The sequence below is a fragment of the Pan troglodytes genome, chromosome 8, assembly GCF_028858775.2.
Source record: "Pan troglodytes isolate AG18354 chromosome 8, NHGRI_mPanTro3-v2.0_pri, whole genome shotgun sequence".
Lineage (NCBI taxonomy): Eukaryota > Metazoa > Chordata > Mammalia > Primates > Hominidae > Pan > Pan troglodytes.
The window spans coordinates 39606592-39869742 of NC_072406.2; the positions used below are offsets into that span (position 1 = coordinate 39606592).

General features: G+C 40.5%; 2 protein-coding genes and 3 non-coding genes across 32 annotated transcripts; 3 read left to right on the plus strand and 2 right to left on the minus strand.

Moving 5' to 3' along the window:
* The first annotated feature begins 41196 nt into the window (after nucleotides 1-41196).
* PDSS1 (decaprenyl diphosphate synthase subunit 1) lies at nucleotides 41197-91370 on the plus strand. Of its 9 annotated transcripts, none has more exons than XR_010146835.1 (13): nucleotides 41197-42457; nucleotides 46777-46809; nucleotides 49297-49361; nucleotides 49906-50014; nucleotides 54257-54387; nucleotides 64838-64979; nucleotides 68419-68530; nucleotides 68627-68740; nucleotides 79836-79916; nucleotides 80062-80175; nucleotides 85225-85472; nucleotides 87060-87140; nucleotides 90906-91370. XR_010146835.1 is itself a non-coding variant. In XM_016962814.4 (13 exons), the coding sequence occupies exons 1-13, from the start codon at nucleotides 42329-42331 to the stop codon at nucleotides 91044-91046; spliced, it is 1278 nt and encodes a 425-aa protein (XP_016818303.2). In that variant the 5' UTR covers nucleotides 41197-42328; the 3' UTR covers nucleotides 91047-91370. The 9 variants fall into 9 exon arrangements, 5 of the variants coding, with proteins under 5 accessions (XP_016818303.2, XP_016818304.2, XP_063637597.1 ...); XR_010146833.1 differs by having other exon boundaries at nucleotides 68627-68736; nucleotides 85171-85254; XR_010146832.1 differs by having other exon boundaries at nucleotides 68627-68736.
* Nucleotides 91371-91463: 93 nt separating this feature from the next.
* Nucleotides 91464-202940, minus strand: ABI1 (abl interactor 1). Of its 20 annotated transcripts, none has more exons than XM_009458105.5 (12): nucleotides 202590-202923; nucleotides 165051-165218; nucleotides 121625-121801; nucleotides 115659-115673; nucleotides 114829-114929; nucleotides 113436-113576; nucleotides 109812-109912; nucleotides 108483-108563; nucleotides 103679-103852; nucleotides 100234-100320; nucleotides 96165-96350; nucleotides 91464-93314 (listed from the first exon to the last, which is right to left on the minus strand). In XM_009458105.5, the coding sequence occupies exons 1-12, from the start codon at nucleotides 202704-202706 to the stop codon at nucleotides 93139-93141; spliced, it is 1524 nt and encodes a 507-aa protein (XP_009456380.2). In that variant the 5' UTR covers nucleotides 202707-202923; the 3' UTR covers nucleotides 91464-93138. The 20 variants fall into 20 exon arrangements, with proteins under 20 accessions (XP_009456380.2, XP_001159512.2, XP_009456381.2 ...); XM_001159512.6 differs by having other exon boundaries at nucleotides 103679-103855; XM_009458106.5 differs by lacking the exon at nucleotides 115659-115673 and having other exon boundaries at nucleotides 103679-103855.
* On the plus strand, nucleotides 133594-133734 carry LOC112204672 (small nucleolar RNA SNORA57). Its single transcript, XR_002938341.1, has one exon. It is a non-coding gene; the product is annotated as a small nucleolar RNA SNORA57 (small nucleolar RNA).
* Nucleotides 135123-135229, minus strand: LOC112204732 (U6 spliceosomal RNA). The gene has a single exon (XR_002938382.1). It is a non-coding gene; the product is annotated as a U6 spliceosomal RNA (small nuclear RNA).
* Nucleotides 202941-210031: 7091 nt separating the features above from the next.
* On the plus strand, nucleotides 210032-210131 carry LOC112204694 (small nucleolar RNA U13). Its single transcript, XR_002938361.3, has one exon. It is a non-coding gene; the product is annotated as a small nucleolar RNA U13 (small nucleolar RNA).
* The last annotated feature ends 53020 nt before the right edge of the window (nucleotides 210132-263151 follow it).

The following is a 263151-nucleotide window of genomic DNA, read 5'->3' on the forward strand; positions in this document are numbered from 1 at the left end:
CTTCTCCCTTTCACTGTTGCTGTTGAGAAGTCAGCTGTCAAATTATTATTTCTATTAGGTCATCTCTTTGTTTCCCCTCTGCATGATTTTAAGATCTTTTCTTCGTCTTTGGTGCACACAGTAAGTATAACTGTGGGTTTCTTTTTGCTTAAGTTGCCTGATATTTTACTGAGGTTTCTGAATCTGGAATATCTGTCTTTCACTATTCCAGAAAAATGTAATTTATATTGTTTTCAAACATTGCCTCTCCTTATTCGCTTCTTCTAAAACTCTAATGAAATATATGTTAGATCTTCTAGCACTAGCCTCTGTATCTCTTAATTGTGTATATTTTCCATTTCTTTACCAATTCCGGTTATATTAATCAGACATTAACTCCTATTCACTAATTCTTTTCTTCAGCACAGTCTAATCTATGTTAAAGCCATCCATTTTTGGTTTCTGTTTTTTTTAAATAGACTTCATGATTTAGAGCAATATTAGATTCACAGCAAAATTGAGCAAAAAGTATTGGGAGTTCCCATTTTTCCCCTGTCCGCACACATGCACAGCCTCCTCCACTACCAAAATGCTACCAAAATCGTACTGAAACAATTGAGGAACCTACATTGACACATCATTAGTACCCAAAGTCCACAGTTTACTGCAGGTTTACTCTTGATGTTGCACAATCTATGGGTTTTCAGAAATGTACAATGACATGTATCCACCATTATAGAATCATATAGATTAGTTTCACTGTCCTAAAAATCCTGTGTTCTGCCTATTAATCTCTCCCTCCCCTTTAAACCCTGGCAACCACTGGTCTTTTTTACTGTCTCCATAATTATACCATTTCCAAAATATATAGTTAGAATCACCATATGTAGTCATTTCTAATTGATTTCTTTTCCTTAATAATATGCATTTATGGTTCCTCCATGTCTCATTTTCTGTTCCTATAGCAGAATACTTGGGTAGTTTATTTTAAAAAGAGATGTTTTGGATCATGCTTCTGGAGCCTGGGAAGTCCAAAGAGCATGGTGCCAGTGTCTGGGGAAGGCCCACTGACTGCATCATATCATGGCAGATAAGCGGAAGGAGAAGTGGCTGCATGCAAAAGGGGGACAAACCAGGAGAGGCAATCTTGCTTATAACAACCCAATCTCGTGGGAACTAATGCATTCCCATGAGAACTAACCCCGTAGCACCTGAAAGAAATTAATCCATCTTAATGACTCTTAAAGCACCTCCCACCACGCCACCTTGGGGACCAAGCCTAAACATGAGTTTTGGAAGGGCCAATCCATAGTCAAACCACAGCACTCCATTATCTTTTCATGGCTTGATAATTCATTTCTTCTTTATTTAACTTTTTTTTTTTTTGAGATGGGGTCTCACTCTTATCATCCAGGTTGGAATGCAGTGGAGTGATCTTGGCTTCATTTCTTCTTATCACTGAATAATATTCCATTGTCTGGATGGACCATAGTTCATTTATTCATTCCCCTATTGCAGGACATCTTAGTTGCCACCAAATTTTAGCAATTATGGATAAAGCTGCTGGAAACTTGTGTGCAGACACTTCTGTGAATATCAGTTTTCAACTCACTTAGGTAAATAGGAGTGCAATTGCAGGATCATATGGAAAAAGTGTGTTTAGCTGTGTAAGAAACTGACAACCTGTCTTCTAAAAAGTGGCTATTTCATTTTGCTTTCCCTCCAAGAATAAATGAGAATTCTTATTGCTCCCCATCCTTGTCATTGTTTGGTATTGTCAGTGTTTTGTATTTAAGCATTTGAATAGGTAGGTAGTGGTATCAGTTTTAATTTGCTATTTCCTAATGACATATGATGTTGAGCAATTTTTACATATGCTTATTAGCCATCTGTACATCTTCTTTGGTGAGGTGTGTGTTCAGATCTTTTGTCAATTTTTTAACTGGGTTATTCCTTTTCTTATTGTTGCTTTAAGAGTTCTTCGTATATTTTGATAACAGTACTTTATCAGATATGTCTTTCACAGATGTTTTTCCCCAGTCTGTGGCTTGTCTTCTAATTCTCTTGACTGTGCATTACACAGAAGTTTTTAATTTGAATGAGGTCCAGCTTATCAATTACTTTTTTCATGGATCATGCCATTGGCGGTGTTGTATTTAAAAAGTCATTGCCATGCCCAAGGTTATCTAGCTTTTCTCCTATATTCTAGAAATTTTATAATTTTGTGTGTTACATTTAGGTCTATGATCCATTTTCAGCTAAATTTGGGGGAAGATGTAAGATCTGTGTCTAGATTTTTGATTTTGCTTACGGATATTAAGTTGTTCCAGTGCCATTTGTTGAAAAGACTATCTTTTCCTCATTGTATTGCCTTTGCCCCTTTGTCAAATATTTGTATAGGTCTATTTTGGGATTTTCTATTCTGTTCCATTGGTCTATTCATCTATTCTTTTGCCACTACCACACTGTCTTCATTGCTGTAGCTTTCTTGCAAATCTTGAAATTGGGTAGTGTTACCCCCGATTTTCTTCTTTTCTAATACTGTGTTGTCTGTTCTTGTTTTTTTTGTTTTTGTTTTTGTTTTTTTTTTTGGTTTTTGTTTTTGTTTTAGCCTCTCCATAGAAACTTTGGAATCAATTTGTCAATATCCAAGTGATATATTTCTGGGATTTTGATGGGGATTGCATTGAATCTAGAGAGCAAGTTGGGAAGAACTGACATTTTGTTAATGCTAGGCCTCCCTATCCATGGACATGGAATATCTCTCTATTTATTTAGTCCTTCTTTGATTTCTTTAATCAAAATTTTGTAGTTTTCCTCATAGATCTTTTATATATTTTGTTAGATTTATACCTAATTATTTCATTGGTGGTGGGAATGTTTACATAAATGGCATTGTATTTTTAATTTCAAATTCCAATTGCTCATTGTTTGTGTGCAGGAGAGCAACTGCAATGGATTTTTCTATACTCATCCTGTATACTGCATCCTTGCTATAACTGCTTACTAGTTCCAGGAGTTTTTTGGTCAGTTATCCTGGTGGCCTCCTGAAGAGTCCTCCTCTAGACCCAGGGTTAAGGGTGTGCATTATTTTCCTCCACATACATAAGACTATCAAAGGTAAGGTAGGGGAAAGTGCAAGGCAACAGCTCCCTGCAGTGTTCTCCACTCCACATCCTTTCATATTGCTAAAGCAGGTGAGGAGAATTAATACTTGTGGAGCAGGTTCTCAGATATTTGCTATGAAAACCTACATATGGTGATTTAGACTTTCACAGCTATTATATCTTGAGAGTCTGATGAAACTTTAATTTTAACCTATTGTTCAATCAGTATAGTTTCTATTAGAAAAATTCATAGGAGAAAAAACAACTATTTCAATAAACATCAAAAAGGCTCTTGATAAAATTCAACACCACTCCTTGTTAAAAAAAATTTAAAACTTCATAAGAAACTAGCAATTGAGGAAGATGTTTCTATATTGATAAAAGTTATTAGAAACCTACAGCAAAAGGCATATTTAATAACAAAGCATGAATAGAAATGTCATTTATTTTTATGGTACCCAGGATTTGTTTTAATCAGTATGATAAGACACATGAACACAGAAATGAGTGTCATGAGGGAAGTACTTTATTTTGCTACTCAGGGTTCCCTAGGAGCTGTAGGCACCTCACACCACAAGAGGCAAAACAGGGAAACATCAAGGTCAGTCAGGAGGTAGAGGGGACGGGGGAAAGCACGAGCAAGACTCTTTACTGTACTTTCCACAGGAAGGAACAAGCAAGGCAGGGCAACCAGTCTTAGGATTGGCTAGTTTGAATAATTTTGTGGTATCTTGGGGAGGAGAGGCTGTCCCTAGTTGTCTGCTACCTGGCCCTGAGGCAATTAGGGCAGGCGGATAGTGGCCTGGGACATGAGAGTGATAAAGAAGGATAAAGATAGATAAAGAAGAATAGAGGGTGATAAAGAAAGGATAAAGAATGGGATATGAGCTCTGTATTGGTTGGTTTATATATGAAGACATACATGCAGGCAAGTTGCTTACGTCCTGGAATTAGCTTATCCTGAGAGGGGCAGTCCCTCCATGGACAACAAAGCCCTGGATGTCAAAGCATCGAATTCAGAAAATAAGAGACATGACTAATACACCATTAAAGTCAATATTATCATTAATATCATTTGACATTATCCTGAAGTCTCTAGCCAATACATACAACAACAAAAAATATAGGATGAACAACTATTTGAATGAAAAAGACAGACTTTTAAATTCTCAGATGGTGTATCTACTTAATACTTTAATAAAGTCAACCTTTAATTATAGAAACCAAAAACTGTCCTATATACTATATACCAGTGATGCTCAATTATAAAATGTAGTATAAAAAGTGATTCTAGACTACATGTCTAGAATTGATAGACAATTTCAAAGTCTATACAAGGAACGATGTAAATGTTTATTGCAGATAAAAAAGAAAACATCAGGAAGGTAAGAGGTACAGGCCATCGCCCCTCTACCTAGTTCCAATAAGCATGATTGAATTAAATGACATGAGTTCCCCAACATGGTTCTAATTTCAGTTATCATGGTATTTTACCTGTAATTATATAAAGTATAAACTTCTTGTTAGTTCTTCAGTCCACAAATCACAGCCTAAATAACAGATGAATCATGATCAGTGACCCATCACTTCTTTCAAAGTATGTTGTTGCCAATCACTGCATATTTGTTACTGAGTTCATACAGAGAGCAAAGCATGTCATTGTCTTGCCTCCTTGTCTCCCAGCGAGAAGCCCAGGTGACATTTTACAAAAAGGAATAATCAAAAGTGGAAATTAATCAACAGGGCTAAAACTGCAGCAGAAAAAAAAGTGATAACAGTGAAATTCAAATAGAACATAAATGTAGTTATAGAAGAAATAGTGGCAATTCACCAAGGCAGATGTTTGCTCTGTATTTCAAGTATTTTTGCCAAATAAATCCTTTCTGAAACTGACTGAAGCTCTATATTTACAGAAATACAGGGGGCAGAGAAATGTGTTGTGCTAGGCTGTTTTTCTGTTCCTATAAAAAAATATGGGAGGCTGGGTAACTCATAAAGAAAAGAGGTTTAATTGGCTGAGTTCTGCAGGCTTTACAGGGAACGTGGTGCTGGCATCTGCTCAGCTTTTGAGGAGGCCTCAGGAGGCTTCCAGACATGGCAGAAGGCATAGCAGGAGCAGGCTTCTCACATGGAGAGGGTGGGAGCAAGAGAGCAAGTGAGGGGAGGTGCCACACACTTTCAAACAACAGATCTCCTAAGAACCCACTCTATCAGGAGGACAGCATCAAGTTATGATGAATCTGTCCCCATGACCCAAACACCTCCCACCAGGCCCCACCTCCAACATTGGGGATTACATCTCAACATGAGTACGTTAGTCCAATTTCACATTGCTGTAAAGAAACTACCTGAGACTGGGTAATTTAGAAAGGAAGGTTTAATTGACTCACAGTTATGCATGGCTGGAGAGGCCTCAGGAAACTTAGAATCATAACAGAGGGTGAAGGAGAAGCAAGGCACATCTTACATGGCAGGTGGAGAGACAGAGAGCAAAGGGGAAATGCCAGACCCTTATCAAACAACCAGATCTTGTGAGAACTCTCTATCACAAGAACAGCATGGGGGAGTGGCCCCCATGATCCAATCACCTCCCACCAAGTCCCTCCATCCACACATGGGGGTCGAAATTCAAGATGAGATTTGGGTGGGGACATAGAGCCAAACCATATCAATGAGATTTGGAGCGTACATTCAAATTATATCACAGGTTTAATAAATACCAAGAAATGCAATCCGAAAAATGCAGAGTGTCAAAATACTACAGGATAAATAATCTGGTTTCTTCAATCAAAACAAAATAAACCAAAAGAGTGCAAGTGAGAAAAGATGTAGGTGACACACGTAGGTGATATACTCAAAGATATCAAAGGAAACAAGACATATTTTCATCTAATTTTAATGTATAGTCCTTATTTGGATCCCAATTAAAATAACTATAAAATAAAGAAGATGATAATAATTTACAAGACAATAGGGAAACCTTGAAAACTGACTGGATATTTAATTTTATACATTAGGAAGTTATTGCTAATTTGTCCTAAGGTCATATGGTGTCAGGGTCTGTTTGTGTTTTAAGTCATTAACATTTAGAGAGGCATACAGAAATATTTGTAGAGGAAACAATGTCTCCATTTTCCAAAACATAATTGAGGACATGTAAATTATATCTCAATTAAGGCAATAACAAGGAATATGAGGGAAGTGTGTGGAGGTGTAAATGAAGTGAAATTGGCCATGTATTGATTACTAATGAGCTGATTAAATGGTAAACCAAGTTCATTAAACTATTAAAATTTTATCTACCTTAGTAAATGTTTGAAAATTCTATAATATGGAAAAAAACTCTAGTAGCATAAAAAAACTAAATACTTACTGATGTATTCCAAACTTCTGAGTTTACAGCAAATACTAGATAAATATGTAATAATCCATTTTGATAACAACTGTCATAAGATAATCAATGAAAATAACTCATATGGTTTATCAAAAACACCTTATTGTTCCATTAAAGTTACTGATTAGAACAAAAATGATCATGATGTTTCAAAGAATAAGTTCCAATTTAACTGGCTAAAAATATTTGCATATATAATCATTATTTTCAAATGTGGGATTGCCATCAAAATGTGGATGATCAGAATTTATTAAATAGATTATATTATGTTGTGCTCAATGATAGAAGAACTCCTGAATTTATTTTCCCCAAATTAAGATAAGCAACTAAGTCTGAGATCTTTAGCCCAGGAAGGAGTAGGTAAGGTGTAGCCTGCTTTCTCGGCTGCCGAATGCTTCTGGAAAGGATGCTGAAGAACTTGCTGGAGAAGATGCACCTAGTAAACAATGCGAGCAGGTAAATGTAGATTAGAATTACTCAGGACCCTGATGAATTTCTCCATTTCTAAATGGCAAGGTCAATTTAAAATGTTTAAAAATGTTTATACTTTGGGAGGCCGAGGCAGGCAGATCACTGGAGGTCAGGAGTTGGAGACCAGCCTGGCCAACATGGTGAAACCCTGTCTCAACAAAAATTACACAAATTTGCCAGACGTTGTGGCACACATCTGTACTCCCAGCTACTCGGGAAGCTGAAGCAGGAGAAACGCTTGAACCTGGGAGGCAGTGGTTTCAGTGAGCCGGGATTGTGCCACTGCACTCCAGCCTGGGTGACGGAGCTAGACTCCTTCTCAAAGAAAACAACAACAACATCAACAACAAAAAAAGTTTATACATTTTATGCTTTATGGAAAACCTCAACTCTAGTTGTTACTTGGAGTTTCTATTATTCCACAGAAAGTTCCTTAAGAGTACTTTCTAACTTTTTGTACTAAACTAAGTGAATGAAAATGTATATTTTAATCTTAATATCCCTGTACAGCATTTAGGCAATTGTAATTTTCTAAAATATTTACAGAAATAAAAGGATGTCAATGATTTAGTCTTTCCAAATGAAGGCCATGAATTCCAGCTCATGCTGCTTCTTACTGGGAATTTGGCCCCATGGTAATAAACTGAGGCACTGAAGAACACACCTCTTTCCACAATCAATCTGATATCAAAATGTATATTTTCAGTGCTTTTGCTATTTCTTGGGTATTACGAGGGAAATGCTTAGCTATCATAGAAAAGGTGGGTGATTATCTATACTAAGAAATTAAAGGTGGGAGTTCAAGTAGAACATATTATTGTGTCACTAGTATTTTAAATATGAAGATTGCATCATCATAAATACAGGGCTTTGGAGCCAATCTTAGCACTTCTCCCTGGGTACTTTCTATACACTTCTTTTTTTTTAAAGTTGGCTGTATACCTATTGGTCTCACGTACCTACTAGTTTAAGAGCCCCTCTAATTAATCAGCAACTTGCATTGAATGGATTCTCAAGAAATGTTTGAGGAAAGAAGATAAATACCAGTTCCATGTGTAAAGGATTGCATGTAGAAAGGTTTGACAAAATGTTGTTCTTCTCCTGCGTGAGAAGTTGACATTTAGTTACCTTTCTGGTTCTGTTTCCCTGGTATCCTGATAAGGTGGTAGGTCAACTCTATCACCATACAGCATTGCCTACAAAGGACAAGTAACTTCTGGACTGGAACAACTGCAAATACCTGATAGGATGCGTTGGGCCTTCCTAAGCATGGTGACTCCTACCATGAGGCAGGTCTCTTGTGAGGATCTGGAAATTATGCCTATGGAGTTCTTACAAGAGACACTGCTTTCTGCAGAGCCTGAAGCTTCTAAGACAGGGCTGCCCTGCACGGTCACAGTGGGACTCTCAGATCCTTGCACCTGAGTGAAGCTGCCGTGCCTTACTGCTGGTGTGGACTGCTCCAAGTTCCCCTGCACACAGAGAACCTGGTGCTGCCCTGTTGGGAAGCTTTGTTCCTGTGCACTGTCTCTCTCAGCTGGCTGGGGCCAGGTGTGTGGCCTGTGATAGTCATTTGAATCTGAATGTTTACTTGACCCTAAGAAAACACCTCCTCCCACCCTGCCCCAGGGGCGCTGCCTCATTACTCATATATAATTTTGAGGAAGGGATGGAAAGAAGGGGGGGAATAAAAGATATGGAAGAAAGGAGACACAGGCCAACAAAACAGCTTACTGAACACTGTGTAGTTTCCCCTGTGGAGACAAATTTATCTAATGATAAATGTTGAGGGATCTCCCTTCTCTTTGTTTCTCCTTCATATCATAAAAAGATTCTATTTAAAAATATTATATTTTCTGAAATGAAAACCTAGAATTGTCAGGCTAATTAAACTACTGAGATAAAAAGCTAATACAAGCTCCAAATTAGAAAGAGCAAAATGGTTTCTCTCTCATGCCAACTCTGATCAGTGGCTGATGATGTCAGGGCATGCTGTGATGAGAATGGTTCTGAGGCTATGACCGGTTTGAGACAGAAAGAGGGTCATGACTATCAATAACATACCCTCCGGGCATGGGACAGGAGAGTGGCAGCATGAGAGCCAGAGCCATTCCTGTTGTAAAAAATACATAACATGCAATGCATTTTTAAACAGCTAATGATGAAATATTTGAGGCAGAAAACATATACAGAATAACATTATGGACACCTGTGTATCCTCCATTCAACTTCAGCAATAAAATACTTTCAATACGGTTGAAGCCATATTGTATGATATTGATAGGATTCTGCTTATTTTTATACTATATTCAAGTAGTAACACATTGTGTGAATTCCTTTGCCATTTGCTTGTTTTGCTTAACATTATAAGTGAGATTTGGCTGGGCACAGTAGCTTCGCCTGTAATCCCAGCACTTTGGGAGGCCAAGGCAGGAGGATCCCTTGAGCCTGAGAGTTCTAGACCAACCTGGGCAACATAGTGAGACCCTGTCTCTGCAATAAATAAAAACATTAGCCAGGTATGATGGTGCTCGCCTGTAGTCTCTGAGAGGCTGATGGGGGAGGATCGCTTGAGCCTGGGAGGTGGAGGCTGCAGTGAGCTATGATTATGCCACTGCCCTCCACTCTGGGTGACAGAGTGAGACCCCATGTCTAAAAATTTTTATTTTAATTGTGAGAGTCATTGATGCTAATACATGCAGCTCTAGTTTATTCGTCTTCATTGCTGTCAGGATTAAAGTGGACCCAGGTTGGTAGTACCATGGATCCATGCCTGAAAGGAGCAAATGCTACTGCCCTCTGGAGACATATACCCTCAAATTCCATTTCACTAGATTTCAAACAGAGACTAAAATCCACAATTCCAAAACACAAACAATAAACAGCAGAATCAGACCCTTGAAGGGTTAAATAATGTATATATGTGTGTTTTAAAATAAATATTTAAAAATGTTTATAAAGCATAAATAGAAAATATGAGAAAATAATTCAACTGATAAACCAAAGAGAGACCAAGCAGGGAGAAATCTAGGAAGCTGGTGTTGGCAATGGTATAATTTAGCATGTGTGCAAACAAGTGTCTTCAAAATATAATAGATTTTTAATTAATAAAAATGAACTGAGAGAAGTCAACCATCTTAGCTCTGAGAAATCATTCCTTTCTGCTTTCTGCACTGCAGATTCTGCCATCCAGTTCCTCAGCACATACCTAGGGTTAACAGCTTAAACAAGAGGTGGGAGAGAGCACACCTGGAAACAGCAAATTAATAAATTACAAACAACAACTATAAATGAAGTCAACACAGGCCATATGAAATCACCACTGTATTTGAAAACCTTTAAGAAGTTTGCTGGAAGGGTCAAAAGAGAACACGTTATCACTATCAGTCCATTTTAATTATTTATAAACAATGTACAGCATTTATTAACTTTTGGCGCAGAAAAAACCTTTTGTGAGCATTTTCATGAATGTTATGTTTTATTTTTCTTTTCTTTCATCACTAATTTGTTTTTTCTTTCATCGTTTTCAGTTCAGTAAGCATTTTATAAAGCCAATGTAGTTAATTCATCTGAATTGGGCCCTGCAGCCTAAGTGGAGAGGAGGAAACAAAACAAAACAGTTGCTGCTTTTAAGGCACAGAATTAAGGTCTGACGCAGTAGAACTGCTTAATGCTGATGCTGCCTGAGAGCAAACAGGAAAGGTCTCGTGCAATTAAAAACCTTTATAAATTTGTATTTTTGACAATAACCATATATTTTTTCCTATTAAAAATCTTATAAAAACGACATATTTTAAAAAATTCCAGGAACTACATCTTCATTTGAGATGAGCCTTTTGCAAGACGATTTATCAACTGGTCAGGGAGGGGAGATGCTGTCCTCAATGGTACAACAGAAATTCTGAGAGGACTGCGGACCCCAGTTACGTGACTCTCATCTGAAGTTCCCATTACTTGAATGGACTGCATATTCCATCTCACCTTGGTATTGAAGGTCTGCCGCCATGATACATAATCTAAAAATGAAGTGCCCTGTGATGCAGTAATTCTACTTCTCCTGGAACATAGTCTAAGGAAACAAATGTAAACATTAAAAAGCATTATTTAAATTAAGGTAAAACTAGAAACAACTGGATACTTAATAAGTAAAACGTATACTTTCAAATAAATATTATACATCCATTAAAAATGTTACATTATAAAGAATGAAGAGGCTGGGGGCACGGTGGCTCAGGCCTGTAATCCCAGCACTTTGGAAGGCCGAGGCGGGCGGATCTCCTGAGGTCGGGAGTTCGAGACCAGCCTGGACAGCATGGTGAAACCCTGTCGCTAACAAAAATACAAAAATTAGCCGGGGGTGGTGGCAGGACCCTGTAAACCCAGCTACTCGGGAAGCTGAGGCAGGAGAATCACTTGAACCCGAGAGGCGGAGGTTGCGGTGAGCTGAGATTGCGCCATTGCACTCCAGCCTGGGCAACAGAGCGAGACTCTGTCTCAAAAAAAAAAAAAAAAAAAAAAAAAGAATGAAGTAGCAACAAAAAATGCTTTTTTTTTTTTCTTTTTTGACATGGCGTCTCACTCTGTGACTCAGGCTGGAGTGCAGTGGCACAATCTTGGCTGACTACAACCTCCTCCTCCCAGGTTCAAGCGATTCTGGTCCCTTAGCCTCCTGAGTAGCTAGGATTACAGATGTGCACCACCACGCCGGGCTAATTTTTGTATTTTTCACAGAGATGGGGTTTCACCATGTTGGCCAGGCTGGTCTCAAACTCCTGACCTCAAGTGAGCCACAGCACCTGGCTTATTTTTAGTGAAAAAATAATCTGGCCAGGCCTGGTGGCTCATGCCTGTAATCTCAGCACTTTGGGAAACCAAGGCAGGAGGACTGCTTGAGCCCAGGAGTTCAAGACCAGACTGGGCAACATAGTGCGACCCCATCTCTGCAAAAAAAATTTTTTTAAGTAGCTGGGCATGGTGATGCCTGTCTATAGTCCCAGCTACTTGGGAGGCTAAGGTCGAAGGATTGCTTGAGACCAGGAGGTCAAGGCTGCAGTGAGCCATGATCATGCCACTGCATTCCAGCCCGGGAAACGGAGAGTCTCTGAAAAAGAAAAAAGAAAGAAAGAGAGAGAGAGAGAGAAAGGAAGGAAGGAAGGAAGGAAGGAAGGAAGAAGAAAAGAAAAGAAGAAGAATCTAAAAGTATACCATAGTATAATTATTATCCTACTACATTTTCCCCTAATCAATAGACACAGAAAATAGAGGTTTAAGTCTACTCAAAAGTGAATCAAAAAGTGAATAGTCATTGTGTTTGGGTGATGGGAATAAGAGGGATCTTTTAAAATTCTTTCTATGTTTGCATATTTCAAGTTAAAAAAATTCATACAGGCCAGGGGCAGTGGCTCATGCCTGTAATCCCAGCACTTTGGGAGGCCGAGGCAGGCGGATAACCTGAGGTCGAGAGTTCAAGAACAGCCTGGCCAACATGGAGAAACCCTGTCTCTACTAAAAATACAAAAATTAGCTGGGCATGGTGGCACGCGTCTGTAATCCCAGCTCTTCAGGAGGAGACAGGAGAATTGCTTGAGCCCAGGAGGCAGAGGTTGCAGTGAGCCAAGATCGCGCCACTGCACTCCAGCCTGGGCAACAGTGCATGACTCTGTCTCAAAAAAAAAAAAAAAAAATTCATATAAAACACCTTTAAAATAAAAATGTATACACACACAAAAATATAGAGTCTTCATACAAATGGGTGATAGACATGCAAAGGAAACTGTGGATGGACTCAACTTAGGCAGAGAAGGAGAACAGAGTCATCCAGTTAAAAATTGTGGCAAATTTGACAAACACTATATAAAAACTTGGCAATAAAATACTGTTGAAATACATTAGGAATTGCAGGTGTAAGTCTAAGTACTTTGAATCAAATTGTAAAAATATAAACTACTTGGAAATCAGCACATTCTAGGTCTGTATATAAGATTCTTTGAGGCATCATCTAATTCTGTACATTTTTATCCAGTTCGAAATTTTCTGTTTGTATGTCTTTTGGCAATAAAATTTTAAGCAGTGTTTAAGGAAGATTATGTCCAAACAAAAGTTCAACCAAAGTTCCACATAATATGTTAATCACTGATGCACTAGGTCATAGGCTTTATTAATTAAAAAAAAAATTTTTTTTGAGACAGAGTCTCACTCCCTCAGTCAGATTGAATTGCAATGGCATGACCTCGGCTCAGTGCAACCTCCACCGCCTGGGTTCAAGTGATTCTCGTGCCTCAGCCTCCCTAGTAGCTGGGATTACAGGTGTGTGCCACCATGACCAGCTAATTTTTTTTGTATTTTTAGTAGAGATGGAATTTCGGCATGTTGGCCAGGCTGGTCTCAAACTCCTGGCCTCATGTGACCCACCTGCCTCGGCCTCCCAAAGTGCTGAAATTACAGGCATGAGCCACCTTGCCCAGTTGATCATAGGCTTTTTTTTTTTTTTTTTTTTTTGAGACTGAGTCTCTCTCTCTTGCCCAGGCTGGAGTGCAGTGGCGTAATCTTGGCTCACTGCAACCTCCGCCTTCCGGGTTCAAGTGATTCTTCTGCCTCAGCCTCCTAAGTAGCTGGGACTACAGTTGTGAGCTACCATGCTCAGCTAATTTTTGTATTTTCAGTAGATGCGGGGTTTTGCCATGTTGGTAAGGCTGGTCTCCAACTCCTGACCTCAGGGGTCCTCCCGCCTTGACCTCCCAAAGTGCTGGGATTACAGGCATGAGCCACTGCACCTGGCCTGATCACAGGCTTTTTAATGGTGGGAATCAAATTCATCTTTGTGGCTTTAGCTTTAACAATTTGACTATGCAAAGATACACATAATAGGGACTTGGTATGTGTTTGCTAAATAACTCAATTTAGTGCTGGGAAAAGAATTACAGCCAACCTAATTTTATTGCAGATACAGATATTTCAGGGCTTAAAAAAATCTCCTTTGCAATATGAACCCAATCACACAATGCTAGAGCTACCTAGGGTAACATACTTAAATACATGGAAATATTTCATTTTGGGACATCAGCTGTTTTCTCATAGGAGCCTGATGATCTTATTCTTTCCAAAGAAACTATAGAAATGTAGGCCGGGCACAGTGGCTCACGCCTGTAATCCCAGCACTTTGGGAGGCCAAGGCGGGCAGATCACGAGATCGGGGGTTCCAGACCAGCCTGGCCAACATGGAGAAACCCCGTCTCTACTAAAAATACAAAAAATAGCTGGGTGTGGTGATGGGTGCCTGTAATCCCAGCTACTTGGGAGGCTGAGGCAGGAGAATCATTTGAACCCACCGGGTGGAGGTTGCAGTGAGCCAAGATCCCACCATTGCACTCTAACCTGGGAAACACGGCGAGGTTCCATCTCAAAAAAAAAAAAAAAAAAAGAAAAAGAAAAAGAAAAGGAAACGATAGAAATGACTACTTCCCTATCAATCTTTATAGTTACAGAGCTAAACACCATACAAAACATCATCTTCTTGAAATATAAAATCAACAATGCCTGTCCCGAGTATCATAGTAAATCAAAGGCATTACTTCTTCTTCTTTTTTTTTTTTTTTGAGATGAAGTTTCACTCTTGTGGCCCAGGCTGGGTGCAATGACGTGATCTCGGCTCACTGAAACCTCCACCTCCCGGGTTCAAGCAATTCTCCTGCCTCAGCCTCCCAAGTAGCCGGGATTACAGACGCCTGCCACCAAGCCCAGCTAATTTTTTTATTTTTAGTAGAGACGGGGTTTCACCATGTTGACCAGGCTGGTCTCAAACTCCTGACCTCAGCTGATCCGCCTGCCTCAGCCTCCCAAACTGCTGGGATTACAGGCATGAGCCACCGTGCCCGGCCATGATGCATTTCTTAAACGTAGTTTTAACTATTCTGGCATGGGCACTGTGTAGCATGAAAAAGAAATGACCAATGCCTACTGGTGGTTTATGATCTTCCTTAGAGTTATTTGGACGTGTAAGAATAATAAATATTGAGCATTTAAAAAATATTTCTAAGACCTGTAAAACTCTCATCTTTGATGTTCCCATTGCTTGCAACTAGAGCATTTCTAAAAATTTTTAATAGCAAATCTTCCCCAATCTACTCCTGAGTTTTTAAAACATGTTTTGGAACTATGTAAAGCATATATATATAGTTTTATGTAAATAAATATAAATATGCTATATATATGTATGTTGTATGTATATAAATATATATATATATATATTTTAATCTTCTGGTTTCTAAAAAACATATCCGTCCCAGTGTTTGCAATATGACAAGGATATTTAATGCACTCCATAAAAATACAATAGCTGGTATTTATGGAGTACTTACTATGTGCCAACCACTATCTTTTTTTATTTTTTTATTTTTTTGAGATGGAGTCTCGCTCTGTTGCCCAGGCTGGAGTGCAGTGGCACAGTCTCAGCTCACTGCAACCTCCACCTCCCGGGTTCAAGCGATTCTCCTGCCTCAACCTCCTGAGTAGCTGGGATTACAGGCGCGCACCACCACGCCCAGCTAATTTTTGTATTTTTAGTAGAGACAGGGTTTCACCACTTTGGTCAGGCTTGTCTCAAACTCCTGACCTGGTGATCCACTCCCCTCGGCCTCCCAAAGTGCTGGGATTACAGGCGCGAGCCAACCAACCACTATCTTATTGAGTCTGTGCAACAACCCATTACACATATGCACTGTATAGTATTAATGAGGGCACAAAAGTTAGGACAGGTTAAGTGGATAAAAACGTTTTAAAATTGGACTTCTGTGATTGCACAATTTCTTAAGTTTAGTAAAAAAAAAATTCTATACTTGAATGAACTTTATGGTATGTAAATTATATGTCAATAAAGCTGTTAAAAATCACACACCAGAGAGAAAGAAAGAAGTGGAGCATCAAGTGACAGGCTTACTGTCATCTAGGAAATGTTCGGTCAACCAGAACTCAAGCATAGCTGGTCTAACTCTGGACCCACGCACAGCTGTTGCTCCAGAGAAAGGAGCTACATGGAAATAAAAAGATTCCATGAGGGAAACGAGGATCAGACTTTACTCAGCTGTCTCCTGCTTAGATGTTTATTTCTTCCTGTCTGTATAATTCTTTAACTCCACATCCTGGCTATACATTGTTACATAAACATGTGCAATCAATATTATATATATTTCCATTTACAGATCAATTAAATATATAAGAATATATGGAAGTGTACGTTTAAAAAGTAAATGAACTATCATTATAAACTTTTATTATACCATTGTTCTTCATGGAAATTGATTTCTTCCCTTCTTTGAGAGCACATAGTTTAGCATTTACTATTTCTCTAAAATCACAGAAGCAAAGCTGCAGCCATGAACCCACTTCATTTCTTTCATTTTGCCATTTCATCCAATCTATCCTAACCAAGTAAATCCAAATACTAAGGACTGCCACCACATGGCATTTAAAAATATTTTAGACTTCTTTCTCTCAACTGCTGGGACTGCACACATTCTGAGCTGGCCTGGAAGTTCTGTATGATTGCCCAAACGGGCATAAATGGCTGGCAAGGAAATGAACGCCAAAGAGCTCACCCACTTCACTGTAAGAACTAAACTTGCTTTTATGTCTACAATAATGTCCCGAGTTCAAGAAGCAATTTCATTCCCTAACCTAATGTGGAATGTTAGTGTCATCCTTCTTTCATGGACAGAAACCAGCCACCCCGATACACACACATGCTCTCTATACAAGTCCTAAGGCAGAAGCACTCAAAGGCTCAGATCCTTCTGCCTTAACTTCTTTGATCTTGCTAGAACCCGAACTGCAAAAAGAATTACCTTCCTTTTTTGTTGTTTTTGTTTGTTTGTTTCTTTGTTTGGAGACAGGGTCTCACTCTGTCGCCCACACTGGAGTGCACTGGCACAATCATGGCTCACTGCAGCCTCGACTTCCCAGGCCCAAATGATCTTCCCACCTCAGCCTCCCTAGTAGCTGGAACTACAGGCACGTGACACAACTCCCAACTAATTTTTAAATTTTTTATAGAGAGAGGCATCCCCCTATGTTGCCCAGGCTAGTCTTGAACCCCTGTGCTCAAGCAATCCTCCCGCCTCAGGCTCCAAATTGCTGGGATTATAGGCATGAGCCACCACGCCCAGCCCTGTTTTTTCCCTTCTCCAAGCCAAGTGTGAAGTCAACACAGTAAACTGAAAATTAAGGCTAGGTATAGTGGCTCACACTCGCAATCCCAACATTTTGGAGATGGAAGTAGAAGAATGGCTTGAGCTTAGGAATTCGAGGCCAGCCTGGGCAACATAGTGAGACCTCATCTCTACTAAAAGTACAAAAAAATTAGCCAGGCAAAGTGGCACATGCCTGTAGTCCCAGCTACTCAAGAGGCTGAGATGAGAGGATCACTTGGGCCTGGAAGGTCGAGGCTGTAGTGAGCAGTGATTGCACCACTGCACTCCAACCTGGAAGACAGTGAAACTCTGTCTCAAAAAACAAAAAAAAAAAAAAACAAAAAAAAGGAAAAGAAAATCAATACATAGAAGTGATTGATTTTTACAGCTTTAATTTACTGTATGAGTATTACGGCCCAGTGATTGATTTCTACAGCTCTAATTTACTGTATGAGCATTATGGCCCAGGCTATAACAAGATGCTTTGTACATACATTGCTCACATTATAAGATCCTTGCAAGGCCAGGCGCAGTGGCTCATGCCTGTAATCCCAGCAATTTGGGAGGCCGAGGCGGGCAGATCACCTGAGGTCAGCAGTTTGAGACCAGCCTAGCCAACATGGTGAAACCCCATCTCTAATAATAATACAAAAATTAGACAGGCTTGGTGGCAGGCGCCTGTAATTCCAGCTACTCAGGAAGCTGAGGCAGGAGAATCGATTGAGCCCGGGAGGCAGAGTTTGCAGTGAGCCAACATCCCGCCATTGCACTCCAGGCTGGGTGACAAGAGCGAAACTCTGTCTCAAGAAAATATATAAATAAATAAGATTCTTGCAAAACATCCCCATTTTACTACAGCGAAGCACTTGAAGATTCAGAGAGTTAAATATCTTTCAGATCATACAGCTAAAAACTGGCAGAGGTGAGATTTTCTGCCAGATTCCAAAACCCATGTTCTTTCCACCATATGCCACACCACCTTCCTTCTCGCTCCACCATCTTTTAAGTTAATAGTATTTTAACATTACTATGCAAATTTACTGAAAGCAGAGTGATCATACTCCAAGCTTAAAGCCATTGGCTAAAATTAGAAAGTTTAACTCAACTAAAATACACCCACCTAGAAAATCCTAGTTAAGGCCGGGCGCAGTGGCGGGTGCCTGTAGTCACTGCTACTCCAGAGGCTGAAGCAGGAGAATGCCGTGAACACGGGAAGCGGAGCTTGCAGTGAGCCAAGATCACGCCACTGCACTCCAGCCTGGGCGACAGAGCAAGACTCCGTCTCAAGAAAGAAAGAGAGAGAGAGAGAGAGAGAAAGAAGGGAAGGAGGGAGGGAGGAAGGGAAGGAAGGAAGGAAGGAAGGAAGGAAGGAAGGAAGGAAGGAAGGAAGGAGGGAGGGAGGGAGGGAGGGAGGGAGGGAAGGAAGGAAAGAAGGAAGGAAGGAAGGAAAATCCTAGTTAAAAACAAAGCAACTCAGCCTCAAAACCATAAGTCATCGCTTTTGGTTTTCAAAAACCATTGCTTTTATGTGATAATCCTTAAAGTTGAGAACATCAAAAGGATTACTTACTTGCCATTCCTTTTCTTCCTTCAGAATCTGAGTCATTCATGTTACTAACACTGAATACAACAAAAGACAAAATTAACTACTTGTCTCCTCAAACTATATCTTTTCTTCAAATAGGAGGGAATTCTTTCACAAGACAAATAATGAGAAAAACACATTAAAAAATCACATTGGTTTGAAAGGAAGACAGAAAATACTGTTTGACTAAACAATGTATAAAATACCACTTTGTTTAGTTATTTTAGGCAATACCAAACCTTCTTTTTTATTAACCAATTAAAAAACATCTTGGCCCAGTGTGGTGGCTCTCGCCTGTAATCCCAGCACGTTGGGAGGCCAAGGTGGCTGGATCTCTTGAGCCCAGGATTTGAGACCAGCCTGGGTAATGTGGCAAAACCCTGTTTCTACAAAACAAAATTCAAAACTAAGCCAAGTGTGGTGACAGGCACCAGTAGTCCTAGCTACTCAGGAGGCTGAAGTGGGAGGATCCCTTGAGCCTAGGAGGTGGAGGTTGCAGTGAGCTGCTACGCTCCAGTCTGGGCAACAGAGCCAGACCTTGCCTCAAAAGAAAAAAAAAAATCTTGGCTGGGCACATGGCTCATGCCTGTAATCTCAGTACTTTGGAGGCAAAGCGGGGAGGATCACTGGATCCCAGGAGTTTGAGGCCAGGCTGGGCAGCATAGCAAGACCTCATCTCTACAAAAAATTTAAAAAAAAATTAGGCAGGCACGGTGGTGCACACCTGTTTTCTTTCCCTCTGCAGCACTTATCTCCTAATACTCGAAGTAACTTATTTGTTTTGTTAACTTGTCTCTCCTACCAGAAGTAAGCATCATGCGGAAACAATTATTTTTCCTGTTTTTTTTTTTCATCACTGTGCCCTTAGCACTTAGAACAGTGTCTGGCACACACTGAGCACCTAAGTACTCAATAAATATTTGTTGAATGAATTAACTCTGCAGGGAAAAGCAGTTACAAAAGTGATGGAGACAAGGGTGGGAGAAAAATGGCTTAATGAATATCATTTTATATCACTTTGATTTTGAACTATGTGACTGTAGTACCAATATATTTTTAAATTAAGAAAATCACAGATGGAATGTAAAGTTTTTATCTGTACTGAAACAATATTTTTGCTACCAGGGTTAATCAAATAACTCTATGCCTTGACTTCCATCCGGAATCTTGTTGTACTGTTGTACTGAAAACAGGCTCTATTTTAGATTGGAGGAGTTGGGGGAGAGGAAAGGTAGGAAGAGAAATATATTTTGTCTTCTAGCAAATACATTAGAGACACAGAAATGATTAAAATGCGGTCCCTGGCCTCCAGGAGCTCAATGTCTAGTAGTGGAATCAATCAATATTTAACATTTGATATAATACTAATGTACTCAGAATATCATTCACACTTATTCATATACATACCTATGATATTTCAATTTGAGCAATTATAAACATTGCAAATTTTTCTATTTATTATTTATTGCTGCATAATAAAGGCAACCATGTTCCTTTTTCTCTTCAGTCCAAATTCAGAATAAGAGACCATGCAGTAGATAGACAGAGATTAAAATATCAGCTTACTACTGATAAAAGCTAGCCTGGAGAGTATGGCTCAGGCGGTAAAGAGGCATGATGATATGTTACATACAAGTGAATATCAATCATCTGTTGGAGTTAAATAAAAACTGTACTAACAGTTATGCCAAGATTCAGACAATATATCAGAATATATCACCTATCTACCCTGTTTGGGCAAAAAACTTAAGAAAGTAATCAAGACAGAGACTTGAAGATGGAACCATGAGAAAAGGATGGTAGTAAGCAGAGAAATGACTCCAAGTGGGAGATGGGGGAGTGTCAAATACAAAGACACTTAGAACAGATACACTTCAAGGGAAAACCAAATAATCTAAAATTCAAAATTTTAAACTATCTTAGCAAAATCTAGCAGCTACGTAACTAGATACAAAACAAAAACATTCTAAAGCTCTCATCTTATTGGGATGAAGGGGAAAGCAATGGACAGATAGACTCTTAGGAAAAATATCTAAAAACTGGTTTTCCCATAAAAGTGACAAAAAAAGAAGATAACTGAATGGAATTGTAGAAGTGTTTTTCAGTCAAGTTTCCAAATCAACACGGGGTGGGATGTCAGGGAGAAGAATGAATTTCAAATCAGAAAAAGATAAGAAAGTCTGGGGGAGGCCAACAGTAAAATAAAGATGAAGCACAATGTCAGATAGAAGGAATAAATCACATATGTCAATTGTTATAATAAATGTGATCAGCCTACATACTTCTGTTAAGACAGAAACTATCACATTGAATCAAAATCTGACTATACATTGTTTTTACAGGAAGAACACTTTAAAACAAATAAAGATAGGTAGATAAAGGTAAAAGATAACGTGAGATTCAAGGTAAACTCAACCAAAAGAAAGCATGAATGGCAATATTAATGTCAGGTGAGTTGAAATCAACAGTTTTAAGTATATATCAAAATAAATGGAATCATTGTTAAGATAAAAGCTATTTTTTGAAGAAAATATAAGTAGAAAATCTGTATGTACCAATAATACATAGCAAAATATGTAAATTTCAAACAATTAGAAAAAAACTTGGATACAAATATAATTAAAGTAGGAGCTTTTAATACACATCTCTTAAGAATCTAAATTATCTGTGTAATCCCAGCATTTTGTGAGGCTGAGACAGGTGGATCACCTGAGGTCAGGAGTTCGAGACCCACCTGGCAAACATGGTGAAACCTTGTCTCTACCAAAAGTACAAAAGAATTAGTCAGGGATGGTGGTGGGCGCCTGTAATCCCAACTACTCGGGAGGCTGAGGCAGGAGAATCGCTTCAACCTGGGAGGCGGAGGTTGCAGTGAGTCAAGATTGCGCCATTGCACTCCAGCCTGGGCGACAGAGTGAGATTCTGTCCCCCCCCACAAAAAAAAAAAAAAGAATCTAACTTATCTAACAGAGAAAAATTGAGAGGCTCATAAAGGACTTGAATAATGTAATCAGTACACTCAATTTGATATATTAAAACTTCTCACTACACAATACATGTTTTTACATATAATCACCAAACACATCCAAAAATGTTTTATGTTGGGCCACAAAGACACTTTAACACATTTTGAATAGTAGAGTTTTATCAAACATACTCTTTACATAAAAATACAGACAAAATAATCCCAACTACTTAGAAATTAAGAAATACAGTGATTAAAAAAAGAAATACAGTGATAAATAACTCTTGGATTAAACAGGAAATAAACAGATTTCACAGCCTCTAAAAAGCAGTAAGCAAGAAAAAAACTATACCCCAGTAGCCATGGACAAAAAAGCCCAAACTGAACTAGAAAAAATATACAGCACTAAACAATAAGAGAGTATTTTAGGTGTTAGTTTCTTAGTTTTCAAGAAAAATAATCATTATACAAATAAGTTTTCACACAGATTTTATCAGTAGATTAAGGATTTACTCACAGCTGCTTTTTGCCTAGGGTCCAGCAATGGGTTTAGAGCTTGTAACAACTTGTTAAAATTAAACATCCTAATATTGGCCTGATTTCCTATTTTATATCTTCTTTCATTCTCAGATGTGTTTTGTACCAAATCTCTATTTAAAATAAAACATTATAACTTTATGTTGGAAAATATTATTTTTATTTATTTATTTATTTATTTTGAGACAAAGTTTTGCTTTGTCACCCAGGCTGGAATGCAGTGGCATGATCCCAGCTCACTGTAACCTCCACCTCCCAGGCTCTAGTGATCCTCCTGCTTCAGCCTCCCAAGTAGCTGGGAGACCACAGGCATGTATCACCATGCCCAGCTAATGTTTTAAATTAACTGTAGAGAAAGGGTCTCCCTATGTTGCCCAGGCTGGTCTTGAACTCCTGACCTCAAGGGATCCTCCTGCCTCAGCCTCCAAAAGTGCTGCAATTATAGGCGTGAGCCACTGTCCCCAGCCACAGTGGGGATAATTATAATAAATAGCTTCTTTCTTTGTTTTTAAGCTTATAGTTGACCATATGAATCTGTAGGTGTTATATAAAAATCTTTCTGACATTAAGTTGAAGGTAATAGAATACACTAAAAGCTTTTAAAACATGAACATTTGTCTAACGGAGAAATCTTTTTCTATCCTCTAAGAATTTCCAGTCTATCACATACGGCTTCAATCTCCAACTCAAGTAGCATGTCCTCCGCAACACCTCTGATCTCTCCAGTGCCAATACTGGATTTCTGTTACCTCCATTTCATATATTAGTGGAGTGAGAGGTTAAGTAACTTTTCCAAAGGCACAGAGCTATTAAGGGTCAGATGCTGAACTCAAAATCTCACCTGTCTGACAACGTGTTTCCTGGTATACCTCATGCCATCTTCTCTAGTATGTATTGGATTTTAATTTGAATTTTTTTTTAAAAGACAGGGTCTCGCTCGGTCACCCAGGCTGGAGTGCAATGGCACCACTGTAACTCACCGCAGCCTCGGACTCCTAATCTAAAGAGGTCCTCCTGCCTTGGCCTCCCAAAGTGCTGGGATTACAGGTGCTCGCCAGCATGCCCAGTCCTTATAATATGTATTCTCTGAGGACAGAAACCATGAAGAGTTCATCTTTGTATCACTTAATGGCACCCAGAAGATCTGGTAGGCACATAAAAATGACCATTTTATAAATGAACCCAATTCTTTCTACTACCCCGTCACTTTTTTATCTATAAGAGTTTACCAGAGATAACTTGTGATGATATTTTTAGTGAAATAAGGTGTGTATGTATGCATACATATGCAAATTGTACATACCGGGATTACAGGCTTCCATAAAGCCAAACGGACCGTAGTCAATTGTAATGGATAACAAACTGAAGTTATCAGTATTACAAACACGTAAAACAACAAAAAAAAATTCCAAAACATGCTTATAAAATATTTTTTTACCTTCATTAAATTATCCAGAATGGAAAAGATTATGGAAATGCCATGTGTTTTAGAGATGAAACAAAATGACGTTATCAATGGAAAGTTTAACAGGTTAACATCAAATAGCTTAAAATGTTCCAACTATATTTTAAAATTACATTTAGCCTTTTGTTTCATAATCCCTTCCCCCAGGTTTCAAATACTATAGTAATAAAAGGCCAAGAAATAGAACTTCCTCTTTTATTTCTCCTCAATTCCTAGCAGTTGTTTAAAAATATATATTACTTAAAATGGACTTGAGACTAGTGGAGGAATAAGATTAATTTTAGGAGGTTGTGAAAAGTGGAAAAAATAAAAATACGAGTCATTTTTAGGACAGTAGGAGAATGGGTAGCCATCTTTTTATTGCTGGAGACATTTGTACATCATAGAAAAAAGTCCAGAAAAATTAATAATAAAATGGTTAACAGTGATTACCTTGGAGAATGAAACTCTACTCACTTCTGTATATTGTAAATTATTTACCATAAGCATGTAGTAATTTATTAAAAATTTAAAAATTGCTTTAAAGAGATACATACTCATATGCATAATGTTACAGGTAACATCATCCTGATCTGTTCAAAACCATTTTAAACATGAAAAACATCTTTCTCTGTCATTAAAAACCAACTTGTAGGCAGTAGCCCCCCCTTATCTGCAGACGATGTGTACCAACACCCCCAGGGGAATGCCTGAAACCACAGATAGTACCAAACTCTCTATATACTATGATTTTTCCTATACATACATACCTATGATAAAGTTTAATTTATAAATTAGGTACAGTAACAGATTAACAACAATAACTAATAATAAAATAGAACAATTATAAAAACATGCCAGCATCACTACTCTTGCACTTTGGGACCATTACTAAGTGAAATAAAGGTGACTCGAACACAAGCACTGAGTCCTGCAATGGTCCATAGAACTACTCAGCTACAAGTGACTCATGGGATGAAGTGACTCATGGCCAGGGAGTGTCTCCAGCATGGATAAACTGGACAGAGAGAGAATTCACATCCCAGACGAGACGGAGCAAGACTTCATCATGCTACTCAGAATAGTGAGCACTTTAAACTTATGAATTGCTTATTTCTGGAATTTTGCATTTAATATTTTTAGACCATGGTTGACCACGGGGAAGTGAAATTGTGGAAAGAGAATGCAGATAAGGGGGAAACTTCTGTATTACAAATGCTAAGAAGCTCATCAATAGGAATTTTTTAAATTCACAAAAAAGGAAGCCTTCCACTTCAACAAATTCTACTTTCTCGTCAGAAAAATGAAATATCAGTAGATAACTTACCACAAGCAAAAACTAACAGACTTCCACAAGACAATAAGTTGTGCTGTCTCAGATACCACGATAGAAAAAAAATCCTAAAATGAAATTTAGAGATTTCTCAGGTTTTTAGCAATGTATGCTCTTTTAGGATCCTCCGATAAGTCACAAGAAGCATATAGGAAAACTTCAAAGGTGGGTCAAAAGATGACTAAAAGAGTGGAAATTAGTAGTTATAAGAAAAATAGAGAAAAGTAAAATTATTCATCCAGAAATAATACATAAGAGGCTTAGACACAGTATCATGATCAAGCTTCTCCATGGCAAATAACCAATGTAAAATCAACAGAATTCAGTACAAGGGAGTTAAGTTTCAGCAATGTGAGTTATTAAACTTCGAATGTGTCACCAAGAAAAATAATGGAATTCCCTTCTCAGTGACTGTTAAAATAATGGAAAAGCTTTAAGAAGATCAAAAAATTTCCATAAGAATAGAAAAACACATTTTACTATTACGTATTTTATTTACTTTAGAACTGCTGCAATAGAAATATTGACATATCTAATGTGTGACGAAAGAATGTATGTGACCAAGTTATAAATGCTGCTCAAAAAATAACGTGTACTGTCAGGATGTAGGAACACCTGCTCTTTTTTTCTAGGCATCTTTTAAACAAAATAACTGTCATGTCTATGCCTTGTTTAAGAAGTGGTGCATCTTAACTTCCTGTAACAAAATGTTCAAACGGCTCTGCACTTCCTTTGCTAGCTTTAGTGTTTTAAATTCTAAGCTTCAATCTCTAGTGTTGGCAGGCCAACGAGAAAAAACAGAGAATTGTCTTTTCTCTTTAAATGCTTACCACGTGGGATTGTAAATTAGGTCAACCATGTGGAAAGCAAGTTGGAGATTTCTCCAAGAACTTAAAACATAACTACTGTTCAACCCGGCAATCCCATTACTGGGTATATATCCAAAAGAAAACAAATCATTCTATCAAAAATACACCTGCCCTCATATGTTCATCACAGCACTATTCACAATAGCAAAGACATGGAATCAAGTTAGTGCCTATCAACTGCGGATTGGATAAAGAAAATGTGGTACATATAAATCATGGAATACTATACAGCCATAAAAAAGAATGAAACCATGTCCTTTGCAGCAACATAGATGTAGCTGTAGGCCATTATCCTAAACGAATTAATATAGGAACAGAAAACCAAATACTACATATTCTCACTTATAAGAGTGAGCTAAACATTAGGTACTCCTGGACATAAAGATAGCACTAATAGACACTAGTGACCTCTGGGGAGGAGAAAGGTTGAAAAACGATTTGGTACTTTACTCACTACCTTGGTGAGGGGATCAGTCGTACCCCAAACCTCAGGGTTATGCAATATACCCACGTAATAAACCTGCATATTTCCCCTGAATCTAAAATAAAAGTTGCGATTATAAAAAAATAAACAAACAAATAAATAAATACTTACCACGTATCTATTAGGTTCTTTGACATCCATCGAGGGATAATGTTCCTGTATGATGAAGTCTAATAATCCCCTGGAGATAAAAAGGACGTAGCATCAGTGTCCCTCAGAACACAGTATCCAATATCCAAGTACCTAACCCCCTCAACATCTATGAATTCATTAGATCAGGCTCAAGATGTTAAAACTTGAAGAATAATGTTTTACTACCAAAACAGCCAAAAAGTAATATTTCTTCAATCCCAATCAAAAATCAAAATATGTTTCTAAGATCATATGAGGTTCTACATTATTATGTTTCAAATTTGATTAGTTCAATAAACATCCATTGAGTACCTGCTATACCTACTATATGCTAAGCCCTGGGCAAGTGCTAGGAAAAAGAATGGTAAGACCCAGAACCCAGACCTCAAAGAGTACATGCTCTACTAGGGAAGAAGAACATATGAAAAAATCATGATGTTACATTATAATAAATGCAATACCAGAATTATATAAAATGAACAGTGATAACAGAGCAGAGAATGATTATTTGTGGTAGGTCATTTAAGGCTTCACACATGAGGTGACAAAAAATTGGCAAATGTCTGAGGTTAAAATATTTAAAGTTATACCAGGATACAGCAAACATGTAATAAATAAAATATATAAACTGCACATGTATCATATTTTCTATTCCCATTTTAACCAACTATTCTAGTTACCTGCCTAACCACTAGTATGGACTGCACTGAATAAGAGGAAATCTGGAAGCAAATTTCAGCTGTAGATATGATTTGGATTTTACTAAAACCCAGTTAAAATAGTAAGTGTAGATTAGCATTTGTCTAATATCTATCTATGTCTCATACGTATATACACACACCATACACTGTATATGAGAGTATGTCATATTAGCCAGTGGAGGCATGTCAAGGATGAAGTGCTTAATGATATGCATTAAATGCTAGAGAGATCCGTGAACTATAACTGAAACATGACCACTAGATGGAGCAATTTCAGTGACATGGTGTGAATCCAGGCAGAACTGACCCAGAAAGCAAATGGTAGTTAGAAATAATGCCTCGTGAAAGTAGACAACTCTCCACCGGCCAGGATGACCAGAAGTTCAGTAAATGTTGCCGAGGTAGGAGACAGAGCAGCTGTGACAAGTGCGATGACTTCTTTGCTCTTATACATTTCCTTCATGTTTTTGCATATTCTTCCTGGTCCAAATCCCTATTTACTATGCTGAAAACTATAATATAGGATCCATATTCTAAATGATCCTAGTTTGTGTAAGGCATTTTTTCTTAAGTATTTCCAATAACTTTTAAAAACTGTATTAACTCAACAAATGGAAACAGAACTCTTCCTAAAGAAGACTTTTTGTTTGAAGGAACATCTTGCTAAGTCGGCTTGAGGAAGACGGGATTTTGTAAGCACAGATGCCAGCAGGTACCAAGATCTTGGAAAATGATGGAAGCCACACTGCATGACCCAAGGGGAAGAATTTATTGCTTTTGCTCTTTTGAAAAAAAATCCTTCCTCCATCTTCCCCACAGAAATCTTCAGCAAGATGCTCTCTGTTCTTAAAGACGTTGTGTACATTTGGTTTGCTGTTTGTGTTCATCCTTTCGATGGGGCTGAGTTTCACATCTGGGTCGCCCAGTGTGAAATAGGTACTATCACACATATCAAAGCTGGAGTCCAGGTAGAGAGGAGACACAAGACAGAGGATACACCCGGGGCATCCCAGGAATTGGGAAGAGAGCTTTGGATTTCCAGAAGCTGCAGAATTGAGCAATTTGAGTCACTTCCCCCACCTCCCTAGTGTGTGAGTGGTATGGAGACCCTCATTGGTAACTGGGGTGCATCCTACATTATAAGTTTTTTGAGAAACGGGACTATTGGGTTGTATACTTCTTTTATTAATCTCCTAAAAAACCTATATGGTGCTTAGCACAATAGGAAATTTTACAAATATTTATTTGAAATATTGCATTTTATTTATAAGAAAACAGAAAATACTTAACTTCACAGCACATAAATAAGCATTTTTTCCAACTGTCTTGTGCCATTTTTTAAAATGTAATTTCTGATTCAGACTTAAAAAAGAAGAAAATCTTGCCATTTGCAACAACATGGATGAAGCTCAAGGACATTATGTTAAAGTGAAATAAGCCAGACACAGAAAGACAAATACTGCATAATCTCATTTATACGGGAAACCTAAAAAAGTCCAACTCATAGAAATAGAGAGTGGAATGGTGGTGATCAGGGTCAATGAGTTAGGGGATATGGGGAGATGTTGTTCAAAGGACACGAAGTTGCAGTTATAAGATGAATAAGTCCTGAAGACCAAATGGATAGACTATAGTGGATAATAACACCTTGTACCTTTGAAATTTGCTAAGAGAGCAGATCTTAAGTATTCTCACCATAAAAAAGTAACTATATGAGGTAATGCATATGTTAATTAGCTTCACTGTGGTAATCATTTCAAAACGTATACATATGTCAAAACATCACGTTGTACATCTTAAATGTACACAATTTTTGTCAATTATACCTGCGTAAAGCTGGGGAAATATAGTCACTTTCATAGCTTAAAAAATGCAATTTCAGTTGAAATGATGGATCTTGACTTTGCACCCAAGACTGTGTGGTAGATAGAGCTCCCTCTCCCCTCTCCCCTCTCCCCTCTCCCCTCCCCCCTCTCCCCTCTCCCCTCTCCCCTCTTTCCACGGTCTCCCTCTGATGCCGAGCCGAAGCTGGACGGTACTGCTGCCATCTCAGCTCACTGCAACCTCCCTGCCCGATTCTCCTGCCTCAGCCTGCCGAGTGCCTGCGGCGCGCGCCGCCACGCCTGACTGGTTTTCGTATTTTTTTGGTGGAGACGGGGTTTCGATGTGTCGGCTGGGCTGGTCTCCAGCTCCTAACCGCGAGTGATCCGCCAGCCTCGGCCTCCCGAGGTGCTGGGATTGCAGACGGAGTCTCGTTAACTCAGTGCTCAATGGCGCCCAGGCTGGAGTGCAGTGGCGTGATCTCGGCTCACTACAACCACCTCCCAGCCGCCTGCCTTGGCCTCCCTAAGTGCCGAGATTGCAGCCTCTGCCTGGCAGCCACCCCGTCTGGGAAGTGAGGAGCGTCTCCGCCTGACCGCCCATCGTCTGGGATGTGAGGAGCCCCTCTGCCTGGCTGCCCAGTCTGGAAAGTGAGGAGCGTCTCCGCCCGGCCGCCATCCCATCTAGGAAGTGAGGAGCGCCTCTTCCCGGCCGCCATCACATCTGGGAAGTGAGGAGCGTCTCCGCCTGACCGCCCATCGTCTGGGATGTGAGGAGCCCCTCTGCCTGGCTGCCCAGTCTGGAAAGTGAGGAGCGTCTCTGCCCGGCCGCCATCCCATCTAGGAAGTGAGGAGTGCCTCTTCCCGGCCGCCATCACATCTGGGAAGTGAGGAGCGTCTCTGCCCGGCCGCCCTGTCTGAGAAGTGAGGAGACCCTCTGCCTGGCAACCGCCCCGTCTGAGAAGTGAGGAGCCCCTCCGCCCGGCAGCCACCCCGTCTGAGAAGTGAGGAGCGTCCTCCCTCCTCGTCCGGGAGGGAGGTGGGGGGGTCAGCCCCCCGCCCGGCCAGCCGCCCCGTCCGGGAGGTGAGGGGCGCCTCTACCCGGCCACCCCTACCGGGAAGTGAGGAGCCCCTCTGCCCGGCCAGCCGCCTCGTCCGGGAGGGAGGTGGGGGGGTCAGCCCCCCGCCCGGCCAGCCGCCCCATCCGGGAGGGAGGTGGGGGGGTCAGCCCCCCGCCCGGCCAGCCGCCCCGTCCGGGAGGGAGGTGGGGGGATCAGCCCCCCGCCTGGCCAGCCACCCCGTCCGGGAGGGAGGTGGGGGGATCAGCCCCCCGCCCGGCCAGCCGCCCTGTCCAGGAGGTGGGGGGCGCCTCTGCCCGGCCGCCCCTACTGGGAAGTGAGGCGCCCCTCTGCCCGGCCAGCCGCTCTGTCTGGGAGGGAGGTGGGGGGGGTCAGCCCGCCACCCGGCCAGCCGCCCCGTCCAGGAGGTGAGGGGCGCTTCTGCCTGGCCGCCCCTACTGGGAAGTGAGGAGCTCCTCTGCCCGGCCACCACCCCATCTGGGAGGTGTACTCAACAGCTCATTGAGAACGGGCCATGAAGACAATGGCGGTTTTGTGGAATAGAAAGGGGGGAAAGGTGGGGAAAAGATTGAGAAATCGGGTGGTTGCCGTGTCTGTGTAGAAAGAGGTAGACATGGGAGACTTTTCATTTTGTTCTGTACTAAGAAAAATTCTTCTGCCTTGGGATCCTGTTGATCTGTGACCTTACCCCCAACCCTGTGCTCTCTGAAACATGTGCTGTATCCACTCAGGGTTGAATGGATTAAGGGCGGTGCAAGATGTGCTTTGTTAAACAGATGCTTGAAGGCAGCATGTTCGTTAAGAGTCATCACCACTCCCTAATCTCAAGTACCCAGGGACACAAACACTGTGGAAGGCCGCAGGGTCCTCTGCCTAGGAAAACCAGAGAACTTTGTTCACTTGTTTATCTGCTGACCTTCCTTCCACTATTGTCCTGTGACCCTGCCAAATCCCCCTCTGCGAGAAACACCCAAGAATGATCAATAAAAAAGAAAAAAAAAAAATGCAATTTCCTTAAATTCTTGGTAATCAATCATAGACTTACAAAATAAAACAAGCAAACAAACAAAAATGTAATTTTCTAACCTCAGTATCTCTAGTTCACCATAATGAGCCAAAATTTCTAATGATCAAGTTCTGAACCATGATCCTGCAGCATGCAGCACTACTGCACCTTAAAGAGAAACATTTGGCTGGGCGTGGTGGCTCACGCCTGTAATCCCAGCACTTTGGGAGGCCGAGACAGGCAGATCACGACGTCAGGAGATCGAGACCATCCTGGCTAACATGGTGAAACCCCGTCTCTACTAAAAATACAAAAAAAAAAAAAAAAAAATTAGCCGGGCGTGGTGGGGGGTGCCTGTGGACCCAGCTACTCAGGAGACTGAGGAGGGAGAATGGCGTGAACCTTGGAGGCGGAGCTTGCAGTGAGCCAAGATCACGCCACTGCACTCCAGCCTGGGCAACAGAGCTACACTCCATCTCAAATAAATAAATAAATAAATAAATAAAACAAAACAAAAAAAGAAACATTTATTGGCCAGGCGCAGTGGCTCATGCCTGTAATCGCAGCACTTTGGGAGGCCAAGGCAGATATATAACAAGTTCAGGAGTTTGAGACCAGCTTGGCCAAAATGGTGAAATCCCATCTCTACCAAAAATACAAAAAAAAAAAAAAAAATTAGCTGGGTGTGGTGGTGAGCGCCTGTAATCCCAGCTACTCAGGAGGCTGTGGCAGGAGAATCACTTGAACTCAGGAAGGCTGAGGTTGCAGTGAGCCGAGATCACGCCACTGCACTCCAACTTAGGCAACAAGAGTGAGACTCCATCTCAAAAAAAAAAAATTTTATTTTAGCATAAAACTCTATTAGGCTATAGGAATACGGCAAAATATCTTTCCTTAAAAATTATTTTAATAAAAAATAATATATTCTCTGAATTTATCAGAAAAATAACCAATTTCATCCATAAAGGATCAAGAGTATTTCTTTATTCTTTAAAGAATGAATCAGAATGTCCAGAACCACACTTTTACAGCCAGCAAGCCTCTAATCTAGCTAAAGGCTGAGAGAGAGCTGCTGGCCTCCAAACTCTTGATTTCCCACTTGTGTCATCAATAGTGACCTTTTCCCTGTACTTGATCCTGAATAAGCGAATGAATTATTTTGCATAGGTCTTTAACATAAATACAATCAGTAAATAGAACTCATGTTTCTTTCTCATAAGGAATGCTGTACTTACAGGTGTTTAGATGTCAAGATGAATTCCACACCAGGGTGATAGCCCCTGCCCTGTGGCTGCTGTCCTTCAATAGACTCCCACACTCACTACCTCTGGGCCTTTGTTGATGCTATTCTCCCCTCTGCCACACAACCCACTCCCTGTCCTCCGCCTACTGAAATCTTAGCTAACCTTCTACTCAAGATCGATTTCCTCTTCCTCCATAAAGATAACCTGACCCATCTCTCTTTAACTGACCTCTGATTTTTTATAGTTTACTTGTTCCATGTGTTTAAGTATTTTTTCTTTAAAGACTGTGATTTTCTTAGGACCAGGGACTATGACATACTTATTATTCCCAGGCTAGGCATGGTGGTTCACACCTGTAATCCCAACACTGTGGGAGACCAAGGCGGGAAGACTGCTTGAGCCCAGAGTTCAAGGCCAGCCTGGGCAATATAGCAAGACCTCATCTCTACATTAATTAATTAATTACTTAAAGAAATACTTATTACTCCTGGACCCCTTAAAGTGTGGTCCAATGGCAGGCACAGAAAAGGGCCAATAAGTAGTTTTGGGGTTGGCTGGACCATGCATATAGACAGGACTCATCCACAGTACTAATCTGGATATTTATTTTCATGTGTCTTTTTTTGAGCAATAAAATGTAGTCACTTTGAAAAAGCATATAAGCTTAATCTATTATTCTAAATGTTTACTTCATGAACAGCCACAGAATCACATTCCTCAATATTAACACTGAAAGACACAGGGGGTTCTAGTCTAACCTCATTTTATTTTATTTTATTTTTTATTTTTTGAGACAGAGTCTTACTCTCCCGACCAGGTTGGAGGGCAGTGGCATGATCATAGCTCACTGCAGCCTTGATCTCCAGGCTCAAGGGATCCTCCCACCTTAGCCTCCCAAGTAGCTGGGACTACAGGTATGCACTACCACGTCTAGCTAATTATTTTTCTAATTTTTTTTTTTTTTTTTTTTTTTTTTTTGTAGAGACAGGGTCTCCCTATGTTGCCTAGCCTGGTCTCAAACTCCTGGGCTCAAGAAATCCTCCCACTTTGGCCTCCCAAAGTGCTAGGTTAAAGGCATGAGCCACCGTGCCCAGCCTAACCTCATTTTAGATGGGAAAAATGAGGGGCAGATTGTTTAAGTGACTTGCCCAAGTCACAAAGTGAGTTCCTGCAGGGCCAGCTCTAGGTTTCACATATTCTTTTTTCCTACCTAGCATTATTCTCACTGTACCACAGCGGCTCCTGGGCAAATGTTAGGATAAAAGCACAATGGAAATATCTCTGCATATGTGAAGATCTAGAGATGAAAATTCTACTATTGTCCTAATAGAAGTAATACTGGAGACAATTTAAGCCATTAAGATTGTGGCTTGGAATTCAGATAAACTGAATATACATGTCACAGCCACAAAAGTTAGTAGTGTTATTTATACCAGTCATACCAATAGTCTGTGACTGGAAAGTCATATCCAATCAGCAAAAGCAAAAAGACCTACACAGTTATAGGCCCACATGTAATAGTATCATTTCATCCAGATGAAATTAGAGAGAAAGAGATGCTGTAAAAATAAATAACCCATAATTTCTTTAAGCATGAATATTTGGGGGAAATTTTTTAAATGGAAATCTTATAAAAACACACTGCTATGGTCTGAGAGTATTCATCCCCCTAAAACTCCTATGTTGAAACCCAGTCACCAAAGTGATGGTATTAGAAAATAGGGTCTTTAGGAGGTAACTAGGTCATGAGGGCTCCATCCTCATGAATGGGGTTCGTGTCCTTATAAAAGAGGCCTCAGAGAGCTGCCTTCGCTTCCGCCATGTGAGGATGAAGTGAGAAGGCGCCATCTATGAAGCAGAGAACCCTCAAAAGATACCACATCTGTGGGTGCTTTGATCTTGGACTTCCTGAACTCCAGAACTGGGAGCAATAAACTTCTGTTGTTTATAAATTACCCAGTCCAAGGCATTTTGTTATAGCAGCCCGAACGGAGTAGGACACATATTATGCATAAAGTGTAACAAGTATGAAATGTATGCTTGGTAAATCACTGAACATTGGCAAGGGTCTGACCCATGACAGCCATAAAAAGGAATGACAGCCATAAAAAGGAACAAGATCATGTCCTTTGCAGGGACATGGATGGAGTTGGAAGCCATTACCTTCAGCAAACTAACACAGGAACAGAAAACCAAACACTGCATCTTCTCAGTTATAAGTTGCAGCTGACTGAGAACACATGGATATGCCATGGGGAACAACACACACTGGGCACCTGTAGGGGGATTGGGGGGAAGGAGAGCATCAGCAAGAATAGCTAATGGATGCTGAGCTCAATAACTGGGTGATGGGGGCTGGGCTCAGTGGCTCATGCCCATTATCCTAGCACTTTGGGAGGCCAAGGCAGGCAGATCACTTGAGGTCAGGAGTTCAAAATCAGCCTGCCCAACATGGTGAAACCCCGTCTCTACTGAAAATACAAAAAAAAAAAAATTAGCCTGGCGTTGTGGCGTGTGCCTGTAATCCCAGCTACTTGAGAGTTCAAGATAAGCCTGGGCAACATGGCGAAACCCTGTCTCTACAAAAGTTAGCCAGGCATGGTGACAAGTGCCTGTGGTACCAGCCAATTGGGTGGCTAAAGCAGGAGGATCGCTTGAACCCAGGAGGCAGAGGTTGCAGCAAGCCGAGATCGTGCCACTGCACTCCAGCATGGGTGACAGAGCAAAGCTCCATCTCAAAATAAATACATTAAATAAATAAATAAATAAATAACTGGGTGATGGGATGATCTGTGCAGTAAACCACCATGGCACACGTTTACCTATGTAACAAAACTGCACATCCTGCACATGTACCTCTGAACTTAAAAGATGAAAAGAAAAATAAATTGATGTTCAAGTTTGTCAAAGGTGACCCTTAAAGTCCTCCTAATGGCTTGACTACTTTGTCTTTTAGTCTACAGGACTTTGAAGAAGGAAGGAAATAACTAACCCAGCAAACCAGAACCTGATGCTATAATAATTGTAATAGTTAACACGTTAAGCACTTTACATATATTTCCTAATTTAATCCTACACCAACCCTACGATACTTTACTATTTGTCTTAAAATTTGTTCCTGAGCAAACCATCATTACCAAAAAGCCCCCAAACCACCAGAGAGTGTTAATCTTATCTAGCTTACAGGAAAGTCACAGTCACAACAATTGGTCCTATGTTCCCGTTTCTGTTTTTAATTAGTCAGATACCATACCCTGAATTTGTTGCTTAATTTCTTAACATCTTGCTTGATTTCCAGAATGTTCCTTAATTCCTTCCTGATTTCTGCAGCACAAATAACATCCCCAAGGAATCTTGATTTACTCCCATTCTAGTAGTTGTACATTGTTCTATGGCTATCTTGATATAATTATAATCTATTTGTCCTTCTTTTTATCTGTTTTATATTAATTTATTTTTTGAGACAGGGTCTCACTCTGTCACCCTGGCTGCAGTGTGGTGGCACAACTTCGGCTCACTGCAACCTCTGCCTCCCAGTCTCAAGCGATCCTCCCTCTTTAGCCACCCAATTGGCTGGGACCACAGGCACGTGTCACCATGCCTGGCTAATTTTTGTAGAGAAGGGTTTCACCATGTTGCCCAGGCTGATCTTGAACTCCTAGGCTCAAGCAATCTGCCTGCCTTGGCCTCCCAAAGTGCTGGGATTATAGGTGTGAGCCACTGCACCCGGCTTGTCCTTTTATATTGACACATTGTACTACTTAATTTTGCCAAAAATGCCAAAAGTGCACTGAATGAGTTCTCTAGCAATAATCCACAGAAATTTTATATTTATGCTGCCCCAGTATTCTCAATTCCATTCAAAGAATTAGACTCTAGCTTTAGCACAGCAAGAAATCACATCAGCTAATCTATAAACATCTTCTGATGGCATATTCCTTTAGACACATCTTGTTGAACTCCCAATGCACTAATTTAAAACTTAATGCAAAATAATTTCTTTAGTAGGACAGCATTTCCATCAAATATTTCTATTTGCATAAGGGAAGTTATGATGTTGCTACTCTGACCTGGTTGCCCCCATATCGGTGAGCCAGTGGAATGGATCCAAACACTGTCTTTTCGCCACTTACAAGGTGGATAAAATCATCTGTTTCTGAAACAGATAAATCAAGGTCCAAAATATTTTCTAGAACTTCCTGAGGCAGGAAAAACAAATTTACAAACCGACGTCATCTTTCACTTTTTTGGGGTTTTTTTGTTTTGTTTTTTTTGAGACACAAGCTCACTCAGTTACCCAGGCTGGAGTGCAGAGGCACAATCATGGCTCACTGCAGCTTTAACCTCCTGGGTTCAAGTGATCCTCCCGCTTTGGCCTCCTAAAGTGCTACGATTACAGGATGGAGCTAGGGCACCCGGCCTAATAATTTTTAAGAATGAGACTTAATGGAAGAAAATTCAAAGAATAAACCTCTTCTGAAAATATATTATTAATTTTTTTTCATAAGAGATGTACCATACTGTCTATGTTTATGCTATTTGGGAAAAATTAGTTCTACTAGATGGTTCTAAAATTTTTATGGCTTTCTTATGATGCATGGTAAAACAATATTTTTCCTAGGACAAATTCATTTAAGAAACTACAAAAAAAGTCCTATTTTTAGCCCAAATTCATTTATGTCATGGGAGAAAAATTTAGAATTTATTAGACACCATTAGATAAAGGATATGTAAGATAACAATTTAACTCATTTTCCTCTTTTTCACAAAAGCATATTTTTCTTGTAAGACAACTTTAAGTTGAAACTGAGTAAGTATCAGTGTGATTTATAAGAATGACATCTCCAAGTATTTGAATTTTAAACACAGTCATTTATAATTAGACTAATAATATTAACTCTAAAAAATTATTTTAAACAAATATTTTAGTGAGTTAAGTATTTGTGTTGTGAAAAACTAATGCCTAACCTTTGAAACTGCTACAAGACGTACTCTTGATTTGAAAGGAGTTCAGAAAAAGATACATAAAATACAGTTTTCCGCTTTATGAACATAATTTTCTTTAACAGGATCAACAGGCAACATAGCTGATAAAATAAAACATCCTTCTTAATGTTCTCATTTGTTGCATATACAGCACTAATATCCCTTAGAAAATCTATGGTTCTTCAAGAAACTCAAGTCACTATTTTCATCATGCTTTGTTATTTAAAGGCTACTTTGTAATTTCAACACAATCTAGCCAACATTCATTTAGGTCAGTATATCATGGAACTGTTCAAGAGCCTAGGAAATGGAAAAGGTTTAAAACAGGAAGACACATACCCTTTCTTCAAAGATCTTCACTCTTGGAAGGCATATCAGAGATATATATATATATATATTCTTTTTGAGATGGAGTTTCTCTCTTGTTGCTCACGCTGGAGTGCAATGGTGTTATCACGGCTCATTGCAAACTCCGCCTCCCAGTTTCAAGTGATTCTCCTGCCTCAGCCTCCCACGTAGCTGGGATTACAGGCATGTGCCACCATGCCCGGCTAATTTTGCATTTTTAGTAAGGATGGGGTTTCATCATGTTGGTCAGGCTGGTCTCAAACTCCTGACCTCAGGTGATCTGCTCACCTCGGCCTCCCAAAGTGCTGGGATTACAGGCATGAGCCACCGCGCCCAGCCAACAAATATATATTTTTAAATGGAGGTGAGCTGCATTACAGAATTACAAGTATAGTACTAGTTAATTCAATGGAACCAAAATCCATTAGGCACACAATCACATGCATTCTGCCCTTTGGAAACACAATTAGCTAAAGGAAACAGGTAGAGAAGAGACATAAATACCTTAAGACCAGGCAATACATGGCTTACTAGATGCACAAAACTGCTGTAGATCCCACATATGATAGCTGCCCACCCACAAAGCTAAAAGTTTAGAAATTGCCTCTGCAGAAACAAACTATGTCTCATAAAGTCCATATACTGAAACACATTTACCATATTTTAAAAGCTGTAGAGGAAAAGAAAGCTTTGAACACACTTTAGATTCTCAGAACATATTTACTCTTATTTTATAAACAACACCTAAAATCGTCATCTGTTTTTCCAATCCAAAGCAATTAAAACAAAAAAAAAATAGAAGAGAGTAGGTGTATTAATAAAACTATAAGACTAAGGGACAAAAAAACTTGTTTCTGGATACAGATTTATTGTCAAAATGTGTCACCAAATTATTTAATAAACATAATAGGAATCCAATTAATAGCCTAGCAGGATTTTTTTGAAGAAATAGACAATCTTAGTGTGCAAATCTGAAAAAATAAACGATAAATTTTTTAAGAGAAACAAGTTTGCTTATATTAAAAATTAAAAGAATACAATAACAAAAAATATTGCTATTCTAAAAATAGATGTAAAGATCAATGGAACTCAATAAAAAGTGCAGAAACAACCAAAAGCTATAAAAGAATTTCCTATACAGTGAAAATAACATTTCAAATCACTGGAGAGAGGTAGCATTAGGATAATTTGCTCCACTGTCTGGAGTAACACCAATTTATTCCATCCAGGCTTAAGTGAACTAAGTATCAGTTACAACAGCAAGTTTCTATCTTATTCAAATCAGTAATAAAAGCAGGCTAATATGGGCCATATGGGCCACTTTTAGCCGTTTATATGTTCCCTTAAGTCCATGATGTATTATAAGGTAGCATCCTGGGGGAATAAATGTGTACTCAATCAAAAAGTGGCAGATTTTAGCATTCACACCAGAAAATCGGACAATATGATTATAAGTGGAAGAACCAACAGTATATTTTCTGCTTTTGTGGGAGAGCCTCTGAGTGGAATAAACTAGATTATATAATTAACACAATCTCCTTTATGATGCTCTAACATTGGTGGGGCAGGGGCAGCATATCACATTCCATTAGTAGTTATCATTTTGTACCGCTTGATGCACGTCCCGGCAAGACAGCTGCTGGTCAATAGATGTGATCACCAGCCATGGAACAAAAAAGGCTATTTCAGGCATATTAAACCCTCACCCATGTGATGCTTTAACAAGCTAATGAGTCATAGACTAAAAACCCCAGAGAAAATTCCGAAAGCATACTAACCCCTTCTCTTAAGATCTCAGGAAAATCAGTACTGGCAACTTTAAATTCTTTAGAATTCCGTTTTGCATAAGACTATGAAATCCACAAAAACTAACAACAAACAAAAGGTTAGGGAAACTAATCTTTCACTGCAAATGTTTGAACCTTTTCTCTCAATAAATGTGCTTACCAGAGTAAGATAATTTGGATAATTCATTGATCATTTATTTAGTAAAATCAGGATGAGATGTTTTACACAGTACTGTAAATCAAGACACAGTAATACGTAGGATTATTTATTTATTTATTTGGAGACAGCGTCCCACTCTTTCATCCACACTGGAATGCAGTGGCATGATCACAACTCACTGCAGCCTCGAACTCTCGAACTTCTGGGCTCAAGCAAATTTCCCCGCCTCAGGCTCCTGAGTAGCTAGGGCTACAGTCACACACCACCACGCCTGGCTAATTTTATTTTTTGTAGAGACAGGGTCTTGCTTATGTCGCCTAGGCTGTTCTTGACATCCCGACCTCAAGCAATCCTGCCACCTTGGCCTCCCAAAGTGCTGTGATAACAGGCATGACCCACTGTGTCTGGCCTGGTACTATATTTACAATCTCTTTGGCTATAAAACCTGTTCCTATTGTAGATATTATGTTTTAAACAGTATCATCAATATGGCAAGAAAATGTCTTGGAGGGTACCGAACACTCCAACATCAAAACGACAACCTTGATCGCTTTCAGTTACACATAGGCCATTTTGATCCATCTGTACTGGCTCTTTTCATTTGTCTAAGGGCAGCAAAATAGACTAAAGTTGTTTTCAGACTGCACAAGAGACGTCTGTTCTTTAGCACTTACCTGCATAACTCAGATAGTGTTTTTAACTTCCTCAACTCATGCTTGGCCTAGTTGGGTCAAAAGAACTACTTGTGAATTCCGTATGTCCAGTTGGTAGGTTACTGTTTTTTCTCAAGAGTTTAGCTATACAGTAATGTTGGAAGTCTTGAGGAACTTCAACTGCTGTCTCTACTTAGCCTTGCAATACTACGGCATCTTTTTTTCTTTTCTTTTTTTTAAAGAAGGAGTCTCACTTTGTCACCTAGGCCGAAGTGCAGTGGCACCATCTCGGCTCACTGCAACCTCTGCCTCCCAGGTTCAAGTGATTCTCTTGCCTCAGCCTCCCAAGTAGCTGGGATTACAGAACATACACACCATGCCCAACTAATTTTTGAATATGTAGTAGAGACGGGTTTCACCATGTTGGCCAGGCTGGTCTCAAACTCCTGACCTCAGGTGATCCGCCTGCCTCGGCCTCCCAAAATGCTGGGATGACAGGGGTGAGCTACCGTGCCCGGCCTACAGCATCTTTTTAAGAGCAATGTTTTCTGTTTTAATGTGGCCAAGCAATCTCTAAATGAAAATGGTTTGACAAAATTGTGTAGTGCCATACTTGCCAGCTATGTGAGCTTGAGTGTGATACTTACTTGACAATACAGTATTTCTTCTATATGTTTCCTTATCTTTTTTAAGGAGCAAATGATAATGTCTTAGTCATAGGATTGTCAAGTACAACCCGAGTGCTTATTGCTACACTCTACTTGGCAAATTCTACCTTTTGAATGTTTCTTAATATATAAACCTAATCTAAACCAAGATAAGCTACAGGTGCATATCAACAATCTTTACTCGTAAAGCGCTTTGCATATTTTTACATACTATTCTTCAAGATGGAAAAAACACCATTAAACTGGCTTATTTTCATAGATGTCTTTATATAGTCTATGATGTCTTCATTCCACAAAAAATCCACACGATTAAACATGAAATTAATGTACCCAGCTATGAGGCTACCGCATTCTTTAACCCAAGAACAAGAAAATACATGAATCAGAGAACTGCAATTACCTACTTGCTGGTCTATTTCCTCATTAGAGTGAATTTTTTGAGGACTAAATTGCATTTCTGTATCTCTAATGCTTACCCCCTATCTCACTGGCTCTGTGTGTTTGAGTGCATGCGCTGAATGTTTATATCACTTAATTTCTGTTCGGAACACGCTGTCTCAGCACCAGTAGATCTGGCCTTAGAGCTAAGGAAAGAAGGCCTTTCTAACCCAAAAGCGGTACTAATCCTGTACAGACTCCAATATCTCCCGGGCTGGGTACACGCAGGTTCACACCCAGGTGTGAGCAAGATTGCCAAACTATACCTATAAGGCGTTTGGAGGAGAGAGTCCAAAAGTCACGAGACCCGGCTAATTTAGCTACTATTTCACAACAACCCTGATCGTGGTCGGACTTGTTTCTAGGAAGATGCGATGGGCTGGAACTTCCTTCAAGAACAGATTGCAAAAGGCAGCCGACCAGGGCGTGGCAGGTCACTGCCAAGGGAAGCAGCAGCGGAAACCGTCGCCTCCGGCTTAGGCTGAGGAGCGGGAACCCCATTCTCTGAGTTATGTTTCTGCCTAAACACGCAGAACAAAAGAGTTCGTGGCTGCAAGGGTGGTGCGCGGTAGTATTTCTTGCTAATAAAAGGTCCCCACAGGGACATTTTTGCTATGACTGCAGGCGTGGCCAGTCTCCCTGCACAGCTTCCGGGAAGAGGTGGGGATAGGAGGCTCGTCCCGGGGAAGGTCACGCTCGGGGTCCCCAGACCAGGTCTCCGCACGCCCCTGCCCCGTCGCCTCCCGGGAGCGGCTGCAGTCCCCGTTGGCTGCAGACGGGCAGACACCCGAAGTGTCCGCGCCGGCAGCCGGACCGCACGCGAGGAAGAGCGAACCGCGCTCCCGGGCGTGGCCGAAGCGCTTCCTGTGCCAGGTTTCCGGCTCCGGGTCCCGGGAGGAGGATCGCGGGCCAGAGGCGGAGCCGCCGCCCTGCCGCGACTTTCAGACTCCGACCATGGCCTCGCGCTGGTGGCGGTGGCGACGCGGCTGCTCCTGGAGGCCGGCGGCGCGGAGCTCCGGGCCCAGCTCCCCAGGCCGTGCGGGACCGTCGGGGCCGAGCGCCGCTGCCGACGTCCGCGCGCAGGTGAGGTTGGGAGGCTCGCGCCCGGCGGGGCTCAGAGGTCACGGCTCCAATGACAGCAGTGAGCGGAATGAATGGGAGCGGGGAGCACGTGCGTCGCGACGCGGGGGCGCACGGGGTAGCTCCGGGGTAGCTCCGGGGTGGGACTCCGGAGCTGAGGGGTGCCCGCGGTGGGACGGAGCTGCGCGTTGGACTGAAGTAGGGGCGCCCTACACGGGGTTGCAGAAAGCGGTGTCCTGGGGACCCCGGGAGCGTTTTGGGGGGTGGAGAAAGAGGTGGGATCCGTGTCCTGGGGGAAGCGCAGGAGCGATCAGATTGACCGCTGCTGTATGGACAAGGTTAAGCCTGGAGAGCGACTGCAGCTATTTACTTTGGAGTTAGAGGAAGACAGATCTTGCCTGAAATTTTAGAGCCAAAGTGCTCAGAGCTCTCTCCGAGAAACGGAGGATCGAATCGGCCTCGGAATAGTCCGAAAAGGTCTTGTGGAGAATGCAGGGCTGGTGCTAGGGTGGACCGGACCTTAGTTGTCCAGCAGTGGCTTCGGGAGGAGAGCACACCTGGATGGGGCTGGAATGACGCTGGAAGGAGAAAGGCCCGAGGCCGTCAGGAGGAGAGAAACCCTGGAGTCATCTAAAGTCAGAATCTCAGTGATAGCCCATTCTTTCAGGGTCTCCTCTGCTGCCTTTGGGTTCCGATCTCCTTTTTCTCCCTTTCTGGTCAGTTTAGCCCCTGTAAATGGACACTGTGAGCCCTTCTGCACTTTGTAATGATTCTCAGTGTGCCATGGGGTAGGCCCATGCTATCAGCATAACCGTGCAAAATCTATGGACTCACTGTTACTTAAGTTTATTTGAATTTAGTACTCTTTTAATTCAGATTTGGTATACTTTATGTGTCCGTGTTCTCATCAAACATCATTTCCCAGTATGAAATATATAACACTTATAAATATCTACTTTGTACCAAAGTAGATGCGTATCACAAATTATCCAAAACAAGGCTTGGGCCAGGTGCAGTGGCTCACACCTGTAATCCCAGCACTTTGGGAGGCTGAGGTGGGAGAATCGGTTGAGGCCAGGAGTTTGGGACCAGCCTAGGCAACATAGCGAGACTCTGTCTCTATAAAAAATAGAAAAAATTCACCAGGTGGGGTGGTGCATGCCTGTAGTTCTACCTACTCAGGAGCCTGAGGGAGGAGGATCGTTCGATCCCAGGAGTTCAAGATTACAGTGAGCTGTTTATTGTGATAGTGCCAGTGCACTCCAGCCTGGGCAACAGTGTGAGACCCTATCTCTAAAAAATCTAAAGCAAAAAAGATGTTTGGAGACCGAGTGGCAGCTGGGCAACTAGACAACGCTAGAGAGTAAAGAGAACAGAATATGGGGGGTGAGGGGCACGTGGGAGAAGAGGCTTAGAGGAGGAAGGTAGGCTTTGCTGTGATCCATTTCAGGACTGTTCTCTCCAGACTTCAGATATTTCTAGTTCCACAGATGAAGCCAGTATTTGAAGAGATGGGTGCATCCACCCTCTTATGCCACTACATGCTTCTTCTTCTTCTTCTTTTTTTTTTTTTTTTTTTGACACAGAGTCTCACTCTGTCGCCCAGGCTGGAGTGCAGTGGCGGAATCTCGGCTCACTGCAACCTCCACCTCCCAGGTTCAAGCGATTCTCCTGCTGCAGACTCCCAAGTAGCTGGGATTACAGGCGTACACCACGACCCCCAGCTAATTTTTGTATTTTTAGTAGAGACGGCGTTTCACCATGTTGCCCAGGCTGGTCTGGAACTCCTGACCTCAAGTGATCCGCCCCCTCCTCAGCCTTCCAAAGTGCGGGGATTACAGGTGTGAGCCACCACGCCTGGCCTGACGCTTCTTTTTAAAAAAGTTTCTTGCCCACCAAGCAACCTTAGCCAGGGAAAGTGTGCTTTTCTGGAGAGAATATGCTTTATGGCCTCCTCGTCTGCATGATGACAAGGAGGAATTGTGTGGACTCATGATGCCAAGATCATGTATTTCTGATGTGTGTGTCAGTGATGCCTTTCACTATACGTTAATATGTTAGCATTCTGGTGTCTGCCTCAGGCATGTGTATTTTGGTTACTTCAAGTCTCTTAGGGCCTGATAGTCCTTGGGGACACAGAACTACAATAACTAAGCCACAGGGACAAAGAGCGGCAATAATTAAGCCACGTCTTGCTCTCCACCAGAGCTCTACTACCTCCTAATGGTTGTACATTCTTCTGACTTCACTAGTAGTGTGAACAAATATTGTAATACGATAAAAACCAGTGTGCATGTGAACGTGCCAAATCACTTCTCAGTATATCTTTGATTTTTTTTTTTTTAATTTATTTTTTTAGAGACGGGGACTTTCTGTGTTGGCCAGGTTGGTCTTGAACTCTTGGACTCAAGCCATCCCCCCTCCCCCCCACCCCGCTTGAGGATTGGCACACGGCCATGTATTTGATTCTTACCCAGCACTTTCTCTTTAGCTGAGCGTGGTGGCTCACGCCTGTAATCCCAACAGTTTGGGAGGCCGAGGCAGGAGAATCCCTTTAGCTCAGGAGTTCGAGACCAGCCTGGGCCACTTAGTGAGACCTCCTGATATGGTTTGGCTCTGTGTGCCCACCCACATCTATCTCGAATTGTAATCCCCAGTTACATTTGGGGACCAGGGAGGGTCAAGGGAGGGACCAGGTGGAGGTAATTGGATCATGGGGGTGGATTTCCCCATGCTGTTCTCATGATAGGGAGTTCTCACAAGATCTGCTGGTTTTATAAGTGTTTGGTAGTCCCTCCTGTGTTCATTCTGTCTCCTGCCACCTTGTGAAGAAGGTGCTTGTTTCTCCTTCTCCTTCTTCCACCATGATTCTAAGTTTCTGAGGCCTCCCCAGCCATTCAGAACTGTGAGTCAATTAAACCTCTTTCCTATAATTATAAATTGCCCAGTCATGGGTAATTTCTTTATAGCAGTGTGAGAATGGACCAATACAGATAATTGGTACCAAAGTAGTTGGCATTGATATAAGATACCTGAGAATGTGGAAATTACTTTGGAACTGGGTAACAAGCAGAGGTTGGAATAGTTTGGAGGGCTCAGAAGAAGAAAGGAAGATGTAGGAAAGTTTGGAAATTCCTAGAGTCTTGTTGAATGGCTTTGACCAAAATGCTGAAAGTGATATGGATGATGAAGTCCAGGCTGAGGTGGCCTCAGATGGAGATGAGGAGCTTCCTGGGAACTGGGCAAAGGTCACTCTTGCTATGCTTTAGCAAAGAGACTGGTGGCATTTTGCCCCACCCTAGAGATCTGTGGAACTTTGAGCCTGAGAGAGATGATCTGAAATTGGAACTTAAATTTAAAGGGGAAGCAGAGCATAAACGTTTGGAAAATTTGCAGCCTGAAGATGTGATAGAAAAGAATTTTCTGGGGAGGAATTCAAGCTGGCTGCAGACATTTGCATAAGTAACAAGGAGCCGAATGTTAATAGCCAAGAGAATGGGGAAAATGTCTCCAGAGCATGTCAGAGACCTTCTCTGCAGCCCCTCCCATCACAGGCCAGGAGGCCTAGTAGGGAAAAATGGATTCATGGGCTGGGCCCAGGGCCCTGCTGCTCTGTGCAAGAGCAGCCTTGGGACTTGGTGCCCTGCTTCCCAGCCATAGCTAAAAGGGGCCAAGGTACAGCTTGGGCCATTGCTTCAGAGGGTATAAGCCCCAAGCCTTGGTGGCTTCCATGTGCTGCTGAGCCTGCAAGGTGCACAGAAGACAACAATTTGGGAACTTCTGCCTAGATTTCAGAGGATGTATGGAAATGCCTCAATGCCCAGGCAGAAGTCTGCTGAAGTGGGGAGAACCCTCATGGAGAACCTCTGTTAGGACAGTGCAGAAAGGAAATGTGGGGTTGCAGCCCCCACACGGAGTCCCTGCTGGGGCACTGCCTAATGGAGCTGTGAAAGGAGGACCACCGTGCTCTAGACCCCAGAATGGTAGGTAGATCCACCAACAGCTTCCACCGTGCACCTGGAAAAGCTGCAGGCACTCAATGCCAGCCCATGAGAATAGCAGTGGGGGTTGAACCCTGCAAAGCCACAGAGGCAGAGCCACCCAAGTTCTTGGGAGCCCACCCTTTGCATCAGTGTGACCTAGATGTGAGACATGGAGTCAAAGATCATTTTGGAGCTTTAAGTAATGACTGCCCTGCTGGGTTTGGACTTGCATGAGGCCTGTAAGCCCCTTCGTTTTGGCCATTTGGAATGGGAACATTTAACCAATGCCTGTACCCCCATTGTATCTTGGATGTAACTAACTTGTTTTTGATTTTACAGGTTCATAGGCGGAAGGGACTTGACTTGTCTCAGGTAAGACTTTGGACTTGGACTTTTGAGTTAATGCTAGAATGAGTTAAGACTTTTGGGGACTGTTCGGAAGGAATGATTGGTTTTGAAAAATGAGGATATGAGATTTGGGAGGAGCAAGGGGCAGAACGATATGGTTGGTTCTGTGTCTCTACCCAAATCTCATCTCAAATTTTAATCCCCATGTGTCAAAGGAGGGCCTATGTGGAGGTAATTGGATCCTGGGGGCAGATTCCCCCATGCTGTTCTTGTTATAGCTAATTCTTATCAGATCTGATGGTTTTATAAGTGATTGGTAGTTCCTTCTGTGTTCATTCTCCTTCCTGCTGCCTAGTGAAGAAGGTGCCTTGCTTTCCCTTTTCCTTCTGCCATGATTGTAAGTTTCTTGAGGCCTCCCTAGCCGTTTGGAACTGTGAGTCAGTTACACCTCTTTCTTTTATAAATTACCCAGTCTTGGGTATTTCTTTATAGCAATGTGAAAACGTACTAATACACCTCGTTTCTAAAAATCAGCTACGCATTGTGGCATGTTCCTGTGGTCCCAGCTACTCAGTAGGCTGAGGTGGGAAGATAGCTTGAGCCCAGGAGATTGAGGCTGCAGTGAGCTATGATTGCACCACTGCACTCCAGCCTGGAAAAATAAAATAAAAGTAAATTCATGAGAGGCAAGGTTGACTTTCAGAGAGTGTGTGAGGGAAAGGTAAGAAACAAAATCGGAATTAGAAAATGACTATTGCCCCTCTCTTTTCATTCTTCACTGCTTTTCTGAGCACCTCTCACCTCCCTTTGAAAAACTGCTCTAAAGTACTTTTAAAGCAGAAAATAGTAGCTTGATTGAATAGATACTGTATTAAATGTATATTGTGTACCAGGCTCTGAGCCAAGAGCTTTACATCTGCTCTCTAAATTAATCTCCACCTCTCTCCATGAGTAGGTATTATCAGAAAGACATCACAAGGTAACACAAATGTTGAGATTTGAACCGAGATCTGTCTTCCAAAGTCCATGCTACTAATAATTGTTAGGCCACTTGGTGGTAAAAAGCGTCCCCTGTATTAATTAGCTATGCAATTTTAATCCTTCAACCCAGATTAGGGGTCTCTAACTGAATAACTAAAAAGTTATTCAGTTAGAATAGTTCAGTTAGTTATTATAACTAATCATAGTTATTTGGTCAAGCGCAGTGACTCACGTCTGTAATTCCAGCACTTGGGGAGGCTGTGGCAGGAGGATCACTTTTGCTCAGGATTTCTAATAATAGTAACTATTACTAGAGACCTGATAATAATTATTAAGTCTCTTACTGAAGAAGTTTTACTCTTCCATTAAGATGCCCTTATTTATAAGTATTATAATAAAATACTGAACTCATATGAATTAATTACCCATGTAGACTGAAAGACATAGGTTGTCATATAATGGTTGTCATATAAAGCATGAAGGAGGATTGTCACTTTGTTTTCTTGTTGCACTGTAATTGCCTGGGATATCATGAAAGTTCTTACTGGTTTAATGAATATGTAATGCTGTGGGGGAAAGAATGAAACTCAGGCCAACTACTTTGACTGGTGTCTGGCAAAGTCAACTTTCATTGTCATTTTAATATGGCACCGGGCGCGGTGGCTCACGCCTGTAATCCCAGCACTTTGGGAGGCCAAGGTGGGCGGATCATGAGGTCAGGAGATCGAGACCATCCTGGCTAACACGGTGAAACCCCATCTCTACTAAAAATACAAAAAATTAGCCAGGCGAGGTGGTGGGCACCTGTAGTCCCAGCTACTCAGGAGGCTGAGACAGGAGAATGGCGTGAACCCCGGGGGGCGGAGCCTGCAGTGAGCCGAGATAGCGCCACTGCACTCCAGCCTGGACGACAGAACGAGACTCCGTCTCACAAAAAAAAAAAAAAAAAAAAAAAATATGGCTAGAGCAATACATGTTCATTAGAGAAGAATCAGAAAATATCTACCAAAAGAAGGAATAAAACAAAACACCCCCACAGTCCGATTCATTCCAGAATAACTACTTTTAACACCCTGGTTTATGTGCTTTCAAACTCTGTTCTCCCATTTCCAAAGTATGTTGAGGAACACGAACTTAAAATAGACAGTGTTTGTATAAATATAAATTCCTTCCTTGCTATTGAAATCTTTTTTCCTCTGACCAATCTTAGTTAAATGGAAGGAAATTGTTTTAAAACTAATTTTCAGGTCTGGAAAGATAGATATGAATATGGAAATGGCTTTCTTTGGGGGAAGGGATGGACTGAAGATGGTTTTTATTTTCTCCTTTTTTCTTATTTATGTTTTCTGCAATGACAAGTATTTTGTAATAACAAAAGGAAACTTTAAAATTATTCTTCCTCTAAAGTTTGCAATCTACCTGTAAATGGGTGATTAGAAGATAAAGATTATAATTATGGGGGTTTTATCATCCAATGTTACAGTTTTTCAGGAATATTCTTACAAGTTTCTTGACATTTTTATTTTATAGATACCCTATATTAATCTTGTGAAGCATTTAACATCTGCCTGTCCAAATGTATGTCGTATATCACGGTAAGTTTACAGTCCATACTGCAACTACTAAAATTATCCATTTTTAAATTTATTGTTGTTTAAAAATTTTTTTTTGTAGCGATGGGGAGCTCACTGTGTTGCCCAGGCTGGTCTTGAACTGCTGGCCTCAAGCGATCCTCCCACCCTCAGGTTCCCAAAGTGCTGGGATTGCAGACATAAGCACCCGGCCTAAAATTATTAATTATATTGCCTGTAAATTTCTATTCTAAATTGTAGATCTCTGCCTATTCAAAAAACAGGAATATAATAAAGTTTGAGCTCAACCCAGAACACAATGAACATAGTTTAGTTTTTCTTTGATTTTGTGGGTTCTCAAGGCCCTATTTATAAAAGTGATCTATTGATCTGTCATTTAGCAAGAATAGAATTCTGTATGTTTTTCCAAATTATAATGACCTTTTCAGATTCATGATTAATTTCTAGCAAATATTTGGGCTGAATTTTCTGTATCTGAGTCTACTAAATATATATGTATATAAAACTTACTTGAAAATGAAGTCATGTGCATTTTTGCATGTCCCAGGTTTCATCACACAACCCCAGACAGTAAAACACACAGTGGTGAAAAATACACCGATCCTTTCAAACTCGGTTGGAGAGACTTGAAAGGTCTGTATGAGGACATTAGAAAGGTGAGTTTTTTATTCTGCTGTGATGTAATGTTTTAGCTTACCAAAACTTACTAAAATTTTATTTTATTTTTTATTCTTATAATTATTATTATTTTTTGAGCTGGAGTCTCACTCTGTTGCCCAGGCTTGAGTGCAACGGTGCAATCTAAGCTCACTGCAACCCTTGCCTCTCGGGTTCATGCAATTCTCCTGCCTCAGCCTCCTGAGTAGCTGAGATTATAGGCGTGCGCCATCATGCCTGGGTAATTTTTGTATTTTTAGTGAAGACGGGGTTTTGCTACGTTGGCCAGGCTGGTCTTGAACTCCTGACCTCAGGTGACCTACGCGCCTTGGCCTCCCAAAGTGCTGGGATTACAAAAAAGTGCAGGTTTTCAGATCTGTACAATGCAGTTTGCAATCTTGATTCACGTATGGTCAAGTTTCAAATGTTTCTTGAGCAAGAATACATATGACCCAGTGCCTGGCAATATGAAGAATGCAATATGTATTTATGTCCAGAAAGAGGTTATGGCAGGGTTGGGAACCTGAAGAAAAAAAATGGTCCAGGTAGCTCATGCTTGTCCAATGAGTTATCCCACCTTTCCTCTTAAAACCCACCACCTCCCAGTGACTCCAGCTGTCTCTTCCTTATCTAATTCTGAATGTCATTGCCAGTCTGCCCCAAATATGGCTTTCTTCATTCAACTCTTTTTCCTGAAAACTTTCAGTAGTTCCCAACCTCACGTGGTTGGGCACCGTGGCTCGTGCCTGTAATCCCACCAATTTAGGAGGCCAAAGCAAGAGGACTGCTTAAGCCCAGGAGTTTGAGGCTGCAGTGAGCCATGATCCCGCCATTGCACTCCAGCCTGAGTGAGAGATCAAGACATTTTTTCTGTCTTTAGAAAAAAATTGGCTGGGCACGGTGGATCACACCTATAATCCTAGCACTTTGGGAGGACACCACTTCCTGTTTCACAGACAGTAGGGGCTGTGGAGGAAGAACTCCTTCAGCTCCTGCTCTGTCGCAATTGGCCAGCTTGCCTGCGCCTTCTCTGGCGATTGCCTGCTCTCCTCCCACCCGTGGAAGTCATGTCCCTTCCCTCTCTAGGGGCAGTCCCTTAGCCAACCTCCCTAGTTTCTTAGGAACTCCCCCAGACATGGCCTCTCCCTCTGTCTGCAAACTTTCATTGGCATGGTCTTCCATATCCATTGGGTGTTCAGTTTCTTCACCTGCATTTTTAAAAGGCCCATCCACTGACCCAGTGCTTCACTCCTTCCCTTCCCTCACAGTATCCCCTGCCCTCTGCCTTCCTCCAGTGCCTTCATGTTCCCTCCACTATTGCACTGGGGCCCCCTTTCCAGCCTCTCCTCTGAAGCTGGTTTTGCTTGGGTCACTGATAGCTTCCCTGTGCTAAATCCAATGGATGTGTTACCAGCAGCAAATTTGTACAGGTCTGCAGCAACCTCAATTCTTGCCTCCTCAGAAGAAAGAATTAGACTGAGGGGCCTAAGGCAGAAGGAGAGACGGAGGCAAGTTTTAGAGCAGGAGAGAAAGTTTATTATTAAGTGTAGAGTAGGAAGGGAAGGAAGTAAAGTACACTTGTAAGAGGGCCAAGCTGGTGACCTGAGAGAAAGTGTGTGGTTTGACCTTGGAATTTGGGTTTTACATGTTGGCATACTTCCAGGGACTTGCATCCCGTCTCCCCGGATTCTTCCCTTGGGGTGGGCTGCCTGCATGCGCAGTGGCCCGCCAGTGTTGGGGAGGGGAGCATGCTCAGTGTGTTTACCGGAGTTTTGCGCATGCTCACGTGAGGCATTCTTCCCATACCAGTCCCAGTGTTCCTAGAAGGACATACACCAATTAAGCTCTGCCATTTTGCCTCTTAGTGTGCATGGTTGAGCCGACTCACCCAACTCCTGAGATCTTATTGGGAAGCTGATCACCAGTTTCAGGTTTTTGTATCTATTGAGAGACTGCCGTCCCTTGGCACCAGCTGTGACCAATTAGTATTTTAGCGACACAGTTAACAACTGCCTGACCATCACGTGATGGTCGCCTTCCTGTTGTGGGTGGGGGAGCCCTCTCCTGCCCTGCTTATGCCTGACTAGCTATCTACTGTAACGGACACTTCCTGGTTTTCTGACCATTGGGCACTATTGACTGTAACCCCTCCTTGAAACATGGTTCCCTTCACTCTGCACTTTGTTCCCCCTCCTTATCCTGAGGCTTTTCTTCGGTTCATCACCTCCAGCTCACTTCCTTTAATTTTGCCATTCCCTGGGGTTCCGTGGGCCCCCTCCTCTCTCTCTTCCTTATATACCTGTGTCCATACTTACGTCTCTCAAATAATATCACTACTCCAGGTTGAATCACATCTCCCACACCGAGGTAGCTAACTACTCACCGGGAACGCCATGGGGCGGCCATGATGGTCTCAGGCTTAACTCAGCTGAGACTCTACTTTTCCCCCACGAGTTGTTTGTTCTGCTGTTTTCCTGTTCCTTGGGGAACCTGGGAAGAACCCAGGACTTGTCCCTCTCCTTCCCCTCTATGTCCTTCTAGTCTGCCTCTTGTCAGTCCCCACTGTCCCAGGCCAGGCAATTCCATGCCCCTGGTCCTTTCATTCGTGCTCTTCTCCTCCCTGTCTCAGCTTCCGAGGTGACAGCTTACCTGGGTTATAGCACCACACCCATCACACTGTGTTGTGTCAACGGCAATGATCGTTTTACTTCTCCCCATCTAGACCCTGAGCTCCTAGTTGGCAAGGCTTGTCTTACTTACCTTTGTGACCTCTGTGTCTGTTACAGTGCCTGGCACTAAGTCGGTAATTTACTGAATTAACGATGGGCCCACTTTGTTGTGTTCACTTGTGCCGGGCGGAGGTTCATTGACTCCCACTGCGTCCAGGGGATAAACTCTGACTTAGTCCTGGAGTGGCAGATACAAGCGACACACACCAGTCAGCTGGAAGGCTCTTGTCCTCTTTGTGAATCAGAACCCTGTTTAGGCTTCTAGTCCCACATCAAAGCCCATCTCCTCCATGAAATACTCGGTTTTTCTAGCCTGAACTGATCTCTTCCTTCCCTGAACTTTCAATGTATTTAATGTACAGCATTGTTCACGCTACCACTGTATTCATCATTGATTGTTTCATATTTGCAAAATGTTTCTCTCCCCAGTTCAGTTGTAGGCTCCTTGTAATCCGGCAGCCCATGCCTTATATGGGCTCTATGCGCTTACATGGACCTCTATGAACCCTCAAAATGTCTTTTGCCAAATAAAGGCCAAGCCAGATGGACTGAGCCCTGTTTCTTCTCCTTGGCTGTGGCCTTACTATCTTCCTGCCCCTCATAAACAGCTTTGCCCCTGGGAGTTTGAGGCTGCAGTGAGTTATGATCGTGCCACTGCCCTGAGGCCTGGGTGACAGAGCAAGACCTTGTCTCTAAAAAAATTAAAATAAAAAATTTAAAAAAACAACTTTGCCACCCTACCCATGACACCCCACCCGCCTGACCTGCTTCACAGGCTCCCGACGGCCACTGGCTTCCACCTTCCCCATCTTTCTCTTCCCGCCCCCATCTTTCAAGCTGCGAACCAGCCCCTGTTCCTTTCGCTGTCCGGCTGTCAACGAGCCCAGAGTCCCTTAGCCACCTAGTGCTTTCTTCCCCCTCCTGCTGTCTCTTGGAGTCATCTGGTGTCTGATTCTGTCAGCGGGGCAGGTGGCAGTACCTGTTCTAGCATTCAGGCCACTTGGGGCTGATCCACGCATTGTTTATGTTCTAGCCTGCAGGACAGCCAGGTGGATGGCCCTGCAGCGTGGGAGCCTTGCCCACGGAGTGTTGAATTTCTCAATTGAAATGAATACACTTAAATTAAACCAAAGTTTTGTAGAAGAAATCCTGGCCAGGCGCGGTGGCTCACGCCTGTAATCCCAACACTTTGGGAGGCTGAGGCAGGTGGATCACCTGATGTCAGGAGTTTAAGACCAGCCTGGCCAACATGGTGAAATCCCGTCTCTACTAAAAATACAAAAAATTAGCCAGGCATTGTGGCGGGTGCTTGTAATCCCAGCTACTTGGGGGGCTGAGGCAGGAGAATCGCATGAACCCGGGAGGCAGAGGTTGCAATGAGCTGAGATCGTGCCATTGCACTCCAGTCTGGGCAACAAGAGCGAAACTCCATCTCAAAAAAAAAAAAGAAATCCTGTTGGCTTTCTGTGCAGTTTTTTGATGCCGTTGTGACACAGAGAAACTTTATTTCAGGAACTGCTTATATCAACATCAGAACTTAAGGAAATGTCTGAGTACTACTTTGATGGGAAAGGGAAAGCCTTTCGACCAATTATTGTGGCGCTAATGGCCCGAGCATGCAATATTCATCATAACAACTCCCGGTGAGCTCTTTTTTTCATTCCTTTCTTGTTTTTATATTTGGGAAGTCTTTCTTCCCAAGGTTACTTACTGTTTCATTTCCCATTTAAGAATTAGCATATACCGGCTGGGCATGGTGGCTCATGCCTATAATCCCAGCATTCTGGGAGCCTGAGGCGGGTGGATCGTGAGATCAGGAGTTTGAGACCAGCCTGGCCAACATGGTGAGACCCGTCTCTACTAAAAATACAAAAAAAATTAGCCGGGCGTGGTGGCAGGTGCCTGTAATCCCAGCTACTTGGGAGACTGAGGCAGGAGAATTGTTTGAATCTGGGAGGCGGAGGTTGCAGTGAGCTGAGATCACGCCATTGCACTCCAGCCTGGGCGACAGAGCGAGACTCTTGTCTTAAAAAAAAAAAAAAGTAGCATGTACCTAAAAATTCACTTTGTGATGTTTAGATTCTGACTTTAAGTCACTAAAGTCACTCAGGAATCTAGTCTGGCATCTTTTTTTTTTTTGAGATGGAGTCTTGCTCTGTTGCCCAGGCTGGAGTGCAGTGGTGTGATCTCAGCTCACTGGAAGCTCTGCCTCCTGGGTTCACACCATTCTCCTGCCTCAGCCTCCCAAGTAGCTGGGACTACAGGCGCCTGCCACTGTGCCCTGCTAATTTTTTGTATTTTTAGTAGAGACGGGGTTTCATCGTGTTAGCCAGGATGTGGTCTCAAGGTATGAGCCACCATGCCCGGCTAATTTTTTTTTTTTTTGTATTTTTAGTAGAGATGGGGTTTCACCATGTTGGCCAGGCTGGTCTCAAACTCCTGAACTCATGTGATCCACCCACCTTGGCCTCCCAAAGTGCTGGGATTACAGGCGTGAGCCACTGTGCCCAGCTCATAAAGCTCTTTTTTGATCTGGGTTCTTTAATAAAATGAGCTTGGGTTTTACTGAGCTCTGTTGCAAGTTAGGTTCTCCAGGAGGCAGACTCTGAGATGAAGTTTAAAGGACAGGATGTTTATTCGGGATTATCCCTTGGGATTACTGACACCTAAGGGACGGGGAGAGGATACAGGACTGGGTAGCAGGAGAAGCTGAGCTGCAATCAACAGCCTGAAACACCCTCTAGGGTGTGCAGGTAGAATGGCCCTTCATCTATCAGTCCCTGGATGTGGGTTGCCTCCCGAAGGGGCACAGCCTAAGGTGAGAGGACTCTTTGTAGCCAAGGCAATCCTTGAAGAGGCTAAGGAATGAAGGCCAACAGGTACCAACCATACCTGGTACAGCAGCTGGGGCAGAGTCGTGCACTGACGGGGGATCTGGGGGCATGTCTCAGAATCCACCACAACTCTGTTTTCTGGACGTGTCAAGTCTGAGTTATCTGTTGCATGGACTCAGTCTCAAAAAAAAAGTTTTTAAAATAAATTAATGAAATGTCTTCACAATTACAGAATATAATCTATTGATGGAAATTCCAGTAGACCATAATGTACTAATACATCTCCCTAGTGTTGAACATTTGTATTATATTTCCCCTTCTCAGTAGATGTTTAAGGAATGCCTAAGATTTGTCAGCACTGAATTTAATGACGCTGTAAGAATGAGTGTCAGATATTGCTTCTTAGTGGCTCCTCTCCTCTGCCCACAGCTTTCTCTGCCCTGCTGCTGGCCCTGCCTTGTCCAGCACATCATGCCATGCCCAGGTCTGGCTGCCACTTTAGCTGGGCTTTTCAAAGAGCTCACAGTATATTTGTAGCAAGCAGTGAAATCTCTGGCATTGACCTTTAACCATCGTCAGGACCACTTTCACTTTACCGGAAGGCAGAGCAGCAAAAACGCTCCCTCTGAGCCAAACTTGAAATAACATCTCCTGCAGTCCAGAGCAGAGTTCCGCAGCCTCGGGACTGTTGAAATTTTGGGCCACATTGTTCTTTGTTGGGGGTCACTGGGGGCTGCCATGTGCATTACAGGATGTTTAGCAGCATCGCTGGCTCTAGCCACTAGATGCCCCCGAGTTGGTAACAATCAAAAATGCCTCCAGATACTGCCAAGTGTCCCATGGTCCCACGCAGCGCAGAATCGCCCCTGGTTGAGAATCACTGGTCTAGAGAATGTGTTTATATTTTTAATTTCTCTCTTAATATGTAATACAGTTCATTGCTCTCAGAAATAAACATGGGAAGGAAATTTTTTTTTTTACTGCTTTAAGTACTATCACCCACTGTCCCCATAATTGGAAGTTTTTCTTTTTCTTTTTCTTTTTTTTTTTTTTTGAGATGGAGTCTCGCTCTGTCGCCCAGGCTGGAGTGCAATGGCACAATCCCAGCTCACTGCAACTTCCACCTCCTGGGTTCAAGCAATTCTCCTGCCTCAGCCTCCCAAGTAGCTGGGATTACAGATGCACGCTACCACGCCCAGCTAATTTTGTGTTTTTAGTAGAGATAGGGTTTCGCCATGTTGGCCAGGCTGGTCTCAAACACCTGGCCTCAGGTGATTCACTGGCCTTGGCCTCCCAAAGTGCTGGGATTACAGGTGTGAGCCACCGCGCCCAGCCAATTTGAAGTTTTTTCAGTCTGCCTTATGGAAACTGTATAAATTGTTAGTTGCAGAAAACATGGGAGAATATAACAAAAGCCATTGCTAGTTTAAATAGTAAGTTCACTACTGCCCTCTCCAGGGAATGTCAGAGCTGCAGCCTTATTCTCCCTATAAGTGATTGGAGCAGGGCTTAGGAAAGTCACAGTGCAGAGACAGCATCTGGCATGGGGACAAGTCACGGTTGTGGAGTGGGTTTGGGTGGTACAGTACCCTAGCAATTCTGCTCTCTAAGCCCCAACTTCCTGACAATACTTGCTTTCTGCGGACTCTTCTGGATCGGGCACTTAAAGGACTAAATATGTAGGTATTATTTCCATGCCACTTAAGAAGAAGGGATGAGGCTTCTGGAGAGCTGGGCCATTTGTGATTTTGCTTTTGCTGTGAAAGGCTAGGACAGTAGGGGGAAACGGCAGCTAAAGATTCAGGAGCAGCACCATCCATGTTCAGTGCCAAGAGAGCCCCTCCAGCCTCAGTGGCCCCAGATCAGTGAACTTGACAGTGAACCTGACAGGCTTGCTTGTTGGTGATGTCATAATGGAGGGATACTGTTTTAAACCTTTGACAATCAAAGTTTAATGGCTCTTAGGAGGCTTATCAGATACTGTGTTTTTTTTTTTTTTTTTTTTTTGCTTCTGAGGTATGTATTAAATTGGGGATTTTTGCCGGGTGCAGTGGCTCAGGCCTGTAATCCCAGCACTTTGGGAGGCTGAGGCAGGCGGGTCACGAGGTCAGGAGATCAAGACCATCCTGGCTAACACGATGAAACCCTGTCTCTACTAAAAATACAAAAAATTAGCTGGGCGTGGTGGCACGCACCTGTCGTCCCAGCTATTCCGGAGGCTGAGACAAGAGAATCGCTTGAACCTGGGAGGCAGAGGTTGCAGTGAGCCGAGATCACGCCATTGCATTCCATCCTGGCAACAGAGCGAGACTCCGTCTCAAAAAAACCAAACAAAACAAAAAAAATGGGGGATTTTTAAAACAAAACTTTGGAGGGGATTTTAATAAACGATAGAAGGTATATCTTAAGAAACAGAGCACGAGGGAGAAACTACTACTTACTGATTTTTATATTTTCCTTTATTAAGCTTTTCAGTTGTCCATTAAATGTTCCCTGCTGGATTACGGGGAGTTCTTAACTTGAGGTTCACGGGAGTTGTGGGGTGTCTGTAAACAACCTGACATTGTATGCAAAATTTTGTGCGTATTTGGATTTTTCTGGGGAAGGATTTCTATGGCTTACAGTTTATTCTCAAAGGGAAGTAGGGCCCTGAAAAGCTCAGGACCCCGTGTTTGTTTTCTCTCTGAATCTTGCTAACCATGGTGTCTGGGTAGAGAAAGTAGGAATCCACACAACAGAAGACTCAGACTTGACATGTCCAGAACACAGAGTTGTGGTGGATCCTGAGACTTGCCCCCAGATCCCCCGTCAGTGCACGACTCTGCCCCAGCTGCTGTACCAGGTATGGTTGGTACCTGTTGGCCTTCATTTCTTAGCCTCTTCAAGGATTGCCTTGGCTACAAAGAGTCCTCTCACCTTAGGCTGTGCCCCTTCGGGAGGCAACCCACATCCAGGGACTGATAGATGAAGGGCCATTCTACCTGCACACCCTAGAGGGTGTTTCAGGCTGTTGATTGCAGCTCAGCTTCTCCTGCTACCCAGTCCTGTATCCTCTCCCCCTCCCTCGGGTGTCATTTATCCCAAGGGATAATCCCGAATAAACATCTTGTCCTTTAAACTTCATCTCAGAGTCTGCCTCCTGCAGAACCTAACTTGCAACAGAGCTCAGTAAAACCCAAGCTCATTTTATTAAAGAACCCAGATCAAAAAAGAGCTTTATGGGCTGGGCACAGTGGCTCACGCCTGTAATCCCAGCACTTTGGGAGGCCAAGGTGGGTGGATCACATGAGTTCAGGAGTTTGAGACCAGCCTGGCCAACATGGTGAAACCCCATCTCTACAAAAAATACAAAATTAGCCAGTCGTGGTGACACACACCTATAAATCCCAGCTACTCAGGAGGCTGGGGCAGGAGAATCGCTTGAACCCAGGAGGTGGAGGCTGCAGTGAGCAGAGATTGTGCCACTGCACTCCAGCCTAGGGGAGACTCTGTCTCAAAAAAAAAAAAAAAAAAAAAGAAAGAAAAGGAAAACAGCTTTATGATAGATTTCTATAAAATTGCTTCACTCACTGAATGCAGCACAGTTATAGTGTCTGCATGTTTCTCAGACAAGCCAAACCTACCTAGCCTGCTCAGCTGCCTCATTGAAGACACTGTTACCACTGGCACCTGGATCTTGGCACCATCCATTCCTGTGTGAAACTCTTTTAGTTCTAAGAAGTGAATATCATTGCCAGCAATCAGGATAACAGACTACCCAAATTGTGCTGTACAGAGATCTGTTGATATCAATTTTGCAAATAGCCAATGGCATTGGATTACATTAGTCCAGTTTTCAAAGCTGAACTAGATGTTTAGGGGGTCAAATTATTAGACACAGTTTTCACAGTAGATAACAGGTTGAGAGTCCAGGTGTGATAACAATCCTGTATTCAGAGGAGGTAACTTTTATAGCACTATAAAAAACTAAGGAAATTACCAAAGCCTATCCCTGAAAAGACTGTAACAAAACAGCCATTTAGCACTGACTGGCTCCAGTGATTCCAAAGGTCAGGCCACTAACAACTGTAGAGCCATTTCTGGTTTCTGTGTGTTCTGTGTCACTGAGCCAGCCACTGCTGCTGCTGTTTATGGGATAGGCAAGAAGGTTGCTACCAAAGGAAATGGTTTTGTCTTTCACCTAGGAGATGGTTCTGTGGATATGTCCATAGTCACTGTTAAAACGGATCTTTGAAGTACATTCTACAGTAAGGGACACCCACTAAGCTGGAGATTTTGATGAGCAGATGGTCATCATTTCATGCATGAGTGCAAGGTCAAGCATAAGAACCTCAGTGAGAGCAAGAGGGCTGCAGGGCTTGTGACCGTGGTGTGTGCACCTTCTTCAGCACCCTCCATGCCAGGATGAGGCTGATTCTGTCTGCAAAGGAATCAACTCCTATACTTTTTTTTTTTTTTTGTCTTGCTCTATCACCCAGGCTGGAGTGCAGTGGCACAATCTCAGCTCATTGCAACCTCTGCCTCCCAGGTTCAAGCGATTCTTCTGCCTCAGCCTCCCAAGTAGCTGGGATTACAGGCACACACCATCACGCCCAGCTAATGTTTGCATTTTTAGTAGAGATGGGGTTTCATCATGTTGGCCAGGCTAGTCTTAAACTCCTGACCTCAAGTGATCCGCCTGTCTCCCCCTCCCAAAGTGCTGAGATTAAAGGCATGAGCCACCGCACCTGGGCACTCCTACACTTTCCTTACCCATCCCCAATTTGAAAGAACTGAATGCTGGTTAGTCCATAGTACCCTGGACCCTATAGAGAAAGCTCTGCACAGAGCAACCTGGATAAGTTGTAGATCCAGGTATCATCATAGGGGTCTCTCTCCACATATCCCAAGATTCAGAAGCTCTTGTAATTTCTTCTTCAGTGGCAAGCAAATAAGCAATAGTGTGAACCCTGCATCATTTATGATGCAACTTTGCAGACATCCATTATATCCGCAGCTAAATCTGAAAATATTCAGGGGTTGCTGCTTTTAGATACCAATTATTTTCTCTTGACATTAAAATGCTAACAAATCTATGACTGTTAGGATCAAGTTAAAAAAATTCCCACTGAAGAGAGACAGACTTTATTCTGAGCCTTATGTGTTTCTTTAGGTTTAGAAGGTGAATGAGCAGTGGCTGGGGAGGATGGCCTAGAAGTTGGAGCTCACAGGCTTCCTCCCTGCACTCTGCCATTCCTTAGATTGGAGGCGCCCTTGATACAGATCCCTCCCTACACACTGGGGGTTTACTTGCAATTTAAGACTTCACATTTTATATTAGTATGAACAGGGAAAATATATTTTGTAAAACCACATGTAAACCTCGTAAAGGATTCACTGGTAGGGTCATTATATTATTCTATCTATTTTTAGGTATGTTTGAAACTCTTCATTATTAAAAAAAATTTTTTGGCCGGGTGCGGTGGCTCACGTAATCTCAGCACTCTGGGAGGCCAAGGCAGGTGGATCATGTGAGGTCATGAGTTTGAGACCAGCCTTGCCAACATGGCAAAACCCCATCTCTACTAAAAATACAAAAATTATCTGGGCATGGTGGCACATGCCTGTAGTCTCAGCTACCTGGGAGGCTCAGGCAGAAGAATCACTAAAACAAGGAGGCGAAGGTTGCAGTGAGTCAAGATTGCGCCCCTGCACTCTAGCCTGGGTGAAAGAGCAAGACTCCATCTCAAAAAAAAAAAAGATAATTTTTTAAATCTAATGAAGGAGGAAAGAAAAGTCCTGACAGGCATGCTGAATCATAGCATACTCTTGCAGGTGTGAAGTACAGAGGACGTAGCCAACTCTCAAGACCAAGGGCTTCGTTTTCCATGCTACCTTGCCTGTCACCTCTCCCAGATCCTGGGAAAATGTGATCCACTATTTCACAGTAGGAAATAGAAATGGTGCCCAGTTTTTTGAAGGCTTGATTCAGTTTGGCATTTTGGAGATGTCATCTTAAGGACAGTGTGACGTCTTTCTGTAATCTGTGCATTTTGGTCATCTGTCCCACCCTCACGTTATGGATAAGCAGTGGCAGCATTTCCCAGATGTAAGCTGACACACACTAAAGCTGAACTGGATAAAAAATACATCAGGTAAAACTATGGAACATCTGAAATGCTATGTATATTCTACGTAGAAGCTGTGTTACAGTACCAAATAACATTTCAGTTTCATCCTAATTTCATCAGTCAACAATTTAGCCATGCAAAATGACATTTTTTATTCTATTTATTTATTTATTCGGAGACAGAGTCTCGCTCTACCCCCCAGGCTGGAGTGCAGTGGTGCAAGTCTCAGCTCACTGCAACCTCCACCTCCCAGGTTCAAGCGATTCTCCTGCCTCAGCCTCCCGAGTAGCTGGGATTACAGGCACCCACTACCATGCCTGGCTAATTTTTGTATTTTTAGTGGAGACGTGGTTTCGTCATGTTGGCCAGGCTGGTCTCGAACTCCTGACCTCAGGTGATCCTCCCGCCTCGGCGTCCCAAAGCGCTGGGATTACAGGCATGAGCCACCGCGCCAGGCGCAAAATGACATTTTTAGATGGATATATAGTCTATGAAATTTCAAAATATTTTAAGAAATCTTTGTTGTAATAATAGCTTCAGATTACCAAAACAACTCTAGTATCTTGGTGAGTGCTGCCAATTTCATTGCAACTTCTCAGCAGGAGCCCCGTCTGCTGATGTAATTTATCATAATGGAAGTGGTGCCCAACTTCTGAATGCATGAGAAAGGCTAGACCTTACCTGTTGTTTTAAGGTAAGGTCTACTGCTAACTAGTAGGAGGTGTCTAATTTATTAGACTGAAATTCACTTGCAAAAATATTCTAAAAGCCTTATATTTTAAAAAAACTGTAAAAGTTTATATCTTTTCCTGTGCATTCAACTCAAAGAAGATAGGGCCTAGTAAATTTACCTGAAAAATATTTAAGTATTCTAATATAAAAACTGAATCTCACTGAGGGATTCAGGTGGCTTAAAACTCACCTGAACCCTGAACCTCTATTTTCTCATTTACTGAAGTTTATTGGGGTTTTTGGTTTTTTTGTTTTTTTTTTGAAGTGAAGTCTCTGTCACCCAGGCTGGAGGGCAATGGCATAATCTCGGCTCACTGCAACCTCCACCTCCCGGCTCAAGTGATTCTCCTGCATCAGCCTCTCAAGTAGCTGGGATTACAGATGCACACCACCATGCCCGACTAATCTTTGTATTTTAAGTAGAGTTGGAGTTTCGCCCTGTTGTCTAGGCTGGTCTCGAACTCCTGACCTCAAGTGATCCGCCCGCCTCAGCCTTCCAGAGTGCTGGGATTACAGGCAGGAACCTGTAACTGTGCCTAGACTACAGAAGTGGTTTTTATATGCTAATTTGTCCCTACCCTCCACTGCTTTTGTTTTAATACTCCCCCCTTAGAAGAATCTGTTGTGATCTAAACATATTAAGAAGTTGTAACTGAAATATTAATAAAGAATGAGGCCAGGCATGGTGGCTCACACCTGTAATCCCAGCACTTTGGGAAGCTAAGGTGGGTGGATCACCTGAAGTCAGGAATTCAAGACCAGCCTGGTCAACATGGTGAAACCCCATCTCTACTAAAAATACAAACATTAGCTGGATGTGGTGGTGTGCACATGTAATCCAAGCTACTTGGGAGGCTAAGGCAGGAGAATGGCTTGAACCCGGGAGGCAGAGGTTGTAGTGAGCCGAGATTACGCCATTGCACTCCAGCCTGGGCAATAAGAGTGAAATTCCGTCTCAAAAAAAAAAAAAAAAAAAAAAGGAATGAGTAGCACTGTAGACATGATTTCCAGGCTGAGAGCAGTTGAAAGGGTCTAGGGTTTAGTTCTAAGGCTGCTGGTGAGAGGAGCCAGCGTGACATCATATTTTAAAATTATATGTAAAGCAAGATCAAAAGCTTTTCTCATGCTGATTTAGTGTCGATAGTTAAATTCCAGCACCTTTTATGTAGTTATACTTCATTTTTCATTGCTTTCTGCCGGGTCTGAGGAATTGGAATGAGCATTACCTTGTGCAGATGTTCAGATTTGATTTTTAAAGAAAAAGTCATATTTCAGAATCCCTCTCCCTTTTTTCCCCTCTAAGATATAACCTGATGGTATTTGAAAATAAGCATTTGGAATAAGTGCAACATTTGGTTAGTGTGTGTTTAAATGAGGATATGTTTTAGGTTCCAAATGGTTATTTCCCCAGTTTGATTTTCTTGAAATTTAGTTTTTAAAAATTCCCATAGATGATGGTGGTAATAATGATTAAAATGAAATGGGGGACATTCCCTCTGAACTGTAAAATTTATATCTGTGTCCTGTCTTCTTGAGCCTACTTATCCTATAGTTTGTGTTAAACTTGGGAAATAAAAGTTTAAATTTCTAATGAGAAGGTTAAATGTGAGTTGGAAGAAAGTTTTACAAACATCTTCTGTTGGTTACTGAGGTTGTCATACTAAACGTTTAATTTAAGACATTACTACGCGGGGTGTGGTGGCTTACGCCTGTAATCCACACTTTGGGAGGCCAAGGCAGGCGGATCACTTGAGGTCAGGAGTTCGAGACCAGCCTAGCCAACATGGTGAAACCCCATCTCTACTAAAAATATAAAATTTAGCTGGGTGTGGTGGTGTATGCCTGTAGTCCCAGCTACTCATGGAGGCTGAAGTGGGAGAATCACTTGAACCTGGGAGGCGAAGGTTGTGAGCCAATATTGCACCACTGCACTCCAGCCTGGGTGACAGAGCGAGACCCTGTCTCAAAAACAAAAAAGACAGTATTAAAAGCCTTGAACATTGAGACAGTTGAGTCTTTAAAATACTTTTAAAAAATGCTTCTCACCTATCTTCCCTATCCACCCCAAAATTTAATTGTAAACTTATAAACTTAAACACCTGACCAAGAACACTGTTATAAAGATGATTCTTCAGCCCAATAAGATCAGCCAGACTTCTGATCGTTTACTGTTTTTTTGGCTAATGGTACAATTTCTACTTCTTCAATGGGGAATTCATAAAATGTAGTTGTGGCAGGGTTTCTCATACATTTGTAAATGTATAGAAATGGCTGTGTGGTGAAGCCAGAGTTTTTATACCGTTTCTCTTAGAGAAATAACATTCTTTATCCTAGATCCGATGTCCAGTTTTCACAAGCTGATTGCTGAGAAGGTTCTAGGCGGCGTCTGTTAAAAAGCATTGCTTTCTGTTAATTAGACATGTGCAAGCCAGCCAGCGCACCATAGCCTTAATTGCAGAAATGATCCACACTGCTAGTCTGGTTCACGATGACGTTATTGACGATGCAAGTTCTCGAAGAGGAAAACACACAGTTAATAAGATCTGGGGTGAAAAGAAGGTATGGTTTTTTGGTTTTTTTTAAATCTCTCTTACTGAATCACACGCTTTTCGGACCGCATTTGTTTCTCAGATTTGTCTCATTAAAAATATGCTTGTTCAAATGTAATGTGGTCTTCTGAATTTCAAAAAAGTATTCATGTCTTGTCCAAATACAGATATTTGATAAATAAATAATAAAAAATACCATGGAAAAATAAACTTAGTATTTCTAATGGAATTCCTTTGGTTATAAGGAAAGGGATTTTCATGGGTATCCAAAAAATGTATTTCATGAGGAATCATACATTTTACTTTTGGGCTTAGATTACCCAGATTCAGTTTAATTTTTTAAACATTTGTATAATTGAGTGCTGCATATAAATGCCAAAGCAAACAAATAAAACTAATAAAAGAAAAAAGAAACCTCAGAGAGATACTGTTCTGCCATGAAAATTCTATCTTTTGAAATAGAAGTTCCGTAATTGGGTTTGGTTCATATATGTATATATTAAAGCATATTTCTATATTATTAGCATTGGGAATATGGGAAACAGGGACTTGGTTTGAGGATGCATAGATCCTGGGTTGAAGGATGAGAATAAAGTTGAACAGATGAGAATGAAAATGCACAGGCATTCATCGCCATCACCACACACGTGCTCTACAAACAAAAAGTTTGTGCAGGCCAGGCGCAGTGGCTCATGCCTGTAATCCCAGCACTTTGGGAGGCTGAGGTGGGTGGATCACCTGAGGTCAGGAGTTCGAGACCAGCCTGGCCAACAAGGCAAAACCCTGTCACTACTGAAAAAACAAAAATTAACCAGTGTACACCTGTAATCTCAGCTACTCAGGAGACTTAGGTGGGAGAATCACTTGAACCTGGGAGAGGGAGGTTGCAGTGAGCCAATATCACACTACTGCACTCCAGCCTGGGCAACAGAGTGAGACTCCATTTCAAAAAAAAAAAAAAAAGTTTGTGCAAACAACTACCCCACCCTCACCTCCTTTTCTCTCATAGATTTATAGTATTCCTGGTTCATTCCTATTTAATTCTCCTTATTAAAAGAAGAGATATATGTATATATACACACACACACACACACATACATATATATGTTTATTGTTATCTTCACATGCTGGTTTTATTTGAACATAAATGACTGTTTTGAAATCGAGTCTTGCAATTTCATTTATATGCCTTTTATTTCAAATTTTAGATTAAAAGGTTTTACATCCTGTTGACTAAATTCTGTACATCAGAATGTTGGCCAAAAAGCAGATGGCGTTTAGATTTGGAGAGGACGTGGGTAACTCTATGACCCATCCCTGCAGTCAGCTGTGTCTGTTTTCAGGCACAGCCAGTCCTAAAGCCTTATGTGGAGCCTTGGGGGGGGGGAAGAGGATCAAGAGAACAAATGATGGTCTCCGCCTTGGCTAGCCCCTGTGTGTCTGCCTCTGCCACTGGGGGCCTCTTTCTGAGGGCAGGCCAAGGACACATGTGCCGCCTTCACCTGCCTCTTTCAGTTCTGACAGCCATCTGCTTAGCACAGGGCTACTTGCCAGTTCCTACCTGTTTCTGCCTCTGACCCACAACTGCTATGTTACCGGTACAAAACCCCCCACACACAGTGCCCTCTCGGTGAACCCTTGTTAGGCCTGGCCTGGGCTTCCTAGCACTTCTTTCCTTTAACTCCCACCCCTGGCCGTCACAGTCCTGTGGCTTCCATGTCATATGCTGGACCTTTTGGTCTCTAGGATCTCCCCGGCCAGGTGAAGAAGGAAGTAAAGGCCAAAGGATCCCGAGCCTTGAGCTGCTAATGATGTAGGGGCTGGGTCGGGGAATGTAAGTGGGTAACTATATATCATAATTTGTAAAATGACTTTATAGGCATATACTTACATCAGGATGTCTTACATAATATGTATATTATATAAAGTGGTGATTAATTGGTAAACACAATGAACATCACTGTTTAGATACTAAAGAACTAAGACAATAAGTACCTAAATAGTTATGTTGAAAATTCTGTGAACTCTAGCCTTTATGACTAATTACTACAGAATGTAACACTTACGGCCGGGTATGGTGGCTCATGCCTGTAATCCTAGCACTTTGGGAGGCCGAGGCAGTTCGATCACTTGAGGCCAGGAGTTCGAGACCAGCCTGGCCAACATGGTGAAACCCCATCTCTAGTAAAAATACAAAAATACCTGGGCGTGGTGGTGTACGCCTGTAGTCCCAGCTACTCATGAGGCTGAGGTGGGGGGATTGCTTGAATCCGGGAGGCAGAGTCTGCAGTGAGCCGAGGTCATGCCACTGTACTCAAGCCTGGGCAACAGAGCAAGACTCTTTCTCAAAAAAAAAAAAAAAGAATGTAATATATATCTTTAAATATGCAAATTAATGTGATATATAGGGTGTATTTGGTTATAGCATATAATTCAACTATTTATGCAGTAGTTTATAACTAGTTGCTAATACAGTGTAGACATCCATCACAGTCTAAAGAAGACTGGAAATATGTTGATTGCTTAGTGTTCAATGGAAAAACTTTTTTTTTTTTTGTCTAGGAATGAGGGGCAGTGTCACATAGTACAAAAAGCATTTCACTTGGAGCCAAAATTCTTTGGTTTAATTTTTATTGAAAATAACATGTATCGTGCCATGCTCTGGGGTGTGCTCAGTACTAGCTGAGATGATTCCTAGTCTGAGCTCCCACTCCACCCCACCCTCCCCACTGCCCTGGGAGCATAGAGACTAGAGCATCACTGACTGGTACGCAAGGTGTGATGGTCGCAGCATGCACGGGTGTTGTACTCACACAAAAGGGAGGCATCTGACCAGACTGAGGGATCGGGGGGAACTTCTTAGAGGTGGCATCTGAACCAATTATGCAAATAAGTCCACTCAGTGAAGAAGGGGGCAGAACTTTTTGAGCAGAAGGAACAGTGAGTGGAAAGGCACAAGGGAAGAATGAACATCCAGTGTAGTGAAACTGAAGGCAGCTGCATTTTGGTGGGGCTGGTGAGTGAAGCTGCTCTCCCTCTCCAGGCATTGATTTCTTCAGGTGTCAACTGGGGAGATGGACATGGTCATCTCTGAGAGCCAATACAGTTCAAGTACTGTCCCAAATCTGTAACCGATTATTAGAAACTGGGAAGAGTGACATGGTCATCTCTGAGAGCCAGTCCAGTTCAAACACTGTCCCAAATCTGTAACTGATTATTACAAACTGGGAAGTGACATGGTCATCTCTGAGAGCCAGTCCAGTTCAAACACTGTTCCAAATCTGTAACTGATTGTTACGGACTCCTATTGAGGAAGAAGAAGGTAAAAAACCCTGCATCCAAGATGAGCCCCCACTTCCACGAAGCTCCCTTCCAGTCAGTTTCATCATTGGCTCTACTGCTCTGATGCATTTTTCTGAACGTTCTGTTTTCCCCCTGTCTTTTTCTAGGCTGTTCTTGCTGGAGATTTAATTCTTTCTGCAGCATCTATAGCTCTGGCACGAATTGGAAATACAACTGTTATATCTATTTTAACCCAAGTTATTGAAGATTTGGTGCGTGGTACGTTGATTCTGATTTTTCTTCTTTGTTATTCAACCCTGGTGTTTAGCCAGGCAATAAAGCCGCCTCTCAAATGACTCCTTTCCTTCTTTATAGGTGAATTTCTTCAGCTCGGGTCAAAAGAAAATGAGAATGAAAGATTTGCACACTACCTTGAGAAGACGTTCAAGAAGACCGCCAGCCTGATAGCCAACAGTTGTAAAGCAGTATGTACGTTCTGTCTTTCTTCAAGTTAAAGCCTCATAGCTCTTTTTTGGGAGCTAATTTTCCTAGAAAATATTTCGGTGAAGAATCTTAAAATAGTATCCAAAAATCCCAAGAGGTTAATGAGGAAAAGAATGACATCCCCAAACAATAGAGGACTTCTGCTGTATTTTCATTTTTGCCATCTTCTTTTGGTATGCAGGCATTGACTTTTCATCTTTTCTTCCCAAGAATTGAATCAAAATAAGCTTTCCCGCACCTTCCCCAATCTGATTGCCAAACTGTATCATTCTGAACAATTTATCATAATTTCTCTAATGATTGATATCACACACACTCTTTCTGACACTTCACCTTTTAGAAATGAAGTGCTCTGTTCTTTAATATAATATTTACCCAGGAAAAGATATCTATTAGATTGTACTAGCATTCTATGAACTTTTTTTTGTTTTTTTGTTTTTTGTGTTTTTTTGAGACAGAGTCTTTTGCTGTGTGGCCCAGGCTACAAAGCAGTGGTGTGATCTTGGCTCACTACAACCTCCACCTCCCAGGTTCAGGCAATTCTCCTGCCTCAGCTTCCCTAGTAGCTGGGACCACAGGTGTGCGCCATCACACCCAGCTAATTTTTGTATTTTTCGTAGGGATGGGGGTTTGCCATGTTGGCCGGGCTGGTCTCAAACTCCTGCCCTCAAGTGATCCACCCACCTTGGCCCTGCAAAGTACTGGGATTACAGGCATGAGCCATTGCACCTGGCCAATACATTGCACCTGGCCGATCCTTCTAATATTTTTACATGAAATATAAACAAGTCCTATTTCTTCAGAGTACAAATTGAGTATAAGCCATAACTGTTTTTCCCCTTGCTTTCTCCCTCCCTCTGCTGTGCATACACATGTATACATTTTTTTTTAATGAGTAATACCTTTAATCCGTAGACAAATGTGTGGTATTCATCGTTAGTCCAAGAATGAAAAGCAGTCTCTCTGTAGAATTGTTTATCTGCCCATCTCTAAGCCTGACAGATACTCAGAGACAAAACCTGGACAAATGACATTCCCATGTAATTACAGCCACAAAATAAGGAAGACCTGTAAGGGTCGCATGTCAATTGCTGTCATGATAGACTCCTAACATAATTAACAGGTAAAGAGAGCTTTTGCTCAGACCTCTCAGATGAAAAAGTCTCTTGCTGTTAGTGTCTCTGTTTTGAAAAGTGTCAAGAAATGTATAATTGCAAGGCAGAAAAGAATGAGGACAATCTTTTCTTCCTAAAAAGACCTAATAGAAACTTTAAGGAATGTGAATTATGTAGAACATGCTAGCCACAGTCTCGACCACTTTTGTCTTTTTATTAAAAGGGCTATTATGTTTTTATTTCCAAGAAATTATGTGGGTTTTTTTTTTAAAGTGAGATGGAAGAAAGTATAGACACGAGATGCTAAATAAGAGAATTGCCTATTTTAAGTGGGTGCTCTAACACTTTTACAGTAATCCTTTATATATTATCATGCCCTTGATGGCCCAACTCTCCCTGAAGGTCAGGATCCATCCTCTTAACACATTAGGGTGCCTTAATATTACTTACTAATATTTATCCTTAAGAGGATGTGTTAAGTGAGGCTCATTGATAATTTCACAAGTTTGAGACTGCAAACTTAGAAGCATTAGCATGGTCAGGCGAGGTGGCTCACACCTGTAATCCCAGCATTTAGGGAGACTGAGGCGGAAGGTTTGCTTGTGACCAGAAGTTCAAGACCAACCTAGGCAACATAGCAAGATCCCCATCTCTACTTAAAAATAATATTTAAAAAATAAAGTCTTAGAAGCATTAGTAGTAGAGAGACTATTGGAATTGGAAACACCAAGACTTACTTTCTGCACCACGCAGACATCCCGCAGGCACGGGGTGGGGCGGCACCAAATTGGAGCTAGCACAGAAATTCACTCAGTGATGGAAGCTTACAAAGGGTCCAAAGAAATGGACCTGAGTCATGATAGAGAGGTTTCCTTGTGGTCACTGTTTTCTGTTTAAGAAGCCAAAGATAATGCACAGGAATTCTTTTATAAAGATATGCACCTCATTCTTCAAAGATTAGCAGCTGAACGAACAGTGAACATGTTAACGTGGCTGGACCCTTATTAAAAATGAAATATTTCATGCTGCCCACTAGGGGGCATGCTGACATCGTCCCAGCACTACCTCCTTTTCATGTGGTTTATTCCTAAACTCCGCAGCTCTTAGAATAATAAAGCAAAATGATAGTGTGAGCTATTTGAATAAAAGTTTCTATATTTAAGTGCCTATGGGTGGAAATATTCCAGAGGTGTTATGGATTCAAAATGGCTATTTTTACGTACTCTTGGTATTTAAAATGCAAAGCCATGCGAGCTCCAAAGAAATGCATGCAAAGCAAATTAGACACACCAAAAAGAGGGGAGGAGGAGAACTGAAAGAGCAGAATTATTACAGAAGAAGAACTAATGGGATTGCAAAATGTATTGAGAATTGGAGGGAAACTTACAAGCTGCATTCTACTAAGGATACCATTTCTTCATCTCCCTTCCTTTTTTTAGTGAAAATAATATTAAAATCTAAGAGAGGGCTGTCTAGGGGGATTGTTTTGTGATTGACTGATATTAAAATAGAATCCATTTTAGGCCGGGCACGGTGGCTCACACCTGTAATCCTAACACTTTAGGAGGCCGAGGCGAGTGGATCACTTTAGTCCAGGATTTCAAGACCAGCCTGGCCAACATGGCAAAACCCCGTCTGTACTAAAAATACAAAAATTAGCCGGGCGTGGTGGTGCACGCCTGTAATGCCAGCTACTTGGGAAGCTGAGGCAGGAGAACCGCTTGAACCTGGGAGGTGGAGGTTGCAGTGAGCCAAGATCACTCCACTGCATTCCAGCCTGGGCAACAGAGCGAGACTCTCTCTCAAAAAAAAAAAAAAACAGAATTCATGTTATTATCAAAAGATGACTTATTTATTTACATACTTACTCACTTGCAAAATACATTTTGTAGCTTACTAATAAAGACAGTGGCTTGTTTCCCAGGAAATCTGGTGGAAATGAGACCTGAGAGGTCAGGGGGCCTGTCCAGTTGTTGTTAAGCCAGACAGTAGCTGAGTTGGGACTTGAACCCAGAGCTGGGTATGGTAATCCTGCCTTGTTTCTCTCTCTCTTTTTTTTTTTTTTTTTTCTTCTGAATTTCTGTTTTCTCCGGGGCTGCTTGTGGCCTGGAATTAATGGGCTCTCTTCCTATTACTTGATTTTCAAAGCCTCAGAGTACCACTACAGAATTGCATATTGTGGGTCACATTAGCAGAACACTCTTTTTTTTTTTTTTTTTAATTCATTTTTTTGAGATGGAGTCTCGCTCTGTTGCCCAGGCTGGAGCGCAGTGGCATGATCTCAGCTCACTGCAACCTCCACCTCCCAGGTTCAAGTGATTCTCCCACCTCAGCCTCCCGAGTAGCTGGGATTACAGATGCGCACCACCACATGCCACACCTGGCCTCTTTTTTTTTACAATATTCATATCTATCTATAGGCCTCATTCAGATCTTGCCAGTTGTGAACTGTTATAACAAAAGGGAAAACATATTTTTCTGTTCCAGCATCCAGTCCAGGATTTCACGTTGCATTTTGCTGTCATGACTCTGTAGTCTCTTGTCATCTAGAACAGTCTTTCTTTGCCTCTCATTACCTTGGTATTTGGAAGAGTGCAGGCCAGTTATGTTGTTGAGCCTCTCAGTCGAGCTTCTCTGATACTTCTCAAGATTCGATCCAGGTTATGAATATTTGGCAGGAATACCACAAGAGTGGTGCTGTCCTCAGCTCCTCATACCAGGAGGCGCATGCTGTCTTGTCTGTCCCGTTACTGGTGATGCATGCCTGGATCGCTTGATTAGGATACTGTCGGGCCGGGCACAGTGGCTCATGCCTGTAATCCCAGCACTTTGGAAGGCTGAGGTGGGCAGATTACCTGAGGTCAAGAGTTCAAGACCAGCCTGGCCAATATGGTAAAACCCCATCTCTACTAAAATTATAAAAAATTAGCTGGGCATGGTGGCGGGCACCTGTAATCTCAGCACTTTGGGAGGCTGAGGCGGGTAGATCACCTGAGGTCAAGAGTTTGACAAGCGTGGCCAACATAGTGAAACCCTGTCTCTACTAAAAATACAAAAATTAGCCGGGCGTAGTGGCAGGCGCCTATAATCCCAGCTACTCTGGAGGATGATACAGGAGAATTGCTTGAATCCGGGAGGCGGAGGTTGCAGTGAGCCGAGATTGCACCATTGCACTCAAGCCTGGGCAACAAGAGTGAAACTCCATCTCAAAAAAAAAAAAAAAAAAAAAAGATACTGTCTGCCAGGTTTCTTCAATCTAAAATTACTATTTTAACCTATTTTGGGCAAAGTATTTTCAGATTATGTAAATATTATTCTGATGGTTGTCAAATGGCTGTTTTTCTATTTTCATTTCTTCTATATCACTCTTCTACAAGAGAGTTGGTATTCTATTTTTTTTGTTATTATTATTTCATTCTCAAAAGAGCTGAAGAGTTGGTATTCCATTGTAAGGAAGCTCTTAACTGTATGGGCTCTTGGATTCTTATTTTATTCTGTATCTTTTTTTTTTTTTTTTTTTTTTTTTTTGAGCCAGGGTATCACTCTGTCACCCACGCTGGAGTGCAGTGGTGCAATCTCGGCTCACTGCAACCTCCACCTCCCGGGCTCAGGTGATCCTCCCACCTCAGCCTCCTGAGTAGCTGGGATTACATGCGGCTGCCACCATACCCGGACGACTTTTTTGTATTTTTAGTAGAGACGGGGTTTTGCCATGTTGCCCAGGCTGGTCTCAAACTCCTGGCCTCAAGTGATCACACACCTCGGCCTCCCAAAGTGCTGGGATTATAGGCGTGAGTCACCATGCCCAGCCATCTTATTTTATTCTGTAGATTATAACACTGTCATTATTTTAATACTCAATTATCCAACGTATGGCCAGTAGGGGAGGCCCTTTAACCTGGCTGTGTCCTCCATCATTTTTTCAGCACCCCATTTCTGGCAGGAGATATTCAGCCCTGTTATTCACTGTTCTCCAAGGAGCCCACATTCCTTTTGGTGGAAAATGGTGTTAAGAAACCAGAATTTGAGTACTGGGTGTCATCGTTTCTAGACCCACTCAATGGACAGAGCTAGGAAATACATGTATGTATTATATGTAATGTAGGTAGATACGTGTATATCTTTCTGTACCCATCCATACTTATTCAAAACCATGAGGTATCAAACAGATAGTTCCAAATCCATCTAACACCACAGGATTTGTGGTTTATTCCAGGATTCCATCTTTCCATATTTGTAACCCCCTTCCCAAACAGTGAGAGACCTGGCTCCTTTTCTCCGCGGTGTATTTATTTGCACAATCCGAGAATATACCATAGGAGTTTACAAATTCATGACTCATATCTCTGTGAAAAACAAACCCAGTAGCTAGAATTCAGTATTTATCATTCCTTTTGTCTTGGGCCTGAGGATAATAGAGTCAAAGCACTGTTCAAAAGTTACCTTTCTCTACATATCAGTGTGGTTGTGTTATTATTTGGAATATATTAACCCATTTATGCCTAGTGTTCCATTATTGGAATGCTAAGCTTGTGGAGTTATTTCTATCCTACTGCTCAAGGTCATTACCAAGGTCTGATTTTTCACAAAACAAATTTGCAACCTCCAGCATAAATGGGTTAATAGTTGGGTTCATTTTTTTTTTTTTTTTTTTTTTTGAGATGGAGTCTTGCTCCTTCACCCAGGCCGGAGTGCAGTGGTGCAATCTCAGCTCACTGCAAGCTCTGCCTCCCGGGTTCACGCCATTCTCCTGCCTCAGCCTCCCGAGTAGCTGGGACTACAGGTGCCCGCTACCACACCCGGCTAATTTTTTGTATTTTTAGTAGAGATGGGGTTTCATGGTGTTAGCCAGGATGGTCTCGATCTCCTGACCTCGTGATCCGCCCGCCTCGGCCTCCCAAAGTGCTGGGATTACAGGCGTGAGCCACCGCGCCCAGCCTAGTTGGATTCATTTTTATTCCACTTTAGGGATTCCCTCTCATTCTTGCTGATTTCGTGTTTTGGTTTTGAGCGTTTTGTTATTGTTACTGTTGTTTTGAATGTTTGAAACAACGTGGCTGGGCACAGTGTCTCATGCCTGTAATCCTAGCACTTTGGGAGGCCAAGGCAGATGGATTGCTTGAGCCCAGGAGTTTGAGACCAGCCTGGGCAACATGGCGAAACCTCTGTCTACAAGGAATACAAAAATTAGCTGGGTGTGGTAGTGCACACCTGTAGTCCCAGCTACCTGGGAGGCTGAGGTGGGAGGATCACCTGAGCCCTGGGAGGTTGAGGCTGCAGTGAGCTGTGATCATACCACTGCACTCCAGCCTGGCAACAGAGTGAGACCCTGTCTAAAAAAAAAATAATAATAAAAAAATAAAAGACATTAATGTAGCTCCAAAAGTCAGAACTATACAATACAGTAACTCTCCCTTTTGCCCTGTTTTCTTCCCCTACCCCCTTGTAGGTAAGCAGTCTCGTTCACTTCTGGTTCCTCCTTCCTGGGTTTCGTTTAGCACAAACAGGCAGACACAAGTATGCTATCTTCCCTTTTTTCTCACAGCAAGAAGTAGTACCCTAGACTACTCTGCTTTCCTTTTGCATTTCTTCAGTTAACAATTTATTAGGAAAATGATTCCACATTGGTTTGTAGGATCTTCCTCATTTTTAAAACCACTGTATCAGGGCTGGGCTTGTAATCCCAGCACTTTGGGAGGCTGAGGCGGCCGAATCACGAGGTCAGGAGTTCGAGACCAGCCTGGCCAACATGGTGAAACCCCTTCTCCACTAAAAATACAAAAATTAGCTGGGCGTGGTGGCGCACACCTGTAATCCCAGCACTTTGGGAGGCCAAAGCAGGCGGATCACTTGAGACCGGAGTTCAAGGCCAGCCCGGCCAACATGGTGGAAACCCGTCTCTACTAAAAGTACAAAAATTAGCCAGGTATGGTGGTGGGTGCCTGTAATCCCAGCTACTTGGGAGGCTGAGGCACAAGAATAGCTTGAACCCGGGAGGTGGAGGTTGCAGTGAGCCAGGATCACATCACTGCACTCCAGCATGGGCGACAAAGTGAGACTCCATCTCAAAAAAATTAATAAATAAATAATTTAAAAATTTTTTTAAAAGCCTCTGTATCAGATCCCATTATGTGGACATAGCATGGTTTATTCAGCCAATCTTCTATACATGGGCATTTAGGTTTCCAGTTTTACAATTACAAACACTACTACAAGGGCTGACCGTGCATAAACCTATTTTTGTGTTGTGAGAGGAGTGCCTGCAGGGTGAATTTAGGGGTAATTGCATGTGTGGTTTTGTTAGGCACCACCAGATTTCCCTCTGTTGGGTCTGTACCAGTATGTGTTTCCACCGCAGCTTTTCAGAACCTGTTTTCCCACAGCCCTACTAACTAAATGTGCCATTACACGCTTGAGTTTTTGCCAGTCCAGTAGAGGAGAATGTATTGCAGTGGAGTTTTAATTTACATCTCTCCTTTCTGAGTGAGGTGGAACATTTTTCAGATGCTTAAGGGCCATTTATTTATTTGTTTATTTATCGGAGTCTCACTCTGTCACCCAGGCTGGAGTGCAGTGGCACGATCTCGGCTCACTGCAACCTCCGCCTCCCAGGTTCAAGCAATTCTCCTGCCTCAGCCTCCCAAGTAGCTGGGATTACAGGCGTGAGCCACTGCGCCCAGCCCTTCCCAGTCTCGTTGAGACGCGGCTTGTAAGGATGTGATGCAAGGTGTGAACCTTCCCCAGAAAGAAGTGCATACGTCCAGCACTTCATGAAGCCTGGCTGCAGCATCTGCTTCAAACAAAACAGTCAGCCGAGCTCCACTTTCTTTGACTTAATCATTCTTCATGCTCCACCCATTTCCGGAAAGATGTGAGGCATCTCTCTGATGCTGAGCGCAAGTCTGTGCACCTCTTTGCCTTCTTGTATGTTGTGCTATGTTGCGTCCAATTTGTGGCAGTTGTTTTCTGTTTTCCTGCTACAGATCTAGGCAGTACTGACCTGGGATGGGGAAGCAGGACTCTCTGGCATGGTCTTTATGCTACCCCAGGGAAATCTGGGATAGTTGAAATCTGAGCAGTAATGTCCCTTCGCCATGTGTCAGGCAGAAGCTGCCCACTAAATAAGCTCTGTTCAGCATATGTGGGCACAGAGGGGACAGTGCAGACAGACTGCAGCTTTATGCTTACTTGGACACATTCCTTGACCTCTTGGAGGTTCTATTTTGTTGCCCAGCATAGAAGCAGCACAGGAAAGTGATGAAGAGAACAGTGTCTGGAGCCAGACCCTCTGGATGAAATTCAGGTTCCAGCGTGTTGGAGCCATGTAATGCCTGGTACCGTCTGTGTCTCAGTTTCTCGAACCTCATAAGTGACTTAAGATGTGAGAACTCTCAGAACAGTGCCTAGCACATAGTGGACACTCAGGAATTGTTAGCTTTTATCATCACCAACCACATAATCCATATTTGTGGGATATTGTGAGGTTTAACTCAAATCATACAAAGTGTTCATCATATGTGCTCCACACATTTTAATCCATTAAAATGTTCACTAACAGATTTTTAGGCCGGGCACGATGGCTCACGCCTGTAATCCCAGCACTTTGGGAGGCTGAGGCAGGCGGATCACCTGAGGTCAGGAGTTCGAGACCAGCCTGAAACCCCGTCTCTACTAAAAATACAAAAATTAGCTGGGCTTGGTGGCTTACGGAGGTTGAGGCAGGAGAATCGCTTGAACTTGGGAGGTGGAGATTACAGTGAGCCCAGATCGTGCCGCTGCACTCTAGCCTGGGTGACAGAGAGACTCCGTCTCCAAAAAAAGAAATAGATTTTTAGAAAATCTTTCACTTTTCAGGAAGAAAGCTTATAGTCTCTGTGGCTCTGTGTTGAGGAAACAGCATTAATCTCACTACAGGAGACTGCTTCACTATCAGTTATTTCTACGTGGAAATATCTTGATTCCCAGTATCATTCTGTCCTGAGCCCAGCACATCCCAGGCTGCCCAAATCTTGCCATGCTCTCCTTTGAGCCAAGCTGATCTTAGCTTCTCTCGAAAGTTTCTGAATTGTCCCCCATATGGTCTCCCAGACTCTTCAGTTGAAAAAAGGAGCCCTCCCTGACAGCCCAGGGGTCGGTGCCTGCTCATGGGAAGGTGGTTGCTGTTGAAAGCAGTTATGAGCTTACTGTTCACTCAACTCAGTGGCCACCTGACCCTTTATGGTGCATGCAATTTTACCATGTACTTATGGCCAAGCACTACATAGTCAACAGACCTCATTAAGTTGTCAAAAAGCATTCTCAGGCTGAGGACGTTAGGCAACCTGGCTTTAGTTGGCAGAGGTGCGTGGACACTGCCAAGGCTCCTATTTCTGGTTCCAGTGGATGAGGCGGAGGAGGATTATTTGTAATAATAGCAAACAGCCAGGTGCGGTGGCTCACACCTGATAATCTCAACGCTTTGGGAGGTGGAGGTGGGAGGATCACGAGCCCAGGAGTTTGAGGCCAGCCTAGACAACATGGTGAGACTCCATCTCTATGAAAAAATTAAAAATTAGCTGGGTGTGGTTGCGCGTGCCTGTAGTCCCAGCTACTCAGGAGACTGAGGCGGAAGGAACCCTTGAGCCCAGGAGTTCAAGGTTACAGTGAGCTATGATCGCACCACTGTACCCCAGCCTGGGCAACAGAGTGAGACCCTATTTCTAAAAAGAGATAATAATAGCAAACACACATTGAGTTCTAACCAGGTGCCAGGCAGTATACTGAGGGCTTAAATGCAGCATCATGTCTGTTTCTCACAGCAACCCTACAAGGTAAGTGCTTGTGATTTCTACATTGTACAGATGAGCAAGAGAGATTCAGTAACATGCCGAGGTCTTGTAGAGGGCAAAATGCAGCCCCACAGTCTCACAGCAGAGCCCGCAGCACTGCACCACACTGACGCCTGAGCAAAGTTCACTCCCTGACTGGAGAGCCACAGAGGCACAACCGAAGGTCAGGGGACAGGGTTTCCTAGCATCCGCGAGCCTTACAGAAAGGCAACTGTGCAGTGCTCCAGCTGGCTTTCTCATGGAGAGTCAACAGAGACATTTCCCCTCCAGTAGAACACAGACCGTCTCTCCCCTCCCCCTTGTTGGTTTTACCCAGGCTTTGTTTTCTGAAAATGTGGCTGGGCCTGCTTAACATGCTTAGCAGGGCACTGGGAAATGCACTTCAGTGGCCGGTGCCAGCTAGCTTTTTGGAGTTTTAAAAAGACTTTCAGAAGTCTTATTTCTCCCCCATTGAAAGGAAGGAAAAGGGTTTTTATACAGTTACTTCTTTTGAGAGAAATGTGGAAACAGTGGGACCAGTGAAGTTCCTTCCGATAATAAAAGAGCGATATCTGTGTCTGAAGCAGGAGGCTTGAGATGATTTTTATGGACACACCAAGAAATAACTGCATTCAGAAACAGGTGAAATTCCGAACGATGATGAAAAGAAAGGACTACAGATGGGAAAATTGTGTGTGATTACATTAGTGTCTCTTCCTGAAATGAGGGATACATTGATAGAGATGATTAAAGCCAACAGTAATCGGGCTAGCTTGCCGAGTGCTAGAAGTCAGTATTTCACAGATGGGGGTCCGTTTCTTTTGCATGTCAAGAAGGTTTACTAAGCATGTTACCAGCAGAACTAGTCCAGTTGTAGCTCAGTTTTTCCTAAGCAGTGGGAAAGGCTGCTTATCCTGTCTGAAAGCAGGGGTTGGAGAAGGAGAATTTTCTTAGAATTTAACAACACAATCTGAGACTGAAATTCTTGATTGGAAATGTGGTTTTGTACATGCTTGGTGTCCCTCTGATGTCAGCATCTCCTGACTGTGTATAATCTAGCCCCGCTGCCTCCTATTTTAAGGAATTCCTTCAGCCAGGGGTCAGCTGCTTTGTTGCTGCCTGGAAGCAGCTTATCTCAGAATGCTCTTTCTGTTTCAGGTCTCTGTTCTAGGATGTCCCGACCCAGTGGTGCATGAGATCGCCTATCAGTACGGAAAAAATGTAGGAATAGCTTTTCAGGTTAGTATGCTTTTTATTTGTAAGAGTGGTGGTGTAGTGATACAGTCAGCATTCTCCCCTAGTGTGTAATCGTCAAAATAGTAAGAACGATGGCAGCAGTGTTGGCATGGCGGTGCTCCTTACATCCCATTTTTCCTTTTGCCAGCTTATAGATGATGTATTGGACTTCACCTCATGTTCTGACCAGATGGGCAAACCAACATCAGCTGATCTGAAGCTCGGGTTAGCCACTGGTCCTGTCCTGTTTGCCTGTCAGCAGGTAGGTTTTGCAAACTCCCTTTGACACATCACTGCATAGCCCCACAGAACTGATGTCCCGCGGCACAGCTGATGGGAAGATTGCATAAAGGAATAGATGGGAAGGCATTCAGATAAGAGATCACAGGTCTGCATTTGATCCTGGCTGAGTGAGATGTTGGGGCTGGTCATTTCACCTTGCTAAGACTGTTTCCTTATCTGTAAAATTGAGAAGATCACCTTTCTCCCAGGGTGGTTGTGAGGATTAGCTAAGATCCTATTTAAGATCTTTGTGTCTTGTGGTGTGCCGTAGGCATTTGAGGTAGCATCGTGATTATTTCCATATATTTTGGCCACTGGCAAAGTGAACGGTTTCTAAGTCTTGATTATAGGACTGGACTTTGGTGGTCCTCAGAGCCCCTTAAAAGGCATAGGAAGCATCAAGGGCCTCCAAGCATAAGAAATTCTCCGGTTCTAGAAGTTTAATGAGACTCTGCTGCTCTGAGAGAGGCTTTAGAACCTCGGCCATTGCCTCAAAATGTCAGGAAGTCAGGGGAGTGCAGTAGACCCACATAGTTCCTTCTTTCTCCGGATTGAGGGACTGAGTCCCCCTTAATGTGAATGAAAGGCTTAGGAAGCTTCAAAGATGTTCCCTCGACTGACAAAGCAGACATTCTCACAGCCTCCTCCAGACCCTGGCCACATGGCTTGTGGCTGTACTGAATGTTACTTGAAATAAGTGAGACATTAGCTGGTGTTGGAACATCTTGTTAATAGATTTTCATCTTAGTACTATTTAATTTGTTATGTTGCAAAGCAGTAAGATGTTCATCACCGTGCCATGAAATTCAACATTAGCTCTTTGGTCTAAAATTATAGTAACTTTTGGTCTTTCAGAGATTTTGCCTCTATTCTGTCTTCACGTTTACAAAGGTCAGTCATGTCCTCCATAAAATTCAGTGATTCCACTGTGATACAGAAACCACGGCCCTTGCTTTTGGTGGGTTTCTGATTGGAGAGAGGAAAGGTCATCTTTCACCCACTATCTAGCACAGCCATTGGCAGCGTGATTCTTCCCAGGGGAGGCTGACGTTCTGGGTGGCTGGGCCAGGCTACTTTGGCAGCTTGCTAAGGCTATGAATGGAGATGTTGGGGCACTCGGTAGGAACACCCGCCCTCATTATTACAAGGCTTCCATCCTCTCAAACGTTGGAGGCTGAGGTAAGAAGTGAAAGGTATGCTGTAAATAGGTCCTCTCTCCCAATGAGGCTTACTTGCCAGCCCAAAATCAAAGAGTATAATACATGTGCCCAGTTTTGACAAAAATTTATAAAACCTCCTTTTGTACATTAAGGCAAGAGTGAGGAACATTTGAGCCGTGTAGGTGTTATGCTGGGGATTAGAAAAATGAGGCACTGGCTACCACTACCTATATAACTGCGAACATTACTTCTCAGATACTTGTTAGTAAACATGAGTGAAGAAAAGCAAGATGGACTGAGTGTGCTGAAATCCAGCTAGCTTGGTAAAGATTCCTTTACCTAGGCTCAGATTATCAGGATAAAAGGAAAAAGCCTTTCCCTGGAGAAGTCTATGAGAAAGTTTTGGTTGCTCTATTTGTAAAAATCTTCAAATTGTTAAGTACTTGTTATGAACCCCAGGATACTAAGTTACCAGTTGAGTCCTACTTAAACCTTAAGGTGACTGGGTGAGAGGAGGCTGGCCTCTTCGGACTGTGTTTCACTCTGAATATATTTCAGAAGAAACTAACTTACTTTCTCCTACACACACAAAGGAGTAATGGCTATCTCTGCTTTCATATATAGTAGGGGAAAGGGGAAATGGACCTCTACATAGTATCTGTCAGTAATCTACAAGAGACTGAAAAATGCTGGTTAGGCGGTGGCTCATGCCTGTAATCCCAGCACTTTGGGAGGCTGAGGCAGTTGGATTATAAGGTCAGGAGTTCAAGACCAGCCTGACCAATATGGTGGAAACCCCATCTCTACTAAAAATACAAAAATTAGCCGGGCCTGGTGGTGCATGCCTGTAATCCCAGCTACTCGGAAGGCCAAGGAAGGAGAATCCTTGAACCTGGGAGGCAGAGGTTGCAGTGAGCCGAGACTGCACTCCAGCCTGGGTGACAGAGTGAGACTCCGTCTCAAAAAAAAAAAAAAAAAAAAAAAAAAGAAAGCTGGTTAAAAAAAGCAAGCAAAAGGAAAAAAAAAGATTACTGTACCCGAAGCCATGGTTTTATGTGTGCTTTGCTGGGAAATCCCAGTCATGAGGCACCTACTCATGCTCACCAGACAGCAGTGTTCTCATCTGCCCATAAGGCAGTGAGTTGAAAAGGCACATTGCAGCCTCAGAAAAGGGAACACAGAATGGAGTCCAAGCAGGAAGTGACTCTGGACAGGACTCATTTCAAAAGTAGACTGATGTTTCTGTCTTGTGGCACATGGGCCAGAAGTTAGCCAAATATGTATTTATAAGTTGCCTTCTAATAAAACAGCAAGGTTAGGCTCTTTTGTGGAATACACTGTAAAACAAGAGATTCTTAGCAAGAAATGTGTCAAAAGATGTATGGGACTAAGATTAATTCAGGTAAAAATAAGTTCCAAAAATAACGTAAGAATATGCAGTATCTCCACTTAATGAAAATGTGTTTTCAGTTTACAAAGGATTCTTTCATACATTATCTCTAATCTCACAACTCCTCTTTGTGGTAGATATTATGGTGTTTATTCTGCAAGTAAGAAACTGATGCCCAAACCTCGCCAAAATTTAACATCTGGTAAATGGCACAGCAGGGAACTGAACAAGTCTAAGACCAGTATTCATTTTATTACATCATACATAGTGTTATCGCCACTGGTAATGCTGAGAAGTTGGTAGCTATGATACCACACAGGCCTTCCCACAGAGCAGGTAACTGACCCACCTGGGCACTGACGATACTCAAAGAATCATCTCTGTGTCATGTCTTTGCTATTGTAAACAACATAGCTACTTGGTGGAGTAGTTCTAAGACGTCTGTAATCCTTTCCCTTTGGTAGGTGAGTTTTGTTTGCTGATGAGATGGTCTTTGAACTTTTCCATTTGTGAACACTGGACCAGGACAAGCATTCTTGGGAAACCACCTTTTCCTTTTTAACTTGGTGTGGTGGGTTGTCTTGGAGTTTACTCCAGCCAGCACTTGACAGAAACTCCCTGTCTTTTGGAATTCCTTTATTTTTAACATCTCTCTGAAGGGGGTTCCTGATAACAGTTGGTTCAGAGGATTTAAAAAGAGTTTTGGGGATTTCTAGAGAAGTCCCAGGGGATGACAGCGTCCTCCCATGTACGTATGTGTACATATTCTCTTTAAGAATAAAAACCTTACGTTAATTGGATTTTGAAAGCTTCAGAAACAAAATGGAAGTGTTTTACTTTCTCTGGTGAAACTTTATTAATTTTCAAATATCTTTTTAAAAAAAACCAAATCTTTCCTTTCTTCTGCTTCTCTTATTTGATAAGTCACTAGACCCAAATGTCAGTTGTAGCCACGTTTCCAAATGCCGTCACCAGCCCCTGCACCAGCTGCACAGGCCTTATGCTATCGTGGTGACTAGTTGGTGCCTTAGTGTTACCCAGTTTCGTTTGGGTGGACTCATATACTGATCACCTTAGCAGTTTAGTTTATGGATGGGTTTCACAGAGTTACAACCCGATTTATCCACAGGTGGTTTTCCTACTCTTAAAAACAGCACCTGAGCAAACAGAATTTTTATTTGTCACTAAATCTGCAGGCAACTGTTCTTCCTGCTGTGTTTCTCTTTTCTTTTCCACATACACATTAAGGGGACTGGGGAGTGCCCGGGGAAGAGTTTGATATTTTGCATATTAAAATTGCACACATGACATGTTTGGAAGGAAGGATGTAGTCACTCAATGCAAATTTTTTTTTCAAATTTTGCTTTCTCAATGCTTTTTATAGTAAAAGCATCAGCGAAAACACCCAATCAGCATATCTTACCACACTTGCTGGTACTGTAGAAAAAGCTTATACATCATAAACAAGGTAATGTCACCAGATGCCTACGAGAGAATCACATCAGTGTTAACGATAAAACCTTCTAGATATCCAGTATTGGTATGTGGTATTAAAAAACTAAAACAGGCTGTGTGTAGTGGCTCACGCCCATAATCCCAGCACTCTGGGAGGCCCAGGCGAGAGGATCACTTGAGGCCAGGAGTTTGACACCAGCCTAGGCAACAAGGCAAGACCCCATCTCTATAAAAAATTTAAAAATTGGCCAGGCACGGTGGCTCACGCCTGTAATCCCACTTTGGGAGGCCGAGGTGGGCAGATCACGAGGTGAGGAGATCAAGACCATCCTGGCTACGGTAAAACTCCATCTCTACTAAAAATACAAAAAATTAGCTGGGCATGGTGGCTTGCGCCTGTAGTCCCAAGTACTCGGGAGGCTGAGGCAGAAGAATCATTTGAACCCGGGAGGCGGAGGTTGCAGTCAGCCAAGATCGTGCCACTGCACTCCAGCCTGGGTGACAGAGCGAGACTCCATCTCAAAAAAAAAAAAAAAATTAAAAAATTAGCCAGGTGCGTGCCTGTAGTCCCAGCTACTCCGGAGGCTGAGGCAGAGGATCACTTGAACCTATAGGAGTTTGAGGCTGCAGTGAGCTATGATTGCACCACTGCACTCCAGCCTGGGCAACAGAACAGGTCTCATAACAAAACTAAAACCTACTTGATTTGGCTTTTTTACCATAGAAGTTGATTTGGGCTTTCCTGATTTCTAGTAGCTTGTTTTCTTCTTAAAAGACCAGTAACTAAAGGAAATTACTGGTTTTCATAAGAACTAACCAGTTGCTGGCTCTATAAATTCTGTAAACACATTAGCAGTCTCTACATGTTTAGAGCTTTGTTCTGACACATATTTTGGTCTGAAAAAATTATTTCTTCGTCTATGATCACTTGGCTGTGGCTTTTCTATGTATGCCCTATTTTTTCTTCTAGGATTACTAATACCATGGTCATGGTTACAGGACAACAACTTATTTCATCCTTCAGGTTCACTGCCAGGGAAAAACTGGCAACGCTGTAAGCACTGACATGGCCAAAATCAAACACATCTTACCTCTTCCGTGGAGCCATAGACTGTTAGAGCTCAAGGGCTTCCAGTCATGAAGATGAGAAGCCTAAGACCCCAGGGGCTAAGGAAGTCACTCGGCTGTGGCAGCTGGTAGCCAAACCAAGACTAGAGCTCGGATCTAGGAAGTGAAGTGATTTGGTGTCCTGGCTTTTGTATTCTGTTAATGGTGACACTTCTAAATAGTTGCTAAGTATTGTAGAATATCGATTTTACCTTCAGTTCCTTTTTTACCTATTTTTTTCTCTCTTCTTGCTATCATCTTAATTCAGGTCTTTTTTATAACCTACTCTAGTAACCTGTTTGTTCTGTCTACCTCTGACTCTTTTAATTCCATGGTTCTCAACCTTGGCGGCACATTAAAAATACCAGGGTGGGTGGGAGGGGGTTGAAAATCTTGGTGCCCAGGCTAAACCCCAAGCCAGTATAACCAAAGTCTCTGGGAACAGGATCTAGGCAACTGTATTTATACCTCCCCAGGCCAGGCGCGGTGGCTCACACCTGTAATCCCAGCACTTGGGGAGGCTGAGGTGGACAGATAACCTGAGGTCAGGAGTTTGAGACCAGCCTGGCCAATATGGCAAAACCCTGTCTCTACTAACAGTACAAAATTAGCCGGGTGTGGTGGCGCACACCTGTAGTCCCAGCTACTCAGGAGGCTGAGGCAGAGAATTGCTTGAACCCAGGAGGCAGAGGTTGTGGTGAGCCGAGGTCGTGCCACTGCACCACTCCAGCCTGTGTGATGGAGCAAGACTCCATCACAGGAGGGAAAAAAAAAAAAAAAACAACCACTCCCCAGCTGATCCCAGTATGCAGTCAATGTCATGCACCACTGCTCAGATCCACTCTACACACTGCTTAAGGCAGAGCTCTGCACATAATGCCCTCTGCTCAGAAACCTCAGTAGCTTTCAGTTGGTAATCAATTTAGTACTTAGAGTAGAATGCCTAATTCCCATCCTCATCCTAGGCTAGTGACTCTCAAAATGTTGGCAGAGACCAGAGATACTGGTGTCACCTGGGCATCTGTTAGAAATGCATGCCAAGGCTCCATCCCTACTCAATCAGAAACTGGGGGAGAGGCCCCACAAGCAGTACAGGTGATCCTGATACGATTTAAAGTTTAACAACCATGTTGTTTTTTATTTTTTATTTGAGACGGAGTTTCACTCGTTGTCCAAGGTAGAGTGTAATGGCACAATCTCGGCTCACTGCAACCTCCACCTCCCCAGGTTCAAGCAATTCTCTTGCCTCAGCCTCCCGAGTAGCTGGGATTACAGGCGTGCACCATCATGCCCGGCTAATTTTTTGTATTTTTAGTAGAAACAGAGTTTCACCATGTTGGCCAGGCTAGTCTCAAACTCCTGACCTCAGGTGATCCGCCCACCTCGGCCTCCCAGAGTGCTGGGATTACAGGCGTGTGCCACCACGCCTGGCCAGAACCATGTTGTTTTAAAGATGTACTTTATTCCTCCTGCCTCTCTTACTCAATGTTGGACTAGGATAAAACATCAGAATAAACAAGGACTAATGTCTCCTCCTCCCGTACACCACCACAGTGCCTAGGCATAGACGGTGGATGTCTCTTAGCTCAGCTTTTGTTGCCACAGTTTACTGCTCTCCCACATCATCTAGACACTTAGTTTCATTTTTGTTGTTTCTTGTTATTTCCTATTGTTACAAACTAGTGTTAGAACACTTGTTTCTCCCAAGAGAAATAAATAGATTTTCTCAGATTTTCTCTCTTTTTTTGTTAGTTCCCAGAAATGAATGCTATGATCATGCGACGGTTCAGTTTGCCGGGAGATGTAGACAGAGCTCGACAGTATGTATTACAGGTAAGACTGTTTTTTAAAAAAAAGGCAGCAGCAGGAACAACGTGGCAAAATCCTTTAATCCAAAAATGTAACATTAACTAAACATTAAATTATAGATACAAGACTGTTTGGTCAACTCTTGATGTGACAAAAACTGAGAAGGGAACACTCATTTTTCTGATTTTTTATTTTCATTTCTCTTCTAGACTACTTATGAAATATTTTGTTTTAACTGGTCTTAGGTAAGGCACAGACATTAATATCTTTTAAAAGGTACCTAAGTGATTGTGGTGAACTGTTAGTGTTGAAACCCAGAGGTGTGGAACCAGCCTTCCCTGTGCCCATCAACAGAATCACTGGGCCCCCAGTCACCCAGCCTCGGCTCCAGCCTCATCCATGTCCCCATCCATGACCCCATCCGGGCTGCTGCTGGACTGCTGCAATAGTCTACTCATAATTGGGCTTTCCTAGTCCGTCCTACCTGTTATAAAAGTATGACTAAAGAAATGATCATTGAAAACAATTAAACCAACACAGGCAAACTATACATTTATATAAATGTTTTTCTTTTAAAGGGAGAACCATTTAACCCCGTTCAGGGGCTAGTGGCTTGCTTTAAATATATTGCCACGTATCTTCAGAACTTTTCTGTGGAAGCCAGATCTCTCTGCATGACTTGAGTTTTGGTGACTGACTCCTGTGAGAATGAGCCATTTCCAAGTTCACTGTCATTTGCAGCCAACAGATGTACTGGATGAGTCGGAGTGAGCAAAAAATTGTTACAAAGCAAGTGTGGCATGAGATCTGTACTTAGTGTAGTACCTGAAAGACTTCCAAATAATTACCTTTCAGATTGATTCTTAAAAAATTTAAAAAGCAACCCCCAACCCCTAAAAGGTTAATTTTCTCTCTTAACTGACTATACTGTTAAGCCTCATTATTCACTATGGGTTACTGCCTTTTTTGGAGAATGGTTTAAACGTACTATTAAAAACTATGGGAGGGAGCTGGAGCTGATAAAGAAGTCAATATTCCCTGGGAGAGGCTCTGGCTTCAGAAATAATGGTATTATTGGAAGCTAGAGTGGGAAGTGGAACTGAAAAGAGGGAAGTTAATAGTAGCACCTATGGAGAATAGCAAAGTTCCAGCAATCCTAGCCAGAAACGCATTTAGAGAAAACAAAAATCCACGGGAATGTTCTCTGAACAAATTCTCCAAAATTCTAGCTCCCTGTTCACCCACAGAGCTTCTAGGCCTATTCCCTCATTAAATATGAATAGACAACTTGGTTACAAATGAGTTGACTAAAGCTTGCTGAACAAAAGAGTGGGACCAAAATAACAGGGGGGAAAAAAAACCTCAGGAAAAACATAAATAGGAGGATCCAAAAAGATACCCCATTCACAAAACAGTACAGGATCGTACTTTTTAAATGAGTAAGAGCAAGTTCTAAGAAACTGAAAATGACTGAAGAACAAACTCCAAAGAAGGGCTGCAATGTGAAATTGTGGAAATCCTCCCAAGTGTAAAACAGAAAGGGGGAAATAGTGAAAAATAACAAGAGCTACAAGGACCAGTGCCATCATGTAACAAGTATTTCAGGAAGAAAATAAACAAAAAAGTGGTCACTTATGCTAGAAAACGGTGTCAAAACTGGCTCAATGAATAGCAAAGATACTGGATACTAGAAGGCAGTGGAGGAAGGTCTTCCAAATGGGGATGAAACATTTGAAACCTAGGATCCATTAAATCCGAAGGCAAAAGAAAGTCACCACACATCAGGACTAAAATGTTGACTTCCCATAAACACTATTTTATTTTATTTATTTTTATTTTATTATTTTATTTTATTGTATTTTTCTTAGATTGAGTCTTGCTCTGTTGCCAGGCTCAAGTGCAGTGGCACAATCTCGGCTCACTGCAACCTCTGCCTCCCGGGTTCAAGTGATTCTCCTGCCTCAGCCTCCCGAGTAGCTGGGACTACAGACGCCCGCCACCACGCCCGGCTGATTTTTGTATTTTTAGTAGAGACGGGGTTTCACCATGTTAGCCATTATGGTCTCGATCGTGACGTCGTGATCCGCCCGCCTCGGCCTCCCAAAGTGCTGGGATTACAGGCATGAGCCACCGCGCTCAGCCCCCACGAACACTTTCTGGGTAGGCTATTTGCAGATGTACTCAGGAAAATGTGTGGAAAACACTGAGAGAAGGCAGGCTTCTGTACAAAAAGGAACAGCAAACTAAAATATGTCATGTTTTGAGCAACTGGTGTAGAAAATCAGATGTATTTCAACCACAATGTTAGGAATATTCCATTTCTAAATGTCAGAGGGGTCCGGGCGCAGTGGCTCACACCTGTAATCGCAGCACTTTGGGAGGCCAAGGTGGGTGGATCACTTGAGGTCAGGAGTTTGAGACCAGCCTGGCCAACATGGTGAAACCCCGTCTCTACTAAAAATACAAACATTAGCCAGGCGTGGTAGTGCACGCCTATAATCCTAGCTACTTAGGAGGCTGAGGCACGAGAATCCCTTGAGCCTGGGAGGCAGAGGTTGCAGTGAGCCAAGATCACGCCTCTGCATTCCAGCCTGGGCGACAGAGCAAGATTCCATCTCAAAAAAAAATTAAAAAAAAATAAATAAATGTCAGAGGGATCATGAGCCATGGAGAAGGAAATAGAATTATAGTATATGAATTGATTCTGCAATAAATATTTTTACATCATAGAAATGATACTTTATTAGTATTTGGCTTTTAGAAAGAACCAATATTTTAAAACATGGTTATAGAATAGAATGTAAATATCTATAGTCTAACAGTATAGTTAAAGGAAAGGACAGGAGCTCATACAAGATAAAATCTGAAGTTGATGCTACCTAACAGAAGTAATCAACAAAACAACTAAAGACAGCAGTGTAATGATGAGGCGGCACAATATGGCTGGGCTAAATCCTCATCTTAACAAAAAGGTAACAGATGATAACTAAAATTGGTAATCAAGAAATAAAAACTAGGCTGGGCATGGTGGCTCACACCTGTAATCCCAGCACTTTGGGAGGCCAAGGCAGGCAGATCACTTGAGGCCAGGAGTTCGAGACCAGCCTGGCCAACATGACAAAACCCCATCTCTACTAAAAATACAAAAATTAGCCGGGCATGGTGGCATGCGCCTGTAGTCCCAGCTACTTGGGAGGCTGAGGCAGGACAATTGCTTGAACCCGGGAGGTGAAGGTTGCAGTGAGCCAAGATCATGTCATGCACTCTAGCTTGGGTGACAGAGTGAGACCCTGTCTCAAAAAAAAAGAAAAGAAAAGAAAAAAGAAAACCTAATGGATAAAGTGAGTGCCTTTGGAAGAAAGGAAGCTGATTTTCATCATAAACCCTCTGTACTTTCATTTTGTTATGTCTTTATTCTTTATTTTTTAAGTAAGTTTTACTTGTGTTTTTTTTACATTTAAAAATGTTGTATAAAGATACTTTGTACGTAGAACTTTTGAGAAATTCTAATAAGTAAAAATTAGGGGAAAACGGATGACTATGTAATATTGATGAGCTAGTTGCTTTGCATGCTAATAGAATAAAAATTTGCTTCAATATGAGAAAAAGGCCTAAAGGAAGTTAGCACTATGAGTCGGGAAAAGAACATTAGAGATGTAGTTTGACTGTTAACTGTAATCCTCAGCTCATCTGATCTCAAAACTATGTGTTCATTTATTATAGCAGGAAGTTAAAACGCTGATTCAGTCAGTGACAGGCATCTGTTCTGTTTTGTTCTGTATCTTATAGAGTGATGGTGTGCAACAAACAACCTACCTCGCCCAGCAGTACTGCCATGAAGCAATAAGAGAGATCAGTAAACTTCGACCATCCCCAGAAAGAGATGCCCTCATTCAGCTTTCAGAAATTGTACTCACAAGAGATAAATGACAACTCTTTCTGTTCTTTCTGGCAGCTATCTTACCAGACTGTGCCTAAAGAATTTTGTGGAATACACTTTGTTTGCTTCATGTGCAAATAACCAAAAATCATTTTAAAAGATATCAAACTTATTGATGGGCAATTTATTTTTTTTATTGCAAAAGTTTTTTCAGAAAACTTTTTAAATGTAATTAATAAACCACCTGAATCTGTCATTCTAGTCCTATAAATTATAATCAAGGTATCTTGATGGTTATATGTGGTATTGTTTACACTGTTAATATCCACATGTAAGGCCATTACACAAATAAATAACCAATGTTAAAATTCAAATGGTTTGTCTTGATTTACCATAGGAGTAAAGGTCAGAAAAATGTGAAGTCTGCATTGAAGTCCACATCAGTTATATTTTAACAGTATCCAAAATTTCATATAGGAGAATGGTTTATTATAAAAGACTGTACATAAAATTTAGACAACAGGTTATATACAAATTAAGAGAACAATCCACTTGAAAAATGGAAAGTAGAAGGTAGCTAGCTGATCACTAATGATACTTTGTTTAAAATTAACAAAGGCAAAATGCATATGAAATAGTCACATTGATTTGGTAGCAATAATGGTCTTTAATTTTCAGAAATAACTGTTTTGCACTAGTCTTACCATTCACTATGCTGTTATAAGTCTGTAGCATCCAGTACATAACTGTAATTTGAATTCCAAACAAATCCTCAATAACACAGAAACCCACACTTGAGTGCTCTACTTTAATATCCTAAGCAATAGAGAATTATACACAAGACAAGAAGAGAAAACATCCCTCAGCCCTCCCTTCAATTAAGAGGAGACACACAAAGTGCATGTGTTGCATTTCGATTATGTCAAAAGACAATCCAAGTCTGTTGGTTAGGTAAATCTCTGTTCACTGATTAATACATGACCCACCTTCTTTCCCAATTATTTTATTTTAAAATTCTAATGTTGCTAGTGCCAGGTAATAGATTAAAGAGTGCCTACTCACAAATCAGCTGTCTCCACTTTTACAATATGTAAAAGGTACTTTTAACTTCCTTTCATTGAAGCAGTGTACAACAGTTCACTGTAAAACTGAAGGACTGACATGGCAATCCTTAAGAATTTTACCTACAGAATGAATGCACACAATTTGACACATTTTCTTAGTTTCAAAAGATTCTTTAAAAAAGGAATTCAGTAGATTGACTTGTAAATAACCATTGCAGATTTTGAATCTGCAAAAATCCGTCACATTGCTGTTGGGACAGATTAAGATAAGGCTAAAATTTTTTTCCAAGTTAACATATTGAGAAAATAGAATCATAATTCTGCAATAAATCATTATCTTTTATTTTTTTTAAAGCAAACCAGTGAAGGAAAGGACAAAAACCTTTGGTTCACTTACGTATTTATGAATGGAAAAATTCTATAATGCAAATTTCACTCATTAAAAAACTTAGGTACAAATTACAACATTACAGATAATTCTCTTTTTGCTTCTTTTGTTTCACATGGAGACCTTGGAGACTCAATTCACGTTAAGACACCTAAGTACGAGTCCTCCAGGTAAATATTACACAAATGGGAAGCATCTTGAATTTTTAAGTATATTTCAATACATAAATTTTTATGCATGCTTTAAACAAACAGTATTTTTTTAAATGAGAGAATCTAACAAAAAAAGTGACCAGCACCAGCATTTAAATTTTCTGATTTTAATATTAGTCTGACATAGCGTTAGTAACCATGCTGCACTGAAACATGTAATGGTACAATCTGAATCATGATTCGTTAAATATTATACCCCACTTCCCCCAGAATATTTAGGCTGGTCATAAAGTTAAAAATGTGTAAGTAAGTACATAAGCATAATCAGTTATGGACAGCTTCTTGTATAAATTGCTATTCAGCAATACATAAACTGCCTCAAAGATTTATGCTTACAGGTAGACATTCAATTTACCAATAAAACAGCATGTTCTGAAAATATGGGCACATTTTAAAACATATTAAGACAGTTCTGTTAACCATAATAGTCCCACAGTATGACTGAGTAATAAGAATCTACTTCAAAAGAAAAAAAAAATTAATCAGTATAGTGCATGATTGATTCAACATAGTTCCCAGGGAACAGACCAGTCACTCGATTGCAGACTCCTTCATACCAGCCATCATCATTCTTCTTTATAACATAAATGATTGCACCCTCCATAAATGACAGCTCATCATCCTTGTCTTTTGTATAATCATATATTGCAACAACTATGGAAAAAACAGTTGAAGTATCACATGAGTGCACTATATCCAACATTTACTTGAATTTTAAGACAAAGCCAATTAAATATATAGCACAGCAAAACTATTTTTATGAAGATTTCTTAATTTTTGTATCTATCAATATAAGTAGGTCAGTGGCCAACCATGTACTTAAATCATTGGCTTAATCTTAGAGCCAAATGACAATCTGATTAGACTGAATAGATCAATAGGTTCTGTCAATCACTTTAAGAAAGCTCTCTGAATTTTAGAATTTATTAGATGTTTCAATTCATTCAAATACCAAGTGCCTATCATATGCAAAGCACCGGCTTTTCAAAATAATTATCAGGCAAAGAAAGCTGCATAGCCATTCAGTAAACCAGGTAACAACCCAAGCTATCTAATTTGAAAAAACACAGTTACTGGAAGGTAAATCACATCCTACTCATTCAAGGACCCATGCTAATTTAAGGGACTGTCCCCAGATTTTTTTTTAAAGAATATTTACTTACTTTAAAGGATGTTAATTAATACTTAGAGAACTTTGCAATTCTGTGGTGTCTGTAATTTTTTCAGTTCAAGATACAGGTTGAGTAACCCTTACCTGAAATGCCTGGGATCAGAACTGCTTTGGATTTGGGATTTTCAGATTTTGGAATTTTACATATGCGTAATGAGACATCTTGGAGATGGGACCCATGTCTAAACACAAAACTCATTTTTGTTTCACATACACCTTATACAGATAGCCTGAAGGTAATTTTATTTTTCCCTTGGGAACACTGAATAAACTGTGTCACGTGCCTGCATTTTGATTGTGACCCATCACATGAGGTCAGCTGTGGAATTTTCCACTTGCGGCATCATGTTGGAACTCATTTTGGATTTTGGAGCATTTTGAATTTGGGACTTTCAGATAGGGATGCTTAGCCTATATTCACTTCCTTTGCAAACTGCTATGGAAAGAGAAAGTAATCCAAAATGTATAAAATGGCCCATGGACAAATCCAAACCATGCATTTTTTGTAAATAAAGGTTTATTGCAATATGGCCACATCTACTTACTCATGTATTGTCTATGTCTGCTTTTACGCTACAATAGCAGGACTGAGTAGTTGTGACAGAGACTGTATAGCCAGCAAAGTTTAAAATATTTACTATCTGGCTTTATACCAAACAAAGTGTGCTCACCCCTAGTTCTTGGGAATATACTTTTTAATCCTCCTCTACTATCAAATATATTACCCAATATATCATTCCAAATTTGTCAACTTATATAAATATGGTCCCATTTTCATAGTTAATTTGCTTTACCAAGTAAGAAAATATGGGTAAAAACACAATTCAAGGTCACTCAAGTTTATCATCCTCGTAAGTAACAACAGCTCTCTATTTGAAGGTATATGGGAATCTAAAGTAGAATATTCAAGACTTTCTTAACAATATGTAAATTATTTACTGTTTAAAAATATAAGGCCACGCTCGGCTCATGCCGGTAATCCCAGCACAGGGAGGCTGAGATGGGCGGATCACTTGAGGTCAGGAGTTCAAGACCAGCCTGGCCAACATGGCAAAACCCCGTCTCTACTAAAAATACAAAAGTTAGCTGGGCGTGGTGGCGGGCACCTGTAATCCCAGCTACTTAAGAGGCTGAGGCAGGAGAATTGCTTGAACCCGGGAGGCGGAAGTTGCAGTGAGCCGAGATTACACCACTGCACTCCAGCCTGGGAGACAGAGCAAGACTCCATCTCAAAAAATAAAAAAAAAAAAAGGAAAACAAATTTACTTTTGCCACATATCCAAAACTTGGGCAGGAAAGAATGCTGCTGGTCTCAAGAGCTACAGCTACTAGCTTAAAGTCCGTTAACCCAGTAAAGTCAATAGAAGGAAATATATTTCAAAGGCAACCAAAAGTGTTCAACTAAATCACAAGCATTTTTCAGAACTCTATAGAAATACAGATTTTATTTTTAATTGATTCCTACTTCTGCAAAAAGAAATACAGATTTTAAAATAGCACAGAACTGGATGAAAAAATAAAAACTAGAAACAGGATTTGTTTCTTCCCCACCTATATTTCTTAATAGATAATTATAGTGAATATTGGGTACTGTAGGTAAATTAGACTTTAGAGTAGTTCATAATTTCATGAAATACAATCCTGATAATTTGTCTTGTGTTTTATAAAATCACCTAATTGAAACCTTAATTGAGGCTTTTCTCATGATAGTACTAATATATTTTTAAAGACAGATGCTCCTCCACTTACATACAATGGGGTTATGTCCCAATAAACCCACTGTTTAGTGGAAAATATTGTAAATTGAAAGTACATTTTCAACTTGTATTTTTTTACTTATAACAGGTTTATCCAGACAAAGCTCCATCATAAGTTGAGAAGCATACTGAATGCATATCATTTTTGTACCATCATAAAGTTGAAAAGATCCTAAAGTGAACCATCATAAATCAGGGACCGTCTATATTTAGATATGAAAGGTAATCAATAGAGTTTGACAGAACTTTTAAAATCTTTACTAATTACATATAACTCCATTTTTGTGCCTTAGCTGTTTCATCTATAAAATGCCGTCCAGCAAGTTAATCTTCAGCTGAACGCATATGTAGTTTGAAAGCAAATCTAACACTGCAATTTTAATTTAAAATACAAAGAAAGAATCCCCCTGTACACTGGGAATAATACAAAACTTAGGAAGTAAGGTTTAAGTAAATCATCTTGGTTGGTAAGGCAGTTTAAAAGGCTGAGAAACATTGGATTAGATGTTCTTGATAGTTCTAAATTTCTACAATTAGGTTATTTTCCTTCACATCAACTCAATGACTGTACCTTACCTTTCTCAATATAATTCTTGGGGGCCCAAGCAGGATCCCCATCTGCATATGGATCATTATACTGAACTACTGCAGCCTCCTCATCTTCATAATCCACTGGTGGTGGTGGTGGGGGAGGTGGAGAGTCATCAAACATGGGAATATCATCTGGTGGAGGTGGTGGCGGTGGAGTTGGACTATCAGCAACTAAAAAGATTCATATGATTGATTTGAATCAAAAATAAGTCTAGATGGAAACTTATAAGTTAATAGAATTTAAGAAAGCTCTAACTTAAGTACAGCATGCACTATAATAAAACATGCAATGATTAGAAATAAAAGCTTGGTGTGTTAAAGTTTATGCTACTCAAGAATCATTTAAAAATAACAAAATGAGCTAAAAATAAGGGTATCTGGAAGTACTACAAATTAATGAATGCAGGGTGTTAGGAGACAATGTCTCTTTTTATAAGGATTATAGGAGTAGTTTCCTTATTCCAAGGTTCAGATCGGGACAAATGTTAACAATCAACCTAAAATAAATCTATGTCACTTTTGTCATTTGGACTGCAGTAAATGATATGAGTAACATTACATTAATGGTTTGATCACTTTTCACTCTGCTCATTCATGCCCCTGATTTTGGCTTGAAACAGCTTTGGTTCCCTAAAAATTCAGTCTCCTGTGGACAGATTTTTGTTTCTTTGTTGATTATTGTTTGTTTTGATGAAGAGAAAAGTAAAGTTGGTGGTATTAGGTCTGCTTCTGTGTGCAGATTTTCTACTCTGTTATTTACATTTTATAAGTTGAAAAAATGGAAAAAGAATCCCCAACCAGTAGAAGATCTAATTGAGTATTTTTAAAAATGTTTATATTCATAATTAGTTTTTTAATGTAGAAAGCAAGCTAAAATTTTGCATTATTGCTAGTAAAACATAAGCACGGGATGAGGGAAAGCCTAGATCCTAAAGATTCAATTTTCTAAGAATACAACAATAATTAAGATTTAAACATAAAGTGTTGAAGATGTAATTAAAAAAACAAACAAAAAGGAACTTACAGTAAACAAAACAATAAAAATGACTCATACCTCAAACTCTAGATGGTCGTGGTCAGTATGTATGTGTGTGCTTTACACAGTCAAAGGTGTAAACAGGGAAATGGGAAAATGTCAGGCTAGAGCTCTGTTCAATGAACTAGTATAATATCAGGTAAAAATGCTCCTAAAATTTAAAGAATTCAAAGCTGGAACCCAATTAATGCTTAACTTAAATTTCTGATCAATAAATTTCTTTAAAAGTTCAAAAGACATATGAAAATGTTTTCATACAAATTGATACAGGAATTACATAATTCCTGCAGGGGAGAAGTTCATAATACAAACATACTAAATCAAATGCCAATTTCTGGGGCTATTTATGTGATCAAAGAAATCAGCCATAATCTATCTGTCATACAGGTTTAAACGTTTAGTCTACCCTCCTTGGAATAATGTGCTGAATATACAACCTAGGGCTCCAGGTTTAAAATATTTGCAGATAATGACCCTATTTCCATAACCACTTCAATGCTGTGATTTCTATTTTATCCTCTTGAGGGATGAAAGGGCTATTAGAAAACAAACCCTATATGGTAATGCTCACTCTAACACCTATCAAACGGGTCTACAATTAATTTTTCTGCCTCATTCCTAGATCCATTTTATCTTTGCCCATAACTTCCTCTATAAAACTTTTTAATATTATTGAGGAGAGGAAAATGGGTACAGACCCCTCCTGACATCAAACAGCCATAGTTCATATCCTTAATTTGGCTTAATGTGTAAATTATGTATGTTGGTACCTTGCATTTACTCTTGATTTATCACATTAGTTTAATGTTTTCACGAAATTGTCTTTATGTCCAACTGCTGTAAATCTACATGTCTTATCTTCAAATTATGGCAGAAGTCTTGGTTAATCTAATTCTCTGCATAATCATAAAGAGATGTAAACACACTGCTGACTTTTTTAGAGGCTCATATCTTAAACTGAAATACTTATTAATAGGCTGCTACATGCATTCATTATCACCCACTTTGAGTGTCATAAGAAACTGGGTATTTAAGAGAACACATAAAATTTGTACTTCATAAAACGTTTAAAGTACTGATACATATTTTAACACCAATCTTCCTCACACACTTTCAAAGAAAACAGAAACCAAATAAAGTTAGGGAATCTGTGGCACAAGGAGAATCACTGACTGACCCAAGTTCATATGTTTGGTAAAAAGAACTAATATAGTACCAAGAGCCTCTTTAGCAAAGACCACACGTGCCTAGAATAATGTACACTAATACTGGATTTCTATATAAAGAAAAGATTTACCAAATAGCTAGTCAGTCACTTTGGACCCATAAAACTGATGTTCATTATGGCTATTTTAAATTATTTCCTAATAATTCTTACTGATATGGCAGTTCAAAAGTTTACACTGGCCTTGTTTTTAAACTCTGCAGCATTAATGACCAGCAGTTTACCCTTACTCATTTATTTTTAAAAATAAGATTCACATCTATCTATCCATCCATCCATGCATTTATTTATTTTTGCACTCTATTTATTTTTGCACTTCTAGGCTGGAGTGCAGTAGTGTGATCATGGCTCACTGCAGCCTTGACGTCCTGGACTCAAATGATGCTGCAGCCTCAGCCTAACTAGTAGCTGGAACTACAGGCACATGCCACTACACCTGGCTAATTTTTTATTTTTTTGTACAGACAGTCTTGCCATGTTGCCCAGGCTGATTATTCATATCTTTTTAAATGTTTGCACACATTAGGGTTTTCAAACACATATTAACAGTAAGGATGGCTTACACTCAGAAATTTCAACATTACAAAACAACATTTTATAACAAGCCAATTGGATCACACATTTCCTGAAGGAAGGGGCTTTTGTCTTAAACTGCTGGTATTCCTCCCGGAGTCTGGCACGTAACATCGGGTACACAAATATTTGACTGGCAGGAGGGAGGGAATGGGGAGAATAACACAACAGGGTCAGCAAAAGCTGAAGAATGGAATTTGCCACAATATATTCTCTTGGAGGATAGGCTGGGCAAGTGGGTTATTCATTTGTTCAAACCATCCTGAGATTTATTTTCATGGTGATGGTCCAAATGAAGTAAATTAAAAATAGACCACATTACCATCAACAGCCTTTCTAGCATATTATAATTCAGTAATAGTGGTATTTTTCACTTTATATAAGATTCACTGTGATCATGCAGTTAGGATTACACATCTTCTGGAATTTCAAAAGTAATCAGGCAGTAATATAAACTAGTCTATCCTGATTAAAGCCATATATCCAAAATAACTTCTCCCCCCACCCCCCACAAAAAAAAAATCCCTGAACTTCATTCAAGAGAAGATCTAAAAAAGTTAACTGATTTTCATATTCAGGAACAATCTTCGTGGGCCTGGATGTAGCCAAAATGTGAAAAGGATGCTAAATTGCTTATCACTCACACTGAAATGGATAGCATGAATGTAATTTACTTATTCTTGGTCATTCAATCTTATCCTAACAATGAACCTTTACGTAGGTTCAATATCATGTATGTACAAAAATCTGAGGCTACAAAGCTTTCCCTAAAATTTTGAAATTAAGGGGGGAAAATCTGCCCCGATTTCATATTAAATTTAATCTTACAGTATATCTACCTATCTCTTGATAAATTTATTAGAATTAAAAATGTCTTCTAATTCTAGTAACTGTTAGAAGCTAAAAGTTTCCATATAATTTGAATTTTTGTGTTTGATTATTCTTTCCTTAAGAATATGTAAAGATCAGATCTCCTGTTTTAGGATCATGTAAAGACATAAGAAAATTGCAGCTTTGAAATTTATATGGGTCAGTAACCATGCACACAAAGAGAAAAAACTGAAGACCGTGCTCTTCAGTTTCAGTAACATATCTGCACCTATTTTCAAGATAAGATTAGCTTCTCAATAAAAGTAAGGAAAACGATGACTCATCGTCAGCCATGCATGCTATAAGGAGACAGCCTCTACTCTTCCAGAGCTCAGTTTTTCCAAACTTACTGTTTTCCTGCACCCTGGCCACGAAGCCTGTGAGAGGTATCTGTGGAGTCAACTGAGGCATAGGGGGAGGGGGTGGAGCAATAGAAACTGGTAGCAACAACACAGTATGGGGGAAGTAAAACAGATAAAGGAAAGAAAAGGAAACAAACAAAAAGCAGAAGTCAGTTACAAGGACCACAAACATAAGTATGCAAAGAACAGTTTGCAAATGAAACAAAACAAAACAAAAAACAAAACAAAAACCTGCAGAACCTTCGAGTACATTTCCCACAAGCAAACCTAAAGGCCAAGTTGTGCTTAGCCAATTAATTAATTTTATAAAAGAACAAATATACTTAATTCAATCCTAATGTTATATTGTTTGGGGAGAATTTAAATTTACCATCACATTCACTTTAGTAAAATAAAATTTTCAAATTCTAAGGAAAGACTTCTAAAATAGGTAACAATGAAATACCTACATAGGTTTCCAGAATATTGTGTCTTTGCCATAGCTATAACAGGTTTGTCTAGCTTTAAGGTAATGTTGTAAATTAGGACCCAAATAAATAAAACAAATATATAATAGTTATTTATTTCATATATCAATAAAAATATTAATCACAGGTTTCCTTTAAAGACAGTTCTTATTATATATCTAAATTCACACACAGCTCTCCAGGAAAAACTCTTGTTTGTAAAACAAGGTTGTTATTTTTTTAAGTTGGCAATTTTATTTTTAAAAATATCAGTCCTAAATTTACAAGGGAATATATCATGTTAATCAGTCAGAGTTTCATGGGATATCTCAAAAGTGACCTTTTTATCACTGTTCTAAAAAAGGAAACCTGATCTCCAATAAGTTAAAATATGTAGTTCTTTGCATTAAAGTAAATTTTAACAACTCATTGGATAGCTTGAAACACATTCACATGCATTTGTGGAGATGACATAATTGACAGGAAATTAATACCAAATACTCATGTATTAAAAATTATAACATACACTAGAAGTAAACATTCATATGTTTGTGACTTTGTCTCACTTTAACAAGACAGTAATTGGCAAAGATTGCTTAGAAAAAGTCAGTAGGACTAGATAGCAAAATTTAGTCTATCGGTAGTCACCAAGTAGTAACACTAAATTGATAGAGAAAAACAATTTATTGGTTACCAAGGATTAATCAAAAGGTTGTTTCAATTAATCCAACATGCAAATTCTGTTGGTAAGCATAAAAATTTGAAAGAAGTTCAGTGTTCAAAGAAGTAACAAAGCAATTATGTGCATTAATATTCATTGTAAAGCTAAAGATAACATTCAATTCACTATGAAAGCAATCCTATTTCATTCTAATACTCTATAAAAGGCTCCTAAATAAAAGGTTAGAGGTTTTGACTTAAAAAACAAAAAACTCTCACAAACCTAAAAAAGTGTTTAGAAACAACTCTTAGTAACTAGCCATGCTGGTTAGTATGTAATGAAAAAGAAAAGCTATGCTGTGAAGATACTAATCATTACTACATTTAGACAGAAGGGAAAATGTGCACATCAAAACACTAAAAACATTCACGTACTACTACTACTACTACTACTACTACTACTACTACTACTACAACACCAACAGTAACTCAGATTGAAGGATAATTAATTTGACAAAACATAATAATTTATTTAAAATCTGAGGCCAAATTTGCTTTCCAATATTCAAAAGAATGTGGTCATTAATTAAAGTATACTGTTTGAAAATAATCCACACAAGCATTGCTAAAATAAAACTATAAAACTATGTATTATATAAAAAAGTCACCAAAAATCCTATTTGCAGAGTAAATTAAATATCTAAGTGGGGAAAAGAAAAATAATAAACAAAAAGATGGGATCTAAAAATTCAGAATATGAAAAAAATAAAGTTGATGAAACAAGTGAAGTGAATTATTAGATAATCTGGAATATTTAGACAGACACTGGCTACCTTTTGATACCAAATGTTAGGTAAAATCCTATTTAGTGAAGTTTAACACTTCTCAGTAGCTTTAATATTTTAGTCTGGAAAAAAAGCTATATAAATTTTGGGATTATTTGTGAATTTTGATATTTCTGATAAAGTGGTTTTCAATTCTTAGGAATTTTTGCTATAACATAATTTATGTTTAAAATTTAAACAAAAAACTAATGAGAACTTTCAGCTGGGCGCAGTGGCTCACGCCTGTAATCCCAGCACTTTGGGAGGCTGAGGTGGGTGGATCACCTGAGATCACGAGTTCGAGACCAGCCTGGCCAACATGGTGAAATGCTGTCCCTTCTAAAAATACAAAAATTGGCTAGGTGTAGTGGCAGGCGCCTGTAATCCCAGCTACTCAGGTGGCTGAGGCAGGAGAATCGCTTGATCCTGGGAGGGTGAGGTTGCAGTGGACCGAGATCGCGCCACTGCACTCCAGCCTGGGCGACAAGAGTGAAACTCTGTCTCAAAAAAAAAAAAAACAAAAAAAAAAACAAAAAAAAAACTTTCCCCTAGCTCTGCTTTAAAATACATATACAGGTCATTCATTATAAATAAAAAGAACTTAGAGCAACCTCCTATGTAAATATGGAGAATTCACTGAGTATTAAGTGTTTTTATATAAACTAAAATAACATGTGGCTCTAGAAAGAGCCACAAAAGCCATGTAGGAAAGCTTGTCTCAGTCTATGCCCAGTGGGCACAACTTTTTAAGCTAAAAGCAAACAGTGGACAACAGGTTCATTTCTAATTTTGTTTTTTTTCCTTTTTGCATTGAACATCTTAATATGGAAAGTGATATTAATGACTACCCTACACTATTCTAACTTCCTAACATTATATGCTAAAACTATTTTCTTTTCTTACCGGCTTTTAAACACTGACTGCAATTAGTGTTGAGATGTGCAATTTGAGGTAACAGAAATCAAAAGAAATTCCCACCATTAGAATTATTCAAAGACAGAGTAATTAAGCAGGCATCACAAACAGTTTTAATCGGTTTTGAACTCATTTCTGAATACGTTAATGACCTTAAAAGTGATAGCCAGCAATTTCATTATATTAATTTAAAGGAAAACTTTGACAGTGTTTGTGTCTTTAATTTTACCATTACTACGCTGTCTCAAACATGCCAATAAATTCAGTTTATTTCTGCAATGTTTTTGTTCTCTAGTTCTACTTATGTAATAAAATCGCATATTAAAGTTAAATTTTAGTATACTCAATATAGACATGTCTCGATAAATTTAGTTAAGTATACTTGGTAAGTCTAAATTTTGGAAGAGAAAGTGGTAAGCAATTACTCTTAAAATGGTATGATTCAAGGACTAATATCCTAAAACAAAAATAAACATGAAACATCATGGTTTTCAATTGTTGTCTATCACTGGCAAGAATAACAGTTTCAAATAATTTCCTTCAAAAGGAGCTCCACTGTTGCTGTATGCCTGTAAAGCACAAGCTTACTTGAATTTTGAGAATAAAGTGGACCTCCATTAACATGAGGCTGAGCAGAAAATTGAGCAGTCACAGAGGGAGTTCGTCTGTATCCACCAGAAGATGTCGAAGAAGTAGTAGAGTTGTGTCGAGATATCTGCCTGGTCATTGTGCCATACTGGGAACCAGGAGCTGAGCCCGGGGCTGCTGAAAAGCATTAGTCAAAGGCAACCAACAAAGAGACTTGAGCATTGTAATCACCTTAGATGGCAGAACAAAGCAGGAGGGGGCCTCAGTAAGAAATATTTATTACTTTTTCAAGACCAAGGCACAAAATAAAGAGAAAAGTAAAGATAAAAATCAGTAACTTTATCTCCAAAGTCAAAAACAGAGAGAAAAAAAACAGCTGCATGGAAAGCTGCAAAAGTAAATAAGTAATATTCTCAAGCTTTTAAAAACCATAATCCCAAATGGTACTTTGTTAATATGATATATAAATTTTTTGTGCATTTTCAAATACATAGCTTTTATATGTAAATTGTCTTTCCAATAAAATAAGTACCAAAAGATGGTGTGAGGTAGAAAGCATCAGTCTTTAGATATAAGTAGATTCATGTCTGAGTTACAAATTTCTTCCTTTCCACTGACAAAACTTTCAGAATTTTGATTTGGCTAGATAGAGTCTTATAATGATAAGTCTCTATCTAGCCAAATCCAAGTTAAACAATAAATTTTTATTTACTAATATTTTTGAGTTTTTATTGAATTAGCAGTTATTAGTATCAATACATATTAAGTAAAATCATTTTTAAGAAATGTGCCATTTCTCGTTTCAAAGCACTTTCATGTAATGTCAGATTTGTTGTAGATCTCCAAAGTTTTAAGATTAACATACATTTTCCCTATTAAATTTTTATAACTGACAGAAGCAGAAAATTTTTTGACTCTATAAAATATGGCATTTTAAGGTAGTTTTGTTTAGCAAATCTATTCTCTTTCTCCATGCCTGGAGGGCTTCTTTTTCATAGTACATCCAAAGAATCTGCTTTTTAAAAAAAAAAAATTAGCATGCTCATATATTTCCATCAGTTAATATCGAAACTGATGAAAATATTAATACTTAACATTGTATTAAGTGTCATCTTTCCCAACATTTCAAAAGTTTCATATTTAAAATGTTAATAGAGTTCAAAGCCTCTAAAGTTAACTATACTTTCCAAAGTTAACTTTGGGATTATTATTATTTTCCTTGCCCCATCTAAACAACAAACAATGACAGAGTAAGTAAAAAGCCAGCGTCCTAGTTTATCTTCATTCAGTTGTCTAATCCTTCTTAGAGGTCACACAAGGTATTAGATAAAACCATACAGCAGAGGTTGTTCATTAAGAGAAGTGCTGATCTAACATTTTGGAACTCCCAAGTCATAGGCAGTCACCAATTATTTGAATCATCCACATGCTCATTTTCTAAATAGAAACAGTTTAAAAATAATTGTCTATTCAAAAGCCTTCGTGAATAAGTAATTTTGGACAGCTAGGTTTTTCCAGAGAGCCAAGAAATAAGCCTTTAAGGGCCAGGTGCAGTGGCTCATGCCTGTAATCCCAGCACTTTGGGAGGCCGAGGCAGGCGGATCACCTGAGGTCAGGAGTTTGAGACCAGCCTGGCCATCATGGCGAAAACCCGTGTCTACTAAAAATACAACAATTAGCTGGGCATGGAGGCACATGCCTGTAATCCCAGCTACTCGGGAGGTTGAGACAGGAGAATCACTTGAACCCGGGAGATGGAGGTTGCATGAGCCAAGACAGCACCACTGCATTCCAGCCTGAGTGACGGAGAAAGACTCCATCTCAAAAAAAAAAAAAAAAAAAAAAGAGTAAGCCTTTAACTGTTTTTTTTTTAATTTATTTTTTTATTTTGGGTAAAGAGTCTGACTATCGCCCAGGCTGGAGTGCAGTGGTGGGATCACAGCTCACTGAAGCCTCAACCTCCTGGACTCAAGCAATCCTCCTACCAGAGCCTCCTGAGTAGCTGGGGATATAGGAGAGCGCCACCAAACCCATCTAATTTTTTATGTTTTGTAGAGACAGAGTCTCACTATGTTGCCCAGGGTGGTCTTGTCCTGGGCTCAAGCAATCCTCCCACCTTGGCCTCCCAAAATGCTGGATTACAGGTGTGAGTCACCACTCCCAGCCAACCATTTTTAATAGAAATCTCTGTAAAAGGATTTTACATTTCTCTGGCTTGTATAAAAAAGTGTACAGAAATCGAGTTATTTTTATTGGTGATTCAAGAACAAAAGCCAATCATTTAGCAATTCTGAGCCTATTTTAGAATTTAACATTTTATCATAAAATAAATAATGCCAAAGAGTGTGTGACTTATATGCATAATTATATGTTATACATGTGAATTATACACATACATGTGTGTATAAAAAAATTTAAATAATATACAGCTCAAGAAATCGAATATTAACAAGATCACTGAGGCTTCCTGTGTGCTCCTCTCCTGGATTCCAACCCCCACAAGGTGTATGTTAAACATTCTCTTTCTTCTGTAAATAGTTTTTGTCATATATATATATATATATATATATATACACACACACACACACACACACACACACACATATATAACCTTAAACAATACACACAGTTTTTACAAATTTATAAACTTTTGTAATGGAATCAATCTGTACATATTGTTGAATTGCTCTTTTTCCTTGATAATATTTTCAAAAATTCATCCATGTGGCTATGCATATCAATGTCATTCATTTTTGCTATTTTATTTGTATGTAAATATATCATAATTTATTTATCCATTCTACTACTATTAGACATTTTGGTTTGAGATTTGTGCTATCAATACTACTGCTACGAACATTCCTAAATATAATTCCTGAATCTCTAGGACAGTGGTTCTCAAACTTCATCATTGATCAGTATTTCTTCTTGAGGCCTTGTGTTTTGTTTAAGATGGGGTCTCACTCTGTCACCCAGGCTAGAGCGCAGTGGCACAATCTCAGCTCTCTGCAACCTCCACCTCCCAGGCTCAAGCCATCCTCCCACCTCAGCCTCCCAAGTAGCTGGGGCTACAGGCATGCATCACCATGCCCGGCTAAATTTTTTGTATTTTTTGCAGAGATGAGGTCTTGCTATGTTGCCCAGGCTGGTCTTGAACTCCTGGATCAAGCAATCCGCCTGCCTCAGCCTCCCAAAGTGCTAGGATTAGAGGCGTGAGCCACTGTGCCCAGCCTTACAGCTTGTTATAATATAGACTGCTGTATTATAACAGCAGAAACTCCCATCCTCAAGAGTTTCCCGATTGAAGCAGGTCTAGAAGGGACCTGAGAATCTGTATTTCTAACTAATTCTCAGATACTGATTGTCTGGGGATGACACTCTGAAAACCACTGTTCTAGGACAGCAGTTTTCACACTTTTTGGTCTTAGGGTCCACTCTTAGACAACCCCAAAAGCCTTTTGTTGACATGGGTTACAGCTGTAGATAATTACCATATTAGATACTGAAACTGATATATCTTTAAAACATATGAATACACAAGTACACATTTCATTAGGAGTCAAAGCAATGACTTTATCATACTTCATTCAGCTTCTAGAAAATTCTACCGTATAGTTATAACAGAATGAGAATGAAAAGGACAAATAATGAATAGAGCTCTGACCTCAAAAACTTCATGAAAGGATCTTGGTAATCCTCAGGGGTCCCTTAACCATATTTTGAGAACTAGTGCTCTAGGGTAAATATGTAGAAATGAAATTGATAAATCTAGGGTAGGTACATGTTCAACTTGACTAGGTAACAATAAATTACTTTCTGAAGTGAGTGTATACATTAATAAACTCCCACCAGCAATTTGCTTTCCTCACCAACACACATCCTCACCAACACTGGTACTAGCTAACTTCTACCTTTTTACCTGTCTGCTGGATATAAAATAGTATCTCACTGTGGTTTTAATTTTAATTCTTCTGGTTATTAATTGGGTTGAGGCTATTTTTTTCTCACAGATTTTCTACCAACAATTTCTATTCTTAGGGTCTTCATTTTACTACCTCCTTTCTCCCTTTTCCTTGGTATGTGCAAATGTTTGGAAAAGATGTTGTTAGACAGCTTTATTTCACTTAACCTGAAACTCAGCTCTCATTATTTGAAACACCTCATTATCCATTTCTACCCAGATTACTGTGATTGTGTATTTCTAGACTCAATGGTTTTTACATTGACATTTGAAATATATTTAAAATTCCTTATATGCTCAGTTCAGTCATCCCCAACTTGTGAACAATTTAAATGCATTTTATCGAGAAAACTATTTCATGGCATCCTGAGATGTCATAAAAATTGGGCCATATCAGAGTTTTTCAAACTATGATCCACAGGAAAGCCTCAGAGTACCCCATCCCACACATATTGTTTGCCTTTCAATTTTTCTCCTCCTGTCCCCACCTTCACCCTGATCCTTTGACTGTTGTATATACCAGAGAGTTCCAAATTAAGTTTCACTTGTGCGGGGCAGGGGGGATTAGACTAGAAAAATCTAAACAAACAACAAATTAAAAACACATTAAGTTGGTTATAAACCAAGCATTTCATATTATAGAAAAAGTTGTTTTATATTTGTTTACTGTATAAGTGCAGAAGCCTTTCACCAGAAGTTAGTGATATTAGATTTAATACTTTAATCTTTGTATTATCACCTGCAACCTAATAACTATAAAAGCCAGCACTCTACTAGCACAGAGGAGTTTATTATGAATTATGTAAAGTGAGTTCAATGGCTCCAATGGCTATGCAATCTCACCTATCACAGTGCTCACTGGGAGAAGTGGTGCCAGAGGTGATGCTGGTGGAGCTCCAGAAGGAGGAGGGACAGAAATGTTTTCTAATAAAATAGTTTATAATTCAGGTCAGAGTACAAGAAAAGAAAACTCAACATTTTGAAACAGCAAGAAAGTACAATGTATCGGGAAGAAAAAGAAAAAAGATACCCCCATGCTCAAATGAGTATGAATTTTGTACGTAAAGAGGCTACCGAGTTTATACCTGCCTTAACTATCAAATATGCCTATGTTTATAAGTGGCTTTTTCTCCTTTTTCAAAAATATGCTTGAAAAGCTAAGAATTTCTTTCCTAACATTTTTCATTATCATACTTTAAAAATATACATTTTTAACAATATAAAAAGTCTCCATTTCATTTACTAAAAATCAAGGGGCTAATTCAATGCTCTCCAAGGATTTCTTAAATTTTCATGCTTTCTAAAAGTAACTTTCCTATCTTAATTTTATTTTACATTTATTGCATTTTACTGAAATATATATTGAATATCATAGATAAATGTAGTAAAGTCACAAAATAAGCAAACACCAGAGTAGATACTGGCCTGTAAAGCAACATTAAAACTCTTAGAAACATAATTCACCTTTATAGACACTGATTCTCCAGCTGGAGTATCGTACAATACTGGTTTGCTCTTGAAATAATAAATGTCATTCTTGACTAGTATGCGAGGCAAATACAGTCAGCCCTCCATATCCATGGGTTCCTCATCCCTGGATTCAATCAACCATAGATCAAAAATATTTCAGGGAAAAAAATAGATGGCTACATCTGTCCTGAACATGTGCAGACTTATTTTTCTTGTCACTATTCCCTAAACAATACAGTATAACTATTTAAGTAGCACTTAATATTGTATTAGGTATTACAAGTAATCTAGAGATGATTTAAAGAATATGAGAGGATGTGTGTAGGTTATATGCAAATACTACACCAGTTTATAGAAAGGACTTGAGCATCCATGCATTTTGGTATCCGCAGGGGACCTTGGAACCAATCCCCCATGGACACTGAGGAATGAATATATTTCTAAAGCAAAATGGCCAACAAAAAGTTATTTAACAAAACTACTTAATATGCAGTATATATAAGGAGAAACAGCTGGTGAAATCCTAAAGACTTTGTGAAAAGCAATCTAAAAATATTGTTAACTTTGTTATCAGCCTTCATTCTAGCAACGATCACAAATTTAATTAATAATTTTACTCAATATGACTAATTTATTTCAGCCTTCCACAATAAAGCTCATAAATATTATCATGTATTAAACATAGATTAATAAATAACACACCTGGTCCAATAGTGGGTGGCGAAGGTGTAGGCACAGCAATGGGAATGCCAATACTACTGCTACCACTGTTTTCTCGACTTCCACTTCCTCCACTACTTCCACTGAAAAGAAAAAAAAAACTGTGAAAAACCAATTCTAGAGACATATTTTAAAAAAAACTGTAATCACCCAAGGCCACTAAATACTCCTTTTATGTCATATAGTCATCCCTCAGTATCCTTGGAGGACTGGTTTCAAGAGCCCCCTTGGATACCAAAACCCATGGATGTTCAAGTCCTGCAGTTGGCCCTACAGAACCAGTGGACATGAAACATTGGTTTTCCTTATCTACAGGTTCTGCATCCCATGAATACTGTATTTTCAACCCGAGACTGCCTTACTCTGGGGATGCAGAACCTGAGGAAGAGGGGAAGGGAAGGAGGGAGGGAGGAAGAGAAAGGAGAGAGGGAGAGAGGGAGGGAGGGAGGGAGAGTGGGAGGGAGAGTGGGAGGGAAAGTGGTAGGCAATGGGAGGGTTGGTGGGTGCAGGTGGGTGGGGGTGTGTGTGTAACAAGAAATTTTTAAGTTATTCATCACAAATCTTAATCCTAATATTTGAAATGGTTTCCTCTACTTCTCAACCTATCTGGAACCAATATAATGATAACACAGTACTTAAAACCATCTCTGTTGAAATATTTATCACCAACAAAATCTTATAGTATGAGTCAACAATTGTTTATTCAAAACCTGCTATGAAGAGCAGTGAACAATGCAGTCATGAACCACACCATCTGAAGTTCATAATGGGAAAACTGACATGAAAAGGTAATGTAATAGATACAACAAAAGAGAAAGTACAAATGATGTGGAAGTAAATTAAAAGGGTACTCCGTTCTAGTCTAAAATTAATATGAAACTTCCTCTCATCTCAAAGAAAGGTGATAACATAGGGAAATTTTCTGGAAAATAAGCATAATGACAAAGAAAGACAATAGTGAAGTTTCAGTGTGGACATTCTGGAATAGTTGCTACTGATAAACTCTAACCAACTCCTCGCTATTCTACTTCCTGTGGATGTACTGTCCTGTTAGCTCTAGTTGTTTCTAGTAAGGTATAAGATCTTGTGCCATCCAGTTGTTTATAGTAATGTGTGTACATGTGTAAAAACATATATTTGTGCACATGCAGCCTTAGGCTCCATATTATGTTTTAAAATCTACATAATTTGCTCAATAAGCCCAGAAATTCAAAGGGCAAAGATTTGCAATGCCTGGATAAGATTTTTATTTTCTTCTGCAATATGATCATTCTATAATTAGATTATCATATGTTAATGGAAGAAAAAGAAAAAAGTCATTTATAAAACAGACATAGCTTAGATGTGAAGACCTCCCTAACTCCCTCAAGCCAGGTGATCAATACTTAGCTTTGTGCCACCACTGCATCATAGACATATGAGTATTTATGCTCTTATTATGCTCCTCTTCAATTACTGTCTTTTTTCCAACAAGGGGTTGGCAAATTATGGCCTGTGGGCTAAAACTGGTCCATTGCCTGATTTTTACTACCTGTGAGTTAAGAATGTTTTTTATATTTTTTAATAGTTAAAAAAATCAAGAGGAATAATATTTTGTAACACATTAAAATTATATGAAATTAGAATGTCAGTGCTATAAATAAAGTTTTACTGGAACACAGCCACATTCATTTACGTATTGTCAATGGCTGCTTTTGTGCTACAATGACAGATCTGAGTAATTGCATCAGAAACCATATATATGGCCCACGAATCCTAAAATATTGACAATCTGGCCCTTTATAGAAAAAGTTTGCTGATCCCTGTTCTAACAGAATGAGCTCTTGAAAAAAGAACTATGCCTTATTGACAAATGCCTAATATCTAATGAAACAACACTTAATAACTGCTTGTTGAATATGATTAAACTATGCTTCCACTATAGAGAAAAACTATACTTTGATCCAAGAGTTCAATAACAACAAAGAGAACAATTTTGTTCCTCAAAGAACTTGACCTGATACAGTAACTGCAGATATCAACTTAACAATTTGTTTACTAACAGCACCAATAGTAATAAATACCGCTTACCTAGCATCTCGCATCTTGATATACCCTATTTAGTGGAATTCCCATAAATCATTTTGATAAGTTATCTCTCATTTACCAACCTAAGAGTGAAGGCAAAAGAGAGGTTCCCTGCCCACGTTATTAAGTGAGAGAGAAAACTGAAGAATAAAACAAATTTGGTTATATAATAAATTTATCTGGTTTTATAAAGCACTCAAAAATTGAAGTGGCTATATTTTGGGGGAAGAAGGTCGAGGTGATAACCAGGAAGGAGCATGAGGGGCTTCTGGGTTGCTGGTAATGTTCCATTTTCTGATCTGGGTGATGGTTATATGAGTGTGTGTCCATTCATCAAGCTGTATACTTACTGAAGTGGATACTTTTCTGAATGCTTGTTATGCTCTGTAACTAAATTTTTAAAAACCCACCGGGTAATTGACTTTTAGGACATTTAAAAATAATAAATACAAGGCCGGGAGCGGTGGATCACGCCTGTAATCCCAACACTTTAGGAGGCCGAGGTGGGTGGATCACCTGAGGTCAGGAGTTAGAGACCAGCCTGGGCAACATGGTGAAACCTCATCTCTACTAAAATACAAAAATTAGCCAGGCGTGGTGGCATGCACCTGTAATCCCAGCTACTCTGGAGGCTGAGGCAGGAGAATTGCTTAAGCCTAGGTGGTAGAAGTGGCAGTGAGCCGAGATCGCGTCACTGCACTCCAGCCTGGGTGACAGAGCTAGACTCCATCTCCAAAAAGATAATAATAATATTATTATTATAATAACATGTTCTAGTATACTGATTCTCTTAAAAAAATCTCCCTCAGATTTAAGCTTAATCTTCTTTCCTTCAATCTCTGAAAGTTTAAATCACGTTGTATAATTCCTATGATATTTAATCTTTTCTCCAAAAGTATTTGAGTGGTTTGCCTTGAATTTTTTTAAAAGAGCATTTTAAAACATTCTTAGGGCCAGGCACAGTGGCTCACACCTGTAATCCCAGCACTTTGGGAGGCCGAGGCAGGAGGATCACCTGAGGTCGGGAGTTGGAAACCAGCCTAACCAACATGCAGAAACCCCGTCTCAACTCAAAATTAGCCAGGCGTGGTGGCTCAGGCCTGTAATCCCAGCTACTTGGGAGGCTGAGGCAGGAGAATCGCTTGAACCTGGGAGGCAGAGGTTGCAGTGAGCCGAGATCGCACCACTACACTCCAGCCTGGGCAACAAGAGCAAAACTCCGTCACAAAAAAAAAAAGAAAAAAATTCTTTAGTCTTAACCCGTAGAGTCTGATAGAGTCTGTACCTCTATCAAAAGGAGAAAATACAAACAATCCATTAATAGTACAAATAGATGTTTTAAAAAGTTAAAAAAACAAAACAAAACAGAAGTTATAACACAAACTTACAGGAACATATATAATATTATTCCCCCAACTTTTACATTTTATATTAGCATTAGAGTGGCACCTCACCTTTACTCAGCACCTCCATAGGAGTTTGTCGCCAGTCAGTTACACCCACTTTAGAGATGTTGAGATACTCAACCTAAAGGCTTACCTGTGTGTCCTTGGTCTCTGATTTAAAGATGCTGTCCTGCCTGGACTATGCTGACTTCCAAGCCTAGCAGGACTGGTCATATAGTCATTAGGAACTGTTGGGGGTTTAACAGGTTCCAGGGTTTTATAAGGAGTATTCCGTCTAAAGAAGCATAGTGGAGAAAGGAATAATGAATAAAAAAGATAAAATTGCATTTTTCCCAAAAATATGTGAGTCTCCCTTTGTGACCATGTATACCAGGATTTAAAAATATATATGACAAAGTTTGTAATTTTAAAAAATATTCTTCACTGGGATATATGAATTTTGTTACTTTAACATGAAAACTAAAATTTGTTACCTTTTCCTAGGAAAAACATAGGAAAGGGTAATTTAAAGTCCTAACCTTATTTCTAAAAATTATGGTTATAATTTTTTAAATGCTCAATAATAGCAAACTTTAAAATGTACATTTTTCTCAGTACAGTCACCCATAAGCCACTGTTCTTTAAACAGGAAGCTAAATTTATTTACATAGGAAGCTGCAATTTATTCCCATCTCAATATGGCAATAAATGGAGATGTACATTCTAATCATTACTTTCTCAATAAATGATTTCGACTATTCTGTTTAATAACTTCATTTTTTTTTTCAGGGGCAGAGGGTTTAATGAATAAAAATGAAAACTAAGACCTTCTTAAAAGAAGACTGATTGTTGAACAACCCCTCTGCCAAAAAATAAGAAATCCGATATAATATTTCCAGTATTAAGAAAAACAACCTTAAAGAAATATAATGCTTTGACAAGTATTCGCTATATTTAGTACACTGAGAACTAGGAAGGAAGAAGCCACTGTTATCTTTTCTACTTGCCCAACTGGCCTTCCCATGGAGCTACTCTAGTGTGAAGAGGCCTAAGATTACCAGCAGAAGCACAGTTACAAGTAAAGTGCATACTTTCCTAAAGTAAAGAGTCCCTAAGTCTCAGACACCAATAGGGGAAACAGAAGAGCTGTGGACTAAGCCATACTACACAAAAGTAGACCACTAGTCAAAGTTCTACAATATAGATACTGTAAACACATGCAAAGGCACCATTTGGAATACTCTAATCATTCCATTTAAAACAAACAAGTCAGATTCATATTTTTTAAAAATTAGATGACAAAAAAATAAATCATGCCATTTATACATACATAAAAACTTTCCTGGTACAGATTATAGAGAATATTACAAAGCTGGCAGATGCATTTGGGATTCTGTTCAGGAAAATAGGAATTAAAATGAATTTGTAAAAGGTAGCGTCACATAGAGAGGGTAGTGTGGCATGGATCCCATACACTTACTTAAGTCACAGAAACATCTTTTCCTTTAGCATGTGAATTCTTTTGCAAAATGTAGTTGAATTCTTACCCCAGTGTTCCCCGGCCTGACATGGGAGGACTTGGCGGTTTCTGAGTGGGAGGATTTGTTCTCGACAGTGTGCCAGTTCTTGCAGGCTGGTTATTTCCATGCTAAAATGTAGAAAGAAATGCTTTTATTTTTATATCAAATTGTTCTCCTGGTGTTTTAATACCATGTATTATTTTTTTTAAATATCAGAATGTGAATTAAGGATTCCCAGACAGTTTGAATAAAGACTTTGGTACTACAGTTTAAAAAGTCAAGGAACCACTTGCACTTGGTCTTCCTATTATTTTATGCCATTTATATCACATTGTAGCCAAATACAGGTGAGATGACTGGATTTAATATCTTATTTTATTGTTAAACATGTTCACTGAGATCAAACTTATCTGCATTCAAACACTGGGTTTCCTAAAATTTTTGAAATGTGTGCATGAACATAAACTATAGATCTTACTTGTCAATTTGCTCAGATACCCATCTGAAAAATCATCTTCATCCTAACAATTCAGTAACAAAGTCACATATGATGTCTGGGAAACCTCCTAATTGTAAGTCAATGAAAGCAAGGCAACTATTGAAAAATGAGCAAAGCAATAAATGTTAGCAAAATTAATGTTCCTATATAAACATAGATGTCAATATATCATTGATATATTAACACAGCCAAGCTAAATGCTGCTTATTTGAACTGAACTTGAGTATTAAATAATCTACATAAATCCTACAGGGAAAAGCAGACAGACATAAGAAGAGTTTTCAAATTTTAGTGGCTCTGCAGCCTCTATCAATACAGAGGAAATACTGTGGATCAAAGGATAAGTAATGGCTCTTACCTTGGCTTTTAGCCACTTTACGTTGGCAAAAAAAGGGGGGGAAAAAGTAGACATTAATTCTAGGTAAGTTATATCCGATAGGACAGGTTTACATTTACAGTTATTCAATTCATGTTAATAAGCTTTTTTCCAGCCATGTTTCAACTACTTTGTAAAGAAAAAGAGATCCATATGTACTGGGGAAATACTCATGTGTTTCATGTATTTTTCAAAAGAATTATATTCATAAGGAAACCACCACTTAATTATTCCAATCTCACGCAGGCTCAATGATTTTTTAAGTCAGTATTTTGTCCTATGGAACTAATCCAACCGAGTAACAGATGATTTAAAAAATACGCTCATTTAAATACAAACACCATAACACATTAGATGTGAAGCTATTTTAACATATTGGTGCATGAGACCTAACACTTTACTGGATAATGAATGTCCAAGTATGAGTATTCATTACTTCAATGGTAGTATAGTTTAAAAAGTGATAAACTGCAAACATTAAAATTCAAAACCACAGATTGCTTCCAAAAATGAAAAAAGGACCTAGTATCTCGATGTTTAAAAACAAATTCATCATGCACAGTGATAACTTAGCCAGATTCTAACTAAGAAATAAACAAACAGGGTCTGGAAAACTCTCTCATTCCTAGCTTCTGAACCCCAATCCTGTGCAGGCCAACACTAATAGGAAGTTCTAAGTAGCTTTAGTTCTAAGTTTTCATCTGAGCCAGTTAAGTCAAAATTCAAAGTTGAAGAAAAGTTGTTTTGATCCTAAAGGCTACTTCTATTAAAGCTGACTAGCCTACACAACATGAAACAATGTGTAGTCCTAAAGCATCACTACTTGTACAATGCCACTAAAAAAAAATATCTTCAGGTTTTAGACTCTAATTTTTTACAGATTTGGGGGCTTCAAGCTTTTTTTTTTAAAATAACATCTGACATTCTCAACAAGTAACTACCATTTTTCAGGTGGCCACAAGGCAGTATCAAAGGAAATCATTCAAAGGAGAGATTTGGTGTCTCTTGGATACATTCTCATTTATAGAAACTGTGCCAGAAATTTGGTACACTTCAATATTTGTTTAAAATGATACTGCTTACTTCTATCTGGAAACAACATCTGGTACCCTACCTAACCATGACATTTCACATCTAGAGAATAAATTTTGAGTAACATTATTAGGATCCTTGAAGACAAAATATACTAATGTATACTTCAGTATCTGTATTATGATATATACTATACATGTATAGTATATACTTACATAGCAATGTATATCTTATAATGTATATACATAATACTAAATACTATCCTAAAATAACCAAGAAAATATTCTAAATATGTCCACATATCTTCCTTCATTTGTCATTTCAAGTGGATAAGAAACAAAAAAATTAGCATTCAAGTATAAGCTGGTCCCAAATGGAAAGAATAAAAGAAGAATTAGATTGGGAATGAAAATTCTACTTGAACTCTGTGCTACTATGCAATGGTATAAGCTTTAACCTCTTATGAAGTTCAGCCTCCTCTATTAAGTGTTATTAGACATGCAGATGTGTCAATGTTGGCAAGTGTTAGTAGGAAATAACCTCTACATCTTACACCTCAAAATACTAATATTTTTGTTAGAAATCTATAAAATTTTTTATTTAAATATCCCCAAAACATATCCAAAATGAAACTTTTTTATTTCCTTAAGATCTCATTTCAGGCTAGGCACAGTGGCTCACACCTGTAACTCCCAACACTTTGGGAGGCCAAGGCAGGTGGACTGCTTGAGCCCAAGAGTTTGAGACCAGCCTGGGCAACAAGGCGAAACCCCTTCTCTTGGAAAAAAAAAAAAAAAATTAGCCAGGCATAGTGGCGCACACCTGTAGTCCCAGCTACTTGGATGGCTGAGGAGGGAGGATCACTTGAGCCTAGAAAGTTGTGAGCTGTGATTGAGCTATTGCACTTCAGTGAGACCCTGTCTCTTTTTTAAAAAATCTCACTTTGTTTCCTTAACATTTACCTTTATGGATGAGTAATTTTACCATTTGCCTGGAATCTGTTTGAAATTCCCTTTGATTCCTCCCTATCTTCTAAGTACATCATAGTTTTGTATGTCATAGGCACTAAATGTCTAACGCTAATTCTTTTTTTTTTTTGCTGGCTCTGTTGCCCAGGATGGAGTGCAGTGGCGCAATCTTGGCTCACTGCAACCTCTGCCTCCCGGGTTCAAGCGAGTCTCCTGCCTCAGCCTCCCAAGTAGCTGGGATTAAAACTGTGTGCCACCATGCTTGGCTAAATTTTGTATTTTTAGGAGACGGGGTTTCACCATGTTGGCCAGGCTGGTCTCGAACTCCTGGCCTCAAGTGATCCTCCCACCTGAGCCTACCAAAGTGCCAAGATTACAGGCATGAGCCACTGCACCCAGCCAAGGCCAATTCTTTCTTTGAAATGATTCTTAACTCACTCCTCTGCTTTATAAAATAAAAATTTTAAAAAAATCTTCCTATGTGAATATTATAAAGCTTTAGTTTCTACACTGTTTAAAAAAAATTAATCAGAAAGCCATTAGGCTGAGACGGCTCCAGCATTCTGGGTTCCTACTTAGGCAAACCAAAACACAATTAAAAGAAACTTAATCAGAAACCTCCAACTAACCTCTAACTAGGAACTTTACTAATCAGAAACCACAATTAACTTCTAACCAATCAAATATTTTGCTTGTCTTGCTTTCTTGAACTTCTACCTGCTTCATGTCTCCTGTGGTCTGAAGCTGCCCGATTCATGAATCACTGTAAACTCAAACTCCAAAAAAAGTAACATATCTAAGCTTATCTTTTAAGACCAATAATAAAATCTAACAACTCCTAAATCACATAATCTTTTGAAGCTTAAAAACAAGCACACAAACACACAGTAATCCAGTCATCCCTTGGTATCAAGGAGGCTTGGTTCCAGGACCCCCATGGATACCAAAATCCAAGGATGCTCAAATCCCTCATATAAACTGGTGTAGTATACGCATATAACTAACACTACCCTCCAGTATACTTTACATCATCTCTCAATTACTTATAATACCTAATACAAGGTAAATGGTGTGTAAATAGTAGTTATATTGTATTTGTTTGTATTATTTTTTACTCTTGTATTGTCCTTGTATTTTTTACTTTTTCTTTCTGGAATTTTTTTATCCAAGGTTGGCTAAATCCACAGATGCAAACTTAGAGATACAAAGGGCCAACTACATATGAAAAGTCCTTTGTAAATTATGATCCAGGCTGTTAATTATTACTAGTGTTCATCAAAATAAATGTAAATTTCTTTGCTAAGTATTCAAGCCTTCTCTATTCTAGCTTCCTCTCAAACCTTGTGCTCACTTACAAAGATCATCTTCTTTTCATTCTCCTTTATGAATAGGTTCTGGTAGTTTGTCTATGCTGGGATTCTCTTATACATATCTTATTATTATTCCCAAAAATCAAACCAGATTTACTTTGGGATATTTTGCATATTTTTAAATTCCTATTAAACTAACATGTACCGTTTATTTCATAGCATAAAATGCATTAACACAGTAAATACTATTTAAATAAAACCCAGGTATATTTAAATACAAATACCAAAACACTAAAATTTACATCACAAAATAAGAAAATGCAATGGAATATTAATCTTGGAGTATGGCAATCGTAAGCATGAAGCCTAGCAGCGATAAGAAAAATATTAATATATTTAGATATAATTTTAAAAATTCTGTATGTTTATTTCTTAAATACCAGAAAACATCAAAGTCAAAAGCCAAACAGCAATATGAGTAAATATTTGCCAATATATGAGGGGCTACTCTCTTCAAACAGAAAACAAAGGATTCTTACAAGTCAGTAAGAAAAGAAACTTCTAAATAGAAAAGTGGGCAAAAGATACAAAAATAATTCAAAAGCTGTAAGCAATGTCTCACCATACTCAAAACACTAATTTTAAAATAAACTTTTCCTTCTAATAATTTTGGCCTGGCATGTGTTCATTAACTACTACCAAAATTTCTACCTTTACACATCTCTACAATGCTCTGGAAATATTTAAGCCAACAATGATCCTTTAAAGAGAACACAAAACTAAGAAAATAAAGCAGCATTAAGACTACTGGGGAAAAGTAATTGTATGTATGTGTGTATTTTTCAGTCATAGAAACAAACTATAGACAAATATGCCAAATAATCAGCTTCTAAAATATATTCTTCTCACAGACCATGCACCTTCATCCCTTGCCAAAAATATATTTTAAAATAGCCTGCACAACAATGTGAATGTACTTAATGCCACAGAACTATACACCTAAAAAGAGTTAGTCATTTTATGTTATGTGTATCTCACCACAATAAAAAAATCTAAAAAAACAACCAAACCCCCCAACCCTGTGTCTAATGTATCCATATTATGGCTAGAAAGCAGATTTCCAAAATTCACATTCATATACTTTCAGCATATATTATGCTGTTTACACCTCCCACTTACACATATACGATGAAATAGTTAAATTTTCTCACCCAAAACTTCCTTGTAAAATTTGGATTCATCTTATACTCAGCTAAGTACTATGTTTTGAAATGTTAAACACAATTACTCGTTGAGGGATAAGGTAATGGAGGATATTCACTACTAAGACAATGACAGAAAAAATTTTTAATAAATATGTATTGCTTTGGTAGGAAGAATAATCAAGGTGAGGCAAAATGGGGAGAAGTGAGTGCGAGTGTGTGTGTGTGCATGTATGTGTGTGCACATATACAGGTATGTATGTATACATACATGCATGCATGAATATATCCTTTTTCTTTAAATCCCAAGGTGGATAGTAACACAAAAGACATTTTCCCCAGATTCTCAAAACTCCAACCCCAGAGATCAGTCTAGTTTAAAGCACCTTGAATTAAAACTGAATTTCAGCTCTTATACAATCCTAGCCACATCCCTGGATAAAAACACAAGAAATAAACAAGCAGTCACCTCTGCATTTGCAATGTGTTCCAATTTTACATACAATTTCCAGACATAAAAAGTGAAGAGGAGATTCCAATAGTCTCAGAGAGGGGCAGAATAAAGGTCAATGCTGTCAGCTATACTCCTCTCTCGACCGGGAACCCCAGAAAATCCAGAATGTAACAGATCTAGCAACAGCACCAGTCAGATCAATCAGCTAGGACAAGCTTCAAGATTCTAGCTGACCCCTTAAAAACTTATAAAATATTCTGAAGACCAGAATCCAAATCAAATAGTCCTCTTGGAAAGGAACTACCAAATTTCAAAGGAATAGTTTATCCTGAGCAGAGACAGCGAAAGAATTTAGGTCATTCCAAATGCTTGCAAAATGACCCATAAATACCAAAAAGCTGACACACTACAGGTATCCTTCAAGATCAGCTAATTTTCCATGCTTAGAAATGAACACAGGCAACACATCATATCTCTCCTGAAAATCTGTTGGGGGTTTTTTTGTGGGGGAGATTGGGGGGCATTAAGACAAAATTACATACAATTTTCACTTTTTAATAAGTTGCTGGCATTATAGATACACACACAGGTATACAAATATATATACATATTTAGAAATGAAACGATAAAAGTATTTATAAATTATTTTCTAAAGTAATTTTGAAAAGCATGTAGATTTTTATTTTTAAATGTTCAGTAGTGAAAGAAAGACATAGAATTCACAACACAAATGGGTAATATTTGTCTAGGATTTATGGCTTAATAACCATTTCTAATTTTAATATCTTTTTAATACAGCCTATTCAACTGATAAAATTGCACCCCAACCTTAGTAAAATTCATATTAAATATTGTATGAAAATTATAATGCTAGCTGCTAAAGAGAATCTATTAATTAAAATCATCTTTATCACAATATTTCCTATCCAAAATATTTACTGGATATGCAAATTAGCTTGTTAATGTAATATAAAATGCTTACCTTGACACCATGGCCCACATCATCCAGAACTGTGTAATCGATAGGTTTCCGAATATACCTTACAGGGCGCTCCATATTCGCAGGTGCTATTATTTTGTGAGTTCTTGATGTATTCTTATTTGTTGTCAAAATACCAATCTCTCTTCGAGCCACTTTCTCCTTATGAATATCCACAGTCTATATTTTAATTTGAACAAAACAAGAAAATATTATTTGACATAATAATATGTTTGCTATCCATATACATTGGACCATATTTAGGACAGACCACAGGGCTGTACACCATATGTCTGTTTTCCAGTGAATACTATTAAATTATACTAGGCTAAAAGCAGAGAATATTTAGTGGTGGTTTAAAGCACCAACTAATGTAATGGATTTGATTCTAAAACAATTCTCTGGAAAGCAGTTTTCTTTCCTAACAATTTGGTATGTGGGCCGGGCATGGTGGCTCATGCCTGTAATATCAGCACTTTAGGCCAAGACAGGTGGATTGCTTGAGTTCAGGAGTTCAATATCAGCCTGGGCAACATGGCAAAACCCTGTCTCTACAAAAAGTACAAAACAGCCAGGCATGGTGGCATGTGCCTGTGGTCCCAGCTACTGGGGACATGAAGTGAGAGGATTGCTTCAACCGGGGAGGTCGAGGCTGCAGTGAGCTGTAATTATGCCACTGCACTCCAGCCTGGGCAACAGAGGGAGACCCTGTCTCAAAAAAAAGAGAGAGATTTGGTATGTGTAGAAAGGGAAAGTTGTCCTGGTATGAGTAGCTGACACTTTATTTATTCAGTGTGATGCAGAACCTCCCCACACACCCCCCAAAAAAGTAATTACAACACAATGAGGCAAGTGCTATAATGACATATGCACAGTTCATTCAAAATTACTATAAAGGTGCTGAGAACAAGACAACTAACTAGGTTGAAAAGGGTTCATTTAATGGCTTTACAGAGTAGGTACCTACTCTGTACCTACTCTGTACAAAGGATAAACAGGAGTCAAGAGGTAGATATGAAAAATATTAAAGGCAGAGAGAATAACATCCTGCAGACAAAGGTTTAAGAGAGAAAAATGGTAAGAGCAGATATAAACTGTCAGCAAGCAGCCTAGACACCTGTTTGGTAGAGCCTACCTAGGACTGGTCTACAAGACTTTTTAAAAATATATTTTTAATTTAGTTGCCAACTTAAAACTGGATAGTAACCAGCACATGAGAAATAATTATACAACTGCTCAACAACTTAAAATCTGGCTTAATAAGGAACTGATGACAAATTTAAATTGAGTGACATGATCACCTCTGCATTAAGAAGATCCCACTAGCAGAGGTATTGAAGATAGAAAGAACAAGACTACAGAGAGTGAAACCAATTAAGGGGCAATTGTGGCAGTCTAGGTAAGACGAGGCCAGGATATGAACTGAAGTAGGAAAAAGAAAAAAAAAAAAAAAGGTAGTCCCATGGAAAAGAACAGCTCAATGTTACGCTTGAATCAAATCTATTATGATTCTATCTTATTTCATCAGAACTTTTTAATCGAGAAAGAACTTCTAATCAAAAATGCTATCCCAATTCCAAACCAAGATAGATAAAGACACCTCTCCATGAGTATCTATCATTTCTGTACATCTTGTGAGAAGATGCACTAACTCCCTTTGTTCTGGATGTTTATAGAGTAAACAGCCTTAGAAAATATAGCATCTCCTTAGAAAGCAAAGGCAGATTTGCTTACTGTCCAATATAATAAAGTTAATGTAGACCTCCAGGAGAAAGGTTTTCTGCCCATTATAAAAGATGCGGTCCCCTAAGTTGAGAATACTTTTTCTCTAATGTACACAACTGTGTATGCAGGCATCACCTGGCTCTTTGCAGTACCCTATGGAAACCGGGGCTGTTTTCTAGCACAAATGCCGACACTCTGGCTACTACTATTGCCATGAGTAATGATGTCCTTTGTCTCTGACCCAGGAGTCTCATGTCTTCCAACAGAACCCATGAAATTGTGGTAGGCTAACTCATTAGTTAACAAGGATAAATCTCAGGACCGTCATAATTTTCTATAGTTTTGGCAATGAAAAAGAATGCTGATGGGGACAAAACTTTCTAGAAATGGAAGGAAAGACCAGTTAGTAGAAATTGAGAAAAGTCCACGAGAATCATTAACCAACATGTTGTCCAAATTGTATGGTCAACCAGGCAATGAATGATCCTCCACTTTAGTGCCTGTGAATGAGGCTGAAATGAAGAGGAAGTTTCAGGATAAGTACCAGAAAGTAGGCAGATTCAAAGACAACAGCCTGAATGATGCCCTGGTTATTGTCAACACTCCTGCAGATAGGAGGACTTCCTTATCAAGCTGAGGGTCAGCCTCAGCAGGTCTGCTTCATGAAATCTTCCAGACTAAGATTTGTCTAGAAGAGGGAGACAGGGGCACATAAGGTTCTGTTTCCTTTGGACGACAGTTACAGAGACATACATCTACACTGAGTTTGAAAGTAAGAAAAGGTGCAACCATTGTAGGCAGAGCCAAACAAATCTTTAGAACTTTGGCTAGTTTGCTTGGAAGAGGAGGGGCATGTAGTTACATTGCTCAGGCATGTAATGGTTGTTAAAGAAGAATGGCATTTTGCTGGCTATCTTAGGTGCTCAGCTCCTACCGCAGTCTACCTTGTCAACATTAAATCCTTTCAAGGTAACTGGAAAGGGCCTCAGCATTTTCTGGTGGTATAACCGTCCACTACAAGAAACCTTTGAAACTCTCAGGGAAATTTCCCTGAGACAAACTCCCTTGGACACCAACCAGTCTACAGACTCCTACTGTACTAGATTGGGTTTAAAATGCGGATCAAGGTAATTCACTGAAGAATCAGAAACTAGCTCAAAGAATCTAGATAATTCTTGCTGTCAGTCCTGCAGCCTTAGAAAACTCCAGTAGCCCTAGTATTGAAATCAAGCAAGAATTTAAGAGATATAATCTTGACATTATCTTAACAATGGAGCAGTAAAGAGCCTACATTAAGGTAGACTTCTAAAAAATGATGCCATTGTGCAGATCAAGCCCATCAGCCAAAGGGTACAAAACCCATTTCCCCCATCAGAAAGCAACAAAGCTATAGTTGTTCGATCAAGGTGTTCCCAAACAGAAATGGATACCATCCATAATGATGACCTTTTGTGTGTGTGTAAGACAAGGTCTCGCTCTGTCACCCAGGCTGGAGTGCAGTGGAACAATCACGGCTCACTGCAATCTTCAAATTCTTGCACTCAAGCAATCCTCTGACCTCAGCCTCCTGAGCAGCTGGGATAACAGGTGTATCCCACCATGCCAGGCTAATTTTTTAAATATAATATTTAGTAGAGACGAGGTCTCACGATGTTGCCCAGGCTGGTCTCGAACTCCTGGGCTCAAGCAATAACGATCTTGCACAGAATACAGGGTTTTGGTAGGACCAAAATTACTGCAGGTTTATTGGACTGATCAGCACACAGCTATAGCACCACTCAAAACTGAAAGTAAATGTCTCTTGTTCACTGGTGCAAAGCTACTCCCTCCCAGCCTCCCTCATCCCTCAACCTCAGCTGCTTTATGAAGAAAGATGATTAGGAGTGGGGCCAAGTTCTCCAAGTTCCCAAAGGAGACTAAAGACCACACACACCTGGGTAGGCTACATAACTTTGGGGAGAGCACAGACTCAACATTTTATGGCTCTGTTGGATACAGGAGCCCAAGGCACCTTCATACCCATCCTGTGGAAGAATAAGTTACCAGCTTCCAACTGCTGAGGTCTGGGTAGGGTTCAAAGTAGGGAAGGGAAGCTACTGTGACCTTTTGGGTGGGGCTCTTTGGACCATTCAATGTACTACTGTTTGTGGCTTCCACTGCTGAGTGTATAGTGGTATTGATATTTTACGTGCCTGAACTGTGAGGGCTCATAAGCTCCAGGGAGATTATGCTCACTGCGAATAGCCCATGTAGAAAGGCATTAGTAGGTTTGGGGCCCCACAATCCTTATGACCTGTTTGGGTACAAGTCTGTGCACAGATGACTTTCCTGACTAGACCCTCTGGCAAGAGGAACAACCTCTTCAGGTGACTCTTGGGTTTGGATTCAATGCCTCCCTGACGTAGCTACTAGGTATGCCTCTTTTGAAAAGATTCCCATTTGGGAATGAGTCAACTCAAATGCAATGACTAATAAGGTGGGAAAGGCCCAACAAGCCTCTGTCATCACATGGAACTGGTAATATTCAAGAATGCAGCCAGTCTGGCCCCTAGGGCATCTCAGCTTTACATGAAAAAGTAGCAGCTTCTCCCTTTGAGAAAGTCTGATCTTACATTCTGCCACCTAAACCAAATCTGCTAGCTCAGTGAGGCCCTTGATTCACAGAGGTTCCCTAAATGCCTGGGCCTGTTTCACTGATGATTCAACTAAGCTGAGACCCTGTGGTGCCTAGTGGGCTGTAAACTCCAGTGCCCATGATACAGAACTGAAAATGGGTGTGGTTGCTTTGTTCCACGGGCAAAACTCAAGGACATTCTCACAGATCTGGCCAATATTCCCCTTGAAAACCTTGTTATATTTTTACTGACTATCAGGCTATTACCAACTGCCTAGCTATTTAGTCAGCCACTTGGAAAACTACAGAATGACATATTTAAGACTGTCCAAAAACCATGGAGATCAATTGTAGTTGCTGATCAAACCATCTGGGTCACTAATATAGATGTTTACAGTAAGGGTCCATTGTCTGATGAGACCAATTATAATCAAGCCACTGATCAAGCTGCACAGTTAAGACTGCTACCACTGCTACTGGATCCATCATCATACCAGACACAGCAACATATCTATCATCATAGAGTGGATACAAAGTAAAAGACTCTATGTTCCTGATGCAGAGGCTGCCACCTCATCCTAGACTTATGAGTCCTGGAAAAGGACTCATTTGTCTCATGGTGAGAGGAACCACATCACATGCTACTGGCAGATTGGTTGCATCAGACAACCTTCTTCAGGCTATCAGTGGGGTCTCACTGCTGATGACACTTTTCCAGGGTCTGGTACTGCTATTCCAGTTCAATCAGCTGACTCCAGCCACAGTACCGTGGTCCTTGACACTAATCTGTGTCCTATTTTTACTTTCCACATCATATGCAATCTGACAATAAGTACACTTTTTATCACAAAAGTCACTCAACAATGAGCTGTTAGTCAAGGTAGGTGACAGTCTACCATCCACAGCATCTTATATCGCTTAGTGCTGCAACAGCCTTATCAAAAATCAGCTCAAAAAACCTCAACAACAACAACAACAAAAACCCGACTCAAAAATGGGCAAAAGACTTGACTAGACATTTCTCCAAAGAAGACAGGCAAATAGAGGCTGGGCACAGTGGCTCACGCCTGTAATCCCAACACTTTGGGAGGCCGAGGCGGGCAGATCACAAGGTCAGGAGATGGAGACCATCCTGGCCAACATGGTGAAACCCCGTCTCTACCAAAAATACAAACATTAGCTGGGCTTGGTGGTGTGTGCCTGTAGTCCCAGCTACTCAGGAGGCTGAGGCAGGAGAATTGCTTGAACCAGGGAGTCAGAGGCTGCAGTGAGCTGAGATTATGCCACTGCACTCCAGCCTGGCGACAGAGTGAGACTCTGTCTCAAAAAAAAAAAAAAAAAAAAGACAGGCAAATGGCCAATAAGCACATGAAAAGACACTCAATACCACTTATCATTAGGGCAATGCAAATCAAAACCACAATGTGACACAACCTCACATCCATAATGATGGTTACTATCAAAAAAATCAGGATGCGGAGAAACTGGAGCCCTTGTGCACTTGCAGTCACTCTGAAACATAGTATAGTGATTCCTCACAAAATTAAAAACAGAATTAGCACATAACCAGCAATTCCAATTATAGGTATATACTCAAAAGAATTGAAAGCAGGGTCACCTAGCAGCTTTGTTCACAAAAGATGAAAAGTAACTCAACAATCCATCAACAGATCAATGGATGCACAAAATGTGATATATACATACAATAGAATAGTATTTAGACTTAACAATGAAGGAACTTCTGACACATGCTACAATATGGATGAACCTTGAGGACATTATTGAGTGAAATACGCCAGTCACAAAAAGACAAATATTGTATGATTCCATTTATATGAGGTACTAGAGCAGTCAAATTCATAAAGACAGAAAATGGAGATAGTGGTTGCCTGGGGGAGGAAAGCTCAAAGGACACTTGTTTAATGGGTATAGGGTTTAATTTCTATAAGATAAAAAGAGTCCTAGAGATTATTGGTTGCTCAACATTGTAACTATACTTAACACCACTGAACTGCACACTTAAAATGGTTAAGATGGTGATCATATATGTATTTTGCCACAATTTAAAAAAAAATTTTAATCAACTCAAAAGATTTCTGAGTATACCTCTGTCACCTCCTCCTGGTCTACACAGGAGTACAGCAGTTTGGTCACTGAATGTGGCTGTCTCCAGGAAGAGAACATCTCCTGGCCACTTGAGATTCCACCCTGACCATTCCTAAGCATGATGCTTCTTTCTTTCCTCTAATGGAAATCCCAGGCTGGCTTGATTGGTCTACTCTCTGGGTGGCAACGCAGCCAAAAGGAGGTCTTTGGTATAAACTTAATTCAGGTTCAGCCACCTGGAACTGACGATCTGGATTTTCTTGCTGGATTTCTTTGGTCTTAAATAATAATGACCACTTAGTTAAGTACACTGCTTCCCCTAGAGTGGCTCATGTGGACAAAAGTAGGAGACATAAAAGGGTCTCTGTAAGTTTAATAAAAAGGCCCTTTGTCGCTCTTGCACCTGGCCCTTCCAGACAAAAGGTCTGGGTTTGAGTCAGAGATGACTGGAAAAAAGGGAAAGCTAGCTAGTGGAATGGGACACACTGATTTTGTGGCAGTCAAAGGGGTACAACAACCCTGTCTGGCACCTGTGGGGAAAACACCTTAGATGCTGGAAAGTAAGGAAAAAGGAGGGACATTAGTGATCCGTCTTTTAGAATCATCCCTCACAAAGGACATTTCTCTGCAAATGTGCAAAACCTCAAATTTAACTGACTACTGGGTCTGCCCCTACCCCACCACACAACTTTGATCACTACTCAATCATCATTCTCCTTAACCGCACAGTCTCTCAGAAGCAGCAGAGGATGGTCCAAGCTCCCAAATCTCCCACATGAAACACCTGTCCATAACTTTAGGCATCTTTTCAAGGGACAGTCATTTCAAGGGACAGATGAATGCCATTGAGTTGGTGGCACAGATAATAAACAGGACAGATTGGACTGACTGCCTTCAGGCCATCTCTCCACAAACCAGTACTAGAGAAGTATTCATACTGTACTTGGAACCCTAAGGCTTACCAGCCATCAGGGAGGCCACATTGGAGAAACTGTCAGCCTGTGCCGTCTGACTTAAAAGTAGGTCCCACATAACTGGGGAGGTGGGGGGGAATGGGGGGAGCGGGGAGAAGTAGGACAATATAAACAACACATTCTTTATAGGCACACACAGTCCTTGGGAGTATTTCTTGTTTGGAAGTCGGGCATTGCCTCCCTTCAGAAAATGTGATGACTTGCACACCAAGGGAAAAATCACTATAATGGGAGTCATCCAATTAGAAAACTTTATTTGAAATTTGTTCCCGACTTTAGCTGAAGCAATCAATGACATCACCTTGGGCCTAGAGGCATTCAGAACAGTCTAAAATCACTATCCAGGATTGTTACAGATAGAAGAATAGCCCTACGCTTCCTCTTTGTAGACCAAGGCCAAATCTGTGCTCTATATTCTGCAGTAACTAGATTAATGCCTTGGGCCAAGAGTAAAGTCAGCACAGAAACAAAGAGAAAGCCACCTGGCTCTCTTAGGTAGACCCTAAAGGTTTATTGCATTTGTTCTGTTGGCTGGGTCTTGGACCCTGGGGAGCATAATTGAAGTCAATATTGCAGTCTGGCCTCATCCTGCTATCCTGTTGATAGTAACTGTAATGAAATGTGTTATAAGAAAAACTGAATGGATCTGGTCTCAGCCTCTGTCGGTAAGATTAATCAGAGTGACAAATGAAGTTGCATAATCATGGGAAAGAAATCTTACCAGAAGCCAAGAAGGTATAGAAATGAAGGGTGAATACTGTTGGAAGGCAATTATACTTGAGTCTTTCATGTTTCTGTACCTGTTGTGAGTAGAGGGACTGACTCATTTTGTTCCATACCAACTTGCTACATATGTTTGTATTATATAAGGAATGGTCTTGAGGGATCAAGAAACAGTGTCTCCCTCAGGAGTAAAAGGCAGGTTTGTTTGCTGTCTAGTACAATAAAGATATCATCTCCAGCTGGGTGTGGTGGCTCATGCCTGTAATCCCAGCACTTTGGGAGGCCGAGTAGGGCAGATCACCTGAGGTCAGGAGTTAGAGACCAGCCTGGCCAACATGGTGAAAATCCGTCTTTACTAGAAATACAAAAATTAGCTGGGCACGGTGGCACATGCCTGTAGTCTCAGTTACTTGCGGGGGTGCTGAGGCATGAGAATCGCTTGAACCCAGGAGATGGAGGTTGCAGTGAACCAAGATCATGCCACTGCACTCTAGCCTGGGCGACAGAGACAGACTCTGTCTGGAAAAAAAAAAAAAAAAAAAAAAAAGTCATCTCCCTCCAGGGTGAAGTTCAGGTAGGCTTACAAGGCTTACTACCTATTATCAAAGTTTGGGTTCCCTAAACTGGTGGTCCCTCTCCTGTAACAGAGTGCAGTGCATTACAGGAGAGGCATCACCACATGCCATCACTCGGCCCCTTTCACCTTCCTCTGTGGAGCAGTGGGCTTGGCAAACTGGCACAAATGCTAACACTCTGCCTCCAGTTATTCTCATCAGTAATAAAGTCCTATGTCTCTGGTCCAGAAGTCTTCTGTCTTCTACCAGCATCTAGGAAAGATTTTAGCTTGCATGGAGGGCAAAATCTGACTCTTCACAATTCTTGAAAAAATTGTTTTTATAGTGAAACAATTCACATATTCTGACCACCCCCATCCCCAAGTAATTCTGAGGATTATCTGATACAATCATTGATTCATTGATGTTACAAAACGTAAAGAGCCTCATTTTTGTAGAATGCCTCTCTACACTTTTTTTTTTTTTTGACAGGGTCTTGCTCTGTCGCCTAGGCTGGAGTTCAGTGGTGCGATCTCGGCTCACTGCGCCCTCTGCCTCCCGGGTTCAAGCGATTCTCATGTCTCATGACTCCCGAGTAGCTGGGACTACAGGCATGTGCCCCCACACCCGGCTTATTTTTGTATGTTTTGTAGAGACGGGGCTTCACCATGTTGGCCAGGCTGGTCTCAAACTCCTGACTGACTTCAAGTGATTTGCCCGCCTCGGCCTCCTAAAGTGCTGGGATTACAGGCATGAGCCACCATGCCCCGCCTCTCTACACATCTTTTAAACTCCTTCCTTTTCTAATAGGTCCAGCACTAGTACAAATTTTAGCTCAGTTCTGCTCAGCACAGAATTAAGTTGAGGAATCCCTAACTCCATAGAAGGGAAAATATTGAGATTTCAATGGGAGTTGGAAAAGATGGACCAGTATTTACCTAGGTTTGTTTCTAACTCTCCCGAACACTCATTCTCTGTCTCCTTTCTAAGGTCACGTTACAGACAGTGTCTCCCGGTTCATTTTCCTCTTTATGACCCCTCGGCAAACTCATCCACATTCAGGCTTAAATTACCATATATACACACAAACTTTTCTTTATCTATTCAAGAACCCTCCTCTAAGCTATAGGTTCGTGTATAAAACTGACATTCTCTCAGATATTTCAATGGTACCTTAAAGTGAACGTGTTCAAAATCAAACACACAGGCTCCTCAATCCTATTTCAATGCTCCTACTTCAATTCTCTATTGGTTTATGTAAGTCAGACATCTAGCATTTACTTCATGTTTAATTTTACTAAATCCTGTCACATCTACCTTTAAATACCAGAAATCTGTTTCTAACACTTTAATCCTACTCAATCTATATCATCTCTCACCTTGGCTATTGCAACAGTCTTCTAATTGGTCCACTTGTACCCAGTCTGGCCTTTTTCCAGTCTGCTCTCTATGGTATAACCATGGAGATCTTTACAAAAGAAGTAAACTTGAGAAAACAAAATGAAAAATGTGTATATCTCACCTGTTTAAACCCTATTAAAAGAGCATCCCACATGGTCCCCAGTCCTCAAGGGAAAAATTAATTCAAAATGTCTTGTTCTTTCCCTATTTTTCCCAAACATCATGGAATCCACAACTCTCCTCCTTAAAATCATCCTTTTTTCACCCTTCCTACTTCACTCACACACTGCAGAATTATTCAGGACACGATTTCAAATTACTTGAAAAATTCTACTCTGGTCTACTCCCTCTCCATTCTCTCAATTCTGAATCATAAAAGTCCAAAACACAACACGTCCAGCAAAGCACAACCCTCCATATGGCAGGGTGAGCAAATAAAGCGGGTAGGAAGAAGGGAACAGGTTTGGAACATTTGTATAACAACAGCATGCATATGTTCACCAAGCGAGAGTTAGCTTTTTCAGCGAGACTAATTCTTTCTCATACTTGAATTTCCTTACTTTCATACATTTTTCTTCAACTTTACATAGCAAAAGCAGCAGTCTGACATTAAAAAACAATAAGCTTTTAGTCTTAGTATATGAGAGTCAAAATCAGAGTAACCCCAGTTGAGAAGAACTAGATGGCCCAGGAGAGTACCCTATAGCAATCCTTAGACCCACTGGTTTAAAAAAAAAAAAAAAAAAGCATGCAATCTTGAAATTAGAAAATTATGTTTGAATACTAACTCTTTTGCTTATTGGATATAACATTTTATGCAAGTTTTAATTAACTAAAATTTCATTTTGCTTATGATAAGGTTTGGCTCTGTGTCCCCACCCAAATCTCATCTTGAATTGTACTCCCATAATTCTCACGTGTTGTGGGAGGGACACAGTGGGAGATAATTTTAATCACGGGGTCGGTTTCCCTCATACTGTTCTCGTGGTAGTGAATAAGTCTCACGAGATCTGATGGTTTAATCAGGGGTTTCCACTTTTGCATCCTTCTCATTTTCTCTTGCTGCCGTCGTGTAAGAAGGGCATTTTGCCTCCCGGCATGATTCTTAGGCCTCCCCAGCCATGTGGAACTATAAGCCCAACTGAACCTCTTTTTCTTCCCAGTTTCAGGTACGTCTTTATCAGCAATGTGAAAACGGACTAACACAGCTTATATAAAATGGGAATAGCATATTAGAAACTCTAACATTGCTTGATACAAAAAGTACTAAAAAATAATAAATCTGAATCTTATTTATCAAACTACCCAATCTACAATTCTGCAATTAAGATAAAGCATTTCTAAAATATTAATATGAAAACATGAATGTATCACATTATGTATTTGAAATATGATGAATGTGATTTAGGTTCAAATCTCCAGTTTTGCCACTGGCAATACAATTTTTAAGAACTCCTCAAAGCCAGTCTAATAAACATTAAGATACCAGCAGTTTGAGGCCGGGTGCAGTGGCTCACGCCTGTAATCCCAGCACTTTGGGAGGCCGAGGTGGGCGGATCACGAGGTCAGGAGATCGAGACTATCCTGGCTAACACAGTGAAACCCTGTCTCTACTAAAAATACAAAAAATTAGCTGGGCGTGGTTGGCGGACGCCTGTAGTCCCAGCTACTCGGGAGGCTAAGGCAGGAGAATGGCATGAACCTGGGAGGCAGAGCTTGCAGTGAGCCAAGATCACGCCACTGCACTCCAGCCTGGGCAACAGAGCGAGACTCCGTCTCAAAAAAAAAAAAAAAAGATACCAGCAGTTTGAAAACTCAACTGATTCCAACGTAAACAAATGCTAAAATTCATTTGAGAAAAAAAAAAAAGTGGATCCTCATTTTCTTGGCAGGAACTTGTAGTCCCACTCCCTGTTATGTACAGAGGCAAAGGGAAGAGCTCTGGCCCCCTTGGCACGTCTTTGGAGCCATGCAGCTTCCCGTCTGCCAGTTCTATCCTCAAGCACCAGGACACCAGGGAAAAGGAAAAAGAAAAAAGAAAGTGGATCTTAGAGGTAGGGGTATCAAAAGTACTAACTAGAGAAAAGATAAAAACCCAAAGACAAGTTGTCAATAAATGAAGACCATGCTTGATGCATCAGCACCTGAAGGAGAAGAGACAAAATCAAAATAGAATATACATGGAACAAATTTGGAAGTAACCAAAAAAATGAACATGTACAGGGGGAATCACCTTTTAAAGCATGAATACATACACACATTTGAATTACATATGTTTTATATAATTCAAAGCTCACAAAATTCAAGACGTATAACAAATGATGGTGTTTCCGTTTCCTGGCTAAACATCAAATGACAATAAAAGAAATTGTTTAATCCCCTTTTCAGTTTTGAAATTACGCAGTGGTTCACAAAATTTTTAATGTGAAGGAAATCTTCACATTTTAAAAGGGATTTTCTGTATTTTATTAATATTTTATGTTTTTATTTAACTTTTAAGTTCAGGGGTACATATGTAAGATGTGTTAGTTTGTTGCATAAGTAAACATGTGTCATGGGTGTTTGTTGTACAGATTATTTCATCCCCCAGGTATTAAGCCTAGTATCCATTAGGTTTTTCCTGGTCCTCTCCCTCTTCCCACCTTTCACCCTCCAGTAGGCCCCAGTGTGCACTGTTCCCTTCTATGTGTCCATATGTTCTCATCATTTAGCTCCTACATATAAGTGAGAACGAACATGCAGTATTTGGTTTTCCGTTCCTGCATTACTTTGCTAAGGATAATGGCCTCCAGCTCCATCCATGTCCCTGCAAAAGACATGATCTCATTCTTTTTTTGATGGCTGCATAGTATTCCATGGTGTATACGTACCACACATTTTCTTTATCCAGTCTATCACTGATGGGACATTTAGATTGATTCCGTCTTTGCTATTGTGAATAGTGCTACAGTGAACATACATGTGCATGTGTCTTTATAACAGAATAATTTATATTCCTTTGGGTATACACCCAGTAATGGGATTGCTGGGTCAAACGGTATTTCCGTCTCTAGGTCTTTGAGGATTCACCACACTGTCTTCCACAATGGTTGAACTAATTTACATTCCCACCAGCAGTGTAAAAGCATTCCTTTTTCTCCACAACCTCGCCAGCATCTGTTATTTTTCTGAATTTTTAATAATAGCCATTCTGACTGGTATGAGATGGTAGCCCATTGTGGTTTTTATTTGCATTTCTTTAATGGTCAGTGATGTTGAATTTTTTTTCAAATGATTGTTGGCCGCGCATGTATGTCTTCTGAGAAGTGTCTGTTCTCTGTTCAAGTCCTTTGCCCACTTTTTAATGGGGTTGTTTTTTTTTCTTTTAAGTTCCTTATAGAAGCTGGATATTAGACCTTTGTCAGAAAAATGTGGAACACTTCATGAATTTGCATGTCATCCTTGCACAGGGGCCATGCTAATCCTCTCTGTATTGTTCCAATTTTAGTGTACGTGCTGCAGAAGTGACCACTTATGTTGTATTTTTATCACATAAAATGAAATTGTACTGCAATGGGCTGGTAAAAATGACATAGTTCTAGTTAGTCCAATAAAAGCAAACAAGGCCTCTGAATTTGGGTAATGCAAGAGGCATAATACAGAGCTAATACTGGCTGTGCTCAGTGACTCACACCTATAATCCCAGCCCTTTGGGAGGCCAAGGAGGATGGATCATTTGAGTCCAGGAGTTCGAGACTAGCCTAGGCAACATGGTGAAACCCCGTCTCTACAAAAAATGCAAAAAAATTTGCTGGGCATGGTGGCACACACTTGCAGTCCCAGCTACTCAGGAGTCTGAGGTGGGAGGATCACCTGAGCCCAAGAGGTCAAGGCTGCAGTGAGCCACAATCACACCACTGCACTACAGCCCAGGTAAGAGTAAGACTCCGTCTCAAAAAAAAAAAAAAAAAAAACAGAGCGAATATAATACAAGTGGAAAACTCTTTTGGCAGACTCAATATGACAAGCAAAAATCATATCAAGAGTTGTGAGAGAGACTAAAGGCAATATGGAACATAACATAATCAACAGAAATATTCAAAGTAAAAATTACTAGAACACCCTGAATAAAACCCTAAAAGCTCTCTCCCCTATCCAATTATATTTTACTTCAAGTTATAAATAAGAAATAAGGAAACAGTGAGATAGGAGTTTGAAAGAAAAACCTGGAAAAAAACTTAAATGGTCTTCAAAGCCAGATACAACACACCCCCATCTACTCACAACCACACATACACCCGATTGTCCCCCTTCTATCCCATGTTACCTTGATGCCAAGTCTTTCCAAACTGATCTACAGCTTCAATGCATTCCAATAAAAATGCCAACAGAGATTTTAAAGGTTCTAAATTTATATGGGAGGGCAAAGGGGAAAGAATGGCCAAGACATGGTCTAAAAGAAAAACTAGAAGGGAGGAGGGTAACTTGCCTATTGAGATATGAAGCCATAGTAAAGAAGATAGTAGGGTTCTTACAGGGTTAAATAAATGGACCAATACAACAGAAGAGAGAATTCGAAAAAAATCATGCTTATAAGGAAACTTGGTATCTTACAGTGATAGCACAGTAAGAAGAATGTTTTATTTGAGTAGAGCAACTATTTTGCCATATAGAAAAAAACACTGAAAATGGATCCCTACCTCAAACCACAGGAAAAAACTAATTCCAGATCCTTTACATTTAAATGCAAATAAATGGCATATTTATACTTGAAATATTATACACTATATAATGAGAATGAACAAACTACTAATGAATGAACTATGTATATGTAATACGGATAAATCTTAGAAATTATAATGCTGAATAAAAAAAGCAAGCCATGCTAGACTACATACAGGATGAATCCATTGTTATAAGCCCAAACACAAGCAAAATTAAACAATAATTGTTTAGTGATACACATACATGCGATTTAAAAAAATGTTAAGTGCAAGGGAATGATAAACATCCCTTTTGTGGTTGGTGAGAAGTATACAGAGAAAAGAAGCAGAATTGGTCATTTTCTAGTTTTTAGTTTTAACGATGGATTCAGAGATGTCTGATTTATTATATATGCATAACATATATTACATTTATTCTTTTGAATAAGTGTAATTTTTGTCTTTAATTACACACAAATAGCACACAGAAAAGAATGATTAATATTCCTGAAGCAACATCAAAAGACTCCATGAAAGAAACCTCATTTTTGCCAGCCATAACTGGCAAGTGAAAGAGAAAAAAGGAGAGTGGGGAAAAAGGTCAAAATCCAAGCACAGGGGACAGCATAAGCCAGGGAAAAGAGGCATGAAAACACAACACCTTCTCCGAGATGAGAGAAAAGCTAAAATAGTATGAATAAAAGTAAGTTGAACGCTACTCTAATTAAGAGTTGAAGCACATGTACCCTAAAACTTAAAGTATAATAAAAAAAAAAAAAAAAGAAAAAAAAAAACCTAAGGAAATCTGAAAAAAAAAAAAAGAGTTGAAGAAAAGATTATGGAAATTAGGAGACCAAATTTGAAAACTTCTTTTTAAATGGTCAAGCAAGGCTTTTATAAAAATAAGTAGATTGGGAATTGAATAAATAAAATTAATTGTGTGGTAAACAAATGTTCTAAAGGAAACATTAAAATATTCTAAAAGCAATTATATTTAGAGAGGAAAACATTTTCTAAAATGTAGAAATAAAATGACAAACTCCATAAGCAGATAAGATTTTAAAATTATCTTTTAAGATATGATTATTTTAAACTGCTGTATAGAAATAGGTTTTCATTTTGTTCTTTTTCCTCTCCCTTGTCACTCTGGAGGAAATAAAAATAACACATATGCTTCTTTTAAAGATCTTCCAGAAAAATCCTTCTTAATCATCAAAAGACAGAAAGCCAGGCAGGAAAGAAGTATGACATAGCAACACTACTTAACGTTCCATGGATTTTCTACAATATCATCTCAGAAGGCCTACTATCATCCTCACAACTGCCACTGCTACTACAGGAAGGGCATTATAGGTTTTAAGCAAAGAACCTTGTACATAAGTAAAAACACAATAAATGTTTGCTAAAAAATAACTACAGAATGAAAATCAAAATATTTTTGCCCTGAATAGAGAAAGGAGAGGGGTATAAAAAGGGCAGAAGAAGAGAGTCCTGAGACAAGCTGCACAGAGGAAGCCTTCAGCCAAGAAAGAGACAATCTTTGTCTGTTATTGCTTATTTGGACCAGACTCTGGAAATGGCCTTATGCCCAAAATTCTGTGTTACAGATCTTTGTTCAATAAGCTTGAAACAAGGTCCCAATCAACTTCGAAGTTAACTTGATTCAGAATGACCCATATACACACCATAAAATAGATCTATTTAGAAAAGATGAGCTGCAAAATCAGACTCTGGTGGAAAAACAAAAACCACTTGGATCAGAATTATTCTGAAATATTTTGGCCTGGGAAAAACTGAATCTGTCACTAACATTCTGGCCCACGTCTAATTTTTTAGTACTTCCCATGACATTTTTCTGTCTCCTCCTCGCCTGCTTAATTATATAAGACAAACTACTAAATACTCTATGTGGTAATTACATACCCACCTCAAAAAGGAAACTTTTTTGCCTAATTTAGTGATAATCATTTTTTATCCAAACTAGAATCTAAGCTAAATATGAGCTTTTAATAGAACATTAGATCACAGTTGATCTTCTAAGCACCAGGTCATGAATTTGAACTTAATTCTTCAACCTACTACTTCTTACCTAACAACTAACACTTGTTTTAATATTTCATGAGTGTCTCTCCCTTCTTAAAAAGATGATATATTTAAAATTCTCCAGCCTGGGCAACATAGTGAGACCCTGTGTCTACAAAACATAAATTGTTTTTAATTAGCCAGGCAAGGGCCGGGTGCAGTGGTTCACGCCTATAATCCCACCACTTTGGAAGGCCAAGGTGGGTGGATCACTTGAGGTCAGGAGTTCAAGACCAGCCTGGCCAACGTGGTGAAACGCCATCTCTACCAAAAAATATAAAAATTAGCCGGGCGTGACATGTGTGCCTGTAGTCCCAGCTACTCGAGAGGCTAAGGCAGGAGAATCCCTTGAACCCAGGATGCAGAGGTTGCATTGAGCCAAGATCGTGCCACTGTACTCCAGCCTGAGCAACCCTGTCTCCAAAATAAATAAAAATAAAAATAATAAAAATAAATACATTAGACAGACATGGTGGCTCATGCCTGTAGTTCCAGCTACACAGGATGCAGGAGAATTGCTTAAGGAGGTTGAAGCTGCAGTAAACAGTGATCATGCCACTACATTCCAAACTGGGTGACACAACAAGACCATGTCTCAATAAATAAAAAATAAGTAAAATAAAATTCTCTACATATGTCAGGCAGTACAGTCTAATGACTAAGAGTTGAGTTCAGGAACCAAACTGTGTGGATTTAATAGGTGGTTGTACCATTTACTAACTGTGTGAACATGGGTAAGTTACTTAACCATCCTATGCCCTCAGTTTCCTTACCATACATACGAGATGTAAAAACAAGCAAAAAAACAGTTATCAACTTCACACAGTTACTGTAAGGATTAAATGAAGCAATATATAGAATGGATTTTCAACAGTGTCTGGCATGTAGAAAAATCAATATATGTTAGCTTTTTATTATTATTATTGTTTCCCAGTTCTTATTCAAGTTTTTAACTGAGTTTACCTGATGATATGAAACTAGAAAAAGCTTATAGCCAATAATAAATACAACTCATCTTAGCAATCTTAGACATTAGAAGTTGTTACTTAGGGCCAGGAGTGGTGGCTCATGCCTGTAATCCTAGCACTTTGGGAGGCCGAGTTGGGCGGATTGCTTGAGGCCAGGAGTTTGAGACCAGCCTGGCCAACATGGCGAAATCCTGCCTCCACTAAAAATACAAAACTTAGCCAGGCATGGTGGCGCACGCCTGTAATCCCAGCTACTCGGGAGGCTGAGGTACAAGAATTGCTTGAACCAAGGAGGCGGAGATTGCAGTGAGCCAAGATCGCACCACTGCACTCCAGCCTGGGCGACAGAGCGAGACTCTGTCTCAAAAAAAAAAAAACAAAAACACCATACCAAGTTACATAACTGTGAAATTTCAAAGCACCACAGTAGAGATTAAATATGCCAAAAGTTTCCAGAGAGAAAAAGATAAGAATATACAAAGGATCTGCAATCAGTGACACATAAGACATCTCAATGACAATATTGGAAGTGAGAAGAAATGAACTATTTCCTTTAAAATATGTTGACTTCTAAAACAAAAAATTTTATTTAACACAGTACTAGAAGTACTAGCAAGAGCCATCAAACAAGCAAAGGAAATAAACAGGCATTTAAATCAGAAAGGAAGTAGTAAAATTATCTCTATTTGCAAATGACATGTTCCTAAATACAGAAAACCCCAAAGATCCCACAGAAAAAATAAAAACACTGCTAGAACTAATGAATTCAGTAAAGTTAAAGAATACAAAATCAACATACAAAAATCAGTAACATTTCTACACACAATAACCCAGATGAAAAGGAAATTAAGAAAACAATTCCATTTATGATAGCATCCAAAAAAAAATACTTAGGAGTAAATTTAACCGAGAAGGTTAAAGATTTGTACACTGAAAACTATAATACACTGATGAAAGAAACTGAAGACACAAATAAATGGACAGATATCCCATGTTCATAGATAGGAATAATTAATACTGTTAAAACAGCCATACTACCCAAAGCAATATACAGATTTAACCCAATCCCTATCAAAATTCTAATGGCATCCTCCACTGAAATAGAAAAAACAATCCTAAAATCCATACAGAGCCACAAAAATCCTAAATAACCAAGGCAATACGGAGAAACTCCAGCCTGGTGACAGAGTGAGACCCAGTCTCAAAAAATAAAATAAAAGAGCTCAAAAGCTTGGTAGGTCTAAGCTGCAATGAGCCATGATTGTGTCACTGCACTCCAGCCTGGGTGACAGAGTGAGACCCAGTCTCAAAAAATAAAATAAAAGAGCTCAAATACACAGAAATAGAGAATGAAACAGTGGTTACCATGGTTATTTTGGGGGGAAAGGAGGGGGAGCTGTGGGTCAAAAGATACAAAATAGCAGATATTCAGAATAAGTTTAGAGATCCATGTACAACACGAGGACTACAGTTAATAAAACTGTATTGTACAGTCATGCGTCACATAACATTTTGGTCAACAATGGACCACATATATATCACACCATATAATAACAATAGTTCCATAAGATTATAATACTCTATTTTTATTGTACCTTTTCTATGTTTAGACATGCTTGGATACACAAATACCACTGTGTTCCAATTGCCTACAGGACTGAGGACAGTAACATGCTGTACAGGTTTGTAGCCTAGGAGCAATAGGCTGTACCATAGGGCCTAGGTATACAGTAGGCTGTACTATCTAGGTTTGCGTAAGTACACTCTATGATGTTCACACAACAAAATGGCCTAGGAATACATTTCTCAGAACATTTCCTTGTCATTAAGCAAGCATGACTGTATTAAGGATTTTCATTAAATAAGTAGATTGTAGGTGCTCATCACTTAACAAAAGTAACTATGTGAAATGACAGATGTGTTTATCTGCTTCACTATAGTAACTAATTTATTATCTATATGTATTCCATAACACAGCAGTCCCCTTTTTGGCACCAGGGACTGGTTTTGTGGAAGACAATTTTCCACGCACTGGGGAGACAGGCGAATGGTTTTGGGATTAAACTGTTCTACCTCGGATCATCAGGCATTAGATTCTCATAAGGAGCGTGCAACTTAGGTCCCTTGGACATAAGGTTCACAATAGGGTTTGCGCTCCTATGAGAATCTAATGCCACAGCTAATCTGACAGGAGGCAGTAATGTTCGCTGGCCCTCTGCTCACCTCCTGCTGTGCAGCCCGGTTCCTGACAAGCCATGGACTAGTACAGGCCAGTAGCTCAGGGGTTGGGGACCCCTGCCATAACGTCATGTTGTAAACCTCAAATATACACAGTAAAATTTATTTTTTAAGTCTAAAGGAAAGTAATTTTTAGTCTAAAACTAAGGACAGTATAGCATAGTGATAACAAGTAGATTCTAAAACCAGACTGCCTGGTTCAAATGATGCCATTTAATAGATGTATTATCCTGAACAAGTTGCCTAAGCTCTTTGTGTATCAATTTCTTCATCTGTAAAATGAGGTTGTTATAAGAATGAATTAATTCATAGGTGTTCATTTATGTAAAAAGCCTGGTATACAATATGCACTCTATAAGTGCTCTAGAAAGCACGACTAGGGATAGGAAGGGATTGCACTGAATTCCGCTTGTCATTATAATCCCTTAGGTAGTATGTGACTGGTTTTTAATCACATTCACATATTATCACAGGGAGGAAGGGAGGGAGTTGTAAAATGAAGTCCAAAGATAACAGCTTGGTACAGAAGAGTATCTATATGCCTTTAGCTCAAATGAGATAAGCAGAAACACAGAAAATGTAAAAATGAGGGAGAATCTCAGCAGACAGTCAAGAAGGAAGGCAAGGCATGGTAGGAAAAACCTGGTCTGGCTGAATAGTGGGGTCAGAGCTGTAAACCAAGACATGCTGTTCAGATTAAAGAAAAAAAGCATGGCTTGTCGATATCAGAGTAGAACGGAATGTTCATATGAAGAAACTGAGTTTTAATCACAATTAACTGACTTTTCAAAGATGAGATTCACTGAGGGGTTTTGATTGACATTAAAAGCATTTTAAATTAAAGGACAATAGGAAAACAAAGTAACAGACTTTATGTCTTGTTAAAGTCATTATTACCTTACTAATATAAGCAATGCCAACTAGAGCAATATGGCACATTAGATAACCTGAAATCTCTCCCACTAGAAACTACCTAAAAATGCTTGATTTAAAGATGCTATGAAAGCATCTTTTTAAAATTCACAGTCCAAAACTAAAGAGAGTAAAGAAAATCCAGGGAGACTAGGAAAAAGAGAGGACAAAAATTCAGAGCAGAAAACATGAACAAGGCTGCAGCTACTCTGTAGCAGCTTTTTGGCCTCTAGCAAAGGAGCTTGTACTTTTATGCCACATGGGGACAAAATTAAAATACCCTTTGGGCTTGCTGAAGGTGGGAAGTTAGAACTGATATAGCAAAAGGGACTTTGCAGATGTGATTAAGAATCTTGAGACGGGGTGCTATCCAGTATTGGGGGGGTGAATCAAATGAAATCACGAGGGTCCTTACAAGCCAAAGAGGTAGGCCAGAGGGTCGGTACTGATCAGTGATGCCATACGAAAAAGACTTAACTGGCCATTGGTGACTTAAAGATGGATGAAGGGGTCATGCGCCAAAAATGCAGGTGGCCTCTAGAAGCTGAAAAAAGGCAAGGGAACAGATGCTCCCCTAGTGCTTCTAGAAGGAACACAGCCCTATCCACATATTAATTTTAGCTCAGTGAAACCCATTTCAAACTTCTGACCTCCAGAACTGTAAGATAATAAAGATATGTTATAAGCCACTAAATTTGCGGTGATTTGTTACAGCAACTACAGGAAACTAAGGCGCACATACTGAGGTGGGGTTGGGGAATGTTCTAGAAAGTATACACATTTCCATGAAGTTTTCAGGTTCAAAAAGTATAAATAGTCCTGGACTGATGGCATCCTAGAACACTTAGCAGAACAGGGAATATACCTTCAGCTTAGCTTATCAATGGTATATCCCTTAGGTGGCACAGAGATCTCAACACATGAGATCTTAAAATAAGCTTACAACACAAATTTACGAAACACATAAGGAAAAAAATTCACCACAAGCAGGAGTCAGCATGTACACATGTAACAAATCTCCGAAGGAAGTTAATCCAAAAGAAAGTAAGAAAGGAGAAAAAAGAGACAGAACAGATGACACAAGTAGAAAACACAAAATGATGTTGTTTCATTTGAATTCAAATATATCATTAACTACATTAAATGTAAATTCAATAGTACTCCTATTAAAATAAGTATCACTGTATTTTTGTGAATCCAGTTATATGATTTCTTAGAAGAGGCAATTTTTTTAGCTTTTTTCCAGTTCCATCTCCCAAAGCTCTGTCATCCAGACAAATCTTTAAAAACAGAAAAAAACTGCAAGAATAAAAAAGATATATTCTGCATATTAATATATAGTATATTAATATAATATCAAGAACTATAATCAGAAAACATTCTTAGAGGCAGAGTGTCCTGTATTCCATAATTATGCTGCATTTTCTCAAAAATATTTTAAAATACATTTAAATACTCAATGAAGGCTTTATAATTTACACTGTGCTCTTCAAAAAGAACAAACCAAAAGCAATAAAGAAGCTGCTTGCCAAGCTTCGGGGGAGGGGGGAAATTAGAAAAAATGAGCACGTGCAACTGCACATAAAACTGCAGGTGGCTAGAAAGGAAACCAACTGAAGGGGAAAAAATCTAAAAATAGGCTTAGAACAGTGATTCTGACTGCCTTCGTTTGGATTTTCAAGTCATTTCAGAGCTAAAACTGAGAGATGAAATGTGTACAATTTGTTTTAACCAAGAAGGCTATTTTAGAAATAAGTTCTGCCATAATTAAATATACTTATTTATGCGTTAGAAGTTCAACTACCATTTGCAATTCAAAACCCAAAGAATTTTTCAATTAGAAATGATCTTAATGACAAATTATAGCAAAATCAATTATTCCCAATTAATTGAAAAAAATTCCTCTGACAGTACATTTTGCTGCTCTCTTTCAAAATATTTTTAGGGACATCACATCTTGATGGGCATGCCAAGTTCTCTACAGGCTTCCTCTAGATTTCCATATTATCACAGATTCTAAAGACACAAAACTAAAAACACTTGGAAAAAAATTTTACAATATAAACCACAAAAACGTAAAAAAAAAAAAATTAAGACAGTGGGAGCAGCTTTTAAATAGGAAACTACTGCCTTCAAAAAGTCATCTTTAATATATCACCTGAATCGGGCCGGGCGCAGTGGCTCACACCTGTAATCCCAACACTTTGGGAGGCCAACCTAGGTGTATCACCTGAGGTCAGGAGTTCAAGACCAGCCTGGCCAACATGGTGAAACCCCGTCTCTACTAAAAATACAAAAAATTAGCCGGGCATGGTGGCGTGTGCCTACAGTCACAGCTACTCAAGAGGCTGAGGCAGGAGAATCGCTTGAACCCTGGAGGCAGAGGTTGCAGTGGGCCAAGATCGCGCCACTGCACTCCAGCCTGGGGGAAAGAGTGAGACTCTGTCTCAAAAACAAAAACAAAACACCTGAATCTAATCACAAGGAAGCATTACACATACCCATATGGAGACACATTCTACAAAACAACTGGCTATAAATTTTCCAAAGTATCAAGGTCAGCCGCGCACGGTGGCTCATACCTATAATTCCAGTACTTTGGTAGGCCAAGGCGGGAGGATGGTTGAACCCTCCAGTTTGAGACCAGCCTGGGAAACATAGTGAGAACTCATCTCTATAAAATAAAACAAAAAAATAAGGCAGGAGGATCATTTGAGCCCAGGAGGTGGAGGATGCAATGAGCCATGAAAGGACCATTACACTGCTGCCTGGGTGACAGACCAGGACCTTGCCTCAAAAAGAAAAAATCAAGGGGCCAGGCACAGTGGCTGACGCCTATCATCCCAGCACTTTGGGAGGTCGGGAGTTCGAGACCAGCCTGACCAACATGGAGAAACCCCATCTCTACTAAAAATACAAAATTAGCCAGACATGGTGGCACACGCCTGCAATCCCAGCTACTGGGGAGGCTGAAGCGGGAGAATCACTTGAACCCAGGAGGCAGAGGCTGCGGTGAGCCGAGATTGTGCCATTGCACTCCAGCCTGGGCAACAAGAGCAAAACTCCGTCTCAAAAAAACAAAGGATCAAGGTCAGATGAGGTCAAGAGAAGACTGAGGAACTGTGCCAGACTGAGGAAGATGAAGGAGACATGACATTTAATGTTTCTGAACTGGATCCTTTCCTATGAAACTACTGGAACAACTGGCATACCTGAATGGAATTTGTTGATTAGATGGTAGCAATGTATCAGTGGTAATCACCCGACTTTGATGAGCGTAATACGGTGATGCAGTAAAATGTATTTGTTTCTAGAAAATACACACCATCGCGGCCGGGCACGGTGGCTCATACCTATAATCCCAGCACTTTGGGAGGCTGAGGCAAGCAGATCACCTGGGGTCAGGACTTTGAGACCAGCTTAGCCAACATGGCAAAACCCTGTCTTTACTAAAACTACAAAAATTAGCCAGTCATCGTGGTGCATGTCTGTAGTCCCAGCTACTTGGGAGGCTGAGGCACAAGAATCTCTTGAACCCGGGAGACAGAGGTTGCAGTGAGCATAGATCGCACCACTGCACTCCAGCCTGGGTGACAGAGCAAGGCTCTATTTAAAAAAAAAAAAAAAAAAATCACAACGGATTGAGGCATACATATGTTTGAAGGAAGAAGCTGCCAGGAAACAGCAGATTCAAGAACTTGGTTGTAAACTGACAACAGAGAAAGGCAATATATCAAAAGGCATGGTTAGGAAAACTTAAGATGGGAAGACATACACATGTTAAATGTTTATTCGAAGTGGGAACATAAGAGAGATTGAATATAAGAGAAAAAAGGGATGACAGATATGATGACTAATAATGCCAACACTATGTAAAGGTAAATGCTTTATAAGCAATTCCTTATTTAATCTCCAAGGTTAGCACTATTGTCCAAATTCTGCATATGAGATAACTAAACTCAAAAAGGTAGGTAGGAAAAATCACACAGTGACAGAACATGGCTTCAAACACAGGTCTTTATGACTCCAAAATACACCACACTGTCTTATTCTTTCCATATCCTTATCAAACTATGTAAGTGCCAGTTACTATGTAATAAAGATACAGAGATGAATAAAACATGGTCCTTATCTTTAAAGAGTAAGGTAAGGAACACAAACATATACCCAAAAATCAATGTAAAAGAAGGAATAAGTTAGAAGGTATAAAACAAAGAGAGGGCCAGTAACTCTATCCTGAGCTGATTAGTGAAGACCTCAGACGGTGTTCCTATTAGGCAGAACAGAAACAGGACAAACTGAATTCCAGGTAAGACAAACACATAATTGGAAAAACGAAGATGCACAAATTTCCAGCTGTGTCTGCAACACTTCAAGAAGCTGGGCATGGCAGAAATACGAGAGTTGAAGAGACCACATCAATGAGACTTTTATGCCATGCTATGGTATCTGAACTATAGGAAGTAAAAATCCATTTCCAGACTTTAAAGCAAGATTAGGCTACTGTGAAGACTCAGACTTCAGAGGTCTGAGCAGTAGCCTGGTGAGTGAACGGCTTACAGACAACCAAAAGAACATGAAATTTGGAAGGAGACTCCCAAACTAGCTGTTTATACTCAGCTCAAGGACAGTTCCAAAGTCACTTTTTATTTAAAAAAAAAAAAAAAAAGGTAGTTTTTATTCTAAGGTTAATGAGAACACTCCGTTGTCATATTTTAGGACACAACAAAGAAATGGTTTCACCCACACTTTGTGATCAACAGGGAGGGACTGAAGATTTGCTTCCTTAACCCCACAAATACAGATTATTTGAGGCAGAATGCAGGCTTAGGTGATTCATTTCTCCAAAAAGCATATTGAACAGAAGCAGGATTGCCAGCTGTTTACCCTAAAAGCAAAGAACAGAGTCTCCAATTTCCAAAAGATACTGCCTTTCCTTTGATTCAGGGCATATCACGTCAGTCTGCCATCTGATGGTTCAGGAAGACTGATGCTTATTTCTGCTAAGCATATTGCTCTGACTCAGGAGCTGTGTAATTCCAGCACCTAGCAGATACAAGAAGCAGAGAAGAAGCCAAAGGATACCAGCTACTCCCCTAGCACAACACAATTAGCCTCAGCAATGAAACCAAATCAAAGGAAAATAAGCTATAATTTAGAACTTTAGGTTTTTGCGAATTGATCTCCAGGTACTTTCCTCATTGCAGAAATCATACCCTACATTCTAATCACCCTGAAAAAACCATGCATGTCTTTCTCTAATGCCATTACCTCAGACTGGAATGCATCTATACTCCGTATCAACATGATAAATGAACAGGCTTCCTTTAAGACCCAATTCAACTGTTATTCCTTCAAGCCATGCTGTAAAACCAGCTCATTCAATCTTCATTCTACTCTCCTGATCCTTGCCCCAAGAATATCTGCTTGCACTGCAGAAGCTAAAAAGCTAAAATCAACATTGTCCAGTTGTTCTCACCACCAGGCTTCTGGATACAATTTCTGATCTATCAATAAAATACTTTCATGGGATTTGGAAACTGAAAGTGAAGTGGAGACCTCTTATTACCACTTTACATTTCCTATTGGCAAAGTAAGTCAAGAAATAAGGTTTTTTTCCAAATTGATGCTCCAGTGTCCATTCTCCAACTGTTTGGATGTTTACAGGCAACCGCACTGGAAACAACAGCTGGACTCCAAGTTCAATGCCCAGTCACCAGGTTTGTGGGTGTCAAGAGGCAGTTGAGGCAGCAACAATGGCAGCAGCTTTCTAAGCCATGGCCTGAAACCCTTGCATAAGGTTCTTAAACTCAGTAATTCCTGTGGCACCATCAGTGGTTATAGCTTCCCCAGCAGATCAGTTTTTGAGTTCTGGAACTTATTTGTGGAGAGTAAATTTATATTTAAGATAGTTAGAATGGTTTCTATCTCCTGGTCCTTGACTCATATACACTAAACAAGTTAACACCTTACAGGGGAAGCAGCACACCAAGAAGGAAAGAAAATGAGTAATATCAGTGCAAGAGGCTAACAAACTGGTAAGTGCCAGTTAGACCTTAGACACATGAGAAAAACAATGAATTAGACTAGAATCAGTATCCTAAAATTCCCTTTGACTATAAAAAGTTTTAAGTCCCTGAATCCACAAGTTGTCACACGTAAGAAATCATCATTTGCCCAACATGCATGTAATTGCAAGTTTTATCTCAATTGATTATCTTTTTTTCTTGAATATTGGCCATGTTTTCATGGTTCTTCCTAAGTATGGTAATTTTAGATTACATTTTATATGTGGTAAATGATACCTTACAGAAACTCTAGATTCTGCTATAGTCCTTTAAAAAATGTTTTGATTTTCAAGGGCAGAAAAAATAAAAAGATAAAGAAGTAGAAAAGAAAAAACAAACAAAAAATGTTTACAGTAGGCCAGGCACAGTGGCTCACGCCTGTAATCCCAGCACTTTTGGAGGCAGAAGGTGGTGGATCGCTTAAGCCCGGGAATTCGACACAAGTCTGGGCAACATGGTGAAACCCCATCTCTACAAAAAATACGAAAAATTAGCCAGGTGTGGTGGTGCATGCCTGTAGTCCCAGCTACTTGGGAGGCTGAGGTGGGAGGAGGAGGCTTCACCTGAGCCTAGGAAGACAAGGCTGCAGTGAACCATAATCACACCACTGCATTCCAGCTTGGGCGACAAGAGTGAGACCCGGCCTCAAAAAAAAAAGTTGATGCTAAACTTAGCTTGACTTAAACTGCAAACTTTCTCCTCCAAGATGGGCAGCAGCTGAAATCTTTGTTCAGTTCTTTTATCCTTGGCTGAGTTGCATGCAGTTTGCTCCACACACAGCTCAGCCTGTAATACAGGCAAAGTTTTAACACAAAATTTGGGGCTCTTTCCCTTCAGGTCTCTCTTTCCACTCACTTTCCAGCTGTTGTGGTCACCATGAACTCTGCCCTCTGGGTCACAAGCTATATGCAGTTTCCTAACTGAGTTTTAGCTGTCTAGCATGGTGCAAAACTAGCTACAAAAATAGCAAACCCAGCCGGGCATGGTGGCTCACGTTTGTAATCCCAGCACTTTGGGAGGCCAAGGTGGATGGATCACTTGAGGTCAGGAGTTGGAGGCCAGCCTGGCCAAAATGGTGAAACCCCGCCTCTATTAAAAATACAAAAATTAGCTGGGCGTGGTGGTGCATGCCTGTAGTCCCAGCTACTCGGGAGGCTGGGGCAGAAGAATTGCTTGAACCCAGGAGGCAGAGGTTGCAGTGAGCTGAGATCGCACCATTGCACTCCAGCCTGGGCGTCACGAGACTCTGTTCAAAAAAACACAAAAAAATAGCAAACCAACCAGGGCTATTTCATTTTTAAAAGTGTATAATAACAATCTCTTCTCTGTAGTTTCTGTCTGCTATTAGTTGTTCTTCAGGTACTCTTTTTTATATTTTGTTCAGAGTTTAAGTTATCTGTAAGAAGACTCATTTGATAGGAACTATTCTGTTATTACCACAGGAAGAATGTTTGGTTGGTTTACTCCTCGAACAGAAACTAAATCCATAGCATTGCCCCTATTCTCTATCCTAAAAATAAATAATATTCTGACCCCATAAGGGTGATGGTTCAAGTTTCATTCTTTGTTCACTCAGGGGTGGGATGGTGGGTTGGTGTGTATGCATGTGTTAAAAGAACATAACTGGGTCCCAGCACTTTGGGAGGCGGAGGCAGGTAGATCACCTGAGGTCAGGAGTTCAAGACCAGCCTGGCCAACATGGTGAGACCCCATTTCTGCAAAAAAAATACAAAAAATTAGCCGGGCATGGTGGCACGTGCCTGTAATCTCAGCTACTCAGGAGGCTGAGGCAGGAGAATCGCTTGAACGCAGGAGGCAGAGGTTGCAGTGAGCCGAGATCATGCCACTGCACTCCAGCCTGGGTGACAAAATGAGACCCCGTCTCAACAACAACAACAAAAAAGGTAACTGGGAGATGGAACAGTCTGGGTTATTCTAACTATGGATTTCACAGATTAATAAATTGTTTTTAAAAGATTCCAGAAGAAAGGGGGAGGGGACAGGGAGGGGAGGCAGACAGACAAAGAAAAGGAGTAGGGGAGAAGGGGGAAAGGTAATAAAGGATGGGGAGACAGACAGACACAGAAAGAGAAGTACAAAGTATTGCTGCCAAATTTATTGGCCAATAAGGACATTTAAAAAAAACAACTGGCCGGGCACGGTGGCTCACGCCTGTAATCCCAGCACTTTGGGAGGCTGAGGCAGGCGGATCACCTGAGGTCAGGAGTTTGAGACCAGCCTGGCCAACATGGTGAAACCTCGTCTCTACCAAAAATACAAAAATTAGCCGAGCATGGTGGTGGGCGCCTTTAATCCTAGCTACTCGGGAGGCTGAGGCACGAGAATCACTTGAACCCGGGAGGCGGAGGTTGCAGTGAGCCGAGATCGTGCCACTGCACTCCAGACTGGGCGACAGAGTGAGACTTATCTCAAAAAAAAAAAAAATTACTAGTCCTCACAGTAATCCCTACACTTTGGGACACCAAGATAGAAGGATCACTTGAACCCAAGAGTTCGAGACCACCCTGGGAAACATAGTGAGACCCCATCTCTACAAAAAGATGAAAAAATCAGCCAAGCATGGTGGCATGCATCTGCAGTCCTAGCTACTCGGGAGGCTGGGTGGGCGGATCCCTTGAGCCAGGGAGTTTGAGGATACAGTGAGCTATGATCACACCACTGCACACCAATCTAGGTGACAGAGCGAGACCCTATGTCCAAATAAATAAATAAAAAAAATAAAAATAAATCAAAAATATTACTATAAACTTTCATTTTCACATAAAAAAGGGGGGAAATATTAGAATCAATATGTAAGCCTTACCTGACAACAATTCATTAACTTATAATACATATGGACACTAATTAATGTTACTTTTCTTTCTGCATAAACCAAAAACTGTGAGAAAACAGCACTAGCCCTGATAAAACTCTAGACACTGAAGCCTGGTGGAGCTTGCCTGGTGGAGCTCCCTGGATGGCGAACACGCTGATGAGCAAGGAGGGTAGCATGCCCTGATTCCACAAGAAGAGGGCATGGAAGCTCTATGTTTGGAAACTCCCAGACCTTGCCCTGTGTGTCTCTTCATTTGGCTGGTCCTGATCTGTATCCATTAAATAAAATCGTAATCATATGGGTAGTGTTTCCCTGAAATCTTTGAATCATTCCAGTAAATTATCAACCCTGAGAGGGGTTGTGGGAAACTCCCCAGATTTGTAGCTAGTTGGCCATAAGTATGGGTAGAATGGGGACCCTACTTGCCACTAGCACCTGAAATGAAGGCAGACTTCTGGAACTGAGCCCTTCCCTTGTGTGGTCTGCACTAACTCTGTGTGATCAGTGTCAGAACAGTACTGCAGTACCCCACTGGTGTCAGAATACCAAACCCCTAACAGAACTTCTTCCATCATATCTTACGCAAGCTAACCCTATATGCTGGGGATATGGTAGGAATGAAGCCATAAACATGTACAACTTGTATCATCATGCAATCTGCACCAGCCCCACTCTTCAAAATTTCTGGCTCCTTAAGGAATTTCAGCAAATCCACCTCCAGAAAAATTATCTTAAAAAAAAAAAATTTTACTTACTGTAAATAGAGAAACCGGTGTTAAATCCCATGAACACTTTTTAAATTTTTTGAAGTAAATGTTTTTATAACACATCAGGGATCGGCAAACTTTTTCTGGACACAATCAGAGAGTACATCTTTAAGACTTTGCAGGCCATATGGCTTCTGTCATAAGGACTCAACTTTGCCATGTGTCAGCAAAAGCAGCCGTAACAATATGTAAACAAAGGAACACAGCTATGTTCCAATAAAACTTTATTTATAAAAATGGAGGGGGAAGGACTAGATTTGGCTCATGGATCACAGTTTACGGACCCCTGCACTAGATTAACTCGTCTGATGGCATGAAGGTCTGGTTACCACACCAACAACTAATAGTCTGGGAGAGTTTAGTACACCTGTTCTTTAAAAAAAAAAAAAAAATTAACTGATACAAATTATATTTTAGCCAAAATGTGTTTCCTTGGCAGGAAATGTTAAAGGAAGGAAAAAAGTAAGGGGGTAGGGAAAGAAAGAAAAAGGGGAAGAGGGAGAAAAGAGGAAGGAGAAGGAAAGAAAATACAAAGGAAGAAAACCTAATGCTATCAGAAATCACTGGTATATTTTAGAGTATCTTTTATTTAATTTCAAAAATTTCAGAAATCTAAAATATATTAAAATTCATAAATTTCTGCAATTAACATGAAGTAACTTACTATAAGTAAGGTTATAAGTAAGCTCATAGTAGTACTAGGCTCTCTGCTAGGTGCTATTAAGAATCCCTGTAGAATAATTTTGAAACAAATGTTTATCAATGTAATAATTAAGAAAATTTTATTTTAGATAATACTGAGCTAAAGTTTAGTGCCAAGATAAGGCTTTGTCACTCTAGCCCCCAAATAAGAATGTATGTGTTCTGTAGCATGTATTTACATTCAGAGAAGAATCTATATTCTATATTAGTGTATCTCTACTATAGCTTGCTCCTCTATAAATTTACCGTGTTAATAACTATAATTAAAGCAAGCATGCTTAATTAATCTGAAATAATAAAAGGTGTCCTCCTTCCAAAGAAGGGGAGTTAGGAAATTTGCTCTAAATCATTTTACTATTGGTCCTCAATATTTACAACAGGAAAATTAGCAACTGTTTTGGTTAGGTATCAGTCTTAAAACAGTAAAGCTGAAGATAAAAAATACTATTTCATAATAGGACTTTGGCAGGAAACGAGAAATTTTTCGTGTTTTCCTTATGATGTTAAGAATATTATACAATTTTATAACATCCTTTTAAAATTCCAATTTTAATCTATTTCATGAAGAACCAATCTCTGACAAAGATTTGTATAAATTTATGCAAAGATTTGTATAAATTTGTATAAATTTATGCAAAGATTTGTATAAATTTGTATAAATTTATGCAAAGATTTGTATAAATTTGTATAAATTTATGCAAAGATTTGTATAAATTTGTATAAATTTATGCAAAGATTTGTATAAATTTGTATAAATTTATGCAAAGATTTGTATAAATTTGTATAAATTTATGCAAAGATTTGTATAAAGTTTTTAGCAGAAATTTATCCTCTTAACAGTTCTGGTGGCCAGAAATCTGAACAAAATCTTACAGGATCAAATCCAAGAGTGAGCAGGGACAGGCTCCCTGAGAAGGCTCAGGAGTGGGTGTTCACTTGCCTCTTCCAGATTATGGTGACTACCAGCATTCCTTGACTTATCGCCACATCATTCTAATCTCTGTTCCTGTTTCCACACCACCTTCTGCTCTTCTATGTCAAATCCTCCTCTGCCTCCCTCTTATCAGGACATCTGTGATTACATTTATGGCCCACTGCATAATCCAGGATAATCTTCCCATCTCAAGATCTTTAATTTATACTTGCAAAAAGCCCCTTCTGCCAGAAGGTAACATCCACATTCTCAGGGATTAGGGATATCTTTTGGGGGCATTACTGAATACAGCATAGCATGGTTCATCTTAGAAATACTAGATGTGCACACAAACCCACCAGAGTACTGACTAGTACCATTAACATACTTTTCTCACAGTAAATCAGCCATATCAAGTGAGTGCTAATGAATGCTCCTTAGCCACTGGGCAAGGACTGAACATGTCATGCTTTTCTGATTTTGAATGACAAATGACACTTATCAATCTACATTATATCTTTCTGTCAATATTGAAGGTTCTGGTGAAAGTTTATATCCATAATAGCTGGAAAAAAGTATAAAAGTGATAGTGCTAATGACAACATAAGAGGGCTATATTAGTTTGCTAGGACTGCCATAACAAAGTACCACAGGTAAGTGGCTAGGAAATTTACTTTCTCACGACTCAGGAAGCTACAAGTCCAAGATCAACATGTTACCAGGACTGAATTCTTCTCAGGGCCTTTCTCCTTGACTTATAGATGGCCATCTTCTCTTTGCGTCTTCACCCTCTTCTTTCAAGAATACCAGTCATATTGGACTAGGGCCTACTCTGTAACCTCATTTTAACTTAATTACCTCTTCAAAGACCCCATCTCCAAATACAGTCACACGCTGAAGGACTGGGAGTTATGACTTCAAAATATAAATTTGTTGGCGGGGGGACACACAACTCAGCCAGTAAGTGCCAAAGAAGAGTACCACGCTTGATGTTAAAATTCATGAAATGGCCAGACGTGGTGGCTCATGCCTGTAATCTCAGCACTTTGGGAGGCCAAGGCAGGTGGATCACTTGAGGTCAGGAGTTCAAGACCAGCCTGGTCAACATGGTGAAACCCCGTCTCTAAGAAAAATACAAAAATGACCTAGTTGTGGTGGTGCACACCTGTAATCCTAGCTACTTGGGAGGCTGAGGCAGGAGAATCACTTGAATCCAGGAGGCGGAGGTTGCAATGGATCGAGATCACGACACTGCACTCCAGCCTGGGCCACAGAGCAAGATTCCATCCCCCCCCCCCAAAAAAAAAAAAAATTCATGAAACACCTTTAAGAAACTGGCTGAGGAAATCTAAGATAAATACCAACAGTCCATTAGGAATCTGAAGAAGCCCCTTCATAATGGGGATAATGGCACCAAAAATATCACCAAGTAGTCAGTAAGGATGAAACAAAAAATGTATGACGGAGAGCCAAAAGAAACTACAGGTGGGGATGTATTATCAAATTGGGTGATTCTTTTAAAATGGGAGCATGATGGCCTGCATATAATATTCGCAATACATAATCTATAGGAACTAAACTGTAATAACCACATAAAGCAATAGTTCTCTGACTGATCTAAAGACTCCTGAAGTCCCCAAGATCCTGTCTTTTCTAACTACATATTTTTGTGAAGCAAAATTTCTTCACATACTTCAACCCAAACAACAAATCACAACAGAGTGAATGAAGAAGCAGACATGAGAACCCAGTGATCGTCTACCAAACATTTTAAAAACATTTTCAGAAATGTAAAACAATGCCACTCTTCTCATAAATTTATTTGTTTTGGATAACAGTTTTTTTCATTAAAATGTTATTTGTACTAACAGTGGATTTCTTTTATTGTTAAATGAGTTAAATACTTTTTAAATTTGTTTGAATATCTGATATGATAAATACTGGAAGATCTACCCAATGAATCCAAAGCCCACGTAGATCCTCAATAATTTAAGATGTAAAAGGATCCTAACAAAACATTTGAGAAACCAGAGCACTGACTCAGTTAGTGTTTCCATTCTAGGTACCCACCCTACCTCCCCAGTGCCCACAGTAACTAGGTTTTTGCCTATATAAAACTAAACAGTCCCCTAAAAGATGCAGTTACTTTGAAGGTTTGTTATATAAGGTTTTGTGAGCCCACTGTAGAAATAGACTGGATGGGGCAATTCATCCAATTCCTAAATTTTGAAGACTCTGATTACAAATTGGAGGCATTGTAGTACAGAAGAGAAAATCAGTGGATCATCTATGAACAAGATGCCCATCTTTTGATTTCTAATGTTATACTAGCTACCTACGACTTCAGGCAAATCATTTATTTTTTTGGGCATCAGTGTCACGAACTATAACATCAGAGAATAAACCAAATGATCTAATGTCCCTTCCAGTTCTAACTTCCATGATTTGAGGGAAGCCCAAAATTGCCAATGGAAAAAAGAAATCATAATGGACATTGCTAAGCACTCTACAAAGCAAATACTTTAATTGTGAAAAAGTTGGTGATGTGAAAGAATTTAACAGTTGCATACTTTCTCCTAGTAATACTTCCTATATTTTCCAGGAAAAGTGACTGGCACCTTTAGATGACTACTGTGTCATAAGAAATATCACTATAAGAATCTTTTAAAAATTTACAAAATAAGAAGTGAATATTGGTTACAGAAAGGACTTATCAGTAATTACTTCACCAAGGAAAGCTACTAATATTTGGTAACTATTAATCTAAGACAGGAAAAATGGGGGATAAAATTGTTAAAATAGAAAACTTTATAAATCTAAAACATGTCAACACACAAACAGAAAGTTAAAAGCTCCACACTGAAAGGAAAGGGACTCTTTCCTGAAATAATTAAGGTTTAGTTTATCCAAGTCCTGATAGAATTGGAGATGATTTTTGTTTGTTTTAGTTTAAAAATTTTTTGAAACTGAAAACTCAAACAAGCTCTGAATTCTAAATTTTGAGATTATGTCCTAATTGGCACATAATCTATGCTGTATTAAGAGATTATAAAGCAGAATTTTAACTAAAAAGACACCACTCAACAGCCAAGGTATGACAGATGTAAATCCCTCATAAAGCTCTGAGAGATTTAAAAAAAATTTCTTTCACTACAATGCATTTACTTAAACAATGTTTTAAGAATAGCAATTTGGAAGAGCAAGGAAATATTCTTTTTAATTCCCCAATTAAGAATGAATGCCCCCCCAAAAACCTGTTTTTATGTAAATTTAGCCAATTAGATTTCAGCTGCATTTAAGAGTTCCAAGTAATTCAATGTAATTTACAGAATTACAAAAGCTTCATTTACCTAGTCACCTTAATTTTTTTTATGATTCAGTAAGTCAATTGATAGTATTAACAGCTTTATTTTTAAATCTACTGAAATAACTACATCTGTATGAATTAAGACATCTTCCAAAGAATGAGAATTGAATTCAGTAAGCTCAGCAGAACACAGAGAATATTCATAATTAAATAAAGAAGAAAAATAATTTGAAAATGTTTTGTTACTGAAGAAACAAAATATAGGCAGTTGTCTTGCACAGTTCTGATACGCATGAATTTCAGTTACCATATTTTAGTTAACACCAGTCCTCCAACTACACAATTTAAATTTCAGTTACATTCAGGTGCAGTGGTTCACACCTGTAGTGCCAGCACTTTGGAAGGCCAAGGTGGAAAGATCACTTGAAGCAAGGAATTTAAGACCAGCCTGGGCAACACAGCAAGATCCCATTCTCTACCTCACCACCCAAAAAAATTAGCTGGGTATGGTGGTGTGCACCTGTGGTCCCAGCTACTCAGGAGGCTGAGGCGGGAGGATCATTTGAGCCCAGGAGTTCAAAGCTGCAGTGAACTATGACTGTGCCACTGCACTCCAGCCTGAGCAACAGAACAGGATTCTGTCTCATAAAAACATAAAAATAAATAAATTTCAGTTACCACAAGAACTATAAATAATCACACAAAGTAGAAACTTCGCTGCTAGGTCTGAAGTCCACATAAGTAACAGATGAGCATCATTACTGGTTACCAATCGTGTCTTTGTTTCAAAGTTTATTGGTGAATGGTCTCTGTACATCTGATATTAAGTTTATCCACAGACTACAAAGTACACAGTTGTGCTGCTTCCTTGTCCCCTAAATGATAAGCCATTGTGACATTTTACAAAACTGGGTATCAAAGAAAGAACTGGCCAACAAAGATGAAACTGCAGCAAATACATGAAAAGTGATAATGCTAGATAGAGGTGAAATTCGAATTGAATGTAAATGGGATTAAAACAGAAATAATGCATACAGGAATGCTAACATTGCTGCCATTCAGGAGACTATAGATATGCAGCCAGAAGAATATCATGAAGGCAAATGTATTAACATAAATGAACAAAGTGGCTGAGAAGAAAGGGAAGAAGATACTACAGATAAAATGATACCCATAAAAACTTTATGTTAAAGAAACTCTAGAAGATATTTCACAACATTTAAAATCCAAAGGATAAAATGTTGAGAGGAGCTGATCCACCCAGAGAAAGGAGAATGACAATTTGCCAAGGCACAGAACAAAATGTGTGCTTCATAACAACTTACACAGTGAGAAGGTAGCAAGCACTATTCAAACTACTTTCTTAAGAAATAAAACCCTTTAATTCTCAATACCTCGAATGTTTTACATTATGGTATACTAAACATTAGCATAACTTTTTTTTCATTTCTCTATTCATTTATAACAAAAAGAGAGATTTTAATGTTTTGACAAAAAATTTTACAGATCACAGAACAACCATAATTTTACCCATTGACTAGTAAGATTGTTTTGTATACCTTGAGCATGCATCACCATTTTTTATAATCTCCAATAACCATGCAAAATAATCACTGCCTATACATAAAATGTACAGTGATCCTCTGGTTATAATCCATGTATAAGAATCAACTAAAAACTAGGTTCTATTATATTTTTCCTAAGTAATTTTGCAAAGACTTTGTGTGTGTGTGTGTGTGTGTGTGACGGAGTCTTACTCTGTCGCCCAGGCTGAGGTACACTGGCGGGATCTCAGCTCACTGCAACTTCTGCCTCCCGAGTTGAGGCGATTCTCCTGCCTTAGCCTCCTGAGTAGGTGGGATTACAGGTGCCTGCTAGCACGCCCGCCTAATTTTTGTATTTTTAGTAGAGATGGGGGTTTCACCATGTTGGCCAGGCTGGTCTCAAACTCCTGACCTCAAATGATCCACTCACCTCAGCCTCCCAAGGTGCTGGGATTACAGGCCACCATGTCCGGCCAAGAGATTTATTTTAATTCAGTAAACACTGCAAACCAGTCATTTGCCAGACATTGTGCAAGTCCTCAAGAACCAGCATGAATCACTCTACACTAGATTCTGTTCTACAAAAAAAATTATTTTAGCAAAGTTCCAATCTATATCAATTTTGTCCTAAAATCTAAAAAGGCAACAGGATACCACCAAACATGAAAATAAGCTGGGCACAATGGCACATGTCCGTAGTCCCAGCTACTCAAGAAGCTGAGGTGGGAGGATCACTTGCGGATGGAGAGTTAGTGCTTAACAGGTACATTGTTTCAGTTTGGAAAAAGGAAAGAAGTTTTGGAGATGAATGGTGGTGATAATCACAAAACAATGTCAAGGTACTTAATGCCACTGTACACTTAAAAATGGTTGAATGATCAATTTTATCTTATGCATATTCTGCCACAATAATAAACAGGGATAAAAAGCAAAAATCTCTTTTAGATATACAAAAGCTGAAAGAACTCATCACCAGCAGAATAGAGCAACACTTCATGCTAAAGTATTCCAAGGGAATAAAAACCACCAAAACTCTGGGCTATAAAACAATTCCTGGCCGGGCACGGTGGCTCATGTCTGTAATCCCAGCACTTTGGGAGGCCAAGGCAGACAGATCACTTGAGGTCAGGAGTTTGAGACCAGCCTGGCCAGCATGGTGAAATCCCATCTCTACTAAAACTACAAAAAAAATAGCTGAGCATGGTGGCGCATGCCCGAAGTCCCAGCTACCCGGGAGGCTGAGGCAGGAGAATGGCTTGAACCCAGGAGGCAGAGGTTGCAGTGAGCCAAGATGGCGCCACTGCACTCCAGCTTGGGAGACAGAGCAAGACTCCATCTCAAAAAAAAAAAAAAAAAAAAAAAAATTCCTAACAAATTTGAAAGGACTCAAATCATATAATGTATATTTTCTGATCAGAAATAATAACTATGGGTAAATATAAAGGAATTACTTTCCTCATATTAAATCTCATTCAAAGCTAGTTGCTTTTCAAAACAAAAATAATGGCTAGGCACAGTGGCTCATGTCTGTAATCCCAGCACTTTAGGAGGCCAAGGCAGGCAGATCACTTGAGGTCAGGAGTTTGAAACCAACCTGGCCAACATGGTGAAACCCCGTCTCTACTAAAAATACAAAAATTAGCTGGCATGCACCTGTAATCCTAGCTACTCAGTAGGCTGAGACATAAGAATCACTTGAAACTGGGAAGGCGGGGTGGGGGAAGGCAGGGGCAAAGGTTGCAGTGAGGCAAGATCACGCCACTGCACTCCGGCCTGGACAACAAAGCGAGACCCCGTCACAAAAAAAAAAAAAAAAAGAGCAAAGCATTGTGGGGTTTAAAACATACACAAAAAGAAAATGCGTGACACAAGCCAGGCGTGGCGACTTATACCTGTAATCTGTAATCCCAGTACTCTGGGAGACCGAGGTGGGTGGATCACGAGGTCAGGGGTTCAAGACCAACCTGGCCAAGATGGTGAAACCCTGTCTCTACTAAAAATACAAAAATTAGCCGGGCATGGTGGCGGGCACCCATAATCCCAGCTACTCACTCGGGAGGCTGAGACAGAGAATTGCTTGCACGTGGGAGGCAGAGGTTGCAGTGAGCCGAGATCGCACCACTGTACTCCAGCCTGGGTGACAGAGCAAGACTCCGTCTCAATAAAAGAAAAAAGAAAGTGCATGACACCAACAGCCCTAAGACAGGAGAGAAGTGGAATCAACTATTACAAAGTCTTAAACATACTCCTGAAGTAATAGCATAGTCTACCTTCAAGTGATATTAAAAAGTTTAAAGATGTTTACCAGAAGCCCTAAGGCAAACATGAATGAAATAATAAAAGAGAGAAGCAGAACAAAGTGTTACACCAAATCAGCACCCCCCCCCAAAAAAAATTCACTCCATTAACACACAAGGAGGCAGAAAAAGAGGATAAAAGGAAAGCTGGAATGGTTATATTCATATCAGACAAAGCAGATTTCTGAAGAATACTACCCAAGATAAAAAGAGGCTTTACAAAGATAAAGGGTCCATTCATCAAGTGGACCTAACAAGCCAAAGCATTTGTGTACCTAATATAGTATCACTTCAAAATACGTAACAGAAAAAAGACTAAAATGCAAAGAAAAATAGACATTCAGAATTATAGTTGGAGATTTCAATTTACCTTCCTTAATAATTGATAAAACAATTAGATAGAATCAGTAAAGATACAGAAGAATTGAATATTATCAACCAACTTGACTTAATGAGATTTATAGACATTCCACCTGACCAGAGAAAAATACACATTCTTCTCAAATGCACACAAAACATTTACCAAGACAGAGCATATTCTGGGATATATAACAATTCTTAATAAATATGAAAGGACTCACAGCATATAAAGTATTATACAGAATAGCCAAGACACAGCATCAATCTAGGTGTCTATCAATGGATGAATAGGAAAATATGGGGGGGGGGGGATATACATATACATTTATTTAAACAGACTACAATTCCTATTATTCAGCCTTAAAAAAGAAAATTCTGTTATTTGCAACATGACACAACAGATGAACCTGTAGGACCTTACAGTAAGTGAAATAAGATAGGCGCAGACAGACAAACACTGAATGATCTCCCTTTTTCAGATGTGGAATCTAAAAAAATCAAAGCTCACTGAAGCAGAGAGTAGAATGGTAGTTGTCAGAGACTAGGGGGTAAGGGAAATGGGGAGCTGTTGCTCAAAGGGTACAAAGTTTCAGCTATGCAGGATGAATAAGTTCTGGAGATCTGATGTACAGCATGATGACTATAGTTAATAATATAGGGTTGTTGACTTGAAATTTGCTAAAAGAGGAAATCTTAAATGCTCTCGCCACACACAAAAAAAGTAGCTGTGTGAGGTGATAGATATGCTAGTCAGCTTGATAGTGGTAATCATTTCACAATGTATATGTATATCAAAACATCACATTGTACATCTTAAATATATATGATTTTTGTGTCAATTATAACTCAATAAAGCTGCGGGGGAAAGCTACTTAATGAAAAAAAAAATCAAATGAGGTGTATTTTTCTGACCAGTAAGAAATTAAATTAGAAATCAACAACAGAAATATCCTTGCAAAACCCGAAAATACTTGCAAACTAAGCAACACATTTCCAATAACCCCTGGGTCAGAAAGAAATAAAAAAGCAAACTTAGAAATTATCTTCGGCTAAATGAAAATGAAAGCATAACATATCTAAATGTATGAGATACAGCTAATGCACTTTTTTTTTTTTTTTTTTTGAGACAGAGTCTTGCTCTGTCACCCAGGCTGGAGTACAGTGGCGCGATCTCGGCTCACTGCAACCTCCGCCTCCCAGGTTGAAGTAATTTGCCTCAGCCTCCTGAGTGAGTAGCTGGGATTACAGGTGCCCACCACCACGCCTGGCTAATTTTTGTATTTTTAGTAGAGACAGGGTTTCACCATCTTGGTCAGGCTGGTCTTGAACTCCTGACCTCATGATCCACCCACCTCGGCCTCCCAATAATACACTATTTAGAGGGACATTTACAGACCTAAACACCTATGTTAGAAAAGATTAAGGGTCTCAAGTAAATTAAATGACCTTGGCTTTCACCTTAATAAAGTATAAAATAAGGCTGGGTGTGGTGGCTCACACCTGCGATCCTAGCACTTCGGGAGGCCAAGGCAGGCAGATCACTTGAGCCCAGGAGTTTGAGACCAGCCTGGCCAACATGGTGAAACCCTGCCTCTACTAAAAATACAAAAAAGTTCACTGGGCGTGGTGAGGTGCACCTGTAATCCCAGCTACTCAGAAAGGTAAGGCACAAGAAAGGCTTGAACCTGAAAGATGGAGGTTGCAGTGAGCCGAGATCATGCCACTGCACACCAGCCTGGGCATCAGAGCAAGACTCCATCTAAAAAAAAAAAAAAAAAAAAGTATAAAATAAGAGCAAATCAATCCCAAGGTAAGGAAAAAGAAAAAGAAATAATAAAGATCAGAATGGAAATCAATGCAACAGAAAACAAAAAAATAGAAAATTAATAAGGCCAAAGATGTTTTTAATATCGATAAAGTTGGTAAGCTAGCCATAATGATTAGTTTAAAAAAGAAAGATGACACCAATTACCAATATGAAGAATGAGCAATGTGAAATTATTATAGATTCTACAGATATTTTTAAAATAAGAGATTAGGCAGGGTGCTGTCGCTCAAGCCTGTAATCCCAACACTTTGGGAGGCCAAGGTGGGTGGATCACTTGAGATCAGGAATTCAAGACCAGCCTGGCCAACATGGCAAAACCCCGTCTCTACTAAAAATACAAAAAATTAGCCAGGCATAGTGGCGAGCGCCTGTAATTCTAGCTACTTGGGAGGCTGAGGCAGGAGAATTGCTTGAACCCAGGAGGCGAAGGATGCAGAGAGCCAAGATCACGCCATTGCACTCCAGCCTGGGCAACAGAGCAAGACTCTTGTCTCAAAAAAAAAAAAAACAAAGCAGGAGGATTATTATAAATGTTTTATGCAAATAAATCTGTCAATTTAGGTGAAATAGCTAAATTCCTAGAAAGATAAAAAGCTCACTCAAGGAAAAACAAATAAACAGAATAGGCTTGTATCCACAAAGGAAATTAAATATGTAGTTAAAATCCTTTTCACCAGGAACACTCCAGGTCCAGATGGAATACTGCCCATTACAGTCAATAAAACCAGCATTACACTGACACCAAAACCAGACAAAGGCATTACAAGAAAACCACAGCCCAACAGTACTTGAGTACAGAAACAAAAATTCCTAATACACACACAAACCAATGTAATTCACCATATTAATAGACATATATATATATACATACACACACATATATATGATCATTTCAACAAATGCAAAGAAGCGTTTGATAAAATTCACCACCCATTCCTGATAAGAACACTCAGCAAACTAAGACTAAGTGGTATAACCACTTTGAAAAACAATTTGGTAGGTTCTTCTAAAGTGAAACAGACACCTACCACATGACCTCTCCATTCTGCACAGAGGTACTTACCCAAAAGAAATAAAAGCATATGACCACACAAAGATTTGCATACAAATGTTTTCATAGGATTTGTAATAGCCAAAACCTAAAAACAACCCAGATTTCCATCAACATGTGAACACATAAACAAAATGTGTAACAATAGAAACTACTCAGCAATAAAAGAGTGAACTACTTTTACATGCAAAAACATGAATGAATCTCAAAATAATTATGCATAGTAAAACATGCCAGACCAAAAAAAAAATAGTAAATACTATATGATTCCATTTATATAAAAATTTAGAAAATGTAAACTAATCTCTAGGGACAGAAACCCTAAGGACAAGGGACAAGAGGGAGGGATTACGTAGGAGAATGAAGAAATTTGGCAGGGGGAAAGGGGATGGTTCATTATCTTGAATGTGTTGATGGTCACATGGGTATACATGTGTGTCAAAACTTATAAAAATTCTGTTCTTTATGTACAAATAACTTTACGTCAGAAAAGCTCTTAACAGTAGGACAGTGGTGACAGTTGTACAATGTGAATGTACTTAATGCTACTGAATTATACACTTAAAAATGGTTAAAATGGTCAATTTTATGTTATGTTTACCTTATCATGATAAAAAAAGGACTAAAAGAAAAACAGCAGGTTTACCAAACTAAAACAGTGTTAATGATTATCACCAGTAAGATGAGTCAGAAATCCATACATGCAGGCTATTTACTTCTTTGGCATATGCTGTAGTTTTTTTTAAATTGAATTTAAAGCATTTTATAAGCTGTTACCTGTGAGATATGATTGATGGAAGACTCCATTCTCCTAAGCTGAGAGGCTTGGATATCCAGCAACTGGAGTACATTGTTGGCCAATGCATTTATTTGATAAGCAACACTAGCTAGAGATTGGGTTGTATAGGCTTTGGTCTCCTCTAAAGCTTTTCTCTTGTCTGTAGCCTGAAATAAGAACAAAAACAACAAATACTTATTTAGATTAACATTCATTAAATATATATTCTACACAAAGGCAAAGTTATATTATTTTACTAGAGAAATTCAATAAAAAAAAACTCACTGTACCAATATGATAGTCTCAGGATACTACTGAATTAAGCCATGGCAGAAATCCCTATGTGCCAGCTGGGAACCACTCTCTCCTGAGTAGCTCATCCACTAAAGGGGCCACTAACTGTAGTCACAGTATCAGAGACACACTGCACCAACTGGTTCTCCTTGCCTAGACCCTTTCCATCACCAATTCACTGCATTACATCATAAGGACTTTACTGTCAGCCTCAAGCTCCCAATCCACTTACAATGAAATGGACTAAATCCAATCTGCCTTATATTCCTGTGTCCACTAACCACCATCGGAAATCCAACTTCCTTGTTATCTATGATGATTCAAGCCTATCATGCCCCACAAAAACTACTGTGAATCTTATGTGCTCCAATTCCTTACTCACCCCTTCTTCCCAAACTCCTATAGATAACTCAGAAGGCAAGAACTCCTCAAAGAGGAGCAAGGTTAAAAGGTGACAAACTGTAGGTGGGTAAGAAGGGGAATCAACAACTTACACCACAAAGAGTAAATATCACTAACATATAATCTAAAAATGAAAAAAAGAAGTCTATCCTAGCTACCTACAACTTCAGGAAAATCATTTATTTCTCCAGGTATCAGTGTCATGAACTCAGAGACTAAACAAAATGGTCTCACGTCCCTTCCAGTTCTACACAGAAAAAAAAATGGAACAGAGATCTAACAGAAAGCTCACCAAAAAAGCAATGGAACCACTCTTAACCACTGAAAAGATGTTCAACCTCACTCATTATAGGAAAGAAATGCAAGTGCAAACCAATATGAGATACTATTTCTCACTCACCCAAATGACAAATATACAAAAGTCTGATAAGACACTCAGCAAAGCTGTGAGAAAAAACTCTGATGCACTGGTAAGTGATATCCAGCAATATTACACATAGATTTACTTTCTGACCCAGTAAGCTCACTTTTAGGAATGTATCTCAAAAAATCACTGGCAAAAATACAAAACCATATGTACACAGTTATTCACTGCAGCACTATCTATAATAGCAGAAGACTGGAAACAACCCATATAACTATCAATAGGAGACTGTTTGAATAAGCTATAATATCTCCACACAATAGAGTATTATACTGCCATAATAAGGACAAGGAATTCAAGGAATATCTCTGTTACCATGACTCCATGATCTCCAGAATATTGCTAAGGTGAAAAAAAAATGTGGGAAAAAATGTGTATAATATGCTACTTCTTAAGAGAGGGAAATATGAAAATGCATGTTTTTTTAAAGGAAAAACAAACCTTGGCATTAAAAAAAAAATCACATACAGGAGGAGAGGTAATAAATAGGATAGAGAAAACATGGGTAGTAGATAGAATCCCTTAAGCATATCTTGTTTCACAGATTTCTCTTTGGAACTACATACAGGCACACTGCAAAGATACTGCGGTTTTGGCTAGAGACAGTGTATATATAAAAGTTATGTTTATATTATGCTGTAGTCTATTAAATGTGCGATAGTACTATGTCTAAAAAAACTAGGTACATGCCTTAATTAAAAATACTTTATTGCTTAAAACAGAATGCTAACCATCTTCAGAGCCTTCAGAGAGTCCTAATATTTGTGTGCTGGTGGAGGGCTTTGCCTCCATATTGATGGCTGCTGACTGATCAGGGTGGGATTTTTGAAGGTTGGGGTAGCTGGGGCAATTTCTTAAAATAAGACAACAATGAAATTTGCTGCATCTATTGACTTTTGTTTTAACAAGATTTCTCTATGGCATGCGATGTTTGATAGCATTTTACCCTCAGTAGAACTTCTTTCAAAACTGAAATCAAGCCTGGGTGTGGTGGCGGCTTGTACCTGCAATCCTGGCCAGTTGGGAGACTGAGGCAGGAGAATTGCTTAAGCCCAAGAGTTTGACAGCCTGGGCAACACAGTGAGACCCTGTCTCTGAAAAAAAAATTTTTTTTGGCCGGGTGCCATGGCTCACGCCTGTAATCCCAGCACTTTGGGAGGCTGAGGCGGGAGGATTACCTGAGGTCAGGAGTTCGAGATCAGCCTGGTCAACATGGTGAAACCCTGTCTCTACTAAAAATACAAAAAATAGCTTGGCATGGTGGTATGTGCCTGTAATCCCAGCTACTTGGGAGGCTGAGGCAGGAGAATCACTTGAGCCCAGGAGCCAGAGGTGGCAGTGAGCTGAGATCGTGCCACCGTACTCCAACCTGGGCAACAAGAGCAAAACTCTGTCTCAAAAATAAATAAGTAAATAAAATAAAATTTTAATGAGTCAATCCTTTCAAGCACTACCGATGCTTTATCAACTAAATTTATGTAATATTCCAAATCCTTTGTTGTCATTTCAACAAGGTTCACAGCGTCTTCAGCAGGAGTAGATTCTATCTCAAGAAACTATTTCCTTTGTTCACCTATAAGGAACAACTCATCCATTCAAGTTTTCTTGTGAGATTGCAGCCACTTCTTCAGGCTCCAATTCTAATTCTCGTTAGTTCTCTTGCTGTTCCCACCATATCTGCAGTTACTTCCTCCACTGAAGTCTTGAACCCCTCAGCATCATCCATGAGAGCTGGAATCAACTTCTTCCAAAATCCTGTTAATGTTGATAATCTGACCTCCTCCCATGAACTACTAATGTTCCTAATGGCATCCAGAATGGTGAATCCTTTCCAGAAAGTTTTCAATTTACTTTTCCCAAGTTCATCAGAGGAATCACTATCTAAGGCAGCTATAGCCTTACAAAATGTATTTCTTAAATAGTAAGATTGGAAAGTCAAAATTACTCTATGGGGCTGCAAAATAAGTATGTGTTAGCAGGCATGAAAACAACATTAATCTCCTTATACATCACCATCTTAGATGACTAGGTGCACTGTCAATGAGCAGTAATATTTTGAATGGAATCTTTTTATCCGAGCAGGTCTCAATAGTTGGCTTAAAAGATTCCATAAACCATGCTGTAAACAGATATGCTGTCATCCAGGCTTGGTTGTTCTGGTTAAAGAGCACAAGCAGAGCAGATTCAGCATAATTCTAAAGGGCCTTAGGATTTTCAGCATGGCAAATGAGCACTGGATTCAACTTAAAGTCACCAGCTGCATTAGCCCCTAACAAGAGAGTCAGCCTAGCCTTTGAAGGCCAGGCATGGGCTTCTCCTCTCTCCCTGTAAATGCCCTAGACGGCATCTTCTCCCAATAGAAGACTGTTTCGTCTACATGGAAAATCTGATATTAAGTGTAGCAACCTTCGATAATCTCAGCTAGATCTTCTGGGTAACTTGCTGCAGCTTCTACATCAGCACTTGCTGCTTTACCTTGCACTTTCACGTTATAGAGATGGCTGCTTTCCTTAAACCTCATGAACCCGCTGGCTTCCAACTTTTCTTCTATAGCTTTCTCACCTCACCCCTCTCAGCCTTCACAGAACTGAACAGTTAGGGCCTTGTTCTGAATTAGGCTTTGGCTTAAGGGAATATTGTGGCTAGTTTGATTTTTTTTTTTTTCTTTTTTGAGACGGAGTCTCGCTCTGTTGCTCAGGCTGGAGTGCAGTGGCACAATCTTGGCTCACTGCAACTTCCACCTCCCAGGTTCAAGAGATTCTCCTGCCTCAGCCTCCCAAGTAGCTGGGACTACAGGCACGAGCCACCATGCCTGCCTAATTTTTTGTATTTTTAGTAGAGACAGGATTTCATCATGTTGTCCAGGCTGGTCTTGATCTCCTGACCTCATGATCCACCAGCCTCAGCCTCCCAAAGTGCAAGGATTACAGGCGTGAGCCACCGTGCCCGGCCTGGTTTGACCTTCTTTTTTTTTTTTTCTCTTGAGACAGAGTCTCACTCTGTTGCCCAGGCTGGAGTGCAGTGGCGTGATCTTGCCTCACCACAAGCTCCTTCTCCCAGGTTCATGCCATTCTCCTGCCTCAGCCTCCCAAGCAGCTGGCACTATAGGTGCCTGCCACCACACCTGGATAATTATTTGTATTTTTAGTAGAGATAGGGTTTCACCATGTTAGCCAGGATGGTCTCGATCTCCTGACCTTGTGATCCATCCACCTCCGCCTTCCAAAATGCAGGGGAATTACAGGTGTGAGCCACCACGCCCAGCCTGGTTTGACCTTCTATCCAGACCACTAAAACTTTCTCCCTATCAGCAATAAGGCTTTTCACTTTCTGTTTTTTGTTTTTTTGTTTTTTTTTTTTGAGATGGAGTCTTGCTCTGTCACTCAGGCTGGAGTGCAATGGAGTGATCTCGGCTCACTGCAAACTCTGCCTGCTGGGTTCAAGCAATTCTCCTGCCTCAGCTTCCCAAGTAGCTGGGACTACAGGCATAAGCCACCATGCCCAGGTGTTTTTTGTATAGGGTTTTGCCATGCTGGCCAGGCTGGTCTTGAATTCCTGTCCCTTGTGATTCCACCCACCTCAGCCTCCCAAAGTGCTGGGATTACAGGCGTGAGCCACCGCACCCGGCCAGCTTTTCTCTTTCTTGTGATTCATGTGTTCAGTGGACTAGCCCTTTTAATGTCCTTCAAGAACTTTTCCTTTGCATTCACAACTTAGCTAATGTTTGCAGCAAGAGGCTTAACGTTTGGCCTATCTCAGCTTTTGACTTGCCTTCCTTGCTAAGCTCCCATTAGTAGTTTTTTATTTTAAATGAGAAACACGCAATTCTTTCACTTGAACACTTAGAGGCCAACATAGGGTTATGAATTGGCCCAATTTCAATATTGTTGCATCTCAGGCAATAGGGAGGCCCAAAGAGAGGGAGAGACAGAAGGAATGGTCAGTTGGTGGTACAGTCAGAACATACAACAATTACTAAGTTCACCATCTCACATGAGTGCAGTTTGTGGTGCCCCAAAACGATTACAGTAATAACATCGAATATCACCATAACAGATACAGTAATAATAAAAAGGTTTGAAATATTTTAAGAATTACCAAAATATGACAGAGACATGCAAAGTAAGCACATGCCCTTAGAAAAACGGCACCAACACTTGCTCGATGCAAGGTTGCCAGAAACCTTCAATTTGTAAAACACGCAGTCTGCAAAGCGCAGTAAAGCAAAGCACAATAAACAGAAGCATGCCTGTAAATAATTCACACAATTATAAAATAAAATTTAAATTTAAAAAGGAACTACCCCCAAAGTAAAGGTAAATTAATCAAATGAGCCTAACTGTGCATCCAATTAGTGGCCTAAACCAGAGAGAAACCACTCTACAAGTGGCTTCAAAGCACAGTAATTCGATTGTACATTCTTAATAGGATTTACCATTAGAATAAAAGTAATTAAAAGAGGGGAAGGAAAAACTGAAATTGTTTTTAGTCTCTTTATTGCTGGTGTTAGTACTGAAATTATTACCGATACTGTTATTTGCATAGGGTGGGATATAGCAAATCATTAATTATGTCATTGAGAACTGAAATTTGGGGCATGGTTCAAAATAGATTTTGACATAAGAAAATCCAGGTTAAGAAAGAATCCTTTAGTTCTAGATTTAAACTAAAAGCACCAGTTTAGCCGGGCGCGGTGGCGCACGCCTGTAATCCCAGCACTTTGGGAGGCCAAGGCGGGCGGATCAGGAGCTCAGGAGATCGAGACCATCCTGGCTAACACGGTGAAACCCCATCTCTACTAAAAATACAAAAAATTAGCCGGGCGCAGTGGCAGGCGCCTGTAGTCCCAGCTACTCGGGAGGCTGAGGCAGGAGAATGGCGTGAACCTGGGAGACGGAGCTTGCAGTGAGCCGAGATCGCGCCACTGCACTCCAACCTAGGTGACAGTGCGAGATTCTGTCTCAAAAAAAAAAAAAAGCACCAGTTTAAACCTAAAATGTATTTATCACATCATAATATCCCAGCTCTGTCCAATGAAAAGATCTAAGAATAAAGACTGTCTAGCAGCCATGGCGCACCACCTATAATCTGTATAGTGATGCACCTAAAACAGGCTGTGTATCAAAAGGTACCTGGTTACAATTTGGTGACCATAGTTAATAATAACATATTGTATACTTGAAAATTGCTGAGAGTAAATTTTAAGGTTCTCACCACAAAAAGAAACTTTGTGAGGCAATGTATGTTAATTAGCTTAACTTAGACATTCCACAATGTATGCACATTTCAAAAAATATTGTACACCATAAATATACACAATTTTTATATGTCAATTTTAATAAATAAACAACAAAACAAAAAAGCCACCGAGGAATTTTCTAGGGTCATGTCAAAAGGACTCAATGTAAGGATCAATGAGGATCATAACTGCAATGGAATGAAACACACAAAATGTTTACATTTAAGACTTCATAACAATATTAAAAAGTTAAAAACAAACCAAAAAGTCACTAGCGACTTTTGTAGGATGCTATGGATCACCTCATTTTTTTCTTGGATGAGGAAGGGAGGTCAGCATTAATATTAAGTACGAAATGCATATATTAAAATTTTAAAATTTTCAGTGTACAATTCAATGTGCTTTGATAAATGGGTACAGTAGTATAACCACCATGATAAAGAACATTTCCCTCATAACTCCCTCCCCATCCTCCGGACCCTGGAAACCACTGACTTCCTTTCTGTCACAAAAGTTTTGCCTTTTCTAGAGTTTCATATAAATAGAATTGAAAGCTACAGTCTTCTGTATCTGGCTTCTTCCACTTAGCAGAATGCCCTTAAGATTCATCCTTCTTACCGCTAAGTAGTATTCTATTGTATGGATGTATCATAATTTGTTTCTCCATTTATCAGCTGATGGACATTTGGGTTGTTTCCAGTTCTGGGCTACTATGAATATTTGAGTAGAAGGTCTTGTGTGGAGGTATGTTTTCATTTCTTTTGGGTAATACCTAAAGATACAACTGCTGAGTCACATGGTAAGTTAAGTGTATATTTAACATTGTAAGAAACTACCAGTTGGGCATGGGGGCTCATGACTGTAATCTCAGCATTTTGGGAGGTCATGGCAAGAGGACTGCTTAAGCTCAGGAGTTCGAGACCAGCCTGAGCAACATAGTGACACCCTGTCTCTACAAAAATAAAAACTCAGATAGGCCTGGTGGCTTATGCCTGTGGTCCCAGCTACTTGGGAGCTTGAGGTGGGAGGATCAGTTGGGCCAGGGAGGTTGAGGCTGCAATGAGCTGTGATTGCACCACTACACTCCAAGCCTGAGCAACAGAACAAGACCCTGTCTCCTTTAAAAAAAAACAAAAAACAAAAAACAAAAAACTACCAAACGATTTTACAAAGAAACAGAAACAACATTATTTGGCATTCTCACTAGAAACTTATGAAAATTCTAGTGCTCCACATCCTTGCCAACACTTGGTATGGTCAGTCTTTTTAATTTTAAATATTCTAGTAGGTATATAGTGGTATCTCATTATGGTTTTAATTTCCATTTTGCTATCAAATCATAATGTTTTCAAGTGCTTGTGCAGCATCCATTTCTTCATTGATAAAATGTTCAAATATTTTGCCCATTTTTTTAATTTTAAAGACAGTGTCTTTCTCTGTACCCAAGGCTGGAATGCAGTGGCACGATCATAGTTCACTGCAGCCTTGATCTCCTAGGTTCAACTGATCCTCCCACCTCAGCCTCCTGAGTTGCTGGGACTGATAACAGTCTAATAACCCCACTTAGATAACAAAACAAGGGTCCCATGTGCATTTTTTAAAGTTTTCTACCATTTTGTTTCCATGTCTTTAACTCTCCTCCCATTCCTTCTAGAAATGTCACATCTGTCACACCATATTTGTCTTTTATAGCTTTTAACTTATCTCTAATCCAAACCTATACCCAAATTTCTCCAACTTCCAAAAAAAAAAACAAAACAAAACATGTGGCTGGGCATGGTGGTTCACATCTGTAATCCCAGCAGTTTGGGAGGCCCAGGCAGGTGGATGGCTTAAGGTCAGGAGTTCAAGACCAGCCTGGCTAGCATGGTGAAACCCCATCTCTACTAAAAATACAAAAATTAGCCAGGAGTGGTTGCAGGCACCTGTAATCCCAGCTACTCGGGAGGCTGAGGCATAAGAATCACTTGGACCCAGGAGGCGGAGCTTGCAGTGAGCCGAGATAGTGCCACTGCACTCCAGCCTGGGCGACAAAGCGAGACTCTGTCTCAAAGGAAAAAAAAACCTCTTTACGTATGTTTTATTTTATTCCATATGATCTAAGATCTAATCAAAGATTGTTCATAGCTGTTAACAGTCCTATTTCTATTTCATATCCTTAAATACAGAACACACTCCCAATCCTGACCCTTTTCTCCTTTCAAAACATAGAAATTATTTTTTAAATCCAGGTATCTTGTAAAAAAAATCCTACAACCTGGATTCATCTGATTGTTTCCTCATGATTAGATTCAGATTGAACATTGTGTCAAGAATACTATATATTAATAGCTGATGCTGTGAACTTCCCCTTACAAATAATGGAACATCTAAAATAACGTTGCACAGCTATTTCCAGAGTTTTCTTCCCATCATTTTCTTCCAAGCTGCCAACACCAATTCTGCAAACGCTGATGAAGCTAATTTATTGATTTTACCAGAAGATGTCAAAAAAATGTTTTACAACAAAAACTTGGCTTCTATCCTATCCTCAAATGGTCCTTAAATGGTTTGTTGTTCAAAAGGTTAAGGGTGCAATAATCCAGTTAAGCCACAAGGAAAAACAACCAAATTCACATAAGCACAAACAATGACAAATATGCCATGACCGCTGACTGGCTGATGACTTTTTAAGGACATGATTACTTGTAAAATGTTTCCCAATTTCAGAGATACTAAGTAGGGGAGGGGCAGTTACTAGAATTCATGAAATACAGTATATAAGAAACACTTCTCAATTTAACGGCCTTTTAAAAAATAAAGTATGTTGGCCGGGCGCAGTGGCTCACTCCTGTAATCCCAGCACTTTGGGAGGCCAAGGCGGGTGGATCACGAGGTCAGGAGATCAAGACCATCCTGGCTAACACAGTGAAACCCTGTCTCTATTAAAAAATACAAAAAAATTAGCTGGGAATGGTGGCAGGCGCCTGTAGTCCCAACTACCTGGGAGGCTGAGGCAGAAGAATGGCGTGAACCCAGGAGGCGGAGCTTGCAGTGAACCGAGATCACATCACTGCACTCCAGCCTGGGTGACAAAGTGAGACTCCATCTCAAAAAATAAAATAAAATAAAATAAATAAATAAATAATGTATGTTAACACCAATGGAAAGGATTTTAAATCTCAGGTTTTAATACCTGTTGCAGGAATAATTTTATACACTATGAAGTACACAAAAACTAACATCTACTTTGCTGAAGGCCAACAAACGGGCTGGTTGGTTAGAGACCTGAGAAACCTTCCAGGAAGAATCCATAATCACTCTGTGGAGAGAGATGAGAGGATCAGGGAAAAAAGAGCACATGGGCCAAATGCTGGTTCATTACTGACAAATAATCTATTAAGTACAGAGTCATGGGGACTAGGGCATACATATATGCAATGCCTAGCTACCACTAAAAGGATCTAATTTTCTCCAGCAGAACGCCTATTCCAATAAAAGTGAAAACTAAAAAGAAATCCTACCAGGTTATGGCAAGTATCCAGCAAAAAAAAAAATTTTTTTGCATGACAATTCAGGTTGAGACCTTTCATTATAAGCTTTAACACAGCCCCTCCCTACCACCTCCCACTTAAGCAACTACTAAGAGGTCTGGAAGCCCATTCATTCCCAGCAACATCTAGGGAAGCCTCTGCTGCCTGTGGTGTCACACAGTTGTGACTGACAGGAATGCCAGTTGGGGCATACTCTCTTCTTTAACGGGAGAGCTACACAGAACAATCAACTGCTAGCATACTTACTCAGTATACAGAATTCCAAGTTCAACTATAATGTAGAATATTTTTAAGCCTTTTCGATTCAATCTGTATCCCCAGGGTATTCCCAATAACTAGATAATTAGCCTCTGAAATTTTAAGTTTTACCACAGCTATAGCCTAAGACAATGACGCTTTCCCCAAACTAACTCTTTTACCATCCTACACCATACTACAAGGCTTACATTTCAAAAACAGTCTTAATGCAAAACCTGAAAAACCCCAGCTCTAGAAAGAACTACATTTCAACACATAATCTGTTATATACTTAAGTATTACTAATAGAAAATAGCTCTATTAGTCCAAAACATTTGCTTCCTTCCATTAACTCCTTCCATGTTAACACGTTATCTTCTCATATAATTTTAATTCTTCTTAAAAGGAATTATATAGCAAGAGCCATGATGATCAAGAATATAGCTTGGGCAAATACTCTCATGTACTACTAAAAAAATACAATCAGATAATGTATATCACAATATTTATACACACACACACACACACACACACACACTTCATTACAAGAAATTCACCCAAAAGACATAAATGGCCAAATGCAAAAAATCTGTATGTTCAAGGATGTTCATGCCACCTTTATTTACAACACCAAAAAAACTAGAAGAGATCTAAATAGCCAATGACAAATTATTAAAAAATTAATATACTGGGGCCGGGCACAGTGGCTCATGCCTGTAATCCAGCACTTTGGAAGGCCAAAGTGGGTGGATCACCTGAGGTCAGGAGTTTTGAGACCAGCCTGGCCAACATGGTGAAACCCCGGCTCTGCTAAAAAAAGCAAAAATTAGCCGGGCGTGGTGGTACACGCCTGTAATCCCAGCTACTCAGGAGGGTGAGGCAGGAGAATCGCTTGAACCCGGAAGGTGGAGGTTGCAGTGAGCTGAGACCACGCCACTGCACTCCAGCCTGGGCGACAGAGCGAGATTCCATCTCAAAAATACAAAAAAGAAAAAAAAATTAATATACTGGAATATCATCTAGTCAATAAAAATGACAACCTCAAAAAGCACAGGCAACAAAGCAAAGTCAAATGGAATTACATAAAGCTAAAAAGCTTCTGCACAAGAAAGGAAACAATCAACAAAGTAAAACGACAACCCATAGATGGGAGAAAATATTTGCAAACTATCCATCTGACACAGGACCAATAACCAGAATATATAAGGAGCTCATACAATGCAATGGCAAAAAAACAAATAATCCAAAAGGAAAATGGCAAAAGATCTGGACAGATACTTCTCAAGACATACAAAACACACACACACACACACACACACACACACACACACACACACACACACACAAAAGAAGACATACAAATGGCAAACAGGTATGTGAAAAAATATTCAACATCATTAATCAGAGAAACACAAATCAAAACCACAATGCAACAGACCAGGCACGGTGGCTCACGCCTGTAATCCCAGCACTTTGGGAGGCCAAGGCAGGCGGATCACCTGAGGTCAGGAGTTCGAGACCAGCCTAGGTAACATAGTGAAACCCTGTCTCTACTAAAAATACAAAAATTAAGCCGGGCACAGTAGCTCATGCCTGTAATCCCAGCACTTTGGGAGGCCGAGGCGGGCAAATCACTTGAGGTCAGGACTTCGAGAACAGCCTGGCCAACATGGTGAAATCCCATCTCTACTAAAAATACAAAAATTAGTCAGGTGTGGTGGCACTCACCTGTAATCCCAGCTACTCAAGAGGCTGTGGCACGACAATCACCTGAACCAAGAGGCAGAGGCTGCAGTGCCACTGCACTCCAATGTGGGCAACTGAGCAAGATTCTACCTCAAAAAAAAAAAAAAAAAAACCCACAATGCAATATCATCTCACCCCCAGTTAAAATGGCTTATATCAAAAAGACAGGCAATAAAAGATGCTAGAGAGGACATGGAGAAAGGGGAATACCCATACCCTGTTGGTTGAAATGTAAATTAGTACAGTCATTATGAAGAACAATATGAAGATTCCTCAAAAAACTAAAATTAGTCAGGCACAATGGCACACACCTGTAATTCCAGCAATTTGTGAGGCCCAAGTGGGAGGATCACTTGAGTTCAGGAGTTCAAGACCAGCCTGAGCAGCACAGCAAGACCTCGTCTCTACAAAAAATTTAAAAATTAGCAGGGTGTGGTGGTGCACACCTGTGGTCCCAGCTACTTGGGAGGCTAAGTTGGAAGGATCACTTAAGCCCAGAAGGTTGAGGCTGCAGTGAGCCATGATCACACCACTGCATTTCAGCCTCGGTGAAAGAGTTAGACCCTGTCTCCAAAAGAAAAAAAAAAATTATTCTTACCTAATTTTAAATACACACACACACAAATGTTCTAAAAGGAAATATATTGATACATGAGTGGTTATTTCTGAGTTGTGAGATATGGGTAATTTTTAATATTCTATTTTTCTGTATCCAACTTTTTCAACAACCATTACTTGAAGGGAAAAAAATATTTTTACTAATAATTTTTTTTTTTTTTTTTGAGACTGGGTCCAGGCTAGAGTGCAGTGGCTCGATTATGGCTCACTGCAGCCTTGAAATCCTGGGCTCAAGGGATCCTCCCAAGTAGCTGGCACTACAGGCGCATGCCACCATGCCTCGCTAACTTTTTTTGCATTTTTTGTAAAGTTGGGGTCTCACCACGTTGCCCAGGCTGGTCTCGAACTCCTGAACTCAAAGAATCCTCCTGCCTCAGCCTCCTAAACTGCTAGGATTACAAGCATGAGCCACTGTGCCCAGCCTATTTTTACTGAGAATTTTAATGACATGGATAATTCTCTTGATAGTATCTTTTTTTGTTGTTTGTTTTTTGTTTTTTTGAGGCACAGTCTTGCTCTGTCACCCAGGCTGCAGTGTAGTGGCACAATCTCAGCTCACTGCAACCTCCACCTCCCAGGTTCAAGCGATTCTCCTGCCTCAGCCTCCCGAGTAGCTGGGACTACAGGCGTGCGCCACCACATCTGGCTATTTTTTGTATTTTTAGTAGAGACAGGGTTTCACCATGTTAGCCAGCCTGGTCTCGAACTCCTGACCTCAGGCAATCCACCTGCCTCAGCCTCCCAAAGTGCTGGGATTACAGACGTGAGCCACTGCGCCTGGCCTCTTGATAGTATCTTAGTGGAAACCGACAACATGTATTTGTGTAAACAGTGTGACCTAATTTTGTCTGATATAATTAGTACCTGTACAAACTAATATGCCAGACAATGAGAAGATAGGCATGTAAATAGTTGGATTATGAGTGATTTATGTTTTCATCCTTTCCCTCTTGTGACATTTTCCAAATGATCCACAATAGCCACGTAACATTTCTGTTGCAACCATCTTGCAGATACCAGGAAACTAAGAATAAGGCTAATAGTACCTCCCTACCACCCCACCAAAACTGAGGGTGAAAATGTAAAGAATGCGAATCCTTGATGATACTGAGCTGAAGAATTAACCCTAACTCTAACCCTAAATTCCTACCTTGGAATTTGTTACATGAAATAATAAATGCTCCTTACTGTTTAAGTTAACTGAGTTGTATTACTTATAGCCAAATACATCCTAAATGATTTAACTTTTATATGGGAGGAGAAAGTACTTTCATAAAAAGGGTCTTGGCTGAACCAGAAAGTAACAGTTTATAATAATACCCCCTAGTTACACAGACAAAAGATCTACTAAAGTAATTCTCAAATTACTGAGGCTGTTTTCTAAACTAGTCCAGTAATTTATAGCTGGTTATGTTACTCATTAAAATGTTACCTGAGAAATCACTCTAGTTTGCCTTTCCCACAAGGCAATTATATTTTAAACTGTATTAAATATACAGTCGGCTTGGGCTGCCATTAACAAAATACCACAGACTGCATGGCTTCAACAAGAGAAATGTATTTTCTCACAGTTCTGAAGGCCAGGAAGTCCACAATCAAGGTTCCAGTAGGTTCTGGTTCTAGCAAGGGATTTCTTCCCGGCTTGCAGACAGCTACCTTCTCGCTGTGTCCTCACATGGCAGAGAGAGACCAATCTCTGTTGTCATTTCCTCTTTTATAAGTACCCTAGCTCTATGGGATCAGGGCTCCAGCCTTATGACCTCATTTAACCATATTCACCTCCTTAAAGGCCCTAGCTCCAATACAGTCACATGGTGGGGGAGACGGGTTTGAGGCTTCAACATAAGGATGGCAGGGGGACACAATTCTATTCACAATTAGAATAATCTTTAACTTCAAACATTAGGAAATGATATCTTCTTACAAATACTTGACGGCAATACTGTTAACAGTTACATATAATTAGTATTTAATTTTCTTTTTCTGGTGTTTTTGTTTTTGAAACAGAGTCTCACTCTGCTGCCCAGGCTAGAGTGCAGTGGTGCAATCCATCTCAGCTTACTGCAATTCTGCCTCCCAGTTTCAAGCGATTCACATGCCTCGGCCTCTTCAGTAGCTGGGATTACAGGTGTGTGCCACCACACCCAGCTAATTTTTGTATCTTTAGTAGAGACAGGGTTTCCTCATGTTGCCCAGGCTGGTCTCAAATTCCAGGCCTCAAGTGATCCACCTGCCTTGGCCTCCCAAAGTGCTGGGATTAGAGGCATGAGCCACCACACCCAGCTTAGTTTTCAAAGCATTTTCACATAGTAACCTAAGCAGGTATCTTGGTTTCACAGATGAAGGCACTAATGAAAGCTCACCGATACTGATCTTTACACAACTCTTAATCTTATTACTTTTTTTTTTTTTGAGACAGAGTCTTGCTCTGTCACCCAGGCTAGAGTACAGTAGCACAATCTCAGCTCACTGCAACCTCCATCTCCTGCGTTCAAGCGATTCTCCTGCCTCAGCCTCCTGAGTAGCTAGGATTACAGGTGACCGCCACCACACCCAGCTAATTTTTGTATTTTTAGTAGAGACAGGGTTTCACCATCTTGGCCAGGCTCGTCTGGAACTCCTGACCTCGTGATCCACCCACCTCGGCCTCCCGAAGTGCTGGGATTACAGGCATGAGCCACCGCACCCGGCCAACTCTTAATCTTTCACATGCACCTGAGGTATGGGAACTTCATTTTACCTAATGTTCTAAACATCAGAATCAGTTTAGGGAAAGGGAAGAGGAAGGAGCAGAGGACAGGGTTCCAAGCAGAATGAAATGAACAGTATCTGTTTAAAGGTGAGCAAGCCTACGACAGTAGACCCAATGGGGGAATATACCACAAGGCTCCAGAAATACTATAGGCCCTTGAGAGCATTTTAGGGAATGTGGATTTCATTGTAAGGCTAGTGGGGAAACACTAAAGAATTTTTAGGAAGAAAAAATATGACTAGTTTCAGGCTTTAGAATCATCACTTCAGCTGCAGTTTTATAAACTAGATTGTGGAAATCAGAAGCCACAAAAAAGGAGACAAGGATTCTGTTGCAATATGTATTCTGTGACACGTAAACAAGAAAGACATCTTTAAGTGAAATATCCCACTTAGCCTAGCAAACAATGAGGAAAAAGAAATTTGTAGTGGTTAAATAACTTGCCCAAGATAACACTGCTAGGAAGAATAGAACCACTACGTCTCCCAAAGACCACGGTCTGCCACTATGCCACACTGCCTCCATTTATAATTCTAAAAATGAACAAAGTATAATTCTAATGTGGCCTCTATGATGAACCACTCCAAGTCATCATTAACTACTCTGCATACCGCATGAATTTTAATTCACTGGGAGGGTAAAGAGCGGAGACTGAGAAAGTAAATGTTCTCAGGATAACTGAGCGTGTTTTTGATCTATGAAACAATTGATGTTCTACACATAGGGTTCTATAAATGGAAGAAACAAAAATTAAACATTTAACACGTTTCTAGGTTATCCTTCACTGAAGTGACAAAACCACATCTTTAATTCATGCCCAAATAAATTTAACTAGCCAGGTATGGTGGCTGACACCTGTAATCCCAGCACTTTGGGAAGCTGAGGAAAGTGGATTGCTTGAGCTAAGGAGTTCGAGACTAGCCTGGAGAACATGGCAAAACCCCATCTCTACAAAATATAAAAATTAGCCAGGCATGGTGGCATGAGCCTATAGTCCTAGCTACTGGGGAGGCTGAGGTGGGAGGACTGCTTGAGCCCAGGAGGTTGAGGCTGCAGTGAGCCGAGATCATGCCACTGCACTCCAGCCTGGGCGACAGAGCAGGACCCTGTCTCAAAAACAAAAATAAGGGGAAAAAAAGGTAACTTTACTAGGAAATTACTTAAGCAGGATAATGCATCTTTTAACAAACTACTAGGTAGGGTGGTAGTTAACACTGTCACAATCAGCACCACCCTTAACTGACTTGAGAAAAAGAAGCACTTCTGTTTAAAAAAAAAAAAAAAACCATGCCAGGCTTGGTGGCTCACACCTGTAATCCCAATGCTTTGGGAGGTCAAGGTAGGAGGATTACCTGAGGCCAGGAGTTTGAGAGCAGACACAGCAACACAGCAAAACCATGTCTCTACAGAAAAAATAAAAATAAATAAATCTTTAAAGTTTGCACTTTAAAGATGGTAAAGATGGCAAAAATGGTAGCACGTGCCTGTAGTCCCAACAACTTGGAAGGCTAAGGCAAGAGAACTGCTGGAACCCAGGACTTTGGGACCACAATGAGCTATGATCACACCACTGCACTCCAGCCGGGGTGACATAGAGAGATCCTGTATCAAAAAAAACAAAAACAAAAAAAACAAATTCAAGATTCTATGAATACTAGCAAAAGTACCTTGTCCTTCCATCGATTGTATTTCCTCACTGCTGTAGTTTAGATGTTTGTCCCCTCAAACCTCATGTTGAAATATGATCCCCAATGCTGGAGGTGGATCCTAATGGGAGGTGTCTGGGTTATGGGGGAGGATCCCTCATGAATGGCTTGGGGTCCTCAGGTAAATTCTTGCTCTACTACTTCCAAAGGGCTGGTTGTTAAAAAGGGTCTAGCACCTCCCCACCTTGCTTCTTGCCAAGTGATCTCTGCAAATGTCAGCTCCCTTCCCTTCAGCTACAAGTAGAGGCAACTTGAAGCACTCATCAGAAGCAGATGTTGGCACCATGCTTCTTATACGGTCTGCAGAACCACGAGTCAAATAAATTACCCAGCCTGAAGTATTCCTTTGTAGCAACACAAACAGACTAAGACACTCACTTAAACCAGTTTACAACACAGTTTCACAGAATAGTCTTAGCTATCTCCAGCCTAGTGATTCATTAATCACATTTTCCAAATCAAAAATCAGGACCAGTATGACACTACCTGACAAATTACGTGTATCCTAATTTCTTAATCTATTCTGGAAGAGTATAAAAATTACAAAACTGTAAGTATCAATTAATCTCTACTGTAATCAATTGAATTTTCTATACTACTGCTATTCCAAAAAATCTGAGATGTGAACAAAGGGATATTCTGTTCACACAGAAACAAGAGACAAAAAATAATAATTTATTAATAAATTATCACATCAGATCCCAGGCAAATAGGTAATTTAATCACTTAGAAATCTAAACACCAATTAACAGGATACAAAAGCATTTTTAAAAAGGCATTCACCTCAGTATATGGGCCACACCAATACAGTTTTGGTCCATCATCAACCACTACCATTAGATTCTAGCATAGTAATTAAAATTCAGGCTGTATAACAAAGATCAAGAAACTATGTCCCTGCTCAGGCCAAATACTTCTCCCCATTTTTGCAAATAACATTTTACTAAAACATAGCCACATCCATTCCTTACATATCATCTATGGTTTTCTTACTACAATAGCAGAGTTGAGTAATTGTGTCAGACCATATGGCATGCAAAGCCTAAAATATTTACTATCTGGCCCTTTACAGGAAACACCTGCCCACTCTTGCTCTAGAAAAGTGATTCTCAACTCTAGGTGGACATCAGCACTATCTGGTGAGCTTTTATTCTTTTTATATCAACCATATATTTTATTTCATTTTTTAAATAAATTTTATTGTATATATTTAAAGCATACAACATGATGTTATAGGATTCATATAGAAAGCAAAATGGTTACTGCAGTGAAGCAAATTAACATATATATCAACCCACATAGTTACCTTTTTTTTTTTTTTGGTTTGTTTTTGTGGCAAGAACAGCTAAAAATCTATTCATTTAGCAGGAATTCCAAATATAGTACAATTTTATTAGCTACAGTCCTCTTATTAGCTACATGTTACACATTAGATCTCTAGGCTCTTTCATCCTACATACTTGCTATTTTCTTACCCCTCACCTACATTTCCCATTCCCCACCCACTTGCTCCTGGTAACCCACTCTTTTATTCACTCTGTATATTTGACTCTTTTTTTAAATTTTTTTAAAGATTCCACATATGAGATCATGCAATATTTTTCTTCCTGTGTCTGGCTTATTTCACTCAGCATACTGCCTCCAGGTTATCCATGTTGTGGCAAATGGCAGTATCTGCATTTTAAGGCTGAATAATATTCCATTATATATGCATATCACATGTTCTTTATCCATTCATCTATCAGTGGACATTCGGGTTGTTTCCACAGCTTGGCTAATGTAAATAACACTGCAATGAACATGGGAGTGCAGATATCTTTATAAGATGATTTCACTTCCTTTAGGTATATGCCCAGATAAGGAATTGCTGGGTCATACAGTACTTCTATTTTTCATTTCTTTAGCAACCTCCATACTATTTTCCATCATGGCTGTACCAATCCACACTCCCACCAACAGTGTACAAGGGGTCCATTTTCTCCACACCCTCGCCAACATTTGTTATCACTTCACTTTTTATGACAGCCACCCTAAGGGGTGTGAGGTGACGCCCACAGTGGTTTTGATCTGCATTTCCGCATGGCTAATGCTGTTGAGTACCTTTTCATATACCTGTCAGCCATCCTTATGTCTTCTTTGAAAAAACATCTGTTCAAGTCTTTTGCCCATTTTCTAATCAGATTATTTTTCTATTATTGAATTATATGAGTTCTTCATGAATTTTAGATATTAATCCCTTATCAGATAAATGGTTTGCAAATATGTTTTCCCAGACCATAGGTTGTTACATTTTGTTGATTGTTTCCTTTGTTTTGAAGAAGCTTTTCAGTTTGACGTCATTCCATTTATTTATTTTTGCTTTTATGGCCTAAGCTTTTAGTGTGGAATCCAAAAAAAAAATTCTAGCTGGACACCAGCACTATCTGGTGAGCTTTTTAAAAAATTCCAGAGCCTGAGACCCAATCTAACCCTCTCCCCCTAAAAAGATGCCAATTTCATTGGTCTGGGGAGAGGCCATTAGCTATTGATATACCAGTACAAAAATGTGTACAATTAAACAAGAAAATTCAAACTACAAAAATCAGGGTTTTACCATATAATATAAAAGATAAAGGCAAGACGTTAATATACAGACCACAGAGTACTACATAATAAATTAGAGCCACAAGAGGCTAGGCGCGGTGGCTCACGCCTGTAATCCCAGCACTTTAGGAGGCCGAGGAGGGTGGATCACAAGGTCAGGAGATCAAACCATCCTGGCCAACATGGTGAAACCTCACCTCTACTAAAAATATAAAAATTAGCCGGGCATGGTGGTGTGCACCTATAGTCCCAGCTACTCGGGAAGCTGAGGCAGGAGAACTGCTTGAACCCGGGAGGAGGAGGCTGCAGTGAACCAAGATCCAGCCACTGCACTCCAGCCTGGGCGACAGAGCAAGACTCCATCTTAAAAAGTAAATAAATAAATAATAAATTAGAGCCACAAGTTTGGCTCTGTCTTTTGCATGAATCCACATAAAGGAAAAAAGATTATATGATTTATAGTATCCATAGGTCAAAATATCTTGGTGGGGTCCAGCATGGTGGCTTACACCTGTAATCCCAGCACTCTGGAAGGATGAGGTGGGCAGATCACCTGAGGTCAGGAGTTCAAGACCAGCCTGGCCAACACAGTGAAACCCTGTCTCCACTAAAAAATACAAAATTAGCTGGGGTGTGGTGGCATGCACCTGTAGTCCCAGATACTTGGGAGGCTGAGGCAGGAGAATCACTTGAACCTTGGAGGCGGAGGTTGTAGTGAGCTGAGATCATGCCACCACACTCCAGCCTTTATGACATAGCAAGACTCCGTCTCAAAAAAGAAAAAAAAAAAAAAATATATATATATATATATATATATGTAGAAGCAAAGCTTTTCCTAAAACTTCCATGTGACTATAAAAGGAATGTATTGCAATTCTCCTCAGTGATGTAAATATTAATATATCACACATTCTTCCCACCTTGCAGCACCGTACCTCCTCACCCAAAAAGCAAAAATGAGAGTGGCAGGATTTTCATAGAGATAGTACCATGCTGCCTTTCTTCTTCTTCTTTGTGGTAGTGCGGCAAGGTAGGAGAGGTAGGATGGGTGGAAGAAATACCCAATTGAGTTAAAAAAAAAATAGTTCTATATACCACCAGACATTAATAAACACTAACAATAAAGCCACTCATACAAGCAGTCCCCAAGTTATGACAATTAGCTCATACAAAAGTGATTGATTCAGACCTATAACTCATTTATCTTATATTTAACCACTCATCCAGTGGTTTCTGTTGATTATGCCAAACGTGTCTAGACAAATGAACAGAATATGTCAGGACATAGCAAAAGCACAATTTCATCTTACCAGTGTTAAATTTAAAACACGGTTTCTATTTTCAAATCTGGGAAACACTGATCTGATCTTCTACAGTTTAGTGACAGCAGTTCAAGCATGTTTTTGACTAAGACTTCATCTCCTCCACCTTCCCTGGCACTTGACACTACTCACAGCTCTCCCAAACATGCCTTGCTATCTTTCTGTTCCTACTACCTATATATATCCCTTGCCTCCCAATCCCCCTTCCCCTCAACTCTTTAAATTAATGACTCGGCTAAACTCATTCTTTAGGAGAAACTTTGCCTGAGAACCCCCAAACACTACTGTTCCTTAGAATTCTCTCTAAAAGTTCCTTTCAAAAAGAGATCATTTTCAACCCACATCATATGTATTTGAAATTTATAAAGACTACACATATAAAAATACCAACAATCTGTAATGCAGAAGGTTATGATAGAACATCAAAATTAACATCAAAAGACATGCACCTCATGCCACAACAGTATATAGCCAGAGAAACTGGAATCCCTTTCCTCTCCTCTTCCCCCTTCCCTTCCCTGTTCTGCCCACGCAGCCAGCTAGCAGTCAAGCTTTATTCCTATTCTCCAACCCACTGCTCTGCCAATCAATTCAATTGTGGAGGAGTAAAAGCTGGAAAGTGTCAGAAACCAACTGTGTACTAACAGCTGAAAAAGAGGGGGTCTATAGATTCACTTCTGTGACTGCAAATTACCTTCTGTAGGCGCATTAGCTTTATGCTAGGGGAAAATAGATACCGGTTAAATAAGCCTTCTTTGGGTTCTCCTTTTCCCGCAGCCACCCATATCTCCTTCACCAAGGCTTGCTGATTCTTATCTTCCTTTTCAATCTTACTACAGCTATCTCAATTCATGAAATACTCTTTACAGCGAGACAAATGTGACAGTCCTCTAACTGGTCACTGTCCATCCAGTCTCTCCCTTCTCCAATCCATCCCGTACCAATGTACGATGAATCTTCCCAAGCACATCCTTTGTACAAAAACTGGAAAGGCAGAAAACAAGCATACAGTTTGAGGGGAGAGGATAATAGCAGTATGGGGAGAAGAAGAAGAGACATTTTAGGTTTGACTTTTAATACAACTGTATTGACCCTTTTATAGGAACATATTACCTAAATGCTTTAAAAAAAAAAAAAAGCTGCTTGACATATTCTCTTTCCATAAGCAAACTTCTGACTGCCCAAACTAAAATCAAAACCCTTTCAAAAATAACAATTATTTTTCTTCCATACAGAACATTTCCTCATTTAACTATACATACTATAGACCAATTTTCTTTTTCTTAGATTTAAGGCTTTTCAGTGATTTCTACATAGCTTATAAATAATATAGACACAAAGCAGGGCATGATGGCTCACACCTATAATCACAGCACTTTGGGAGGCTGAGGCGGGCGGATCACCTGAGGTCAGGAGTTCGAGACCAGCCTGACCAATATGATGAAACCCCATCTCTACTAAAGCTACAAATACTAGCTGGGTATGGTAGCATGTGCCTGTAATCCCAGCTACTTGGGAGGCTGAGACAGGAAAATCACTTGAACCCGGGAGGTGGAGGTTGCAGTGAACCAAGATCGTGCCACCGTACTCCATCCTGGACAACAAGAGCGAAACTCTGTCTCAAAAATAATAATAATAATATAGACATCATACCACCACATCATAATACCTAGCAGACAGTCTTCCATAGAGTAGGCAATTAACTATTTGTTGAATGAATCTTTCTCTATTTCAGTTCAACAAATCCCAATAGCCTCAAATACTCCTCTTTTTAGAAAAGAAAAATAATAAAGAGTCACAGTCTACCATGATGAGTTCAGGCACTGAAGATTTTAGAAAAAATGGACAAGCACAGTGGCTCATGCCTGTAATCCCAGCACTTTGGGAGGCCGAGGCAGGCAGAGCACCTGAGGTCAGGAGTACAATACCAGCCTGGCCAACATAGTGAAACCCCGTCTCTACAAAAAAATACAAAAAGTAGCCAGGCACAGTGGTGGGCACCTGTAATCCCAGCTACTGAAGCTGAGGCAGAGAGACTTGCTTGAACCTGGGAGGTAGAGGTTGCAGTGAGCTGAGATCACACCACTGCACTCCAGTCTGGGCGACAGAGCGAGACTCTGTCTCAAAAAAAAAAAAAAAAGATTTTAGAAAAACCATCACCAATTGCTACCATCACCTCTAGACTAGCCACCCTCCAATCTGTTCTGAACTCCTTCCAATCTGTAGTCAATCCTCCTTCCAATCTGTTCTCCACTCTAAACAAGAGTAACCTTCATAAAAAGTAAAAATTATATCATCCCATTGCTGAAAACTTTCTTTCTCTTTTCTTTTTTTTTTTTTTCTTGAGGCAGAGTCTCGCTCTGTTGCCCAGGCTGGAGTGCAGTGGCGCGCTCTCAGCTTGCTGCAACCTCCGCCTCCCAGGTTCAAGTGATTCTCCTGCCTCAGCCTCCTGAGTGGCTGGGACTACAGGCAAGCACCACCATGTCTGGCTAATGTTTGTATTTTTAGTAGAGACGGGGTTTCACCATGTTGGCCAGACTGGTCTCAAATTACTGACCTCAAGCGATGGGCCCACCTTGGCCTCCCAAAGTGCTGGGATTACAGGCAGGAGCCACTGCGCCCAGCCTTGCTTAAAACTTTCAATGCCTTCTCATCAGCCTCAGACAAAAAAAAAGATCAAAATCCTTATCTGGTACCTACCTACCTCTTCACAGATGACTCTGTTTACTCTGAAGTACACAAGTGTGTAACTTGTTCAAAATCACTCTGCCTTCACTCTCACCTTTGAGCCTGTACACATGCTGCTCTCCCCTCCACAGAGACACTGTTTTCCCTTCCCCCAAATGTTCTCGGTTAACATATATTCACCCTTCAGATCTCAACTCCAACATTACTTCTATGACACACCAAGCTAGGTGGCAGCACCTGATGTATACTTTCATGTCACATGTACCTTCCCTAGATGTAATTTATTATAGTTTGAGTTATTTGATTAATGGAGGAGGCCAACTATAAATCACTTGAGGGTAGAAACTGTATCTGATTGACAAAACAGTCTGACACATAATACGTGTAAAAAGTCGCAGAATAACTGAGTATGTGACAAGCTAATATACTCTGTCATACTAAGAAGCACAATACATATAATTATAAATATATTTCATTTTACTGTGCATTCCTTTTGGAACTCCTGTGGTTCCAACTTGGGAGCCTATACAATTTTGCCAGTTTTCTTTGGGATCTTTATGGTATTATCTGATTATTCTAAAAGAATAAGAGTTATCACCAGTTTGTCTTCCCACTATTCAAAGCAAACTCTGAGGACCAGGCATGGTGGCTCACGCCGGTAATCTTAACTCTTTGGGAGGTCAAGGTAGGCAGATCCCTTGACCCCAGGAGTTCAAGACCAGCCTGGAAAACATGGTGAAACCCTGTCCTTAACAAAAAAATAACAAAAATTAGCCAAGCGTGGTGGTGCACACCTGTAGTCCCAGCTACTTGGGAGGTGAGGTGGGAGGATTGCTTGAGCCCAGGAGGTTGAGGCTGCAGTGAGCTGAGATCGCACCACTGTACTACAGCCTGAGCAACAGAGAGAGACCCTGTCTTTAAAAAAAACAAGCAAAATTTGATTATTATTAATTTTAAGGGAAGATGGAACTGAAAAAAAATAGGCTTCTCAAACCTTTTAAAAGAGATATTATTTAACAGAGGAAAAGATAAATGCAAAGCCTTTTTTCATGGAAAACATAAAATGTATATAATAAAAGGGGGAAAATGCCAGACAAACAACTAAAACAAAAAGTGTACCCTCTGTTTTTTGTCCTTTTCTCCCACTTCAGTTGGGTTATTCTTATTTTTTAAGATGTTGGGCCAGACCTGGTGGCTCACACCTGGGAGGCTCACATGTTGGGAGGCCAAGTCAGGAGGATTGCTACGTTGGGAGGCCGAGTCAGGAGGATTGCTTGAGCTCAGGAGTTCAAGACCAGACTGGACCACATGCCAAAACCCTGTCTCTATAAAAAAATACCCAAAAAATTAGCTGGGCACGGTGGCACACCTGTAATTCCAGCTATTTGGGAGGCTGAGGTGGGAGGATGACCTGAGCCCAGGATTTCAAGGCTGTAGTGAACAGTAATCGTGCCACTGCACTCCAGAACCTGGGCAACAGAGCAAGACCCTGTCTCAAAAAAAAAAAAAAAAAAAAAGAAGAAGAAGAAGAAGATGTAAATATATTAGTACCAAAATGATACATGCCATGGATAATAACAAGAGATTTCTTCACATCTAATTTGGAACATACTCAAATTAGAAATGAATGATTGTTGTATCATTTTAAAATTAAAATTATTATTTCTCACTACTTCCTAAAAATCATTTAATTTTAACAACCGCCTATGAATCAAATAAATTCATATCAACAAATTACTAAATTTTTGGCATGAAATTTGAAGATAACAGATTTATGAAACTTTTAGCAGCAAATCAGTTTCAAAATCAGTACTAGTGAAAGATGAATTGTACAGAGCAGTAAGACCCAAATATTAAGAACCAAAATAATTAGCACAGTATGCAATATAAGAAGAGGCTTTTTTTTTTTTTTTTGAGACGGAGTCTCGCTCTATCACCCAGGCTGGAGTGCAATGGTACCATCTCAGCTCACTGCAACCTCTGCCTCCCAGGTTCCAGTGATTCTCCTGCCTCAGTCTCCCAAGTAGCTGGGATTACAGGCATGTGCCACCACGCCCAGCTAATTTTTGTATTTTTAGTAGAGATGGGATTTCACCATGTTGGCCAGGCTGGTCTCGAACTCCTGACCTCAGGTGACCCACTCACCTTGGCCTCCCAAAGTGCTGGGATTACAAGCATGAGCCACCACGCCTGGCCAAGACTTTTTCCATAAGAAACTTTACATTTTTTATTTTAATGGCAACTACATTAGTCAGGGATGCTCAATATACATAGTAGTATACAATGATATTTAAAATTCAGACTCCCATTAGCACAAAAGGAAGGTATTAAGTCTACTGAACCAATCATCTATCCCAAATGTTGTCTAGTGTGTTCTGCAGACCCCTGAGGATTCCTAAGACCTTTACAGGGGGTCCACGAGGTCAAAATTATTTTTATAATACTACTAATGTTATTTGCTTTCTTTCCTGAGTTGACATTTGAATTGAAGGTACAAAAACAAAGGTAAATAAAATTACAATAGCCTCTTAGAGGTAATCAAGGCAATGTCACCGACGATACTAGTACTCATTGTGTTCTTTACTGCCAACCATCCACAGGAAAAAAAAGAAAAAGGTTTAAAAAAGCCGGTTTCACTTTAAAATGTTCTTGATGAAGCAGGAAAATTTATTAATTCTATTAAATCTTGACCCTTGAGAAAATGTCTTTTAATATTGTATATGACAAAATGGAAGTACTGTACTAAGTATGATGGCTCCTGTTAGGAAAAAGCACTTGTGCAGTTTATTTGCAAGCTGAATAAGCCAATTGTTCATGGAACACCATTATTACTTCAAAAACAACTGATAGGTAAACTAAGATTATTTAGACTTGAGCATTTGGCAGACATTTTCCTAAAAATGAATAAAGTAAGCCTAATACTTCAAGGAAAATAACTGGTAATATTTGTTGCCAATAATAAAATTCGAGCTTTCAAGCAAAAACTGGGATCTTGGAAAACTTGAATCCATCAATGTGAACTTGCAAGCTTTGCAATACTTGAAAATTCTTCTAGTGAGATCTGTGTTAATATTAGTGATTGCAATTTTTTCACATTGTATAATGAAATGTGTCAACATTCAGAAGGTCTGCATAACTCAGTGAAAAATATTTTCCAAATGGCCTATGCAATGTATTTTAAAGTAATGGAGTATAAAATATTTATTGATATAGTTTCAGAGTCCACACTGTAACTAACCTTTAAGAAACTACCATCTACCAAGTTTTGTTGTAGTATCAAAGAAAATCATCCACAATTACGTGCACAGCCTATTACAACAGTCCCCCTTTTTCCACTACACAACTGCGTGAGGACAGATTTCCTTCATATACTTCAACCAAAACAAAATGAACAGATTAACTGCAGAAGCAGATATAAGAATTTTGTTGCCATTTATTTTTCACTGAGATGCAATAATGTAAAATAATGTTACTCTTGCCCTAAACATTTTTGTTTTGGAAAACTAAGGTTACATTTTTCATAAAACATTATTTATGTTAATAATAAACACATTAGATATCCCTTTAAATGAATGTTTTAAACTGCTCAGTTTTAGTTTTAGTACAGTAAATGCTAACAGATAGAACCCGCCTAAAAAACGTTCTCGGCCAGGTGTGGTGGCTCACGCCTGTAATCCCAGCACTTTGGGAGGCCAAGGCAGGCAGATCACGAGGTCAGCAGTTCAAGACCAGCCTGGCCAACACGGTGAAACCCTGTCCTTACTAAAAATACAAAAATTAGCCAGGTGTGGTGGCACATGCCTGTAGTCCCAACTACTCAAGAGGCTAAGGCAGGAGAATTGCCTGAACCTGGGAGGCAGAGGTTGCAGTGAGCCAAGACCGCGCTATTGCACTCCAGCCTGGGCAACAGAGTGAGACTCCGTCTCAAAAAAAAAAAAAGAAAAGAAAAGAATGATGCCCAGGTTTTCAGTGAGTGGGTGGTTGGTAGTAATAGGTTTAGAGGAAGGTGTTGAGTTCAGTTGCTAGCATCTTATGTCTGAGGCACCTGTGATTCAAACAAGCAGAGGGGTCAAGTAGGTTATTAGATATATGAATCTAAACCTCAACAGAAGAAAGATCTAATCTAGAGATTTAGATGGGAATAAATAAAACAGCTTGAGGTGAGATGTGTAGAAAAGAGCCCAAATGAAGCCACTTTAATACTTAATAGTAACAGAGAATAATGGGCCAGAGAGTAATAGGAAAAGCATGAAAGAAAGGTCTATCAGAGAAGCCAAAGGATTAACTTCTCAAAAAAAGTAGGAAAAACCAACCATGCAAAATGATGCAGAGAAAAAAAGCACGATGAGAACTAAAATGGGAAAGAATTTTGCAACATGGAGGTTATTAGCATTCAGAGAGCAGTGGAAATAGAACAGGTTAAAGAGTGAATGAAAAGGGGGAGATGGAGGAAGATGCTTGGTTTTTTGTTTTTATTTTAAAAGACAGGGTTTCACTGTTGCCCAGGCTGGAGTGCAGTGGCGCAACCAGAGCTCACTGCAGCCTCAAACTCCTGGGCTCAAGTGATCCTCCCACCTCAGTCTGCCAAGTAGCTGGGACTACAGACTAAGCTAATTTTTTTTTTTTTTTTTTTTTTTTTTTGAGACAGGGTCTTGCTTTGTTACCCAAGCTGATCTCAAACTCCTGGGCTCAAGCAATCCTCCCACCTCAACCTCCCAAGTAACTGGGATTACAGACTTGAGCCACTGCAGCTAGCTGACAATAGTGTAATAAAACTAGTTAATCCATAAAGGAGAGATAGGTCAGTTACTAGATGAGTATATGAAGTCAAAAGAGTTTTCAAGTACGACAGAGATCTGAAATGTTTCAATTGTGAAAGCACAAATTCAGTAAAGAGAGGAGGTATAAACTTATCAGGAGCATAAGGTTTACAAAAAGGCAGGACAGGATGTGACCCACAGTTAGGACTTTAGCTAGGAGGAAGAATGTCTCTCTTCCATTATAAAAAGGAGTAGAATAGGGTGAGCGAGGATAGCAGGTTTGGAGATGCAGTGGTAAGAAATTATAGGTCTTATATGATGAAGTCTATTTTCTCTATGAACCAAAAGACAAGAAAGGAAAGGGTCAGATTTCAAAAAGGGAGAAAAAAATTAAAATAGTTTGTGGTAAGTGGAAGAACAAACTGGCGAGGTTATCTAGTGGGATTGCCTAACTATGTTGAGGGCGCACTTTTGAGTAATAATCAATTTTAAAATGACACCCATGAGCTGAGCATGGTGGGAGGGGCTTAGGGGGGAAAGTCTGTAGACCCAGCTACTCAGGAGGCTGACATGGGAGGATCGCTTGACCCCAGAATTACGAGGACAGCTGGGGAACACAGGAGACCCCAACCCTCATAAAAATTAAAAATAAAATGGCACCCATGTACTCTTTTCTCTATATTGCCTTATTAAAATAAGAATCTGGGCCGAGCACGGTGGCTCACGCCTGTAATCCCAACATTTTGGGAGGCCGAGGTGGGTGGATCACCTGAGGTTGGGAGTTCGAGACCAGCCTGACCAACATGGAGAAACCCTGTCTCTACTAAAAATACAAAATTAGCCAGGCGTGGTGGCGCATCCCTGTAATCCCAGCTACTCGGGATGCCGAGGCAGGAGAATTGATTGAACCCAGGAGGCAGAAGTTGAGGTGAGCAGAGATTGTGCCATTATACTCCAGCCTGGGCAACAAGAGCGAAACTCTGTCTGAAAAAAATAAAATAAAATAAGCATCTGTTGTTACAACTCTTAAGTTGCTAATATTTGACGTAGTAGGAAACATCTTTTTCTATATGATATAATATATACATTTCTGATGTTTAAGTGGAGGGCATTAATTTCCCATGGGTTCTGAAAAAGTGCCACACTTGCCTTTCCATAGAAGGAAAAATAAAATGTACCAAATACAATTTTGTCAAAGAATGTAGAAATTATTAATAAAAATTAATGATAAAGCATTCAGGAAATGAGTGAATTAAAGGTAAATTGAAGTTTTTCAAAAATGTGTTTTTGCTGGTCGGGCATGGTGGCTCACGCCTGTAATCCCAACACTTCGGGAGGCCAAGGCAGGAGGATCACTTGAGTCCAGGAGTTCAGGACAAACCTGGGCAACACGGCGAAATCCCATCTCTACAAAAATTACAAAAAATTAGCTGGGTGTGGTCCCTCATTAACAGATTTTCTTCATAAACACGGGTTCACTACCAACTATGTCTGAGAAAGTTTTATTTTGTAAATGGAGAAAATTAGTAGATCCAAAGTTAAAAGTACTTATTTGGATTGACACACAGTAGTCAAATCTCAAGTCTCCATTCTAAGGGATGGATATTTACTGTTAAAATGACCAAGTCAACTATTTCCTTTAAAAACAAAATCGATGGCGTGAACCCGGGAGGCGGAGCTTGCAGTGAGCCGAGATCACACCACTGCACTCCGGCCTGGGCGACAGAGCGAGACTCCGTCTCAAAAAAAAAAAAAAAAAAAAAAAAAATCCAATAACTGCTACTTTCCTATTGTCTTATTTCTCAACGATGCCCTTTTTTTTAAAAAAAAATCCCTTTTTTCTAACATGATGTCCTAGTAAATATTAAGATCTACAAAGTTTGTAGTTCTGGGGTTTGACTATTATTTCTTCTACAATCAAACCATAATTTCAATAAATATTACAATCAACACAAGATGATATTAGGAAAAATATACAACCTCCCAATCAAAACTTTGTAAATGCTTCAAAATTAGCATTAACTATCAATTTTACCTTACTTTTTTTTTTTTTTTTTTTTTGAGACGGAGTCTCGCTCTGTCACCCAGGCTGCCAGGCTGGAGTTCAGTGGCACAGTCTCAGCTCACTGCAAGCTCCGCCTCCGGGTTCACGCCATTCAGCCACCTCAGCCTCCCGGGTAGCTGGGACTACAGATGCCCGCCACCACACCCAGCTAACTTTGTTTTTGTATTTTTAGTAGAGACGGGGCTTCACCATGTTAGCCGGGATGGTCTCGATCTTCTGACCTCATGATCCGCCCGCCTCATCCTCCCAAAGTGCTGGGATTACAGGTGTGAGCCACCACGCCCAGCCTTTACCTTACTTTTCATGCCAACACTATTTTCATGGGTTTTATAGATTTATATCTGCACAATATCCTAGAGTTTGATCCAACCTCTTGTCCCAATATGAACACTCTTCCTTTCTGGCTAACATATTTTTGACTGTTAACTGTCTTAATTCTTAGGACATAATTTCACTGAATATAAATAAGGTTAGTGTAAATGGTCACACAGCAGATCCCCAATTGCCTAAATATCTCCTTTCCACAAGGACTATTAGCATTCCTGAGCTATCAGAATCAACTGGAGAAAGCAGAAGCACACAAGAAAAATTTGAAAGTATCCTAACGGATTATTTCAATAATTTTCTAAGAAAACTCTCCAAAAGACAGAAGCATGCTAAAATTGAGGTTCTAAACAGACCAGGACTAGTCAGAAGTACTACATATAAAGCTGTTATTAGTATTAAAGCTACAAAAGAAAAAAGAGAAGACATTAGTTTTAATACAAATTTGCAAATATTATATAGTCCTAAAAATATGCAGTATTCACCTTGAGAGTATTAGCAAGAACTGATATATGTGATATGGACTTTCATAAGAACTGATATGCTGGGTTCACAGACTTGGTGTGAAAGAAGAAAAAAAAAAAGGAAAGAAAAGAAAAAAAAAGAACTGATATGCTAGGTCAGATCCTGCTCTACCCAGCCCTGTATCACCTTGACACAACAGCATGAATAAACATGTAATGACATGGTATGGGTCAATTTAACAATTAACTGAGGATCTTCCATAAAATTATCTAACCTTCTGTTAAATACATTTACATTTCCAACCTACATCTCTAACTTTGCTAGTCACTGTTTTACTCACACTTCAAAGTGCAATTCTAAGAATTCTAACCATTCCAGTCTATCCTCATCTCCTGAATCACTTTGACTGTTTTTCCCCAAACCTGGTTTGTATAGAAATCACATCTACCCAGAATATTTCCACATATTTTTTGTTAATCTCTACAAATGCTTCTTCAAAATTTCTTAGCACAATTGCAACACAGACTAACAATAGAAAAAAGACAGGCAAGGATGCAGGAAAAGAAAAAAGGATCCAGGGAGCTCAGTGAAAAGCTAGCCTGTAATTCCTATACAGGTTCAGTATCCCTAATCTGGAAATCCAAAACCCAAAACTTCTTGAGCATCAACATGACACTAAAAAAAAATGCTCATTAGACTATTCTGGATTTCAGATTTTCAGATTAGGGAGGCTCAACCAGTAAGTATATAATGCAAACATTCCAAAATTCAAAAAAAAATCTGAAACATTTCTGGTCCCAAGCATTTTGAATAAAGGATACTAAACCTGTAGTTGAACACTTCAAATGCCAAAGTTACCATCTTTTGGTGATATAGGCAAGTCCCTAAATTACAAACATATCTCTTCTTATATTCACAACCTGGAAACAATGGTAAAGAGTTGTTAGGTTCCCAGGCTTGCCCAATACCAGTCTATTCTGTTTATTCCACGGTATTCCTGAACCAGTTTTGAGTTCTAGATTCTTTCATGTGAAAACAGTATGATATGAAAAGAGCACAGCCTATGGAGTCTGCCAGAGTCAGAAGGAAGTCCTGACTGCCAATTACTAACTCTATGACTAAACAAAACTTAACTTTTATGAGTCCTAATTTCCTCATATGTAAGACAGCACTGTCTGTCGTGGCGAGTTTGTAAGGATTAAAGATAATACAAAACCAACCAGCAGAGACTGCAATGGAGTACGTATTCAATAAATAGAGGCAATTATATTACCCTCTACCCTTCTCTATTACCCTCTGCGCACATTGTTTTTATCCCCTATGTTGCCATAAGAACCCTGTTTAGGGCCGGGTGCGGTGGCTCACACCTGTAATCCCAGCACTTTGGGAGGCCAAGGCGGGTGGATCACCCGAGGTCAGGAGTTTGAGACCAGCCTGGCCAACATGGTGAAACTCCGTCTCTACTAAAAATACAAAAATTAGCCAGGCATGGTGGTGGGCACCTGTAATCTCAACTACTAGGGAGACTGGGGCAGGAAAATCACTTGAACCCAGGAGGCGGAGATTGCAGTGAGCTGAGATCGTGCCACCGCACTCCAGCCTGGGCGACAGAGCAAGACTCCATCTCAAAAAAAAAAAAAAGAACCCCATTCTGGGTTGGGCATGGTGGCTCACACCTGTAATCCCAACTCCATGGGAGACTGAGGACAGTGGATCACCTGAGGCCAGGAGTTTGAGATCAGCCTGGCCAACATGGTGAGACCCTGTCTCTACTAAAAATGCAAAAATTAGCTGGGTGCAGTGGCATGCACCTGTATTCCCAGCTACTCAGGAGGCTGAGGCAGGAGAATTGCTTGGAGGTTGCAGCGAGCTGAGATCATGCCACTGCACTCCAGCCTGGGTGACAGAGTAAGGCTCTGTCTAAAGAAAAAAAAAAAAACCCATTCAGGATTAATTAGATGGAATTTGGGATTTGGAATCGAGAAAATCTGGGTTTGATTCCAGGCCCCACCTCATACAAGCTACTGAACTTTAGGTTGGGTATTTAATACCTCGGAACCTCTAACTGTCCATCTGTTACTCAAAAAAAAAAAAAAAAAAAAAAAAACTGACACAGTTTGTAAACTAGCATAAAGTGTACAGTATCAGAAATGTTAGCTTTTACCTACTTCAAACGGATCCTGCTCAAAAATTACCCACCTTCTGAGATCAAATGTGCTAATGAAGCAAATGTCACAGGAGGAGGAAAGCAAGCTGAAGTGAGTAGCTCACAGTAACATACTGGGATGATATCCCCTTCATACTCCTAGGCTTTAGAACATACTTGTTAACCCAAATAAAGCTCCTGGTAGAAATCCAGACAAAAAATAAAATTAAATTTTAAAGTTAAGTTGTATGAAGACTTTTCTGTCCTTACCCCCAACCTACCAATCTGCATCCTGACAAACCTTCTTAAGCAGTTTCTACTCCTTTTCACTCGGCTTTCCTTCCTATTTCCCAGAATAGTTCCCATAACAAAGGCAGTATGAACTAACTCTAAGGTAGAGCACAGAGAACTGGCTAAACATGTGTGTTCAAATTAAGCACTGTCCTTGGCATGAAAAATTCAATCTGGTCATATTAAAGGAATATGGAAAAGTCTCTTCTGTATGTCTACATAAATGACTATATAAAAACACTTTCAGCCAGGCATGGTGGCTCACACCTATAATCCCAACACTTTGGGAGGCCGAGGAGGGCAGATCACCTAAGGTCAGGAGTTCAAGACCAGCCTGGCCAACATGATGAAACCCTGCTTCTGCTAAAAACACAAAAAATTAGCCAAGCGTGGTGGTAAGCACCTATAATCCCAGCTACTTGAGAGGCTGAGGCAGGAGAATCGCTTGAACCCAGGAGGTGGAGGTTGCAGTGAGCCAAGATCGCACCATTGCACTCCAGGCCAGGCAATAGAGCGAGACTCCATCTCAAAAAAAAAAAAAAAAAAAACACTTTCTGGCAAGGTGCAGTGGCCTATGTCTGTAATACTGGCACACTGGGAGGCCAAGGCAGGCAGACTGCTTGAGCCCAGGAGTTTGAGACCAGCCTAGGCAACATGGCAAAACCCCATCTCTACAAAACAAATACAGAAATTAGCTGGGAGTGGTGGTGCGCACCTGTAGTCCCAGCTACCTGGGGGGGCTGAGGTGGGAGGATCTCCAGAGCCCAGGAGGTTGAGGCTGCAGTAAGCCATGATGGCATCACTGCACTCCAGCCTGAGCAACAGAGCAAGACTGTGTTTCAAAAAAAAAAAAAACAAAAAACTTTCTATTTTTAGTATTATTTACCCCATGGCAACTGTTAATAACCCTGTCCTTGCATATACCTGTGGTCTCAGCTACATGGGAGGCTGAGGTGGGAGGATTGCTTGAGCCCAGGAGGTCAAGGCTGCAGTGAATGGTGTTCACACACCACTGCACTCCAGCCTGGGTGACAGAGCAAGTCTCTGTCTCAAAAAAAAAAAAAGAAAGAAAGAAAAAAAACTGTCCTTTTTAATGTAGTAGAATCTTTTCAGATGTTTTGCTATTAATAATACAACCTACTAGTTAAAAGTCAACAGAACCAAAGAACTAATAAACTGCCGCAAGAACTTAAATGCACCACAGCCAAAAGAGTTTCTCAGCTACACACCTTAGCTAAACTGGACTGCACTTTCAAACTGTAGAAAAACGAAATGAAAAGTGAATCTCAGAACAAAAATCACCCAAGCAATAACTTAGCTCACCTTATTTAAAAATTCTCAAAGCACACGTGAACTGCATACTTTCACTGAGAAGAGATATATATTTAGGAAGAGTATTAGTTATAAATAACCCAATCAGGTCACAGGAAGGATACAGAAAGACCTCAACAGACACCCTAATGGATATTTCTAACATTATTCATTCCCCATTCTTAGCACCAAAGTCAGCAGCACCACCTACCACATCAACTTCCACATCACTTTCTGAGCCTGACCCTGAGTCCCTTAGGGAGGCAACTAGTGGCCTGGATCATGCAGCCCAACATATAAAGGCTACTAAGGTATTTAGATAATCATTGCTTTGCGTGAATTCTTTTTTTTTTTTTTTCCAATATGAACAAAACACCTCACTGGTGTCAGATTTAGGATTATACCCCACCCCGCCCCCACAAAAAAAGAAAAAAAAACAAAAACAAAAAACGGGGCCACTGACTGTGGCTCTATTCGTGCACCGTGGCACTAACATTTTATAAAGTGAGAGACTGTATGAAAAATAACATGACTTAGAGATATTAGCAATGAAGTTTTAAAGTGCTTCAAAGTTACATGATTGTAGCAAGAGGAGTAAAGGAAAGGGGTCAGAGAGGGGTAAAAAAAAAGCATTACAACATACAACTACCTGAAAAAGTAATAGTACACAGACAGGTTAAAACACGTTTACAGTTACTAACAGTTGCCAACACATAGTTACCACACTATATACTTGTCAGATTTCCCAACATGCAAAACAAAAAGGAGCCACCCCTGTATGAAGCACTTATCTACTGACTTCTACAGAGAACACATAACTTTTCTGGAAAGGGAGAAATTAAACTTACTGTGCTCTCCTTTTGGCTCTCAAAAATCTTTAAAACTTTCAGCAAATTAAGGTTCTCCTCAATTTCAAGGCTTTTCATGTTAAGTTGAATAAAAGTTGCCTATTTTTAATATCAATAAACTACGAGATCACTTTTATATTTGCAAACCATATCCACATCTCTACTAGATTTTAAAAAGTTTTTCGAAGGGCTAAATATAAAGTTTGCACAAAGTGATACAGTAGATGTGGCAGGCATTCAACAAGTTCACTTATCAGGAGAATTCCTAAAGTAAAAGCTTGAAAAAAAAATTGTGAAGATAAATTCCGAGTAGTGCTACTGAAGATACAATGTTACTAACATGAAAACTGAGAAATATTCAAAACATTCTGAAAACAGCATCTCCCTCTAAAAATAAAGAGGGGAAGCATTTGCCAACACAGAAACATCGGTTCTTAAAAATTATAATCACATGGGAGACATTTCTATAAACAATTTAGTTCTGAATTGCAATAACCCTAACCTTCCAAAGCACGTTTTGGCCTTGCCTTACCAAAAGCAAGAGCATTCCTGGTGCCTTTATATTTATACAAAGGACTGTGCTACTTTGTTTCTAGCGCAAACTGTTGGTTTACATAGTTAAAGATCTTCAAAACAAACTACCACACACAATTCACTTCCAATCATCCAAAGAGAAACGAACAAACAAGCATCTGTCACAAAGTCCCAAGAGTTTTCTAATTTCCAGTAACAGATATTTTTACGTTGTAGTTCAGAGGCTACCTCTGTTCGTTTCTGTATTTGGATTCACATACTATACATTTACTTAGCTTGTTAAGAGAGAAACCTCAGAAAATAAGCAACCGGCGATGACACCAGTCTATTTTAAGTTACTTATGAAGCCTACAGCTCAAGAACTTTTGGGAGAAGGGAGGGTAAGCCGTTTTTCCAAGGAGTTAAGAACAATTCGTGTTTGACAATTAATGATAGCAGCCCTAACAACCTCTTAGAATACATTATGGTGGGGCGGAAGTGAAAACGATGAGAGGGGGAAAAAAAATAAAAAAACCCGACTTGAAAATGGACAAGCAGACAGATTTACAAACCCTCAATTAAGGGAATTTTAAGATGAACTTCTCTCAAACGCCCTCCCTCACTCCCCACACCCGCTTCCTCCTCTCCTCCGGGAGGTCGGTGTAATGTGACTCATGACAAATTTTTTTAAAAATAAATAAATAAATAAAAGACACACCCTCTGGGGGCTGAAACTGACATAATCGCCCCCACCCCACCCTCCGCCGACACACAACACACACCCCGCTGGTCCTCTCCCTTCTGCGGCTTCAGCCTCGTCCCTGCCCTCTCCTCTCCCCTCTCCCGTCCTGGACCTCCTCTCCGGGCGCAGAGAGGCGGCGCGGCGGCAGCTCGGGGGTATTCCGGGACGCCAGCCCTGCGGACTGGAGGCTACCTGGGGGGCGCGCGACCCCGGTGGCCGGGCCCTGGGGGAAGCGGACGCGAGGGGGGCGCCGGGCTGCGGCAGCGGCGGGCTCCCGGCTCCCTCGCCCATTTTCTCTCTCCCCTTCTATCGGTTTCCACCACCACAGCCACTTCCTGTATCGCAGCCCGACTCCCTCAGCCCGGCCACTCGCTCTGTCCCCGGTTGGGGCTGGGGTTGGGGCTGCGGTAGGGGCTCGGGTTGGTGGCAGCCGCTGAGGTCAGGGCAGTTCCCCACCCCGCCCAGTGGGCTGGTCACTCCGGCGGGTCCTCGACCCCGCCAGCGCCCGCCGGCCGCCAGAGCGCCTCACCTGTATGTAGTTGTTTTCACAGTAGTCTGCCACCCGAGTCAGGTTCTGGTAACTCTCGATCAGCGCCCTCTTGCCAGACGGGATCTCCTCCTCTAGTAACATCTGCAGCTCTGCCATTTTCCACCCCTCTGCATCGCTTCCTCTCGCGTTAAAGAGACAGAGGCAGCAAGGTCCGCCGAGGCTCCGAGCACCTCACAGCCCGGATACAAACCGCCTACCCGCCCTCCCGCCTGGTATTGTGGGACGGCACCTCCTCCCCTTCCTCCTCACTCTCTCCGGCCCCCCTCCACCCACTTCGTGCAGCCGCCTGAACCTCGTTCTCTCGCGAGCGTTTATTTCTCCCACCCCCACGGACCGCGGGATTTTTTTTTCTTTCGCACTGTCTTCTGGGAATTGTAGTCTCTCCTAGGCTAGGCTGCCCGTCCAAAGCGCATGCGCCCAGACACCTCCGAAAACCAACGCGGCAGAGCGCAGAAAGCGGAGACCGAGGGTGGAGGGAGGGGGCGGTGTTGGGGGGAAGTCCGGAGTTTCCTCACAGCTGCGGAAGGTGGCGCCACAGGGTGATTCTGGGGGAATGAAATCGGTTCCCCAAGTTTCATGTGAAACTTGGCAGAACTTGGTTAATTAGGAAATGTCAGTGAATCAGGGACACCCATTCAGAGAAGGATTAAAAAGGGGACAGAGTACGGAAAACTAGATTTTTACTTCCTCTGCCTTCTTAGAAATAACGCGAGTCAGGCTTTACTTTCTGAAGTTCCGCCCCCATCAATTCATTTAAAATTTAGCAAACATTTCTTGATTGCCAGCTGTTTACCAAGCAGCGTATTAGACACTGGGGGTACAAGTTGAGTACGAATACTCCGTACCCTTAAAGACTCAATTATAAAATAAACATACATAGCTTGTAGTGCTTTCCTGTCCTAATTTCTCTTTTCTCTGACTCTCCTTATCATGTAATCTTCCTACACTTTTAAGGTCATGTGCACGTTTTTTTAGGGGTGGGAGTTGTTTGCTTGTTTGAGACAGGATCTCACTGTTACCCAATCTGGAGTACAGGGGCACAATCATGGGTCTCTGCAGCCTAGACCTCCTAAAGTCAAGCGATCCTCCTGCCTCAGCCTCCAGAGTAACTGGGACTACAAGCGTCGGTCACTACACCTGGCTGAGCTTTTTAATTTTTTATAGCGACAGGGATCGAATTATGTTGCCCTCGCTCGTCTCGAACCCCTGGCCTCAAGCAATCCTTCTGCTTCAACCTCCCAAACTGCTAGGATTACAATCATGAGCCACCCACCCTGATCCTTCGTTTTTTGCTCCTGGATTTTTGTTTTGTTTTGTTTTTATCACCTGCTTTGGAATAGTCTCAAAAGGCCCTATATTTCAAGCTCTTCACTTCAACAGGAACATTAAATGCTTCGGATATAATCAGCTATGAAAAGTGTTGTCCAAAGGCCGAAGAGGAAACTAAAGATCATTGTAAAATCCATATGTTCATGTATCTCCATAAAGTCATTTAGAATCAAAATAACTAGGAGTAAAAACATCACTCAACCAAATTAAAAATTGCCAGCACCAGGTATTTATTGAATATTGCCTTTACTGGGGACTTATTCAGGGCCCCAGGGAACCAGTTTCCCTCTTCGACCTCTGAAAGGAAAAACTCAGTTTCCTACTAAAAGCGTTAACTTCCCCTTGCCACCAGATTCTCCATCAAGGATTCTATCAAAAGATAACTATTATACCTATTCCAGATATTATGGAAAGTAATACATTTATTATCTGGAATAGGTGTAATAGTTATCTTTTGATATTTATCGTTAACCCAAACACGACTTAATCCAAGTTATTAAAATTTAATGTATTATTGATCTTGGTCTCTACTTGAGGTTTAACTGTAGAAATCACTCAGTTTGTATATATTCAAATATTGACACATTTCAACAACATTGGGGAAGTGATTAGGGAGGTGATACTAATTTACTATTTTCAACGTACTGTCCATGCAGTTGAGCAATGAATGAATAATAATGATGATGATGATAAATACAAATAAAAAGTACTGTCAGATTTCTTCTCACAACTCTGAGAGATAGATAATATAAACATTATTTTCCTTCCTTATCAAATAAGGAAATTTAAGCTTAGATAGGTTAAGGAGTTTAGCTGAGGGCACTGAAAATGCCGTCAAGTTTCCTAGGTTACTGATTGATATGGTTTGGATCTGCATCCCTGCCAAATCTCATGTTGAATTGTAATCCCTAATGTTGGAGTTGGGACCTGGGGGAAGGGGGAGTGGATCACGGAGCAGATTTCTCACGAATGGTTATGCAGCATCCTGTTGGAACTCTCCTTATGATCTCGAGTGAGTTCTCCTGAGATCTGGTCATTTAAAAGTGTATGACAGCCCAGTGCAGTGGCTTGTGCCTGTAATCCCAGCACTTTGGGAGACCAAGGTGGGAGAATCCACTTGACTCCCCAAATGGGAGACCAACATGACGAACTACTCCCGCTTGAGTTCCAGACCACCCCGAGCAACATGGCAAAAACCCGTCTCTACAAAAAACACGAAAAATTAGCCAGGTGTGGTAGTGAGCACCTGTAGACTCAGCTACTTGGGAGGCTGAAGTAGGAGGATTGCTTGAGCCTGGAAGGCACAGATTGCAGTGAGCCAAGATCACAGCACTGCACTCTAGCCTGGGTGACAGAAGGAAACCATGTCTAAAAAATGAAATAAATGTATATGACACCTCCCCGCCTGCCTCCTGCTCCCCTCCTGCCACATGAGACATTTCTCTTCCCCTTTGCCTTCCTGCCATTTTGGAAGCTTCCTGAAGCCTCCCAGAAGCAGAAGCAGCTATGCTTCTGGTACAGCCTTCAGAGCCAGGAACCAATTAAACCTCTTTTCTTTATGAATTACCCAGTCTCAGATAGTTCTTTATAGCAGTGCTAGAATGGACTAATACAGTGATCTTTCCAAAATCCAGTGGACAGTGCAAACTTGTACAAATATTTGTGGCTCATGTAAAGTTCACTAAAAGAACTTATCCCTCATGCCTTAAAGGTGAGGAGGAACAGGAGCAGGAGGAACAGGAGTAAGAGGAAGGGGAGGAGAAAGGGGTGGAAGAGGAGGGGGTGGAGGAGGAGGAAGAAAAAGGAGAAGGAGGAGAAGGGAGAAGAAGGAGGAGGAGGAGAAAAGAAGAAGGAGGAGGGAGAGAGGGAGCGGGGGGAGGAGGAGGAGGAGAAAAAGAAAGAAGGAAGACAAGGAAAACCAAAACCTGGGAGAAAATATCTGCAAAACAAATATCTTGATAAAGGAGTTGTACCCTAATATATAAACAACTCTTACAGTTCAGTAATAAGATGACAAACCAGTTTTTTAAAACAAGCCAAAAGGCTGGGCACAGTGGCTCACACCTGTAATCCCAGCATTTTGGGAGGCTGAACCAGGAGGATCACTTGAGCCTAGGAGTTTGAGACCAGTCTGAGCAACAGGCTCTCTCTACAAAATGTATATTTTTTTCAAGTAGCCAGGCACGGACTGGGCACAGTGGCTCATATCTGTAATCCCAGCACTTTGGGAGGTCAATGTGGGCCGACCACTTGAGGCCAGAAGTTCGACACCAGCCTGGCCAACACGGGGAAACCCTATCTCTACTAAAAATAAAATACAAAAATTAGCCGGGCGTGGTACTTAGGCAGCTGAGGCAGGAGAATTGCTTGAACCCAAGAGGCAGAGGTTGCAGTGAGCTGAGATCACGCCACTGCAGTCCAGCCTGGGGGACAGAGGGAGATTCTTATCTCAAAAAAAGCAAGCAAGCAAACAAAAAAAAAACGGCACGGTGGCTCACACCTGTAATCCCAGCACTTCGGGAGGCTGAGGCGGGCAGATCACCTGAGGTTGGGAGTTCATGACCAGCCTGACCAACATGGAGAAACCCTGTCTCTACTAAAAACACAAAATTAGCTGGGTGTGGTGGCACGCACCTGTAGTCCCAGCTACTTGGGAGGCTGAGGCAGGAGAATTGCTTGAACACACGAGGTGGAGGTTGTGGTGAGCCAAGATTGAGCCGTTGCACTCCAGCCTGGGAAACGAGAGCAAAACTCTGTCTCAGAAAAAAATAAAACTAAAAAATAAAATTAAAAAAGAAACTACTGTATGATTCCTCTTCTAAGAAATTTTAGAAAAGGCAAAATTACAGTGATAGAAATCAGATCAGACTTTGCCAAAGGCTGGAGTAGTGGTGGGGTGACACCAAAGGGATGCAAGTGAACTTTTAGAGGTAAAGGAAATGTTCAATATCATCACTGTACTGGGGGCTACATAACTACATACATTTGTCAAATCACATTGAATTGCACACTTAAAATCTGTGCCTTTTGCCAGGCGTGGTGGCTCATGCTGGTAATCCCAGCACTTTGGGAGGCCCAGGCATGTGGGTCACATGAAGTCATGAGTTCAAGACCAGCCCGGCCAATGTGGTGAAACCCCGTCTCTATTAAAAATACAAAAATTAGCCGGGTGTGGTGGCGCACACCTGTAATCCCAGCTACTCAGGTGGCTGAGGCAAGAGAATCACTTGAACCTGGGAGGCGGAGGTTGCAGTGAGCCAAGATCATGCCACTGGACTCCAGCCTGGACTACAGAGTGAGACTCCATCTAAAAAAAAAAAAAAAAAAAATCTGTGCCTTTTATTGCAACTAAATTATACCTCTGAGCCGGGCATGGTGGCATCCCTAGCTATTCGGAAGGCTAAAGCAGGAGAAGCCCAGGAGGCTGAGGTTGCAGTGAGCTATGATGGTGACCCTTCACTCAAGTCTGGGTGACAAAGCAAGATCCTGTCTCAGAATAAATAAATAAAGTATATCTCAATGAAACTGGACAAAGAAAATGCAAGCAGGGAAACAATTCCTTGCTTCGAATAATAAAAAGGGAAAAACTACGTATTTTTGTTGTATTTGATGTATGATGAAAAGTATAAGTGAGTGAAAGTTCAAGAGTTAACATTAAGAATTGCAGGTAGGGCTGGGTGCGGTGGCTCACGCCTGTAATCCCAGCACTTTGGGAGGCCAAGGCAGGCGGATCACCTGAGGTCAGGAAGTTGAGACCAGCCTGGCCAACATGGTGAAACCCTGTCTCTACTAAAAATACAAAAATTAGCCGGGCATGGTGCCAGGTGCCTGTAATCCCAGCTACTCAGGAGGCTGAGGCAAGAGAATCACTTGAACTGGGAGACGGAGGTTGCAGTGAGCTGAGATCACGCCATTGCACTCTAGCCTGGGCAACAAGAGCGAGACTCCATCTCAAAAAAAAAAAAAAAAGAATTGCAGGTAGACACTGTGACACTGAATTAAGGGCATCATGCTAACTTTTTAAGTCTAACTTCTCTCCCATAATGTGCACCTATTATATTCTTCATTGAGTTAGTATTTTTCTGTGGATTTTGTGCAAATAAATTATAATGAAATGCCTTTCAAAGAAATCCCAACAGAATAAGGAAAAACAGTGGCTGTAACCTAATGATGTATTCCTAGGGCTAAATCAGACCTTGCACATTTCATTTCATGGATGTCTAGTCAGACTAATCAATTTGGTCATGAAAAACTGTGTGTAACTGAAAATTCGGCACATATGCATGAAGAGAAATTGAAATTTCATGTATCTCACTCAGAAATAGCAGATCACTGACGATCATAAAGACTCATTTCGGAAGAATTAAGAGATGTTCCAGGCAAAATCATAATTTGGATTATTTTGGTACATAATTGCTGATCTTATTATCTAGCACACCACATACTGAGAGAACTTCAGAATCCTGCAAAGTTAATTCACGATATGGCATCCTAGGACATTACATTGGAAGTGAGTGGTCCACAGACAAGAATGTAGAGCAGCAGTGAGAACTAGTGGAAAGAAACCAGGGGTCAGGCAATCAAGGTTTTCCCCCTAAACCTGCCTGCCTCCCCAACCCCTGCCACCCCATGCACCTGCCACAACCACCACCACCACTATGTGACATGACCACCTCCTCCGTGAAAACAGGGTAGGGAGGAGTATATTACTCTACTAGGGCTGCCATAACAAAATATCACAGACTGGGTGGCTTAAACAACAGAAATTTATTTCACACAGCTTTGGAGGCTGGAGGCCTAAGATCAAGAAGTTGGTAGGGTTGGTTTCCCTGAAGTCTCTCTTCTTGGCTTGTAGATAGTTGCCTTCTTGCTGTGCCCTCACCTGCACCCACATATTTGGTGTCTCTTCTTCTTCTTATAGGGACACCACTTATATTGAATTAGGGCCCCACCCTAAAGACCTTATCTTAGTCATATCTTTAAAGGTACTGGGGGTTAGGACTTCCACATGTGAATTTCGAATGGACACAATTCAGTCCATAGCAGTAAGTTGACTGACATTCTAGGGTTTTACAACAACTCTCAATTATTTCCTCTCCTTGCTTCTTTTTCTTTTTTTTTTTCTTTTTTTTTTTTTTTTTTTTTTTGGTGAGACAGAGCCTTGCTCTGTTGCCCAGGCTGGAGGGCAGTGGCGTGATCTTGGCTCACTGCAACCTCCACCTCCCGAGTTCAAGTGAATCTCATGACTCAGCCTCCCAAGTAGCTGGGATTCCAGCCACATGCCACCACGACCAGCTAGTTTTTGTATTTTTTGGTAGAGACGGGGTTTCACCATGTTGGCCAGGCTGGTCTCAAACTCCTGATCTCAAGTGATCCACCCACCTCGGCCTCCCAAAGTGCTGGGATTACAGGCATGAGTCACCGTGCCCAGCTGTGGTTTTTTGTTTTTGTTTTTGTTTTTGTTTTTGAGATGGAGTCTTGCTCTGTTGTCCAGGCTGGAGTGCAGTGGCATGGTCTTGGCTCACTGCAAACTCCACCTCCCAGGTTCAAGCGATGCTCCTACCTCAGCCACCCAAGTAGCTGGGATTACAGGTGACTGCCACCACGTCCAGCTAATTTTTTGTATTTTTAGTAGAGATGGGGTTTCACCATGTTGGCCAGGCTGGTCTTGAGGTCCTGACCTAGTGATCTGCCCACCTCAGCCTCCCAAGACACTGGGATTACAAGCATGAGCCGCTGTGCCCGGCCAGTATGGTTTTTAGATGAGTAAATCTCTTGTTAATTTTGGAAGCTGCTGAACCAACATCTCCTCCAACATCTCCTCCTCCACCTCCCTTTTGAACTTCAGTAAGATATTGTAAGCATTTGTAACAGAGCAGTTTCTGGAGCAATTAACCTGGCCAGGTATAACAAGTACCTCATTCTCTGAGCCTAGTGGTGAACTGGGAGCTAGTGATGGTCTTCCCTGAGCTTTGAGCCTCAAACTTTTCCAATGGTTTTTTAAATCCCCCACTGCCTGAAATATCTATAGTAATTTTTGTTTCCTGACTGAACTCTGATAAAACTAAACACAAAACACATTTAAAATTCTGATCCTTTCATAGTTCATAAGCATGATTGGGTTTTCACACTATGTGTAAGATGTGCCTCCATCAAACCTTGTTAGGATGTTGGCATATTACCCATCTGATGTGGGGGGAAAATAAAAGTTCAATGTAGTCCCAGCTACTCAGGAGACTGAGCCAAGAGGACCACCTGAGCCCAGGAGTTCGGGCTGCTGTGGGAAATGACTGAACTTGTGAATATCACTGCACTCCAGCCTGGGCAACAGTGCAAGACCTAGTCTCTGAAAAAACAGCTCTAGAGACAAATGACAATCCACATAAAGTTAGTGTTTCTTTCGTTGGAAGTTACAGAAAATGACTCAAGCTAGCATCAGTTGAGGGTGGGAGAAAAAAATTTTATTATAAAAATTCAGGCTTACAGAACTCAAAAATAGAAATGCAGTCAGTAATCAGTCCTAAGAAAGTACTAGAATGAATCCTTTGGAAGGACAGCAGGAACCTGGCAGCATTCTCAATAAACGTCTTGTTTCTTTGCCTAAAGGTTTTCTTCACTGCCTTTTCTAAGTGGTGGAGAGCGTGTAAATTCAAATCCCAAGTTTTCCCTTCTACTGCATTCAAGAAGCCCAATCTGAGATTGAAATCCTTCCATTTCAAACCCATATCTCGCAAAAAGAAAATCTGATTAGTCCAAGTTAAATTTCTTTTTTTAGTTTATTTTTATTTTATTTATTTTTTTGAGACGGAGCCTCGCTCTGTTGCCCAGGCTGGAGTGCGGTGGCCGGATCTGGGCTCACTACAACCTCCACCTCCCAGGTTCAAGTGATTCTCCTGCCTCAGCCTCCCGAGTAGCTGGGACTACAGGCACGTGCCACCATGCCTGGTTCATTTTTGTATTTTTAGTAGAGACGGGGTTTCACTATGTTGGCGAGGCTGATCTCGAACTCCTGACCTTGTGATCTGCCCACGTCGGCCTCCCAAAGTGCTGGGATAAAGGCGGGAGCCAAGGCCCCCAGCCGCCACCGCCACCACTGCCTCTTCCTCCTTCTCCTACTCCTCCTCCTCCTACTCCTCATCCTCCTCCTCCTCCTCCTTCTTCCTCTTTCTTTTGAGACAGGGTGTCTCTCTGTTGCTTAGGCTAGAGTGCAGTGGCATGGTCACAGCTCACTGTGGCGTACTGCAGCCTCAACCTCCCATCTCAGCCTTCCAAGTAGCTGGGACTACAGGCTCACATCACCATGCCTGATTTTGTTGTTGTTGTTAAGAAATGAGGCCTCGCTCTGTTGCCCAGGCTGGTCTTGAACTCCTGGGCTCAAGTGATGCTCTTGCCTCAGCCTCCCAAATTTCTGGGATTACAGGCATGAGCCACTATGCCCAGCCATCAGCTTGAATTTCATCTTCTTTCCACTTATCACCTTTGGCAGTAGGGGCATGTTCAAACAGCAGCAGCGAAACTATTTGAACCACCCTGAGGTTGGCGTGGGAAGTTTCCGGAGAGAATAGATAATCAAGAAAACAACAGTGTCAGGTGTCTACTGAGGAAAATTGTGCAATACATATACGTGTTACCTGGGCGCTATCCAGGACTACCATGTGTGGTTATGCGGGTTACTCACACGCAGCACACTTGGCTGAGGATTAAGTAGGATCTGAGCTTGGTGCCCCAAGCTGAAAGCTCTGGTGTGGGCTGCATTCACTCAGAGGAAGAGGTTCCCTTTTAAAATTAGCACAAGAGTGCTTCACCAGCTTTCAGGAAGTAGCTCTAGTAATCGTTTTAAAAATATATTAATATGCTTTTCTTTTCCTAGTGATGGAATGAGATTTTTGATCTTTTTTTTTTTTTATTCTGAGGCAACCATTTGCTCTGGAGAGAATGTGGACTGTTAGGTCACAAATGGAAAATAGGATGAAAAAGTCAATTTTCAGATTTTATAAAGCAAACCAGGATCTTAAAACCAGTCATGAGAAAATGGCCTGGCAAGTCAGACTTTATTATAAGAAAAGGATTTCAGAATTTTAAAAGCATCCTTTCATATATCAAAAGCAAGGCTTAGATGTTGGGAAATTGAGTTTTATTATAAAGCTGTGTATAGAGAAGATCCAAATCATGAAAAGGAATTAGAGAGCCCAAGACTCAGGGAAGGAGGAGAAAGAAAAGCCGTAAAGGGGGAAAAGGCTGGGCGCGGTGGCTCATGCCAGCACTTTCGGAGGCCGAGGCGGGTGGATCATCTGAGGTCAGGAGTTCCAGACCACCCTGGCCAAAGTGGTGAAACCCTGTCTCTACTAAAATTACAAAAATTAGGTGGACGTGGTGTTGAGGGCCTGTAGTCCCAGCTACTTGAGAGGCTCAGGCAGGAGAATCGGTCGAACCCAGGAGGCAGAGGTTGTGGTGAGCAGAGATTGCACCACTGCACTCCAGCCTGGGCGACAGAACAAGACTCCATCTCAAAAAAAAAAAAAAAAAAGAAAAGAAAAGAAAAGAAAGAAAGGGGGAGGGGAAGGTTTAGGTTCACGTTCTGGGAAGAAACGTCCAAATAAGTTTTTGGGACTCAGTCTAGGGGTGCTTTCTCCTGACTTCTAGGTGCATAATCCAAGAAATCAAAAGCCCCTTTGAAAACACTCTCCATTCAGTAAAGGCGAGAGACACATGACTGCATCCAAGTGCTAATTTTGAAATGGTTGAGGAGGTTTCTAGGCAAATGGGCCCAAGATAGTGCCTGCATTCCCTAATAACTGCAGATCTTTGTAAAAAATCAAAAGTTCACACAAGCCTCCATGGGGCACGTGGAAAAGCTAAGAGAACTGAAATTCCAAAGAAGACCTGGGGTCAGAATATAAAAGCTGCTTGTTACAGGGACTTTACAACTGGAGACCAGGGCAGGAAAAAGAACCTTAGAATTTAGCAGCTGATGTTGACAGAGTGCCTAAAGTAATCATATGGGACAAGCTACACATCCATGATCTCCAGCACTGATGTCCAGGCCAGAGCAGCCAAGCCACATTGCACTGTCTTTTCTCCACACCTGCCTTTTTTTTTTTTTTCTTGAGACAGGGTCTCGTTCTGTTGCCTAGGCTGGAGTGCAGTGGTGCCATCATAGCTCACTGTAGCCTCAAATTCCTGGGCTCAAGTGACCATTTTGCCTCAGCCTCCCAAGTAGCTGGGACTACAGGTGAGAGCTACCACACTCAGCTAATTTCTTAAAAAAAATATTGTAGGCTGGGCACGGTGGCTCAGGCTTGTAATTCCAGCACTTTGGGAGGCCAAGGCGGGTGGATCACCTGAGGTCAGGAGTTTGAGACCATCCTGGCCAACACGGCGAAACTCTGTCTCTACTAAAAATACAAAAATTAGCTGGGCGTAGTGATGCAGACCTGTAATCCCAGCTACTAGGGAGGCTGAGGCAGGAGAATCATTTGAACCCAGGAGGCAGAGGTTGCAGGGAGCCGAAATCGCGTCATTGCACTTCAGCCTGGGCGATAGAGTGAGATTCCATCTCAAAAAAAAAAAAAATTTTTTTTGTAGAGACGAGGTCTTGCCATGTTGGCCAGACTGGTCTTGAACTCCTAGGCTCAAAGGATCCTCCCATCTCAGCCTCCCGAACTGCGAGGATTACAGGCATGAGCCACAGTGCCCAGCCCCTGCTTTGATGGTACATGAACTTCCCCTCAACCAATGCCATTTGATAAGGAGGATTGAGAGGGGAGGCATTTTCAAGGTAGAAAGGCAGCCTGGTAGAAATCTAGGAATAGATAGATTATCTAACAAAAGGAACTAGTATGGACTGAAAGAGACTGTGCTTAAACAGGAGAAGGCTGATTTGCTTTTCCCTGGCAATACAAAGATTTTTCTTGCACTTTCACTTGGACTGGGGCTTGAGAACAAGATGAGTTATAAATAATACAACTTTTTTTTGTATCTGATACACAGTTTGTAAGTTTTTACCTTACTACATATGAGAGAGAAAGGGTTATTATTCCTTTGGGGAAGCTGTATATTATAATGGTCCAAAATACTGTGCTAATGTTGTGATTACTAACCACATGCAACTATTTTATTTTATTATTTATTTCTTCTTTTTTTTTTGAGACAGGGTCTCCCTCTGTAGCCCAGGCTGGAGGGCAGTGGTGCAATCTCAGCTCACTGCAACTTCTGCCTCCCAGGTTCAAGCAATTCTCCTGCCTCAGCCTCCCGAGTAGCTGGGATTACAGGTGCCACCACGCCTGGCATATTTTTGTATTTTTAGTAGAGACGGGGTTTCACCATGTTGGTCAGGCTGGTCTGGAACTCCCAACCTCAGGTGATCCACCCGCCTTGGCCTCCCAAAGTGCTGGGATTACAGGCATGAACCACTGTGCCCAGCCCACATGCAACTATTTTAATTGAAATTAAATAAAATTAAAATTTCTATTTATACTTCAACTTTCAGGTGCTCATTTCAGGCAGTACTGATATGGTTAGCAGTCACCATATTGGCAATGCAATACAGATTTACAGAAAATTTCCATCATCACAGAAAGTCTTACTTGACAGTGTCTGATTGCCCTGCCAACACTCTCTCCTCCACACGTTTGCCGGTACGTGTTATTGTCTTTTTGAATATAGCCATCATAGTGGGTGTGAAGTTGTATCTCACTGTGGCTTTGATTTGCATTTCCCTAATCACTAATATGTTCAATATCTTTTCATGTGCTTCTTGGCTAGTTGTATATCTTCCTTAGAAAGTTATCTGTTCAGATCCTTTGGACATCTTCTATTGGGTTGTCTTTTATTTTTTATTATTTATTTATTTATTTTTTTGAGCTGGAGTCTCACTCTGTCTCCCAGGCTGGAGTGCAGTGGCGCGATCTCGGCTCACTGCAAGCTCCGCCTCCCATGTTCACGCCATTCTCCTGCCTCAGCCTCCCGAGTAGCTGGGACTACAGGCACCTACCACAACTCCTGGCTAATTTTTTGTGTTTTTAGTAGAGACGGGGTTCCACTATGTTGGCCAGGCTGGTCTTGAACTCCTGACCTTGTGATCCGCCTGCTTCAGCCTCCCAAAGTGCTGGGATTACAGGCGTGAGCCACCACGCGTGGCCTGTTTTTTGTTTTTTGAGATGGATCTAGCATTACCAGTATTAGAGGCACTGAATGCCCAGTGACATATGTTCAATGGCTGCCGTATCCTGACCGTGCAAAGGTAGCATAATCACTTGTTCCCTAAATAGGGACTTGTATGAATGGCCACATGAGGGTTTAGCTGTCTCGCTCTGTCACCCAGGCTGGAGTGCAGTGTCACAATCTGGGCTCACTGAAACCTCTGCCTCCCAGGTTCAAGCAATCCTCCCACCTCTGCCTTCCAAGTGGCTGGGATTACAGGCTTGCCCCACCATGCCTGGCTAATTTTTTTTTTTTTCAGACAGAGTCTTGCTCGGTTGCCAGGCTGGAGTGCAGTGGCGCGATCTCGGCCCACTGCAACATCTGCCTCCTGGGTTCAGGTGATTCCCCTGCCTCAGCCTCCCGAGTAGCTGGGATTATAAGCATGAGCCACTGCACCCGGCTATGTTTTTGTATTTTTAGTAGAGACAGGGTTTCGCCATGTTTGCCAGCCTGGTCTTGAACTCCTGGTCTCAAGTGATCCGCCCCCTTTGGCCTTCTGAAGTGCTGGGATTACAGGCCTGAGCCACCGCGCCCTGCCCCTTTATATATTTTGGATACAACTCTCCTATCACATCTATGAGTTGTAGTATTTGCTCCCATTCTGTAGATGTTCTTTTCACTTTGTTAGTGATATCCTTAGGAGCACAAAAGGTTTTAATTTCAATTAAGTTCAAAGTATATCTTTTTCTCTTGTCATTTGTGCTTTTGGTGCCCTAAGAAACCATGGCATAATTGAGGGAACAATGGTTTATGCCTAACTTTCTTCCGAGAGTTTTATAGTTTTAGCCCTTACATTTGTGTCTATGATTTATTTTGAGTTAATTTTTATATATGGTGTGAGGTGGAGGTCCAAATGTATTCTTTTGCATGTGGCTATTCAGTTGTCCCAGCATCATTTATTGAAAAGACTATTCTTTCCCCAGTGATTTGTTTTGGCACCCTTGATGAAAATGAATGAAACAAAAGTGTAAGGATTTATTTCTGAGTTCTCAATTTCATTCCATTAATCTATAGGTGTAGCCTCGTGCCAGTGCCACACTGTCTTGATTAGTGTAGCTTTGTAGTAAGTTTTGAAATTATTAAATGTGAATACTCCAATTTGGCTCCTCAAGATTGTTTTGGCTATGCTGGGTCCTCTGCATTTCCATATGAACTTTAGGATTGGCTTGTCAATTTCTGCAAAAAGCCAGTTGGTAGTTTGTTAATCTTATTAAATATCTCTTGTATGTGATTACATCAATCTGTAGGTCAAGTTGGGGAGTGTTGCAACCTTAACAATATTGTCTTCTGGTCCATGAACCTGGGATGTATTTTGTATTTTCACTTTTATTTACATCTTCTTTTATTTCATTCAGCAGTATTTTGTCACTTTTCAGTGTACAAGCTTTTTGTTTAATTTACTCCTGAGTATTTAATTTTTTTGATGCTAATATAAAAGTAACTTTTCTTAATTTCACTTTTAGATTATTCAATGCTAGTGTATAGAAATACGATTTTTGTTTGTTTGTTTGTTTGTTTTTGAGACAGGTTCTCACTTTGTCACCCAGGCTGGAGTACAGTGGCTCGATCTTAGCTCACTGCAACCTTCACCTTCCCAGCTCAAGCAATTCTCTCACCTCAGCCTTCTGAGTAGCTGGGACTACAGGTTCACACCACCACAACTGGCTAATTTTTTTTTTTTTTTTTTTTGAGATGGAGTCTCACTCTGTCGCCAGGCTGGAAGGCAGTGGGACAATCTTGGCTCACTGCAACATCTGCCTTCAGGGTTCAAGCGATTCTCCTGCCTCAGCCTCCCAAGTAGCTGGGACTATAGGTGCTCGCCACCATGCCCAGCTAATTTTTGTATTTTTAGTAGAGACAGGGTTGTTGGCCAGGATGGTCTCCATCTCTTGACCTCGTGATCTGCCCTCCTTGGCCTCCCAAAGTGCTGGGATTACAGGCGTGAGCCATCGCGCCTGGCCTTTTTTTTTTTTTCGGTAGGGACAGACTTTCACCATGTTGCCCAGGTTGATCTTGAACTCCTGGGCTCAAGCGATCCACCAGCCTCAGCCTTCCAAAGTTCTGGGATTACAGGCTGGTCTTGAACTCCTGACTTCGGGTGATCTGTCCGCCTCAGCCTCCCAAAGTGCTAGTCCATTTACACTCAATTATTGATAAAGTAAAACATGTTTACATTTTTTTCTATTTATTTTCTAGATGGCTTATACCTTTTTTGTTCTATTCCATGAGTAGTACCTTTTTTCATGTTAAATACATGCTTTCTACTGTACTGTTTTAATTCTCTTATTGTTTCTTTTTCTGTATATTTTTGTGTTATTTTGTTACTGGCTGCCTAGTGGGTTATAATGAACATTTTTAAACAACCTAGTTCCAATTAGTACCAAGTTAACTTCAATACTATACCAAGACTTTGCTCCAATATAGCTCCTTTCCCTCTCCCACTTTGTGCTATTATTGTCACAAATTACATCTTTAAACATTATAAGCCCATTAATGCAGCTTTATAATTATTGATCTCTGCAGTTGTCTTTTAAATCAGTTAGAAGAGTTACAAACAAAATACATTTATATTTGTTTTATATTGACCTACATAGTTAGTGCTCTTTCTTTCTTCATGTGGATTCAAGTAACTGTGTAGTGTCTTTCATTTCAACCTGAAGGACTTCTTTATTTTATTTTTAATTTTAAATTTATTTATTTATTTCTAAAATACACAGGATCTCACTGTGTTGCCCAGGCTGATCTCAAATTCCTGGGCTCAAGCAGTTCTCCTGCCTTGGCCTCCCAAAGTGCTGAGATTACAGGTATGAGCCACCCCTCCTATCCCCTTTTAGTATTTCTTGAGAACAAGTCTCCTAATGATAAAATTTTCTTAGTGGTTTTGCTGTTGTTGTTTTTAAAGCTAGGAAACCCCTCTCCCTCTCCCGTCTCCCTCTCCCTCTCCCGTCTCCCTCTCCCTCTCCCGTCTTCCTCTCCCTCTCCCTCTCCCTCTTCCTCTCCCTCTCCCTCTCCCTCTTCCTCTCCCTCTCCCTCTCCCTCTTCCGTCTCCCTCTCCCTCTCCATTCCACGGTCTCCCTCTCATGCCGGGCCAAAGGTGGACTGTACTGCTTCCATCTCGGCTCGCTGCAGCCTCCCTGCCTGATTCTCCTGCCTCAGCCTGCCGAGTGCCTGCGATTGCAGGCGCGCGCCGCCATGCCTGACTGGTTTTCGTGTTTTTTTGGTGGGGACGGGGTTTCGCTGTGTTGGCCGGACTGGTCTCCAGCTCCTAGCCGCGAGTGATCCGCCAGCCTCGGCCTCCCGAGGTGCCGGGATTGCAGACGGAGTCTCATTCACTCAGTGCTCAATGGTGCCCAGGCTGGAGTGCAGTGGCGTGATCTCGGCTCGCTACAGCCTCCACCTCCCAGCCGCCTGCCTTGGCCCCCCAAAGTGCGGAGATTGCAGCCTCTGCCTGGCTGCCACCCCGTCTGGGAAGTGAGGAGCGTTTCTGCCTGGCTGCCCATCGTCTGGGATGTGAGGAGCCCCTCTGCCTGGCTGCCCAGTCTGGAAAGTGAGGAGCGTCTCTGCCCGGCCGCCATCCCACCTGGGAAGTGAGGAGCGCCTCGTCCCGGCTGCCATCCCATCTAGGAAGTGAGGAGCGTCTCTGCCTGGCAGCCCATCGTCTGAGATGTGGGGAGCGCCTCTGCCCCGCCGCCCCATCTGGGATGTGAGGAGTGTCTCTGCCCGGCCGCCCCGTCTGAGAAGTGAGGAGACCCTCTGCCTGGCAACCGCCCCGTCTGAGAAGTGAGGAGCCCCTCCGCCTGGCTGCCACCCCGTCTGGGAAGTGAGGAGCGTCTCCGCCCGGCAGCCACCCCGTCCGGGAGGGAGGTGGGGGTCAGCCCCCCGCCTGGCCAGCCGCCCCATCTGGGAGGGAGGTGGGGGGCTCAGCCCCCCGCCCGGCCAGCTGCCCCGTCCGGGAGGTGAGGGGCGCCTCTGCCTGGCCGCCCCTACTGGGAAGTGAGGAGCCCCTCTGCCCAGCCAGGAGCCCCTCTGCCCAGCCAGCCGCCCCGTCCGGGAGGGAGGTGGGGGGGTCAGCCCCCCGCCCGGCCAGCCGCCCCGTCCGGGAGGGAGGTGGGGGGCTCAGCCCCCCGCCCGGCCAGCCGCCCCGTCCGGGAGGTGAGGGGCACCTCCGCCCGGCCGCCCCTACTGAGAAGTGAGGAGCCCCTCTGCCCGGCCAGCTGCCCCGTCTGGGAGGGAGGTGGGGGGCTCAGCCCCCCGCCCGGCCAGCCGCTCCGTCCGGGAGGGAGGTGGGGGGGGGTCAGCACCCCCTCCCGGCCAGCCGCCCCATCCGGGAGGGAGGTGGGGGGGTCAGCCCCCCGCCTGGCCAGCCACCCAGTCCGGGAGCTGAGGGGCGCCTCTGCCCGGCCGCCCCTACTGGGAAGTGAGGAGCCCCTCTGCCCGGCCACCACCCCGTCTGGGAGGTGTACCCAACAGCTCATTGAGAATGGGCCATGATGACGATGGCGGTTTTCTGGAGTAGAAAGGGGGGCAAGGTGGGGAAAAGACTGAGAAATCGGATGGTTGCCGTGTCTGTGTAGAAAGAAGTAGACATGGGAGACTTTTCATTTTGTTCTGTACTAAGAAAAATTCTTCTGCCTTGGGATCCTGTTGATCTATGACCTTACCCCCAACCCTGTGCTCTCTGAAACATGTGCTGTGTCCACTCAGGGTTAAATGGATTAAGGGCGGTGCAAGATGTGCTTTGTTAAACAGATGCTTGAAGGCAGCATGCTCGTTAAGAGTCATCACCACTCCCTAATCTCAAGTACCCAGGGACACAAACACTCTGCCTAGGAAAACCAGAGACCTTTGTTCACTTGTTTGTCTGCTGACCTTCCCTCCACTAGTGTCCTATGACCCTGCCAAATCCCCCTCTGTGAGAAACACCCAAGAATGATCAATAAAAATAAAATAAAATTAAAAAAAAAATAAAGCTAGGAAAGTCTTAATTTCTCCTTTGTTTGTGAAGGATAGTATTGGTGAAATTGTATACAATTCTTGGTTGATAGTATTTTTCTTTAAAGACTTTTAATATGATATTCATTGCCTCTTGATCAAGAGTATGTTACTGCATTTTTTTTCTGCTCTTCCCTTTTGTGTGTGTGTTTGTGTATGTGTTTGTTACTGCATTTCAAAGCCTTCTAGAGAGGTCTCATTCCCCAGATTTTCCCTTTTTCTATCTTTCTTTCTTTTTTTAGAGATGAGGGTCTCACTATGTTGCCCTAGCTGGCGTCAACCCTTGGGCTCAAGCAATCTTCCCCCATCAGCCTCCCAAAGAGTTCGGATGACAGGTGCATGTCACTACTCTGAGCCTCTTTTAAGTTTTTTGTTCGTTTGTTTGTTTGTTTGAGACAAGGTCTTGCTCTGTCAACCAGGCTGGAGTGCAGTGGTGTGAACATGGCTACTGTAACCTCGAACTCCTAGGCTCAAGCCCTGCCTCAGCCTCCTGGATAGCTGGGACTACAGGTGCATACCACAACACCCAGCTGTCTTTTTTTTTTTTTTTTTTTTTTTTGAGACAGGATCTCACCATGTTGTCCAGGCTGGTCTCCTTTTAAGTTTCTGATTCAGCTTTTTATTTGCCCAGTTGGTATCACTGCCTCAGTCACTTCAATGGCAAATCATTGCCACTGATTGGTTTTGACAAATGTCCTGAGGATAGGAATGTATTGGTCAAATAAAGGTGAGTCCTGAGATTGGGATCTTTCCCAGGAGCCTTCAGTCAGGTAAAATCGTGACAATTCTCTTTAGATTAGAGTTTGGGGGTTTACACCAAACCTGTTCCTCCCTCTCAAATAACTGTTATGCTGCTGCTTTTCATAGCTACCATGATTGTCAAGTTCATCTTCAGGGCTACTGTGAAGCTGGGGAGAGAAGGATAAGAGTAAGAGAAGTTAAAATATAAAAAGCTTCCTGTTTTTACTGAGATTCAGATGTTTTTCTTGAATCAATGCTGCTCAGATTATTGCAAGCCTGAATTTCCAACGTTTTGAAAAAGATGACTTTTGCAATTTTTGCCAGTGTTCTCATTGCTTCCATGGTCTTTGAAGGTGTCTACTCCACTGTTCTGGAAGTGCCATCCCTTATTTGCTCTTTTTTTGTATGTTTGTTTTTTGAGACAGGGTCTCCCTCTGTCACACGGGGTAGACTGCAGTGATCCAATCATAGTTCACTGCAGCCTCAACCTCCTGGACTCAAGCAATCCTCCCACCTCAGCCTTCTTAGTAGCTAGGACCATAGGCTAGAGTCACTGCACCCAGCTAATTTTTAAATTTTTTGTAAAGACAGAGTCTCACTGTGTTGCCCAGGCTGGTCTCAAACTCCTGGGCTCAAGAGATCCTCCCTCCCTGGCCTTCCAAAGTGCTGGGATTCTAGGCATGAGCCACCGCGCCTGACCCGCTCATTTCTTTTAAATCTAAGCTTAACTATCCACACCTGTGTGACCCTGGGCAAGGTGTATAATTTTGCCAGGACTTACCTATGTCTTGTAAACAATAAATGAAATAATATAGATAATACCATAAAGTAGTTAGCACAACACTCATTTAGGCCCGGCGAGATGGCTCATGCCTGTAATCCCAGCATTTTGGGAGGCCAAGGTGGGGAGATCACCTGAGGTCGGATGTTCGAGACCAGCCTGGCCAACATAGCGAAACCCTGTCTCTACTAAAAATACAAAAATTAGCCTGGCATGGTGGCAGGCACCTGTAATCCCAGCTACTCGGGAGGCTGAGGCAGGAGAATCGCTTGAACATGGGGGGCGGAGGTTGCAGTGAGCTGAGATGGTGCCAATGCATTCAGCCTGGATGACTGAGCAAGACTCCGTCTCAAAAATAAATAAATAAATAAATAAATATAAAAAATACACATAAATAAATTAAAATAAATACATTTTAAAAAGTGAGTGCTCAGAGGCTGGGCTCAGTGGCTTATGCCTGTAATCCTGGCACTTTGGGAGGTTGAGGCAGGTAGATCACTTGAGCCCAGAAGTTCAAGACCAGCCTAGGCAACACTGTGAGACCCCAGTCTAAAAAAAAAAAAAAGGTGAGTGTTCAAGAAATGTAAGCACTTCTGATAGAAAGTATTTTTTTTAGATGGAGTCTCGCTCTGTCACCCAGGCTGGGGTGCAATGGCTTGATCTCGGCTCACTGCAACCTCTGCCTCCTGGGTTCAAGCAATTCTCCTGCCTTAGCCTCCAGAGTAGCTGGGATTACACGTGCACGCCACCATGCCCGGCTAATTTTTCTATTTTTAGTAGAGACAGGGATTTCACCATGTTGGCCAAGCTGGTCTCAAACTCCCAACCTCAGGTGATCACCCAGCTTGGCCTCCCAAAGTGCTGGGATTATAGGCATGAGCCACTGTACCCAGCCGCTTTTTTGTCCATTTAACCATATATTCTGGAGATCATTCTATATCAAACATTAAAAACTTATTTTTCGTGCTATTCCACTGGTCATAATTATTCAGTCAGTCTCATGTTGAAAGACATTTAAATTGTTTTTAATCCTCGACTATCACCACAATATTGCAATAAATAGTTTTTATTTTACACAAGGAAATCTAGCCCTGTATGTTATTAAAACAATTTAAGTGCTACTATAATTAAAATGGCTTGGTAATGGTACATAAATAGTTAAAGAGATAAGAACAAAAGAATAGAAAATTCAGAAACAGGCCCTAAAATATATACGAACCAGTATTTTCTGGTTTTGAGAACAATTCCATTATTATTTGGAACACACCAGCCTATTGCAGGCAAGAAAAACATTCAGTTTCTGAAGGAAAACAGTCCAACCTTTTAGTTCTGACTAATCCTGGCTGAAAATAGTTTACTGGATTTGGCTTTATTGAAATAAACAAAAGCTTGAGTTATCAAAAAAAGATCTGCATTGCAAAATTAATTTTTATGTAATAGAATTTCCCCCTTTTCCTACTGTTTCCAGAGTTTCCAACAGCATATAACTTTATAAAGTTAATTTTTGCTGTTATGGTAAAATATATATAACACAAAAATGAAAATGACCATTTTAACATTTTATAAGTATCCAGTCCAGTGGTATTGAGTATATTTACTGTTATTGCAACCATCGCCACCTTTTTCCCGAAGTGAAACTCGGTACCCATTAAAAAATAGCTCCAGGCCAGGCATGGTGGGAGGCTGAGGTGGGGGATCACTTGAGCTCAGGAGGTTGAGCCCAGCCTGGGGAGCAATCAGGTGGACAATAACTAGAGCCAATAAGAATTTATCCATGCAGTGTATTGGCAAACACCAGATCTAATTTATTTTGAAGATGAGTAACAGAATAAAAATAATTAAAACAACACAATCTAAAACAACTTTTGAAGGTTTAGAAACACCCTACAGCATAAATGGAAAGGAATAATTCAGAAGAAAAACATATTTTTAGTATAAAACAAAAAGAAAAATTTCAGTTCAAGAAATATAATTAAATTTCAAAGAGCATGGGTTTTTTGTTTAAGAAAAATCTAGAAAACATTGACTCTGTTGACAAAAGGGATGAACAATATGAGAAGCCAACTGAAGGAGCTGCAAAAGGACCTGACTGACGGGTGTGCCCATGGAAACAAAGGAGCCAGCTGACCTGCCTGTGGGCACTTGTGCCAGAGCCCCGGAAGTGTTGACGTAGAGGCCAGTCCTACAGAGGAAAGACTGGCACAGAGTAGGCTGTCAATCAATACTAAGTAGTATACTTCAAGTAAAGCTGTTAGGAAAGAGAACGGATGGTGCAGAAGTACACAAAAAAGAAAACCCCACGGAAATGAAACAAACAAAACTGCAATTAAATGATGTGTTTATGGGAGTAGAAAGCAGAATTCACGTTGCAAAAATTGAATCAGTGATATTGGAACACAAGTAAATAAAAGTGTATCCATTTAATAGGTAAAAAGAAGAGAGTTATGCCTTTTATATTGTTAAAAAATATACACCGCACTCAAAAATAACTTTACGTATTAAATAGAAAAACTGTAAAATGTATATAATTGACACTCTTAGAAATACAGGTAGAAGTTAAGAGACATCAATTCATGGGTGGAGATTTCCCAAATGCTTTCATAAAAACACTTAAATAAACCACACACACCCACAGTTGAAAACATTTTCTAGTAATGAAAACATATATTCCAAAATTTAGTATTTTAATGATGAAATTGTGTTTCACATACTCATGTGCACTCTAAACATTTTGTAATATAAAAATGTGACTTTTAAAACTGGAAAATATAATTTGTTACACATTTTCAAACACAAAGTTTTAAATGGAGCAGCAGCACAATGTAACTTGGAATCTCTCTCTTAATGTCTAAATGTAATGTGATGTTCTAAATTGTATCCTGGAACAGAAAATGAATATTAAATAAACTGAGGAATTCTGAACAAGTATGATTTTTATATATCAATAATTCATCAATATTGATTCATTAATTGTATCAAATATACCATACTAAGATATTAATAATAGAGAAAACTGGGTTTGGGGCTTTACAGGAACACCAAACTGTCGTCACAAATTTTCTGCAAATCTAAAATGGTTCTAAAATTAAAATTCTATTTAAATCAATGGCAATATATAAAATTAATTAAATCTGAATTGTGGAAAATATAGCTTTTATTATAATTTTCCTTGATAGCTTCTGAAGACGAAGCTTTTATTTTCTATTTTTAGGTGAAATGGCACACATTTTCAGTCTAACTGTTTATTGTAACAATATTTGCAATACTAAAAGTTTTATAACTTATAGATTCATAATAATGCAAAGCAAAGCATACTGTTGGTTTTATTTTTGGAATGCTATATGAAACACATAACCTCTTACTTAAGATTTATAATAACAATTCTATGGTATTTCATAAGGGAATATAATTTCCATAAAATATAAGTTAATTTTATCTCAATGATTGTGAAATGGTTAACAAATATCCAAGCTAAAATAAGAATCTGTTTCTAGATTAGAAAGAAATATAAACTATATAATTCTTTACTTTTAAAATATTATAGACATGACTAGTATTGTAATAATAACAAAAAAGTATCAAATATTTTACATATATTCTGTAATCTGCCCTTAACAAAATTCTTTAACTTAACCTTTTTGAGAGGAGCTACCTATGAAGTCTAAAAACGTTTAATTCAAATTTGTTTTAATATCAGCAACTCTTCAACCTTTTCCTGACCCTGCCAAGAAATTTGTCTTCCTAATATCTCTTGCTCTGTAAATTTCTCTCTATTTCTTTGAGAGAGAGAGAAAGAGACTAAGACAGAAAGAGAGAATTTATAGGAAAATAAGATAGGAAGGGTTATAATAACAGCTTCCTTTGATTTCTCCATCCTGAAGTCCCCATTTTCATCTCTGAGAGCTGATCTGGAATAGGGTAGGCTATAGGGACAGAGAAAATCAGAGTGCTAGAAAGAGCTAGAAAGGGAAGAGGTGACCTGAAGATCAAATACTGAAGAAGGGGCTAATAGATGGCAAGGAAAGTGGTGAGCACAGCATGCAGTAGATGGGGTTCTAGTTAGTGAAGACCCACAGGGTGGAGGGTAATCCCATGCAAGGGTCAAGTGTAATTCAGTGACAACATAGGCAGCATGGGAGACCTACCACAGTGAACCAGCGATTGGCACGTTTGTAAGGACTGTGTTCAGATTGCGGGGTTTTTTTTTTAAAGATTAAGTGATCTTGAAATTGACATTCCATGTCATTTTAAAAGATAAATGGTAAAGCAAGTGTTTTATTCACGTGTCTTTATTTCTCCCCTCCACACTTTTCCCTCCACTCTTCTTTTTTTAATGTGGAAGTTTAAAATCCCATCTTACATTCATTTTTTTAGAAGTAGAAATAATGGGAAAACTTCACTTGGATAGGGAACGCTTGAGTAGAGCTGCGTCATTATTTAGTCTTTACTGCCGCTTAGTGGTAAGGAAGAGACGAAAGTTGACTGAGAGGATCAATTGAGCAAGTCAGCGAGTGATAGCGATGCAACTCAGATTTATTGAAGAGTAATTGTAATTACTTTTTATATTTTGTAGGCAAAGAGCTCTTACTGCTTTACACGCAAGGTTTATTGAATATACTTTTTTTTTTTTTTTTTTTTTGAGACAGAGTCTCGCTCTGTCTCCCAAGCTGGAGTGCAGTGGCGCGATCTCGGCTCACTGCAACCTCTGCCTCCCGGGTTCACGCCATTCTCCTACCTCAGCCTCCCGAGTAGCTGGGACTACAGGCGCCTGCGACCACGCCCAGCTAATTTTTGTATTTTTAGTAGAGACGGGGTTTCACCATGTTGACCAGGATGGTCTCAGTCTTTTGACCTCGTGATCCGCCCGCCTCGGCCTCCCAAAGTGCTGGGATTACAGGCGTGAGCCACCGCGCCCAGCCGAATTTACTTTCTACGACAAAGTTTTATGTTATAAGCATTGTATGACTTTTAGTATTACCTGAAACGTAATGAAGTTTGGGCAAGTGTTGTTGGTTGTTTTTGTATTATGATTACAGAACTGCATTTTGAGAGGCTGAATATAAACTGAATGCATCCTTAGCTGCTGGCCTAGAAACTTACGTCCCCTGAGTGAAGCTGCACATTGGGAATTGCGGGTGGTAGAACACGTTTGTTAAAATAGTTTGTTCTGTTCTTATTTTATTATATTATGCCTTAATTTGTAGTAATTTATTAATATGTCGTATTTCCCTTAAGCTTCCTAATGTCAAGACTGTTATCATTTTTTGTGTTTCTTAATGTCTTGTCCATAATTGCTGCTCAATAAATGTTTGCTCAGTTAATCTCATCGAATAAGGCAAAACAATGTCATTTTAACTATTAATTAAGACTGGCTCTGCATTAGCAGAGCAGGGACTCTAAAGTATGTGTCTCAAAAGCACTTTTTATCCCAAAATCATTAGGCAACTGTAGAACTAGAGATCACAGAAAAGGTGTTGGAGTGAAGTCATTGAATAACCTTGGATTTACTCATACATGCTCTAACCAAATGGATACAGATCAGAGAGTCTTAGCGTTAAAACAGGCCATAGACATCACCTAAACCAATAGTTAAACCAGAAAAAAATATTCCAAGGAACACTTGGAAGGTGTATTGAACTGTTAAAAACCTGAAAGTTAAGAGAACTAAGAATCCAAATGGTGATTGCTTGAAAAAAAAAAAAAAATGTTAGCAGGACACCATGGCTCAGTCTTGTAATCCCAGCACTTTGGGAACCCGAGGCAGGAGGGTTGTTTTAGGCTAGGAGTTCCAGACCAGCCTGGGCAACAGGTAAGACCATGTCTCTACAAAAAATGAATAAATAGCCAGATGGGGTGGTGTGTCCTTGTAGTCTCAGCTACTTGGGAGGATTGCTTGAGCCCAGGAGTTCGAGGCTGCAATGAGCTGTGATCGTACCACTGCACTTCAGCCTGGGTAACACAGTAAGACCCTGTCTCAAAAAAAAAAAAAAAAGCCATCTCACAAAAGAATACTACTAACTACTACTGCAAAGAACATATACTTTTAACAAAGGTAGCTTCATGTGGTTTGTGTGCATTTTTTAATATTTAAAAGTGATCCATGCTTTATACGCTGTTCTAAATGCTTCTGTAACATCTCGGATTTATTTCAGTTTGAACCTTTAATGTATTGCTTAAGCAAGTGGGTGAGGGAAGTGTGAACCCTGCCTGCCTTCTCTCAGCTCTCCCTCACTGAAGATGGGAACGCAGCCCTCCTCAGTGGCACCTGGGACCCCTGGCTGCAGTGGCCAGGTGACATTCCTGTGGAGAAAAGCACTTTAGGACCAGCCTGCAGATGCCCTAGCATGAATCTTCTGCTTTACCGTGAAGCCTGGGAGAAAACAAAGGGGAAAAATGTGAGAAGAACTACGCTGCCCTTCCCGAATAGAAACCTGTTGTGCAGAGGCACATGCAGCTGAGGACAGAGCTCAGCATTTTACGTTAAATTTGCACATAGTTTCTGTGACCTCATCTGACAGACTGTTTTTGAGCTCCCTGTTTCCAATCTGTCTATTTTCCTGTTCACTTAAACCTAAGGGAATACATCAGCTGCAAGAGGTGACTCTGTTGCACTGTTGCTCCTGTATCCTCTTATGACTGTCACAATGACACTGATATCAGACAGTGACATGAACCTTGATGTATGGTACATGCAGAGGAAGAATGTGCCATGGTTAGCCCAGCAGTCATTAAATGAGCTAAAATTGTGATAAGGGAAAAAAGAAACATGTGTCAAACACCACATTCAAGGTACCCAGAAGTGAAAATGGAATAATCTTGACCGATTCATGATGGCAAAGCCACATTGCCTGTGTCATTCATGATCCTTCTCTATGATCTGTGTTTATGGAGTAGATCTATGTATAGCCTCTCTTACATAGAATAAGGTTCAATTGAAGGTGACAGAGAATCCCCAAAATAACAGTCCCTTAGAGAAGTTAGCATACTTCTTGCTCGTGTAAAATCAGGCAGAGGCTTGGCCATCCAGGTTTGGTGTGGCAGCTCCGCTTCATGAGCCATCAAAATTCCGCACTCCCCGGCTGTGCCCAGGGCACAGCTCACTTCCTCATAGTCACATACGACTGCTGGAGCTCCAGGAAACACAACTGCATCCCAAGCTGCAGTCATGAAAAAGGAGTAGAAAAAACAAAAGACCTCCTCCCATAAGGAAAGTCCCAGGAAGTCACAGACAAACAATTCCGCCTCTACCTCACTTTCCCGACTTTAGTTCCATGGCCACACTGACCTGCAAGGGAGGCTAAGAAGTGTAGTATCTACATGGATGATGATGTTAGCAACTGAATATGTGGGGCTGTAGTTACTAACAAAAAATGAGAGAATAAATATCGGGAAGAAACTAGGATTTTTAGACACACAGAACACTCATTCTGTAATCGTAATGATTTCTTTTTAAGAAACTATTTTACATTAACAAGAAAAGACTTGGGAAATCCAACAGAACACTGAGAAGCATATGAATAGGTAAATCAAAGTAGGAAAAACTTTAATAGGTTGAAAAGATGTGAAGGGAAACTCAGAAAAATTAGTGATCAGATAAAGGACACAAAAGAGCACTTTAGGTCAGGCACGGTGGCTCACGCCTGTAATCCCAGCACTTTGGGAAGCCGAGGCGGGTGGATCACCTGAGGTCAGGAGTTCAAGAACAGCCTGGCCAACATGGTGAAACCCTGTCTCTACTGAAAACACAAAAAATTAGCTGGGCGAGGTGGCAGGCGCCTGTAATTCCAGCTACTTGGGAGGCTGAGGCAGGAGAATCGCTTGACCCCAGGAGGGAGAGTTTGCAGTGAGCAGAGATTGCACCATTGCACTCCAGCCTGGGCAACAAGAGTGAAACTCCGTCTCAAAAAAAGAAAAAAAAAGCACTTTATATCAGTTTATTAATTTTAGAAATTTGGATTATGCCAAAATTACTGGAAATGTATGTGGACATGTCATGTTTTATCTCAAGGATTCAGACACACTTGGAGATTTTCTTCGTACTTAGTGAAAATAATTATGCATATACTTTATGTCCCCAACCATCAAATCCTGGGAATATTCCCCTGACAAGAAGCCATAGAGGACATTTTCAAAGATCTTATTTGCAACATTTATTGTACTGCAAAGTATGCTAAATTTAGATGGCTTTTACTTGGAGAATGTATGCATAAGACATGGTTGTGTTTATTGTATACATTTATATTGATATACATATATATATTTCTCTGTATATATCATAGCTTTTACACACAATTTTATGTAAATGTATTTGCAGGTGGCAAGAGGACCCAATGGTCCCTAGTATAAATGTATTTGCATCTGTTTTTTGTTTGCGTGTGTTTATTTTCTGATTGTGTTTATTTTATACATTTATATAGATGTATATATTTTTCTTTATATATATTATAGCAATTACACACAATTTCATCATGATGCAATATAGCTATATTAACTATATATTCTATAGAAAATAGATATTTGTGCACATATATGCATACATACATACAAATAAAGCACTATTAGTAGGCCTCAAAAACAGTGTTGTGTGAATACAGTGAGTATATTCTAAGAACTGGATGGCTGTCTATAAATAAATGACTTAAGCATGCTATTTCTCCCACTCCTACACTTACCAAGATGAAAGGATTTTCCCAGCTTTTCATTTGAATAAACTCTTGGAAATGGGATTCTCTTTCTTTGATTATTTCAGGTTGACAAATTTATACCAAAATCGTGGGCTTTTATAATCAATATCTTTATGATTGTTTTTCCTAAATATTATTTTTTTAAAAAATGTTAAGTTGTATCCCGCCCAGGCATGGTGGCTCACGCCTGTAATCCCAGAACTTTGGGAGGCCAAGGTGGGTGGATCACGAGGTCAAGAGATTGAGACCAGCCAGGCCAACATGGTGAAACCCCATCTCTACTAAAAATACAAAAATTAGCCGGGCATGGTGGCAGGGACCTGTAGTCCCAGCTACTCGGGAGGCTGAGGTAGGAGAATCACTTGAACCCGGAAGGTGGAGGTTGCAGTGAGCCGAAATTGCGCCACTGCACTCCAGCCTGGTGATAGAGCGAGACTCCGTCTCAAGAGAAAAAAAAAATTAAGTTGTCAAAAGAAAAAAAAATTAAGTTGTACCCCTTGCTTGCCTTTTATTTTCCACAGGCAGATGAAACTCCTCCCCCACAAGCAGATGGAAGAACCTGTGCAGTGTCACTTCAGGGAAGCTACATGACAGGGTGGAAGTAGAATGGACCCGCGCATTTTTAAAGCATTTTTTTACTTTGGTTCTTGGAGGACCCAAGGGGCTTGTAAAGAAGAAGAAGGGGGTGGACTGTGAGTTCGTAGCTAAAAGAAGGAGAGAGATGACCCAGCAACCTAGAAAAGCAGGAAGAAAGTGTGTGTTCCACCTTCCTCTCCTCTCCAGAATTCTGCAGGGTCTGGAGAAGAACAGAGGGGTCTCCGGCCCCCAGGAGAGGGCCTAAGCCAGACCCTGCTGAATGCAGAGAGCTATCTGCATGGTGAGTATCCAGGCAGACAGGACATGGGGCGGCTTCACATAGGATTCCCCCAGTATGGTGACGTGTAGAAGCAGCAGCAAGCCAGCACCCCTGAAAGAGACGCCTGAGGTCAACTCTTCTTTCCTGAAGAGGCTTTGCTCCTGAGGAGTCCCTGTACTTCTCTTTCTGCCAGAGTAAACCCAGCTCCCACACACTTACTGTCAAGGCAGGTGACAACTCTATAGCATCCCCAGGAATCATCAAAATCGGAACTGAAGACCCGGAGCATAGGCGGTTGGCTGCTGAGGGACCCCCAACGAAGGCAAGATGGTGGGGTCCTTGCAGACCTCAGGTCTTGCTATTCTCCAGTGAGGAGGGAGGAGACTCCAAATGGTTGCTATCACCCAGACCTCCTCCCCACAATGCTCATGCAGAGGGGATGAGACAGAAGAGCCACTGGCTGCCTGGCCACTCACCTCTGATACTTGGCTGTATCCTCCGTGTCTCACTCTAGGACTGTTATTCACTTCCTGGTGCTCTGGGACACAGCAGAGAGGGCTGACTGGCTGTTCCGGAATGAATGGAGATGCCAAAAGCCTATGGAACAGGGTAATATCAGGTGATCTTCCATTCAAGTCCTATCTGGTTGGTACCTCCATGAGATTTTAAAAGTAGAAAAGATGGGCTTTCTGGAGGTCCATGCACTTCAGCCTGGTCTTTGGATGCAGAGGCCAGCTGGGAAGCTGGCAGTGCTTCTGGCCAAGACTAGATCCCTAGCCCAGGGTCTCAGGGCTCTCTGTAGCTTCCTGGCTTGTGCATGTGCAGTTCGTATCTGACATGATAGACTCTCATCGTTGCACAAGCTAGGCTTTAGTTTGGTGACAGACATTATCCATTCACTGAGTCAGCAGTGTCCAACAGACTTTTTCTGAAGTGGTTTTCTTTGCCTGCCACCTATTTTGGAGTCTACAAAGCCAGAACCCTGTTTTCCATGTGTTTTATTCTTGTGAGAGAAATCTCATGCACCTGACTCCTCAAGTACCTCAGGAACAACTGCAGAGTTTTCTCAATCCAGATGAAACTGGCTGGAACAAACTTCCTAAGAACTGAGTAGCCTTCAGAGTCTGACCCATTCTCCTGGTTCCTGAAAGCTGTCAATGGTCCTCAGCAGAGACCTTCCCTGGCCTCACTGTCCCTGCAGCCTTTCACCATCGTGCTCCTCCTGCACTCGCACTGCCCCCAGCACATGCTGAAGGCTCAGACCTGGCCTTTCTTTCTCTCTGCGCAAAGGCCCTTCTCTACCCATTTAAACAGGACACCACATATGCACTTAAGGGGTTCAAAAGGAGAGCACTGATCCTGATTGCCAGGTTCTGGGGATGTGGACAACTTTTGCCCTGGAGGGTGACAGCACCTGGGCTGGGTCTGGTTAAAGGGTGATGGGCTGGGCTGGGCGAGGTGGCTCACGCCTGTAATCCCAGCACTTTGGGAGGCCGAGGCGGGTGGATCACAAGGTCAGGAGATCGAGACCATCCTGGCTAACTAACATGGTGAAACCCTGCCTCTACTAAAAATACAAAATTAGCTTGGCATGGTGGGGGGCGCCTGTAGTCCCAGCTACTTGGGAGGCTAAGGCAAGAGAATGGCGTGAACCCAGGAGGCGGAGCTTGCAGGGAGCCAAGATCGCGCCACTGCACTCCAGCCTGGGTGATAGAAGTGAGACTCCGTCTCAGAAAAAAAAAAGGGGTGATGGACTGGTGTTTGCCATCAGTGTAGGGTCACTTGGAAGTGACGGGGTAAAACTCCTGTGGTCAAGCTGGGCACGGTGGCTCACGCCTGTAATCCCAGCACTTTGGGCAGCCAAGGAGGGCGGATCCCCTGAGGTCAGGAGTTCGAGACCAGCCTGGCCAACATGGTGAAACCCCGTCTCTACTAAAAATACAAAAATTATCTGGGTGTGGTTGCCCATGCCTGTAATCCCAGCTACTCGGGAGGCTGAGGCAGGAGAATTGCTTGAACCTGGGAGGCAGAGGTTGCAATGAGCCAAGATCGCACCACTGCACCGCAGCCTGGGTGGCAGAGTGAGACCACATCTCAAAAAAATAACAAAAAAACAAAAAACAAAAAACAAAAAGCAAAACAAAAAAACCTCTTGTAGCCTTTGTGGCACCCTTCACAGTTAGCAGGTAGCAAGATGGCCCAGTGCCCCCTAGTATAAATGTATTTGCTCTGTTTTTGTGTTTGTGTGTATTTTCTGGTTGTATTTATTTTATATATTTATATTTATATATGTCTATATGTTTATCTCTATATATTATACACATATGTCTCTATATATGATCTCTATATTTATTGAGATATAAATATATTGTACAGGCCAAGGGCAAACTTCTCCTTTTCCCTCTAGAGTTTCTCTTAAGTAACATCTGACCAAAGGCAGATTAATCTGAGAAAAAGCATGCAAATGTATTAACATGCACATGAATTGTACAGAATATAGAAGCAAAGGGTTGATATTTTATGACATCTTCAGGTAACACAAAGAATAGGGGCATGGATATGGCAAAACAGGGAATGGTGGCAAAACCAGTTATCAGAGGAGAAAGGCCGGCTAGGAAAGGTGGTCTTGTTATTTACAAGAATCCTCACAGATAGTAGCCCTCAGAGAAAGAGACGGTAAATGTTTTTTTTTCAGACCTCTACAGGTGTCAGACTCTCAGTTGAACTTTCTTACATCCAGACAAGGAAGGGCCTCGGAAGCTTCAATTATGACTCAATCAATGCAGCTTTTCTATAAAGTTGCAAATCTCATCTGCAAAAGACAACTTTGCAGGGCTTATTCTGACTACAGGCCCTCTGAAGAGCCATCTCAAAATATGTCAAATAAGTATATTCTGGGTACAATATTATAGTTTCCGTGTGTGTGTGTGTGTGTGTGTATTTGTGCATAGATGATTCTTACTTCTTTGCATAGAGAAACAGCACCACAATCTGGTAAACAGCACTACGATGTTGTATGCACAAATATCTGTATATCAATGTTTAAATTATTTCCATGTTGATGCATATATTCATGTCAGTAGCATCCCCACTTGAGCAAGCGCACTTGAATCCACCACAATGGACCGCCTCAACCACAAGCTGGGCCCTGGCTTGGGGACAGGCATTATTCTTCCAGCTGGGAAGGCAGTGCCCAGCACTCTACCACTGAACTGTTCTTCCTTGTCAACCACCTGTATTGCAGTCCAGGGGGTTTTGTTAAGCCAGACCCCTGTTTCCCTGCTGCTCACACTGGTGTGAGGTCTCAGGCTCATGGCTGTCCTACTGCCTTTCATCCAGGTATTCCTCAGGCCCGTGAGACCCTGTCCTAACAGGCTTTCTCAGTCTACGTAGGCTTAGGCATCCAGAAGCTCTCAGGGGCACCCCGCCCAGTCCTCCTCCGCCCCTCTGGCCATGTACCACCATAACCCCCCACAACTGCACTGCCCCCAGCGCATTCTGCAAGCTCAGACCCAGCATTTTCTCTTCTCCCAGGAAAGCCTCTTCTTCACCCACCGCATGTGGGACACCATTGGATGCAACCACCTTACGTACTCAAAACATGGGTGCCTAGTCTCATTGAGAGGTTCTGGAGGTGTGGGCAGCTTTTCCAACAGAGGGCAACAGCCAATGGGCTTGTTCTGGTTAAAGGCCAATGGCCAGGTATTTGCCAACTATAAAATGTCTTATAAAACCGGCAGAAAAAGACTTTGTGGGCTTTTTGGCTCCCTGTGCTGCCACAAGGTGGCAGAAAAGCACAGTGTCTCCCAGGGAACATGGAAGTGCATCTGTGTGTGTGTGTGTGCGCGCGCGCATGTGTGTGTGTTATGTGAGATCCTCCAGGGAACTTGGAAGTGCATCTGTGTGTGTGTGTATGTGCATGTGTGTGTGTGAGAGTGTGTGCGTGTTTACGTGAGATCCTCCAGGGAATGTGGAATTGCATCTGCGGTGGGGTGGAGGGACATGTGTGATTATATGAGATTTGGGGATTATGTTTTTTTAATAAATAAATATTTGTCTTTATAGATACAGAGAAATACATGTTCATACATGTAATTACATGTAGTCTCTCTAGTTATATATACATAAGTTGCTGCTAACCTCCATGAAGAAACACCACCTCAGAATAAAAGACAGCATCACATAGTTTATGTGTAAACATCTCTATTTTATTTATTTACTTATATGTTTACCATATATTTACATATGGTATATATTACTTTATATAGTAAAAAATATACACATTATCCTTGAGGAATAATGTGTGTATTTTTAACTATGCAGCCATAAAAAAGGATGAATTCATGTCCTTTGCAGGGACATGGATGAAGCTGGAAACCATCATTCTTAGCAAACTAACACAAGAACAGAAAACCAAACACCACATGCTCTCACTCATAAGTGGGAGTTGAACAATGAGAACACATGGACACAGGGAGGGGAACATCACACACCGGGGCCTGTCAGGGGTTGGGCTGCTAGAGGAGGGATAGCATTAGCAGAAATACCTAATGTAGATGGTGGGTTGATGGGTGCAGCAAACCTCCATGGCACGTGTATAACTACGTAAGAAACCTGCATGTTCTGCACATGTACCCCAGAACTTTAAGCATAATTCTATATCTATATATATATACACACATTAACGCGTGGGTATGTCGGTTTATTTCTAGTTATATTTTGGCTGGCACCCTCTATGTGTAAAACACTCTGATTGACAGACTGAGCCTCACTGTTTCTCCAGATCAGTGATTTTAAAACCCTGGGACCCCACCCAGTGTTGATCTTCTGGTCCAGCGGGAAGATGCAGCTGCACACTGGACTTCGAGCACCAGGACCATTTCCTCCCTTCGTGGTTGGGAGAAGTCAGTCTCCCACCAAAGGAGAGGTCAGAGAGTGTTGCCTGGCTGTTTTAGGGAAAACAGAGATTTCAAAAGACTGCAGGACCCAGTACAATTCATTAGTATTTCATTCCAGTCCTATCTAGCTGCTACCTACCTGAGCTTCTAAGAAGAGATGAGGATACTATGGGCTAGCACAGTGAAGTAAATACAAATATTTCACCCCACTTTTAAAGGAACCTCTACCATCTACCCTCTCTGAGGGCTGTTGGCTGTAAAGTATCATCTATATAACAAGACCTCATTTGCAAGCTGGGCCTTCTCTTCTCTCTTATAGCCTGCCTTGCCACTATAACCTGATCTTGCCATCACTTGTTTCTGGCCATGCTGTGAGCCCCCATTGTTTCCGTGGCCTCTAGGTGGTAGCTGTGCTAAGCACTATTGGAGGTTGGGGTCAGCACTTTGTGGTTCTCCCTTGCGCACATCAATAGCCCTGCATGCCATTTCTCCTCTTAATCTGCACTTGGCCAGTCGATTTTTCAGTGAAACTTTAGAGCGCAAAGGGGAAGTGTTCCCTTGTGCTCTATCACTTTGTGGCTGTGAGCAGAATACCGAAGCCTGCTCTTCCGGAAGCTGCAGCCAAGGGAACCCAGGACCAGAGCAGCTGGCAGAAGAGTAAGAAATCCTTACCAGCCAGGCTGCCGGCCTCTGTGTGGAATCTGTTTGAGCAGATGGTGAAAATTGTTGTCTTTTCTTTCTCCATAAAATCTTGATTAGTGGAAGAAAAAGATTTGTGTGACTAGTCGTGCATGTAGCGACTCTTGTGTAGTCTTTGGCATGAATAATCATGTTGTTTGATCCCTTTTCCTCCTAGAAATAGTCTCTCACTCTCTGTTTGTCTCTCTGGGTTGTACTGTCACAAAGAAGGGCAGCTCAGAATAGAACAGGGGTCCAGAAGCCCTAGAAACACGATTTCGAGCCACCTCTGAAGACTGGTCAGATTTATGGCTCTGATCAGACTGGTGTCTATTCAGGCAAACTTTACTATTTGTTCCCCAAATAAAACCACATGAAGTTCCCCTCTGATCTTGTTTCATGTCCTTGAGAGCTTGGCTTTTAACCAAGTGGGAGCACAGTTGGTCTCCACCATCTGAGAAGTGTGATGTTTGGGTCCCATCCAGTGGCCAGTCTAAAATTGGCTGGGGACCTCAGACGTGTAAGATTTTAGGCAGCACATTTTTTGTTCCAAATGTGTCAAGCTCTCAGGAGAGTTTGTCTTAATAAGTTCTATCCCTATGGGGCTTTTCTCATATGAACCCTCGTTGCCCAGTTAGTCCTGGGAAAGTACACTTTCAGGAGGGCCTCCCTGGTATCGCAGATTAAGGTACCCGTGATTGGCAGTCCCCCAGTAATTTGTGGGTTACAGGAGGTACTGTACGCACAAACACCATCCTTAACCATCTGTGGCAACAAGAGCTCTTGCCATCTTAAGCCTGTTTCTGAGAATAAATTTTTTGAGGCTCATTGGGGCTCTCTCATCTATGCTGTCTCCAGGAATACCTTTTGCTTATATGGTTATATGTGGTGAAAGTTTTTCTAAACCTGTAAAATTGCCTTGTAGGCTTTTCATGAACAGGCTTGTTGGACTAAGTCACTATTGAAATAAGTTCACCACTGGAAATTCTAACCATTAGTGGTTAGAAAACTAATCCTTCATGTCAGAAAGACTCCTAAATTTAGAAAAAGAGATCTCTTATTCTAAACAATTGCCTCATTTGTATTTATGGAAAGATTACCTTACAATAAAGACTCATGGTGGTTTCATGGCTAGCCTTAGAAATTCTTTTGACAAAATTAAAGAATGAAAATCTGGCCCAAAGCAAAGTTTAAAGTTTTCATATGCTCAGAGTGCCTGCTGTGAATCTCCTGCAGAATTTGCAGTGCTGGCCACTGCACCTTGCAGCCTGGTTAAAATTCCATCCTTTCACTGCCGCAGCCTGGGTTTGAGTCCTGGTGGGGAATTAGTCACTTTGGTTGGATATTTATGTGATTTTTATCTTTTGGGGGACCATTTGTTATCCATCCTTTTCCCTCCAATGGACATATATATTTTTTTACTTTTATTTCAGGTTCAGTGTGTACATGTGCTGTTTTGCTACATGGGTGAATTATATGTCACTGGGGTTTGGTGTACAAATGATTTCATCACCCAGGTAGTGAGCATAGGTAGTTTTTTTAACCCTCACCATTTTCCTCCCCTCCCTTTTCAAGTGGGTCCCAGTGTCTATTGTTCCCATCTTTTTATTTCTGGTCTTTTTCTGTCTGTGGGGGCACACAGAGATTTAGGGCCTTTGTGTGTAGATGGCCAGCTGAGAAGTTGACGCCCTAGAGAATACGGCTGAACAGATGTGAGTTGTATCCTATTTGCAGGTAGCAAAACTTTCCTTTCCTTGGGCTGTCTTTGGGGTGGTTCTGGATCTTGTGAGGACTAGTCTGCACCTCTTTGGAGATTCTGTGTGCAACCTCAATTAAGCCATAACCTTGGTTAAGGCTTACTGAAGTTGGTGAGTCACTTGAAGGAGTACCACTGGCTTAAAAAGGTTCAAAGCCAGGAATATTAGCTGCTTGCCCTGGCTAAAAAGACAGGCAGTAACAAATGCTGGCGAGGATGTGGAGGACAGGGAACCCTTGGACACTGTTGGTGGGAACGTAGTTTAATGCAACCACTGTGGAGAACAGTTTGGAGGTTCCTCAAAAAACAAAAAATTGATCTACCATATGAATCAGCAATCCCACAGCTGGGTATACATCTAAAAGAAAGGAAACCAGTATATCAAAAAGATATCTGCACTCCTATGTTTGTTGTAGGACTGTTTACAATAGCTAAGATTTAAAAACAACCTAAGTGTCCATCAGCAGATGAATGGATAAAAAAAAGTGGTACTTATACAAAACAGAGTACTATTCAGCCTTAAAAAGAGTGAGATCCTGTCATTTGCAGCAACATAGGTGGACCTGGAAATAATTAAGTGAAATAAGCCAGGCACAGAAAGACAAACATCACATATTCTCATTTAATTGTGAGATCTAAAAATCAAAACAACTGAACTCATGAACAGAGAGCACAGACGGATGGTTACCAGAGACTGGGAATGGTAGTGGAGAGCTTGGGAGGTGGGCATGGTGAATGGGTAAAAAAGAAGTTCAGAAAAATAAATAAGACTTACTATTTGATAGCACATCAGGGTGACTATAGTCAATAATAACTTAGTTGTACATTTTAAAATGACTTAAAGAGTGTGACTGAATTGTTTGTAACCCAAAGGGTAAATGCTTGAGGGAATGGATACCCCATTCTCCATGATGTGCTCATTTCACATTGCACATCATCAAACCATCTCATGAATCTTATATACACCTACTGTGTACCCACAAAAGTTAAAAACGAAAAATAATAAAAGAAAAATAGTCTAATCATAATTTGCAGACAACAGTTGTTTTCTGACACCACTAAATCACTGTCTCAACTAAATACAAAATATACACAAAGTAGGTATAAAGCTTATACGTATTTGCTATTTCTGAATACAACAAAATCAATCAATTAGCAACATCTTATACATTACTACAGGGATGGATGTATTTTAGAAATACCTCTGCTAATCCTAGAAATGTTCCAACTCTTGTAGAAAAGAGAGCAGCTATCAGATTAATTTTCAAATTATACTACAGAACCTTCAGAAAATAATTTTTTTTTTGAGATGGAGTCTCACGCTGTCGCCCAGGCTGGAGTGCAATGGCATGATCTCAGCTCACTGCAACCTCCACCTCCTGGGTTCACACGATTCTCCAGCCTCAGCCTCCTGAGTAGCTTGGATTACAGGCAAGCACCACCACATCCGGCTAACTTTTTGTATTTTTAGTAGAGACAGGGTTTCACTATGTTGGCCAGACTGGTCTCAAACTCCTGACTTCATGATCCGCCACCCTCGGCCTCCCAGATTGTTGGGCTTACAGGCGTGAGCCCCATGCCCAGTCAGAAAACAAATCTTATGGCTTCATACATCAAAATTCAACAATGATGAACAGTGAGAATTACATAGAATTAATTTAGGAACACTTATGGATTGATTTATGGTCTTGGACATTCATTATTTTCCCACAAGTTAAGCTCATGACTCAGTAATTAATTTCCTTTTTCATGCATGGATTTGGCCCTGGTCAGTTCGTGACCCAGAATTTTTTTTTTTTTCCCCAGGAAAGAGCACATATTCTGCCTATTGATCCACAGAAAATAGACTCTGCCCACAGATTGAAATATAAACTACTCACCTGATTTCCTTCTGCTGTTGGGACAATGGGCTCAGGTTCATGTTCACAACAGCAAATGAGTGCAAAGAGGTCTGAGATATGGGCTTGTGATCCTGTGACTTTACTTCCCCAGAGAATTGCAATTGTCATCTCACTTGTAGATACAAGGACAGTACATATTTGATGAGTTAAAGTTTAAATAATGTTGTCTTAGTTTCCAATGACCAAAAAAATGACAACTTTCTACCAAGCACCTTCAAAGACATGAAAATGGGAGAGGCTCTGTTTTTCCATGATCTCTGGAGGCAGACAGGGGCTCACATGGAGAGAACAGGACATGCCGAGTCTGAGACATGAGATACTGACAGCAAAGCACATGTGTCTTACCAGATTCCGTGCTTCCCTGAGATCTGCCTCTGCTGAAAATCTGACTTGCAGTTAACCCCCAAATTCCTGAGCCAAACTATTGGTGAATTGTAAATAGATGGGACCACACAAAGAGTTTGAGAAGGAGGTGTCAACAGGTTACAGTGCAGAGAAGAACTTAAAGACAAATATTAAAATGAAAAATATGGACAAAATTGTGTGATTCGATGCAAATTAACATTAAAATGTGGCTCATATATAGTCTAGGAATATATATTTTAAGATCATTTACCTTATAGAGATAGAGATGCTAAATTAAGTAATATTCATAGAAGAAACAGAACATTTATTAAATATTTGTTTTCCACACAAGAAAGCACCAGATTTATATTGTCCAGAAGAAAATTTTACTCATGAACTTATTAATATAGCAATATGCTTTAACTATTTAATAGTTATAAAGTAACCAATTTTCCCAATAGTTTTTAGAAAGGATATACAAAAGTGATATAACTTTGTTTGCTGCTGTATAGAATATTCTAGATAATTAGAGCATATTAATATGTAAGTAAAATTTTTGAATGTTAAAAACCATTGTGCCAGCCCATTAAAATATTAGATCATTAGGAAGTCCATTTATTCCTGAAACGCAAGTGAGAGTCATTGCATTAGGAAATTCATTAACACAATAAATTATGTTAATTGAATTAATGAGAATGTCTTGTTTTCATGTTCATAGACGGAAAAGAGATAATGCCAAAATTTAAAAGAAAATTATTTTAAATGATTCAATTAGTATAGAATTGGTGCAAAATATTTCTTAAAAACATAAAAATAGACTTGTATAAATGAAAATTATGACATTACATGATTAGGCAGGTCAACATTTTTAAGACATCAAAGGTACTTTAATTAATAAGTTGATTTTATGGTTGCATAGTATTCCATGGTGTATATGTACCTTTGCAAGGGCATGGATGGAGGTGGAGACCCTTATCCTTAGCAAAGGAATTCAGGAACAGAAAACCAAATATGGCATGTTCTCGCTTTTAAGTGGGAGCTAAATGATGAGAACATGTGGACACAGAAAGGGAAACAACACACACTGGGGCCTATTGGAGGGTGAAAGTTGGGAGGAGAGAGAGGATCAGGAAAAATAACTAATGGACACCAGGCTTAACACCTGGGTGATGAAATAATCTGTACAACAACCCAGCCCTGCTGACAGACATTTACCTATGTAACAAACCTGCACATCCTGCACATGTACCCCTGAGATTAAAATAAAAGTTAAAAAAATAAAATAAGTTGATTTTAACTCCAATTAACTTACAATTTTATTGTAAAGAAGAGCAAAAAAATTAAAATATCCATGAAAAATATGAAAATTAAGAGAGTGACTTCTCCTTTAAAATATTGTGGAGACTTGGAAATTAAAATTGTGTTGTGTTGGGAGGCCGAGGCGGGCGGATCATGAGGTCAGGAGATCGAGACCATCCTGGCTAACACAGTGAAACCCTGTCTCTACTAAAAATACAAAAAAATTAGCTGGGTGTTGTGGCAGACGCCTGTAGTCCCAGCTATTCGGGAGGCTGAGGCAGGAGAATGGTGTGAACCTGGCAGGCAGAGCTTGCAGTGTGTCGAGATCGGGCCACTGCACTCCAGCCTGGAGCGAGACTCCCTCTCAAAAAAAATAAAAATGAAAATAAAAATAAAAATAAAGAAAATACATTTTTCAACTTTAGAAATACCAAAGACACATCACTATAAATCCTGTACATACTGAAAAATAATGAGCAACTACTATGAAAAATTCTTGCCAATAATTTTGACAATCTAGATTAAATGGAAAAATTACTTTTAAAAGATTAAATTAGTAGAATTGACTCTAGAAGAAAAAGAAAATTGAACTGAAATAGCTCTCTAATGAGTTAAAACAAATATATAATCTAATAATTTTTCTATGAAAAACAAAGATGGAAAGAAAACCCCAAAGATGAGATTTGTCTTCACCTGTTGTTTGTCCATTATGTCCATTTTGTGCTTCTGTAACCAAATACCAGGGACTGGGTAATTTATAAAAACCAGAAGTTTATTTCCTGTAGTTCTGGAAGCTGGGAAGTCCAACACCAAGGTGCCAGCAGGTTTGGTGTCTGGTAAGAGCCGGGTCTCCACTTGTAAGATGGTGCCTTAAGGGCTGCGTCTTTCAGAAGGGAGAAACAATCTTCCTTACACGACAGAGGACTGAAATTGAAAAGAGAATCCACTCCTGAAAGCCCCTTTTAAAAGGCATTACCCTCGCCCATGAAGGTGGAGCACTCATGGCCTAATCACCTCTTAAAGGTCCCAGCTCCCAATACCATTACATTAGCAAAGAAATTTTGACAAGAGTTTTGGGGGAGACAAACATTTAAACTATATCATTGGTGAAGTCTAGTAAATATTAAAATAAATAATCCCAATCTCACATCAGCTACTTCAAAAACAGAGAATAAGGGAACGTTTCTCAACTTATTTTATGAAGCTAGTGTTATCCAATCAAATCCTAAGACGATTTTGGAAGAAACTGACAAGTTTCAATTTCTTGTGTGAAAACGTACATGGAAAAATAATATAGAACAGCCAAAACAATTTCAAAATAGACAAACAGCTGGAGGGTTTGTTATATCTGAATTCAAGACCTACTTTAAAGTTTTAATAATGAAGATGGTGGGGATAGATATTTAGATAGAGATAAAGTGCAGTAGAACAATGTAAGCAATAGAGACAGTTTATTTCTATGAGAAATAGACTCATAATTATATGAGCTATTGACTTTCAAAAATGACCAAGATAATTAAACTGATGAACATTAAATTAAAAGGTGGAGATTTCTGTGGGAAGATGAAACTTAAAACTTGGTGGTGAGTCTTGTTGAGAGGGTGACAACTGAGCAAAGACTTGAAGAAGGTGTAACAGTTAACAGTGCAGATGCCTGGGGGAAGAGCGTTCTATAAAGAGGGAGTACCCGGGAAGGCATCCCATGCAAGGCATGTACTTGGTGTTCAGAGAACCACAGGGAGGACTGTGAACTTAAGTAGTGTGAGCAGGGCAAGGTATTATGCACGAAGTCAGAGATACCGGGCTCCAGATCATGTATATCTTACACACTTGGGCTCAAGTGATTCTCCGGCCATGATACTGAGAAACAAGGGGAGTCAGTTCCAGTCTTTAGCTTTGATACTGACAGAACAGGGAAGTCAGCTCCAGTCTTGATTATGAACTTGAGCTTCATGAACTTGCACAAAATGGGTAATTAAATGTGTCATCATATCTTCTAATATAAAATCAGGAAATTGTACCTTAGAACTTCTAAGATTCCCACAGACCGTGATTCTAAGATATTTAAAATCCAAACAAAGATAGTTTTTTTTGCTGTGCAGAAGCTCTGTAGTTTAACTAGATACCATTTGTCAATTTTGGCTTTTCTTGCAATTGCTTTTGGTGTTTTAGTCATGAAGTCTTTGTCGATGCCTATGTCCTGAATGATGTTGCCTAGGTTTTCTTCTAGGGTTTTGATGGTTTTTGGTTCTCCATTTACTTATTTATTTATTTATTTATTTTTGAGATGGAGTCTTGCTCTGTCGCCAGGCTGGAGTGCAGTGGCACGATCTCGGCTCACTGCAACCTCTGTCTCCCTGGTTCAAGAGATTCTCCTGCCTCAGCCTCCTGAGTAGCTGGGATTACAGGTGCACACCACCATGCCCAGCTACTTTAGTAGAGATGGGGTTTCACCATGTTGGTTAGGCTGGTCTCAAACTCCCCACCACCTCGGCCTCCCAAAGTGCTGGGATTACAGGTGTGAGCCACTGCACCCGGCCAGGTTTTACATTTAAGTCTTTAATCCACCTTGAGTTAATTTTTGTGTAAGGTGTAAGGAGGGGGTCCATTTTCTGCTTTCTACATATCATCAGAGTGAACAGGTGATCTACAGAATGGGAGAAAATTTTTGCAATCTATCCATGTGACAAAGTTTTAATATCCAGAATCTATAAGGAACTTAAACAAATTTACAATAAAAAACAAATAACCCCATCAAAAAGTGGGCAAAGGATATGAACAGACACTTCTCAAAAGAAGACATTTATGTGGTCAACAAACCTATGAAAAAAAAAGCTCATCATCACTCGTCACTAGACAAATGCAAATCAAAACCACAGTGAGATACCATCTCACTTAGAATGGTGATTATTATTAAAAAGTAGGAAATAACAGATACTGATGAGGCTGTGGAGAAATAGGAAGGCTTTTACACTGTTGGTGGGAGTGGAAATTAGTTCAACCATCATGGAAGACAGTGTGGCAATTCTTCAAAGATCTAGAACCAGAAATACCATTTGACCCAGCAATCCCATTACTGGATATATACCCAGAGGATTACGAGTTATTCTACTATAAAGACACATGCACACATATGTTTATTGCAGGACTGTTTACAACACCAAGACTTGGAACCAACCCAAGTGCCCATAAATGATAGACTGCATAAAGAAAATGTGGCACATATAGGCCGGGTGCGGTGGTTCACGCCTGTAATCCCAGCACTTTGGGAGGCTGAGGCAGGCGGATCACGAAGTCAGGAGATCGAGACCATCCTGGCTAACACAGTGAAACCCCGTCTCTACTAAAAGTACAAAAAATTAGCCAGGAGTGGTCATGGGCACCTGTAGTCTCAGCTACTCGGGAGGCTGAGGCAGGAGAATGGCATGAACCCGGGAGGCAGAGCTTGCAGTGAGCCGAGATTGTTCCACTGCACTGCAGCCTGGTCGACAGAGCGAGACTCCATCTCAAAAACAAAGTTAAAAAAAAAGAAAATGTGGCACATATACACCATGGAATACTATGCAGCCATAAAAAAGAATGAGTTCATGTCCTTTGCAGGGACATGAATGAAGCTAGAAGCCATCATTCTCAGCAAACTAACACAGGAACAGAAAACCAAACAACACATGTTCTCACTCATAAGTGGGAGTTGAAGAATGAGAACACATGGACACAGGGAGGGAAACATCACACACTGGGGCCCGTTGAGGGTTGTGGGGCAAGGGTAAGGAGAGAATTAGGACAAATACCTAATGCTTGTGGAGCTTAAAATTTATATGATGGGTTGATAGATGCAGCAAACCACCATGGCACATACATATCTATGGAACAAACCTGCACATTCTGCACATATATCCCAGAACTTAAAGTAAAATAAAATATATATATATAAATATATTTAAAAAAATATATAAATAGAATAAAATGCAAACAAAGAAATACAGAACAAACTAACAAAAGCTACTATGAAATTAGAAAACTGACATTTCAGTGAGGATGTATTTAAAAGAGGGTAGATATTTTTAAGTGTGAAAATCTCAGAGACATAAATTTGGCAAGTGATGGCACTGGAATTTAAACAGAAAAAAAATAAAGCCTAGTCTCTACGGAAATAAACAAAAAACAAATACATAACTGAGATGAATCTCAGAACACTGGATAATTTTGGTTCGGAAAAGTGTTTCTGTTTGGGACAAGACCTTCTTTGTCTAGTTAAAGTTACTGATGAGGCTAACAGGACACATATGCTATTTATTTATTTTTACTATAGGCAGAATATTATGTCTTTATCTTGTATCTTCAAAGAAACTAATAGCTGTGTAAAATGGGGGGAATTTACAAAACGTATTTAAAGGCATGTTTATCTGTTAAGACTTAACTGGCCTATAAAATAGTAGTTTGTTGGCAAACTATCAAGTTTTTATCGGGGAATTTAGACAAGTCTGTTGGGTCACAGAAGAGGGTCTATAAATTGGAGGACTGAAAGTGGATTTACAGTTCCTGATCAGTCTAGTAACTCATCCTTGCTTTTAGATGTCTTGGCTTAAAGACCTCAGCTCTTGAGGATATATTATCACACTGGCTTCAGAAAAGGGTTGAGGAGCTCCCCTTTCAAAGAACTGGCCTACACCAGTGCTTTTCTGTTCAGCTTTTCTAGTGATTACTTAAGGATTAAGGGATAAAGGATGCTATTTAGTGTCCTTGCCTCTCCTGGTCCAGTTTCAAAGAATTCTAAAGCCAGAGTCCAAGAGTCAGTGCTACCTCAAAAGAAAGGGAAGGTTACTTGGTGTCCAGGTACCACGTGCAGTGAAAGAGGTGTGCCTCATGGCCAGGAAACTCAGGTCAGCGTCCTGGAAGAGATGGTTCACACTCAGGGCTGGAGTCAAAGCAGAATCCACTGGGCTGTCAATCAAATGCCCAGCAATCATTACTGGGCCCATTTAACTCTCACTAGCATGCTTTTGTTTTCATGTGCTTCTAGAAGTGTCATTGGACAGGATGATTTTGGCCCAGATCAGTGCTCCTGTTTGAGACAAGAACTTCTCTGCAGGGTTAAAGCTACTCATAGATTCTCACTGACCTCATTGCCTTCAAATAACTAAAGATAAGTTTAATTCAACATATTTTTTATACTGAGTATCTCTTATGTGCCAAATGTTACTCATGGTATTACAGAAGATTCTAAAAATAATAAGGCATATTGTAGAGAAATAAGTTCTAGAGCGTTTCTGTTCAAACCAGTAGCCACTTACCTATGTGTAGCTATTGAACACTTGATATGTGGTTAGTCCAAGCTGAGATGTACCTGAACTATACAATGCACAATGGATTTCAAAGACTTGTTATGAAAAATATGTAATATTTCATTCATAATTTTATATTGGTTATATGTTGAAATAATTATATTTTAGATAAAATTAAAATATTACTAAACTTGATATCCCTACATTTTTTACCTTTTCAAACATGGCTACTAGAAAATTTTAAATGACATAATCACTCACATTATATTTCTACTGGATACCTTCCCTCTAGAGGGAAAAGACTGTCATAAATTTTTAGGTGGGATTACTAACTAGATTGTGCAAAATACTATAACTGAGACCTTTTTCAATGCACTAGAAGAATAGGAAGAAGTTCATAAGTCATGGACAGGAAAAGAAGGGATTTGCTCTGTGCTCTAAAGCATGGGTAAATCTGAATATTACACAACTATAAAAACTCTGAAAACTTAATTTATCTCAGTCTTCCTTACACATAACACCTGCTGTCCTGCACTAAACTTTTCTCCTGCCAATACATCACACAATTTTCTCTTACGATTTGGAAAATTCTATTGCTGATTAAATTCTATTTTTATTATTACAAGGGATCATATGCCTTACGGTTTTATTTTTAAAACTTTTTTCAATAATATTGTCACCAATACCAATATGGTCATCACACTGTTTCATCATCATTAGTTTTGTTTTTTTGTTTGTTTGTCTTTTTGATACAGAGCCTAGCTCTGTCTCCTGGGTTCAAGCAATTCTCATGCTTCAGCCTCCCTAGTAGCTAAGACTACAGGTGCACCCCACCACACCCAACTAATTTTTATATTTTTAGGAGATATGAGGTTTCACCATGTTAGCCAGGCTGGTCTCCAACTCCTGGCCTCATGTGATCGACCTGCCTCGGCCTCCCAAAGTGCTGGTGAGAGGTGACAGCATGCTGGCAGCCCTCGCTCACTCTCGGTGCCTCCTCGGCCTCGGCGCCCACTCTGGCTGTGCTTGAGGAGCCCTTCAGCCCACCGCCACACTGTGGGAGCCCCTCTCTGGGCTGGCCGAGGCCGGAGCTGGCTCCCTCTGCTTGAGGGAGGTGTGGAAGGAGAGGCGTGGGCAGGAACTGGGGCTGCACGTGGCAATCGCGAACCAGCGCGAGTTCCAGGTGGGTGTGGGCTCCGTGGGCCCCACACTCGGATTGGCTGGCCGGCACCCCTGGCCCTGGGCAGTGAGGGGCTTAGCACCTGGGCCAGCAGCTGTGGAGGGTGCACCCGGACCCCCAGCAGTGCCAGCCCGACGGCACTGTGCTCAAATTCTCGCTGGGCCTCAGCTGCCTCCCCGGGGGCAGGGCTTGGGACCTGCAGCCTGCCATGCCTAAGCCTCCCGCTGAGCTGTGGGCTCCTGTGGGGCCCAAGCCTCCCTGACGAGCACCACCCCCTGCTCTGCAGCTCCCGGTCCCATCAACCACCCAAGGGCTGAGGAGTGCGGACGCATGGTGCGGGACTGGCGGGCAGCTCCACCTGCAGCCCCTGTGCAGGATACACTAAGTGATGCTAGCTGGGCCCCTGAGTCTAGTGGGGACTTGGAGAACTTTTATGTCTAGCTGGAGGATTGTATATACACCAATGAGCACCGTGTCTAGCTCAAGGTTTGTAAATACACCAATCAGTGCTCTGTATCTAGCTAATCTGGTGGGGACTTGGAGAACCTTTATGCCTAGCTAAGGGATTGTAAATACACCAATCAGTACTCTGTGTCTAGCTCAAGGTTTGTAAACACACCAATCAACACCCTGTGTCTAGCTCAAGGTTTGTAAATGCATCAATCAGTGCTCTGTGTCTAGCTAATCTAGTGGGGACTTGCAGAACTTTTATATCTAGCTAGAGGATTGTAAATGCACCAATCAGCACTCTGTGTCTAGCTCAAGATTTGTAAATGCCAATCAGCACCCTGTGTCTAGCTCCAGATTTGTAAATGCCAATCAGCACTCTGTATCTAGCTAATCTGGTGGGGACTTGGAGAACTTTTATGTCTAGCTAAAGGATTGTAAACACACCAATCAGCACTCTGTGTCTAGCTCAAGGTTTGTAAACGCACCAATCAGCACCCTGTGTCTAGTTCAAGGTGTGTAAATGCACCAATCAATCCTCTGTGTCTAGCTAATCTAGTGGAGACTTGAAGAACTTTTAGGTCTAGCTAGAGGATTGTAAATACACCAATCAGCACTAATCAGCACTCTGTGTCTAGCTCAGGGAGTGTAAACGCACCAATCAGTGCTGTGTCAAAACAGACCAGTCAGCTCTCTGTAAAATGGACCAATCAGCTCTCTGTAAAATGGACCAATCAGCAGGATGTGGGTGTGGCGTGGTAAGGGAATAAAAGCAGGCTGCTGGATCCCGTAGTGGCAACTCTCTAGGTTCCCCTTCCGTGTTGCAGAAGCTTTGTTCTTTTGCTATTTTCAATAAATCTTGCTGCTGCTCACTCCTTGGGTCCACACTGCTTTAATGAGCTGTAACACTGACTGTGAAGTTCTGCAGCTTCACTCCTGAGGCCAGCGAGACCACGAACCCACCGGGAGAAATGAACAACTCCAGATGCACCACCTTAAGAGCTGTAACACACACCATGAGGGTCTGCAGCTTCATTCCTGAAGTCGGTGAGACCATGAACCCACCAATTCTGGGCACGCTGGGATTACAGGCATGAGCCATCGCCCCCAGCCATCATTGGAATTTAATACGTATCAACTTGTCTTGGATACTCAGTACCAATTGAATACAAGTATTCTCTTGTTAAATTAAAGAGAAACTCATTTAGTTAACAATCTAGAAATAGAATTTCTGATGCTATTTATAATAGATATCTGAGCTCCTTTCCTCTGTAAGGATCACTGGGATCTAAAATTAACCACAATCTGCAGCAGGGACCACTCACTCTTAAACCCTATTCTAGGGCACCAATTTATTAATTCTAACCACGTCACCATTTGCAACCGGTCACATTAGCTTGATTGGTAACCACCTTAAAAATACACCATAAACCTTGGAATCCAAAATTGCTATTCCTCATTTTCATTTTCTAAAACATATTTTGATCCTCATAAATTAAACAATTTGCTGAAAATTGCAGCTTTTCACTGTGAAGGAGCTACACAGAGTCAAGATCTTCCCTTTTTTGAATCTTCTCCCCATACCCCTGACACCCTCACCAGGCCCTGAAACCAATCAAAGCCAATACCTGGCAAGTTTATACAAGTAAATTTAAAAAACAAAACAAAACCACTAAAATGACTGGGCGCAGTGGCTCATGCCTGTAATCCCAGCACTTTGGGAGGCTGAGGTGGGTGGATCACGAGGTCAGGAGTTTGTAACCAGCCAGACCAATATGGTGAAACTCTGACTCTACTAAAAATACAAAAATTAGCTGGGTGTGATGGCATGTGCCTGTAATCCCAGCTACTCAGGAGGCTGACGCAGGAGAATCGTTTGAACCCGGGAGGCAGTGGTTGCAGTGAGCTCAGATCGTGCCATTGCACTCCAGTCTGGGCGACAGAGCAAGACTTCATCTAAAAAAAAAAACAAAAAATGAAAAAAAAAAACCACCTAAAATTTTGTGATATATCAAATGATCTCTACTTTCACTGAAATAGGAAGGGTCTTCCTCTACACCACATGTTTTAATACAAGTATACTGATGTGTGCTCTTGTCCAAGACATGGTTCCTCATGTATACAACTTTGAAGGCTTTCATGGTAGTCCACTTTTGTGGTCAGGACTTCTTTCAGTATGGACCTTCTGATTAGTCTCTAGTTGGAGGTGCTAATCCATTATTCCTTTTTGCTTCAGTCTCATTAGAAGAGGGCACCAGACTGCTTTTCAATGTAGAAGCAAGAGGCGGCATAGGAAGGAAAGGGGGAGGCAACACTTTCTGAGAGCCTTGCTTCATGTCAGAAGCTGCCACTACACAAAGCTCTATTTTATCAATTTGGAAATGAAATCTCAGAAATATCAAGTATGTGTCAGAGAGCAAGTAAGTGGAAATGGGCTTCAAGCATGGTTCCATGTAGCTCTTAACCACCCTCTTTTCTTTTATCGTCTGTTAATATATGAAAGGACATATTTGTGTGTTTTTTGAAAGTGTTTTCAGAATCAGTGATAGGAGGAAATTTGTTGAAATGGTAAATACAGAACCTAGGCATCCCTGGGACTTTGCATGCTCAGGCCTGGTGCTGAGATCAGGTGGTGATTTTCCTCATTTCACAGCAGCCCTTGGAAGTGCAGGTGATGACATCCTGGATGCCGCCCATCTCCAGGCTCTGCTTTGAATTTGTTTCCATTTGAGGCTAATATTAGGTCAAATTTCCAATCTTCAGACTTTCAATGTTTAGCAATAAAAACCAAGTTTTACAATATCTGTTTTGTTCAAACTCTTCTCTGAGGTGATTCAATACCTAGCACATCTGGAAAACTAAAATTACTTGAACTAACTGATAAAATGAAACAAAAATCTCATAATTTTTAGGCACCATCTGTTAATTTATTGGTTTGGATGTCTTAGTGTTGTTCTAATAAACGATTTGTTAGGTCTTGGTACGTGTCTAAGTTGGAATACAAGTAAGATACCTCCACACCAAAGGTCTAAAACGTTCAGCAGATGGGTTCCTGGCTATTTTCCAAAACAACACAGTAGTGTGAATACATCAATAAATGTAACTTTTGAAAACCTTTTGAGCATACATGGCCTCCATGTAAATGGCACTTTTGGCACCGTCTAAAGTCATCATGTTGTAATAGTGTGGTACCAGCTGTGCACATACATTTATATCAGGGGATTACTAATGTCTGATTAGAATTCTTGCTTATTAATCAAATTTAGGGTAGAATAGAATGCGAATTATAGAAAGGGAAGCAAAAATATACACACTTTTGAGAAAATACCTTCACCGTTTCTAAATTAAATTTAATTTTCTTGTTTCACAGATGAGAAAATCAAAGCCCATATCATCTGCTTTACATCCCGCATTTACTTAACGCTGTGAGCATAGAACGTGGTTCCCAGTGACTACCCCTCCATCCTGAGTTCTGTGATTTCAGAGAGAGTCGTGGTATCCTTGAGGGCAGGCATTGGTTTGTTTTTTAAATTTATTACAATATTTAGCTTATTCCTAGTAGAGAGCAGTCAATGGATACATTTTCCAAATTGAATTGACTTCATGTAAGTGAATTTTTTAATAAACAGCAAATTTACACGGTGAATGTTACCTTTTCATAATGTGTTTATTATATTAATATTGATTTCTCAACATTATACCTCTATTAAAAACTCTTTGTTAATGAAGGGTTTTGACATTAAAAAATAAACTCATATATAGCATAACACTGAAGTTTAAGAAAATTATTGTATGAAACATTCAGTAAAAGCAAGCACTTACTACCCTGTCAGTCCAAAATGTAATATTGTGCAATAGCCTTTAAATTGTATTGTTATAAAAATGTTGCTTAACTGGGCCCTTAGGAATTAATAACGGTTCTAAAAATAAACTAAATGGATTATTTTCCTTGGCCTCCATTTTATGTCCTAAATGGTATTTCTGTGTTCAGTCATCTTTTTTATTGCAAAAATTTGTCTAACATCTAGGAATTGCTTTGGGAAAAGACATTCTACCCATAAAGTTGAATTTCTTTCTTTTTTTCTCAGAAGAGAGGAAATTAGGTTATCCACACCACCACCATTCTCATTCCAGACTGAACTTTCTTTTTCTTGAAGTGCTCTTTGAGCCTATGTGGTTCCAACATGAGTCTCCATGTGGGGTATGTTAAGGGATGCTGTCAGAACAATGACTTCTATAGAAGCCCAACGAACTGGCAGAAACATGTACCCCGAAAGATGATCGACTCAGATACTGCTGCAGTGCAAAAGGACAGGCAAGGAGAAAGTGTGAGTTATAGACATGGTTCAGGCCAGCCAACTCAGGGTAACTTGAGTCTATCCATGTGAATACTAGCCACTTGCATTTTCACATAGTCCAAGAGTTGATCTGGGCTAGCAAAATTAAGCTTATTTACTACAAGGAGAAATCCACTTTCTTAAAATCCATTTTGAATAAAAGTTTGAGTACAGCCAGGTTGGAATGTACTCTTCAAGAGCAGGTATTAAGTCTTTTTTTTTTTTTTTTTTTTTTTTTTTGAGACGGAGTCTTGCTCTGTCGCCCAGGCTGGAGTGCAGTGGCATGATCTCAGCTCACTGCAAGTTCCGCCTCCCGGGTTCACACCATTCTCCTGCCTCAGCCTCCGGAGTAGCTGGGACTACAGGTGCCAGCCACCATGCCCAGCTAACTTTTTTGTATTTTTAGTAGAGATGGGGTTTCACCATGTTAGCCAGAATGGTCTCGATCTCCTGACCTCATGTTCCACCTGCCTTGGCCTCCCAAAGTGCTCGTATTACAGGTGTGAGCCACTGTGCCCGGCCTTTTTAAGCTTATTAGGCCATAAAGAAGACAGCACAATGTTTTCACATTATAGTCTACTGAGTTTTACTAGAATGCTTTTTATGACATTAAATTTGTAAGTATGTTTTAAAGGTAAAAATGTTGTTTGCTATTTCAAAGAATAAATTATTTTTAGAAATTTTAAAGACTGTATTTTCATGTTAGTAATTTACAGTTAAATCTCACCTCATTATCCTCATCTGTAAAATGGGATAGTAATAAATTTTGGTTGTAAGAATATGAGGACTAAGTGGTTGATGCCATTAGCACTTAGAACAGCGACTTGCAATGTAACTTCTTACTCCAGCTCCTCACACCCTGCCAGTCACTGGAACTTTAATTTCCCTGGCCTATCAGGGGCTCTCAAGGGACTCAGGAATCCCCCCCAAAAAACTACCTGAGGCTTCAAAGGAAAAAGGCTAATTTGAAACAAACTGGATGTTTTATCCACTGAGGTGAGCTCTGGAGACATCCCAACAGCTTCTTGATGTCCCCTCAGTCTCTTGTCTCCATAAGATCACACATCAGGACAAAAGAAAATCTTCAAAGTCTCCTTCAAATATGCTGGTAAAACTCACTGACCTTACATTCAGTAGGTAACCTTAACTATGCTATAATTTTTTAAATGAAAACCATAAGATCTTTATTTGCATCTGTCTTTCCGTTCAAGAATACACACATATATATATACACATAATACACATATATTATATATATAATAATTCCATGTGATACAGTACTACTTCCCATATGTTATCATGTTATGTGACAATGCCTGAATAGAATTACCAATCAATTTATAGTAATAAAATTACTTTTTAAAGTTCTGTCCTAATTGGCTTAGAAAGAAAGAAGCACACACATAAAATAAATCTTCCTAAATTTCCATTCAACTGTCTTTCACGTTCACATGGGTTGGATAAATCTTTGATACAATGCCTGCCTAAGAAAACTCAGGGCTGCAAAAATAACCCATTGTTTGTTCTAGCCAACACCTGAAGATAGGGCCCCTGTCTTCCAGTCTCTGTGGGAGAGTAGGAGCCTAGTTAACTTCAATAAGTGCTGGTTAACCCAGATGGCTGTCACATTTCACTTTCACTGACAATTTTCACTTCCCTAATTCCACTGAGCCCCACTCATTCCCCTCATAATTCCTTCATTCTCCCTTTAAAACACCCACTCACCTCTGTATAAATTGTAGTTGGGGTCAGTTCATCCTGGACTCTTGCTCAACCTTCAGGAGTCAGAGAAAAAACATCTAAAGGGGGTGGGAGAAAAATCAGACAAAATGTGTCAATAAAGTCAGTAGCAGAAGAAAGTGCTCGAGGAAGGAGAAGTGTTCATTATATTAAATGAGAAGGAGGTCACTGGTGACCCTGGGGTAGGGTGATGAAGGTGAAAGCCAGATTGGAAGAGGGCAATGAGGCGGGAGGCTGTTAGGAATACATTGTCCAGGGCCTTACTTGTTTCACTAGGAAAACTGGAATTAGTCCAATCAGCATTGGGAGCTAACAGATTTCCACCTACCAGGGGGATATAATTGTTTTTGTAATACAGAGACTTAACTTGGGAGCAGTGTGTGAGGTAGATGGGCCGTGTTCGGAACAAGACTGGCAGTAGGAATGCAATTTAGAGGTCTATGGCCATAATCCAGTTAATAGAGGGCCATCGCTGAATAGCATTTAAGCAAGATATATAAAGGAAACTGATCCAGCCTCTTTCTCTCATGCTTCACCCCCCACATGTACCTTAAATCATCATCTTTCTTCATTTCCACTTTATATAAGGTACCACATTTTAAGAAACATCCCTTTAGAGGAGAAGTTTCCCTCCACCCTCAATGGCTTCTAAAATAAAATATAATGTTCCCAGTAAAATAACTGGAAAGAAGTCTAGCTATTTTAAAAAGAACTACTAGGAAATAAAAACATTCAACTTTTCAAAACTCAAGGCAGGCAAACAACTGACAGGTTCACAATCTACTCAGTATTGAAATTCATTTCCTATTAATAAGACATTTACTGAAACACAATTATGATGCATTTTAATATATTCTAAAATTAATTTTATCACGCAATTAATTAGGACAATAAAATGCTTTCTTTTAATTGACATAGGAAGAAAATGAGGGCCCTTAGGATGCTTCACGTATTACTCATTTGAAAAAGGAGTGGAGCAACTGAAACCATAGACCAGATAAAATCATGCTTTCCTGTTGGATGAAAGTGTTAAAACTTTGAAATGATTAATGGTAATAAGTAATAAAAATATCCATTCCAGTATGTTTTTTGTTTTTTTTTAGCTTTCCTCTAGACACTTTTCTAAAACAAGAGGACACGTCAAAAACACTTTTGAAAATTGATAGTGCTTTAGAATTAATGAACAACATTCCAGAAATATAAATTTGACTTAGTTAAAGGGCATAAAAATAAAACTTTCAAGACAAGCCTAAATGATCTATAATGTTGTTAAAACGAAAGCAGATAGACACTCTTACTCCAGCAGGAGCTGGAGTAAGATCAAGACCATCCTGGCCAACATAGTGAAACCCCGTCTCTACCAAAAATACAAAAACTAGCTGGGCGTGGTGGTGCACGCCTGTAATCCCAGCTACTCAGGAGGCTGAAGGAGGAGAATTGCTTGAACCAGGGAGTTGGAAGTTGCAGTGAGCCGAGATCGCACTACTGCACTCCAGCCTGGAGACAGAGTGAGACTCCATCTCAAAAAAAAAAAAAAGGCCAGGCGCGGTGGTTCACGCCTGTAATCCCAGCACTTTGGGAGGCCGAGGCGGGCGGATCACGAGGTCAGGAGATCGAGACCATCCTGGCTAACATGGTGAAACCCTGTCTCTACTAAAAATATAACTACATTTATGTTCTATTTGAATTTCACTTTGTGTTATCACTTTTTTTCTGTTGCAGTTTTAGCCCTGTTGATTAATTTCCACTTTTGATTATTCCTTTTTGTAAAATGTCACATGGGCTTCTCACTGGGAGACAAGCAGGCAAGACAAGGTTATGCTTTGCTCTCTGTATAAACTCTAACAAATATGCAGTGATTGGCAACAACATACTTTGAAAGAAGTGATGGGTCACTGATCATGATTCATCTGTTATTTAGGCTGTGGTTTGTGGACTGAAGAACTAACAAGAAGTGTACTTTATGTAATTACAGGTAAAATACCATGATAACTGAAATTAGAACCATGTTGGGGAACTCATGTCATTTAATTCAATCGTGGTTATTGGAACTAGGTAGAGTGGTGATGACCTATAACTCTTACCTTCCTGATGTTTTCTTTTTTATCTGCAAAAAACATTTACATCTTTCCTTATATAGACTTTGAAATTGTGTATCAATTCTAGACATGTAGTTGTTGTTGCTATTGTGAATCACTTTTTATACTACATTTTATAATTGAGCATCACTGGTATATAGTATATAGGACAGTTTTTGGTTTCTATAATTAATAGGTTGACTTTGTTTTTAAATTTTAAGTAGATACACCATCTGAGAATTTAAAAGTCTTTTTCATTCAAATCGTTTTTCATCCTATTGTTTTTGTTGTTGTATGCATTGGCTAGAGACTTCAGGATAATGTCGAATAATATTAATGATAATATTGACTTTAATGGTGTATTAGTCATGTCTCTTATATTCTGAATTTGATGCTTTGACATCCAGGGCCTTGTCGCCCCTGGAGGGACTGCCCCTCTCAGGATTAGCTAATTCCTGGACATAAACAACTTGCCTGCATGTATGTCTTCATATATAAACCAACCAATCCAGAGCTCATACGCCCTTCTTTATCCTTTCTTTATCACCCTCTATTCTTCTTATCTATCTTTATCCTTCTTTATCACTCTCATGTCCCAGGCCACTATCCACCTGCCCTAATTGCCTCAGGGCCAGGTAGCAGACAACTAGGGACAGCCTCTCCTCCCCAAGACACCATGAAATTATTCAAACTAGCCAATCCTAAGACTGGTTGCCGTGCCTTGCTTGTTCCTTCCTGTGGAAAGTGCAGTAAAGATTCTTGCTCGTGCTTTCCCCTGTCCTCTCTGTCTCCTGACTGACCATGATGTTTCCCTGTTTTGCCTCTTGTGGTGTGAGGTGCCTACAGCTGGTAGGGAACCCTGAGTAGCAAAATAAACTACTTCCCTCATGACACTTATTTCTGTGTTCATGTGTCTTACCATACTGATTAAAACAAATCCTCGGTGCCATAAAAATAAATGACATTTCAATTCATGCTTTATTATTAAATATGCCTTCTGCTGTAGGTCTCTAATAACTTTCATCAATATAGAAACATCTTCCTAAATTGCTAGCGTCTTATGAATTTTTAAATTTTTTTTAACAAGGAGTGGTGTTGAATTTTATCAAGAGCTTTTTTGATGTTTATTGAAATAGTTGTTTTTTCTCCTATGAATTTTTCTAATAGAAACTATACTGATTGAAAAATAGGTTAAAATTAAAGTTTCATCAAAGACTCCCAAGATATAATAGCAATGGAAGTCTAAATCACCATTTGTAGGTTTTCATAGCGAATATCTGAGAACCTGCTCCACAAGTATTAATTCTCCTCACCTACTTTAACAATATGAAAGGATGTGGAGTGGAGAAGACTGCAGGGAGCTGTTGCCTTGCACTCTCCCCTACCTTGCCTTTGATAGTCATATGTATGGAAAGGAAAATAATGCACACCCTTAACCCTGGGTCTAGAGGAGGACTCTTCCAGAGGCCACCAGGACAATTGACCAAAAAACTCCTGGAACTAATAAGCATTTATTATTGCTTATTAGTTGATCAATAGCTTGCTATTGATAGCAAGGTTGCAGCATACAGGATTAGTATAGAAAAATCCATTGCAGTTGCTCTCCTGCACACCAACAATGAGCAATTGGAATTTGAAATTAAAAACACAATGCCATTTATGTTAACATTCCCACCACCACCAATGGAATATTTAGGTATAAATCTAACAAAATATATAAAAGATCTATGAGGAAAACTGCATAATTTTGATTAAGGAAATCAAAGAAGGACTAAATGAATAGAGAGATATTCCATGTTCTCGGATAGGAAGGCCTAGCATTAACAAAATGTCAGTTCTTCCCAACTTGCTCTCTAGATTCAATGCAATCTCCATCAAAATCCCAGAAATATATCACTTGGATATTGACAAATTGATTCCAAAGTTTATATGGAGAGGCAAAAAAAAAAAAAAAAAAAAATGGCAACACAATATTAGAAAAGAAGAAAAACAGAGGACTAATACCACCCAATTTCAAAATTTACAACAAAGCTACAGCAATCAAGACAGTGTGGTAGTGGCAAAAGAATAGATGAATAGGGAACAGAATAGAAAGTCCCAAAATAGACCTATACAAATACTTGACAAAGGGGCAAAGGCAATACAATGAGGAAAAGATAGTCTTTTCAACAGATGGCACTGGAACAACTTAATATCCATATGCAAAATCAAAAATCTAGACACAGATCTTACATCTTCCCCAAAATTTAAGTCAAAATGGATCATAGACCTAAGTATAATGCACAAAATTATAAAACTTCTAGAATATAGGAGAAAACCTAGATAACCTTGGGCATGGCAATGACTTTTTAAATACAACACCACCAATGGCATGATTCATGAAACAAATAATTGATAAGCTGGACCTCATTCAAATTAAAAACTTCTGTGAAATGCACAGTCAAGAGAATTAGAAGACAAGCCACAGACTGGGAAAAAACACTTGTGAAAGACATATCTGATAAAGTACTGTTATCAAAATACATGAAGAACTCTTAAAACAGCAATAAGGAACAGCCCAATTAAAAAGTTGACAAAAGATCTGAACACACACTTCACCAAAGAAGATCTACAGTTGGCTAATAAGCATATGAAAAAATTGCTTAATGTCATATGTCATTAGGAAATAGCAAATTAAAACTGATACCACTACCTACCTATTCAAATGCTTAAATACAAAACACTGACAATACCAAACAATGACAATCATGGGGAGCAATAAGAATTCTCATTTATTCTTGGAGGGAAAGCAAAATGAAACAGCCACTTTAGAAGACAGTTTGGCAGTTTCTTACACAGCTAAACACACTTTTTCCATATGATCCTGCAATTACACTCCTATTTACCTAAGTGAGTTGAAAACTGATATTCACACAAGTGTCTGCACACATGTTTCTAGCACCTTTATCCATAATCGCTAAAATTTGGTGGCAACCAAGATGTCCAGCAATAGGGGAATGAATAAATGAACTATAGTTCATCCAGACAATGGAATATTATTCAGTGATAAGAAGAAATGAAGACAAGATCACGCCACTGCATTCCAACCTGAATGATAGAGTGAGACCCCATCTCAAAAAAAAAAAAAAAAACTTAAAGAAGAAATGAATTATCAAGCCATGAAAAGATAATGGAGTGCTATGGTTTGACTATGGATTGGCCCTTCCAAAACTCATGTTTAGGCTTGGTCCCCAAGGTGGCAGTGCTTTAAGAGATGGATCAATCTCTTTCAGGTGCTACGGGGTTAGTTCTCATGGAAATGCATTAGTTCCCACGAGATTGGGTTGTTATAAGCAAGGTTGCCTCTCCTGGTTTGTCCCCCTTTTGCGTGCAGCCACTTCTCCTTCCGCTTATCTGCCACGATATGATGCAGTCAGTGGGCCTTCCCCTGACACTGGCACCATGCTCTTTGGACTTCCCAGGCTCCAGAAGCATGATCCAAAATTATCTCTTTTTAAAATAAACTACCCATGTATTCTGCTGTAGGAACAGAAAATAGACTAAGACATGGAGGAACCATAAATGCATATTATTAAGGAAAAGAAATCAATTAGAAATGGCTACATACGGTGATTCTAACTATATATTTTGGAAATGGTGCAATTACAGTGACAGTAAAAAAGACCAGTGGTTTCCAGGGTTTAAAGGGGAGGGAGACATTAATAGGCAGAACATAGAATTTTTAGGACAGTGAAACTAATCTATATGATTCTATAATGGTGGATACATGCCATTGTACATTTCTGAAAACCCATAGATTGTGCAACATCAAGAGTAAACCTGCAGTAAACTGTGGACTTTGGGTACTAATGATGTGTCAATGTAGGTTCCTCAATTGTTTCAGTACGATTTTTGTAGCATTTTGGTAGTGGAGGAGGCTGTGCATGTGTGCGGACAGGGGAAAAATGGGAACTCCCAATACATTTTGCTCAATTTTGCTGTGAATCTAATACTGGTCTAAAACGTAAAGTCTGTTTCAAAAAACAGAAACCTAAAATGGATGGCTTTAACGTAGATTAGATTGTGCTGAAGAAAAGAATTAGTGAATAGAAATTAATGTCTGATTAATATACCCAGAATATATAAAGAAATGGAAAATATACACAATTAAGAGATAGGGAGGCTAGTGTTAGAAGATCTAACATATATTTCATTAGAGTTTTGGAAGAAGCGAATAAGGAGAGGCAATGCTTGAAAACAATATAAATTACATTTTTTTTGGAATAGTGAAGGACAGATATTTCTAGATTCAGAAACCTCAATAAAATATCTGGCAACTTAAGTAAAAAGAAACCCACAGTTATACCCACTGTGTGCACCAAAGACGAAGAAAAGGTCTTAAAATCATGCAGAGGGGAAACAAAGAGATGACCTAATAGAAATAATAATTTGACAGCTGACTTCTCAACAGCAACAGTGAAAGGGAGAAGACAGTGGGGACAATTTCCTCAAAAAGCTGAGAGTTTGTACTGTCAATTGAAATTTTACATCCACTGAAACTGTCTTTGAAGAATGAGGGTGAAATAATGATAATCTAGGAAAAAAAGAAGTCAGCTATAACTCAACTACTAGGCAATAATGTGTGTGTGTGTGTGTGTGTGTGTGTGTGTTTGAAACCAAAGTGTTCCAAAGTCCTTGTATTTCCTAGGTTAAAATTGTTTAACTTGGGACTTTATTGAGTATGGATATTAGCATTATAACTGGCCATTAAAAGAATAGACACAGTATATAACTTTTCAACAAGAAGCTTAAAAACAGGAGTAAGAGAAAAATCCTAATCACACAAAGTAGACAAGAAAGGAAGATAAAAACCCCAGAAAAATCCAGGGTAATAGGAAGTACAAAATAAGATGTTAAAAACAAATACAAATATATAATCACAGTAAGAGTAGTAAGAAGAGGCCGGATGTGGTGGCTCATGCCTGTAATCCCAACACTTTGGGAGGCCAGGGCAGAAGGACTGCTTGAGGCCAGGAGTTAGGAAGCAGCCTAGACAATATGGTGAGACTCCTATCTCTACAAAAAATAAAAATTAGCCAGGCAGATGGCATAAGCCTGTAGTACCAGCTACTCGGGAGGCTGAGGCAAGAGGATGGCTTGAGCCCAGAATGTTGAGGCTGCAGTGAGCTATGATCGCACCACTGCACTCCAGCCTGGGTGACAGAATGAGACCCTGACTCCAAAAAAAAAAAAGGAAATTAAAAAAGTAAAAAGAATAAACTTGCAATTAAAAGATAATTCCTGAACTAGACATAAACACAACAAAATCTGCTATCTGTCATTAAAAGTGGCAAACATAGAACATAAAGGCATAGAGAGTTTGAAAGTGCATGAATAGATTTGTCAGGCAAATACCTGAAAAAAGACGACACAGCTGCATGAGTACAAGAAAAAAAGCAGAAAACATTGCATGGTGATGGACGGTTCAACTCACCAGGAAGTCACATACATAATTTTTGTTTACACTTAATAATTAACCATGTCAGAATATATAAGGCACAATTCACCAGAACAGTGAAAAGATATTGACAAATCTGCCCTCAGAAGATTTTAAAATATCCTTCTTAGTAATTGATGGATGCAGCAGACCAGATAACAAGCTGCAGGCAGAAAATTTGTGGAACACGCTAAACAAGCTTGTTCTAAGGAACACGTATAGTACATTGTACCAAAGCACACATAAACCATCGGTAAAAATGGGTCACACATCAAGCCATAAGTCTCAAGCACACTTCAAAGCCTCAATTATCATGGAATTGGGTCATTTCAGTATCATACCAGCCAAGATTCCTATGATCAAACAAAATATGAGGCTTAAATATTCATTCTCCTCTTTGAGGACCTACTGTAAAATCTTAGTTCATATTCTATCATGTGACAGATTAAATCATGTTTTCTGTAAACTCTACGAAACCCTGTGGGTTTTGCTGCAGTTGGCCTATTACATGGGTCTTTGCCCCAGTGGCAGCATTA

What these genes read in the sequence shown, in the direction of transcription:
- ABI1 (XM_001159512.6), bottom strand. Translation starts at nt 202,706, where the DNA reads ATGGCAGAGCTGCAGATGTTACTAGAGGAGGAGATCCCGTCTGGCAAG. An exon ending in GCCACCCACTATTGGACCAG is followed by an intron (nt 108,564 to 109,811) that starts GTGTGTTATTTA and finishes CTATTTTATTAG; the next exon opens with AAAACATTTCTGTCCCTCCT. An exon ending in CCCAGTGAGCACTGTGATAG is followed by an intron (nt 103,856 to 108,482) that starts GTGAGATTGCAT and finishes AATGCTTTTCAG; the next exon opens with CAGCCCCGGGCTCAGCTCCT.
- PDSS1 (XM_016962814.4), top strand. Translation starts at nt 42,329, where the DNA reads ATGGCCTCGCGCTGGTGGCGGTGGCGACGCGGCTGCTCCTGGAGGCCG. An exon ending in ATGTAGGAATAGCTTTTCAG is followed by an intron (nt 79,917 to 80,061) that starts GTTAGTATGCTT and finishes TCCTTTTGCCAG; the next exon opens with CTTATAGATGATGTATTGGA. An exon ending in CTCGACAGTATGTATTACAG is followed by an intron (nt 87,141 to 90,905) that starts GTAAGACTGTTT and finishes TGTATCTTATAG; the next exon opens with AGTGATGGTGTGCAACAAAC.